Source organism: Oncorhynchus tshawytscha, linkage group LG13, assembly GCF_018296145.1.
Source record: "Oncorhynchus tshawytscha isolate Ot180627B linkage group LG13, Otsh_v2.0, whole genome shotgun sequence".
Lineage (NCBI taxonomy): Eukaryota > Metazoa > Chordata > Actinopteri > Salmoniformes > Salmonidae > Oncorhynchus > Oncorhynchus tshawytscha.
In genome coordinates, this window is record NC_056441.1 from 31,827,108 (window position 1) to 32,099,193 (window position 272,086).

Genomic DNA, 272,086 nt, shown 5'->3' on the forward strand with positions numbered 1-272,086 from the left:
CAACAACATCCTTTTCGAGAACTACAGCTCCAACAACTGTAGCTCCTACAACGCCAATCAAAACTGCAGGACCCACTGCTTTTGTAAGTCCTACGACAAACACAAATGTAGCTCCTACAGCAAGCACAACAGCAATTAGTACAACAAATGTTGCTCCTAAGATCACTACAAATGCAGCAGCACCAACTGTAGCTGCATCCACAACCACTACTGCAGCCCCTATGGCAACAACAACTCTAGCTCATACAACAACAACGTTAGCTACAATAGCAAGCACAACAGCAGCTGCAACGACAACCACTGCAGCTTCTATAACATCTAAAACAAGCGCAACAATACCACCTACGGCAACAACTACAGCTTCTACTACAACAAAAATGGTAGATCCTGCGACCACCACAAATGATGCAGCTACTACGACAACCACAGCTCCTACAACTCCAACTGTAGCTTCTTCCACAAGAACAAGTGCAGCCCCTACTACAACCACAACAGAAGCTTCTTCTACAACAACTGTAGAAACTACGACTACCACAACAACATCCCCGACGACAACTGCAGCTCCTACTACAACTACCGTAGCTCCTACAGCCACTACAACTGCAGCAGCTCCAACAAAAACTGTAGCTGCTTCCTCAACCACTACAGCAGCCCCTACTGCAACTAGAAATGAAGATCCTTCTACAATAACCACAACAACATCCCCTACGACAACTGCAGCTCCTACTACAACCACTGGAGCTCCTACGGCCACTACAACAGCAGCAGCTCTTACAACAACAACTGAAGCTGCTTCCACAAGCACTACTGCAGCCCTTACTGCAACCACATCTGAAGCATCTTCTACAACAACTATAGCACCTACGACAACATCCCCTTCGAAAACTGTAGCTCCAACAACGGCAATCACAACCGAAGGTCCTACGACCATTTTAACTCCTACGACAACCACAACTGTAGCACCTACAGCAGACACAACAACAACTGTAGCACCTACGACAACATCTTTTTCGACAACTGCAGCTCCAACAACTGTAGCTCCAACAACTATATCACCTACGACAACCACAACAATCTCCCCTTTGACAACTGTAGCTCCAACAACGCCAATCAAAACTGCAGGACCCACTGCTTTTGTAAGTCCTACGACAAACACAAATGTAGCTCCTACAGCAAGCACAACAGCAATTAGTACAACAAATGTTGCTCCTAAGATCACTACAAATGCAGCAGCACCAACTGTAGCTGCATCCACAACCACTACTGCAGCCCCTATGGCAACAACAACTCTAGCTCATACAACAACAACGTTAGCTACAATAGCAAGCACAACAGCAGCTGCAACGACAACCACTGCAGCTTCTATAACATCTACAACAAGCGCAACAATACCACCTACGGCAACAACTACAGCTTCTACTACGACAAAAATGGTAGATCCTGCGACCACCACAAATGATGCAGCTACTACGACAACCACAGCTCCTACAACTCCAACTGTAGCTTCTTCCACAAGAACAAGTGCAGCCCCTACTACAACCACAACAGAAGCTTCTTCTACAACAACTGTAGAAACTACGACTACCACAACAACATCCCCGACGACAACTGCAGCTCCTACTACAACTACCGTAGCTCCTACGGCCACTACAACTGCAGCAGCTCCAACAACAACTGTAGCTGCTTCCTCAACCACTACAGCAGCCCCTACTGCAACTAGAAATGAAGATCCTTCTACAATAACCACAACAACATCCCCTACGACAACTGCAGCTCCTACTACAACCACCGGAGCTCCTACGGCCACTACAACAGCAGCAGCTCTTACAACAACAACTGAAGCTGCTTCCACAAGCACTACTGCAGCCCTTACTGCAACCACATCTGAAGCATCTTCTACAACAACTATAGCACCTACGACAACATCCCCTTCGACAACTGTAGCTCCAACAACGGCAATCACAACCGAAGGTCCTACGACCATTTTAACTCCTACGACAACCACAACTGTAGCACCTACAGCAGCCACAACAACAACTGTAGCACCTACAACAACATCTTTTTCGACAACTGCAGCTCCAACAACTATAGCTCCAACAACTATATCACCTACGACAACCACAACAATCTCCCCTTTGACAACTGTAGCTCCAACAACGCCAATCAAAACTGCAGGACCCACTGCTTTTGTAAGTCCTACGACAAACACAAATGTAGCTCCTACAGCAAGCACAACAGCAATTAGTACAACAAATGTTGCTCCTAAGATCACTACAAATGCAGCAGCACCAACTGTAGCTGCATCCACAACCACTACTGCAGCCCCTATGGCAACAACAACTCTAGCTCATACAACAACAACGTTATCTACAATAGCAAGCACAACAGCAGCTGCAACGACAACCACTGCAGCTTCTATAACATCTACAACAAGTGCAACAATACCACCTACGGCAACAACTACAGCTTCTACTACGACAAAAATGGTAGATCCTGCGACCACCACAAATGATGCAGCTACTACGACAACCACAGCTCCTACAACTCCAACTGTAGCTTCTTCCACAAGAACAAGTGCAGCCCCTACTACAACCACAACAGAAGCTTCTTCTACAACAACTGTAGAAACTACGACTACCACAACAACATCCCCGACGACAACTGCAGCTCCTACTACAACCACCGGAGCTCCTACGGCCACTACAACAGCAGCAGCTCTTACAACAACAACTGAAGCTGCTTCCAACAGCACTACTGCAGCCCTTACTGCAACCACATCTGAAGCTTCTTCTACAACAACTATAGCACCTACGACAACATCCCCTTCGACAACTGTAGCTCCAACAACGCCAATCACAACCGAAGGTCCTACTACCATATTAACTCCTACGACAACCACAACTGGAGCACCTACAGCAGCCACAACAACAACTGTAGCACCTACGACAACATATTTTTCGACAACTGCAGCTCCAACAACTGTAGCTCCTACATCGCCAATCAAAACTGCAGGACCTACTACCATTGTAAGTCCTACGACAAACACAAATGTAGCTCCTACAGCAACCACAATAGAAGCTTCTGCTACAACAACTGTAGAAACTACGACTACCACAACAACATCCCCTACGAGAACTGCAGCTCTTACTACAACTACCGTGCTCCTACGGCCACTACAACTGCAGCAGCTCCAACAACAACTGTAGCTGCTACCTCAACCACTACAGCATCCCCTACTGCAACTAGAAATGAAGATCCTTCTAAATAACCACAACAACGGTAGCTGCTTCCACAACCACTGCTGCATTACCTACTGCAACCACGACTGCAGCTTCTTCCACAACCACTACTGCAGCCCTTACTGCAACCACAATTGAAGCTTCTTCTTCAACAACTACTGCAGCCCTTACTGGAACCACAACTGAAGCTTCTTCTAAAACAACTATAGCACCTACGACAACCACAACAATCTCCCCTTCGACAACTGTAGCTCCAACAACGGCAATCACAATCGAAGGTCCTACTACCATTTTAACTCCTAGGACAACCACAACTGTAGCACCTACAGCAGCCACAACAACAACTGTAGCACCTACGACAACATCTTTTCGACAACTGCAGCTCCAACAACTGTAGCTCCAACAACTATATCACCTACGACAACCACAACAATCTCCCCTTTGACAACTGTAGCTCCAACAACGCCAATCAAAACTGCAGGACCCACTGCTTTTGTAAGTCCTACGACAAATACAAATGTAGCTCCTACAGCAAGCACAACAGCAATTAGTACAACAAATGTTGCTCCTAAGATCACTACAAATGCAGCAGCACCAACTGTAGCTGCATCCACAACCACTACTGCAGCCCCTATGGCAACAACAACTCTAGCTCATACAACAACAACGTTATCTACAATAGAAGCACAACAGCAGCTGCAACGACAACCACTGCAGCTTCTATAACATCTACAACAAGCGCAACAATACCACCTACGGCAACAACTACAGCTTCTACTACGACAAAATGGTAGATCCTGCGACCACCACAAATGATGCAGCTACTACGACAACCACAGCTCCTACAACTCCAACTGTAGCTTCTTCCACAAGAACAAGTGCAGCCCCTACTACAACCACAACAGAAGCTTCTTCTACAACAACTGTAGAAACTACGACTACCACAACAACATCCCCTACGACAACTGCAGCTCCTACTACAACCACCGGATCTCCCACGGCCACTTCAACAGCAGCAGCGCTTACAACAACTGAAGCTGCTTCCACAAGCTCTACCGCAGCCCCTACTGCAACCACAACAGAAGCTTCTTCTACAACAACTGTAGAAACTACACTACCACAACAACATCACCTACGACAACTGCAGCTCCTACTACAACCACCGGAGCTCCCACGGCCACTTCAACATTAGCAGCTCTTACAACAACAACTGAAGCTGCTTCCACAAGGACTACTGCAGACCCTGCTGCAACCACAACTGAAGTTTCTTCTACAACAATTATAGCACATACAACAACATCCCCTTCGACAACTGCAGCTCCTACTACAACAACTGTAGCTGCTTCCACAACCACTACTGCATTACCTACTGCAATCACGACTGCAGCTTCTTCCACAACCACTACTGCTGCCCTTACTGCAACCACAACTGAAGCTTCTTCAAAAACAACTATAGCACCTACGACAACTACAACAATCTCCCCTTCGACAACTGTGGCTCCAACAACGCCAATCGCAACCGAAGGTCCTACTACCATTTTAAATCCTACGACAACCACAACTGGAGCACCTACAGCAGCCACAACACCAACATCTTTTTCGACAACTGCAGCTACAACAACTGTAGCTCCTACATCGCCAATCAAAACTGCAGGACCTACTACCATTGTAAGTCCTACGACAAACACAAATGTAGCTCCTACAGCAACCACAATTGAAGCTTCTGCAACAACAACTGTAGAAACTACGACTACCACAACAACATCCCAGACAAGAACTGCAGCTCCTACTACAAATGCAGCAGCTCCTACATCCACTACAACTGCAGCAGCTCCAACAACAACTGTAGCTGCTTCCTCACCACTACAGCAGCCCCTACTGCAACTAGAAATGAAGACCCTTCTACAATAACCACAACAACATCCCCTACGACAACTGCAGCTCTTACTACAACCACCGGAGCTCCTACGGCCACTTCAACAGCAGCAGAGCTTACAACAACAACTGAAGCTGCTTCCACAAGCACTACTGCAGCCCTTACTGCAACCACATCTGAAGCATCTTCTACAACAACTATAGCACCTACGACAACATCCCCTTCGACAACTGTAGCTCCAACAACGGCAATCACAACCGAAGGTCCTAACCATTTTAACTCCTACGACAACCACAACTGTAGCACCTACAGCAGCCACAACAACAACTGTAGCACCTACAACAACATCTTTTTCGACAACTGCAGCTCCAACAACTATAGCTCCAACAACTATATCACCTACGACAACCACAACAATCTCCCCTTTGACAACTGTAGCTCCAACAACGCCAATCAAAACTGCAGGACCCACTGCTTTTGTAAGTCCTACGACAAACACAAATGTAGCTCCTACAGCAAGCACAACAGCAATTAGTACAACAAATGTTGCTCCTAAGATCACTACAAATGCAGCAGCACCAACTGTAGCTGCATCCACAACCACTACTGCAGCCCCTATGGCAACAACAACTCTAGCTCATACAACAACAACAACGTTATCTACAATAGCAAGCACAACAGCAGCTGCAACGACAACCACTGCAGCTTCTATAACATCTACAACAAGTGCAACAATACCACCTACGGCAACAACTACAGCTTCTACTACGACAAAAATGATAGATCCTGCGACCACCACAAATGATGCAGCTACTACGACAACCACAGCTCCTACAACTCCAACTGTAGCTTCTTCCACAAGAACAAGTGCAGCCCCTACTACAACCACAACAGAAGCTTCTTCTACAACAACTGTAGAAACTACGACTACCACAACAACATCCCCTACGACAACTGCAGCTCCTACTACAACCACCGGAGCTCCTACGGCCACTACAACAGCAGCAGCTCTTACAACAACAACTGAAGCTGCTTCCAACAGCACTACTGCAGCCCTTACTGCAACCACATCTGAAGCTTCTTCTACAACAACTATAGCACCTACCACAACATCCCCTTCGACAACTGTAGCTCCAACAACGCCAATCACAACCGAAGGTCCTACTACCATTTTAACTCCTACGACAACCACAACTGGAGCACCTACAGCAGCCACAACAACAACTGTAGCACCTACGACAACATATTTTTCGACAACTGCAGCTCCAACAACTGTAGCTCCTACATCGCCAATCAAAACTGCAGGACCTACTACCATTGTAAGTCCTACGACAAACACAAATGTAGCTCATACAGCAACCACAACAGAAGCTTCTGCTACAACAACTGTAGAAACTACGACTACCACAACAACATCCCCTAGAACTGCAGCTCCTACTACAACTACCGTAGCTCCTACGGCCACTACAACTGCAGCAGCTCAGCAACAACTGAAGCTGCTACCTCAACCACTACAGCAGCCCCTACTGCAACTAGAAATGAAGATCCTTCTACAATAACCACAACAACATCCCCTACGATAACTGCAGCTCCTACTACAACCACCGGAGCTCCTACGGCCACTACGACAGCAGCAGCTCTTACAACAACAACTGAAGCTGCTTCCAACAGCACTACTGCAGCCCTTACTGCAACCACATCTGAAGCTTCTTCTACAACAACTATAGCACCTACGGCAACATCCCCTTCGACAACTGTAGCTCTTACAACGCCAATCAAAACTGCAGGACCTACTACCATTGTAAGTCCTACGACAAACACAAATGTAGCTCCTACAGCAACCACAATAGAAGCTTCTGCTACAACAACTGTAGAAACTACGACTACCACAACAACATCCCCTACGAGAACTGCAGCTCTTACTACAACTACCGTAGCTCCTACGGCCACTACAACTGCAGCAGCTCCAACAACAACTGTAGCTGCTACCTCAACCACTACAGCATCCCCTACTGCAACTAGAAATGAAGATCCTTCTACAATAACCACAACAACGGTAGCTGCTTCCACAACCACTACTGCATTACCTACTGCAACCACGACTGCAGCTTCTTCCACAACCACTACTGCAGCCCTTACTGCAACCACAATTGAAGCTTCTTCTTCAACAACTACTGCAGCCCTTACTGGAACCACAACTGAAGCTTCTTCTAAAACAACTATAGCACCTACGACAACCACAACAATCTCCCCTTCGACAACTGTAGCTCCAACAACGGCAATCACAATCGAAGGTCCTACTACCATTTTAACTCCTAGGACAACCACAACTGTAGCACCTACAGCAGCCACAACAACAACTGTAGCACCTACGACAACATCTTTTTCGACAACTGCAGCTCCAACAACTGTAGCTCCAACAACTATATCACCTACGACAACCACAACAATCTCCCCTTTGACAACTGTAGCTCCAACAACGCCAATCAAAACTGCAGGACCCACTGCTTTTGTAAGTCCTACGACAAATACAAATGTAGCTCCTACAGCAAGCACAACAGCAATTAGTACAACAAATGTTGCTCCTAAGATCACTACAAATGCAGCAGCACCAACTGTAGCTGCATCCACAACCACTACTGCAGCCCCTATGGCAACAACAACTCTAGCTCATACAACAACAACGTTATCTACAATAGTAAGCACAACAGCAGCTGCAACGACAACCACTGCAGCTTCTATAACATCTACAACAAGCGCAACAATACCACCTACGGCAACAACTACAGCTTCTACTACGACAAAAATGGTAGATCCTGCGACCACCACAAATGATGCAGCTACTACGACAACCACAGCTCCTACAACTCCAACTGTAGCTTCTTCCACAAGAACAAGTGCAGCCCCTACTACAACCACAACAGAAGCTTCTTCTACAACAACTGTAGAAACTACGACTACCACAACAACATCCCCTACGACAACTGCAGCTCCTACTACAACCACCGGATCTCCCACGGCCACTTCAACAGCAGCAGCGCTTACAACAACTGAAGCTGCTTCCACAAGCTCTACCGCAGCCCCTACTGCAACCACAACAGAAGCTTCTTCTACAACAACTGTAGAAACTACGACTACCACAACAACATCACCTACGACAACTGCAGCTCCTACTACAACCACCGGAGCTCCCACGGCCACTTCAACATTAGCAGCTCTTACAACAACAACTGAAGCTGCTTCCACAAGCACTACTGCAGACCCTGCTGCAACCACAACTGAAGTTTCTTCTACAACAATTATAGCACATACAACAACATCCCCTTCGACAACTGCAGCTCCTACTACAACAACTGTAGCTGCTTCCACAACCACTACTGCATTACCTACTGCAATCACGACTGCAGCTTCTTCCACAACCACTACTGCTGCCCTTACTGCAACCACAACTGAAGCTTCTTCAAAAACAACTATAGCACCTACGACAACTACAACAATCTCCCCTTCGACAACTGTAGCTCCAACAACGCCAATCGCAACCGAAGGTCCTACTACCATTTTAAATCCTACGACAACCACAACTGGAGCACCTACAGCAGCCACAACACCAACATCTTTTTCGACAACTGCAGCTACAACAACTGTAGCTCCTACATCGCCAATCAAAACTGCAGGACCTACTACCATTGTAAGTCCTACGACAAACACAAATGTAGCTCCTACAGCAACCACAATTGAAGCTTCTGCAACAACAACTGTAGAAACTACGACTACCACAACAACATCCCAGACAAGAACTGCAGCTCCTACTACAAATACCGTAGCTCCTACATCCACTACAACTGCAGCAGCTCCAACAACAACTGTAGCTGCTTCCTCAACCACTACAGCAGCCCCTACTGCAACTAGAAATGAAGACCCTTCTACAATAACCACAACAACATCCCCTACGACAACTGCAGCTCTTACTACAACCACCGGAGCTCCTACGGCCACTTCAACAGCAGCAGAGCTTACAACAACAACTGAAGCTGCTTCCACAAGCACTACTGCAGCCCTTACTGCAACCACATCTGAAGCATCTTCTACAACAACTATAGCACCTACGACAACATCCCCTTCGACAACTGTAGCTCCAACAACGGCAATCACAACCGAAGGTCCTACGACCATTTTAACTCCTACGACAACCACAACTGTAGCACCTACAGCAGCCACAACAACAACTGTAGCACCTACAACAACATCTTTTCGACAACTGCAGCTCCAACAACTATAGCTCCAACAACTATATCACCTACGACAACCACAACAATCTCCCCTTTGACAACTGTAGCTCCAACAACGCCAATCAAAACTGCAGGACCCACTGCTTTTGTAAGTCCTACGACAAACACAAATGTAGCTCCTACAGCAAGCACAACAGCAATTAGTACAACAAATGTTGCTCCTAAGATCACTACAAATGCAGCAGCACCAACTGTAGCTGCATCCACAACCACTACTGCAGCCCCTATGGCAACAACAACTCTAGCTCATACAACAACAACAACGTTATCTACAATAGCAAGCACAACAGCAGCTGCAACGACAACCACTGCAGCTTCTATAACATCTACAACAAGTGCAACAATACCACCTACGGCAACAACTACAGCTTCTACTACGACAAAAATGATAGATCCTGCGACCACCACAAATGATGCAGCTACTACGACAACCACAGCTCCTACAACTCCAACTGTAGCTTCTTCCACAAGAACAAGTGCAGCCCCTACTACAACCACAACAGAAGCTTCTTCTACAACAACTGTAGAAACTACGACTACCACAACAACATCCCCTACGACAACTGCAGCTCCTACTACAACCACCGGAGCTCCTACGGCCACTACAACAGCAGCAGCTCTTACAACAACAACTGAAGCTGCTTCCAACAGCACTACTGCAGCCCTTACTGCAACCACATCTGAAGCTTCTTCTACAACAACTATAGCACCTACCACAACATCCCCTTCGACAACTGTAGCTCCAACAACGCCAATCACAACCGAAGGTCCTACTACCATTTTAACTCCTACGACAACCACAACTGGAGCACCTACAGCAGCCACAACAACAACTGTAGCACCTACGACAACATATTTTTCGACAACTGCAGCTCCAACAACTGTAGCTCCTACATCGCCAATCAAAACTGCAGGACCTACTACCATTGTAAGTCCTACGACAAACACAAATGTAGCTCATACAGCAACCACAACAGAAGCTTCTGCTACAACAACTGTAGAAACTACGACTACCACAACAACATCCCCTACGAGAACTGCAGCTCCTACTACAACTACCGTAGCTCCTACGGCCACTACAACTGCAGCAGCTCCAACAACAACTGAAGCTGCTACCTCAACCACTACAGCAGCCCCTACTGCAACTAGAAATGAAGATCCTTCTACAATAACCACAACAACATCCCCTACGATAACTGCAGCTCCTACTACAACCACCGGAGCTCCTACGGCCACTACGACAGCAGCAGCTCTTACAACAACAACTGAAGCTGCTTCCAACAGCACTACTGCAGCCCTTACTGCAACCACATCTGAAGCTTCTTCTACAACAACTATAGCACCTACGGCAACATCCCCTTCGACAACTGTAGCTCTTACAACGCCAATCAAAACTGCAGGACCTACTACCATTGTAAGTCCTACGACAAACACAAATGTAGCTCCTACAGCAACCACAATAGAAGCTTCTGCTACAACAACTGTAGAAACTACGACTACCACAACAACATCCCCTACGAGAACTGCAGCTCTTACTACAACTACCGTAGCTCCTACGGCCACTACAACTGCAGCAGCTCCAACAACAACTGTAGCTGCTACCTCAACCACTACAGCATCCCCTACTGCAACTAGAAATGAAGATCCTTCTACAATAACCACAACAACGGTAGCTGCTTCCACAACCACTACTGCATTACCTACTGCAACCACGACTGCAGCTTCTTCCACAACCACTACTGCAGCCCTTACTGCAACCACAATTGAAGCTTCTTCTTCAACAACTACTGCAGCCCTTACTGGAACCACAACTGAAGCTTCTTCTAAAACAACTATAGCACCTACGACAACCACAACAATCTCCCCTTCGACAACTGTAGCTCCAACAACGGCAATCACAATCGAAGGTCCTACTACCATTTTAACTCCTAGGACAACCACAACTGTAGCACCTACAGCAGCCACAACAACAACTGTAGCACCTACGACAACATCTTTTTCGACAACTGCAGCTCCAACAACTGTAGCTCCAACAACTATATCACCTACGACAACCACAACAATCTCCCCTTTGACAACTGTAGCTCCAACAACGCCAATCAAAACTGCAGGACCCACTGCTTTTGTAAGTCCTACGACAAATACAAATGTAGCTCCTACAGCAAGCACAACAGCAATTAGTACAACAAATGTTGCTCCTAAGATCACTACAAATGCAGCAGCACCAACTGTAGCTGCATCCACAACCACTACTGCAGCCCCTATGGCAACAACAACTCTAGCTCATACAACAACAACGTTATCTACAATAGTAAGCACAACAGCAGCTGCAACGACAACCACTGCAGCTTCTATAACATCTACAACAAGCGCAACAATACCACCTACGGCAACAACTACAGCTTCTACTACGACAAAAATGGTAGATCCTGCGACCACCACAAATGATGCAGCTACTACGACAACCACAGCTCCTACAACTCCAACTGTAGCTTCTTCCACAAGAACAAGTGCAGCCCCTACTACAACCACAACAGAAGCTTCTTCTACAACAACTGTAGAAACTACGACTACCACAACAACATCCCCTACGACAACTGCAGCTCCTACTACAACCACCGGATCTCCCACGGCCACTTCAACAGCAGCAGCGCTTACAACAACTGAAGCTGCTTCCACAAGCTCTACCGCAGCCCCTACTGCAACCACAACAGAAGCTTCTTCTACAACAACTGTAGAAACTACGACTACCACAACAACATCACCTACGACAACTGCAGCTCCTACTACAACCACCGGAGCTCCCACGGCCACTTCAACATTAGCAGCTCTTACAACAACAACTGAAGCTGCTTCCACAAGCACTACTGCAGACCCTGCTGCAACCACAACTGAAGTTTCTTCTACAACAATTATAGCACATACAACAACATCCCCTTCGACAACTGCAGCTCCTACTACAACAACTGTAGCTGCTTCCACAACCACTACTGCATTACCTACTGCAATCACGACTGCAGCTTCTTCCACAACCACTACTGCTGCCCTTACTGCAACCACAACTGAAGCTTCTTCAAAAACAACTATAGCACCTACGACAACTACAACAATCTCCCCTTCGACAACTGTAGCTCCAACAACGCCAATCGCAACCGAAGGTCCTACTACCATTTTAAATCCTACGACAACCACAACTGGAGCACCTACAGCAGCCACAACACCAACATCTTTTTTTCGACAACTGCAGCTACAACAACTGTAGCTCCTACATCGCCAATCAAAACTGCAGGACCTACTACCATTGTAAGTCCTACGACAAACACAAATGTAGCTCCTACAGCAACCACAATTGAAGCTTCTGCAACAACAACTGTAGAAACTACGACTACCACAACAACATCCCAGACAAGAACTGCAGCTCCTACTACAAATACCGTAGCTCCTACATCCACTACAACTGCAGCAGCTCCAACAACAACTGTAGCTGCTTCCTCAACCACTACAGCAGCCCCTACTGCAACTAGAAATGAAGACCCTTCTACAATAACCACAACAACATCCCCTACGACAACTGCAGCTCTTACTACAACCACCGGAGCTCCTACGGCCACTTCAACAGCAGCAGAGCTTACAACAACAACTGAAGCTGCTTCCACAAGCACTACTGCAGACCCTACTGCAACCACAACAGAAGCTTCTTCTACAACAACTGTAGGAACTACGACCACCACAACAACATCCCCTACGACAACTGCAGCTCCTACTACAACCACCGGAGCTCCCACGGCCACTTCAACATTAGCAGCTCTTACAACAACAACTGAAGCTGCTTCCACAAGCACTGTAGCTGCTTCCACAACCACTACTGCATTACCTACTGCAACCACGACTGCAGCTTCTTCCACAACCACTACTGCTGCCCTTACTGCAACCACAACTGAAGCTTCTTCAAAAACAACTATAGCACCTACGACAACCACAACAATCTCTCCTTCGACAACTGTAGCTCCAACAACGCCAATCGCAACCGAAGGTCCTACTACCATTTTAACACCTACGACAACCACAACAGCAACTGTAGCCGCTACAACCACTACATTTGGAGCAGCTCCAACAACAACAACTGTAGCTGCTTCCTCAACCACTACAGCAGCCCCTTCTGTAACCAGAAATGAAGATCATTCTACAATAACCACAACAACATCCCCTATGACAACTGCAGCTCCTACTACAACCACAACAACTGCAGCAGTTCGTACAACAACAACTGAAGCAGCTTCCACAAGCACTACTGCATCCCCTACTGTAACCACAACTGATGCTTCTTCTACAACCACTATAGCACCTACAACATCTCCGTCGACAACTGCAGCTCCAACAATGCGAATCACATCTGCAGGTCCAACTGATATTTTAACTCCTACGACAACCACAACCGCAGCTCCTACTACAACAACTGTAGCTTCTTCCACAACCACTACTGCAGCCCTTACTGCAACCACAACGGAAGCTTCTTCTACAACAACTATAGCACCTACGTCAACCACAACAATCACCCCTTCGACAACTGTAGCTCCAACAATGCCAATCACAACTGAAGGTCCTACTACCATTTTAACTCCTACGACAACCACAACTGTAGCACCAACAGCAACTGTAGCCGCCACAACCACAACCACTGCACCAGTTCCTACAACAACAACTGAAGCAGCTTCCACAAGCACTACTGCATCTCCTACTGAAACCACAACTGATGCTTCTTCTACAACCACTATAGCACCTACAACATCTTCGTCCCCTACGAGAACTGCAGCTCCTACTACATCTACCTTAGCTCCTACGGTCACTACAACTGCAGCAGCTCCAACAACAACTGAAGCTGCTTCCTCAACCGCTACAGCAGCCCCCACTGCAACCAGAAATGAAGATTCCTCTACAATAACCACAACAACCTCCCCTACGACAACTGCAGCTCCTACTACAACAACTGTAGCTGCTTCCTCAAACACTACAGCAGCCCCTACTGTAACCAGAAATGAAGATCCTTCTACAATAACCATGACAACATCCCTTATGACAACTGCAGCTCCTGCTACAACAACTGTAGCTCCAACAACGCCAATCACAACTGCAGGTCCTTCTACCATTTTAACTCCTACAGCATCCACAACAGCAGCTACTACAGCAACTTTAGCCACTACAACCACTACCTCTGCAGCAGCTCCAACAACAACTGTCGCCGCTACAACCACTGCAACTGCAACAGCTCCGACAACAGAAACTGTAGCTGCTTCTTCAACCACTAAAGCAGCCCCTACTGCAACCAGAAATGAAGATCCTTCTACAATAACCACACCATCCCCTACAACAAATGCAGCTCCTACTCCAACCACACTAGCTCATACAGCCACTACAACTATAGCAGAACCTACAACAACAACTGAAGCTGCTTTCACAAGCACTACTGCAGCCTCAACTGCAACCACAACTGACACTTCTTCTACAACAACTATAGCACCTACAACAACCACAACAACCTCCCCTTCGACAACTGTTGCTCCTACACCAACTGTAGCTGCTTCCTCAACCACTAAAGTACCCCCTACTGCAACCAGAAATGAAGATCCTACTACAATAACCACAACAACATCCCCTACGACAACTGCATCTCCTACTACAACAACTGAAGCGCCTACAATGCCCATCACACCCACAGCCACAAATACCATTTTAACTCCTACGACAAACACAACTGCAGCTCCTACTACAACAACTGTAGCTGCTTCCACAACCACTACTGCATTCCCTACTGCAACCACAACTGAAGCTTATTCTACAACAACTATAGCACCTATTACAACCACAACAACATCCCCTACAACAACTGCAGCTCCTACGGCCACAATAACTGTAGCAGTTCCTACAACAACAACTGACGCTGCTTCCACAAGCAATACTGCAGCCCCTACTGCAACCACAACTGAAGCTTCTTCTACAACAACTATAGCACCTACGACAACATCCCCTTCGACTGCAGCTCCCACTACAACAACTGCAGCTCCTACAATGCCAATCACAACTAAAGCTACAACTACCATTTTAACTCCTACGACAAATACAACTGCAGCTCCTACTACAACAACTGTAGCTACTGCATTCCCTACTCCAACCACAACTGAAGCTGCTTCCACAACAACTACTGCAGACCCTACTGCAACCAGAAATGAAGATCCTTCTACAATAAACACAACATCCCCTACGACAACTGCAGCTCCTACTACAACAACTGTAGCTCCTACTGCCACTACAACTATAGCAGCACCTACAACAACAACTGCAGCTGCTTTCACAAGCACTACTGCCGCCCTACTGCAACCACAACTGAAGCTTCTTCTACAACAACTACAGCATCTACGACAACATCCCCTTTGACAACTGCAGCTCCTACTACAACAAATGCAACTCCTACAACGCAAGTCACAACTACCATTTTACCTCCTACGACAAACATAACTGCAGCTCCTACTACAACAACTATAGCTGATTCCACAACCACTACTGCATTCCCTACTCTAACCACAACTGATGCTTCTTCTACAACAACTATTGCACCTACTGTAGCCAGAAATGTAGATCCTTCTACAATAATCAAAACAACATCCCATATGACAACTGCAGCTCCTGCTACAGCCACTGTAGCTCCCACGACCACAACAACTGCAGCAGTTCCTACAACAACAATTGAAGCTGCTTCCACAAGCACAACTGCATTCCCTACTGCAACCACAACTGAAGCTTCTTCTACAACAACTGTAGCAACTAGGACAACCACAAAAACATCCCCTTCGACAACTGCAGCTCCTACTACAACCACCGGAGCTCCCACGGCCACTTCAACATTAGCAGCTCTTACAACAACAACTGAAGCTGCTTCCACAAGCACTACTGCAGACCCTGCTGCAACCACAACTGAAGTTTCTTCTACAACAATTATAGCACATACAACAACATCCCCTTCGACAACTGCAGCTCCTACTACAACAACTGTAGCTGCTTCCACAACCACTACTGCATTACCTACTGCAATCACGACTGCAGCTTCTTCCACAACCACTACTGCTGCCCTTACTGCAACCACAACTGAAGCTTCTTCAAAAACAACTATAGCACCTACGACAACTACAACAATCTCCCCTTCGACAACTGTAGCTCCAACAACGCCAATCGCAACCGAAGGTCCTACTACCATTTTAAATCCTACGACAACCACAACTGGAGCACCTACAGCAGCCACAACACCAACATCTTTTTTCGACAACTGCAGCTACAACAACTGTAGCTCCTACATCGCCAATCAAAACTGCAGGACCTACTACCATTGTAAGTCCTACGACAAACACAAATGTAGCTCCTACAGCAACCACAATTGAAGCTTCTGCAACAACAACTGTAGAAACTACGACTACCACAACAACATCCCAGACAAGAACTGCAGCTCCTACTACAAATACCGTAGCTCCTACATCCACTACAACTGCAGCAGCTCCAACAACAACTGTGGCTGCTTCCTCAACCACTACAGCAGCCCCTACTGCAACTAGAAATGAAGACCCTTCTACAATAACCACAACAACATCCCCTACGACAACTGCAGCTCTTACTACAACCACCGGAGCTCCTACGGCCACTTCAACAGCAGCAGAGCTTACAACAACAACTGAAGCTGCTTCCACAAGCACTACTGCAGACCCTACTGCAACCACAACAGAAGCTTCTTCTACAACAACTGTAGGAACTACGACCACCACAACAACATCCCCTACGACAACTGCAGCTCCTACTACAACCACCGGAGCTCCCACGGCCACTTCAACATTAGCAGCTCTTACAACAACAACTGAAGCTGCTTCCACAAGCACTGTAGCTGCTTCCACAACCACTACTGCATTACCTACTGCAACCACGACTGCAGCTTCTTCCACAACCACTACTGCTGCCCTTACTGCAACCACAACTGAAGCTTCTTCAAAAACAACTATAGCACCTACGACAACCACAACAATCTCTCCTTCGACAACTGTAGCTCCAACAACGCCAATCGCAACCGAAGGTCCTACTACCATTTTAACACCTACGACAACCACAACAGCAACTGTAGCCGCTACAACCACTACATTTGGAGCAGCTCCAACAACAACAACTGTAGCTGCTTCCTCAACCACTACAGCAGCCCCTTCTGTAACCAGAAATGAAGATCATTCTACAATAACCACAACAATATCCCCTATGACAACTGCAGCTCCTACTACAACCACAACAACTGCAGCAGTTCGTACAACAACAACTGAAGCAGCTTCCACAAGCACTACTGCATCCCCTACTGTAACCACAACTGATGCTTCTTCTACAACCACTATAGCACCTACAACATCTCCGTCGACAACTGCAGCTCCAACAATGCGAATCACATCTGCAGGTCCAACTGATATTTTAACTCCTACGACAACCACAACCGCAGCTCCTACTACAACAACTGTAGCTTCTTCCACAACCACTACTGCAGCCCTTACTGCAACCACAACGGAAGCTTCTTCTACAACAACTATAGCACCTACGTCAACCACAACAATCACCCCTTCGACAACTGTAGCTCCAACAATGCCAATCACAACTGAAGGTCCTACTACCATTTTAACTCCTACGACAACCACAACTGTAGCACCAACAGCAACTGTAGCCGCCACAACCACAACCACTGCACCAGTTCCTACAACAACAACTGAAGCAGCTTCCACAAGCACTACTGCATCTCCTACTGAAACCACAACTGATGCTTCTTCTACAACCACTATAGCACCTACAACATCTTCGTCCCCTACGAGAACTGCAGCTCCTACTACATCTACCTTAGCTCCTACGGTCACTACAACTGCAGCAGCTCCAACAACAACTGAAGCTGCTTCCTCAACCGCTACAGCAGCCCCCACTGCAACCAGAAATGAAGATCCTACTACAATAACCACAACAACATCCCCTACGACAACTGCATCTCCTACTACAACAACTGAAGCGCCTACAATGCCCATCACACCCGCAGCCACAAATACCATTTTAACTCCTACGACAAACACAACTGCAGCTCCTACTACAACAACTGTAGCTGCTTCCACAACCACTACTGCATTCCCTACTGCAACCACAACTGAAGCTTATTCTACAACAACTATAGCACCTATTACAACCACAACATCCCCTACAACAACTGCAGCTCCTACGGCCACAATAACTGTAGCAGTTCCTACAACAACAACTGACGCTGCTTCCACAAGCAATACTGCAGCCCCTACTGCAACCACAACTGAAGCTTCTTCTACAACAACTATAGCACCTACGACAACATCCCCTTCGACTGCAGCTCCCACTACAACAACTGCAGCTCCTACAATGCCAATCACAACTAAAGCTACAACTACCATTTTAACTCCTACGACAAATACAACTGCAGCTCCTACTACAACAACTGTAGCTACTGCATTCCCTACTCCAACCACAACTGAAGCTGCTTCCACAACAACTACTGCAGACCCTACTGCAACCAGAAATGAAGATCCTTCTACAATAAACACAACATCCCCTACGACAACTGCAGCTCCTACTACAACAACTGTAGCTCCTACTGCCACTACAACTATAGCAGCACCTACAACAACAACTGCAGCTGCTTTCACAAGCACTACTGCCGCCCCTACTGCAACCACAACTGAAGCTTCTTCTACAACAACTACAGCATCTACGACAACATCCCCTTTGACAACTGCAGCTCCTACTACAACAAATGCAACTCCTACAACGCAAGTCACAACTACCATTTTACCTCCTACGACAAACATAACTGCAGCTCCTACTACAACAACTATAGCTGATTCCACAACCACTACTGCATTCCCTACTCTAACCACAACTGATGCTTCTTCTACAACAACTATTGCACCTACTGTAGCCAGAAATGTAGATCCTTCTACAATAATCAAAACAACATCCCATATGACAACTGCAGCTCCTGCTACAGCCACTGTAGCTCCCACGACCACAACAACTGCAGCAGTTCCTACAACAACAATTGAAGCTGCTTCCACAAGCACAACTGCATTCCCTACTGCAACCACAACTGAAGCTTCTTCTACAACAACTGTAGCAACTACGACAACCACAAAAACATCCCCTTCGACAACTGCAGCTGCTACTATAACAATTGTAGCACCTGCAACATCATTCACAAATGCACTTCCTACTACCATTTTAACTCCTACGACAAACACAAGTTCTGCTCCTACAGCAACCACAACAGAAGCTTCTGCTACAAAAAATTTAGAAACTACGACTACCACAACAACATCCCCTACGACAACTGCAGCTCCTACTAAAACCACCGGAGCTCGTACGGCCACTTCAACAGCAGCAGCGCTTACAACAACTGAAGCTGCTTCCACAAGCTCTACTGCAGCCCCTACTGCAACCACAACAGAAGTTTCTTCTACAACAACTGTAGAAACTACGACTACCACAACAACATCCCCTACGACAACTGCAGCTCCTACTACAACCACCGGATCTCCCACGGCCACTTCAACAGCAGCAGCGCTTACAACAACTGAAGCTGCTTCCACAAGCTCTACCGCAGCCCCTACTGCAACCACAACAGAAGCTTCTTCTACAACAACTGTAGAAACTACGACTACCACAACAACATCACCTACGACAACTGCAGCTCCTACTACAACCACCGGAGCTCCCACGGCCACTTCAACATTAGCAGCTCTTACAACAACAACTGATGCTGCTTCCACAAGCACTACTGCAGACCCTGCTGCAACCACAACTGAAGTTTCTTCCACAACAATTATAGCACATACAACAACATCCCCTTCGACAACTGCAGCTCCTACTACAACAACTGTAGCTGCTTCCACAACCACTACTGCATTACTTACTGCAATCACGACTGCAGCTTCTTCCACAACCACTACTGCTGCCCTTACTGCAACCACAACTGAAGCTTCTTCAAAAACAACTATAGCACCTACGACAACCACAACAATCTCCCCTTCGACAACTGTAGCTCCAACAACGCCAATCGCAACCGAAGGTCCTACTACCATTTTAAATCCTACGACAACCACAACTGGAGCACCTACAGCAGCCACAACACCAACATCTTTTTTTTTTTTTTCTTTGACAACTGCAGCTACAACAACTGTAGCTCCTACATCGCCAATCAAAACTGCAGGACCTACTACCATTGTAAGTCCTACGACAAACACAAATGTAGCTCCTACAGCAACCACAATTGAAGCTTCTGCAACAACAACTGTAGAAACTACGACTACCACAACAACATCCCAGACAAGAACTGCAGCTCCTACTACAAATACCGTGGCTCCTACATCCACTACAACTGCAGCAGCTCCAACAACAACTGTAGCTGCTTCCTCAACCACTACAGCAGCCCCTACTGCAACTAGAAATGAAGACCCTTCTACAATAACCACAACAACATCCCCTACGACAACTGCAGCTCTTACTACAACCACCGGAGCTCCTACGGCCACTTCAACAGCAGCAGAGCTTACAACAACAACTGAAGCTGCTTCCACAAGCACTACTGCAGACCCTACTGGAACCACAACAGAAGCTTCTTCTACAACAACTGTAGGAACTACGACCACCACAACAACATCCCCTACGACAACTGCAGCTCCTACTACAACCACCGGAGCTCCCACGGCCACTTCAACATTAGCAGCTCTTACAACAACAACTGAAGCTGCTTCCACAAGCACTGTAGCTGCTTCCACAACCACTACTGCATTACCTACTGCAACCACGACTGCAGCTTCTTCCACAACCACTACTGCTGCCCTTACTGCAACCACAACTGAAGCTTCTTCAAAAACAACTATAGCACCTACGACAACCACAACAATCTCTCCTTCGACAACTGTAGCTCCAACAACGCCAATCGCAACCGAAGGTCCTACTACCATTTTAACACCTACGACAACCACAACAGCAACTGTAGCCGCTACAACCACTACATTTGGAGCAGCTCCAACAACAACAACTGTAGCTGCTTCCTCAACCACTACAGCAGCCCCTTCTGTAACCAGAAATGAAGATCATTCTACAATAACCACAACAACATCCCCTATGACAACTGCAGCTCCTACTACAACCACAACAACTGCAGCAGTTCGTACAACAACAACTGAAGCAGCTTCCACAAGCACTACTGCATCCCCTACTGTAACCACAACTGATGCTTCTTCTACAACCACTATAGCACCTACAACATCTCCGTCGACAACTGCAGCTCCAACAATGCGAATCACATCTGCAGGTCCAACTGATATTTTAACTCCTACGACAACCACAACCGCAGCTCCTACTACAACAACTGTAGCTTCTTCCACAACCACTACTGCAGCCCTTACTGCAACCACAACGGAAGCTTCTTCTACAACAACTATAGCACCTACGTCAACCACAACAATCACCCCTTCGACAACTGTAGCTCCAACAATGCCAATCACAACTGAAGGTCCTACTACCATTTTAACTCCTACGACAACCACAACTGTAGCACCAACAGCAACTGTAGCCGCCACAACCACAACCACTGCACCAGTTCCTACAACAACAACTGAAGCAGCTTCCACAAGCACTACTGCATCTCCTACTGAAACCACAACTGATGCTTCTTCTACAACCACTATAGCACCTACAACATCTTCGTCCCCTACGAGAACTGCAGCTCCTACTACATCTACATTAGCTCCTACGGTCACTACAACTGCAGCAGCTCCAACAACAACTGAAGCTGCTTCCTCAACCGCTACAGCAGCCCCCACTGCAACCAGAAATGAAGATTCCTCTACAATAACCACAACAACCTCCCCTACGACAACTGCAGCTCCTACTACAACAACTGTAGCTGCTTCCTCAACCACTACAGCAGCCCCTACTGTAACCAGAAATGAAGATCCTTCTACAATAACCATGACAACATCCCTTATGACAACTGCAGCTCCTGCTACAACAACTGTAGCTCCAACAACGCCAATCACAACTGCAGGTCCTTCTACCATTTTAACTCCTACAGCATCCACAACAGCAGCTACTACAGCAACTTTAGCCACTACAACCACTACCTCTGCAGCAGCTCCAACAACAACTGTCGCCGCTACAACCACTGCAACTGCAACAGCTCCGACAACAGAAACTGTAGCTGCTTCTTCAACCACTAAAGCAGCCCCTACTGCAACCAGAAATGAAGATCCTTCTACAATAACCACACCATCCCCTACAACAAATGCAGCTCCTACTCCAACCACACTAGCTCATACAGCCACTACAACTATAGCAGAACCTACAACAACAACTGAAGCTGCTTTCACAAGCACTACTGCAGCCTCAACTGCAACCACAACTGACACTTCTTCTACAACAACTATAGCACCTACAACAACCACAACAACCTCCCCTTCGACAACTGTTGCTCCTACACCAACTGTAGCTGCTTCCTCAACCACTAAAGTACCCCCTACTGCAACCAGAAATGAAGATCCTACTACAATAACCACAACAACATCCCCTACGACAACTGCATCTCCTACTACAACAACCGAAGCGCCTACAATGCCCATCACACCCGCAGCCACAAATACCATTTTAACTCCTACGACAAACACAACTGCAGCTCCTACCATTTTAACTCCTACAGCATCCACAACAGCAGCTACTACAGCAACTTTAACCACTACAACCACTACCTCTGCAGCAGCTCCAACAACAACTGTCGCCGCTACAACCACTGCAACTGCAACAGCTCCGACAACAGAAACTGTAGCTGCTTCTTCAACCACTAAAGCAGCCCCTACTGCAACCAGAAATGAAGATCCTTCTACAATAACCACACCATCCCCTACAACAAATGCAGCTCCTACTCCAACCACACTAGCTCATACAGCCACTACAACTATAGCAGAACCTACAACAACAACTGAAGCTGCTTTCACAAGCACTACTGCAGCCTCAACTGCAACCACAACTGACACTTCTTCTACAACAACTATAGCACCTACAACAACCACAACAACCTCCCCTTCGACAACTGTTGCTCCTACACCAACTGTAGCTGCTTCCTCAACCACTAAAGTACCCCCTACTGCAACCAGAAATGAAGATCCTACTACAATAACCACAACAACATCCCCTACGACAACTGCATCTCCTACTACAACAACTGAAGCGCCTACAATGCCCATCACACCCGCAGCCACAAATACCATTTTAACTCCTACGACAAACACAACTGCAGCTCCTACTACAACAACTGTAGCTGCTTCCACAACCACTACTGCATTCCCTACTGCAACCACAACTGAAGCTTATTCTACAACAACTATAGCACCTATTACAACCACAACAACATCCCCTACAACAACTGCAGCTCCTACGGCCACAATAACTGTAGCAGTTCCTACAACAACAACTGAAGCTGCTTCCACAAGCAATACTGCAGCCCCTACTGCAACCACAACTGAAGCTTCTTCTACAACAACTATAGCACCTACGACAACATCCCCTTCGACTGCAGCTCCCACTACAACAACTGCAGCTCCTACAATGCCAATCACAACTAAAGCTACAACTACCATTTTAACTCCTACGACAAATACAACTGCAGCTCCTACTACAACAACTGTAGCTACTGCATTCCCTACTCCAACCACAACTGAAGCTGCTTCCACAACAACTACTGCAGACCCTACTGCAACCAGAAATGAAGATCCTTCTACAATAAACACAACATCCCCTACGACAACTGCAGCTCCTACTACAACAACTGTAGCTCCTACTGCCACTACAACTATAGCAGCACCTACAACAACAACTGCAGCTGCTTTCACAAGCACTACTGCCGCCCCTACTGCAATCACAACTGAAGCTTCTTCTACAACAACTACAGCATCTACGACAACATCCCCTTTGACAACTGCAGCTCCTACTACAACAAATGCAACTCCTACAACGCAAGTCACAACTACCATTTTACCTCCTACGACAAACATAACTGCAGCTCCTACTACAACAACTATAGCTGATTCCACAACCACTACTGCATTCCCTACTCTAACCACAACTGATGCTTCTTCTACAACAACTATTGCACCTACTGTAGCCAGAAATGTAGATCCTTCTACAATAATCAAAACAACATCCCATATGACAACTGCAGCTCCTGCTACAGCCACTGTAGCTCCTACGACCACAACAACTGCAGCAGTTCCTACAACAACAATTGAAGCTGCTTCCACAAGCACAACTGCATTCCCTACTGCAACCACAACTGAAGCTTCTTCTACAACAACTGTAGCAACTACGACAACCACAAAAACATCCCCTTCGACAACTGCAGCTGCTACTATAACAATTGTAGCACCTGCAACATCATTCACAAATGCACTTCCCACTACCATTTTAACTCCTACGACAATCAAAACAGCAGCTCCTACTACAACAACTCTAGCTCCTACAACCTCTACAACCTCAGCACCGACTACGTCAATCACAACTGCAGGTCCTACCACCACTTTAACTGCTACGACAACCACAGCTGAAGCTCCTACAGAAATCACAACCGTAGCTCCTACTACAGCTGTAGCACCTACAACCACAACAGCAGCTACTACAATACCTGTAGCTCCGACAACCACTACAGCACTTACTACGTCAATCATAACTGCAGGTCCTACTACCATTTTAACTGCTACGACAACCACAACTGTAGCTCCTCCTACAACAACTGTAGTTCCTACAATCTCTACAACCTCATCACCTATTACGTCAATCACAACTGCAGGTCCTACCACCACTTTAACTGCTACGACAACCACAGCTGAAGCTCCTACAGAAATCACAACCGTAGCTCCGATGACCACTGAAACTGCAGCACCTACTAAGTCAATCTCAACTGCAGGTCCTATTTCCATTATAACTCATACGACAACTACAAATGAAGCTATTATAGAAACCACAAATGTTGCTCCTATGACCCCCACAATTGCAGCTTCTACTACAACTGTAGCTGCTTCCACAACTGCTGCACCTACTACGTCAATTACAACTCCAGTTCCTATTATCATTTTACCTCCTACGACAAGCACAACTGAAGCTCCTTCAGACGTCACTACTGTAGGTCCTTTGAACCCCACAATTGCCACTTCTACTTCAACAACTGTAGCTCCCACGATCACTACAACTGCAGCAGCTCCTACAACAACAACTGTAGCTGCTTCTACAACTACTACTGCATCCCCTACTGCAACCACAACTGAAGCTCCTTCTACAACAACTGTAGCTCCTTCAATGCCAATCACAACTGCAGCTCCTACAACAAAAAATCTTGCTCCTACAACCTCTACAACTTCGGCACCCACTACGTCATTCACAACTGCAGGTCTTACTACCATTTTACCTCCTTCGACAACCACAACTGTATTACCTACGACAACCACAACAACATCCACTACAACAACTGTAGCTCCTACAATGTCAATCTCAACTGCAAGTCCTACTACCAATTTGACTTCAACGACAACCACAACTGAAGCTCCTACAGACATCACTACTGTAGCTCCTATGCCCCCCACAATTGCAACTACAACTGTAGCATCACCTACAACAACAACTGCAGATGCTTCCACAACCACAACTGCAGGTCCTACTACCATCTTGACTCCTAAGACAATCACAACTGAAGCTCCTACAGAAAGCACAACTGTAGCTCTTATGACCCCCACAATTGCAGCTTCTACTTCAACAACTGTTGCTCCCACGACCACTACAACTGCAGCAGGTCCTATAACAACAACTGTAGCTGCTTCCATAAACACAACAGCAGCACCTACTAGGTCAATCACAACTACAGGTCCTACTACCTTTTTAACTCCGATGACAACCACAAGTGTAGCTCCTACTGCAACCACAACAGAAGCTACTACATCAACTGTGGCTCCTACAACCACAACAGCACCTAGAACGCCAATCAATTCTGCAGGTCCTACTACCATTTTACCTCCTATGACAACTACAACTGAAGCAAATACAGAAATTTCAACTGCAGCTCCTATGACCCCCGCAATTGCAGATTCAACTGCATCAACTGTTGCTCCTACGACCAAAACTGCAGCAGCTCCTATAACAACAACTGTAGCTGCTTCCATAAACACAAAAGTAGCACCTACTACGTCAATCACAACTGCAAGTCCTACTGACATTTTAACTCCTTCGACAAACACAACTGTAACACCTACGACAATCACAACAACATCCACTACAACAACTGTAGCTCCTACAATGTCAATCTTAACTGCGGGTCCTACTACCAATTTAACTCCAACGACATCCACAACTGAAGCTTCTAAAGACATCACAACTGTAGCTCTTATGCCCCCCACAATTGCAACTTCAACTACAACTGTAGCATCACCTACAACAACAACTGCAGATGCTTCCACAACCACAGGTGCAGCACCTACTGCATCAATCACAACTGCAAGTCCTACTGACATTTTAACTCCTTCGACAAACACAACTGTAACACCTACGACAATCACAACAACATCCACTACAACAACTGTAGCTCCTACAATGTCAATCTTAACTGCGGGTCCTACTACCAATTTAACTCCAACGACAACCACAACTGAAGCTTCTAAAGACATCACAACTGTAGCTCTTATGCCCCCCACAATTGCAACTTCAACTACAACTGTAGCATCACCTACAACAACAACTGCAGATGCTTCCACAACCACAGGTGCAGCACCTACTGCATCAATCACAACTGCAGGTCCATCTACCATTTTGACTCCTAAGACAATCACAACTGCAGCAACTACAGAAATCACAACTGTAGCTCTTATGACCCCCACAATTGCAGCTTCTACTTCAACAACTGTTGCTCCCACGACCACAACTGCAGCAGCTCCTATAACAACAACTGTAGGTGCTTCCACAAACAAAACACCAGCACCCACTACATCATTCACAACTGCAGGTCCTACTACCATTTTGACACTTACAACAAGCACAACTCCTTCAGACGTCACTACTATAGCTCCTTTGAACCCCACAATTGCAGCTTCTTCTTCAACAACTGTAGCTCCCACGATCACTACAACTTTAGCAGCTCCTACAACAAAAACTGTAGCTGTTTCCACAACTACTAATGCATCCCCTACTGCAACCACAACAGAAGCTCCTTCTACAACAACTGTAGCACCAATGACTTTAGGAACAACAGTCCCAACGACAACTGCAGCTAATTCCTCAACTTTAGCTCCTTCAATGCCAATCACAACTGCAGCTCCAACAACAACAACTCTTGCTCCTTTAACCTTTACAACTTCAGCACCCACTACGTCATTCACAACTGCAGGTCCTACTACCATGTTACCTCCTTCGACAACCACAACTGTATCACCTACGACAACCACAACAACATCCCCTACACCAACTGTAGCTCCTACAATGTCAATCTCAACTGCAGGTCCGACTACCAATTCAACTCCAATGACAATCACAACTGAAGCTCCTACAGAAATCACAACTGTAGCTCTTATGACCCCCACAATTGCAGCTTCTACTTCAACAACTGTAGCTCCCACGACCACTAAAACTGCATCAGCTCCTATAACAACAACTGTAGCTGCTTCCATAAACACAACAGTAGCACCTACTACGTCAATCACAACTGCAGGTCCTAAAGAAATCACAACTGTAGCTCTTATGACCCCCACAATTGCAGTTTCTACTTCAACAACTGTAGCTACCACGACCACTACAACTGCAGAAGCCCCTACAACAACAACTGTAGCTGCTTCCACAACTACTAATGCATCCCCTACTGCAACCACAACTGAAGCTCTCTCTACAAAAACTGTAGCACCAACGACATCAGCAACAACAGTCCCAACGACAACTGCAGCTAATACCTCAACTGTAGCTCCTTCAATGCCAATCACAACTGCAGCTCCTACAACCTCTAAAACCTCAGCACCCATTACTTTATTCACAACTGCAGGTCCTACTACCATTTTACCTCCTTCAACAACCACAACAACATCCACTACAACAACTGTAGCTCCTATAATGTCAATCTCAACTGCAGGTCCTACCACCAATTTAACTCCAACGACAACCACAACTGAAGCTCTTACAGACATTACAACTGTAGCTCTTATGCCCCACACAATTGCAACTTTAATTACAACTGTAGCATCACCTACAACAACAACTGCAGATGCTTACACAACCACAAGTGCAGCACCTACTACCTCAATCCCAACTGCAGGTCCTACTACCATTTTACCTCCTTCGACAACCACAACAACATCCACTGCAACAACTGTAGCTCCTACAATGTCAATCTCAACTGCAGGTCCTACTACCAATTTAACTCCAACGACAACCTCAACTGAAGCTCCACCAGACAACACAACTGTAGCTCTTATGCACCCCACAATTGCAACTTCAACTACAACTGTAGCATCACCTACAACAACAACAACAGATGCTTACACAACCACAAGTGCAGCACCTACTACATCAATCCCAACTGCAGGTCCTACTACCATTTTGACTCCTAAGACAATCACAACTGAAGCTCCTACAGAAATCACAACTGTAGCTCTCATGCCCCCCACAATTGCAACTTCAATTACAACTGTAGCATCATCTACAACAACAACTACAGATGCTTCCACAACCACAAGTGCAGCACCTACTACATCAATCCCAACTGCAGGGCCTACTACCATGTTGACTACTAAGACAATCACAACTGAAGCTCCTACAGAAATCACAACTGTAGCTCTTATGCCCCCCACAATTGCAACTTCTACTTCAACAACTGTTGCTCCCACGACCACAACTTCAGCAACTCCTATAACAACAACTGTAGATGCTTCCATAAACACAACAGCAGCACCTACTACGTCAATCACAACTGCAGGTCCTACTAACATTTTAACTCCAATGACAAGCACAACTGAGGCTCCTTCAGACGTCACTACTGTTGCTCCTTTGAACCCCACAATTGCAGCTTCTTCTTCAACAACTGTAGCTCCCACGATCACTACAACTGCAGAAGCTCCTACAACAACAACTGTAGCTGCTTCTACAATTACTACTGCATCCCCTACTGCAACCACAACAGAAGCTCCTTCTACAACAACTGTAGCACCAATGACTTTAGGAACAACAGTCCCAACGACAACTGCAGCTAATTCCTCAACTTTAGCTCCTTCAATGCCAATCCCAACTGCAGCTCCTACAACAACAACTCTTGCTCCTACGACCTCTACAGGTTCAGTACCAACTACTTTATTCACAACTGCAGGTCCTACTACCATTTTACCTCCTTCGACAACCACAACAACAACAATGTCAATCTCATCCACTACAGCAACAGACATCACACACTGTAGCTCCTTCCACAATGTCAATCAGATCAACTGCAGGTCCTACTACCATTTTAACTCCAACGACAATCACAACTGAAGCTCCTACAGACATCACAACTGTAGCTCCTATGCACCCCACAATTGCAGCTTCTACTTCAACTGTAGCATCACCTGCACAACAACAACTGTAGATGCTTCCATAAACACAACAGCAGCACCTACTACGTCAATCACAACTGCAGGTCCTACTACCATTTTTAACTCCAACGACAACACAACTCCTTTCCACAACAGCTTCCTTCATGCTGTATAACAACAACTGTAGCTACAACACAACTGCAGGTCAACTGTGGCTCCTACAGGTCCTACTACCAATAACTCCAACAACAACCTCAACTGAAGCTCCAACAGACACCTAGGCTCAATCATGCAGGTCCTACTACCATTTTGACTCCTAAGACAATCACAACTGCAACTTCAACTGTAGCTCTTATGACCCCCACAATTGCAGATTCATCACAACTACAACAACAACTGTAGATGCTTCCACAAACACAAAATCAGCACCTACTACGTCAATCACAACTGCAGGTCCTACTAACATTTTAACTCCAAGACAAACACAACTGTCAGAAATCACTACTGTTGCTCCTTATGCCCACAATTGCAACATCCACTTCAACAACTGTTGCTCCTACAATGTCAATCTTAACTACCTACAACAACTTTTGCTTCCATCCACAACTGAAGCTTCTAAAGACATCACAACTGTAGCTCTTACCACAATTGCAACTGCAGGTCCTCAACTATGTAGCATCACCTACAACAACAACTGCAGATGCTTCCACAACCACAGGTGCAGCACCTACTGCATCAATCAAACTGCAAGTCCTATGACAATTTTAACTCCTTCGACAAACACAACTGTAAACTGTAGCTCACCTACAACCATAACAACATCCACTACAACAACTGTAGCTCCTACAATGTCAATCTCAACTGCAGGTCCTACTACCAATTTAACTCCAACAACAACCTCAACTGAAGCTCCACAGACATCACAACTGTAGCTCTTATGCCCCCCACAATTGCAACTTCAACTACAACTGTAGCATCACCTACAACAACAACTGCAGATGCTTCCACAACCACAAGTGCAGCACCTACTACATCAATCCCAACTGCAGGTCCTACTACCATTTTGACTCTAAGACAATCACAACTGAAGCTCCTACAGAAATCACAACTGTAGCTCTTATGACCCCCACAATTGCAGCTTCTACTTCAACAACTGTTGCTCCCACGACCACAACTGCAGCAGCTCCTATAACAACAACTGTAGATGCTTCCACAAACAAACATCAGCACCTACTACATCAATCACAACTGCAGGTCCTACTAACATTTTGACTCCAACAACAAGCACAACTGAGGCTCCTTCAGACGTCACTACTGTTGCTCCTTTGAACCCCACAATTGCAGCTTCTTCTTCAACAACTGTAGCTCCCACGATCACTACAACTGCAGACTGTAGCTGTTTCTTCTACATACATGCATCCCCTACTGCAACCACAACAGAAGCTCCTTCTACAACAACTGTAGCACCAATGACTTTAGGAACAACAGTCCCAACGACAACTGCAGCTAATTCCTCAACTTTAGCTCCTTCAATGCCAATCACAACTGCAGCTCCTATACAACAACAACTCTTGCTCCTTTTAACCTTTACAACTTCAGCACCCACTACGTCATTCACAACTGCAGGTCCTACTACCATGTTACCTCCTTCGACAACCACACACTGACCTACGACAACCACAACAACATCCCCTACACCAACTGTAGCTCCTACAATGTCAATCTCAACTGCAGGTCCTACTCCATTTTGACTAAGACAATTCAACTCAATGACAATCACAACTGAAGCTCCTACAGAAATCACAACTGTAGCTCTTATGACCCCCATTTTGACTCCTACAATTGCAGCTTCTACTTCAACAACTGTAGCTCCCACGACCACTAAAACTGCATCAGCTCCTATAACAACAACTGTAGCTGCTTCCATAAACACAACAGTAGCACCTACTCGTCAATCACAACTGCAGGTCCTAAAGAAATCACAACTGTAGCTCTTATGACCCCCACAATTGCAGTTTCTACTTCAACAACTGTAGCTACCACGACCACTACAACTGCAGAAGCTCCTACAACAACAACTGTAGCTGCTTCCACAACTACTAATGCATCCCCTACTGCAACCACAACTGAAGCTCTCTACAAAACTGTAGCACCAACGACATCAGCAACAACAGTCCCAACGACAACTGCAGCTAATACCTCAACTGTAGCTCCTTCAATGCCAATCACAACTGCAGCTCCTACAACCTCTAAAACCTCAGCACCCATTACTTTATTCACAACTGCAGGTCCTACTACCATTTTACCTCCTTCAACAACCACAACAACATCCACTACAACAACTGTAGCTCCTATAATGTCAATCTCAACTGCAGGTCCTACCACCAATTTAACTCCAACGACAACCACAACTGAAGCTCTTACAGACATTACAACTGTAGCTCTTATGCCCCACACAATTGCAACTTTAATTACAACTGTAGCATCACCTACAACAACAACTGCAGATGCTTACACAACCACAAGTGCAGCACCTACTACCTCAATCCCAACTGCAGGTCCTACTACCATTTTACCTCCTTCACAACCACAACAACATCACTGCAACAACTGTAGCTCCTACAATGTCAATCTCAACTGCAGGTCCTACTACCAATTTAACTCCAACAACAACCTCAACTGAAGCTCCACCAGACAACACAACTGTAGCTCTTATGCACCCCACAATTGCAACTTCAACTACAACTGTAGCATCACCTACAACAACAACTGCAGGAGCTTCCACAACCACAAGTGCAGCACCTACTACATCAATCCCAACTGCAGGTCCTACTACCATTTTGACTACTAAGACAATCACAACTGAAGCTCCTACAGAAATCACAACTGTAGCTCTCATGCCCCCCACAATTGCAACTTCAATTACAACTGTAGCATCATCTACAACAACAACTACAGATGCTTCCACAACCACAAGTGCAGCACCTACTACATCAATCCCAACTGCAGGTCCTACTACCATGTTGACTACTAAGACAATCACAACTGAAGCTCCTACAGAAATCACAACTGTAGCTCTTATGCCCCCACAATTGCAACTTCTACTTCAACAACTGTTGCTCCCACGACCACAACTTCAGCAACTCCTATAACAACAACTGTAGATGCTTCCATAAACACAACAGCAGCACCTACTACGTCAATCACAACTGCAGGTCCTACTAACATTTTAACTCCAATGACAAGCACAACTGAGGCTCCTTCAGACGTCACTACTGTTGCTCCTTTGAACCCCACAATTGCAGCTTCTTCTTCAACAACTGTAGCTCCCACGATCACTACAACTGCAGAAGCTCCTACAACAACAACTGTAGCTGCTTCTACATTTACTACTGCATCCCCTACTGCAACCACAACAGAAGCTCCTTCTACAACAACTGTAGCACCAATGACTTTAGGAACAACAGTCCCAACGACAACTGCAGCTAATTCCTCAACTTTAGCTCCTTCAATGCCAATCCCAACTGCAGCTCCTACAACAACAACTCTTGCTCCTACGACCTCTACAGGTTCAGTACCAACTACTTTATTCACAACTGCAGGTCCTACTACCATTTTACCTCCTTCGACAACCACAACAACATCCACTACAGCAACTGTAGCTCCTACAATGTCAATCTCAACTGCAGGTCCTACTACCAATTTAACTCCAACGACAATCTCAACTGAAGCTCCAACAGACATCACAACTGTAGGTCCTATGCACCCCACAATTGCAACTTCAACTGTAGCATCACCTACAACAACAACTGTAGATGCTTCCATAAACACAACAGCAGCACATACTACGTCAATCACAACTGCAGGTCCTACTACCAATATAACTCCAACGACAACATCAACTGAAGCTCCAACAGACATCACAACTGTAGCTCCTATGCACCCCACAATTGCAACTTCAACTGTAGCATCACCTACAACAACAACTGTAGATGCTTCCACAACCACAGGTGCAGCACCTACTACGTCAATCCCAACTGCAGGTCCTACTACCATTTTACCTCCTTCGACAACCATAACAACATCCACAACAAAAACTGTAGCTCCTACAATGTCAATCTCAACTGCAGGTCCTACTACCAATTTAACTCCAACAACAACCTCAACTGAAGCTCCACCAGACAACACAACTGTAGCTCTTATGCACCCCACAATTGCAACTTCAACTACAACTGTAGCATCACCTACAACAACAACTGCAGGAGCTTCCACAACCACAAGTGCAGCACCTACTACATCAATCCCAACTGCAGGTCCTACTACCATTTTGACTACTAAGACAATCACAACTGAAGCTCCTACAGAAATCACAACTGTAGCTCTTATGCCCCCCACAATTGCAACTTCTACTTCAACAACTGTTGCTCCCACGACCACAACTTCAGCAGCTCCTATAACAACAACTGTAGATGCTTCCATAAACACAACAGCAGCACCTACTACGTCAATCACAACTGCAGGTCCTACTAACATTTTAACTCCAACGACAAGCACAACCGAGGCTCCTTCAGACGTCACTACTGTTGCTCCTTTGAACCCCACAATTGCAGCTTCTTCTTCAACAACTGTTGCTCCCACTACCACAACAGCTCCTATAACAACAACTGTAGATGCTTCCATAAACACAACAGCAGCACCTACTACGTCAATCACAACTGCAGGTCCTACTACCAATTTAACTCCAACAACAACCTCAACTGAAGCTCCAACAGACATCACAACTGTCGCTCCTATGCACCCCACAATTGCAACTTCAAATGTAGCATCACCTACAACAACAACTGCCGATGCTTCCACAACCACAAGTGCAGCACCTACTACCTCAATCCCAACTGCAGGTCCTACTACCATTTTGACTCCTAAGACAATCACAGCTGAAGCTCCTAAAGAAATCACAACTGTAGCTCTTATGACCCCCACAATTGCAGCTTCTACTTTACCAACTGTTGCTCCCACGACCACAACTGCAGCAGCTCCTATAACAACAACTGTAGATGCTTCCAGAAACACAACATCAGCACCTACTACGTCAATCACAACTGCAGGTCCTACTAACATTTTAACTCCAATGACAAGCACAACTGAGGCTCCTTCAGACGTCACTACTGTTGCTCCTTTGAACCCCACAATTGCAGCTTCTTCTTCAACAACTGTAGCTCCCACGATCACTACAACTGCAGAAGCTCCTACGACAACAACTGTAGCTGCTTCTACATTTACAACTGCATCCCCTACTGCAACCACAACAGAAGCTCCTTCTACAACAACTGTAGCACCAATGACTTTAGGAACAACAGTCCCAACGACAACTGCAGCTAATTCCTCAACTTTAGCTCCTTCAATGCCAATCCCAACTGCAGCTCCTATAACAACAACTCTTGCTCCTACAACCTCTACAACTTCATTCACAACTGCAGGTCCTACTACCATTTTACCTCCTTCGACAACCACTACAACATCCACTACAACAACTGTAGCTCCTACAATGTCAATCTCAGCTGCAGGTCCTACTACCAATTTAACTCCAACGACAACCTCAACTGAAGCTCCAACAGACATCACAACTGTAGCACCTATGCACCCCACAATTGCAACTTCAACTGTAGCATCACCTACAACAACAACTGCAGATGCTTCCACAACCAGAGGTGCAGCACCTGCTACCTCAATCCCAACTGCAGGTCCTACTACCATTTTGACTCCTAAGACAATCACAACTGAAGCTCCAACAGAAATCACAACTGTAGCTCTTATGCCCCCACAATTGCAACTTCAATTACAACTGTAGCATCACCTATAACAACAACTACAGATGCTTCCACAACCACAAGTGCAGCACCTACTACATCAATCCCAACTGCAGGTCCTACTACCATTTTGACTCCTAAGACAATCACAACTGAAGCTCCTACAGAAATCACAACTGTAGCTCTTATACCCCCCACAATTGCAACTTCTACTTCAACAACTGTTGCTTCCACGAACACAACTGCAGCGGCTCCTATAATAACAACTGTAGATGCTTCCATAAACAAAACAGCAGCACCTACTACGTCAATCTCAACTGCAGGTCCTACTACCAATTTAACTCCAACGACAACCTCAACTGAAGCTCCAACAGACATCACAACTATCGCTCCTATGCACCCCACAATTGCAACTTCAAATGTAGCATCACCTACAACAACAACTGCAGATGCTTCCACAACCATAAGTGCAGCACCTACTACCTCAATCCCAACTGCAGGTCCTACTACCATTTTGACTCCTAAGACAATCACAACTGAAGCTCCTACAGAAATCACAACTGTAGCTCTTATGACCCCCACAATTGCAGCTTCTACTTTACCAACTGTTGCTCCCACGACCACAACTGCAGCAGCTCCTATAACAACAACTGTAGATGCTTCCAGAAACACAACATCAGCACCTACTACGTCAATCACAACTGCAGGACCTACTAACATTTTAACTCCAATGACAAGCACAACTGAGGCTCCTTCAGACGTCACTACTGTTGCTCCTTTGAACCCCACAATTGCAGCTTCTTCTTCAACAACTGTAGCTCCCACGATCACTACAACTGCAGAAGCTCCTACGACAACAACTGTAGCTGCTTCTACATTTACTACTGCATCCCCTACTGCAACCACAACAGAAGCTCCTTCTACAACAACTGTAGCACCAATGACTTTAGGAACAACAGTCCCAACGACAACTGCAGCTAATTCCTCAACTTTAGCTCCTTCAATGCCAATCCCAACTGCAGCTCCTATAACAACAACTCTTGCTCCTACAACCTCTACAACTTCCGCACCCACTAGTTTATTCACAACTGCAGGTCCTACTACCATTTTACCTCCTTCGACAACCACTACAACATCCACTACAACAACTGTAGCTCCTACAATGTCAATCTCAGCTGCAGGTCCTACTACCAATTTAACTCCAACGACAACCTCAACTGAAGCTCCAACAGACATCACAACTGTAGCACCTATGCACCCCACAATTGCAACTTCAACTGTAGCATCACCTACAACAACAACTGCAGATGCTTCCACAACCAGAGGTGCAGCACCTACTACCTCAATCCCAACTGCAGGTCCTACTACCATTTTGACTCCTAAGACAATCACAACTGAAGCTCCAACAGAAATCACAACTGTACCTCTCATGCCCCCACAATTGCAACTTCAATTACAACTGTAGCATCACCTATAACAACAACTACAGATGCTTCCACAACCACAAGTGCAGCACCTACTACATCAATCCCAACTGCAGGTCCTACTACCATTTTGACTCCTAAGACAATCACAACTGAAGCTCCTACAGAAATCACAACTGTAGCTCTTATACCCCCCACAATTGCAACTTCTACTTCAACAACTGTTGCTTCCACGAACACAACTGCAGCGGCTCCTATAATAACAACTGTAGATGCTTCCATAAACAAAACAGCAGCACCTACTACGTCAATCTCAACTGCAGGTCCTACTACCAATTTAACTCCAACGACAACCTCAACTGAAGCTCCAACAGACATCACAACTGTCGCTCCTATGCACCCCACAATTGCAACTTCAAATGTAGCATCACCTACAACAACAACTGCAGATGCTTCCACAACCACAAGTGCAGCACCTACTACCTCAATCCCAACTGCAGGTCCTACTACCATTTTGACTCCTAAGACAATCACAACTGAAGCTCCTACAGAAATCACAACTGTAGCTCTTATGACCCCCACAATTGCAGCTTCTACTTTACCAACTGTTGCTCCCACGACCACAACTGCAGCAGCTCCTATAACAACAACTGTAGATGCTTCCAAAAACACAACATCAGCACCTACTACGTCAATCACAACTGCAGGTCCTACTAACATTTTAACTCCAATGATAAGCACAACTGAGGCTCCTTCAGACTCCACTACTGTTGCTCCTTTGAACCCCACAATTGCAGCTTCTTCTTCAACAACTGTAGCTCCCACGATCACTACAACTGCAGAAGCTCCTACGACAACAACTGTAGCTGCTTCTACATTTACTACTGCATCCCCTACTGCAACCACAACAGAAGCTCCTTCTACAACAACTGTAGCACCAATGACTTTAGGAACAACAGTCCCAACGACAACTGCAGCTAATTCCTCAACTTTAGCTCCTTCAATGCCAATCCCAACTGCAGCTCCTATAACAACAACTCTTGCTCCTACAACCTCTACAACTTCCGCACCCACTAGTTTATTCACAACTGCAGGTCCTACTACCATTTTACCTCCTTCAACAACCACTACAACATCCACTACAACAACTGTAGCTCCTACAATGTCAATCTCAGCTGCAGGTCCTACTACCAATTTAACTCCAACGACAACCTCAACTGAAGCTCCAACAGACATCACAACTGTAGCACCTATGCACCCCACAATTGCAACTTTAACTGTAGCATCACCTACAACAACAACTGCAGATGCTTCCACAACCAGAGGTGCAGCACCTACTACCTCAATCCCAACTGCAGGTCCTACTACCATTTTGACTCCTAAGACAATCACAACTGAAGCTCCTACAGAAATCACAACTGTAGCTCTTATGCCCCCCACAATTGCAACTTCAATTACAACTGTAGCATCGCCTACAACAACAACTACAGATGCTTCCACAACCACAAGTGCAGCACCTACTACATCAATCCCAACTGCAGGTCCTACTACCATTTTGACTCCTAAGACAATCACAACTGAAGCTCCTACAGAAATCACAACTGTAGCTCTTATACCCCCCACAATTGCAACTTCTACTTCAACAACTGTTGCTTCCACGAACACAACTGCAGCGGCTCCTATAATAACAACTGTAGATGCTTCCATAAACAAAACAGCAGCACCTACTACGTCAATCTCAACTGCAGGTCCTACTACCAATTTAACTCCAACGACAACCTCAACTGAAGCTCCAACAGACATCACAACTGTCGCTCCTATGCACCCCACAATTGCAACTTCAAATGTAGCATCACCTACAACAACAACTGCAGATGCTTCCACAACCACAAGTGCAGCACCTACTACCTCAATCCCAACTGCAGGTCCTACTACCATTTTGACTCCTAAGACAATCACAACTGAAGCTCCTACAGAAATCACAACTGTAGCTCTTATGCCCCCCACAACTTCTACTTCAACAACTGTTGCTCCCACGACCACAACTGCAGCAGCTCCTATAACAACAACTGTAGATGCTTCCAGAAACACAACATCAGCACCTACTACGTCAATCACAACTGCAGGTCCTACTAACATTTTGACTCCAATGACAAGCACAACTGAGGCTCCTTCAGACGTCACTACTGTTGCTCCTTTGAACCCCACAATTGCAGCTTCTTCTTCAACAACTGTAGCTCCCACGATCACTACAACTGCAGAAGCTCCTACGACAACAACTGTAGCTGCTTCTACATTTACTACTGCATCCCCTACTGCAACCACAACAGACGCTCCTTCTACAACAACTGTAGCATCAATGACTTTAGGAACAACAGTCCCAACGACAACTGCAGCTAATTCCTCAACTTTAGCTCCTTCAATGCCAATCCCAACTGCAGCTCCTATAACAACAACTCTTGCTCCTACAACCTCTACAACTTCAGCACCCACTAGTTTATTCACAACTGCAGGTCCTACTACCATTTTACCTCCTTCGACAACCACTACAACAACTGTAGCTCCTACAATGTCAATCTCAACTGCAGGTCCTACTACCAATTTAACTCCAACGACAACCACAACTGAAGCTCTTACAGACATCACAACTGTAGCTCCTATGCCACCCACAATTGCAACTTCAACTGTAGCATCACCTACAACAACAACTACAGATGCTTCCACAACCACAGGTGCAGCACCTACTACATCAATCACAACTGAAGCTCCTACAGAAATCACAACTGTAGCTCTTATGCCCCCCACAATTGCAACTTCAACTACAACTGTAGCATCACCTACAACAACAACTACAGATGCTTCCACAACCACAAGTGCAGCACCTACTACATCAATCACAACTGCAGGTCCTACTACCATTTTGACTCCTAAGACCATTACAACTGCAGCTCTTATGACCCCCACAATTGCAGCTTCTACTTCAACAACTGTTGCTCCCACGACCACAACTGCAGCAGCTCCTATAACAACAATTGTAGCTGCTTCCACAAACAAAACAGCAGCACCTACTACGTCAATCACAACTGCAGGTCCTACTAACATTTTACCTCCTTCGACAACCACAACTGTATCACCTATGACAACCTCAACAACTGTAGCTCCTACAATGTCAATCTCAACTGCAGGTCCTACTACCATTTTACCTCCTACGACAACCACAACTGTATCACCTATGACAACCTCAACAACTGTAGCTCCTACAACACCAATCACAACTGCAGGTCCTAAAACCATATTAACGACAACCGCCACTGCAACTTCTACTACAACTACAAATGCAGGTCCTTCAACCACCACAACTGCAGCGCCTATTACAACTAGAACAGCAGCTCCTACAAGTTCAACCACAATTGCACTTCCTACCTCGACAACCACAACGGCAACATTTACCTCAACTTCTACGGCTTCAGTGGCATCAACTAGGTAAGCAAAATCATTTAATATATATTTATTGTGAATCAAGGAAGCCTTGCAACAAAGAACAATGTATCTCTGCCATTAACCACAAATGCTTTCATAAACGCATACAAAATGTCCAAATGTATTATCATTTTCTCTCAGATTTGGCACAGTGGTGGTTTTTGTAAGACTAGAGTTCCAGCTCAACACTGCAGTCCCCAGTAAGGATGTCGTCCTTGGTGCCGTCGACAAGAAACTGTCTACACAATTCAGGACCTTCAAAATTCAAAGAAACACTCAAGCCACCCTCCAGAATGCAACTTATATCAGTGAGTTGAACAAATTCGGCTTATATCATGAAGTATAATTTTAAAAACTTTGAAAAACAGATTTCCTCCTAAAATTCAAGACAATTAAGTCTGCTTAGAATAATTGTTTATTAATAAGTAAACAATTAACTGCTACCACTTTCTAAATACTTCTTAAATGTGGCTTTTCCACACAGAATCAGCTTTGTTGAAACTCATAAATTCTAACAGGCCATTTTGTCTGCTGCTATAGTAAATTGTAAATGAGAATTTGTTCTTAATTGATTTGCCTAGTTAACTAAAGGTTAAATAAAATAAATATAGTGATGTTTTTTGTGCTCACAGAACTTTCAGATACTTCATTTGCTGTTGATCTTGGTTTCAAAATAACCAATGTATCTATGGAGGAGAGACTGCTTCAAAGTGCTAGAGCCACTTTCACCGATGATACCTACAGCCAGATACAGGATTCAATTAACAGCCTAGTAAGATACTTTTTCGTACTAGATTACTCAATCTAGGATATTGTACTGTAAAGTTGATCAACAGAATTCAACAGGAATGTTTAAGGGCCATATTGGCCATATTATTTGGCCATAATACATCTAAAAACTTGGACATGAAATCCATAACCATCCATGGTCCTGTCAGATCATCTTAATAATTCATAACTTAATTCTATGTCTCCTTTTAGCTGCATGATATTCTCAGTGAACCAAAAGGCAAACAATTTGACTTTCCCAAAGCCAAATTTAGGTGAGTACAACTTCAAGCCCTCCCAAAACAACCCAGTTTTCTTAACTGCACTCTTTAGAATGTCTGCTGATTTCATACAGCTGCTGTCTGTACGGCTAAACAGGATGGAGGGAGCATGTGTTGTATATGTTCCAGTTGTGGATCAGTACTACATATGATTTATATGATCTGATATAAGGATTATTTCCATGAATAGGTCTTGTTCACACATTCCACAGTTCAACTCTCACAGGAAACCATTTGTATCTTTACAGTGTTGTTGGCAATCAAATCAGGGCAAACGTGACGTATGTATACAAAGAGAAAGACGTCAACCTCCCTAGTGCCTTTCTAGGGGATGTTTTAAAAGTCTCAGGTACGCTGATTTTGTTGTCATTGGTCATGATTGCTATGCTTTTTTGATGCCAGTGAGTCATCAAACTGCATGTAACAACTTGTGTGTAACACTCAAATGTGAAAACAATTTCATATATCACAAGTTTATAATACCCTCTAAATATTGTTCACTTTGTATTCTAGGTCTCCTAACAACCACTGTTGCACCAACAACAACTACCAGCACCTCACCACCTACTACCCCTTTGCTGACCACTCCTTTCAGTATAAGTGACAGAGGTTTTCCTGGCTGGGCTCTGGCCATTATCATCCCCTGTGGCATCGCTATCATTCTGGTACCCCTGTGGATCCTGCTATGTGTACGTGTAGGCTTGTGTTCACTTGTGTACTGTGTATACTATTTACATATTTTACAGAGTATTTAATAAAAAATATGCTAAATCTCTGCAATGATTTGATTTTACATGTGAATGATACTTCTCCATCCTTGTTTTGCAGTGCATGCTATGTGGCGGCTGTGCAGCTTTAAGGAGACGCTGGCAACAACACAGAGCTTACAACGTACAGTACACCACAAGAAACGGCATCTTCTGAGGTGACAAGACTATCAAAATAACAGCTAATCATCTATATCTGCTCATCATCACAACAAATAATATATTTTTCATGTAATCCATACACCATTACTTTTGAGAAGATCAAACACGGACTTGCTTTTATTTTTATAACAAAATTGCATTGTTCTTGAAAGGGTTAATAGGTCATGTGTTTCCCCAATGTACTACTTTTTAATATTATACAGTATTTCTCATTTTAGTCAAAGCTACAGCTGAGCTGGTATATTATGCATTTATGTAATTTAATCATTTATATACACAAAAATATTATTTTTGATTTTTGTCATTTCCCCTGCTGATTTAAGCTATTAACTCACTATATTTGAAAGTCTGCAATACAGCACTTGTTTCTTTATCATACAATTTAACACATGTAATAAAAGCCTTTCAAATCAACATTAACTGGATAAATAATGTCTGCAGAAATCCTCTTAGAATTATTTAAACATGCTATAACGCAACAATTGTTAACACTTTGCTCTACGTGGGTAAGGTATTCATAACACCTTTAAGAGTTTTAATTTGAAATCGCCTCATGAATGATGTTGAATAAATGGATTACGGTTGTTATGAATAATCCGTAAAAATTCACAAAGGTCTCATGATTGGCTTCATAAAGGTGTTATGAAGGCCTTATCTGTATACGCTCCTATAGTAAATTGTTGACCAACAATTTAGCGGCAATTTAGATATCTTCAGAGTTTTTGAAGAATTACACCATAGAAGTAGAAAAAAAATAAGGTGGAAACGACACAAGTGAAAGCAGAGTTCAGGTTATCAAAAATGCTGAATTAGCAGTTGGTGATGATGGCCAGGTAAACAAAACCAATGCATGTATAACGGTCTCCTTGTCCATAGACAGCTTACAGGGAACCAAATACAATTCAGCAATTGCAAGTGATGTTGAAAGACTGTTTACAAACATACATGATAGTGAAATTGAGACCTTGTCTTGCCATTAAGAAGTACTTTATTTCATTAAAAAGGCCCAGTGCAGACATTCTCAATATCAAATCATTTCTGGGTAACAAATATCTATTTGAATGGCCCTCTAACTGGTAATTACTAGTGGGAAACTCGTCTATCTTCCTTGAACTCCAAGTGGGAGGTGGAAACTAATTGTGAAGTTGTAAATACCTGTTGGATGCATTCACCTGAACTCGTTGAGAAACACCCGATTGGATAAGGGCCAACAAGCTGTGTCAATCATAAAAGTACAGCTTTCAGGCTTGTAACCCTATAGCGTTCATAGCGTTCAACCATATTAGCTTTTGAAAATTTTTAATAGTTGCATTTAACTGCCGAAAATGCTGTTGTCAGGGTAATTTCCTTAGTAGGTGACATAGTAGGCCGGTAATCCAGAGGTTGGGCAAAAGTATAGAAGTCAGAAGTATTAGCGGATGTTTCCCACTCGTAATTACCAGTTGGAGGGCCTTTCAAATGTATTTTTCCCAATCGTATGTGGTAAACAGAGAATGATAGAGATTTCTTTATATGTCCCTTTATGCAACCTAAATTTATGAAATGTTTGCTCACAAGTATAATTCATCTAAGTGTGCAAAGCTGTGATCAATGCAAAGGGTGGCTACTTTTAACAAATCAAAATAGATTTTTGATTCTTCATTTTTTGGTTACTACATAATTCGATAGTTTTGATGTCTTCACTACTATTCTACAATGTAGAAAATAGTTTAAAAAAGAAAGAAAAACCCTTGAATGTGTAGGTGTGTCCAAACTTGGCTGGTACTGTGTAATTATTTATATATACATACACAATTCCGACTTCCAGTTACGAACGCAGCATTAGACAAAAATGATCCTATTTAGACTTGGCAGTCAATTTTGACACTAGTCTTTTGACTGTAAAAACAACAGGGATCTCTAAAGTTGCCCTTATCAGATATGAAGTTAAGACCAAATGCAGACCGCGTCAGATAACCAATAGTTGAATAAACCAAAACGGGCAGACAAATAGACAGGTCAAGGCAGGGGTAAATAGTCCAGAGAAGAGAGGGAAAGTTACAGGACGGCAGGCAGGCTAAGGCAGAGTGGTCAGGCAGGCGGGCTCAGAGACAGGACAGGCAAGGGCCAAAACCAAGAGGGCGAGAAAAAGAGACTGGGGAAAAGCAGGAGCTGAGAAAAAGCGCTGGTAGGCTTGAACAGACGAACTGGCACAGACAGAAAACACAGGTATAAATACACAGGGGATAATGGGCGACACTTGGAGGGGGGTGGAAACAATCAAAGACAGGTAAAACAGGTAAAACAGATCAGGGTGTGACAGTACCTGGGCACCTGGGCACATAACCGGTTGATCGGCAATGAGGGCTGGGTCCAGGATGTCTCTAGCGGGGACCCAGCACCTCTCCTCCAGGCCGTAACCCTCCCAGTCCACCTGGTACTGGAAACCCCTGCCCCATGGTCGAACACTCAGGGAGGTGTCTCACTGTGTATGCCGGATGACCATCAATGACACGGGGAAGAGGGCCTGGAAACAGAAGACAAAGGGCTGTGAGACACGGGCTTAATCCTAGATACATGGAAAGTGGGGTGAATACGGAGGGTACGTGGTAACAAAAGATGAACAGCAGTGTGTCTAATAACTCTAGAAGGGGAACTGGCCGATGAACCGGGGGGAAAGTTTACAGGACTCCACCCGCAGAGGCAGGGAAAAAATACATAGTTATCTGATTGTGATTAGCTCTGTCTTACCACCACTGGAGATATATCAGGCACACATTGTGCCTGGATATCTCAAAAGTGTAGATGGATCTGGACAGTGAAACCATTTAAATCGTCACTGTACCATCCTCTAAAATCATTGACAGGTAGCACAATTGACTGATGGCATCAATATGTCTTGATATAAAAAATAAAATAAAAATGAAAAAATATTTTGAAAGCTGATCTGTCAAATAATTTACAGACAAGGACAGGCCAGGAAATCTGGTCACAATTCAGACACGCACGTCTACAAGTAAATGTTATTGGTTGCATGTCTGATAATACAAACAAAATGTGGACAAGATGTATTCGCTGGGAGTCAGGATGCAGAAGGTGAGTTTAATAATAATAAAAGACAGATAAACAAGACAGGAGAAGCGCACTGAACGAGACAAAACCAATATTGCCTAATGACTGAGGGCAAAATAAAGAGAGAGTATTCAAGGTGATGATGAGGTCCAGGTGTGCATAATGATGGGGAGCAGGTGTGCATAATGATGGAGAGCAGGTGTGCATAATGATGGGGAGCAGGTGTGCATAATGATGGGGAGCAGGTGCGTGTAAGGATGGTGCCAAGACCGGTGGTTAGTAGACCGGTGACTTCGAGCACTGGAGCATTGGAGAGGGGGAGCTGGAGTAAGGAGTGACAGCTCATGACATGTGGTACTATTAACTTATGACATCAATATATGTCCTAAAATAAATAAATATTATTTTTGAAGTATCTGTCAAATAATTTGCATTAAGGGAGGGACTGGGAAATCTGTTCTCAATGCAGACACAGTGGATGGATGGGAGATCATTTTATTTGTCACATACACATATTTAGCAGATGTTATTGCGGGTGTAGCAAAATGCTTGGGTTCCTAACTCCAGTAATATCTAACAACTCACAACAATACACACAGATCTAAAAGTAAAAGAATGGAATATATAAATATTAGGACGAGCAATGTCGGAGTCCGGAGTATAAATATATATATATATGTGATGGGATGTATAGACATTATAGATATGTGGATAGAATACTTTGTATATCTGCAGAATGCATTGGATAGAATAGTGTATATACAGCAATAGTTGAATAGGATGGCATTGACTAGAATACAGTATGAAATTGGTAAAACATTATGTAAACATTATTAGTGCCCAGTGATTCCATGTCTATGTTAATGTACATAGGACAGCAGCCTCTAAGGTGCAGGGTTGAGTAACCGGGTGGTAGCCGGCTAGTGACAGTGACTAAGTTCAGGGCAGGGTACTGGGTGGAGGCAAGCTAGACATATTTTAACCAAGTGTATATATGACAAATGCTGATCAGATAGTGATTGGATGATGTGAATATGTGAATGTTTTGTTTATTTTATTTTTTTTGCATCAAAAGATAAACACTTGCACATTTCAATTCTGAATAAAACAGTATGGCTTTTCTATCCTACATTTTAAAATAAATATTAACAAATATGTTCCACAGAACAAGAGCAACTGAGCGTACAGAATACTAAACTCAGCAAAAAAAGAAATGTCCTCTCACTGTCAACTGCGTTTAACATGTGTAAATATTTGAATGAACTTAACAAGATTCAACAACTGAGACATACACTGAACAAGTTCTACAGACATGTGACTGAAATGGAATAATGTGTCCCTGAATAAAGGGGGATTCAAAATCAAAAGTAACAGTCAGTATCTGGGTTGGCCACAGTACGGACATTGCAATTTATTGCCTTGGCCACATTCTGCAGTCCTCATGCATCCTTGCAGCATGCCTAAGGCACGATCACGCAGATGAGCAGGGACCCTGGGCATCTTTCTTTTGGTGTTTTTCAGAGTCAGTAGAAAGGCCTCTAGTGTCCTAAGTTTTCATAACTGTAATTGCATACCATCTCTAAGCTGTTAGTGTCTTAACGACCGTTCCACAGGTGAATGATCATTAATTGTTTATGGTTCATTGAACAAGCATGGGAAACAGTGTTTCAACCCTTTACAATGAAGATTTGTGAAGTGGGCGTTCCAATTAATCCCAAAGGTTTTCACTGAGGATGGGGTCAGGGCTCTGTGCAGACCTGTCAAATTCTTCCACACCGATCTCGACAAACCATTTCGGCATGAACCTCACTTTGTGCACAGGGGGTATTGTCAGTATTGTTTCTGAAACAGAAAAAGCCTTCCCCAAACTGTTGCCACACTGAAGCACTGAATCGTCTAGAATGTCATTGTATGCTGTAGTGTTAAGATGTCCCTTCACTGGGGCCCAAACCATGAAAAACAGTCCCAGACCATTACTCCTTCTCCACCAAACTTTACTGTTGGCACTATGCATTGGGTCAGATAGCGTTCTCCTGGCATCCATCAAACCAAGATTTGTGGCATTGAGCTTTACACCACTCCAGCTGAGTCTTGGCATTGCGCATGGTGAACAGGCTTGTGTGGCTGCTCGGCCATGGAAACCCATTTCATGAAGCTCCCGACTAACAGTTCTTGTGCTGACGTTGCTTCCAGAGGCAGTTTGGAACTAGGAAGTGTTGTAACTGAGGACAGGCGTTTTTTACGCGTCACGCACTTCTGCACTCGGTGGTCCCATTCTGTGAGCTTGTGTGGCCTACCACTTTGTGGCCGAGTTGTTGTTGCCCCTAAGAGTTTCCACTTCACAATAACAACACTTACAGTTGACCGGCGCAGCTCTAGCAGGGCAGAAATTAGATTAACTGACTTGTTGGAAAGGTGGCATCCTATGACGATGCCATGTTGAAAGTCATTGAGCTCTTCAGCAAGACCATTCTACTGCCAATGTTTGCATGGCTGTGTGATCGATTTTATACACCTGTCAGAAACGGGTGTGGCTGAAATAGCTGAATCCACATACTTTTATATATACAGTGTATATACATTGCCTTCGGAAATTATTCAAACCCCTTGACTTTTTCGACATTTTGATACATTACAGCCTTATTCTAAAATGGATCAAATAAAAATCTCAACAATCTACACACAATATCTCATAATGATGAAGTGAAAACTAGTTGTAAATGTTTTTGCAAATCTCAAAAAGAAATGACAGAAATACCTTACTACATAAGTACTTAGACCCATTGCTATGAGACTCAGAATTGAGCTCAGGTGCATCCTGTTTCAATTGATCATCCTTGAGATGTTTCTACAACTTGATTGGAGTCCACCTGTGGTAAATTCAATTGATAACTTGAAAATAAAAGAGAGCCGCACACTCTAGGAGCTCAGATGCAAAAATGTAATTACCAACGTATCGACAGCCAAGCTGTCTTCATCAGGGTATTGGCTGTCGAAACGTTGGTAATTACATTTTTGCATCTGAGCTCCTAGAGTGTGCGGCTCTCTTTTATTTTCAAGTTTTCTACTCCGCTAGCCAGCACCTCATCTTAATAGGTGTGCGTTTCTTTTTCTTCTAAATTCAATTCATAAAACATGATTTGGAAAGGCACACACCTGTCTATATAAGGTCCCACAGTTGACAGTGCATGTCAGAGCAAAAGCCAAGCCATGACGTCAAGGGAATTGGCCATAGAGCTCAGAGACAGGGTTGTGTCAAGGCACAGATCTAGGGAAGGGTACCAAAACATTTCTATAGCATTGAAGGTCTCCAAGAACACAGTGGCTTCCACCACTCTTAAATGTAAGAGGTTTGGAACCAACAAGACTCTTCCTAGAGCTGGCTGGCCAAAACTGAGCAATTGGGGGAGAAGGGCCTTGGTCAGGGAGGTGACCAAGAACACAATGGTCACTCTAATAGAGCTCCAGAGTTCCTCTGTGGAGATTGAAGAACCTTCCAGAAAGACAATCTCTGCAGCACTCCACCAATTAGGCCTTTATGGTAGAGTGCCAGACGGAAGCCACTCCTCCGTAAAAGGCACATGACAGCCCACTTGGAGTTTGCCAAAAGGCACCTAAAGACTCTCAGACCATGAGAAACAAGATTCTCTGGTCTGATAAAACCAATATTCAACTCTTTGGCCTGATTGCCAAGCATCACGTCTGGAGGAAACAGCAGCATCATGCTGTGGGGATGTTTTTCAGCGGCAGGGACAGGGTGACTAATCAGGATCGAGGAAAAGATGAACGGAGCAAAGTATAGAGAGAACCTTGCTCCAGAGCGAAGGTTTACCTTCCAACAGGACAACAACCCTAAGCACACACCAAAGACAACGCAGGAGTGGCTTCGGGAATAGTCTCTGAATGTCCTTTGATTGGCCTACCCAGAGCCCGGACTAGAACCCGATCGAACATCTCTGGAGATACCTGAAAATAGCTGTGCAGGAATGCTCTACATTCAACCTGACAGAGCTTGAGAGGATCTGCAGAGAAGCATGGGAGAAACTCCCCAAATATAGGTGTGCCAAACTTTTAGCGTCATACCCAAGAAGACTCGAGGCTGTAATTGCTGCCAAATGTGTTTCAACAAAGTACTGAGGAAAGGGTCTGAATATTTATGTAAATGTGATGAAGATTTATTTATTTTTATTAGATAAAATGTCTAAAAAAAACAGTTTTTGCTTTGTCATTATGGGGTAGTGTGTGTAGATTGATGGGGGGGGACAATTTAATACATTTTAGAATAAGGCTGTAACCTAACAAAATGTGGAAATGTCAAGGGGTCTAAATACGTTGACTGGTACTATATATATATATATATATAGTACCAGTCAAAAGTTTGGACACACCTACTCATTCAAGGGTTTTTCTTTATTTTTACTATTTTTGTACATTGTAGAATAATAGTGAAGACATCAACACTATGACATAACACATATGGAATCATGTTGTAACCAAAAACGTGTTTGTAACGGCTGTCGTGGGAAGAAGGTGAGGACCAAAGCGCAGCGTGGTAAGTGTTCATCTTATTTAATGAAAAAAACTGAACACAGAATAACAAACAACAAAGAAACAATCGAAACAGTTCTGTCTGGTGCAGACACGCTAAGACTGAAAATAACCACCCACAAAACACAATGGAAAACAGGCTACCTAAATATGATTCTCAAACAGGGACAACGATTGACAGCTGCCTCTGATTGAGAACCATACCAGGCCAAACACAGAAATAGAAAATCATAGACAAACTAACATGGACAACCCACCCAACTCACGCCCTGACCATACCATACTCCCCCGCACCCTCACAACTCCTCCTCCATGCTTCACGGTGGGAACCACACATGCAGAGATCATCCGTTCACCTACTCTGCGTCTCACAAAGACACAGTGGTGGGAACAAAAAAATCTCAAATTTGGACTCATCAGACCAAAGGACAGATTTCCACCAGTCTAATGTCCATTGCTCATGTTTCTTGGCCCAAGCAAGTCTCTTATTCTTATTGGTGTCCTTTAGTAGTGGTTTCTTTGCAGCAATTTGACCATGAAGGCCTGATTCACGCAGCCTCCTCTGAACAGACTTTACCCCAGTCCTCAGCAGTCCAATCCCTGTACCTTTTGCAGAATATCAGTCTGTCCCTGTTTTTCATGGAGATAAGTGGCTTCTTTGCTGCCCTTCTTGACACCAGGCCATCCTCCAAAAGTCTTCGCCTCACTGTGCGTGCAAATGCACTCACACCTGCCTGCTGCCATTCCGGTGAAAGCTCTGTACTGGTGGTGCACCGATCCCGCAGCTGAAACAACTTTAGGAGACGTTTCTGGTGCTTGCTGGACTTTCTTGGGCAACCTGAAGCCTTCTTCACAACAATTCAACCGCTCTCCTTGAAGTTCTTGATGATCCGATAAATGGTTGGTTTGGTGCAATCTTACTGGCAGCAATATCCTTGCCTGTGAAGCACTTTTTGTGCACAGCAATGATGACGGCACATGTTTCCTTGCAGGTAACCATGGTTGACAGAGGAAGAACAATGATTCCAAACACCACCCTCCTTTTGAAGCTTCCAGTCTGTTATTCGAACTCAATCAGCATGACAGAGTCATCTCCAGCCTTGTCCTCCTTAACACTCACACCTGTGTTAACGAGAGAATCACTGACATGATGTCAGCTGGTCCTTTTGTGGCAGGGCTGAAATGTAGTTTAAATGTTTTTTGGGGATTCAGTTCCATTGCATGGCAAAGAGGGTCTTTGCAATTAATTGCAATTCATCTGATCAGTCTTCATAACATTCTGGAGTATATGCAAATTGCCATCATACAAACTGAGACAGCACACTTTGTGAAAATTAATATTTGTGTAATTCTCAACTTTTGGCCACGACTGTATTCAGATCCTTTACTCAGTACTTTGTTGAAGCACCTTCGGGAGAAATTACAGCCTCGTGTCTTCTTGGGTATGACGCTACAAGCTTGGCACATCTGTATTTGTGGAGTTTCTCCCATTATTCTCTGCAAATCCTCTCACGGCTTCACCGTATGGATGGTGCCAGGTTTCCTTCAGACATTATGTCTTGCATTCCAGCCAAGGAGTTTAATCTAGGCTTCATCAGACCAGAGAATCTTGTTTCTCATGGTCTGAGAGTCCTTTAGGTGCCTTTTTGCAAACTCCAAGTGGGCTGTCATGTGCCTTTTACTGAGGAGTGGCTTCCATCTGGCCCCTCTACCATAAAGACCTGATTGGTGGAGTGCTGCAGAGATGGTTGTCCTTCTGGAAGGTTCTCCCATCTCCACAGAAGAACTCTGGAGCTCTGTCAGTGATCATCGGGTTCTTGGTCAACTCCCTGACCAAGGCCCTTCTCCACCTGATTGCTCAGTTTGGCCAGGCAGTCAGCTCTAGGAAGAGTCTTGGTGGTTCCAAACTTATTCCATTTAAGGATGATGGAAGCCACTGTGTTCTTGGAGACTTTCAATGGGGCAAAAATGTTTTGGTACCCTTCCCCCAGATCTGTGCCTCGACACAATCCTGTCTCGGAGCTCTACGGACAATTCCTTCGACCGCATGGCTTGGTTTTTTCTCTGTCATGCACTGTCAACTGTGGTTCCTTATATAAACAGGTGTGTGCCTTTCCAAATCATGTCGATTCAATCGAATTTACCACAGGTGGACTCTAATCCAATCTTAAGGATGAACAATGGAAACAGGATTCACCTGAGCTCAATTTTGAGTCTCATAGCAAAGGGTCTGAATACTTATGTAAATAAGGTATATTTGTTTTATTTCTGGAAAAAATTCCCAGATGGCTGGGTCTTGTTCCGACCGAAAGAGAATGGGCTTGTTCGACATTGGAGCCGCCTTTTTATTAAACATTTTTATTTAACCTTTATTTCACTAGGCAAGTCAGTTAAGAACAAATTCTTATTTTACAATGACCGCCTATCCCGGCCAAACACTAACCCGGGTGACATTGGGCCAATTGTGCACTACCCATGGGACTCCCAATCATGGCCAGTTGTAATACAGCCCAGAATTGAACCAGGGTCTGTAGTGACACTCTAGCACTAAGATGCAGTGCCTTAGATCGCTGCGCCACACGGGAACCAACCGCCACAACTAACTATTCTACAAAGCACCTTGCAATCATAAATAATGATTAATTATTATTTGTAAATCAGTCAATCAGTCACAATTTTCCCAAGATAAATCATGGGTTTGATGCTATCGAACACGGCCAATCTCGCGTTGTGGAAATCTAGAAGACATAGGCCAGGGACATATTCATTATGCCGATTCTGTAGAAAAACGTTTCTTAAAAGAAAGCAAACGGAACGAAACGGGGAGGGACCTCCCTGAATTTGTCCAACAGAAATATTACTTTTAGTTTGCAACTGTTTCGACTACTAAGTGTAATATTCATGTGTAAACATACTGAATTGTAATTGGATGCATTCTACCGCCATATCATACTGTGCGATGATTGGTTAAGACCACCCAAATGGTTAGGTTATGGGCAGTTTGATCCTGGTTGGCGATACGTGAACATGCCAGTTATAGCTAGCTAAAAAAAGAGCTGCGTTACGAAATATCCTGTAGTACTGCATTTTATTATTTTGTACAAAGTGTGCCAAACAAGACACTAAGCAAATTGGATTTTGCGGAGCCGCTGGGTACCGGTTTATGGCCCGTGACGTGAACGGGCAAAAGCGGTGAGGGAGGAGTGCTCTTCTCAAATTGAACAGTAATTTGCGCAGGTCATGTTGTCTACAAGGTAGTTTGGTGCTTCGCCCAGGTCATGTTGTCTACAAGGCAGTTTGATGCTTCGCCCAGAAATATATATTTTCCCCAAAAAATCTGTTTTAATTTTCATTGTGAATGCAGATAAAGCGTTTTTATAACATAATCATACTCATTTACTCATCGTGGTTAATTACGTCATTTTTGTTTGGAGCCGTGGGCTTTGAACAGAGCACCCCGAGCTCACGCCCGGTAGGCAGCCCGGTTCCAAAGCGAATCCCAATCAACTTTCACCCGGTGCAAAGCACGCCTACATAGGCGCCCGGGACAGATTAATCGAATCCCCTCATTTAATACACCCCGGAGAGGAAGAAGCGCAGCACAATCTTTTTCTACAGTGAGTAAGCAAAAGTGCCCGATGGTGATGACTGTCATTTTCTGAAATGTCTTTGCAACACAGTTGTAGTCATATTTCACAATATATTTCGGAGCTCATTTAGCTTGCTCTACTGACTTGTTAAATAGTAAGCTAAACTTGCCAGTGTTTGCTAGCTAGCTGGCTAACCAATGTAGCTAGCTAAATTGGCTTGTTATTGTTTTGTAGCTAGCTTTATTGGTGCATTACTTTTTCTTACCCTGAAAGCATCGTGCTAACGTTACATACAGTAACGTTACTAATTTAGCTCCTGTAGATGACTGTTCGCTAAGTACAGTAGCTAGCTGAGGGTGACTTGCCTCTGTTTGCTGACCATCACATTCCCAGCAACAGGTTTAGAATCTGTTCCAAAAAGGTTTAAACTATGTTGCCATAAAAAAAAAACTATTGGCTACAAGTTGACTGTTACTTTGTTATTTGTAATGTTCAGGGTTTCGGAGATAATGTCATGCGGTCACAACTAACGTACTTCTGGTGTCACAGTCAGCAGTTTGGGAGGAGCTAATGGTCGATAACATGTTACAGTAGATTGTTGAGGCATGTGCATTGCCCCCTGTCAGTTCGTAGTCCAAAGTAACGTTAGTCTGTCTCTCCCAACAGCTCTTAGACTCCAGAAAACTCTTCAGCCAAAGATGGCTCATCTTCCAGCACTTTTTAAATATGTGGACGAACACCAGGAGCTGTACATTGAGGTAGCCTTTTCTCATTACTTGAATTATGATAATGCATTTAGTCATGTTTTACTATCTGCGAATTGACTGAGTTGATTCATGCATTTGGGGCTAGCCATATTAATGTTTTGACGAACATTACTTTGCATGTGAATCTCAAATTTATATTAAATTATTTAATTTCTTAAACTTCAGATTTAGAAGGACTTGATAAGAACAGAGTCAAATCTTAGCCTGCCATGACCAGGCTATTGCTTTCACTTCTCCAACCCCTTTAGATCACGAGTAGCAAGAACTGACATGGTAGCAAAAACAGCACATAAGATAGGACACCACACCACTGTAGGGTATTAGGTTTAGTGCCTCAGACTTCACTTCCTTGCCACAAGAACCAAGTAATGTGTTTGTGGGTTTTCCTATTCATAAACTTGAAGAACAAGTTTAGGGCTGGGAATTGCTAGGAATCTCACAATACAATATTATCACTATACTTAGGAATCGATATGATGTGTATTGCAACAAGATTATTTGATAAGTCATAGAAATAAAAGTGCTGAAAACAAATTGACTCCTTATTTAAAAAGACGACAGAGAACTATGAAACTTGATTATTGAACATGAACTGAGTGAGTATGAAATTGGCTTCAAAGCCTCAATTAAAGAGGCATTTTTTTTATTGGCATGACATACTTGTTGCCAAACAAACAATGTTGAACAATTCAAAATAAATACCCTACATTTAAAAAAAACACTCTTTCTCGCTCTACTCTGCCTCTAGCGTCTTGCCCAATGGGTGGCTGTGCAGAGTGTGTCTGCCTGGCCAGAGAAGCGCGGGGAGATCAAGAAGATGATGGAGATGGCAGCCAAGGACATTGAGAAGCTGGGGGGCACAGTGGAGATGGTGGACATTGGAAAACAGAAGGTAGGACTTTGCACTGTGTGCGATAATAAACTATTCATACCCGTGACTTATTCCACATGTTGTGTTGAAGTCTGAATTCAAAATTACTTAAATATATATAATTTCACCCATCGACATTCAATACACCATAATGACAAAGTGAAAGTGTTTTTAGAAATGTTAAAGAATGTATTGAAAATGAAATACAGAAATATCTCGCACCCATGAGTCAATACATACTATGGCACCGATTACAGCTTTGAGTCTTTCTGGGTAAGTCTCTTAAGAGCTTTGCACACCTGGATTGTACAGTATTTGCACATTTATTATTGTTTAAATTCTTCAAGCTCTGTCAAGTTGGTTGTTGATCATTGCTAGACAGTCTTGCCATATATTTTCAAGCCGATTTACTTCATAACTGTAACTAGGCCACTCAGAAACATTCAATGTCGTCTTGGTAAGCAACTCCAGTGTAAATATATATATTTTTAAATGTAACCTTTATTTAACTAGGCAAGTCAGTTAAGAACAAATTCTTATCTATAATGATGGCCTACACCGGCCAAACACGGACAACGCTGGGCCAATTGTGCGCCGCCCTATGGGACTCCCAATCACAGACAGTTGTAGATTCAAACCAGGGTGTTTGTAGTGATGCCTCAAGCACTGAGTTGCAGTGCCTTAGACCACTGCACCACTCGGGAACCCATATATTCGGCCTTATGTTTTAGGTTATTGTCCGGCTGAAAGGTTAATTTTGTCTTCCAGTGTCTGTCAGAAAACAGACAAACAGGTTTTCTTAGCTCTCTTCTGTTAGTTTTTATCACACAAATGCCCTAGTCCATGCCGATGACAAGCATACCCATAACATGATGTAGCCACCACCATGCTTGAAAATATGAAGAGGGGTGTTGTGTTGGATTTGCCCCAAACCTAAGGCTTTGTATTCAGGACAAAAAGTAACTGTCTTTGCAACATTTGTAGCATTTTCTCTTAAGTGCCTTATTGCAAACAGGATGCATGTTTCAGAATATTTTTATTCTGTACTTTCTTCCTTTTTTCACTCTGTCATTTAGGTTAGTTTTCTGGAGTAACTACAATGTTGTTGATCCATCCTCAGTTCTCTCATATCACAGCCATTAAACTCTGTTTTAAAATCACCATCGCCTCATGATAAAAATCCCTGAGCAGTTTCCTTCCTATCTGGCAACTGAGTTAGGAAGGACGCCTGTATCTTTGTAGTGACTAGGTGTATTGATACACCATCCAAAGTGTAATTGGTAATTTTGCCATGCTCAAAGGGATATTTAATGTCTGCTTTTAATTTTTTAACCATCTACCAATAGGTGCCCTTCTTTGAATTCTCCTTCTTGTTCTCAAGTCAGTAATGGGGATATTATATGTTGTGGAGGGGCTATGAATTGTGTGCCAGAGTCAACATTATTTTTGTAAAACATAGCCGCTACCAACAAATGTATTTTGAAACAATCTACAAAGACAGCTTTGAATGGATACATTAACTATGAGCAGGAAGATATACACTATATATACAAAAGTATGTGGACACCCCTTCAAGTTAGTAGATTGCCTCACCTGTTGCTGACAGGTGTACAAAATCGAGCACACAGCCATGCAATCTCCATAGACAAACCATTGGCAGTATAATCGTCTTACTGAAGAGCTCAGTGACTTTTAACGTGGCACTGTCATAGGATGCCACCTTTCTAACAAGTCAGTTTGTCAAATTTCTGCCCAGCTAGAGCTGCCCCGGTCAACTGTAAGTGCCGTTATTGTGAAGTAAAAACATCTAGGAGCAACAGCGGTTCAGCCGTGAAGTCATAGGCCACACAAGCTCACAGAATGGGACCGCCGAATGCTAAAGCAAGTAGCGTGTAAAAAAACGTCTGTTCTTGTTTGCAACACTCACTACCGAGTTCCAAACTGCCTCTGGAAGCAACCTCAGCACAATAACTATTTGTCGGGAGCTTCATGAAATGGATTTCCATGGCAGAGCAGCCGCACACAAGCCTGAGATCACCATGCGCAATGCCAAGCGTCGGCTGGAAATGTGTAAACCTTGCCTCCATTGGACTCCGTAGCAGTGGAAAAGTGTTCTCTGCAATGATGAATCATGGTTCACCATCTGGCAGTCCGACAGACAAATCTGGGTTTGGCGGATGCCACGAGAACGCTATCTGCCCAACTGCATAGTGCCAACCAATATTCCCTACATTTTTGCCACTGATCAAATTTCAGATCTGCTGTCTGCAAACATTCTGTACAACTTCCAGTGCATTTACTGTGAACACTGAGGCTGTACCTGCTTAAAGTTACAGCTATAACAGTGGCCAAGTAGCTATTTGATCATAATGTATGCCTACAATAGTGGCCTATGGCGAAAAATGTTTTCCATAACATTTTAACATAGAATAACTATTTCCATCGTTCAGCCTACAGTAGCAGCCAATGTGTGGTGTTCAATGTAGGACATTAACCTGTTTATGACTGAAAATGTTGTTTGATGCAAGAAACCACTACAAATAAAATGCTTTATTATTCCCATACCATTATTACAGGGAATCAGACACATTATGCTACTCTCTCCCTATTGGCTACTTAGCTTATTCAAGCCTGTCTCAAAATACAACACTGCCACTTTAAGACAGTTATTTACCTGACTCACTTTTCAAAGATAAATGTACATCTTTTGTGCTCTTGTGGGAAGTAATCACTCCCCTATTGCTGACTACAAATGATCTATAACTGGGCTAATAACTCACTAAATAGCAAAGGATATGAACAATGTGCACACGTGGCTACATGCATCTCTTGCTTTGATCTCAAAACAAGTGCATCTAATCACGACCACAGCTGTAAACACAGTCCAGTTCAAAGTAAATTACACAGATCCATATAGTGCCTTCGGAAAGTATTCAGACCACTTGACTTTTTCCTAATTTTGTTAGGTTACAGCCTTATTCTAAAATTGATTAAATCGTTTTTTCCCCCCTCATCAATCTTCACACAGTACCCCATAATGACAAAGCAAAACAAGTTTAGACATTTTAGCAAATTTATACAAATGTAAAATGTATCACATTTACATAAGTATTCAGACCCTTTACTCAGTACTTTGTTGAAGCACCTTTGGCAGCAATTACAGCCTTGAGTCTTGGGTTTGACACTACAAGCTTGGCACACTTTTATTTAGGGAGTTTCTGCCATTCTTCTCTGCAAATCCTCTCAAGGTTGGATGGGGAGCGTTGCTTTACAGCTACTTTCAAGTCTCCAGAGATGTCAGATCGGGCTCTGGCTGGGCCACTCAGACATTCAGAGACTTGTCCCGATGCGACTCCTGTGTTGTCTTGGCTATGTGCTTTGTTGTTGTTGTTGTTGTCCTGTTGAAAGGTGAACCTTCGCCCCAGTCGGAGGTCCTGAGTGCTCTGGAGCAGGTTTTCATCAAGGATCTCTGTACTCCATTCACCTTTGCCTCGATCCTGACTAGTCTTCCAGTCTCTGCCGCTGAAAAACACCTCCACAGGATGATGCTGCCACCACCATGCTTCACCGTAGGGATGGTGGCAGGTTTCCTCCAGACGTGACGCTTAGCATTCAGGCCAAAGAATTTAATCTTGGTTTTATCAGACCAGAGAATCTTGTTTCTCATGGTCTGAGAGTCCTTTAGGTGCCTTTTGGTAAACTCCAGCTGGTCTGTCATGTATCTTTTTTACTGAGTAATGTCTTCCGTCTGGCCACTCTACCATAAAGGCCTAATTGGTGGAGTGCTGCATAGATGGTTGTCCTTCTTGAAGGTTCTCCCATCTCCACATAGGAACTCTAGAGCTCTGTCAGAGTGACCATCAGGTTCTTGGTCACCTCTCTGACCAAGGCCCTTCTCCTCCTGATTGCTCAGTTTGACCGGGCAGCCAGCTCTAGTTCCAAACTTCTTCCATTTAGAAGGATGGAGGCCACTGTGTTCTTGGGAACCTTCAATGCTGCAGAAATGTTTTGCTACCCTTCCCCAGATCTGTGCCTCGACACAATCCTATCTCAGAGCTCTACGAACAATTCCTTCCACCTCATGGCTTGGTTTTTGCTCTGACATGCACTGTCAACTGTGGGACCTTATATAGACAGGTGTGTGCCTTTTCAAATCATGTCCAATCAATTGAGTTTGTCACAGGTGCACTTCAAATAAGTTGTAGAAACATGTCAAGAATGATGAATGGAAACTGGTTTCTCCAGAGCTCAATTCTGAGTCTTATGGCAAAGGGTCTGAATACTTATGTAAATGTATTTAGTTTTTTTATTTTATAAATTTGCAAAAATGTCTAAACCTTTTCGCTTTGTCATTATGGGGTATTGTGTGTAGATTGCTGAGGCTTTTTTTATTTAATCCATTTTAGAATAAGGCTGTAACCTAACAAAATGTGGAAAACTCAAGGGGTCTGAATACTTTCCGAAGGCACTGTATATGGCAATAGTCTATTTGCATAGGCCGACTGCATCTCTGATTGGCTATGTCACACCGGTCTGTGTAGACTACGGGCTCAGTCACGTGCAATAGAATCCTACTCCTATGTGCTCTGCCTACAACATAATCTCTTGAATAGTTTGCTTTGTTTCATTATGTTGCATTGAAAGTGGCTAATATTGGATTGACTAGGAAACATTGATAATGTTAATTAACAGGGAAAACTCTAGAAAGTTGAGTGAAGTTCAAGCTTGTGCTTCTCTTTGTGGGCAGATATTTCTTATGCGCTCTGCTTGGCATTCCTGGGGAGCGCAATTTAGAGGGAACATTGGTGCCAACTCAAAAGTTTGGTGGAGGAGAAATACTTTTCTGGGGCAATTTTTTATGGTTCGGGCTAGCCCCCTTGGTTCCAATCAATCAATTAATCAAATATATTTATAAAGTGCTTTTTACATCAGCCGATGTCACAGTGCTATACAGAAACTAAGCCTAAAACACCAAACGGCAAGAAATGCAGATGTAGAAGCACGGTGGCTAGGAAAACTCCCTATGAAGAAACCTGAGAGGAACCAGGCTCTGAGGGGTGGCCAGTCCTCTTCTGGCTGTGCCGGGTGGAGATTATAACAGTACATGGCCAATATGTTCAAATGTTCATAGATGACCAGCAGGGTCAAATAATAATAATCACAGTGGTCGTAGAGGGTGCAACAGGTCAGCACCTCAGCAGTAAATGTCAGTTGGCTTTTCATAGCTGAGCTTTCAGAATTGGAGACAGCAGGTGCGGTCGAGAGTGAAGGAAAATCTTAACGCTACAGCATACAATGACATTCTAGATGATTCTGTGCTTCCAACTTTGTGGCAACAGTTTTGGGAAGATCCTTTCCTGTTTCAGCATGACAATGCCCCCTTGCACAAAGTGGGGTCCATACCAAAATGGTTTGTTGAGATTGGTGTGGAAGAACTTGACTGGCCTGCACAGACTACTGACCTCAACCCCATCAAACACCTTTGGGATGAATTGGAATGCTGACAGCGACCCAGGCCTAGTCGCCCAACATCAATGCCCGACCTCACGAATGCCCTTGTGGCAATGTTCCAACATCTAGTGAAAAGCCTTCCCAGAAAAGTGAAGGCTGTTATAGCCACAAAGGGGGGACTAACTCCATATTAATGGCCATAATTTTGGAATGAGATGTTTGACGAGCAGGTGTCCACATACTTTTGGCCATGTAGCATATTTATCATGCATTAGTCCTGCACTTCAGGGCTACCTGGTCTTCCTTGTATTTTAAATGTGTGGTGATAAAGTTTTCAATCGGTACTTGTTGCCCAGCTACATTGTCTGCATAGATTGTGTCAACACCAGCCTATTCAGCAGTCAAACTGTACATAACATTTTGAGTTGAAATGCATCTGCTCCCTTTACTTTCATTGTATATAATATACCCTAGTCTTTCCTCACTTAGTCCTCTTCTTCCTTGTGGAGCATGAAAGGCTTCCAGGAAAGAACACTGCTGCCGATCCTCTGGCCGGCTCAGACCCCCTTGATCTCCTTCAACCCTGACTGGTTTGCTGTATCTGTTGCTTCAAAGTCTGTCTCCTCCTCTTCATCTTTCACCTGGTAATTTCTTTCATGTCAGTGCAATGGCGAGAAGAGGAAAATATGGATTTTTAGACCATTGAGTGAGACCTTTTCATTTTTGCCCCCTCAGCTTCCCTCCGGAGAGGAGATCCCCTTGCCACCCATCATCCTGGGTTCCTTGGGCTCCGACCCGGGTAAGAAGACTGTGTGCATCTACGGCCACCTGGATGTCCAGCCAGCTGCCATCGATGACGGCTGGGACACAGAGCCCTTCACTCTGGTGGAGAAAGATGGTGAGTAGCTATTCCAAAGCACAAAAAAACAGAACAATGCTGAAACATCAAAATCCATGCCAGTGTTGAGATTTGGACTTTGATGTTTCAGCGTTGTTCTCCTTTTGGGGAAGTATGATTTGCATTGGCTTGTGCAATTTAGGTTACTTCTTACTCTTTGTATCAACAGTGTAACTTACTACCTTCTAGGCAATGTTCACGCGTGCAGCTCCCCTGGGACTGCGGTGCAGTAGAAATGTCAGCCCTTGCAGGGAAGCATGAGATTGAACATCGCTTACTTTTTCTAGTTTTCGCCTTTACTTAACACTATCAACAATTCCCTCTACTGTGCGAATTGTGATCTAATCAACGCAACATTAGCCACTTTCAATGAAACATACCCAAACAATGAACTAGGTAAGATATTTTCTTGTAGGCAGAGAGCATTGGAGTAGGATTCTATTGCTTTGACAGGCACGACTCAGGCCCATACTCTACACAGACCAGTGTGCCATAACCAATCAGAGCTGCAGTATCCCTATATGCAAATAGACCTTTGCCATATATGGATTTGTGCCATTCACTTTGAACTGGACTGTTTTTATAGCATGAGTGGTCATGAGTAGATGCGCTTGTTTTGAGGTCAAAGCAAGAACTGCATGTAGCGTTATTAGCCCAGTTATAGCTCATTTCTAGTCAGCAATAGTGGAGTGGTTACTTCCTACAAGAGCACAAAATGTGTGCATTGCCAGCCATATTTGAAAACCAAGTCCGGTAAAGAGCTTTTTTTTCTGTAAGGGACAGTGTTGTACAGTGTTTTTTACATTTTTAAACATGCTTGATTAAGTTAAGTAGCCAATAGGCAGAGGGTAGCATAATTTGTCTGATTCTATGTAATAATGGTATGGGAATAATTCAGGAATTTTATTTTGTAAAGTGGTTTCTTGCTTCAAACAACACAACATTTTCAGTTACCTTGCCTGAGTGGATAAACAGGTTGTCAATCCCTACATGTTTTTGAAGTCTCATGGAATGTAGGCCTACCCCGAGGCGACAGGGTAGCCTAGTGGTTAGTGTTGGGCTAGTAATCGAAAGGTTGCAAGTTTGAAATCCCGAGCTGACGAGGAACAAATTCGTTGTTCTGCCCCTGAACAAGGCAGTTAACCCATTGTTCCTAGGCTGTCATTGGAAATAAGAATTAAATAAAGGTAAAATAAAAATAATAAACATTGAACACCACACATTTCCATGTTAAAATGTTATGTGCTGCATGTTCTCCAAATATTTTTTTTATGGTAGGCCAACATGATCAAATAACCACAGTAGCCTACTTGGCCACTGTTATAACTGTAACTTTAAGCAGGTACAGCCTCAGTGTTCACAGTAAATGCGCTGGAAGTTGCACAGAATTTTCACGACATTCAAGTTGCAAACTCTGCAGACTTGAAACTTACTCAGTCCCAAAAAAAATACAGGGAACATTGCTTATAGGTTTCACGATTTCTGTTGGTTCTTGTTTTGATTTCTGTTGGTTCTTATCCATTGTTTTTGTCTTTTATTCCTTTTTATCTAAAACCATTTCTACATGGCATCATGCTCCATGACTACTGAATAAAAAATCGAATCTGCTAGCAGACTGCAGATGTATGTGGCACTCCTTTAACCATTTCGCTGCTAGTCTACGAAAGCTACAGAACACTGTATTCAAGGTGTAAAGAGCTATAAAGGTGTGGCATGCCCATAAATGATTGTGGTATCTTGGTCATAAGCCCTTTAGACATAGCCAATAGTCCAGGGCATACAGTGCATTTGGAAAGTATTCAGACCCATTGACTTTTTCCACATTTTGTTACGTTACCAAGAACGTTACGTTATTCTAAAATGGAATTTAAAAAAATCCTCATCAATCAACACAAAATACCCAATAATGACAAAGCAAAAATTGTTTAAAAAATATATGAACCTTCGCCCCAGTCGGGGGTCCTGAGCACTCTGAAGCAGGTTTTCATCAAGGATCTCTCTGTACTCCATTCCTCTTTCCCTCGATCCTGACTAGTCTCCCATTCCCTGCTGCTGAAAAACATCCCTACAGTATGATGCTGCCACCAACATGCTTCACCGTAGGGATGGTGCTAGGTTTCCTCCAGACGTGAAGCTTGGCATTCAAGACAACGAGTTCAATCTTGGTTTTATCAGACCAGAGAATCTTGCTTCTCATGGTCAGAGTCCTTTAGGTGCCCTTTAGACAACTCTTCCAAGTGGACTATCATGTGCATTTTACTGAGGAGTGGCTTCTGTCTGGCCACTCTACATAAAGGCCTGATTGGTGGAGTGCTGCATAGATGGTTGTCCTTCTGGAAGGTTCTCCTATCTCCACAGAGGAACTCTAGAGCTCTCTGAGTGACCATTGGGTTCTTGGTCACATCCCTGACCAAGCCCCCCCCGATTTCTCAGTTTGGCCGGGCGGCCAGCTATAGGAAGAGTCTTGGTGGTTCCAAACTTCTTCCATTTTTAAGAATGATGGAGACCACTGTGTTCTCGTGGATCTTCAATTCTGAAGAAATGATTTGGTACCCTTACCTAGCTCTGTGCCTCAACACAATCCTATCTCGGAGCTCTACGGATAATTCCTTCGACCTCATGGCTTGGTTTTTGCTCTGATATGCAGTTTCAGCTGTCGGACCTATAGACAGGTGTGTCCCTTTCCAATCAATAGAATTTACCACAGGTGGACATGAATGAAGTTGTACAAACATCTCAAGGGTGATCAATAGAAACAGGCAGCACCTGAGCTCAATTCCAAGTCTTATAGCAAAGGTTCTTAGTACTTTTTATTTTTAATAAATTAGCAAAAATGTCTAAACTTCTTTTTGCTTTGTCATTGTGGGGTATTCTGTGTAGATTGAAGGAAAAATAATAATTTTATACATTTTAGAATAAGGCTGTAATGTAACAAAATGTGGACAAAGTCAATGGGTCTGAATACTTTCCGAATGCACTGTTTCTCGGTTAGTTGCAAGTTTTTCAATGTCTGCACTAATGGACCTAAACTCCAAACTACAGGTTACATGTGTGGTAGTCTAGGCTGTTTTCAGGGTCACTTGCATTAAAATGGGTTTATAATGATTGGATCAAATTAGTGTTTGATAAGGAACTTTTCTCAATGGTCAGCAATCACCTGTTTCTAAAATATATCCCTTACTAGAAACAGTCTCGTTACCATCAAGTCTTGCCCATCAATGTCCCCACCTGTTTTTTGGGATTTGTTTTTTCTTGATGTCGCTACGACTTGATTGGAGTCCACCTGTGGCCAATAAAATTGTTTGGAGATGATTTAGAAAGAAACACACCTGTTTGTAAAAGGTCCCACAGTTGACACTGCATGTCAGAGCAGAAACTATACCATGAAGTCCAACGAACTCTGTCAATCTCAGAGAGAGCGTTTTGATGAGGCATTTGAGGTGTAAAACCATTTCTAGAGTGGTGGACGTTTCCAAGAGCACAGTGGTCCCCTTCATTGGAAATGAAAACAAAAACAAAAAAATGGAACTACCCAGACGCTGCCTGGAACTGGCCATCCGACCAAACTGAGCAACTGGTCAAGAAGGACCTTGGTCAGGGAGGTGACAAAGAACCCGATGACCACTCTGACAGAACTACAGAGTGTCTTGGCTGAGATGGGAGAACTTGCCAGAAGGACAACAGTCTATCCAGCACTTCACTAATCTGAGCTTTATGGGAGAGTGGCCAGACAGAAGCCACTCCTGAGAAAAGGGCACATGACAGCATGCCTGTAGTTTTCAAAAAGGCACGTGAAGGACTGAGATCATAAAGCAGAAGTTTGTGGTCTGCCAAGACAAAAATGAAACTTTGGCCTGAATGTAAACCGTTATGTCTGGAAAAAAAGACACTGCTCATCACCCGTCTAACAACATCCCTACCGTGAAGCATGGTGGTGGCAGCATCATTCTGAGGATGCTTGTCACCGGCAAGGACTAGGGAGTGACTGGGAGAATGGTATAAATGGAGGGAACAGTGAATGGAGCAAAATACATGCAAAGCCTTGATGAGAACCTGCTTCAGAGTGCAAATGACCTTACATTGGGGGAGAAAGTTCCAACAGGAACGTGACCACAAGCATACAGCCAAAGCAATTCTGGAATGGCTATAGAACAAGAATGTGAAAGTCCTTGAGTGGCCCAGCCAAAGTCCAGACTTGAATCCCATTGAAAAGCTGAAGAAAGACTTGTAGAAAGAAGATTGCTGTTCACTGCCGCTCATTTAATTTAAGAGCTTGAAAAAATATGTAACGAAGGATGGGAGATAATCACCAAATCCAGATGTGCAAAGCTGATAGACATACCCAATACAACTCAAAGCTGTAATCACTGCCAAAGGTGCTTCTATAAATTATTGACTTGGGGTGTAAATACCTATGTAAAGGAGATTACATGTTCAATAAATGTGCAAACATTTCTATAAATGTGTTTTCATTGATGGGGTTTTATGGGTATGAAAAAAACAACAATTTAATCAATTTTGAATTCAGGCTGTAACAAAATTTGGAATAAGTCAAGGGGTATGAATTATTTTTGATGGCACTGTATATTTAGTCTAGTCTGGTTTTAGTCTAGTCTCTAGTCTGTTTTCAGTGTGTCATGCAGAGATGTGTCAGCAGCATTTTCCTTTCATGCTGACAGGTCGTTACTTGTTATCTTGTGACAGTCACCTGACTGTTGCTATATTCTCTTCACCACTCATAAATCAAACTGTCTCCCCCTTTGATTACTTAATTTCCTTCTTTTGACTCTTGATATGTTTCACAGGGAAGTTAGTAATGATTTATTTTTTTTCCTTTTTAAGTAGCATTTTTTTCAATGTCTTTTATTGGTCTATAATAGGCTTGGGTGTTATTCCATGTATACCGCGGCATTTGGAAAAAACCATACATTTTAATATTTGTAGCTACTTAATACCTGCAGTCAACTTGTGCAATATATTAGGAGATAAAACCGATAGTGTTCACTTCACCTCTTACATTATGACGCTTACCTTAGTTCCACAGAACACTTGAGCCAGTCATGTGTTTGTGCTATTTTCAGAAGGAGAAGGCAAGAGCTGGTGAGTCCATCGTGTTGTATATCGACCAGTGAGTCTCTGTTGTGCAGCGCACATGAAGTGATGACGTTACACTTGTATGCATTTCACTACTAAATGTTTGCCATATCTTATGGCTTTCTTCAGAAGTCAGAGCTCTGGATGAGTTATCTGTACAGTTGCAATTTTTGGCCTGTGCTTCCTACTATTCCCCCCCCCCCACCTTTCTTCTCCCCTCTGTTCCATGTACACGTGCTGCTGTTCCTTCAGAAAAGGATGCATCACAACTTTGTTAATTTTTACAATGTCTCTCGTTCACTTTTGCTTGTAAATGTCCACTCTCACCAATTCGGTATCTACTAGCCACGCTTGTGTAACTTATAGCTGGTTTTGCCGGTCTTTGCAATTAGTTATGTTTGTTTTTTGCTCGTTAACATTTAGACAAGTGTCTGTGATTTCGCTATTAGTTTGAAAAGCGGTCTTTATATGTACCACAGAAGAACCAAGAAATGAAGAGCGACACCAAGGCTGTCTTTTTGGCCTTCTATGTAGATCTGCAATGGTATTACGAAAGGGCAGGATACATCAGTCTTCAACGCACCATCTGACAAGTTGTTCTCTAGAGGAGCATGAAGAAAAGTAAAACGCATATCCTGTCTCACATCTCCAATACATTGCTTGGTGCTTTCAGTGTTGACAGTATTACAATACAACTCATGTACAGAAACACTGTAATGCAAACAAGCTACAACTGAAAATTGCATTCATCCCATTCAGACCTTAGAGCTAAAACTACATCTCCCATAATGTAACACTAGCATACGTCGGCAGCTCAGCTAACCATCGGCATCACAGAAAGACATGCTAGCTAGCAACAGCAATAGTTTTTATCACTCTGTAAAACTATATAAATAACAACGATAAAACTGTTACATGTTTCGATAGTTTCACACGCCCTTATAACAATACCTATAGCGTTAACCTTGGGATGCTTTATTTATTTAACATTATGGACTTCTACACAGGAGTAAGGAGAACGGGAGCTATCAGTAGTACCAGGGTGTTAGTAGGTGACGTAAGCACCCAGATTAATTAAAATACATTTAATGAAATAAAAACTGAAGATGTTAATATCATCCAACTACTGTAGCTGCCTCCTTAACATCATCAGGCAGTACTAGTAGCGCAACAAATGAAAATATAAACCAAAACTAAAGTTTCTGGCGATCATAGCGATCTGATTCCCCCTTCTGTCTGAACTTGGAACATTCCTGTTCGCGGGCTTGGGACACTGACCCTAAACCTGGATGTTCTGCGTTTGTGTACTATTCTAATAATTGGAAGTTTGATGGAATAACCATTTGAACTCTCCTACATTTGTGCTAATTTGGTAGCATTCTGTGAATAGAGGCCAATGGGCTTTTCTTGCGTTTTTAGTGCCCCTTGTATGTTAAACCGGTAATACGATAAATCCCAGGATGAGAGTAGGATGGTATGACAATGAGAAAAATATTTTTACCGCCCTAGTCTATAATGATATCTCATTTGAATGACTAAAGGCTGCAAGAGTTTTCCAGGATGATATAGTAGATCATTATAATTTCTAAATTTTCTTATGGTTTTAGTCATTCACGCTTTAGATTTATTTTTATTTTTACTAAGACACCTATGGCTTGCAGATTATGTAGTCCATCATCATCATCATGATCCTCATCATAAAAACATAATCAGCAACTTAATCCCCTGCAGGGAAGCTCTATGGCCGAGGCTCAACAGACGACAAAGGTCCAGTGTTGGCCTGGTTCAACTGTATCGAGGGCTACCAGAAGATCCAACAGGTAAGACACAGCACCACGACTTGATAAGTAGCACTCACTGAAGCTCGCCCAGGACAGAGAGAACCCCATGGTATTGTTTTTTCAAAACAGTTTTAGTACAGGTGCCCTTTTCTTGGTTAGGCAACTAATAACAGGCAAGGTTTAAAGGACTTGGTGTTGAGATGTCAGCTACAGGGTAAAAAGCCTCTTCGCTTTAAGACTTCATCTTGATTACAGTCAATCACATCAGTGTTGTCAGCAGCATGGCCGTCCAAAGGTCCTCAAGTAATCTTTATCTCCTATCATCAGCGTTTAATGATTGAGCTGACCTATGTCTTATACTAGCTCACTGACATCGTAATCATGGAGGTACAGCCAGAGGAGGATGGGCATCCCCTCTTTATTCCTCCTCTAGAAAGTTTTTTTTGGGGGTGTGGGCTGGGTTACTGGAAGCACTTTGTGACACTGATGCTTGAAAGCTGGAGCTATATAAATGTAATTTATTTGAATGATTGATCTCCGTTTGTCAAAGTTAAACACAGGACTGACGGTGCTTTAGAAGTTGAAGTAGTCTTTTGTCAGCCTGCCAGGTACATTAATTTAGTGTCTTGAATAGTATGTGGTGAATAGATCTACCTGTATGTATCAAATCAAACTTTGTCACATACACCGAATGCAACAAGTGTAGACCTTACCGTGAAATGCTTACTTACAAGCCCTTAACCAACAGTGCAGTTCAAGAAGAGTTGAGAAAATATTTACGAAATAAACAAAGGTAAAAATACATGTAGGTAGGAGTGACATGACAATGCGTAGATAATAAACAGCGAGTAGCAGCACTGTACAAACAAATGGGGGGGGTGGTGTGTCAATGTAATAGTCCAGTGGCCATTGAATTAATTGTTCAGCAGTATTATGGCTTGGGGGTAGAAGTTGTTAAGGAGCCTTTTGGTCCTAGACTTGATGCTCCAATACTGCTTGCTGTGCGGTAGCAGAGAGAATAGTCTATGACTTGGGTGAGTCTCTGACAATTTTATGGGGTTTCCTCTGACACCGCCTATTGTATAGGTCCTGATGGCAGGAAGCTTGGCCCCAGTGATGTACTGGGCCTTACGTACTACCCTCTGTTGCGCCTTACGGTTTGATGCCAAGCAGTTTCCATACCAGGCGATGATGCAACTGACCAGGATGCTCTCAATGGTGCAGCTGTAGAACTTTTTGAGGATCTGGGGACCCATGCCAAATCTTTTCAGCCTCCTGAGGGGTAATAGGCTTTGTCATGCCCTCTTCACGACTGGTGTGTTTGGAACATGATAGGTTGTGGTCCTTTAAACTCAACCCGCTCCACTACAGCCCCGTTGATGTTAATGGGGGGCTGTTCAGCCCACCTTTTCCTGAAGTCCATGATCAGCTCCTTTGTCTTGCTCACATTGAGAGGTTGTTGTCCTGGCACCACACTGCCAGTTCTCTGACCTCCCTATAGGCTGTCTCATCGTTGTTAGTGATCAGCATGTTGTGTCGTCAGCAAACTTAATGATGGCGTTGGTGTCGTGTTTGGCCACGCAGTCGTGGATGAACAGGGAGTACAGGAGGGGACTAAGTACACACCCCTGAGCGGCCCCAGTGTTGAGGATCAGCGTGGCAGACGTGTTGTTGCCTACCCCTACCACCTGGGGGGTGGCCCATTTAGTCCCACGGTCCTTAGCTTAGTGATGAGCTTTGTGAGCACTACGCTGATCTGTAGTCATTGAAATTCTCGCATACATGTTCCTTTTGTCCAGGTGGGAAAGGGCAGTGTGGAGTGTGATTTGAGATTGCGTCATCTGTGGATCTGTTTGGGCGGTATGCAAATTAGAGTGGGTCTAGGGTATCCGGGAGGATGCTTTTGATGTGAGCCATGACTAGCCTTTCAAAGCACTTCAGCAGCGACCAGTTGGTTGTAATCTGGTTATGTGACGTCTTCTCAACAACATTTACAGCCAGAAAATAGCGTCATTAAGATTTCATGTGCCATATTTTGCCTGCTGAGATTCTCATTCATACCTCTCTCATGGAAACAGGAGCTTCCCATCAACATCAAGTTCTGCTTCGAGGGCATGGAGGAATCCGGCTCAGAGGGCCTGGACGATCTGGTGTTCGCCCGCAAAGACACCTTCCTGAAGGACGTGGATTACGTCTGCATCTCAGACAACTATTGGCTGGGCAAAACCAAGCCCTGCATCACCTATGGACTGAGGGGGATCTGCTACTTCTTCATTGAGGTGAGGCCATAGAGTTAGCTAGAGGGCTCTCTTCCCACTAAAAAAAACTGATTGTCATTGTGGTGAAGCCATAGAGTTAGACCAGCGTTTCACAAACTCTATGCACGTTTTGTTTTTTGCCCTAACTACACAGCTGATTCAAATTATCGAAGCTTGATGATTAATTGATTATTTGAATCTGCAGAGTAGTGCTAGGGCAAAAACCAAACATGCTCCACTTGGGGTCCTGAGGACGGAGTTTTGGAAACCCAGAGTCAGACAAATCTAGAGGGTGCATTTACCACAAACTGTGCATGGATCATAGCCCTGCTTTAAACCTTCTTGTTTTGTCAGATGGCGTGCTGTGACAAGGACCTCCATTCTGGGGTGTTTGGGGGCTCTGTCCATGAAGCCATGACCGACCTCATCGCACTGATGGGTAAGTTGAATCAGGTGTGCTGATTTGCTGGAATAGTATTATCACAGAGATATATAAGGGTATAGGTATGAAATAATTGGATGGGTATATGCAACAGCATTGTAGCCCTTCAATAGAATCAAACAAAATCCTAGAATGAAATCTATACAAGTGCCTAGGGGGTTTTGTAGGGGCTTGGGGGGGTTGTTTCTGTACAGGGCATATGATATCTCTGCGTCATCGTGTTCATAATGCACCAAACAAAAGGACTGAAACTCGGCGCGACTCATTTTAGTTTTTCATTGTGAAATGTATTCTGTTGCGTGCAATCGTGAACCTGACCCTGGTGTCTCCTCCTTCAGGCTCCCTGGTGGACAAGAAGGGGAAGATCCTGGTCCCGGGGATGTACGAAGATGTGGCCAAGGTCACAGACGAGGAAAAGAAACTGTACCAGAAGATCGACTTTGACATGGTGGAGTATGCCAAGGACGTTGGAGCTGGGAAGCTCCTACACGACACCAAGGTATGGATGGTTATGTTCAAATACTTCAAAAATGAAGAGTCCTTCGTTCTTTCCTACCTCCCTTTAATCAATCACTGATCTTAATTGGTTGCATTGGTTAAAGTAATAGGGTGGTAACCTTGATCTCACTGCTTACGTATGCATTTCTGAAGTGTTCAAACAGGGCCAATGTCTAAAATTACCAACTAGTTTTAAAAGCAATATTGGTTGATTCTCAGTCAATTTAAGTGATTCATTCCCAATGTTCTCTGGTTCATATTGTCCTTTGCTCTCTCCTCTGACCCTCGTCTACAGGAGGATATCCTGATGCACCGCTGGAGGTACCCCTCCCTCTCCCTGCACGGCATAGAGGGGGCCTTCTCCGACGGAGGTGCTAAGACCGTCATTCCCCGCAAGGTCATCGGCAAGTTCTCCATCCGCCTGGTCCCGGACATGGACCCCAAAGTGGTGGAGAAACAGGTAGAAACCTCTAGAATTTAGGTAGAACTCAACTCAGGTTTTTGGATAATTTCCGGCCTTACTCTTTTAAGTGCAGATCTGGGATCCATTCCCCTACCTCAAATCCTAACACCTCAACATGTTAGGCTGACATATGAAGAGTGTTAAAGGTCGGCTCAGTAATAAGTTGAATTGAGTTCTTTAAATACAGGACTAGGATCAGGTATTTAGATAATTAAAGGTGTTATCGAATAAGCACATTGCATGTTCTAGACTTTTGGATGAAATAGTAGTGGACAAGCATCCCCCACCACTGATCCATTCCTGACATTTAAATTCACTCTCAAACATTAGGTCCGTCTATTAGTGGTTCCCAACCTTTTTTTAGGTTACTGTACCACCACCTGAATTTTGTTCCGTCCGGAGTACCCCTGAAGTACCCCATAATGTGCATTTTACCAGAAGGCCAATGGTCTCAGGAGTCTTCTCAAGTACCCTCTGTGCATAGGCTAAGTACCCCCAAGGTTCCTAGTACCCCTGGTTGGGAACCACTGCTCTATTAGCCTGTAATACAGTATATGCCATACACAGACAGCCCTGATAGCATTCTGACTGTCTGTCTTTTTCATTACTGTTCATATAATATTTTTCATCTCAATGAGACTTTAATATGAATGTGGAAACATATATTTAGAAATGTATGTATAATCCTATCAAGGTTATTGGCCACCTGGAGAAGAAGTTTGCTGAGCTGGAGAGCCCCAACAAGCTCAAGGTGTACATGGGCCATGGGGCCAAGGCCTGGGTGTCTGACTTCAACCATCCCCATTACATGGCTGGTAGAAAGGCCATGAAGACAGGTGTGTGGTAACGCAGGCAAACCCTCTCACTCAGACACACACACACACAGACATGCACACACAACACTGGTCTAACTTAAATATTTATAACATTTTTGAGCAATAATGTCTTCTTCTCTCCTTTTTTCCACATAGTGTTTGGTGTGGAGCCTGACCTGACACGGGAAGGTGGCAGCATCCCCGTCACGCTGACCTTCCAGGAAGCCACCGGCCGTAACGTCATGCTGCTGCCCATGGGCTCGTCTGACGACGGAGCACATTCACAGAATGAGAAACTCAACAGGTAGGCTGCCACGGTTGTCTTTTTATCTATACGCTGTCTGGATGCATGGGACTGCGATAATGGCGTGTCTCGGGACTTGAGATATGCAAAAAAACACATTTCTATTTCACGCATGCATTGAATACACACTTGCACGTGTGAAATATGACAAATATAAGCACCCACATTATTATTATTAGATTCTCGATGGAGTCTTAATGTACATCTTGTTGTTTAATTCAATGATGTTACACGTCTACAGTGCATTCGGAAAGTATTCACACCCCTTGACTTTTTCCACGTTTTATGTTAGTCTTATTCCAAAATTGATTTTTTAAAATCCGCAATCTACACACAATAAAATGATGATGAAGCGAAAACAGGTTAACATTTTAGCAAAACTGAAATCACAAGTATTCAGACCCTTCACTCAGTACTTTGTTGAATCACCTTTGGCAACGACCACAAACTCAAGTCTTCTTGGGTATTACGCTACAGACTTGGCACACCTGTATTTGGGGAGTTTCACCCATTCTTCTCTGCAGAGCCTCTCGAGCTCTGACAGGTTGGATGGGGAGCGTCGCTGCACAGCTACTTTCAGGTCTCTCCAGAGATGTTTGATCGGGTTCAAGTCCGGGCTTTTGCTGGGCCACAAGGACATTCAGAAACTTGTCCCGAAGCTAGTCATGCGTTGTCTTAGCTTGGTTTTTGCTCTGACATGCACTGTCACCTGTGGGACCTTTATATAGACAGATGTGTGCCTTTCCAAATCATGTCCAATCAATTGAATTTACCATGGGTGGACTCCAATGAAATTGTAGAAACATCTCAAATATGATCAATGGAAACAGGATGCAGCTGAGCTCAATTTCAAGTCTCATAGCAAAGGGTCTGAATACTTATGTAAATAAGGCATTTCTGTTTTTATTTTTAATACATTTGCATGAATTTCAAAACCTGTTTTCGCTTTGTCATTATTTTGTGTAGATTAATGGAAAAAATGTATTCAATCAATTTTAAAATAAGGCTGTAATTTAACAATGTCGAAAAAGGGAAGGGTCTGAATACTTTCCGAATGCACTGTATGTATATATGTCTATGGTTTACTTTCAGGACAAACTACATCCAGGGCATCAAGATGCTCGGTGCATACTTCCACGAGGTCTCCCAGTTGGAGTAAATGAACTAGCCAGACCTGAGTGAGATGTATCCCTCCGCCTCCTGAGCTTGTGGACCCAACTGTTTTAATTTTCTATCCAATGCAAGTTTCATAATGTTTTCCATGAACTGCTGCTGCGGTACAGCAAAGCAGATCCTTGAAGATGTTCCTTTAGTAATTTGTAATATCTCCCAACAAGGCGATTAGTAGAGGAAAATAATATAGAAGTATTGATTATTGTATTGTAGAAGTGCCATCTTGTATATCTTCATCTACTTTATCAGAGTGTTATAGATGAACTAAACCAAACTCGACAAGGAAACGTGGACAGTATATACCCCATTACACTTCCATGATGTCACAGCTTTGTTGTGGTGTATTTATGAAAGTGCTAACAGACAACAGCACACTGACACGCACTCATTTCCTCCATTTGGAGGGCTTGGAGATGATTTTATACCTGATCATTTTTTATCTTACGATGTTAGCTTGGTTGGGAAACCTCCAACTGTAATGTAAAAAAAGAAAAGAATCCAGCACACCCATTTCAACTAATTTATTCCTGTTAAATACTATGGGTAATCATTTATGAAGAAGTTCACTCAGGAAGCAGAACATTGCAGTATGTCTTGAAATGTATATTGCAGTCTTAAAACACGAGTAGACCAGAGAAATGAACACACAGGACATAGCCATAGACATCTGCATATATTCAGAAGTATTCTAAGTGATGAAAATATCTCCATACTTTTGCATTACATTAAATCGTACAGTATACAAAATGGCATCTTGATTGAGCCATTCAAGGTTCTCTTTCAAACTGGAGCATGACTTGACCTGTGTAATGCATCTATTTTCTCCCTTGTCACTGTGAAACAACAGGCAACTGTCACATGCCAATATATTCAATAAATCATAACATCAGTCTTGTCTTTTTTTTATCATGCTTCCAATATCCTGAAAACTTCCCATCTCGTGCCATCAATCCAAAGAAAACAGAATCCATACATTTCAAATGTGATTTTGGCTTCTTTAATTTCCACAGTCATACAAATGTAATGTGACTGACCCTTCCCACTGGGCGCACTGGTTGAATCAACGTTGTTTCAATTAAATTACGTGGAATTAGTGTGTATTAGTATGTGCCCAGTGAGTTGAGGCTCAATCCCAAACCGATCCCTCCTTCTCCCTGTGCTTTTCATTTGACAGTTCATGAAGGGGAGTCAACGGGCCTAAGGACAGTGTGGAGGGATGGTTAATGATAGAACCCAGGAGTGACTGAGTGGGGTTGATGTTCCTATCCAAGCTACAGGATGTGCCCTTGGTTGATTTCAAATGTTGATTTGTGTGTGTGTGTGTGTTTTGACATGTGGAATGATGTAACCAGTGGGGTTGTCCTGTTATAGACAGGTGGTCAGACTCATCCTGCTGGGCAGTCTTGTTTTGATTGACATTTGGTTGAGTTTTCAACTAATGTGCAATCAACAAAAAAAATCACCGTCATTGGATTTATGTTAAAAAATAAATGAAATTCCCGTACCTTGATTACTTTTTGCAAATCCAATCATTTCCACACATTGATTCAATGTCATCACATAGTTGTGGAAACAACATTGATTCAACCAGTTTTTGCACAGTGGGATCCACTAGTGGTTCTGGGGGGGTAGTGCTTTTGTGACAACAATTTTGTGCCACCCCCCTAAATGTGGAGTTTGAAATTATTTTTACATAACTAATTTTTGCTATCATTCTTTTTTTTACATCCATTATTAGACAGTGGCAGATGATGATTAATGAACATGGTGTTCCTGCAATGCAGTGAATAAAACGATATGACAACGTCTAATGTAGCTGGCCCCTCTAACAGTACAACTGGCCCAGCTTGGCCCCCCCAGTTGAAATGGTCTAGAACCACCACTAGTAGGATCTTCCACAGCCCAGAGGTGCAGAAATCGTACTGCCAGAGGAGTTGGGGAGATCAGAATGGGCATTCTGTTTCATGTTGGTATTGTCAAGTGCTAGCCCGTCTCCAGATCCAACCTGACACCAGGGTTGTGTTCATTGGGCACCAAATGGAAGAACATCAACTGAAATGCGAAGGTACAGCCTGCACTTTTTCAATAACAACCGTTTGTTTTAATTCTCCAAACATTTTGCAAGTGTATGCCCTAGTGAGCACGATCCATTTTACCACTGTAGACGCAGAAGCCGATTTCGCTTCCTTAAAATCCCCAGAATGAAGATAACTCAAGAAATCTGTCATTTTTACGTTTTGGTCAAGGATATTTTAGTTGCGAAATTTTACATCTAAGGTGTTTGGTGCAGTTAAACAAAACGTGTTGTCTTATGTAAATAGTCGGAGCTGCTGGGCAGGTCAACCTCACTGTCTATGCTTTTTTGATAGAGAGCAATCACTGCAGCTGTTCACCCCATGTTAGTGGGCAAATGTATATCGTCAAAAAACAACCCAACCTTCATTTACCCGGTTTGACGCACAGATGTTCCAAACTCCGTTTAAACGAGACAGACTTTATGACAAAAAGTATCCAATTTAACGTTGTAGTGAATTTTGCCACTAGAATAATTGTTTGACTCATATCGATGCCACATATGCTGCTTTCAAAGGGATGCGTTGCTAAAACAACCCCTTGGTCTGCTAAAAAAAGGTTTAATTTATACCGATGATAACCACCAGAGGGCGAAAATATATTGATCAATAATGGTTGCAATTGATGTTTTAACGAGAGATTACCTCGTGATAGTATGTATACTGGCCAATGCTGGTTGCAATTGACCCATGTAGGCTAATTAGGATATGCCTTTGGAAGATGTCAGGCAGCAAAAACAACCCATCTCCTCACCCTGTGGAATGATAACATTGTGGCATTGTGGGCACTAGAGGGCGACACAAAACCATGTATTTTTCTTGAGTTCACCAGTCAGTAGCTGAACTAAAACCTCCAGGAATATTTCGAGTAGGCTACTGGTACCAGAGTATTGAAGGCTTACGAGCACATGCCACTTTAATCAATACACTTGCTATACCAATTGGTGTTCAAAACAATTGACCTAGTTGGCCAGAGTCTAGGCAATCTAGTCTAGATTATCTAGATCAATGCTATTTAATTTGTCCTTTAAAGGGATTTGTAACATAAATCAATTCAGTCATGCAGGATGGCTAAAGGTGTCAAATTACTTCCCATAAATCAGCCAGCTGTTTGTGAAGGTTTCTCTTCTAGTCATAGTCCTGTGATGTGAGTTGCTTACATGTATTTGAACATTTAACTACTCTGTAGACAATATTTACAGTTAGCCTCCCCAACCCCATGAAAATGTTTACAATTCATGTACGAACTCCTCAAAACTGTTTATAAACCCCACATAGTAACATCCTCAACCCCTTTTCATAGCAATGGTTACTGGTTACCTTTTAACAAAGGCAGTGGATGTAATCAGTTTGATCAACAGCAGGTTCGTTACAAATGTAATTCTTACTTGATATGCTTCAAATATCCTTTGTTGGTGAGAATTGAGTTATTCAGACCATCTGTCAATATTTTTACAAGTAGAAGTGTTTTGTTATGAAGGTTAAAGAAAGGAAATGAACTACATTTAAGGCTTCCATTCTAATGGTCAGGGATTTAGGATTCCCTAAGTAATGTCTAGTCAAGATGTTCAAAGTGTAATTGATGTGTCCATTACGTGAAGAATTCCATGTAATTATAGTCAATAAGTGATGTAAATGGGTTAAAGCTCACTAAAAGCAAACCAAATCCCCAAAAGAGAGGCTAATAATTCAAAAATAATCAATGCAGATAGCTGAGTAGTTAATTTGTCTGTGTGTTCGCTTTCCATAATAATATATTCAGTTAGATCTAAAACAAAATCGGTCTGTGCCAATTAGAGATGATATTCAAGACACTTGGACAGGTTAAGTGTTCAACATGCACCATTATTCTTCCTCGGTGATATAGGAAAGCTTACCTCTTAAGCCTACTTTGAGAGGGATCATTGGCTAGCTGACAGTCTCTCGGCAAAATGAATATTTTTTTGTTAAGGAAAGCTATGACATTTTAGTGGAGAATTATTCACCTGCATTTTCGGCTCACTGGAGGATTAACTGTATAGTACATGTATCAAAATGTTGTTCAATTACTTACCACATGAAACCACATAATGCTTCATTTTAGGCTAACAAACATTTTTCAGTGTTATGGGTACTACTAATTATCACAAACAACCACAAATAACTACAAAAAGGTACCCCAAACAACCCCAAATGGGTACCACAAACAACTCCAAACGACCCCAATCAACCACCAACGACCCCATACAACCACAAATGGATACCCAAAATGGGTACCCCACAACCCCAAACAACCCCATACAATCCCAACCAAGTACAAATGGGTACCCCAAATGACTACAAATGGATACCATAAACAAATATCCACAAACAATTGCAAAAATATTCCCAAACAACACCAAACCTCCCCATACAACCCCAACCAACTACAAACTGGTACCCTAATCAACCACAAACAGGTTCCCAAACAACCCCAAACAATGATTAGCATCCAGCTGCAGATTATGCACGCTGAGGCCACCTCAAAACATTCGCTTGCGTCTCAGACTGTATTTTTTTGTCTCAGTTGGTACAGTATGTGCACATGCAGTGCTCTAACGCCCTAGACTAATCTGTCACTAGCTCTGGTCCAGGGCATAGGTAGTAGCTAGGCAGCTCTGGTCCATTCTAGCTCTGGTCCAGGGCGTAGCTAAATTAGTGCAGACCAGAACTGGCTAGCTAGTAGCTACGCCGTGGACCAGAGATAGTGACAGATTATAGCCCTGGTCCAGGGTGTTAGAGCACTACACACCACTGAGACACAAAAATACAATCTGAGATGCAAGCGCATGCACTTTAAGGTTTGCCGACTAGGTGGCCTCAGCGCACATAATCTGCAGCTGGATGCTTCTTGTTGTTTGGGGTACTTTTGCATACCTGTTTTATTTTGGGGGGGGGGTTACTTTTGAGTTATATTGTGTACCTGATTGTGGTTGTTTGGGTTTGCCCTGTTTGTGGTTGTTTGGGGTTGTTGTGGGTACCTGTTAAAATAACCTGTTTGGGGTTGTTGTGTGTTGTTGTGTGTACCTGTTAGGATAACCTTTTTGTGGTTGTTTGGGTTTACCCTGTTTGTGGTTTGGGGTTGTTGTAGATACCTGTTAGGAGAACCTGTTTGGGGTTGTTGTGGGTACCTGTTAGGAGGACCTGTTTGGGGTTGTTTGGGGTTGTTGTGGGTACCTTTAGGAGAACCTCTTTGTGGTTGTTTGGGGTTGTTGTGGGTACCTGTTAGGAGAACCTGTTTGGGGTGATTAGTAGGACCCCACCCAATGTACCTGTACTGTAAACTGTTGCTCAAGGGCATGGGGAGGTGTACCCTTCTCTGTAGGCTTAATTTGCAGACAATAACTACAAGTTGTTAAACAGAGAGTAGGTATATCTGTGTAACATTACATTTAATGGGTAATATCATTGAAGGCTAGAGTTGTTGAATTCCTAGTGGTCAGAACTTTCAACTTGTGTCTCAATTTGAGTTGGAGGCCCCATTTATTTGTATTTTCTTTTCGGGGTTTGTTTCAGATAATCTACTATTTTGGCTTTCAGCGTGTAACCACCAGACATCCACACCCTATCTTCAATTGTCTGCTTCTTAACACTTAGTATCAATCTATGTAGGCGAGATGCCATGCAGAGACTTATAGTTAATGGAGATGACATCAGAGGAGATTCGAGGCGATGAATAAGTCATTCTTGGTCTCATTTCAAACATGAAAGATTCATACCACCAATTTAGATGACAGTATTAATTTAACATGACACTGCATTAATGGTCGATTTCAGTTTCACAGAACTCATTTAAATGGATTGGAGTCCCTTAATTTGATGAGATGTGATGGCTGAGAGCTGTAATGTCTCTCTTTCTACTCTCTCTTTTCCTCTCTCCCTTTGGCGTGTTTAATGCAAGCAGGCATCCCAAAATGGGATGTCCGTGGGGGCTAGACCCGCTTTGTGTGAGAGAGAGAGAGAGAGAGAGAGAGAGAGAGAGAGAGTCTGAAAATGAAGATACTGCGGTATTCCACACTCAACTGTGAAACACACACCCATTTTTCTAGACCTTCCTGGCAACAGTTGCCATTCAAACACGGGTTAGACCACCAGGATCTGATTTGTCACATTCCATACTTGTAGTGAGTGAAGCGTACATGAATGTATTAGCAGTCCTCTGTGTGCCGGCAGCTCTACTCAGCATGTCTCCCAGCATTGACTAAGTAGTTGTTAAAACCTTTTTACTTTTCATGTAGCACCTCAAATCAATTGTTATTATGCAGGCCCAATCATGCTTTGCTATATAGCCCACTAATGCTTGCCTGGTCTGGCTTAGCTACCATTGTCAGTTCTGCCTATTCCTATTAAGTTTTGCTAGTCTAATGACGAGCTGAAGCCAGTCTGGCCAAGCTAGTACAGTCCCAGGAATTAAGTCCCCCATGTTACACTGTGCTGGTCAGTGGGGGTTATCCCAGTCTGGGGGTTATCCCAGTCAGGCTAAGTTAGTTGGCAGCAATGACACCCTCAGGCCTGTGGTTCATCTTCAAACATACTACCCCAACAGCAAGTAGCTAGGCTACTTAGCAACCATGACACTCTTAGTCCTGTGGTTCATCCTTAGCCATGCTAACCCAGTAGCAGGTAGCTGACAGTGGCCTGATAATGACTCTCTGCGCCCCTGGTGATAGATGGCATGCTCGGACGCGCTCCCTCTCATCCTGACAGGCCCCGGCTGGCTGATTTATTAATGACAATAATTAGGCGTAAACCTCTCTACAACCAAACCAGAGTGATTAGTGCCTTTAATGATGGAGGGGAGTGGTGTGGGGAACCTGATTAATGCTCACCGCCCTGACCTTTTGCATTCTGCCATGGTAGAGAGAGAGAGGAGGAGGAGGATGAGAGGAAGAGGAGGAGAGCACTGAAGACGTCTGCTTACAAGTAAGGTGTATTCCTTGTCAATGCCTTCAGTTGTAAACTGAGAGGTTATTGTACGTCCCTTCCAACCACATCACTCAATTCTGTGGGATTATTATCATACTTTCTTTTTCTTCATTAGTACTGTCCAATGTAGTTTGACACATTTAGATTTTTAACTGAACCTTCTTGTTTAATTAAAGGGGCAAACTGTGATTGCTACATACATTTTTGGACTTTTAAATTCATGATATAAATCCAGTGATTCTTGAAGAATATAACTTATACATGCCTCATGAGCTTAGTTCAACCATGTTACCCCATCAGAACCAAAAATAGAAGATTGTTTTATTTCTTTGATTTGCAAACAATATAATTGTAAACACACACGGTATAGCCTCAAAACATGGTTAAAACTTTCATTTGGATCTAGATGGTCATAGATGGTCAGTCCTTGCATCCATAGCTCTGTTTCTGAATTTGAGAGTGGCTACATTTCTCTAGCTTTGTTATCATTTGAGGTGCAGATTGCCCCTTTAAGTAGCTGACAGATCTCCCAACTCAAAGAATTATGAATCGAATTGAGGAGGAGTTGAACAAGAACTGAAGTTGAGATACAGTGCTTGGAGTGTCAATGGGTGAAGAGCCAAACATTTAACCGAGACACGGTTCAATTACGCAAGTCAATCACAATGTTCACAAGTTAGAAAAGACAAGCAATGCCACGAACTCCAGTAAAACAGAAGCTTGGTCGAACCAAATCACTTGTGCATTAACTGGGCACATGCACTCCTTTCTGATAATAAAAAAAAGAATCATCCAGTAGGCTGACTGACTGCAATGAATGAAAAAAATGTCAGAATCTTTATTTGGGTCAGGCTTGAGTTGGAGAAGCTGGCAGCTAATGACCTACAGGAAATGGAGATCAAAGTGAAGAGGACTATGGGCGGCCATCTTATGGTGCTGATGTGCTTCAGATCAGACTAGCATTGACTTTATCAGTGTACTCCATCTGTGGGATAAAGCTGTTCACTAATCACAACACTATCTATGGTTGTTGGATTTGACATTAGCCAGAAATGGAACTGGTGTGGTTTATGAAGAGTGACAGATTTGTCATAGTTTAGAAGCTGAAATACAGATAAAGTAATGTTGTGCTAGTGTAAAATTAGGTCAATGTAGACAAGTACTTGTCTTCTCATGACAAGCTTTGGCTCGAATGAAACTGATGTATTTCACACAAACATGAGGTTTTACCCCTGGTTATGACTTATTTAATATCCACTCAAATATGACTAAATCATGTTCTTTGACTGTCTCTCCACATCTGGGGTTATTGTTTTCTGTGTCTGAAAATCAGGAGTAGACTAACATGCAACCTTTCCCCATGTGGTGTGGCAACTCAAAAGGTCTTTGATATGGGTGTCACATGATGGCAGAGAGCATCATTTAAGTGGGTAGATTTAAAAAAAAATTTAATCAAATTTTATTTGCCACATGCGCCGAATACAACATTTCACCTTACAGTGAAATGCTTACTTACAAGCCCTTAACCAACAATGCCGTTTTAAGAAAAGTAAGTCTTAAGAAAGTATTTACTAAAATAAACTGAAGTAAAAAAAACGTATACAAAAAATTAAAGAAGAAAATAGAAAAATAACAAATAATTAAAGAGCAACAATAAAATAACAGTAGTGATGCTATATACAGGGGGTACCGGTACAGAGTCAATGTGTGGGGGCACAGGTTAGTCGATGTAATTGAGGTGATATGTACATATACAGTGGGGCAAAAAAGTATTTTGTCAGCCACCAATTGTGCAAGTTCTCCCACTTAAAAAGATGAGAGAGGCCTGTAATTTTCATCATAGGTACACTTCAACTATGCCAGACAAAATGAGAAAAAAAGTCGAGAAAATCACATTATAGGATTTTTAATGAATTTATTTGCAAATGATGGTGGAAAATAAGTATGACTAAGGTGGCTGGAGTTTTTGACCATTTTTAGAGCCTTCCTCTTACATTGCCTGGCATAGAGGTCCTGGATGACAGGAAACTTGGCCCCAGTGATGTACTGGGCCATACACACTACCCTCTGTATTGCCTGGCAGTCAGAGGCCGAGCAGTTGCCATACCAGGCAGTGATGCTACCAGTCAGGATGCTCTCGATGGTGCAGCTGAATAACTGTTTGAGGATCTGAGAACCCATGCCAAAACTTTTCAGTCTCCTGAGGGGGAATAGGCATTGTCGTGCCCTTTTCACAACTGTCTTGGTGTGTTTGGACCATGATAGTTCGCTGGTGATGTGGTCATCAAGGAACTTGAAGCTCTCAACCTGTTCCACTACAGCCCCGCCAATGAGAATGGGGTGCTTGGCCTTCTTTTTCCTGTAGTCCACGATCATCTTCTTTGTCTTGATCACATTGAGGGAGAGGTTGTTATCCTGGCACAAAACTGTCAGGTCTCTGACCTCCCTATAGGCTGTCTCATCGTTGTAGGTGATCAGGCCTACCACTGTGTCATCGTTGGCAAACATAATGATGGTGTTGGAATCTTGCTTGGCCATTCAGTCATGGGTGAACAGGGAGTACAGGAGGGGACTGAGCATACACCTTTGAGGGGCCCCCATGTTGAGGATCAGTGTGGCAGATGTGTTGTTACCTACTCTTACCATCTGGGGGAGGCCTGTCAGGAAGTCTAGGATCCAGTTGCAGAGGGAGGTGTTTAGTCCCAGGGTCCTTAGCTTAGTGATGAGCTTTAAATGCACTATGGTGTTTAACGCTGAGCTGTAGTCAATGAACAACATTCTCACGTAGGTGTTCATTTTGTCCAGGTGGGAAAGGGCAGGTTGGAGTGCAATAGAGATTGCGTCATCTGTGGTACTGTTGGGGTGGTATTCAAATTGGAGTGGGTCTAGGGTTTCTCGGATAATGGTGCGATTCAAGGTGCAATTCAATGTACGATTCAATCTTAAAACATTGATACTTCCTTAATATTAGATTTTCTGCACCAGCTGCACAAATATACACAGACCCTTGTCTTACCAGAGGAAGCTGTTCTGTCTTGCTGATGCATGGAAAATCCAGCCAGCTGTATGTTACCTGTGACATCGTTCAGCCACGACTCTGTGAAACATAAGATATTACAGTTTTTAATGTCCTGTTGGTAGGATAGTCTTGATCGGAGCCCATCCAGTTTATTATCCAATGATTGCATGTTGGCTAATAGGACTGATGGTGGAGGCGGAGTACACACCCGCCGTCGGATCCATGTCGGATTTTCTTCATGCCGTTGATTGGGATTTTGGGATTGGGATTTTGGCCTTGTCTGGTGCCTGAAGTAAATCCTTCGCATCCTACTCATTAAAGAAAAAATCTTTGTCCAGTACGAGGTGAGTAATTGCTGTCCCGACATCCAGAAGCTCGATTCGGTCATAAGAGACGGCGGCAGAAACATTCTGTTCGAAATAAGACACACACAATAGCACAATAAGTTAGGAGCCTGTAAAACGGCAGCTATCTCCCCCAGCGCTATTCTGTCAGCTTCTGATCCCAGGTTAATATCCCACTTCTATTACCAATGTAGAAAAGTAGTTAGTATCCCACTTCTGACACCAGTGTATCAGTGTTTAGTATCCCGCTTCTGACACCAACATAGCAAAATCTGTAGAATTCCAATTCTAACAATAATGTAAGAAATAGGTTAAATATATCCCACTTCTGACACCAGTGTAGCAAATATGGGAGTAGCTTGACTTAAACCAGCACACGTCAAAGCACAGCACACTTCTGTTATGTCAGGACACTGTAACAGTGTTAGCTGTGGTTGCTACAATACCAATATAATATAAAGTGCCAATTGTAGTGTGGTTTAAGTCGACTCACGCCTCCAGTGAATTCTGCGTCACTGAATTGAATGACTCCCCTTCTCCTGAAATCTCCTAGTTTGTTTGCTCTCTCCAAAACATGAGTCTGATCAAAGACCCATAAAGTTGCTCAAAACAACATGTCAAAACAAAACAGTTGCCGGGACGACCCACAGCAAACAGCCTGCAGGCAAATATTACCCCAATCCTTCATCTTTAATGGAGGAAACACAAGGCTGCAAGGTGATTTCTACTCTGCTCTTCCGACGGTGCACAGCCACTCACACTGGACAAAAGCCAAATAACCTGTCTGGGAATGCGAACACCTCGCCAACAGTCAATGAAATTGCAGGGCGCAAAATTCAATCTCATAAATCAAATTTCTCAAACATACATGTATTAAGCACCATTTTAAAGATACAATTCTCGTTAATCCAGCCACAGTGTCTGATTTCAAAAAGGCTTTACAGCGAAAGCTCCACAAACGATTATGTTAGGTCACAGAAAAACACAGCGATTTTTCCAGCCAAAGAGAGTTGTCACAAAAAGCAGAAATATAGAAGAAATGACTCACTAACCTTTGATGATCTTCATCAGATGACACTCATAGGACTTCATGTTACACAATACATGTATGTTTTGTTCGATAAAGTGAATATTTATATCCAAAAATCTAATTTTACATTGCCGTGTTATGTTCAGTAGTTTCAAAACATGCGGTGATTTTGCAGAGAGCCACATCAATTCACAAAAATACTCATAATAAACATTGATATTAGATAGAACTATTATACATGGAACTTTAGATAAACTTCTCCTTAATGCAACCGCTGTGTCAGATTTTTAAAAAACGTTACGGAAAAAGCATAATCTGAGTCTCAGATGACAAATCAAGCCAAACAGATATCCGCCATGTTGGAGTCAACATTAGTCAGAAATAGCATTATAAATATTTACTTACCTTTCTTCATCAGAATGCACTCCCAGGAATCCCAGTTCCACAATAAATGTTTGATTTGTTCGATAAAGTTCATCATTTATGTCCAAACACCTCCTTTTGTTCGCGTGTTTAGTAAACAAATCGAAAATCACGAGGTGCGGGCAATTCTAGCAGGCAATGTCGGACGAAAATTCAGAAAAGTTATATTACTGGTCGTAGAAACATATCAAACGGTGTATAGAATCAATCTTTAGGATGTTTTTATCATAAATGTTCAATAATGTCCCAACCGGAGAATTCCATTGTCTTGTAGAAAAGCAATGGAACGAGAGGTAACTTTCTCATGATCGCGCATCACGAGCCTGTGGGTCCCTGCCAGACCTCTGACTCGTTCCCTTCTCATTCAGCCCCCCTTCATAGTAGAAGCATCAAACAACGTTCTAAAGACTGTTGACATCTAGTGGAAGCCTTAGGAAGTGCAAGATGACCAATATCCCACTGTATCTTGAGTTGAAAAACTACAAGCCTCAGATTTCCCACTTCCTGTTTGGATTTTTTCTCGGGTTTTTGCCCGCCATATGAGTTCTGTTATAATCACAGACATCATTCAAACAGTTTTAAAAACTTCAGAGTGTTTTCTATCCAATACTAAAAATATGCATATATTAGCATCTGGGACTGAGTAGAAGGTAGTTTACTCTGGGCACGCTATTCATCCAAAAGTGAAAATGCTGCCCCCTAGCCCAAACAGGTTTTAATGAGAGCGTTCCTTTTCTCCTGCATCACGTGGGGAAGAGGACATGCACTCAACAGCCCAAATTATCCTCCCCACTCACTGTGTTTCTCTGCACTCCTTAAATTATTTATCAGGTCTTAAGATTCAGTGAAACATTGGTTTAATACGGACACACCACACGTAAACAGCCTCGTAGAGTCATTGAATTGCTAGTTTGTGTTGAGCTTCTTCTTCTACTCTCTCTTTCCAACATAGGAGATGTTGGGTGAAGTGGAAACCCTGACGACATCATACAACTCTTAAACTTTATTGTGAACTCTAAACCTGTCAATTTATAGTATTTTTTTCTCTCTCTTAATCTCAAATGTATTGTGATATCCCTACATCTTAAAAGCCCAAAGGATGTATGTCTCAACTCAAGCCTGCATTTGGTATCTCCCTTCGTTGCCCTGTTCAGATTAAACCATCCGTTCTGCATTGTCTGTAATGTGTGTGTGTGTGTGTGTGTCTGTGTGAGAAGCCTAGTCCTGACAGCAAAGGGCTACAGCTCACTAGCTTCTTCTCCCAGAGCAGTCGCCACTTAACTAGACCTATTTTGTTTGGCCGATCCTCTTCTACTTTACCATTTTATAATCCTCAAATGGAATCTAGTTAAAATGAAACATTTTTACTTTCGGCACTACCCGTCGCAGATGAGAGGGAATCTCCGTGTTAGACGATTATAATGTCACTCCCATGATCCTCGGCGCCCATTTTAATTGTAAATCATGGCCTCGTGATGCGTCAAAGGATGTCGGTAGTAGGCAATTAAATGGCAGAATATAATAGAACAAATTATTGCCTGTCAGACTTTGAACAACACAGTCGGTATTGGAATTACACTTAATCATCATGTGCATTAGAGGTATCATTGGAATCCTGCTTAAAGATGAACATGAAACTGACTGCATTATTAAAACCTCTTATTGTGATGGCCATTTATTTGGGGGTTACTGTTCAACAAGTAAAGTTTTCGTCAAACACAGAATAATTAAAAGCCTGCATCATCCTAAATCTATCAAGCAAATAAACCAAATTGTGAAAAATTGCTAATTTTCCTTTGCTTGGGAAATACTTAAAATTGCAAAATTTTCCAGAGTATTTTATAGGAGAGAAGGCGAATATTAAATAGTTTTAACCAACAAGGAGATGAGACCCTTTTTTGCATAATAAATGTATCCATATAAACGAGGGTACATTCTCACTAGTAAAACTACTAATCTGTTTTAAATCAGACTTGAACTTTTGGCTTTGGAAGGGATCGTTTCATTTCTGCTCATTGGGACCGAAACAGATGCCACTTGCTCATCGTTTAAAAACTGAGAGGAGATACGATTGATAATGAAAAAGTGTCCCGCATTCACAAAATATGGTGTTATTTTAGGATAGGATAGGGTGATATTGTATCATATGTCATTTTGTAACGGCTTTTGTGAGGAGTTGATAAGACACTTGAGCAAGTGTATGAATGTTTGAGAAACATATGATAAAAACAAAATACTATTTTGAATGCCTTGTCATACACTCATCTGTCAGAAGATCACATACATGATTATGATAAGCTTTGTGGCATGCACTGTCTAAGACAGGTCTGTTTTCAAAAGAGTCCACCTGGCTGCAATACAAAATAGGTCCTTTAATGTGTCTAATTCAGCTTCTTATTATTCAATTGGAGCAAATGCGATTGAGCTATTAGATTTGTTATTCTTAACTTAAGCAATAAGACACGAGGGGGTGTGGTATATGGCCAATATACCACGGCTAAGGGCTGTGCTTATGCACAACGCAATGTGGAGTGCCTGGACACAGCCCTTAGCCGTGGTATAGTGGCCATAAATCACACATCCCCGAGATGCCTTATTGCGATTATCAACTGGTCATCAACTTAATTAGAGCAGTAAAAATAAATGTTTTGTCATACCCGTGACATATGGCCTGATATACCTCGGCTGTCAGCCAATCAGCAATCAGGGCTCGAACCACCCAGTTTATCATTAAAATGAACACACTGTCACTTAAAATAGGTAGAGGAAAAGGTTAACTGTATCTTTATGCCCTGGAGCAGTACATTGAGCTCTTATTTCACTTGGACAAGTTGATGTAGTTGAGGTATTCATAGTAATTCTTGGTTGAATGGAAGTAAAGTGGACCTTGTATTAATTCATGCTCTCGTAACTGCTCCAACATATGAGTTTTCTTGCGTGCATCCATGATATTCAACTGCTTGGCACCCCAATAAGTCACGGCTCCTGGTGCTCTTATCTTCGTCCCCCCTATGATGCGAGTAAAATAGGTTACCTTACACGCTGATAAAACAGTTGCTGTTACAATGAAACATTGTCTGTTAAAGACCATCCCACTGTACGATTCTTCCAGGGCCAAATGTTGCAAGCTTGGAATGGAATGCAGATTTAGTTATGAGGGAATTAACTGTTTCTCTCCTACCCATATTCAGACGAGAGTATTCATAGCAAGTGTTTCCAAACTTTCGTCAAACTCTTGTTACCAAACTTTCATCTAACTCTGAACTGAACCGGGGACATTTTTCAAACCTACTCTATTTTCCTTCCTAAAAGCCTGCATGGACACCCTAGAAGACTTTCCTTCAGAATTGGAACACCTTTTGTTTCTCCTCTGCTGCCTCTACAGGTACTCAGCCGCCAATCACCATCTTCCAGACACTTCATTAGCCACAAAAGCACCTCTCACACGGGACACGTACTGTACTAGGCACAGGCTAACTACTGTTGTCTCGGAGAATCAGCTAAGCTCACTGATTGTAATTGCATGTTAGCTGTAGGGCGTGATTTGCATGTGATGACAAAGGGCAGTTCAGGATGATGATGATTTATTTAAAGGTTTTTAAAAAGCCATGCCATGATGGAAAGAGAACTCTAGCCAAACGTTAATAACCCCTGAAAGTGTGGTACACCGTCTGTAATTACAGTCTAAATCTGTTAATTGTAATCAGTAATGATAAAGTCAATAATATGTTTCTGTACTTGTTTGACTTTAGCTTGTATGGTTATTTAGTCCATAGTACGGCCATAATTATGTCTCAATTATGCAAACCCATGAAAACCATTTCGTTTTTTAAATGTGGACTGTTGTGCTTAATTGCTATGTTCCCTGGTATAAGGAATAGGTCAGTGGTTCCCAAACTTTTTTTTGTGTCGAGACCCCTTTTGTTATAGAACATTTACCAGGGGCCCTCTCATAATATCAGAACACAACTCCTACTGTATAGTGCAATACAAATAGCACTGCACAAGCCCCCGTCCTGGCATCAGAAGGAACATTTTGCCGTTTTAAAGCTAATGTCCTGCAATTCTATACATTTTGCCTTGGGGCAGAGAGAACATTTTGCAGTTTTAAAGCTAATGTCCTGCAATTCTATACATTTTGCCAAGGGGAAGGGATTTTTTGTTGTTGTACAGTTTTATAGCTTAAATTACAGTACAGTGGATTTATGTTCAAAACAACAACGTTTGGGGGAATACAAGAAGAGTTGAGTTGGGGGGAAAAAAGTAGAATTGATGGAGTACTGTGGATACCAATATCCTTTTGAGCCTCCCAGGCCCATGTGCATCTAAGGGAACATAAATGATGATTAATAATATTACATTGTATTGTATTGAACCCCCTTAACTTTTTTTCCACAGATCCCTGGTCAAAAATGTGATGCTAGAAATAAACAATTAAATGTAAAAAAAAAAAATCAATTGTGTTGCAAACCTTGCAGTACCTCCGCGGACGCCACTTTGGGAACCACTGGTATAGGTCATGAAGCTTTCTATGTTAAGCACATTGCCTCTTCACTTTATATCACATTGCTTCAAATCTCTCTCTGTAACACTACAGTATGTGTTCTGAATGTTGGGGCACTGTGACAATGCCGTGTTTTACGTGTGCCATTACAATATGCATAATGTATTTAAAGTAATGGGGTGTGCCACTCTTTGTGATGTCTGAATGACTTCGCTCTTAACACACCGGTGACTCCAGTGTGATTGTTCCCTCTCTGTCAAAACTAATGGTTCAACTGCCTGGTTACCTGGATGTCCCCTTCTAAGTTACTCTTAACTTCTACCTGGTACAGCCAGAAGAGGATGGGTCTTCCCTCTTCTGAGCCTGGTTCCTCTCAACGTTTCTTCTTCTAGAGTTATTTATGGGGGGACACAATCCCTTGGTCAGAAGACACATTTCCGTTGTTCGCTGTAACTCATAGAATAGAATGTAACTTTATTTTCCGTCTCTTAGTGTTCCTAGATAAACTTTTTGGTTTGGGATTGGGCCGCAGGGTTCATTTACAGTCTAAAGATCTTTGTGTTTTTTGTAGTATTTGAATCTGTATCCTTTAACTGAGTTACTGCATTTCAAAGAATGTGAAAGCAAGGCAAGAAGGAAGTTGATATTTTAATTGATTTATATTCCGGTAACTTTTGGATCATGGAGGCGACTAATACGCACACCAAATGACTCTTACTTTAAACGCAGTGAAAACAACATTTTGGTTTATTGGCCATGTTTTCAACAAATTCTTCAGTTTCCCAACTCTGGACTTTGAAGTTCAAGTTTCCTCTCTCCATCTGTAGCATCACCACTCCATGGCTCTTTTCCTCTCTTTAAGTATGTGTTGCTTACTATTAGTTCTGGAATATTCCAGAAATGTTCCATAAGCACAAAAAGCTTCTTTCTCTCAAATTTTGTCCTCAAATTTGAGCGAAATCCCTGTTTGTGAACATTTTTCCTTTGCCAAGATAATCCATCCACCTGACAGGTGTGACTTATCAAGACTCTGATTAAACAGCTTGATCATTACACAGGTTCACCTTGTGCTGGGAACAATAAAAGGCCACTGTAAAATGCGCAGTTTTGTCACAGAACACAATGCCACAGATGTCTCAAGTTTTGAGGGGCGCATTCAATTTGCATACTGAATGCAGGAATGTCCATCAGAGCTGTTACCAGAGAATTGGTTATTCATTTCTATACCATAAGACGCCTCTAACGTCATTTTAGAGAATTTGGCAGTGTGTCCAACCGGCCTATGCCCTCCCACGCCCACCCATGCCCACGCTCCTGCCCAGTTTAAGTCCATAGATTAGGCCCTAATAAATTCATTTCAATTTACTAATTTCCTTATATGAACTGTAACTCACTAAAATCTTTGAAATGGTTGCATATTGTGTTTATATTTTTCTTCAGTGTATATATACATTGAGTGTACAAATTTTAGGAACACCTTCCTAATTCTAAGTTGCACCCCTTTCGCCAGCCTCAATTCATCGGGGCATGGACCATGCAAGGTGTCACAGGGATGCTGGCCCATGTTGACTCCAATGCTTCTCACAGATGTGTCAAGTTGGCTGAATGTCCTTTGGGAGGTGGAACATTCTTGATACACATGGGAAACTGTGTGAAAAAACCCAGCTACGTTGCAGTTCTCGACACACTCAAACCAGTGCACCTGGCACCTACCACCATACGCCGTTCAAAGGCACTTAAATCTTTTGTCTTAGCCGTTCACCCTCTGAATGGCACAAATACACAGTCCATGTCTCAGTTCTCTCAAGGCTTGAAAATCATTCATGAACTCTCCTCCCCTTCATCTACACCAACTTGAAGTGGAATTTTAACAACTAATAGCAAGAAGGGATCCTAATGTTCACCTGGTCAGTGTACAGTACCAGTACAATCACCAGTAAAGCAGCCCACACCATCACACCTCCTCTTCCATGCTTCATGGTGGGAACCACAAATGCGGGGATCATCCAAACGCCTAGTTTGCGTCTCCCAAAGACACAGCGGTTGGAACCAAAAATCTCAAATTTTGACTCATCAGACCAAAGGACCGATTTCCACGGGTCTAAAGTCCATTGCTCGTGTTTCTTGGCCCAAGCAAGTCTCTTCTTCTTATGGGTGTCCTTTAGTAGTTGTTTCTTTGCAGCAAGTTGACCATGAAGGTCTGACTCACGCAGTCTCCTCTGAAAAGTTGATGTTATGATGTGTCTGTTACTTGAACTTATTTGGGCTGCAATCTGGAATGAGTAAATGTGTCCAATGAGTAAATGTGACTGGTACTGTTTGTCATTGAAAGACCGGGTGTTCCTAATGTTTTGTACAGTCAGTGTACTTTTGAGTTTTTACTCATGTCTGCATTAACTCGTTAATTTAGTGTTATCTGTGTAAAAATGTGTTAAACGCTTGTTACAAGTGCTAACAGTGTCAAAGTGTACCTAGCGGTACCTTTTTTCTCTAGCACTTCCTGGAGCGAGTAGTAGCTGTGCCCGAAAAAGAACAGGCCTCAGCCAGTAGAAGAGAAGAGGCAGTTGAACACTCACATACGCGCTAACGATAAATTGCTACAGCCGCATCGGTCATACAGTGTGAGGAATCCCCACCCCTCTGAATAATACAAGTAGTGGTTTGACTTGCTTGGAGACAGTTCCCAAAAAAACATCTGTTTCTTTTCAATGGGGGAGGGGGATTTGTCGAGAGACAAATAAACTGTCTGTCGCGCGCGTACATCCTTGCTCATATCAACTTTCCTTTGCTCGTGGGACAGGTTGAAATTATGGAGGGAAGAGTGGGAGGGGTGGGGAAAGACGAAGGCCCTTGTAGCTCAATCGCCATTGTGCGGAATCATTCAGAGCTTATGTTCGCCTAGCACCCGGGCACAATGACTCCTATCGTGCACCCTTATCTGCGCCTTCTTGAATTACTTTACTGTCTTGATCGACCTGAGATGCATCGTTTAAATGCAAGTTATGATTAAAAGCCTGTTACTGTCAACCCCTCAGAGAACAAATAACAAATACCCCCTGTTTTTGCGGTGAAAAAAGGAAAAGATGACAGCTTAAAAAATATAAGAAATTACACAGTGGGGCCAGGAAAGAGCGACGGAATTTATTGAGCTGAAATGTGTTGTGGGGAGATTTAGGAAGTGAACCCCGAGGGGGGTGGATGAAGTTAATGACTGATTAACAACAGCAATTATAAGATGAGGGGAAGGTATGTAATTAAAATTTCACCGCTCGCCTGTCAAGTGCGTATGTCAGCCCATTGTGCAGCCTTGTTAAAAAAAACAGGAAAAAGAAACCGCCACTTCCTTCCAGGGCCTGGCTGAGAGGAGTGATGGGAGTGATGGGAGTGATGGGAGTGATGGGAGTGATGGGAGTGATGGGAGTGTGGGTGAACGCTCGCGCGTAGACACGGAGATCTTGAAGGCTGTAACTCAACATTTTAAGAGATGCACCCTTCGTTAGAAGTTCACAGGCATGCTTTTTGTGTTGACAGTCTTTGGCACAGGATATTTGGCAGTCAGGGAATCATTTTACTTAATTAATAGGATGCATATTTTAAGGAGGAATACACTATTCAAGCTCAGCAAAGTGGAAAGAGCGAAGGATTTAGTGGGATGGAAAGGTGGAGGGACTTAATTTGTGCATTCAATTCTCCACTTGAGAGAGACTTCCACAGTGCCAGTAAGGGACATGAGATCTCAAGAGAGTCCGAGTTAAATAAAAACAAAAGACAACGGCGGGGAGAGAGGTTATAACGTGTCTTTCAGGTGACATACACCCAATCCAATACCATGTTGTCTTTTAACGCAGGCAACCATACATTTTAGGGAAGGGGGAGGGTTTCAACGTTTAGCAATCTTTATACCAGCACACAGCAAGTGGTGAGGGCCTCTTTAGAATTCACAGAGGCCATTTAAGAAGGCTCACCACACAGAGGCCAAGCAAGCAGCCAGCACGGAGAGATGCAGACATACAGGCGAAGGATCTGCCAACGGTGGCCTAGTATCTGCTGGCAGTTTTTAATAGACTTCCTGCTGCTTGACAGGATTTCCTGGTGGCTTTGCAGGGGAGGATCATGGGATACCATGGAGGAAAGTGGGTGGGTTTCTGTGAGTTTGTAGTGGAATAATGGAATAATCCATGAGGTTTACTGTTCAAATGTGTGAAGGTGACACATTCTGACATGAATGTAGTTTATAGGTGCAGTATTGAGTGTTAAGGAGAAGTTTTAAGGTAAGGTGGATGGACAAAGTTGTATTCTATTATATACTAAGTGATTAGCAGTATTACGCTTTATTGCAGAAAGATTGAGCATCAGAAAGGCGTAAATTGAAAGATGTCCCGAGGTGACGATGTCATTTTATGATTGGATTGTAGAGAGGAGCAGTATTAAAAAAGAGTTCAAATGGTGTTTTATTCCTGCAATTGTATCCTCTACATAATTACTTTTCATGAAAACAATAAAATGTGTATTTTTGGGGAGGGGGGTTAAATATGGTATAAAATAATTTATGGTTGTTGTCTTCTAATTCAAGTGTTAAAGTTGACACCCACTTAACTCTAAAAGTCTAAGCCTTTGAAAGGGTGGGCGGGGGGGGTTCTACTAACATATGACATTGTTTTAAGATGGTCATACCATGGATCATTTAGATATATGATTTGGAATTTTAGGACTCCTGTGGGAGTCAACCACACAAAAGTATAAAACCATTATTTGATATAATCCTGAATTTGGCCTTCACTACTACAGCCCATTAGAAGAAGAACAAATGATGGATTTAAATGTGTCTGTCCTGTATCTAGGAGAAATAAGAAAGTTAATATATAAGAAATATTTTAGTTTTTTGGGACACATATAAATAACCCCCTTTTTTCTTTGTTATCACAAAAATATCTCCAAATTCAGCTCCATTCGCCTCGAATCAAACCAAAAATGTGTCAAATTCAGCAATTGCATCCTTCTCTCTCTCTCATCCCCTGCTTTTTTATCAAGCCCTTCTTTTTTCTTTCACAAGTGTTGCATGAGCGATTGCACTGTCATATCATTTGCTGTCGGCGATAACCCCTTTTGGGTTGCATCTGCATTTGATGAGAAACAAATATATGCATGTTTTTGCTGTACACACCCAGAGCAGTGGGTCTATAGCCTGGGGACAGTGATGCGGTGGTTGACCTTCCGAGCGCTTAAGGTCGTTGTGTGGGGAGAGGGGGGGTCAGATAGGCTAGTTGACAACATGGCCAATCCTGTCATTGTTTGCCACTGCGACAGAAACTAAATATGTTTGTGAGGGCAAGTGTCACCGCTGTACTCAAAATAATATATATAATGTAATTAAGCAATAAGATCCGAGGAGGTGTTGCGTTGTGCATTAGAAGAGCCCTTAGCCGTGCTATATTTGTCATATATTGCAAACCCCCGAGGTGCCTTATTGCTATTATAAACTGGTTACCGTAATTAGAGCAGTAAAAATACATGTTTTGTCATACCCATGGTATACGGTCTGATATACTACGGCTGTCAGCCAATCAGCATTCAGGGCTCGAACCACTCAGTTTATAATAGAATATAATTCATATACAGTGGGGTCCGCAATTATTGGCACCCTTTATAAAGATAAAATAAATCATTCAAATACTGAGCTATATTGAATGCTACATTTTTAAAATGATTATTTTATACTAATAATAATACAATTGCTCAGACAAAGAGATTGTTTTTTCTCTCAAAAAGGAGTTGGTCAAAATTTGACAGCCCTGTTTTCAATACCATTCAATAGCTCGCCTTGCGGGGATATCGGCACTGAGTCTCTTTCAAAAATGTTTTATGAGTTACAGAATACATTGGGAGGGATCTTAGACCATTCCTCCATACGGAATCCTTCCAGATCCTTGATATCCTCCTTGATATCCTTTGACTGCCCTGTTTATTTCAAACCACAGGTTTTCAATGGGTTTCAAGCCCGGAGACTGAACTGTCCATTGCAAAATTCAGATTTTGTGGTCAATGAACCATTTCTTTGTGGATTTTGATGTGTGCTTGGGGTTATTGTTCTTGTTGGAAGATCCACTTGCGGCCAAGTTTCAGCCTCCTGGCAGAGGCAACCAGATTTCTGGCTTAATTGTCCTGGTACTGGGTGAAGTTAATGATGCAGTTGACCTTAACAAGAGCCCCAGGACCAGTGGAAACAAAATAGCCCCATAGCATAAAATATCTACCACCATATTTTACAGTAGGAATGGGGATATTTTCTGCTTTTGCATTTTCATTTTGATGCCAAACCCATCAAATCAAATCACATTTTATTTGTCACATGCACCGAATACCACAGGTATTACAGTGAAATGCTTACTTACAAGCCCTTAACCAACAAACACAAAAGTACAGAAATAAAAGTAATAAATAATTAAAGAGCAGCAGTAAAATAACAATAGCGAGGATATATACAAGGTTTTACCGGATATATACAGGGTGTACTGAGTCCAATATGCGGGAGCACTGGTTAGTCAAGGAAATTAAGATTATATGCACATGTAGGTAGAGTTATTAAAGTGACTATGCATAGATAATAACAGAGAGTAGCAGCATCAGTGTAAAAAGAGGGAGGGGGACAATGCAAAGAGTCTGGGTAGTCATTTGATTAGATGTTCAGGAGTCTTATGTTTAGAAGTCTCTTGGTACCGCTTGCCGTGCGGTAGCAGAGAGAACAGTCTATGACTAGGGTGGCTGGAGTCTTTGACCATTTTTAGTGCCTTCCTCTGACACTGCCTGGTATAGAGGTCCTGGATGGCCGGAAGCTTGGCCCCAGTGATGCACTGGGCGTAAGCTCTACCCTCTGTAGTGCCTTGCGGTCGGAGGCCGAGCAGTTGCCGTACCAGGAAGTGATGCAACCCATCAGGATGCTCTCGATGGTGCAGCTGTAGAACCTTTTGAGGATCTGAGGACCACTGGTATGCTTGGCCAAAGATATCTATTTTCATGTCATCCAACAAATGTAAATGCCTGGATTTTGCCTACCGGCCCTGGCACTTGGATTGGAACTGGTGTTTTGGTCAGATGACATGTATAATGATTATGATGGGACACAGAGTGCTGGTTTCAAGCGCAGGGCGCAGCAGGTGTTTATTTAGTAAAGGACCACAGGAGGAGGCAGGTGGCAGGGTCCAGGGACAGGCAGAAGGTCATACACAGGGAATCCAAAAAGGTAACAGTACAGGCTGGGAAAAATAACGTAGTCCGGGAGATCAGGCAAGAGGTTGATGACAGGAAATCTGATAGCAAAAGAACAGGCAGGGAATAGGCAAAAAAAAGTTGTTAGTGAGGATGGCCAAAAACTATGATACACAGGAGGACTAATACAGAAATGAACAGCGCTCTGAATATAATGTGTACAAAAACAAACAATACCTCACAATGATGGGGTGTAAAGAACTGAACTAAATAGTGTGAGTAAATGATGTACAGGTGTGTGAACAGGTGATCAGAATTCAGTTGATTGGGATCTGGAGTGTGAGCTGCATTCAGGGGATCTATGTGTTTGAGAGTGTGAGCTGGAAAGTGGGTTGGAATGTGAGCTGCGTTCAGGGGATCTATGTGTTTGAGAGTGTGAGTCGGAAGCAGACGTTACAACATGAAAATAGAGCTCTTTGGCCATGGACCTTACTCCTCCTCCGTTGATAATACTAGCCCTTTCGCCATCCCTCTTCGTCTTGATATACTTCAGTGGTGTTAGTGCCTTATGCATGCACACTATGCACACGCTGGACTCTACCCACACACACACACACACACACACACACACACACACACACACACACACACACACACACACACTTACACATTACACAGGCACACATTCGCCACACACACACACACACACACACACACACACACACACTCATCACATATGCGGCTGCTACTGTCTATTATCTATCCTGTTGCCTAGTCACTTTATACCTACCTACATGTACATATCTACCTCAATTTCCTTGTGCCCCTGCACAATCGACTCGGTACTGGTACCCTGTGTATATAGCCAAGCTATCATTGCGTATGGTGTATTAATTCCTTGTGTTGCTATTTTTGTTCTATTATTATTATTTCATTTTTGATTGTATTCTTGATTGTTGGGAAGGGCCTGTAGTAAGTAAGCATTTCACTGTTAGTTTACACCTGTTGTTTACAAAGCATGTGAAGTTGAGCTCTGATACAACATGCCTTGATCAGGGTGGACCACCTGTCTCCTGGAGTACTACTGGTTGTGCAGGCTTTTGTTGTAGCCCAAGACCACATACAACAGAACGACTGCCGTCCTCTTGAATCAGAGTGTGCAGAGAAAATGGGGAAGCTGAATGTGACAGAGGCAAAGGGTATGGGCGAAGGACAAACAAGCCCCTAGGGCCATAGATGCGAGGAGACTATGATAAAGCTCAGATACAACCCTAAAAAGATGACTTTGTGTTATGCTAGCCAGACCGGAGAAGGGACACCTCTCTAACCCTGATAAACTGCCTCCTTGGTGATCACCCACTGACTCTTGAACAGTTTAGGAGTACAACAGACGAAGATTACGCTTGGAGTGAAGGAAGATAAACTGTAGTGTTGTGTGTTGATTCCTTATCTATTTTAAAAGCCAAATGATAGGGATAGATGTTTAAGTTATGTTGCCCGATTGCGTGTGTTTTAGTTGTAAGCATGGCGAGGTCAAAATTGACTCACATGGATTAAAACCCTGTTGAAAATGTAGGCTAGGTCATAGTCCTTTCTTGGGATGTGTAGTTATGACGAAGAACATGGACCCCGACCCTTAAACCTCCTGCAGATACAAGTGTAGAGGACTGTATGAAAGCTACAATGAACTGACCAGACTCAGTCATCAAGCCTCGGTGCAAATTGGACCTTGTGCATTAAAAATAGCATATTGCTGTAATTGTGTAGTTCTCCAAAATCATTCTAATTGAATGAGGTAATTGTATGAGGTAATCTAAAATAAATAATATAGGGGGGGAATCATTACAAAAAAATAAAAGATATGTTGCTTTCTGTCTAATAGATATTCTTTAATGTAAGTTCTGGACTGACTAGTTTATGTTTCTAAGCAATTTGGTAACACAAGAAGCTCTCAAACTTCAAACTTGCAATGAAAAGCAGAAATACTAACTTGCTAGCACACAGTTTCACAGTTTTATTTGTGGCTTCTATACTAGCCAGCACATCTCAATTATGCCTTCTTCTTTCACACCTCCATTGGCCCTTGCTACTCTCATAAGTCTACAATATGTTCAGTAGCTGAGGTGCTAACACGCCATAACACTTCAGTGGAACGTGGAGATATACTGCCCCCCTCCCCCCCTCCCCCAAACCCAAGAGACTCCCACTCTTCCATGGGATAATTGGTCAAGCCTTGTCTTCCCTCCCCTTAATTGAGGCACAGTATTTGCACAAATTGTATGTTCTTTTGCCTCAAATAGTAAGGCAAAATAACATATTTAAGTGTCTTCTCCCTTTTTTTTCTCTTAGAAAAAAAGGAAAAGTTAAATAAATGATAAGGGGAAGGGAATGAGATCTCCTTTGAAAGACATGCAATTATTTCCCAATTAAGGAAAGTTGTGGTGGACTTGATGATGTTGGATTTTATTTGGACGAATGTGCTCAGTAGATGGCGCCAGTGACTTTTCATGCAGCATGGAGAATATAAACATACACTACATCTCATTACAAAATCATGGGCATCAATATGGAGTTGGTCCCCCCTTTGCTGTTATAACAGCCTCTATTCTTCTGTGAAGGCTTTCCACTAGATGTTGTAACATGCAGGGAATTTCTTCCATTCAGCCACAGGCATTAGTGAGGTCGGGCACTGATGTTGGTCTATTCGTCCTGGCTCGCAGTCGGCATTCCAATTCATCCCAAAGGTGTTCGATGGGGTTGGGGTCGGTCAAGTTTGATTCGGAAGAACTTGACTGTGCATGCCAGTCAAGTTCTTCCTCAACGATCTTGACAAACCATTTCTGTATGGACCTCGCTTTGTGCACGGTGGCATTGTCATGCTGAAACAGGAAAAGGCCTTCCCCAAACTGTTACCACAAAGTTGGAAGCAATTCTGTGTTGGAATCACAGAATTGTATGCTGTAGCGTTAAGATATCCCTTCACTGGAACTAAGGCGCCTAGCCCGAACCATGAAATATAGCCCCAGACCATTATTCCTCCTCCACCAAGCTTTACAGTTGGCACTATGCATTCGGGCAGGTAGCGTTCTCCTGGCATCTGCCAAATCCAGATTAGTCCGTCGGACTGGCAGATGGTAAAGCGTGATTTATCACTCCAGAGGACACTGCTCCCGAGTCCAATGGCGGCAAGCTATACACCCCTCCAGCTGACGCTTGGCATTGAGCGTGGTAATCTTAGGCTTGTGTGCGGCTGCTTGGCCATGGAAACCCATTTCATGATACTCCCGACGAACAGTTTTTGTGTTGACATTGCTTCTAGAGGCAGTTTGGAACTCTGTAGTGAGTATTGCAACCGAGGACAGACAAGGACAGACAATTTATATGCACTACTCGCTTCAGCACTCGGCAGCACCGTTCTGTGCGCTTGTGTGGCCTACCACTTTGTGGCTGACGTTTCCAATTCACAATAACAGCACTTACAGTTGACCGGGGCAGCTCTAGCAGGCCCGAAATTTGTTGAACTGACTTGTTGGAAGGTGGCATCCTATGATTGCCACATTGAAAGTCACTGAGCTCTTCAGTAAGGTCCATTCTACTACAATGTTTGTCTATCCAGATTGCATGGCTGTGTGCTCGATTTTATACACCTGCCAGTCCACTCATTTGAAGGGGTGTCCATATACCTTTGGCCAAGTAGTGTATGTACTGTACAACTTTCCAAAATATTTATGTCTGTCCCTTAGAGGGATTTCTGATTTGATAATACAGTTCTCATAGAACACACTGTATACTTGGAATAAATATACAACAGTAAACAGCATACATCAGGTATTATTAATGTTTATTGTACAATTTGTGTTTCTGTCCTCAAATGTTACTTTCACGGTAGTTGTATACAGTTATCGTATGTCACACATTTATAAACATATTTAAGAGTGGTAAAAGCAGAAAGAACCTTGAGTTATATCATTCGAAAATATAGTAAAGGTGTTAATTTCACTATGCTGAAAAAGGAAAAACATAATTCAGTGGATATTGTAAACGGCAAAGAAAACATGAATTAAGAGATGTGTAATTAGAATTTTGAGATAATTTCTGTCATTCCTGTTCCAATTCATGTAGTTTGAATGATTTTAATAGAATTGTATGCATAGAAAACAAAGTTTATTTGTTCTCTCTCAGTTCATCCATTTAAATCAATAAAAACTGAACTCCACCCTGATGAACACCATTGCACCAGAGTCCATCTCCTTCTTGCTTCTTGAACCAGGGAGAACCGGGAGAGGGGAAGCAATGGAGTCCCGAGTCCCTCCCGACACTACTTTGACTGGGCTGCTGCGGGGTCCCTGGAGGGGTGGTGGAGGTGGTCACGCACTTGCTTTCCCTTAGACACCTCCGCTGGTGTAGTACAGTGCTGATGTAGCCTACTGCCCACTAGCCGTCACAGAGTAGGAGAGAGGAGGACAGCCATGCCGAGAGGGCAATTACAATAAGGACAAAGACCACAGCATAATGAGTCCCCAATGCTAGTTTAATAAAGAGGAGTAGGGGGGTAATATTAGCAGGGCTGATAATGACGTGTGTGTACATGTTGTATGGTTTCCTAGACCCTACCTTACAGGCTTGAGAGGTCTGGACTGGAGTTAAAGTGCCGATGGCTGTGTACGTTCCCCCTTCAAATGAATCCACCATTCAGTCAATGAAATAAATAAATGAAACACACGACGATGGGGTTTTACGGAAATCCCTTTTACCGTATGCATTTCACAGGATGACGCCAACATAGAGAGATACTGCTTCTCACAATTTGATATGTAGACGGCAATGTATTCTAAAATACAGATAATGTGATTTATCTAATAGATTTGGCAGAAACCTTGCGGTGCTGATTTTTGTTATATATATATATATATGTAATGTTTATGCTTGTTTTATTTGCAGATTTTTGTTACCCACGGTCTTCAAAAATGGTTGGATACAGACATTGATAATGTGAGTATAAGGATATTCTTTATATAAGGATATTCTTAATTCACAATACTGAACATTATATACAAGCATAGCATCTGAACAGAAATATTCCTATTTGTGTATTAAACAAATGTTTAGTTAAATGTGCTTGGGAATTAGGGTCTGATTTCAAAAGGTGTATTCACACTATATTGGTAAAGATAAGTAACATTGATTTTACACTCCAATGTTCACATGCATCACTTGAAAGCAGCACAAACTCTTAAAAGGCCAACACAATATGTGTGGCGTGGATAGAGGTTTCTATGAATGTCTGTCTGTCTGTCTGTCTGTCTAGATCAGTTGAGAACGATTCCTGGCTGAATTTCCACAGTGTTCCAGTTATCTCCCAACGGATCCAGGAACTCCGGCCGCTCTCTCGTTCACTCTCGCTTTCTCTCTCGCTTTGTGGCTGAGATGAAGCCTTGGAGACACTGGCCAGATCAGATAATGTGCACACACACACACACACACACACACACACTACGAGAACCTATTCAAATCAGTGTGTAGTCGATGAATAGTATCAGATAGACATGTTAACACTGATAACCCTGCAGACAAACACAACAAGCTGGCCTAGCAGAATATCAGGGACTTATTTTAGCAACATGCAAATAAGATGAACAAATTATTTATTTAGTGATTATATTGTAAAGATAGAAAAACAGAAGCCTCAGTACTATTTATATTTTTTAAACCGTATTCGTGATATTAAAAACCAAATTGAATAACATTTTTTAAAATATATATATTTGCTGTAAAGTCATAAGAGGGTATTTATAGCACATTTGTCTGAAATTAATTATTAGTTGTTAACATTATTATTATTATTATCTTGAGTAAAAAAAAACAAGTTTTAATACTGGTCGTAGCAGCAACATTTCAAAGCTTTACACATTTGAAAATCCGACTCGCGTTTGCCTAATTTCTTTAATCACAGATATTAAAACCTCTGAAGGAATCACACTCATAAATTATTCCTTGCAATCGCATAAACCTACCTCAGCAAGGGCTCGTCCCAGTATGACAGAAAGCTTTCCCTCCTCTTACTCTCTTTTCCTCCTTCTCTCTCAGATCAATGTGGGATTAAGGGTGATTACATGCACACCCTTTGGGACACTTTATTCCAATGAATTAACCGAGTGAATGAGCAGCCGCACCGCGACAGAAGAGTATTTTGTACCAGGCCATATAAATTATGCATATTCCGTAGATATTAACCTCGCCTGATCATCTTTTTATCATTAGAATATTGAGAGGGGGGAGAAGGGATTATTAATTGCCCTCATTGTGTAGGTGTCTTCCCTAAACTGCTCTGGTACAGTATGTGGCCAATGAGAGCTATTAATTGGTGTTTTCTTTATTTGATGGTAGAACGATATTTCATGAAATACTGTATAAGCACTCAAATAAACGGCATACACATCCTAACAATTTGTACTATATATATGATAACTTTTGATTACTATGATCCGATGTATATGTATGTCGTAGAATTGACTTGCATTTCTTACCCAGTGAACGATTATTTCATGACGGTTTATTTTTCTTTCTTTTTTAAAAAAATGAACGTTTACACAACAAAAGAAATTGGTGAAATGGCCTCTAAGGCCGTGTCTACAGACGGAGGACACATTTCCCCGATGTTGTTGACCAAAAACACTGGTAGATGTCAGCCTCTCTTTATTATGATATTCAGAGATTTGCCTGTATTTTAGTCATTGGAGAGCACATACATCGTGTCAACTCAAATTAAGCAATGTGACAAACGGTGAAACTGTTAGGTTGGGGAAGAGGAGGGCGATAACATTGGATGTGAGTGTGGGAAGGTGGGGGACAGTTTTTGCATCACCTAATAGAATCTCCTCAACCCCTATGATTGACGTTGTCATGCAGGAGTGTCACAATGACTAAAGTGTTGGGCTACAGTTCTAAGTCCTCTTTATTTAAATAGAGCAGGAGTGAAAGGTATTGCAGAGAGAGTGGGGGAAAAAAGTAGTCCCCCTTTAGACTCAGGCATTGAAGAGAAAAACACACACACGCACACCTTCTTCACACTATTTTTTGTCTGGACACCCTGGCAAAATGATGATGCTTTGAGGATGTAATTAGGCATTTCGTTCAAAGAGTATGCCCGCAGATCCTTGAATTATTACCGTCGTTAAAATCGTACAAATATGGAAATATGATTGCCAGGAGCGCATAAATCAATGATCAGCATGCCCTGAAAATCCAATAAATATGAGCGGTTGGAATACTTACAAATGCTAATTGCATGCAAGGATTTGCATATGGCAGTATTTAAAAGCAATGTCCTTGCCGAAAGAGCCTTTATGGGTAGAGAAAGAAGGGATTGTGATTAGACAGACACCCACTCGTGATTTTATCAAACCGACACCGGTCCAGTCACAATTACTGTAAACAGTAGCCTACTCAAGGGGTTGCTGCACATGACGTACTTAGTAAGAAATACAGAAAGTATCTTAGGGTGTTACAAATAAGTCTATGTTCATTATCCAGTTTCCTCCGTCTGTCCTGTCTTTTTACAATGGGATAAATTGAAGTGACTTTGAATAATGCGCTATGACCTCATAGTGATTACAGCTTATGAAACCAACCTTAATTGAGTTTATTGATTTATATTAAAAGGCATATGCTTTTTGCTTTGAACAAAACAGCTTCTCCTTTTGAAATGTGTTATTAATGCATGCATATTACACTGAGTCTACAGAACATTAAAAATACCTGCTCTTTCCATGATATAGACTTACCAGGTAAATCCAGGTGAAAGCAATGATCCCTTATTGATGTCACTTGTTAAATCCACTTGAATCTGTGTTAAAGAAGGATTGTTAAACCTTGAGACAATTGAGAAATAGATTGTGTACTTGTAAGTGTAAGTGCCTTTGAACTGCAAAGGTGCCGGGTTTTTCATGCTAAACAGTTTCAAATGTCTATCTAGAATGGTCCACTACCCAAAGGACATCCAGCCAACTTGACACAACTGTGGGAAGCATCGGCATCAACATGGGTCAGCATCCCTGTGGAAAGCTTTCGACACCTTGTAAAGCCCATGCCCTGACGAATTGAGGCTGTTCTCAATATTAGGAAGGTGTTCCTAATGTTTGGTCTACTCACTGTGTGTGTATATATATATATGTATATATATATATATATATACAATTGGGGTCCGAAATGCTTGACACCCTTGATAAAGATTACCTATAATGACTGTATTAAAATAAATAATGCAAATACTGAGCTATATTATATGCTAAAACAAATTGGGAAATTATATTATTTCATTGGGAATACACTTTTTTTTTCCTCAAAAGATAGGGTCAGAATGATTGCCAACCCTGTTTTGAATACCTTTGAATCCCTCAGCTTGCGAGAATAATGGCACTGAACCTTTTTATTAAACATTTTATGAGATTGGAGAACACATTGGGAGGGATCTTAGACCAGTCCTCCATACAGGATCTTTCCAGATCCTTGATATCCTTCATTTGCGCTTATCGACTGCCCTGTTTAATTCAAACCACAGCTTTTCAATGGGTTTCAAGTCCGGAGACTGAGCTGGCCATTGCAAAATGTTGATTTTGTGGCCAATTAACCATATATTTGTGGATTTTGATGTGTGCTTGGGGTTATTGTTCTTGCTGGAAGATCCACTTGCGGCCAAGTTTCAGCCTCCTGGCAGAGGCAACCAGATTTTTTGCTTAAATGTCCTGGTACTTGGTAAAGTGCATGATGCAGTTGACCCTAATATGAGACCCAGGATCAGTGGAAACAAAATAGCCCCATAACATCAAAGATCCACCACCATATTTTACAGTAAGTAAGTATGGGGTTCTTTTGTGCTTATGCATCCTTATGTTGACACCAAACCCACCACTGGTGTGTGTGGTCAAAGAGCTCTATAAAATAAAAATGTTTTTATTTGTTCAACAAAAACTCTTTCTATAAAACAACATATTATCCTGTTCGTATTTTTTTAATTTTATACAGTTTTATTTGTTCATCTTTATCAATGGTGACAATAATTATGGATCTGACTGTTTATATGCAGTATGTATATTTTACCATTTTATTTGTGTGACCGTGTCAAAAATGGATAATGCAGCCATTTATTTTGTGTGACCGTGTCAAAAATGGATAATGCAGCCATTTATTTTGTGTGACCGTGTCAAAAATGGATAATGCAGCCATTTATTTAGTGTTGCCATGTCAGCACAAAAAAAGGATTATGGGTCAGATTTCTGCTAAAACATTTTTTTTTTTGAGGGGGGGGTTTGCTTGCCATACATTACCCAATGTTTTCTGTTTTTAGTCCTCATGGGCTTTATCGTTCCACAGTCTTGCTGTTTGAGAGTTAGAACGAGCCCGGCGTTGACGGGACTTATCCTGAGGCTCTGTTTGTTTACGCGCGATTATCTAGCATCACCAGCAGCACCTTGGGCCTCCGCTACAACAGACATCACCCCCCTTTTCCACAAGAAACAGGAGACACACACTAGCAAAACAGTGAAGAGATGAGGGAGGTGTAATGATGAAGAGAGTTGGTTGGGGCAGAGGGGTCAGGGTTGGAAAAGTGGGGGTCACAAAGAATCTCATACCCTACAACAGGGATCGTAGATAGATTCAGCCGCGGGCCAATTTCTTTTGTGAGCAGATGGTTAGGGGGCCAAATCATTTTAAGACCTCAAGAAGCCCAAATGGATATAATATTTGACTAAAACATCACAATTTCAAACCTTGCTTACATTTGTATGTCATCACATCTCTCTACTATGTATGGGTATACTTTGGAATGGATTCCAAAATGAAAATCGCTTGAAGCTGATTTGCTGGTGTTTTTATAGTCTTTTATGTCCAACAATACAAATAAATAACACACACATCCACACACATTCCCATTTAAAATCCCATTTTCCCTAACCTTAACCCTATCCTTAACCCCTAACCCTAATTTTAACCATAACCATAAACCTAACTCCTAAGCCTAATATAGCCTTTTTGCAAGTGAGGACCGGCAAAATGTCCTAATTTCTCTGAATTTTAGTTTGTTTTCTATTCTTGCGAGGAATTCTGGTACTCACAAGTATAGTCAAATGTGTACACACACAGGATAAAAGCAGAGCAACATTATGACATCCTGGTTGAGTAAAAATCCAAAGAGAGGAAATGATGAGTCCCATCTATAGGTTTTTTCCATTTACTGTGTGTGAATTTACCTCTGAAGTCCAATATACAGTTCATTTGGAAAGTATTCAGACCCCTTGACTTTTTTCACATTTTGTTACGTTACAGCCTTATTATAAAATTGATTAAATATGTATTTTTTTATCAATCTACTTAATACCTCATAATGACAAAGCAAATACAGGATTTTAGAAATTTTAACAAATTTCTTTGAAATAAAAAACTGAAATACCATATTTACATAAGTATTCAGACCATTTGCTATGATACTTGAAATTGAGCTCAGGTGCATCATGTTTTAATGGATCATGCTTGAGAGTGTTTCTACAACTTGATTGGAGTCCACCTGTGGTACATTTAATTGATTGGACATGATTTGGAAAGGCACACACCTGTCTATATAAGCTCCCACAGTTGATCATGCATGTCAGAGCAAAACCAAGCCATGAGATGGAAGGAATTGCCCGTAGAGCTCCAAGACATGATTGTGTCGAGGCACAGATCTGGGGAAGGGTACCAAAAATTGTCTGCAGCATTGAAGGTCCGCAAGAATAGGTTGCCGTCCATCATTCTTAAATGGAAGAAGTTTAGAACCACCAGACTCTTCCTAGAGCTGGCCACCCTGCCAAAGTTATCAGTCGTGGGAGAAGGGCCTTGGTCAGGGAGGTGACCAAGAACCCGATGATTACTCTGACAGACCTACAGTGTTCCTCTGTGGAGATGGGAGAACATTCCAGAAGGACAACCATCTCTGCAGCACTCCACCAATCAGGCATTTATGGTAGAGTGGCCAGATGGAAGCCACTCCTCAATAAAAAGCACATGACAGCCCACTTGGAGGTGCCGTAAAGACTCCTAAAGACTCTCAGACCATGAGAAACAAGATTCTCTGGTATGATGAAACCAAGATTGAACTCTTCGGCCGGAAAGCCAAGCATCTCGTTTGGAGGAAACCTGGCATCATTCCTACGGTGATGCGTGGTGGTGGCAGCGGCAGGGACTGGAAGACTAGTCAGAATCGAAGGCAAGATGAACGGATCAAAGTGCAGAGAGATCCTTGATGAAAACCTGCTCCAGAGTACTCAGGATCTCAGACTGGGGTGAAGGTTCACCTTCAAACAGGACAACGCCCCTAAGCACACAGCCAAGACAACGCAGGAGTGCCTTCGGGACAAGTTTCTGAATGTCCTTGATTGGCCCAGCCAGAGCCCAGACTTGAAACCAATCGAACATCTCTGGAGAGACCTGAAAGTAGCTGTGCAGTGAAGCTCCTCATCCAACATGACAGAGCTTCACAGGATCTGCAGAATGGGAGAAACTCTCCAAATACAGATGTGCCAAGCTTGTAGCGTCATACCCAAGAATACTCGAGGCTTTAATTGCTGGCAAAGGTGATTCAGCAAAGTACTGAGTAAAGTACTTAAATAAAGGTTAAATAATACAAAAAAAAATGTTATTTAAAAAGTAAAGGGTGTGAATTCTTACACTACCGGTCAAATGTTTTAGAACACCTACTCATTCAAGGGTTTTTCTTTATTTTTCATTATTTTCTACCTTGTATAATAATGGTGAAGACGTCAACACTATGAAATAACACAAATGGAATAATGTAGTAACCAAAAAAGTGTTTTATATTTGAGATTCTTCAAATAGGCACCCTTTGCTTTGATCACAACTTTACATGCTCTTGGCATTCAATAAACCAGCTTCATGAGGTAGTCACCTGGAATGCATTTCAATAAAAGTACATTTGTGGAATTAATGCGTTAATGCGCTTGAGCCAATCAGTTGTGTTGTGACAAGGTATACAGAAGATAGCCCTATTTGGTAAAATACCAAGTCCATATTATGGCAAAAACAGCTCAAATAAGCAAAGAGAAATGACAGTCCATCATTACTTTAAGACTTGAAGATCAGTCAATCCGGAAAATTTCAAGAACTTTGAAAGTTTCTTCAAGTGCAGTCACAATAACCATCAAGTGCTATGATGAAACTGGCTCTCACGAGGACCTCCACAGGACTGGAAGACCAGAGTTACCTCTGCTGCAGAGGATACGTTCATGAGAGTTACCAGCCTCAGAAATTGCAGCCCAAATAAATGCATCACATTTCAAGTAACAGACACATCTCAACATCAACTGTTCAGACTAGACTGTGTGAATCAGGCCTTCAAGGTCGAATTGCTGGAAAGAAACCACTACTAAAGGACATCAATAATAAGAAGAGACTTGCTTGGGCCAAGAAACATGAGCAATGGACATTAGACCAGTGGAAATTTGTGGTTCCAACCGCTGTGTCTTTTCAAGATGCGGTGTGGGTGAATGGATGATCTCCTATGTGTATTTCCCACCGTAAAGCATGGAGGAGGAAGTGTTATGGTGTGGGGGTGCTTTGCTGGTGACACTGTCTGTGACTTATTTAGTATTCAAGACACACTTCACCAGCATGCTTACCACAGCATTCTGCAACGATACGCCATCCCATCTGGTTTGGACTTAGTGTGACTATCATTTGCTTTTCAACAAGACAATGACCTATGGAGTGATGGAGTGCTGCATCAGATGACCTGGCCTCCACAATCCCCCGACCTCAACCAACAAGAGATGAGTCGGACAGCAGAGTGAAGGAAAAGCAGCAAACAAATGCTCAGCATGCGTGGGAACGCCTTCAAGACTGTTGGAAAAGTATACCAGGTGAAGCTGGTTGAGAGAATGCCGAGAGAGTGCATAGCTGTCATCAAGTCAATGGGTGGCTATTTGAAGAATCTCAATTATAAAATATATTTTGATTTGTATAACACCTTTTAGTTACTACATGATTTCATGTGTTATTTCATAGTTTTGATGTCTTCACTATTATTCTACAATGTAGAAAATAGTCTAAATAAAGAAAAACACTTAAATGAGCAGGTGTTCTAAAACTTGTGAATGCAATATTTCAGTGTTTTATTTTTAATACATGTGCAAAAATGTCTAAAAACCTGTCTTTGCTTTGTCATTATGGGGTATTGGATTGATGAGGAATTTTAAAAATATGTACATTTCAGAGTAAGGCTGTCACGTAACAAAATGTAGGAAAAGTCAAGGGATGTGAATGTGCTGTATGTGGTGTGGTAAAGTAAATTGGAAGTGGTGTGGGGTGTTACTTGATTGAAGACAAATGTATTTTTTAAATTTCACCTGGCAAGTCAGTTAAAAACAAATTCTTATTTACAATGACGGCCTAGGAACAGTGGGTTAACTGCCTTGTTCAGGGGCAGAGCCACAGATTTTTACCTTGTCAGCTCAGGATTCGATTTAGCAACCTTCCGGTTACTGGCTCTATGCGCTAACCACTAGGCTACTTACTATGGCTGAGATATGCGGTCGTGTCTAAAATGTAATGTGATTGAGCGTGTTAGGTAATACGGTTACAGAGTAGGCATTGAAACAAGCCGGGTCTGCTGTTAGGTGTAATATCGAGTGTGACGGCAAAAAATGTGTCTCAGTGTTGTCTTCATAAAATATTGTCAAGTCATGTTTTTTTCCATATTCCAATTACACTGTAAAAAAGCGAGAGGAGAATGGAATTAGAAGGGAACATCTCTGAGGGCCTCCTGCTCGGCAGTCAAAGAGCTAGGTGACAGATTCCCTCTGCTCTCTCCCTGGAGCTCGTCTCTATCCAGGTCAGTAGTCGCAGGCGCCACGGCACAAAAAAGCTAAGGACCTGCCAAATAAAGTGACTCCCTATGAGACCGATGCACCCCCTACTACACACCTGTCTCACTGTAACAACACCAATTGATTTTTCCTGATTCGGATCTGTCTGGTGTTTAACCTAACAATGTAGTCGAAGCGATAGAACATGGCCGAGCGGTCACACTTACTTAGTAGTGTCTTTGCCTGCATTTGGGTAGTAGGCTTTGCCTCAAAAGAGGATATTTCAAAACTGCATTGTTTTTAGATGCAAAGTAATATATAAAAAAGCTGAATGTGGCTCAATATTTTTCTTTTGAGGCAAATGCTTTCACTCAATCTAAGTATACAAAACATTAAGGACACCTGCTCGTTCCATAACATAGACTGACCAGGGAAATCCAGGTGAAATCTATATTCCCTTATTGATGTTAGTTGTTAATTCCACTTCAATCAGTGTAGATGAAGGGAAGGAAACAGGTTAAAAGAGGAATTTTAAGCCTTGAGACAATTGAGACATGGATTGTGTATGTGTGCCATTAAGAGTGTGAATGGGCAAGACAAAATATTTAAGGACATTTGAACAGGGTATGGCAGTAGGTGCTAACCGCACTGATTTGAGTGTACTGTAGAGGTTTGAGTATACTGTTGAGGCTGTTCTGAGTTGCCAGCGTAATACTGTCATTTTGTTTTACAGCAGAGATGCTGTAATATATTTTACAGTACTATTTTCTTACCTTAAATATATATTACAGCATCCCTGCTACTTGTTTATAAGTATATTTATTGTTAGCCAATGTTAAATGACTGCATGTTTTCTTTGCTAACCTAGCTAGCTCAAGTTGACACAACATTTGCTCGTAAATACAGTATCTTGTTGTGCAACCTAGAAAAACATCACCCAGATAATAATTGACAGGTATGTTTTCACCATTACTAGAGAGAAATGGCATGTTTTCAGTAGTTAAAAAGAAAGACAGAAAGACCCATATATTACTGGAACAATGTTTTTTTTTTGGGGGGGGTTGACGAACACATGTTATACATACCAGAAACCACATTGTGTGCTGTACCTGCGAGCCACAGCTATAGCCTATCACAGAAGATATTTACTAAAATAGCCTGAGCTTTGTGTCTCACCCGACAGCACGACGTTGGCGCCTGAAACTGATAATTTTAATCTACAGTAGGCATAATCTATTACTGTAAAGAAATACAGTATGTTAGTTATTTTTACAGGAGGCTTCCAATTACAGTTAATAACAGTATTTTTAAGCATTTTACCCATAATGCAGTGCAATCCTCAGCATTAATGCTGTAAAACATGTGTGTGATATTTTACTGTGCATTCTACAGTGTTTTACTGTTGCAATGACAGGAAAGTCTTATATGTATATATATATATATATACAGTGCCTTCAGAAAGTTTTTGTTGTGCTGCAGCCTGAATGCTGCAGCACAACAATTCAAATTGGATTAAATATTGTTTTCTCACCCATTTACACACAAAACTCAATAATGACAAAGTGAAAACATGTTTTTAGAATTTTTTGCAAATGAAATACAGAAATATCTCATTTACATAATTATTCTCTCCCCTGAGTCAATACTTTGTAGAACCACTTTTGGAGGCGATTACAGATTTGAGTCTTGGGTATGAGTCTTGGGTATGTTTGTATTAGCTTTGCACATCTGGATTTGGGGATTTTCTTCCATTCTTCCTTGCAGATTTTCCAAGCTCTGTTAAGTTAGATGGGGAGCGGCGGTGAACAGCAATCTTCAAGTCTTTACACAGATTTGTAATGGGATTCAAGTCTGGGCTTTGGCTGGGCCACTCAAGGACTTTCAAATTATTGTTCTGAAGGAATTCCAGTGTCACTTTGTCTGTATGCTTGGGGTCATTGTTCTTTTAGAACGTGAATCGTTGCACCCAGTCTAAGATCATTTGGACTTTAAAGCAGGTTCTCATCAAAGATTTGCCTGTATTTGGCTCCACTCATTGTTCCCTCTATCCTTACCAGTCTCCCAGTCCCTACCTCTGAAAATCATTCCCATAGCATGATGCTGCCACCACCATGCTTCGCGGTTGGGATGGTTTTCAACGGGTGATGAGCTGTGCCTGGATTTCTCCAGACATAGAGCTTTACATTCAGGCCAAAGAGTTCAAATGTCAGACCACAGAATATTTTGCCTTCTGCTCTGAGTCTTGCATGTGCCTTGGTGCAAACCCCAGGCGTGCTGTCATGTACCTTTTCCTCAGTTGTGGTTTCAGTCTGGCCAGTCATAACCATTAAGCCCAGATTGGTGAAGTACTGTGTAGACTGTTGTCCTCCCATCTCAGCCAAGGATCTCAGTAGTTGTGTCAGAGTGATCATTGGGTTCTTGGTCACCTCCCTGTCCAAGGTCCTTCTTGTGCGGTTGCAGGCAGTCTGGGTAGTTTCATATTTTTTTATTTGCTCTGCATTTCATTTTCAATACATTTGAAAAAATGTCTAAAACACGTTTTCACTTTGTCATTATGGGGTAGGTGGTTGAACATTTTTGAATTCAGGCTGTAAAACAACAAAATGTGGAATAAGCCAAGGGTTACGAATTCTTTCTGAAGACATATAATTACATATAATTATCCGCTTTTGGCTGATACAAAGTTTGTGTGTGTGAGTGAAGTTTTGTGAGTGGTGGGGGATGATTGTATCCCACCGAGGGTTGAATCTGGACAGGAGCACCATCATGGTGTCTGGCAATCACCCCAGGAGATGATGAAGATGATGGCTGCCATTTTGTGGAAACCATCAGAGGCAGTTTCACTCACTAGCCGCATCATTTACTTTGTGTTTTCCTTCACCTAGGAATTTCACACAAGAGAAGTCTGTATGAGTGGACTTTGTGGATTGTGAGTCAATCACTTTTATTTCTCATCCTGCATGTGATGTTTTATACTGTATGTATACACTCTGGGATACACTTCATGTGGGTATTTATTATTGTTATGATATTCTTATTTCACTAGATCCATGACGGGACTTGATATGGTCATATACAGTGCGTTCCGAAATGATTTAGACCCCTAGACTTATTCCACATTTTGTTAGGTTACGTTATTCTAAAATGGATTACATTGTTTTGTTTCCCTCATCAATATACACACAATACCGCATAATGACAAATAAATATTTGAAATTTTTTGGGGGGTGAAAATGTATCAAATGAAATATTACACTTACGTAAGTATTCTTTCCCTTTACTATGACGCTACAAGCTTGGCACACCTGTATTTGGGGACTTTCACCCATTCTTCTCTGCAGATCCTCTCAAGATCTGTCAGGTTGGATGGGGAGCGTCTCTGCACAGCCATTAATTTCAAACCTCTTCCATTTAAGAATGACTGAGCCCACTGTGTTCTTGGGGACCTTCAATGCTCAGAATTGTTTTGGTACCCTTCCCCAGATCTGTGCCGTGACACAATCCTGTCTCGGAGCTCTACAGACAATTCCTTCGACCTTCTGGCTTGGTTTTTGCTCTGACATGCACTGTTAACTGTGGGACCTTATATAGACAGGTTGTGCGCCTTTCCAAATCATGTCCATGTCCAATCTCAAGCATGATCAATGGAAACAGGATGCACCTGAGCTCAATTTCGACCTGAGCTCAATTTCGAGTCTCATTGCAAAGGGTCTGAATAGTTATTTAAATAACAGTATTTCTGTTAATAATTTGTAATACATTTGCAAATATTTCTAAAAACCTGTTTTCGCTTTGACATTATGGGGTATTGTGTGTAGATTGATGACGGAAACAAAAAATAATTTAGAATAAGGCTGTAAAGTTACAAAACGTGGAAAAAGTGAAAGGGTCTGAATACTTTCCAAATGCAGTATATATTGGTTATGTATCACAGTCTTATCTGTGTTGACTCATGACTCACTCATATTGCACCCATACTGTAGGTGCTTGGATTTATGTCATTTTTTTTCTGTCCAGATTATTTTACCACTTCACAAATTTAGGCTTTTATGCAGTTTAAAATGGATCATTTGAATTAATATGATTATTTTTGTTAAAAGTATAAACATCTCCCCATTGTCTCCTATATTTAATCTTAATTTAGAAATACAAGGAATATTAAATATATGAGCTGATCCATTTTGTATGTCTTCAAAATACTTAAAAGTATATCAAACATTTAATTCACTATAGTTATAGATTGGGTAACATACAAAAGCCAGTGGAATGAATGTACACTAAGTTGCAGTCTATTTAAAATACAATGGTTGTGTCCAAATACCCAGACTAGCGTACTACATACTTAAACTGCATACTATGTACTCATAGTTGCATACTATTTAGCACGTACCGTGTAGTAAAAAGTATGCAGCATGCCACTGCCGCAACGAAGTAGTGGTTCCTGACTGGCTGAGTAGGTGGGGCGGGGTGAGTGTGGGTGGGTTTTTCCAAATTCAACAGACATGCATCGCATTAACCAGCCTGATAATAACCAGCCTGATAAATTAATCTAATTGGAAATGAGCTATTATCTAAACTCTGAATAGAATAAGAATGAGTTATAGGCCTACTCAGGCTGGTTATAGGCAGACAATCACATTCGACTTATACCATAGCCCATCTATCCTATTCAAAAATGACTGAAGACAGATACTGATCATTTGGTACCATTTCAACATGCAGTATTTATTAGTGAAATCAAACTACTGTAACATATATACATTAAATCAATAGCCTAATACACACACCAAAACTTTTGAAATGTTTAAATCTAAAGGCTATTGCACAGAAAAACATGGACAGTCGGGTGTCTCGCAAATTCAGAACCGCTAGACAGCAACATGATAAACTAAAGCACTGATAACTGGGAATTAGATCAGAATTTCTGCTGAGGCTTGATCCATTAATTAAATAATGAAATAGGTAGCCTAGCCTACAAAACTACAACAATCCATGTGTTCAAATCAAAGGCCTGATTAACATGACATCAATACCGCAGCCACATCCCAACACATTAAGAAATCAAAAGATGTTTTTTAGTATTTCGTTTCAAAGCTCTGATGAAGGCCAAGAGAACAATTAAACACTTCATTGAGAAAACAGAAATCCATTTTGGGTTAAAAAAAAATACATTTAAAAAAATACTTCTGTTTTCAAAGATATAGTCTACGATGCAATATTCTGATCATTTTAAGGAGAACAAAAACTACTTAGCCTACATTTTTGAAAATTCACTTACTCTACTTTCACATTATTTCATTTCGGTAGCGCATCCCAGTATCTAATTGATCAAAGCCGAAAAGAGTAAGACATCCGGGCATTTAAAGTATACTTGATTTTTGAAATGTCGCATACTATTAAACCTTATTTTGTTTGCATACTCAAGCAGCCTACTATTTAGGATGCAAGTATGGGTATTCGAATACGGACCGTTTGTGCTCAGGATCTTGGACCCTTCTTGCTCTGTAACCTTAGATCTGACATGTAGTCAAACCAGTGAATGTATACCGTGACCTTTTTGGAGTCTTTTGGAATTGCTAATTGCCTCATGCTGTGCCCGTTGACAATAACGCGCAGAGATATATTGCACTTGGGCAAAATAGATTTTCTAAAGATTTCCTTGACTGAGTTGAAGGAAACTCCTAAAGGAAGTCAATGTTCCATTATTTTCCTTCACCTGCATTTTTTTGTGAGCACTTCATTAGTCAATGGCACATTTAAGACACAACGGTGCAATGTGAATATGATCTCTGTGATGCAAGAAAGAGGTTGCATCACATAAATCATATGAAACCATATTAAGGCGTTCATTTCCAAATTTAAAAAAAAACAACAACCTTAGACTACTGCATTCTGCAAATCAAGTTCTCCCTTTTAATACATTTTGTCACAGGGCATCATGAACGTGCTAGTGGTTGACAAATTGTACTAGACAAGAAACAATGTTATCTGAAAAATTATCTGGCAATAATAAAATGCCTAACTCCAACACATGCCCAATGTCTAACAGATTTAATAGCAGTTCTTTTGGGTATTTTGGGGGGAAAACCATTACACCATTATGAATGTTTTACAACGTTGTTTATTAGTGAAATCTATAAAAGACTATATATGGGGATTGTTCATTAGGTTGTTGGCGAGCTTGCAAAATGAGCTGTGTGAGGGAGAGAGGGAGGGAGGACATAATCAGCAGCTAAATGGGTATACTTTTAACATAATGTTGAAACATTTTCAGTTGAGAGAGCAACTACTTAAAAGCATAGCTAAAGCCTGGAAAAGGCACACATTTCTGTCAGGAACCGTTTGCTACACTGATCTCTCTCTCTCTCTCTCAAATATGAATTAAAGAAAAATTCAGTCGAACTAAGGGAAACTGCAAACTGCATCAAGGGCTGTGACTTCGCCAGCCTACTATCACTGATATTGTTATTATTAAATCCTATTTCTGACTCTTAAAATCTTGTTTGCGAACCATGGCTTCCCTTTTCCATATTGTCGACAAAATGACAGTTATTCAGCAAGCGAAGTTGGCTCGGTATTGATCCTGGGTGGTGAAATGAATAGTGACTGGATCACTCAAACTGATAGTGTACAATGGGATGATAGTACACAGTACAATGGGCTGATAGTACACAGTACAATGGGCTGATAGTATACAGTACAATGGGATGATAGTATACAGTACAATGGGCTGATAGTATACAGTACAATGGGCTGATAGTATACAGTACAATGGGCTGATAGTATACAGTACAATGGGCTGATAGTATACAGTACAATGGGCTGATAGTATACAGTACAATGGGCTGATAGTATACAGTACAATGGGCTGATAGTATACAGTACAATGGGCTGATAGTACACAGTACAATGGGCTGATAGTACACAGTACAATGGGCTGATAGTACACAGTACAATGGGCTGATAGTACACAGTACAATGGGCTGATAGTATACAGTACAATGGGCTGATAGTACACAGTACAATGGGCTGATAGTACACAGTACAATGGGCTGATAGTACACAGTACAATGGGCTGATAGTATACAGTACAATGGGGGTGTGGTGGCTGGTGGGAGTGCTTCAGAGAGAACAACCTGAGCATTCGTCTGCTGGATTTGTTTGACTCGGGTAATTGAAAGTGTTTTAAACTATTATAGCAACTGGAGAGCTTGTTTAAGTGTCGAGCTGCCAGTTAAGGGACAGGCCGAAGAGCCTCAGCCCGTCAGACCTGTCAGTCAATGGAAACGAGAAATGTCGGCCTAATGGTTTTTTTCTTACGTGCCGAGAGTGGTAGAGGGCAAAAAAAAAATCAATGTGTTGTCATGTGTGAGTGCAGGCCATCAAACAAGATCAGGTGGATTGGAACTGTATTTGTGTAGTGTTGCAGATCAGAAGCGATGGTGAGTGGGAGGAGGTTTGTGTGTGTGAGCGTGCGTATGTATGCTTGTAAGTATGCGTGTGTGTGTGTGTGTGTGATAGATCGATGCTCTCCAAACGCCTCAGCATCCCAGGGCTTTTGTTGATGTGAGTGTGACAGGGGTCACGTGTCCTCCAAAACAATGTTGCTTTTATCCCATGGCTCTTTCCCAGGTGACGGAACGTCTTTGATTTCTTCTGTTCCGTTTTTTTCCCTCTCCATCCTCTTCTCTTTAGCACAGCCAGCAGCGTGTTCGCTGTTGTTGAAAAGGCCAAGAGTTGAAAATAGGCATTTGTTGGCAAATGATTGAAACACGAACGCTCACAGCTTGTGTGCCTGTATGTCGTGATGTATATGCACTGAACTGTGCCTACATATTGGTAGGAGCTTCGCTTGATTCTGACTGAGTTCCTGTATTAGCATTATGCTATTTATATGACCAGACATTCCTAGTGTTACCCAGCGCACTGGGTTTGCAAATGTCAACTTTACTCAAACACTTCTCTTCCACGTTGTGAGTTTTTATGCGGTGCCTTACACGCTATCTATCTTACACTTTGTCGATCTACTTAGATGTTCGAGGGCTGTCCCTCTGCTTTGGGGGTGAGGCCTTACTTACTTCTCAGGTGTGAAATAGTTGTCCCTGGATTTAAAAAGGTTGGAAATCCCCTGCTCTTAACTCACAAAGGATCTTTTGAAGTGGTTGCCCTTGTCATACTATACTTGTTTTTTGTTTGTAGAAGAGGGTGTAGAGGCTTGGCTTTTAAGGTCAGTGTCAAGTTTTTTGGGGGAGGTTGAGTTATGCAAACATCATAAAAGGGCAGTTAATTTTCTCCATCTGATTTCACTGATTGGAAATAAGACAGGAGAATACAATAAGTAGGATGAGAGAATGCAATGGAAGTATCCAAGAAGCAAATAAGAGCAAATCTTCACATTAAAGGTGTTTTCGCTTAACTATGGGGCCCACACGTTTGATCAATTAGGGACAGATTCTAATTTCTGTGTTGTGTTTTCAGGCTGAACTGGTATGCAGTGAAAGTGCTTGGTTGGTTGATGGTTTCCCTTGTTGAAATTCCAGCTACACACACACACACACACAGACAAACACCTCTCAAACCCTTATTTATTTTATCGCCCAAATGAAGTTCACGTCAAACGGCCGCCGAGGCACGCACCGTCGTCTCGTCTCAATACCACCTTCATAATTTATGGCCAACACGTCCGCTTCTCCCTCCATCTTTCTCTCCTTCCCTCTCCACTTCCTTCTTTTTTTCTCCAAAAGATCCTCACAACCCCTTCAATGGACTAACTCAGAGCAGAAGCAGTTGTCTCTGTTGAGTCAAACCAGACCCGTTCATAAGAACGAACCAAATCATTTCACCATGTTGAGAGCGAAAAATACGTAATTACTTGTAATTAGGGCTTCAGATATGTTCTAAATTGGATGAGTTCTTTTTTTCCAGAGGGGTTCTTCTAGATAGCTCCAAATCATTGGTGGACGAGGAAAAATTGGAAACAATTTCCTGTTCCATTTGAAACAGATTGTTCTAGAAGCTTGACAGTTTTTTTCTCTCTCTTCTTCTCTCTCCCTCTTATTGCTTTGATATATTTGAAAGAGAAATACCAGAAGTACTATGATTATGCTGTAATGTTTTCTTTCAAGTTTGACTCCTCTCCCTTTGTTCTCAGTACTTGTATGCTATTATATCCCTCACTAAAGAGAAGGGGGGAAGAGGCCATGCGCTATTTTCAGTCAGGCTGTGGATTGCAGACGGCATGTTGTGTTTAGACGACAATTTCAAATCCGATAGAGAACTGAATTGCCCCGCTGTAACAAGCTTTGTGTGTGTGCGTGTGTTTGCGCGCGTGTGTGTGTGTGTTTGCGTGTGTGCATGTGTGTGCTGGTGTGCGTGTGGGGGTGGGATGGTGAGTGTGTCAAAAATATCATAGAAGATTATTCACTGCAGATGCAGGCTACTCTTGTCATCTCACATAGAGCAGCAATTTGCTAAACAAATCTATCCTTCCTTCAACTACCCCAGGATGATTCTGTAGAGACGTGTGTACGTGTGCATCTGTGGGTGTGAGAATGTGCACAAAATAAATGTTTACCCGGACTGATGTTCCACCAGTCCATCCAAACAGGAACTGATGCCTATTAGAACTGATCTGGTCAAATATTTACAGTGTCTTAGCGGCCCTGAACAGCACACTAGAGGTGTATGTACAGTGGTTGCATGGGGATTAAATGTATTAAAGTGTGGCTAGTAGTACACATGTCAAAAGATCAAGTTCAAAGGCAGACACACACACACACACACTTACTCAACCAGAAACTGTGGGAGATCTTTTATAGGGCCTCAATCAGTAGGCATAGGAAAATCCAAGACGGGTGATCCAAGACGGCAGAGAGGCCACCGGAGCCAGCGCATCAGGAGGATGGTAGTGTTCCTCCTGCGAACATTAGAGGGAGGCAAGAGTTACAAGTGAATCAGGTTTACATTTTTGTGCACTTAAAAGTCCAAAGCCTACTACCGAAGATTGATGATATACACCTCGTGGATCGCAAATCAGAGGTGGATGTCTTCTGTTTTACAGAGACATGGTTGAATTCATCTGTTTGTGACTCAGGAATTGAGATAGGCAATTACTCTGTCAGGATGGATCGAAAACGGAACAGTGGGGGGGATATGTGCCTTTGTAAGATCGGACATTGCTTATAAAGTCAGATCAGATTTATGCGTTGATCTGGAGATTGTCTGGCTGGATATCTGCCTTCCCAAAACCAAGCCGAATTTGGTGGGGGGGTGAGTTACAGGCCGCCCAATCAGAATGCATTCTATGAAAGTCTCGAAATTGTGTTGTCAAACTTGAATGATTCCCTGGTGAAGGAAATAATTTTGTTAGGGGATTTCAATACTGATGTCTGCAAAAATGACAGCCCAACCCACAATATATTGATGCACTTCTGTAGATCACCTGCCTTGACCCAAATGATAAAAGATCCCACCAGCCCGCTATGCGAAAAGTACGATTGACTTAATATTGGTGTCTGATGAATCCAAAATATCGCAGAGTGGAGTAATAGTATATGGAATCAGTGACCATTTTATTACATTTTACACAAGGAAGGTTTTCAAAGATATATTTAAGTGTTACAGAACTGTTAGAATCAGAGGACTCAAAAAACATTGAAATGTTGAAATCTTTAGGGAGAGAGTGGGTAAAATTGACTGGTCACCTGTGCTGGATAGTGTAGGGGTAGACAGTGCCTGGGAAGCCTTTAAATGTAGATTCCTTGATGTGGTGAATGTGATGGCTCCCATTAGATGGGTCAGAGTAAAACAGAGATCTAGCCCTTGGTTTAATCATGAGATTCTAGAATCTATCCAAGCAAGGCATAAGGCCTTTAAGAAATGAGCAGCCTGATTTTGTCCTATATAAACATCACATAAATTAAGCACAGAGAAGGATGTATGAGCTAACAGGGGTTACCTTGCTGAAAAAAAGGATTGAGAACAAAAATGACCCTAAAAAGCTTTGGAAATAATTTAAGGAAGTAGTCTGTAATAGTATTACCAAAAACAAACTAAACAGTATTGGTCTGAACATCAGGGGGGAGATGGTATATAAAAAATCAGAGGTTGCCAATGAATTCAACTCTTTTTTTACTTTTGTTGCCAGCAAGCTGGTTAGCAAGCTGCCCTCCAGTTCTGTTTTGTATGGAAACAACCAAGTCAATAACTATTAGTTAGGGGTTCAGCCAAACTCTTTCTTTTGTGAAGGTAGCAAGAGCCAAAATAGCCAGTATGCTAGCAGAGCTTAAATGCGCCGAAGCCACAGGCCTGGATAATATTCCTGCAAGGTTTCTTAAAGATTATGCTAAGCAAATTGCCCCTTGTATTACGCATATCATTAATCTCTCTTGAACAAGGCATCTTTCCCAAGGACATGAAACATGCTAAAGTTATACCTCTGTATAAAATGGGGATAAAGTCTGACCCTGGGAATTATAGGCCTGTATCCATCCTCAGTATAACATCAAAGATACTGGAGAGAGTTGTACATGAGCAAATATATTAATATGTCAACAAACTCAGTCTGATGTATGATTTTCAGCCGGGTTTGAGAACAACATACTCCACTGATTCATGTCTACATTACTTGACTGACTTCATCAGGAAAGAGACTGATGTGGGAAATACAGTTGAAGTCAGAAGTTTACATACACCTTAGCCAAATAAATTTAATCTCAGTTTTTCACAATTCCTGACATTTAATCCTAGTAAACAGTCCCTGTTTTAGGTCAGTTAGAATCACCACTTTATTTTAAGAATGTGAAATGTCAGAATAATAATAGAGAATTACTTATTTCAGCTTGTCACGCCCGGGCCATAGAGAGGTTTTTAAACTCTATTTTGGTTAGGTCAGGGTGTGACTAGGGTGGGCATTCTAGTTTCCTTATTTCTATGTTAATGTCAAATCAAATCAAATCAAAGTATATTTGTAACGTGCGCCGAATACAACAGGTGTAAACCTTACAGTGAAATGCTTACTTACAGGCTCTAACCAATGGTGCCCCCAAAAAAGTGTGTGTGTGTGTGTGTGTAGGTAATTAAAGAAATAAAACAACAATAGAAAGACATTTGAAAAAAGAGTAGCAAGGCTATATATATATATATATATATATATATATAGACACCTGTTAGTCAGGCTTATTGAGGTAGTATGTACATGTAGGTATCGTTAAATTGACTGTGCATTAATGATGAACAGAGTAGCAGCAGAAGCGTAAAAAGAGGTGTTGGCGGGTGGTGGGACACAATGCAGATAGCCCGGTTAGCCAATGTGCGGGAGCACTGGTTGGTCGGGATGGCAGGCAGCTTTGCCCCAGGGATGTACTGGGCCGTACGCACTACCCTCTGAAGTGCCTTGCGGTCGGAGGCCAAGCAATTGCCGTACCAGGCAGTGATGCGACCAGTAGTATGTAGTATGCTCTCGATGTTGCAGCCGTAGAACCTTTTGAGGACCTCAGGACCCATGCCAAAGCTTTTTCGTTTCCTGAGGGGGAATAGGCTTTGTCGTGCCCTCTTCACGACTGTCTTGGTGTGTTTGGACCAATCTAGTTTGTTGTTGTTGTTGTTGACACCAAGGAATTTGAAGCTCTCAACCTGCTCCACTACAGCCCCGTCAATGAGAATGGGGACGTGCTCGGTGCTCCTTTTCCTGTAGTCATCTCCTTAGTCTTGGTTACATTGAGGGATAGGTTGTTATTCTGGCACCACCCGGCCAGGTCTCTGACCTCCTCCCTATAGGTTGTCTTGCCGTTGACGGTGATCAGGCCTCCCACTGTTGTGTCGTCAGCAAACTTAATGATGGTGTTGGAGTCGTGCCTGGCAATGCAGTCGTGGGTGAACAGGGAGTACAGGAGGGGACTGAGCACGCACCCCTGGGGAGCTCCAGTGTTGAGGATCAGTGTTCAAACCAAGCTGCTTACCTATTGCAGATTCAGTCTTCCCAACCTGGTGCAGGTCTACAATTTTGTTTCTGGTGTCCTTTGACAGCTCTTTGGTCTTGGCCATAGTGGAGTTAGGAGTGTGACTGTTTGAGGTTGTGGACAGGTGTCTTTTATACTGATAGCAAGTTCAAACAGGTGCCATTAATACAGGTAACGAGTGGAGGACAGAGGAGCCTCTTAAAGACGAAGTTACAGGTCTGTGAGAGAAAGAAATCTTGCTTGTTTGTAGGTGACCAAATACTTATTTTCCACCATAATTTGCAAATAAATTCATTAAAAATCCTACAATGTGATTTTCTGGAATTTTTTTCTCACTTCATAGTTGAAGTGTACCTATGATGAAAATTACAGGCCTCTCTCATCTTTTTAAGTGGGAGAACTTGCACAATTGGTGTCTGACTAAATACTTTTTTGCCCCACTGTAGATACTTTTGTACCTGTTTCCTCCAGCATCTTCACAAGGTCCTTTGCTGCTGTTCTGGGATTGATTTGCACTTTTCGCACCAAAGTACGTTCATCTCTAGAAGACAGAACATGTCTCCTTCCTGAGCGGTATGTCAGTTGCGTGGTCCCATGATGTTTATACTTGTGTACTATTGTTTGTACAGATGAACGTGGTACCTTCAGGCGTTTGGAAATTGCTCCCAAGGATGAACCAGACTTGTGGAGGTCTACAATTTTTTCTCAGAGGTCTTGGCTGATTTATTTTGATTTTCCCATGATGATGTCAAGCAAAGAGGCACTGAGTTTGAAGGTAGGCGTTGAAATAAATCCACAGGTACACCTCCAATTGACTCAAATTATATCAATTAGCCTGTCTGTCTGTAAACAATTGTTGGAAAAATTACTTGTGTCATGCACAAACTAGATGTCCTAATCGACATGCCAAAACTGTAGTTTGTAAACAAGAAATGTATGGAGTGGTTGAAAAATGAGTATTAATGACTCCAACCTAAGTGTATGTAAACTTCTGGCTTCAACTGTATTTAAAAAATGGCAGAAAGGATTATCTTCACATACTGAGCAGCTCATGTTATAGGCAGAAGCATGCTACATGGCAGACCAATCAGAATTCATATCTTTGCATGTTTAGCCTATTCATTATCTCAGCTAATCATGGCTAGCGGGAAGGCTCCTGTCTTTTTCCGTGGCTAAACCAACTATGCTTTGTAAACTTCCGACTTCAACTGTATCTGTTGAATGGTACTGCTTGACCTACAGAAGGCCTTTGATACAGTTAACCACAGTCTCCTTGTCTCCAAACTGGAGGCACTGGGGTTAAGCAGTATCCCTCTAGCATGGGTATTTATCAGGTAGGGAGTAAGTAGTAGAGCTTAATGGTTCACTGTCTCAGGCAAAACCAATGAGTTGTGGCGTAATGCAGAGGAGTGTGTTTGGGCCACTACTGTTTTTACTGTATATTAACGATATGAAAGATGTTTGTTCTTGTCGTCTTTCCTTTATACGGATTACTTGACACTTCTAGTGTCTCACAAAAGTAAACTATGTTGTAGAGCATACTTAGTACAGAGCTTACTAACATTAGCAAATGGCTTGGAAATAATAATCTCTGCACTTAGGTAAAACTGAGGCAATTGAGTAGGTCCTCTGAAATCAGAGTGGAGTTAGGGGGTGAGGTGCTGACTACTTAAATCTATGTTAGCTACCTGGGATGCATCCTTGATGAAAGCTTGGGAGGTGTGAGCATGGCCGCTAAAGTGCTAGGGAAGGCTATTGCCAGGACTAAGTTGTTGTCTAGAAAGTCCAAGCTGCTTGACAAGGACTCCTTGAAAGTGCTAGCCACTGCCCTCATTCAATGCCATTTTGACTATGCTACTACGTTCTAAGCTTATGACGGGGAAGCTCCAAATAGCCCAGAATAAGCTGATCAGGGTAGTATTGAGGGTGAGTCCACATGCTCACATAGGCAGGAGCTGCTTTCAGGAACTCAACTGGCTGCCTGTTGAGGCTAGGGTATCCCAGATTAGGCTGGATTTGGTGTGCAGAAGTATTTATGATTCTGTGCACAGATATCTAACGGAGTACTTTCCCTAAGTTAGGGATGCACACAATCAAAGCACCAGATCAGTTGTTCCTAATGTGTGCTCATGCAGGTTAAGGAGTAATGCTGGCAAAGGTACTTTCTTGTATCCTGGAGCCTCAGAGTGGAATGAGTTGCTTCTGCCCATAAAAACAACATCCACTCTGGGCAGCTTTAAAAAATAAAGTAAAAAACGGTTTGTCTTCTGTGCCCACATGAATGTCCCCTACGATGTAACCGCAATGATGAGATAGATGTTCTTCTTCTTTGTTTTTGTTTATGGCTTTTTCAAGTTTTTTAGGTGTTCTTGTTTTTTTCAAATGGTCAAATTAATAAACTAAACAAAACAACAACAAAAAGATACCCAGACACAGAGCTGGGCAAGCCTTTTGGAGGTCCTATGCGAGATTTGGTTGGGCCTGCCTACGTGTTAAAATATCAGTGTGGGCGGCAGGTAGCCTAGTGGTTAGAGCGTTGGACCAGTAACTGAAAGGTTGCTAGATAGAATCCCCGAGCTGACAAGGTACAAATCTGTCGTTCTGCACCTGAACAAGGCACTTAACCCACTGTTCCTAGGCCTTCATTTTAAATAAGAATTTGTTCTTAACTGACTTGCCTGGTTAAATAAAAAAATTATTAATGTGCTGTGAGTGTTATATCTAAGTGTAGATTCTAGTGGGGTTAACACCACTGGTATTGAAATTGACCCCAATTGCAGTGAAAACATACACAAAAAAACGTGTAAAAGCATACATTATAGGGGTGGCAGGGTAGCCTAGTGGTTAGAGTGTTGGACTAGTAACCGGAAGGTTGCAAGTTCAAACCCCCGAGCTGACAAGGTACAAATCTGTCGTTCTGCCCCTGAACAGGCAGTTAACCCATTGTTCCTAGGCTGTCATTGAAAATAAGAATTTGTTCTTAAATGACTTGCCTGGTTAAATAAAATAAAAATTAAAAATTAAAAAAGAAAGTGTTAATTTATTTGCAGTACCCCATGCCAACACTAGAGGTGTTAGTTTGTGAACACTTTTTGTTTACAAAAAGTTTTTGGTTAACATTATCTTGGTGTGTCATATACACAGTACTGGTCAAACGTTTGGAGACGCCTACTAATTTTTTCTAAATGTTTTACTATTTTCTACATTGTAGAATAATACTGAAGACATCAAAACTATGGAATCATGTAGTAACCAAAAAAGTGTCAACAAATATATTTTATATTTGAGATTCAAGGTAGTCACCCTCTGCCTTGATGACAGCTTTGCACACTCTTGGCATTCTCTGAACCAACTTCATGAGGTAGTCACCTGGAATGCATTTCAATTAACAGGTGTGCCTTGTTAAAAGTTCATTTGTGGATTCTCTTTCCTTCTTATTGTGTTTGAGCCAATCAGTTGTGTTATGACAAGGTAGGGGTGGTATACAGAAGATAGCGCTATTTGGGAAAAGACCAAGTCCATATGATATCAAGAACAGCTCAAATAAGCAAAGAGAAACGACAGTCCATCATTACTTTAAGACATGAAGGTCAGACAATCTGGAACATTTCAAGAACATTGAAAGTTTCTTCAAGCGCTATGATGGAACTGGCTCTTATGAGGACCGCTACAGGAAAGGAAGGCCCAGAGTTACCTCTACTGCAGAGGATCAATTCGTTAGAGTCACCAGCCTCAGAAATTGATGCCCAAATAAATGCTTCAACGAGTTCAAGTAAAAGATCTCATCATCAACTGTTCAGAGGAGACTGCGTGAATCAGGCCTTTGTGGTCAAATTGCTGCAAAGAAACAACTACTAAAGGAAAACAAGAAGAAGAAGAGACTTGCTTGGGTCAAGAAACACAAGCAATGGACATTAGGCGAGTGGAAATCTGTCCTTTGGTCTGATGAGTCCAAATTTGAGATGTTTGGTTTCGTGTCTTTGTGAGATGCAGAGTAGGTGAACGAATGTTCCCCACATGTGTTGTTCCCACCGTGAAGCGTGGAGGAGTTGTGATGGTGTGATGGTGCTTTGCTGGTGACACTGTGTGATTTATTTCAAATTCAAGGCACACTTAATCAGCATGGCTACCACAGCATTCTGCAGCGATACGTCATCCCATCTGGTTTGCGCTTAGTGGGACTATCATTTGTTTTTCAACAGGACAATGACCCAACGCACCTCCAGGCTGTGTAAGGTCTATTTGACCAAGAAGGAGAATGATGGAGTGCTGCATCAGATGACCTGGCCTCCACAATCACCTAACCTAACTTCAACCCAATTGAGATGGTTGGGATGAGTTGGACCACATAGTGAATGAAAAACAGCCAACAAGTTTTCAGCATATGTGGGAACTCCTTCAAGGCTGTTGGAAAAGCGGTGAAGCTAGTTGAGAGAATGCCAAGAGTGTGCAAAGCTGTCATCAAGGCAAAGAGTGGATACTTTGAAGAATCTAAAATATATTTTGATTTGTTTAACACTTTTTTAGTTACTACATGATTCCATGTGTTATTTTGTAGTTTTTATGTCTTCACTATTATTTTACAATGTATTAAAACAGTAAAATAAAGAAAAACCCCTTGAATGAGTAGGTGTGTCCAAACGTTTGACTAGTACTGTAATTACTAAGAAAGTGTTAAATTTAACACAGTGTGTGTTAAAATTCTGATCTCAAATTTGCTGTGTAGAGGTTAGAGAGAAACATACGTTATTCTCCCTAAGGCTCATGAAATTTCAATACTTCACTGTTCACTTTACCTCCTCCCTGTGTCCTTGTAAGTGCACGTACGAAAAACAAGTGAACGATACACACAGGCTGACAGATGGAGGTAGAGGGAGAGAGAGAGATGTTCCTGTTTGTCCATATGAGACAGAGAAAGCAGGGGAGATTTGACATTGTGCTGGGGGTTGTTTCCTCTGCCATTTCCCCCTACTTGTCCCTCTACATCAAGTCCCGATGTGTCTGCTGGTTTTTTATTGAGCTCCAGCGGGGGAGGGGGGTCTGCTGGTGGTGCTGTGCCACACATTCTCCTCCTTTTACAAAATATAAATGATCAACAACATCAATTGTTTCCTGTTTTGGTTTAACCGCTTTTCGTTTCAAATTCTCAGTGCGACTTACAAGCTTTGTTCATTGAAATTAATACATTATTCTATGAAATTGGTACATTCTTCAATATCTTTTGTCTAAAGTCAAGCTTATGTTCTTGACAGATTCTTTAAGTCAGTTGTTTCTCGTTCCTGCCCCTCCTCGCCGCTCGCTCCAGACATGACTAAAGCTTCCTGAAAGTTGACATCTGCCACATGAGCTCGGCTCGCTCCGCCAAGGTGCGGGAAATATCCGGGGGGACAGCGTTTCTTCAAGTTACCATGAACCTCCCAGCTGTGAGCGGGCGGCGAGCAACGAGGCCCGGCTAAATCAGAATGATGGCTGGGCTCTGTTTGCCTTTCCCTGTTATTTATTCATCTGTTTATTTTTCCTGTCTGTCCACCCCCCCCTTTCCTCCATCCCTCCCTCCCTTCATCGTCCTTTACCCAGAAGTGCCAAAAGGAGAGGCAACGGCCTGTCACATCAGGTGTATCACGCCCCCTCTCCTTCCCCCATCCCCTCCAATCCGAATAGGGAATTAATCCCGGTTCCCTGCCTCTCGGTCAATGGGCTTTCAGAATATTGACCTTTGTCTGGTGTGGCGGCCATGATGGAAGGTGAATTGTGGGGCTGATGGCAGGGAGTGGGGGGGTTAAGGCAACTGACGGTAAAGTGGGGGTTGGGTTGGGGTTAAAGGGGTTATTGGGGGTGGGTTGGGTTTGGAGGGTCCTGTCCAATGAAGAGTCTGACTCATCTCATAGCTGACAATGTTTGGACAACATCATCCCCTCGCACCAGGACACACACGCACAAACCCCTCCCGCGTGGTGAAAAGTGACCACATCACGGTTGGGCCCCTGGATGGACGCCCCCTGGATTTACAAGTGTGCTAATTTGAGTGGAAGAAATGATTGGCTGCTTGTAACATCGCACTAAAGGGCGTCCCAGATAAACACATACATGAACGCACGCACACACATTGGCCTTGCGGATAGTAATGCACACCGGCGTGACGGATCCCACTGCGTCAGGCCACACGCCACGATTTACAGCACTTCGTGACAACCTCACACCCTTCCTGCTAGCGTAGACCCTTTAATACCTCCTTCCTTCTCCTTCTACTGTGTGTGTGTGTGTCTGTGTACATATGTTTGACCAGCATAACTGTGTGTGTGTGTGTGTGTGTGTGTGTGTGTGTGTGTGTGTGTGTGTGTGTGTGTGTGTGTGTGTGTGTATGTGAGAAAAGCTGTCTAGCAGACCCCCACACAGGTTCTCTCCTATAACAGCCCAGTCTTAAATCAACACTAGGCTTGTAATAACATTTCACCCTGTGTTATTCCTTTGGCAATTATGTGTTCTCAAGGATTCGTCTCTCGCCGAAGTCTTCCTTTGATATCTCGTCCGGGCTGGGCAGGTGATGGGGCTCTCTTTTTAGCAACGGTGTTTAGCTTCTCTTACATGCTATTATCATTCATTCAAAAGTTGGAAAAATGGACATACCAATCACAGATCGCACCTTAAAAATTATTTTCTGGCACTGGGGTTTGAGGGAGAACGTTGGGAAAATGAAAGTGACTCTTCCCCAGAAAACTATAGAAGTCAATGTTCCCTAAATTAGCATGTTTCAAATGTTGTGCGTGAGCAAGTGCCTGTGTGCAACTGTGTTCAACACACTTCTAACCCACTCCAAACTCACAGAAAATAAGCAATATTTTCATGGGATCCAAAGATGTAACTTTTGTCTGTAGGTGTGTGCGTGCGTGTGTGTGTGCGTGTGTGTGTGAATATGGAGGGCTCCCTCAAACCTGTCCTTTGAAGTGAGGCGATGATGGAGGAAGTTAATTATCTCCCATTATGCAGGCTGGGTGCGACCAACGCCAGTTGGAGGCCATGTTTTTCCCTTTAATTAAGCACAGAGCCAAGCGTCGCCTGTCAGCAAAACGCTAAAAGAGCATTTCTGAGGGAGAGAGAATCCGCGGGCGCCTATGAGAGGCCGCTGACGCTGGCCCACATGTTAATGGGAGAAGCGTTAGCATTTTAAGAGAAGCGTTAGTCGTGTTGGTGCCTGTTGCTTTCGAACTGGGCTCTGGGAGATGCACTTAATGCAGGGGAGCCTCCTTGGAGAAAAGGTATTTGATTCCTAAGAACTGATTGTAGGACAGCAAAGGAATGGTGGAAAAGGAGAGTGGAGGCAACTTAAATTGTATATGTCTGTAGGGGGAAGTAGTGAATAAACTGATTCTAGAACAGCTCAGGTGAATGTGTTAACGGTGAAATGTCATCATTGTAAGCTGTGTTAGTGCACCACTTGCTCCAATAGACTCTGGTACTTACTGACCCTGTATCAGTGGGTTGGTATCTCCCCCCTTGAACAAGCTTAGAATAACTTGCCCTCATTGGACTAAGGGATCCTATTCTATTAAAATGTTGTTTAACCAGAGTTTAAGTATACATACGAATACACACAGTACACATAATGCCATTTCGAGCTACGGTATCAGATCTCCAGTTAATTCAAAATATTACGGCGCATGTGGGTTTGAACAGAAAATGGCACCCTTGTGTTAGAGGGTAGACTATGGGTCGACTTTGACCACGGGAGAAGAGAAAGAGAGAAAAGGTGGAAAAGATTTGATCAAAGAGCTGTGAAAAGGCTTTGTGTTCAATCAGGATATTTTCTGTGAATTTCTCAGTCTTGACAACTAACTTGATTAGCTGAATGTTCAGAATGTATGGCATTGCTTCCGACTGCAATCAAGGCTTCAACATACTAGAGAACATACAATGACTGCACAATTATTTACAAGTTATTCATAGTCGAAGTTGTGAACATGTGAAAAAGACTGTTGCGTTTTGTCCTGAATAACAAGCAAATGAACACATTTTGGTGTGTTGGTCCAACCCCATGCCTTGTTTGCTGTTCATTTCCCATTAGTATAATTGACCATACACCTCCTTTGCATACAATGAAAAATAGTCAAGCATTTGCATACAATCACAAAATAGCATAATTGAAGGAAAAATGTACTTGTCAAGAGCTCCTGGCGCCGCTACCTAAAATGGGAACTCCCTTCCGTCGAATCTGTGTATATGTCTCTCTACCCTCGCACTGAGCTCAGTAGGGGTACAGACGATTGCTGGGAAGCCAACCATCGGGGTGAGCAATTAAATAGAAAATGACAGCATGAAATATGATTTATTACTGTTATACAAAAGGCACATTTAGGGAGTTGAGCAGATATCTGTCATTTTTCTTCCCCACAGCTGTTATTTGGCTCCCCTGTACTTTGTTCAATTAATGTATCGCTGTAATGCTCGACTGAGGAGAGGGCAGAAGTCTTTTTACAGTATTTAATTACCGTGACTTTTGACACTGTGATTTTGCACTTCATCACACTTTTTCCGGCATTTTGGTAAGAAATGTGGAGAAAAAAATTATTAAATGAAATTTAAAAAATGTTTATTAGGTTAATGTGTCTTCTAGCACATTATACATTATCTAGCACACATTTTTTAAGTTTTCTAATGTCTTTATAATGTGTATTTATAATATACTTTATTTCAGTCTCAACAGCATGCAAATAGGAATATGAATCATCCTTTACATTATGTATATGAATTAAATCATAAATGAATTTATATTGAACAAAAATATAACCCTATCATGAAAAATGTTGGTCCCATGTTTCATGAGCTGAAATAAAAGATCCCAGAAATTTTCCATATGCACAAAATGCTTAGTTATCTCAGATTTTGTGCACAAATTTGTTTACATCCCTGTTAGTGAGCATTTCTCCTTTGCCAAGATAATTCATCCACCTGACAGGTGGCGTATCAAAAAACTGATAAAACAGCATGACCATTACACAGGTGCACCTTGTGCTGGGCACAATAAAATGCCACTCTAGATTGTGCAGTTTTGCCACATAACACAATGCCAGTTTTGAGGGAGTGTGCAATTGGCATGCTAACTGCAGGAATGTCCATCGTTTTAGAGAATTTGGCAGTACGTCCGACCGGCCTCACAACCGCAGACCACATGTAATCATGCCAGCCCAGGACTTTCCACACCCGGCTTCTTCACCTGTGGGATTGTCTAAGACCAGCCACCCGGAAAGCTGATGAAGCTGTGTGTTTGCACAACTGAAGCCTTTCTGTACAAATGGTCAGAAACTGTCTCAGAGAAGCTTATCTGTGTGCTTGTCGTCCTCAACAAGGTCTTGACCTGACCGCAGATCAGCATCTTAACCGACTTCAGTGGGCAAATGCTCACCTTCGATGGCCACTGGCATGCTGGAGAACTGTGTTCCTTACGCATGAATCCCGGTTTCAACTGTACCGGTCAGATGGCAGACAACATGTATGGCGTCATGTGGAAGAGCGGTTTGTTGATGTCAACTTTGTGAACAGAGTACCACGTGGTGGCGTGGGGTTACGGTACGGGCATACATAAGCTATGGACAATGAACGCAATTGCATTTTATCTATAACAATTTGAATGCACAGAAATACCGTGACGAGTTCCTGAGGCCCATTGTCGTGCCGTTAATCCGCCGCCTTCACCTCATGTTTCAGCGTGATAATTCTTTGCCCCATGTCGCAAGGATCTGTACACAATCTGTACACAATTCCTGGAAGCTGAAAATGTCCCAGTTCTTCCATGGCCGGCATAAACAGCAGACAAGACACCCATTTAGCATGTTTGGGATGCTCTGGATTGACATGTACGACAGCGTGTTCCAGTTCCCACCAATATCCAGCAACTTCACACAGCCATTGAAGAGGAGTGGGACAACATTCCACAGGCCACAATCAACAACCTGATCAATTCTATGCAAAGGAGGTGTGTCTCGCTGCACACCAGATATTGACAGGTTTTCTAAGGTATCTGTGACCAACAGATGCATATCTGTTTTCCCTAATGAATTTATTTAAATTGACTGATTTCCTTATATGAACTGTAACTCAGTAAAATCTTTGAAATTGTTTCATGCTAAGTTGAAATTTTTGTTCAATGTAAATTAATCCCCCATACCACCCACAACCAAAGAGGGGTGCCATCCACATCTTTTGCTGGTCCATATCCTTACACATTCAACCAACAACCATACTCCTATTGACTGGTCGGGCCCATGACTGTGCAGATGACAACCCAAGTTGTTATTAATGTAGCCGCGGTATGGTCGCCCCCACCCCTCCGACAGTCTGGCTCCTGTGTGTAAAAAGATCCAGCCTCATCTCTTTACTCCCACAGCTAAAATCGATAGGGACATATTTCTGGAAGAAGTTTCCAGCCCTTGTAATGTGCTGTTATTAGAGGGTGCGATTGATGGCGGTTCAGGTTTGGCTCCAGGCATCACGGAGGGATCTTGAGGGTGGTGGTGATTGGGGAAGAGGCCTCCTGGGTGAACTGGACTCACTGGGTAGAAGGGACATAACAGGGAAGGTAGCAGAAACAGAAGAAAGCTAGTTGTCTTGTAACTAAGCTAAGGACAGACAGCCTGACTTTCATGCAAACACACACAGCAGAATAGTCATTGTGTGAGTGTTTCAAGTTTCAAAGTTTATTTGCCACGTCACAGGATGCAACGGGTGTAAAACAGTACAGTGAAATTATTACCTTGAGACCTCTTTCCCAACAATGCAGTGATAATAATAATAATAATAGAAATAATAATAGAAAATATAATAATTAAAAGAAAAAACACACGAGAAGTACAATGTGAGTTCAAGAAACACAAACACATACACACACAACTTGTTCATCTTTCCAGTAGGCTACAAATTGCCCTGAAGGAATCTGGGCGGTAATGTACGTTTGTGTAGCGTGGCTTTCAATATGAGATGGGTGCAACGCAGTACAAGTACAAACACTGAGTCAGTGGTGCCAGGGAGATGCAAAACACGTGTTTGTTTGTGCATATGTGTGGGAGTCTCCTTCTACATGTGCAGAAGTGATCCGTTGATTGCAAGGAAGGGCTACAGTCCTGCCTCCAGCTGCTTCTTATTGGAGACCTGTCATCTGCTGTGGAACTCTAGCCAGCCATTTTATTTTCCTTGTAATGCTGTACAAGCCGCCTCTCTTCCCCTCCCTGCTCTCCTCCTTCCCCCTACTCCTCCTCCCTTACCTCCATTGATTATCTATAACTGAGGCTAACCATTATTTTGGTTTTCAGGCTTGCTATTCTCCCATGACAGGCCAGGCCCCTGTCCCTACCATGGCTGTGTCTCTTCCTCTCAGATGATCCTGAAATCAGGAGAATGTTATGCTTTTAACCCCTCTACCCCTCCTTCAGTATAAACAATATGTTTTCTCTCTCTCTCTCTGTCTCTCTCTACCCCTCATGTGAGAAAGCCTCTTTCTGGCCACCCCTAGGCACACAGACGCGCACACACACACACACACACACACACACACACACACACACACACACACACACACACAACACACTTTATTGTTTAGCCTCAACAATACTCTGTGGGTTAGCACCATGGTGTAGCCCGAGGACAGCTAGTTTCCATCCTCCTCTGGGTACATTGACTTCAATACAAAAGGTAGGAGGCTCATGGTTCTCACCCCCTTCCATAGACTTACACAGTAATTATGAGAAATTCCGTAGGATGTCCTCCAACCTATGAGAGCTCTTGCAGCATGAACTGACATGTTGTCCACCCAATGAAAGGATCAGAGAATTAATCTAGTACTGAAAGCATAAGCTACAGCTTGATAGTACTGTTGCGCGTAAAATGTGGTGAGTAGTTGACTCGAAGATAAAGAAAGACAATAGTTGAACAGTTTTGAACAAATTAATTTATTCAAAAATGAAGGAGAGGGCCTCCCGAGTGGCGCAGCGGTCACTGTCACCTTGATTACAAAAAAAATCACTATACTGCATGACTGTAGCGGGTTTACTAACGTGTTAGTTTTTGTAGCTATGTTTACGATGACAACAATGTGGGCTGTGTATAGTGGTTAGCGGTTATAGTATGAAGGTTTGGCGTGGAAATATTTATTTGCTTGCTCACAGACAGCTGCTGTATTGTGCAATGAAGTCCACAAGCTAAGGGAAAAGGTGAGAGAAGAAGGGCACGTATATGCTAGAAGGAATTATACAATGAGCAAAGGGATCATGCTGTTTGTAGCTGTTACGAAAGTGAACAGTGTTTGCGGGTGATCAGGGGTGTGTATTCACTCCGTCGATTCTATTGAAAAACGTTTCTTAAATGGAAAGAAACAGGCATAAACATACCTGAATTTGTCCAATAGAAACTCTTGGTTGCAACTGTTTGGACTAATGATTACACCCTAAATCAGCTAGATGCAGGAAGAGTGTGCAAGGCAGTATTGAGCTCTTGCAGCATGAACTGACATGTTGTCCACCCAATGAAAGGATCAGAAAATTAATATAGTACTGAAAGCATAAGCTTCAGCTCGATGGTACTGTAGTGCATAAAATGTGGTGAGTAGTTGACTCAAAGAGAAAGAAAGACAATAGTTGAACAGTTTTGAAGGAGAGGGCCTCCCGAGTGGTGCAGTGGTCTAAGGCACTGTATCGCAGTGCTAGAGATGTCACTACAGATCCTGTTTCGATCCCAGGCTGTGTTGCAGCCAACCGCGACCGGGAGACCCATGAGGCGGCGCACAATTGGCTCAAAGTCATCCTTGTTAGGGGAGGGTTTGGCCGGCTGGGATGTCCTTGCCCCATCGGGTTCTAGCGACTCCTTGTGGCGGGCCCCGGTGCATGCACGCTGACTTCGGTGGCTAGCTGTACGGTGTTTCCTCGGACACATTGGTGCGGCTGGCTTCCGGGTTAAGTGAGCAGTGTGTCAAGAAGCAGTGAGGCTTGGCGGGGTCGTGTTTCGGAAGGACACGGCTCTCGACCTTCGCCGATCCCGAGTCCGTTCGGGAGTTGGGCGATGGGACAAGACTGTAACTACTAATTGGATATCATGAAATTGGGGAGAAAAAGAGGTAAAAAACATTTAAATAAATTAAATAAATAAGCTATATTTAATTGTATTTTTTTTCTCACTTTCGCTTACCTAGATAGTGAATGCAGCTAGCTAGTTTAGCCTACTCACATGTCTGTCATCTTGATTACAAAACAATGATCTTGACCTGTGCACCTACGTTGTAAACTTTCAATCATGGGCTAGGTTGTAGCAACCTTAAGGTTGGGTTTTGGAAAAATTAGGGTATCATGTAGTAGCCTTAACCAATCACTGTTACATTGAGCTGGGTGAATGGAATATGAATGACAGTCATCCAATATGCCGTAATAGAAATAAGGCCATGCTCATAAAAAAAATGATGTGTCCTCCCTGATCTTAAACAGCACCGACCTCCACTGATAGATACCCCCACCCACTCTCTTTTTCTCAGTATTTTAGATCTCGCTCCATCTCACACGTTTACTGTCTCCCTCACTATCTCTCACTCTTTCTAGCACCTGTTTTTCTCTCACGTTGCCTTTCTACTCCTTCACTCTTTCTTTCTCTCTCTTCTCTCTTTGACTCCTTCCTCTCTGTCCCTATTTGTTTATCTCACCCCCCCCCCATACTCTCTCGATAGCACCCGGCTGTTGGCTGGTGGCTGGGCTAGGGTTGACGGCTGGTTGTCTGGCGTCATGCGCAATCAGGTCGACGGCGGCATAGCGAGGCCGCTAGGAACCGAGCGAGGGCCGCCTAGTCGCGGGTCACCTTTCACAGCCAATTAGTGTTGGAGCAGCACCGTGCTCGCTTCTTGTCAGGCCCGCTTATTGTCGGAGATCAGTGGCGATCAGTCTCTCTCACCGGTCTCTCTCTCTCTCTTTCACTCTGCTCAGGCTCTCTCTCGCTTGTCTCTCTCCCTCTCATTGTTCTATCTTTTTTTTGGGGGGGGGGTGCTTTTCCTGGTGGCTGGTGGGTGTTTCACTTTGTGTTTGCTCTCCTTTTTGTGTCTTTTATTTAAACTTTTATTGTATTAAGCTCTGGTACAGAGCGACTTATAATCAGTGTGCATTTTTTTAAATAGCGGCTGTTTTGTTGAGGCAGTCAGAAGAAGTTAATTACAATGGTGGAAAAAACTGTGAGAAATAGTTAACATTGTGTGAGGCCATTTTTTGCTTCTCTCACTGCTTTTTACTACATTTTACATCTCCAACTCCGGCTTTTCACTCTTCGTTTTTATTCGACTCGTTCTCTCCGGTATGATCCTCCCCTTTTCAAGTCCTCCAACTCTCACTTCCTGTGTGTTGTTTATTGTTTCTTTCTGTTTTCTTTTCTTTCCCTCATTCACACACCCTCTGTCTGTCCTTCTCTGATGTGAAAGAATGGAGCCGTGTCCCAGTGGGTGTCAGTGTATGACCGACTGGCTGGTGTGTGTGTATGTGGTGTGTGTGGTGTGTGTGTTTCAGCTGAAGGTGACTCCGTGTTGGCAGAGTGAGACCCTTGGTGAGTGGCACTGTCTTCTCACGAACTGAACCCTGGTACTCAAATGCCCTTTTCTGTTACACACTGACACGCACACACACACACACACACACACACACACACACACACACACACACACACACACTGACACGCACAAACACGTTATATGCTATCTGAGGTGTGTGTGTGTTTGCGTGTGTGAATTTGTTTGTGGTCATGTGCATCTTGTTTTTGTGTGTTCGTGTGTGTGAATGTCTGGCAAAGCAATTGAATCATCCAAATTAAATACTCATGGATGGTTAGAAAATAGCAATGCACACAACTAAACTATCCCTAGCAGATGGCATTCATATGTGAAGAACCCATAGACTAAATGTCAAGGAAAGGTTTCACTTTTCATTAATTCTACTTTTTAATGTAAAGTGATTTTAAGTGAGCATGAAAGGGCACCTAACAAATAGTATATATTACCATTATCCACAGACAGTGTATTTTTAAATACCAGTAGGTGTAAAGAGGCTCATCTGACGCCTGGCGACACCGGCATTGATTAATAATGTCTGGCTAGAAGACTCCTGCATCCATAAGACCAGTTTTAGTATTTGTTTTAATTACCACTGCCTAGTAATGCTTCCTATCCATAACTGTCTGGTGTGTGTGTGTGGTTGTGTGTGTGTGTGTGTGTGTGTTTGTGGCAGGGGGGCAGAGTGTTGGAGTCAGTAAAGTGAGGGAAAGGGAGAGAGAGTGTTGGTTTGTGTGTGTCTGTATGTGAGTTATTGGTTGTCAGTGTATATTTGTGAGGAAGTGTGTTAACATGACTGGATACAAATATGTGTGTGTGGGCACGCGTTTTTACATAAGTGAGAGAGAGAGTGTGTGTGTGTGTGCTTGTGTGTTTGTCTACATGTTCGTGGTGTACGTGATTGAGGCCTTGGCACCTGGCTCAGCTCTCATGCCAATCTCCCTCCATGCACCGCTGTGTGGCAGGCAGCATCTTTCATTTCAATATTTCAATATTTATGTCTCAATTTTACAAGCCCCCAGAGGTTCAAAGTTATTGTAAGGGTAAACTTGGCTGTTTGGCTCTCTGACCATTACTTTCCCTGCTTCTCATGCCAAGCTAGATACTACTGTACTATTGGAGCTAGGGACACAAGCATTTCACTACACCTGCAATAACATCTGCTAAATATGTGTATGTGACCAATAACATTCTGATTTGATTTTTGATTTTGAAGCCTGGTTTGATTTTATATATATACTTTTTTGTATTATTATTTTTCTCAACCTCGGGTAGTATAAAGGTTGTTGAAAGACAGTTCTTCTTGAACATAGAATATCATACTTGGTTAGGAAGCTAACACATGTAGTTTTAGATATCTGAAACTTTAACAAGGAAGGGATGCTAATTCCACTATGTAGTCTAAATAAAATGAGCTTCCTGCTTTTTCTATTTTAATCATTGGACGGTGACTCACAGTATTTGTTTTATTAATGTATGCAAAGGGGTGTATTTTTTTGCATGCTTGCCATTTGACTTGTGGTGTGTGTGTGTGTTTTTGTGTGTGCGTGTGTGTGAGTGTGTGTGTGTAGGTATTTGTTGGTGTGTGTGCCATAGGCACACATTGATACAACACATACATCATCCCTTGTGTAGGTCTACACTTTTTAGCGTGTGTGTGTGTGCGCTCTCATAAGTTGTCTGTGTGTACATGTTTGTGTTTGTGTTCACACAAACCTTTCATATGCACCCATTGCTCCCGTTTGGAAGATGAACTTAACGGAGGAAGCCAGAGAAAAGGGCAGCCTCATTTGCATAGCGGGGCTTCATTAGAATATGCTAAGGACGGCGAGGAGTGCATTTCCAGCCGCGGTGATGAATCGCTGCCGCATCACAAAGTTGCCTCAAAGTACTCTGTCGTCACCCTCATTTGCATACCAAGCCATCTTCCTTTATTTATTTACATATTTATTTACTTTCTTTAATGGGCGAATAGTTATTTTATATTACAGATTTGTCTCTGAGGAGACTTTTGGCAAAGCACTCTGCAATTTGAATGGGTCCGTTTCCTTTCTTTATACAGCAGACAAACAGAGGGATTGTAGTTTCAAAAGGTTCCGGATGCGTCTGTCTGTATTCAGGATGTCGTGGAGGATCTTCAATGTGGAGAAGGGGTTGTTTATGAGAGGTTGGTTAAATAATGGTCACGAATTAGACCTTACATTTTGAAGGATGAGGTTTGATCATTACTGTACCCATCCTTCTCAGGGGGTGTCTCCGAAAAGTAGGTGCAACATAATATTTCCGACACGGACAGACAGACACTACCAATAGCCAGTCTTTCAAACATTCAAATCGAGAAATTGCGCGTGGCTCATCAACAAAATACAACACTGGTGTTTCAAAGGACATTTACAGAAGATGTTGACCTATATGGCTACACTGACGTCGAGCAACCAAAAGACAGATGTAACTTCAACCTCTATCAGTCTCCACTTCACATATTTTCATCCAAGTCCACTAAAAACAAAGCTGAATATACCACCACACCTATCACTGCTCAGAACAAGCAACACACAAAAAAAGAGCTTCTGATAAAAGTCTGGACTTTTATGTGAGCTATTATAATTTTTCTGAGTGACCACCGGTTAAATGCAAGCCAACATCTGACGACGTTTGGCTCTGTTTGTTTATGGAGGCCAATGGGTTGCCGTGCCGAGCCGGGACTCTGAGATCTCACTCGGGACCGGGCCAGTCAAATCTCGTCAGGCCCTGGATGACTAGATGAAACAGGCGTTGTTGGCCCATCCGCTCAGGTTTGCTTTCAAAAAAAGTCCACCGCATGGGGCCTCGGAGATGAGGCCGCCCATGGATCCATGCATTTTTTGGGGGGGGGAATATATATATTTTTATTTAGGATGTTTACTGTTTCTACCATATCTTGGAGAGCAATATTATTTTCACTCACACTAACATCCCTGGAGTGTTAGTATTAGAACTCTGGGATCCCGGGGTATCTGGCTTCTAAAACGATCAACTGTAGGTGGGGCTTTGATTTGCTTAATCTTAAGCAGTGGTTCCCAACTCTGGTCCTCGAGTACCCCCAACCGTACACATTTTTTTTTTGAAGCCCCAGACAAACACAATTTATTCAACTTGTCAAGGGGTTGATGATTAGTTGAAAACAACCGTTTATTTAGCTCTTCCGCTTTCCTTGTCTCGAGGGGGTCTACGTTGCCAATGAATGACCAAGTCCCTTTCACAACACATTGAAGCAAACTTTTTTTGGTTGATGCTACGCTAACTTGAAACTTTAGGCTATTCTTCACCATATGAGAGCCCTTTGGGTGAAGTTAAGTCAACATTTAGTACTGCAGTGCTTTAAATCTTAACTGCAGGCCTTTTCACAGAAAAAGCCAATCCCAGGAGCTAGCGATCTAGGGCTTTAATTTTTATCCCCAGGCTCTGATTTATTTGATTTCAGAGGAAGTTTTGCTAAGCGGGCTAATGAGTAGCACAGCGCTGTTGAATGATTTAGTAGGGAAGAAGAAGCCCATACAGTGAGAGAAAGTCAAAAGACAAATTCTTGTCTTATCCCTTAATTGGCGAAGGAAGAAAAGAGTCAGGCTCCGAACGATTTAATATCACAATAAAGACATATTTGTTGCTAATGAGACTTTAGAGTGTCACCGTTTGACGAAACCCCAAATCAATGTGTGTCGTTTTAGATAGGGCTCGTGTCGTGATATGTGCCATGTTCAGTATCACTCTCTTAATCGCAATTTACCAGTGCCTCTTCTTTAGTATCATTTAGTACCCCGAAGATGCAAAGGATGGTCTTTCTTAGATTTTTAGAACAAAAGATTTTCTTCCGGCATATTGGAATATTAAGTTCTATAGGACATTTTGGATATGCCTCTTGACAGGCAAACTCAAAGATAAAGATTAAAGTGGTTCCTTAAGGGCTTTCGAGGAACACTTGAAACAACAATAAAGTAGCCAATTACTCTTTGCAGTTTATTGAAGCTTTGGTTTCCTACTTCCTACAGAGAATACACTGTGTCTTAATGTATCTGCACTCTTACAAAGTAAGAAAGTGTGGAGATCCATCCTCGTTGACATTGCTATTCCCTCCCCGGATATTCCAAATACCACTTGTTTCAGTATGATCCAATTGGGTCCATGGTGCTTTTAAAAAATGTAAAGTGTCAATGTATCAACCAAATGATTGTGGCCCTTTATACAGCAACACTTATCACAAAGTGTTTTACTTCAACAGCAGCATAGTGGAGTGCTGAATACCCCTTTTTATCAGTGTAATCGAACTGGGCCAACTGTGCTTTTGAGAAATGTAAAGTGTCAATCAATTCATCAAATGTATTTACCTAGTAGCCCTTTTTAAAGCAACATTTGTCAGAGAGTGCTTTGCTTCAAGCGGTAGCATAGTGGCAAGGAATAACTGCTTGGAAGCACATTCTCATGTTGTTATTATGGACAGCGTAAGTGTGAACTCTGACCCTAACAAGCCTCCTTCAGTTCACCAGCTGTGATGAGGAGGTGTGGCTTGAACAGCCAGCACAGTGTTTATTCAGCATGCGTAATAGCCCAGGGAACAAATCACAATCAAGAACCGCTGTCGCCCCTAGAGACCAGACTGATGGCTCCACCTCGGGGAGTGCAGCTAAATATGGAAATCTTAAAATACTCACATGGGCATCTTACACGCACACACGCACGCACGCACACACACACACACACACACCACACAACGCCCAACGCACACGCACAAATAATGACAAGACAATAGGCTTTCAGCATGAATCATCTGCAAATACTACAGTTTACAGTAAGAATCACTAAAACAAACAAAACATATACCACATTTCTTTTACGATTTTTTTCAACTTCCTCTGTTCCCTGGTGAGTGTACATATGCAGCAGTACTGTGTGTAGAACTCTGTTTTTACCGACAGCCTACTTGAGTGTTCTGTTTGTTCAGGTCTGCTAAGCTGCGGCTGAAGTTGTCACTGTTAATACGAGTTTGTATTCAATCATCCTGTCAGCTTCTGAAAAGAGCCTGAGTGACAGATTTAAGAGGCTGCTGAACCAGGGGGTAAACAGGGGGAAAGCGGTTTCTCTTCTCCCTCCCCGCGTCAGATCTGAGACAGACGGGTGCTGAGGAAAGTTAGACGCGCCGTCTGGTCCGGTATCAGCGTTGACAGTGATCAACAAAGAAGTGTTGTCTTACCTTTTTAAAAAAATATATATTATTGTCTTCCCGCGGTCTCAGAGATCAACTGTCTAGGATTTCTTAGCGCTCATATCAAATCTTGAGCCTGTCTGGTTTTCATCGGAAAAGCTGTTGGAGTAAGTGATATTTCCCTAAGAGCTTGGCGCGCAGGAGTGCTCGTAGTGATATTGACATGTTGTCAAGTCGGCGCCTCTCCCAAAAGGCTTCTTGGGTTTTTGACGGGCTTGAGGAGCGATCATGATTCTCCCTCCGTCGGGTAATTCCAGCTTGTCTCCTGAAATGATGGGTTGCCCCTATTTTTAGTCCACACTCAAATCTTCCTCTGTCAAATTGGAAGTTGTCTAGAAACAGCTGTTCTGAAGGTCCGCTGAGACACCAAATTGCAAGTATGGACAACTCAGGATCGCTTGATTAGGCCCTGAGCCATATCACATAATCATAGTGACGTCATCGGTACATCACAGAGTAGAGGCAAGGCATGACCACTTTGGTTGAGTGAACCTCTCCTCAGTTTAAGATCTGATTATTGAGGGCTGGACAAACAGTAATTTGGGGACAGTTACAACAAAATTCAAATAACTCTGCGGCAATTATTTTCCAGGACAAACAAATTCAGGGGCAGCACTTTTGACTAGAAATGACAGTTACAGATTGTGGAAAGGCATGCTGCGAGGTGGAAGGGTCGAGATTGTCGCCCAGCTGTGAGAAGTATTTCTCAGCTGAGAAGCTGATGTTTCCCTCTCTCGACCCTCTCACCCACTCCTAGACCCTCACGGCTCCCCCACTCTTCTCACCCCATTCAGCCTACCCCCCTCGTCAGAGACGTACGAGGCAACGCTGTTTTAGATGAGGTGCTCATGGGTGCTGACCATAAAAAAAGCATCAAGGCAATGAGCCTTGGAGAGAGAGAGAGATGGTGAGGAAGAGAAGGGGGAGAGATGGAGGAGGTGTAGAGAGGAGGGTGGTGAATGGAAGAGGGGATATGGGGGTGAGAGCGATTGGGAGAGATGGAATGATAGAGGACAGGGGTTAGAGAAAGAAAGATAGGTTTTAGAGAGACAGAAAGATGGATAAGAGGGAGAGAAAGAGAGTGGGTTCTCTGAGAGAGTGGGGTGAGAGTGCTGGAGAGAGCGAGAAAGTCAGAGCACTGGAGATAGAGGGACATGGAGACAAAGAGAGTGAGCGCTCTGGGCTGCTGGGACAAATGGGAGTAGACCACTCCAGCTGTGGCCATAAAACAGCAGGTGGGCGCCATCATTAAACCTGGCAGATGAGGCAGGAGACCCTGAGAACTACCCCTTCAAATGCCCCTCTCCCAGCAGCACCTCGCTCAGTCACTCTAGCGTGCAAATGTCTGCCCTCTCAGTCCTGGTTCTGCATGGCTGCAGTGCTGACACCAGGGGAGAGGTGAATCATTGAACCCTGAACCCCGCCCTGAAGCAATTTGGAAGAAGAGTTGGTTCTGCACATCACACCTTGACTTATACAAGTTAACCTCATTGAAATAAAATCTCTTTCACAAAAGAGAACTGTATCATATCACCTACTTTTACTTCACTGGTGGCCATTTTCCAAGACCCATCCCCTTACCCCAGGGCAGCATGTCATGCAAGTCAATGTTCAGATATTAAATCATGTAATAATACATGTACTGGTTGTAGGGGGATTAAGAATTACTCTGCCCTTGTTTTAAAATCTTTAACAGTTGTTTGCATATGACCGAGGAATTCTTCCTATTGGTATTGGACTGTTTCTATGGCCATATCATTTATGGACTGGCACTATGTCTGTCAGAGCTAAAACGGTGTTGCACGTCAATAAGTCAGAGAAGTTTATGTGAGATTTGAAACGCTCATTTGTGTCTATGATATTACCAACCCCTCAGTCCCCCTCAGGCTGTCTGACTAAAAGTCTTATTAGTTCAATTCACTTATAAAATAAAGGATCGAGGTAATGACCGACTGTAATATCCCTTCATAATAATAATCTAGACACAGTCATTAAAGAGCCACCAAATGATGCTGTTCCGGCCTCCCTCAAGGCAGTGAAAAAAAATAATGGTGCCACTGACAGTTATCCGTGGCCAACAAATGAAGAAGGGTGGGGAGAACGGGCAGGCTTGTTGAAATGAATGCGTGACGCTACCTCTCTGGGACCAAGGGCTTTACGCCTTCCCCCACCTTTCATTGGGCACTGCCGCCACTCCACGCCACGTCTGTACGCATTGTGAGGCCAAGCAATGAGCATCTCACAAGCCGCCACTTTGATTTGCAAGGCTCCCAATCAAAGAATGCAAATTAAAATCCCAGGTTTTGCATGCGCCATGTCTCTTCTTTCCTCACGTGCGTATGCAAATGGGGTCGCTTTGCCTCTCGGCTACTTCGTAATTACCTTTAGGAAGGACAGCTGTAATACATAATTAACAGAAATATTTACAAGATGCCATAGCTTCCCTCTCTTTTGGCTTCCAGAGCAAAGAGAGGGTTTGGAGATTAGTGGAAAACTTTCTGAAAGTCACTCAATTAGCCATGTCAGCTAACCATTTGTAGATGGTAGTTAGTCTGGCTAGCTATCTAAACTTGTAGTAATCATGGACAAATACCTACCGGGCAACCATTTATTTTGTTAGTCATTCTTACTCAGATATCATATTAACGTGGCATAAGTCATTACAAAATGTGTAGAATTGCAGGAAAATAGCTTTAAAACTGCAGAAATATCTCTCAACCCCATGTCAAAATGGGTAGAACACTTGCTCCCACAATCCCCCTTCCCCCAAATCGCGTGTAAATATTGGACTATAAATTGTACCTTCCGCTACTATACTTATGCTAAAATGTTTATTTTATTCTACTGAGCCATTTACTTTATGTTCGTATTTTTGTGTTTTATTATTTATTATTGTTTTGTTGTTGCGTTGTCGAGAAGTAACCTTCAAGTAAGCATTTCATTGGACGGTGTATGTATACCATGTGTATCCCGACTAATAAACCTTGAAACTAGAATTGCAGGGAATTAGCTGTAAAACTGCAAAACAATTACCTCCGCCCCATGGCAAAAAGTGTAGAATTGCAGAAGATGACATTTAAAACCAAAAAATGTATTTTCACCGTTAATAGGGGGGCCACTACATTTTTTTTGCCATTAGGTGGTGGGCCCCCCAACAAAATATCACTTAGGGCCCCCAAAAAGCTAGAGTCAGCCCTGACTTCGACTGTGTACCAATATTGACCAATAGCTTCCTTTCTTCCTATGTTTTGTTTCTTTTACTAGCATTGTGTGATAAATTATTATTGCCACCATACTGCTTTCCCCCCAGTCTGTTTAGATCAGTGATCCCTTCAAGGAAACAAGGAGAGGAATGCGTCCTCATTCACACTACATTACATGGTTTGAGGCTGACACAAGTGGGATTGAGAGGCTTTCTTTATTTCCTCAATATACCCTTAGTGGAATGGAACTCTTCACAGATGGCTGTGTGAATAACTGTCTGTTGTCTTACTCCTCTGTGGAGTGGAGCACTCTATAGCCACATTCAAACACATTAAAAAAGCGTCCTTCCTTCCTTCCTTCCTTCCTTCCTTCCATGGAGTAACACCACTTCCTTCCTTCCTTCCTTCCTTCCTTCCTTCCTTCCTTCCTTCCTTCCTTCCATGGAGTAACACCACTTCCTTCCTTCCTTCCTTCCATGGAGTAACACCATTTCCTTCCTTCCTTCCATGGAGTAACACCATTTCCTTCCTTCCATGGCATAATACCATTTACAAAGTATACGAACAAGGCCTACATCTCACTCTAAACTAACCGGAAACCCTGAAGATCTTTCATTGTAAACATTGGACAGTTCCCTAAAGCCTAACACGGAATACCTGTACTCAAGGCCATCCATTTCTGCCGACAATCAGTGTGAAAAATGAAATGAAAATAGTACATATTTTAGGTGATCGACCGTTGGCTCTAAGCAACCTTTCATTATTAATGCAGGAGGATACAAGAGTTAAGCACTTTCTCTCCCTTTTACAATCCCTGTGAGCCAGAGATCTCTCCCATTTTGGTTGAGCGCGGTTTCTGATTGGTCTTTGACTGTGACTTTCACTTTATCCCTATGTTAAAACCACAGTGGTGTATAGCGTCGTTGTGTATAGCTGTGCGTGTCACCCCAGTGGTCTCCTTCTAAAAACTGAAGCTGATGCTGATGCTTTTAAATGCACCATCAAGGCAGGGGCTGTCCATGTTGGTTATGAGTTAACCAAATAAACTGTGACAATGCAATTAATAATGCATATTGTTTGCGAACGCCTCCGCTCAGTGATTTGACTGATGTATGCAAAGATGGTAATTTATTGAAAGTAAATTCATGTAATTGTGCCGGGGAACTTGATGAACCAAAAGAAGATGTCAGCATGGCTTCCATCACCATCAGACGAATGGAATCATTAAAGAAAAAAAACAAATCCACTTCAAAGAGCGGCTACAGAACAAACATTTATTTTACGGACGCGTTTCGTTTGGAAAAAGTTAGGAACGGCTGTTATGGTAAATATGTCAGATTTGTTGTAGGTTGTTTTGTTTCTGTTGGTGTTTTTTTTTTCTTGATTTGTTTATTTATTTTGTCCGTAGGGATGTAAACATTCACTCTGTGCTTTTATCAAAGTAGTCGATGGAAGTTTAATTTGAAGACTGGGTGGAAACGGGAGTCTGAAATGTGGCTGTCATTGTCGAGAAAGACTGGAGTTAGACTTGTTTCCAGATCCCAGTGCCCCCTAGTGCATCTTGGTAAAAATAGATGTCTTGTTCATAATGAAGATGTTTACATAATGACATTACTTGAGGTCTATTCATGTCACCGATAGGCTTGAATTCAGGGAAACACAAGTGACAAAATAATCACCATCATCAATCATATGCCAAGAACGTTATGAGGATGAAAATATTTTCTGAAAAATCGCATGGAACCTTTAGCAACGAGTATCTGTCTGAACTGTTGATGGCGGTCACAGCCACAGATACTCATTGCTAATGGTAGGGTATTGGCAAAGATGCAAGAGGAAACGAGACACCCCACTCACTGTTTTTTTCTGTTATCTTTTTCTGGTTCAATGAAAGTCAATGAACTAAAAGACGAGAACCAGCTGCTATTGCATTGGTGTCTATGGGAGACACACCTAGTTAAGTAGACCGGAACTGACCATTTTTTTCAATGGTAAACATCCTGAGTGAACTGTCTTCATTTATCTACCATCTTTGTTATTATGCCATCAACACCAAAAGAACAATCTTGCCAGCATTCCAATAGGCTTAGAAAGCTTGCTTCACTTGTCTTTGCATGACTACTTATCTAACAAGACCTGAAAAAAAAAACACACTGGGCACAGACGTCAATTCAACGTCTATTCCACATTAGTTCAACATAATTTCATTGAAATGATGTGGAAATAACATTGATTCAACCAATGTCTGCCCAGTGGGAATATGCCTCTCCAGTCCCTTCCCCAATCACTGTATTTAAAAGAAAGAACAGAAAGAGACGTTTTAGGCAAATGTCACACAAATGGGTCTGGATTCCTGGACACGATCTAAGCCTATACCTAGACAGCAACAAAAACACTTTCGATGTAGATATTCTTAATATTCTTTATTATTTCATTTTTCCACTACACTTATGTTGCATGCACTGTAATGGATAAGTTTTCTCACATCTCAATTGTGTTTCATTCTGAGTATTTAAATGTCTTTACCTACCACTCTCCCTTCTATTTCTCCGTCAATCTCTCCATCCCCCCCTCTCCCTTCTGGTCAATATCCTATTTAACAGAGGTTGTGTTGTGAACAAAGCTTACGTGATGAGTAACCTTGCCCGAGACCTTAACATTTCCCCTAGCTACCCAACCTAATGCCTAGGCTTAAGCTCAGCAGGCTAACACAGTCGTATGACGTGCAGACGACCCGAGCTCAAACCCAGCCGGTCACACTTCCAGTACTTGCAACGTGATGGATGCATTTTCTCACACCTCAGTCATCTTTAATTCAGTAAAGGTTTCTTAACTACCACTCTCTCTCTATTACCCTTGCCATCTGTCTATCTTTCCCATCTTGTCAAGAACGTTCATTGTTTGCATTTAGATGCAACACATTTCGCACTTCTTAATAGACTTTTAATTATTTGTCATCATCAGCGTCTAAACTGAACCAGTTGCCTTTCTAGCGGTTTCACACTCCTTTGATTGACAGCCGCGAGGGTCGAAAAGGAAAAGAGTGCTTTGATTGATGTGCCGACACGTGCACACCGCGGTCGGTATTCCCAGGCCGTTTGACCTAGAAGTCAGGAGAGAAGAAAAATACCCCCCACCACCACCACCTGCGCAGCTTGTCCATGTCAAGCAAGCTTTTAAGCACACCAACAAGAAACACTTAACATGGTTTGCCAGCCACCCCATTTCTCTCCTTCACCACTCCATCCCTCCCACCTTAACCCCCCCATGCCGCTGTCAGGAACCCTCACTTGCCTGTCAGTCTGCTACCATACCGCTAAGCTGCTGCCATCGAAATGAAGTTGTGAACAACTTCTTCTCCTTCCTGGCAGCTTGCAAACGAGTCTGCTAAACACAGACAAATCTGAAAACAAACCACTTCAACAAGGCCCAACTGTTTCCTCATATCTCGCCAACACATCAAGATGGCCTCCTTTCTTTTCTTTTTTTTGGAAGAGCCCGTCAGGCAGGAAATGACAATTGATGTTGAATATTAATAATGTGAGCCATATGTTCCGGACAAAACACACCCGTGCATTATTAAACGTGATTCGATGTGTCATCCGTTAATTAGCGCTTGTTAAAAAAATAATAAAAGAACAGAGATGTAGAACATGATTAAAGAATGGGAAGTTTGTTGTAAAAATTGGAGGGGGATAAGAGGACTGATTTGTCAGTTACAAGGAAACTAAAATACATACAGTAAGTGTTGTCAGATACAGTAGCTAGCTATACTCCTGGTTGTCAAAACCCCTTTCTTCAGACAGGTTTGTATATTTTAATTGTTTGCAAGATACACTTGTTAGTGTGTGTTTAGATGTATAGTGGAATGTGATGGGCCTTACAATTTCAATCAGGATTTTAAAAAATGCAGATAGAAATGATCCACAGATGATGCAATCCTATTGCACTCCACACTGCCCTTTCCCACCTGGACAAAAGGAACACTTATGTGAGAATGCTATTTATTGACTACAGCTCAGTGTTCAACACCATAGTACCCTCAAAGCTCATCACGAAGCTAAGGTTCCTGGGACTAAATCCCTCCCTCTGCAACTGGATTCTGGACTTCCTGACGGGCCGCCCCGTCAAGAAGTAGGTAGCAACACATCTGCCACGCTGATCCTCAACAATGTAGCTCCATAGGGGTGCGTGCTCAGTCCCCTCCTGTACTCCCTGTTCACCCACGACTGCATGGCCAGGCACGACTCAAACACCGTTATTAGGTTTGCAGACGACACAACAGTGCCTGATCACCGACAACGACGAGACAGCCTATAGGGAGGAGGTCAGAGACCTGGCCGGGTGGTGCCAGAATAACAATCTATCCCTCAATGTGACCAAGACTAAGGAGATGATTGTGGACAACAGGAAAAGGAGGACCAAGCATGCCCACATTCTCATCGACGGGGCTGTAGTGGAGCAGGTTGAGAGCTTCAAATTCCTTGGTGTCCACATCAACAACAAACTAGAATGGTCCAAACACACCAAGACAGTCATGAAGATGGCACGACAAAACCTATTCCACCTCAGGAAACTAAAAAGATTTGGCATGGGTCCTGAGATCCTCAAAAGGTTCTACAGCTGCAACATCGAGAGCATCCTGACTGGTTGCATCACTGCCTGGTACGGCAATTGCTCGGCCTCTGACCGCAAGGCACTACAGAGGGTAGTGCGTACGGCCCAGTACATCACTGGGGCAAAGCTGCCTGCCATCCAGGACCTCTACACCAGGCGGTATCAGAGGAAAGCCCTAAAAATTGTCAAAGACCCCTGCCACCCCAGTCATAGACTGTTCTCTCTACATCCGGAGTGCCAAGTCTATGACCAAAAGGCTTCTCAAAAGTTTTTACCCCCAAGCCATAAGACTCCTGAACAGGTAATCAAATGGCTACCCGGACTATTTGCATTGTGTGCCCCCCCCAACCTCTCTTTTTACGGTGCTGCTACTCTCTGTTTATCATATATGCATAGTCACTTTAACTATACATTCATGTACATACTACCTCAATTGGGCCGACCAACCAGTGCTCCCACACATTGGCTAACAGGGCTATCTGCATTGTGTCCCACCCTCCACCCGCCAACCCTTTTACACTACTGCTACTCTCTGTTCATCATATATACATAGTCACTTTAACCATATCTACATGTACATACTACCTCAATCAGCTTGACTAACCGGTGTCTGTATGTAGCCTCGTTGCTTTTATAGCCTCGCTACTGTATATAGCCTGTCTTTTTACTGTTGTTTTATTTCTTTAGCTACCTACTGTTTACCTTAACACCTATTTTGCACTATTGGTTAGAGCCTGTAAGTAAGCATTTCACTGTAAGGTACCTGTTGTATTCGGCGCACGTGACAAATAAACTTTGATTTGATTTGAAATGGATGTTTTGATTGCATTTCTGTGTGTAGAATAGTGCAACTGCATTTGTGATATATACATTGCCTCTGGAAAGTATTCATACCCCTTGACTTATTTCACATTTTGTTGTGATACAGCCTGAATTCAAAATAGAAACAATTGGTAGTAGTTACAACCCAAGAAAGCCACACTGCTTCTTGACACAATGCCCATCCAACCCGGAAGCCAGCCGCACCAATGTGTCAGAGGAAACATCGGCCCGGCCAAACCCTCCCTAACCCGGACGATGCTGGGCCAATTGTGCGCTGCCCCATGGGTCTCCCGGTTGCGGCCGGCTGCGACAGAGCCTGGATTCGAACCCAGAATCTCTGGTGGCACAGCTAGCGCTGCGATGCAGTGCCTTAGACCACTGCGCTACCTGGGAGGCCCCCATTACATATCTTCAAAGTGGCAGACAAAGTCATCCTGAGTGCATGAGGGGTGAATGTTGTCAACCTTCTTTTCAAAGTGGCAGACAAAGTTGTCCTGAGTGCATGAGGGGTGAATGTTGTCAACCTTCTTTTCAAAGTGGCAGACAAAGTTGTGCTTAGCGAATGAGGAGTGGATGTTGTCAACTTTCTTTTCAAAGTGGTTGACAAAGTCGTATGCAGAGAGGAGGGGGGGTTAAGGCGATAGGAGAAGGTGGAAAAGAGTTTCATAGGGTTAGAGGCAGAAGCTTGAAATTTGGAGTGATAGAAGGTGGCTTTAGCAACATATACATAGGAAGAGAAAGTAGAGAGGAGGGAGTGAAATAATGCTTTCTGGAAATGTAGTTTTCCTACATTTTCGCTCAGCTGCCCGCAGTCCTGTTCTGTAACCTGCAATGAGTCACTCAGCCACGGGGGAGCAGGAAGGGAGGGCAGCACCAGCCGGGAGGAAAGGGGACAGTGCTAGTCATAGGTTGGGTAAAGAGAGGAGAGTAGGGCCGAAGAGGTGGAATCAGGAGACAGGAGGGAGAAGGAATTAACATAAGGGAGAGATGATAGGATAGAAGAGGAGAGAGAGAGAGCAAATATTGCAATGGCACATGAACATCTGAGTAGGGGCTGAGTGGCTAGCTAGGGTAGGAGGAAAGGGTTGCTGTTAGATTAGAAGGAGAACAGCCTCTAGTAAAGATGAGGTCAAGTGTATTGCCTGCCTTTTTTGTAGGGGATTGGGAAAGGGTGAGGTCAAAAGAGGGGAAATAGAGAGTTAGAAAGAAATTAGGCAGACGTCGGGAGTTTGAAGTTGCCAAGTATGAAGAGCAGTGAGCCATCGTCAGGAAATGAGCTTATCAAGATTGAGGATCATTGAGGAACTCTCCAAGAGCACCTGGTGGGCGATAGATGACAGTGACAGCATGGAATTCAAATGAGGAGATGGACAGGTGAGAGAGGGAGAAAAGAGAACATCTCCATTTTAAGAGAAATTATTAGCCCTGTGCCACCACCGCGACTACTAGATGCTCTAGGACTATGAGAGAAAACGTAGTCAGATGGAGAGAGCAGCTGGAGTAGCAGTGTTCTCTGGGGTGATCCATGTCTCCATCAGGGCCAAAAAGTCAAGGAAGCAAAGGCTGATGAGACGCAAAGGCTGAGAGGAACTCTGCGTTCAATACTTTGAAGGTTCCTCTTTGGCAGCGATTACAGATACATATGTGTATTTCTGTGTAAGTCTCTAAGAGCTTTCCACACCTGGGTTGTGCAACATTTGCCCAGTATCCTTTTCAAAATTCTTCAGGCTCTGTCAAATTGGTTGTTGATAATTGCTAGACAACCATTTTCAGGTCTTACCATGGATTTTCAAGTAGAAAACTGTAACTAGGCCACTCAGGAACATTGACTGTCTTCTTGGAATGCAACGCAACTGTAGATTTCGCCTTGTGTTTTAGGTTATTCTCCTGCTGAAAGGTGAATTAATCTACAATTGTTCTATGGAAATCAGATTGAACCAGGTTTTTCTCTAGGATTTTGCCTGTGCTTAGCTCCATTCCATTTTCTTTATCCTGAAAAACTCCCCAGTTCTTAACAATTACAAGCATACCCATAACATGATGCAGCCACCACTTCAAAACATGGAGAGTGGTACTCAGTAATGTGCTGTATTGGATTGCCCCAAACATACCACTTTGTATTCAGGACAAAAAGTGAATTGCTTTGCCACATTTTTTGCAGTATTACATTAGTGCCTTGTCGCAAACAGGATGCGTGTTTTAGATTTTTTTTTCAGTCTGTACAGGCTTCCTTCTTTTCACTCAATTAGGTTAGTATTATGGAGTAACTACAATGTTGTTGATCCATCCACAATTTCTCATATCACAGCCATTCAACTCAGTAACTGTTTTAAGGTCACCATTGGCCTCATGGTAAAATCCCTGAGCTGTTTCCTTCCTGAGTTAGGAAGGATGCCTGTATATTTCAAGTGACTGGGTGTATTGATACACCATACAAAATGTAATTGTGACAGCTTTACAAGGATTAATGTTCATTGCCTTTACTTGGTAATTACAGCCACTTGGGGTGCGCATCCACTATGACAAGGAACATGTGAGGTTAGGCCAGTTCCACGGATTTAGTGGCGTGGGCAGGGCCAAATTCTGGTTGATCTGGCACTCAGAACAGAACAAGTCTTGATCCATGTTAGGCCACCAGTTATAAGATCTGGCTAAACTTTTCATCCTGATGGCTCCCGGGTGAGCCTCATGAACCTTGTCCATGACTTGTGAACAGCCAGAGGGCGGAACGACCACTCTGGACCCCCAGAGTATGTAGCCATCTTGCACACTCAGCTCAGGTTTGCGCTTTGCACACGGTCTCAGTCCATCATCATCTATGACAGGAGGCCAACACTGCATAAGGTATATTTTTACTTGGCGCAGGATAGGTTCTGTCCACTGTTTATTCTGTTTGGCATTCACAGGTGAGTTTGACAATCTTTCCATTAGGAAAATTGTCTTTGGAGGCATCCCAATTGTGGCGGGCATCTCTGGTAGCGGGAGACGGCTGAGCGCATCTGCGTTTGCGTAAGCTGAGAGTGTGAGAGCCCAGCGCTGTATCCTTGCTGAAGCCATGGGAGGAATACATCTTGATTCACTGATAAGGCTCATCAGGGGCTTGTGGTCAGTGCATATGGTGAAATTACAACCGTAGAGGTACTGATGAAAAAGTTTTACAGCAAAGACTATGGCTAGACCTTCCTTGTCTAACTGTGAATATCGCTTCGCAGCCCTTGTCAGTGTGTGTGATGCAAATTCGATGGGTTTTTCAGACCCATCTGATGAGCGAGTACGACCCCGACACCATAGGGTGAAGCATCACATGACAGGATGATGCCTTTGTCAAAGTGAACCAGCACTTGTGCTGATTGCAGTAGTGCTTTTACTTCCTACAGGATGATCCCTTTGTCAAAGTGAACCAGTACTTGTGCTGATTATAGTAGTGCTTTTGCTTCCTTGAAAGCTTTCACTTGTGCTGGTCCCCACTTCCAATTACAGTCTCTGTGGAGCAGCTGGTACAGTGGAGCCAAAACTGTTGAGTGCTCAGGGAGGATCTAATAGTAGTTTACCATGCCCAGGAATGACCTGAGCTCGGACGCATTTTGGGGGTTTATAGCATCTTTAATTTCTCTGACTTTGTCCTCCACAGGACACAGACCCTGTGCAGTGATTTTGTGCTTGGAATGTGCACTCGCTGCGCTTCAGGCGCAGCCCTGCATCCAAGAGTCTCTTTAACATCTGGTCCAGATTTCAGAGGTGCTCCTCCTCCAGCTCCCCTGTAACCAGGATGTCGTCCAGCTACGTTGCTACATAAGGGATCCCCTGCAACAGATTGTCCATTGCCCTAGACGCCACTCTGAAAACCCAGCAGTTGAATATGAACAAACCTTTGTGAGTATTGACTGTGACATACTCTTTTGAATCCTCGTCCAGGAGGAGCTGTTGGTGGGCATGGCTCATATCATGGAGGCCTTGCTAATGGTGAGTTTGTAGTCATCGCATACAGTGCATTCAGAAAGTATTCAGACCCCAAAACATTTCTCCAGTATTGAAGGTCCCCAAGAACACAGCGGCCTCCATCATTCTTCAATGGAAGAAGTTTGGAACCACCAAGACTCTTCTTAGAGCTGGCCTAGCAGAGCCTTGATCAAGGAGGTGACCAAGAACCCAATGGTCACTCTGACAGAGCTCCAGAGTTCCTCTGTAGAGATGGGAGAACCTTCCAGAAGAACAACCATCTCTGCAGCACTCCACCAATCAGGCCTTTATGGTAGAGTGGCCACACGGAAGCCACTCCTCAGTAAAAAGCAAATGACAGCCCTAAAGGACTCTCAACCCATGAGAAACAAGATTCTATGGTCTGATGAAACCAAAATTGAATTATTTGGCCTGAATGCCAAGCGTCACGTCTGGAGGAAATCTGGCACCATCACTATGGTGAGTCATGGTGGTGGCAGCATCATGCTGTGCGGATGTTTTTCAGAGGCAGGCACTACGAGACTAGTCAGGATCGCGGGAGAGAAGAATGGAGCAAAAAACAGAGGGATCCTTGATGAAAACCTGCTCCAGAGAGCTCAGGACCTCAGACTGGGGCGAAGGTTCACCTTCCAACAGATCAACAACCCTAAGCACACAGCCAAGACAACGCAAGAGTGGCTTCGGGACAAGTCTCTGAATGTCCTTAAGTGGCCATCCAGAGCCCGGACTTGAACCCGATCAAACATCTCTGGAGAGACCTGAAAATAGCTGTTTTTGGTTTGTCTTTATGGGGTATTGTGTGTAGATTGATGAGGGAAAAACATGATTTAATCCACTTTAGAATAGGGCTGTAATGTAACCATGTGGAAAGATTCAAGGGGTCTGAATACTTTCCAATGCACTCTATGTGCCTGTGTGTGTCTGTAGGGTCTCTGTCGTTGATGGACAATCTCAGGACCATTAAATAGTTACTTACAAAAAGACTGAGATAAGCTGGGCTTGGAATGAGCTCCACCCATCGTCAAGGTCCCCCTCATGGGACATACCTGGGCTGTGTTCGTTCGGCAACAAACATAGCTGCACATGTTCTTTTTCCAGTGCAAATAGTTTTCTGTTGCAAGACATAATGAACAGGACTGCTGTTACTTCTGCATCGCTACATGTTACATAAAATGAAGATTTACTGACTTCAAAACAGTCCATCTGAAGTTTATTCCAATCTCTATCACAGAATATATATTTTTTTTAAATGACATGTCCTTTGGAACATTAATTATATTTCAACAGAGAGGAACATGGTGTCAGCGTTCTCTGACAGGGGCCGTGAGAGGGAGTTTATCTCATCATTAATTAAGTATCATATTTCCCTACATGCTGCAAGTGCCTAATTAGAGAGGGGGGGGCATTGGGGAGGCCTTATTAACTGGAACAAATTCGGCGAGCTGTTTAAAGGGAAAATGGAAATAGAGAAGAGGAAGCGTGACGCTAGCTGCCTCTGTTTCAGTCGGCTCTCTCTCTCTCTCTCTCTGTCAAGGCCCCGGCTCTCGTGATTGATAACTGCACCAGTTGGGAGAGAGTCAAACTGGGCGAGATGAAGGAGTGACTGGGGAAAATAAGAGGGAGGGATGGATAAAGAGGGTGGGAGAGAAAAAAGATAGAGTATGGTCGGAGGTGGGGGGGGGTGATTGGAGACATACGCTAGCTCTCAGGCGAAAGAGAGATGGAGAGAAGAAAGAGCGAGGGAGGGAGAGGGAGGGAGAGGAAGGAGATAGATGGCAATGCCGTGTCAGAGAGGCTCTCTTTATCATAAATACCGCCCCTTTTGTCTTCGCCTGGTATTTTTAGAACACTGGACATGTTTATCAAGAGAAGGGAAAGCGAGAGAATGATATTGGGGGGTCGGAATGTGTATGTGTGTGTCACAGGAGGTTGGTGGTACCTTAGGTGGGGAGGACGGGCTCGTGGTCAATGTTCCCTATAATCGGCGCTTCACTCAACTTTCTACAGTTTTCCCCTTTAGTTAACACAACAACAAAAAAATGTAAGGAAGCATTGTAAGGAAACATTGTTTGTGGTAATGGCTGGAGTGGAATGGTATCAAATACATCAAGCACATGGGTTCCATGTGTTTGATGCCATTCCATTTACTCCGTTCCAGCCATCATTGTGAGCCGTCCTCCCCTCAGCAGCCTCCACTGGTGTGTATATACTTTGTGTGTGTTTGCGCGTTAGTGGGAGCGTATGTACATACGCTTGGCTGCAAAAGTTGGGGCCAAGCAGGAGATGGTGTCAGATTGGCGGGGTGACACTGTTTCACATTTCCATAATTCATAGAGACAGAACGGGTTTGGCTGGCCACGTTGAAACAACAGCTGTTTTGCTTGCGTGCAACAACAGGGTTGCCAAAATTCCTGGTGGCTGCGAGTGTGTGTCGAAGCTGACCTAGCACAAGTTTTGGCAAACGGAAAAAGGGGAACAATACAACGCGGGCCAGTGACAGACATGCCATCAGTAATGATGGGAACTCAAACAGCAAGTCCCCTTTCTGTCTGTACACATCTGGTTCATCGTTGTATTCGCAGGCCATGTCACCCTCCAGCCGGGAATTATGGGCCCTGTCAAGAAAAGTGGGGTGTTAACTCACCTTGCTGTTTAACCCTTCCCTTTTAATCGAGTCGGTCTAATATGACCCATACAGTAAGTACTGCAGGTAAAATAAATACATCAATATCACAAATGTGATTTTCACCTCCCACGTTTTTACCTCCCAAAATGTATTTTCCAGGAGCTGAAAAAGTCCTCTTTCATATGCTTTTTTTCCATGAGTTGTTGCTAGACCCAACTGTTCAAAATGTAGAGCCAAATGTTTAATTACTCTACCAAAGTCGGAAGTCAATCAAATTAGGACATTTAATGAAATTTGTAGCAATTTTTTGGTCAAACTTCAGATCACTGTCCCTTGGCCTCTGAACATCACAGGGAAATTTTACTAATATCCTTGTGATCATCATGGATAGATCTTTACTGTCAAGGTCAAAGGTCAATATCAAATAGACTTAAAATGTACTTCAGATCAGTGTTGCTCAGCCTCTGAGCATCATAGGCACATCATATATATCTATGTAATCAGCATGGTTGCAGCTTGTTTCTTGGACAAACCATTCAAAAGTTACATAGACCAAGGTCCAGGTCAAACTGTGGGGGTCAGATTGAGTGTCAAATTGACCCTGAACATCATAGACGTCACTATTCAGGTACCGGTTCTTATTTTATTTTTTATTTTTTTAATTAGGTGTTTTACAAGGTTGAGACCCATACTTATAAAAGTAGATGACAGGACATGGTGGAAAAAGTACATGAAATGGTATTTCAAACTCTGTTCCGGGTCAACAGAAAACATAAGGGAAGGGTTAACGCTACAGTCTGGAAGATGTCCCATCTGTTCAATGGTCATTTAAATGAACGCCCCCCAACTCTACTAATATAGTTAATATATATGTACCAATTTTACAGTGGTTTCATTTCCCAACGACATAGCTTGTTCTGTTCTAAACCAAAAGACGAGGCTGCTGTTGGGCCGAGACACCAGACTCCAGACTGTGGCTTTAATGGCACAATGTGGAAAATTGTGCTTCGTTGATTGACAGCGCAGGCCTTGTCATAATTGAACATAATTGGGGCAATTTTGAGAAGTTTTTCGAAAAGGGACCAAATAATAACACAAGACTTGACTAGGGCCTTGTTTTCTCAAATAATTGTGCTGAATGGCCTCCGCACACCATTAGTTCCATTTTCACATTCAAATAATAAGCCTTTTGAACTAATACACTCCTCAAACGCCAAACGTGTGGGTGGTGGGAGAGATGGTGTAGACTGGTTCCAGGAAAATAAATACCGGCTAAAAGAGTTCAGACGTGGCAATTAAAAGGTAGAAGAACAACAGCATGATATGGTGTGGGTTTCTTCATGTGAAGTAACATGAATTCTTTCTCTCCTTCCTCATATCAGTCGTATAGACGTGAAGCAGTTTGTGGAGAAGTGGAGAAGTGACAATTGCAGCAATTGGGATGACTATTGTACTTGCAGGTATGGATCCGTTTAAATTAGGGCAATGACTGGACAAAACATTAGGGACACTTTCCTAATTAATTTGCGCCCCCTGTTGCCCTCAGAACAGCTTCAATTCGTCGGGGCATGGCCTCCACAAGGTGCCCGAACGTGTTCCACAGGGATGCTGGCCCAATGCTTCCCACTGTTGTGTCATGTTGGCTGGTAGTCGATCTCTATTCCAAAATATCTCGTTCCCTCTCATTCCACAGATGCTCAACTGGGTTTAGATCTGGTGACTGGGCAGGCCACTGCAGTAAGATGAATTCAGTGTCATGTTCGTGGAACCATTCCTGGACAATCCTAGCCTTGTGACATGGGGCATTATCCTGCTTAAAAAATGCATGTGCAGATGGATACTCTTCTGCCATGAAGGGATGCACGTGAATGGCAATGATGTTCAGATATCATGTGGCATGCAAACGCTGCTCTACTTTTATCAAGGGTGCCCTTTTATCAATGTGTGCCCTGAACCACACCCCACACCATCACTCCATCACACCAGCAGCCTGTAATGTTGACAAGCGGCATGATGGATGCATGTACTCGTGTGGTTTTCTCCATACCCTAGTCCTCCCAACATTCCCATTCTTAGCCCACTCCAACCGCAGTTTTCTGAAAGAAGTGGACCTCTGATATCCTTTGGGTGGTGGAACTTTGACACACACGGGAAGCGGTTGAGCGTGAAAAACCCAGCAGTGTTGCAGTTCTTGACACACTCAAACCGGTGCGCCTGGCACCTACTACAATACCCCATTCAAAGGCCTTTTTGTCCTTTCCATTCGCCCTCTGAATGCCACACATTGTCTCAAGGCTTTAAAATCCTTCTTTAACCTGTCTCCCCTCCTTCATCTACACTGATTGATTGAAGTGGATATAACAGGGGACATCAGTAAAGGATCATAGCTTTCACTTGGTCCGTCTATGTCATGGAAAGAGCAGGTGTTCCTAATGTTTTGTGTGTATTTCCTTTCTACTCCAGATCTCTCTCTCTCTCTCTCTCTCTCTCTATCTATTGCCCAATGCCTCCACCATTCCATCACATACCCAGGAGTATCATTATCATTCGTGTTTCTATACTCTAAATATTTTAGAGGTAAGCATTTGTTGGAATGAAAGATTGCGCTAATATCACATCGTACACGAAATGATAATTACAAATTGTTAGTTTAAAGCTATTGCCGACCCATAAAACGTTGATTACGCGAACATTAGCCACATTACGTTTGAATGGGTCTGTGATTACTCCATGGATTTGATGTACTACAGAAAACATATCCTGAATCATGGAGAAAGTGAAGGAGAGAGTAAGCCTAACAGAGACAGCTACATCCCCAATGACACCTTTATTCCTATAGTGTTTCACCAGAGCCTTATGTGGCTGTCTTTTTGTCATTTCTGAATTTCAATTTGAATAAAACTATGTTCAATAGTGCATAGAAGACAACCTGTATAAGTATTCTTCCTGTGTCATGGGAAGTGAACTAAGATTAAAATACACCATAGTAGGGAGAACCCTCTGAATGTTGGGTGGCTCTTGGGTCCTACATTACTTAGGGGGAAATTCCTTCTCCCTATTCAAGCTGTCAGGCCCAATTTGGGACAACACTAAGCAAGTGCAGCCCACACACACACACACACACACACACTCTCTGCATGTAGCCCGCCCTGGCGCCCTCATTGCCGTGGTGACAGCTTGATGAGAGCATCAATCCTGGCCGGGAAACAGCAGTCTTTGACACTGCACACCTGGGCGGCTGGGGGTCACTTGTGGCTATTACACTGTAGCTACCGCAGAGTCGGTGACCCGGAGCATGTTGCCAGCCATCAGTTACACCGAGGATTGACCTGTGCAAAACAACACCAGGCTCTCTGTGTGTGTGTGTGTGTGTGTGTGTGTGTGTGTGTGTGTGTGTGTGTGTGTGTGTGTGTGTGTGTCTACAGACACGTGTGAAATGTGTACGATTTGACATTTGTTTTTCCGTGTTTGTGTGCATATGGTGTGGTGTAGTTTATTGACATTTACTCAGTCTCAATCTCTACTCAATCTCCACATTATTAAAATAATGTTATACTTCAAATCTGTATCAGTTCAAACCTTCACATTAACTTTATTTTCTCTCTCTCAACTCACATTTCTCAACTGCAGCACCATCATATTTGTGTTAGCGGCCTAATCCAAAACTACATTTATCATTGTGCTAACTGGTTCAATTTATAGGCTAACTATGTTAAAATGGAGTGTGCTAGTACCTCAGGTACTGATAAATTCAATAAACCTTCCAGGCTTTTTCATAAAACCAGTTTGACAGTCTTGCGCCATATGCTTCCCTCTCTCCTTTTTTCTCTCTTTCCCTTCCCTCTTTTATTGCCAAGTCTTTGGCTAATGCACCTAGTCGCCTCCCAGATTGCTGTTTATATTCTGATGGTATTTACGAGCCATAGCAGAGCTGCTAAAACTTGTGGATTAACATTTATTACCGTGACGAACGCTGCCAATCCATCTTTGCATGACTTAATTTGAGCGTTTTAGCAAGCCGTCAAGAATTAGTATATTTTTATTAAATAAACAAGAATGAGCTCTTTACCAGGCTTTGGAGATTAGCCACGGTACAGTAGCTGGAGTTCGCAGTAATTTGGACATGCTAGGTCTTTCATAAGGGCTGAACACAAATATTGTTTTGTTGTTAGCATAATGTGCATTTTGTTATCATTGCTTAACATTTGCTAGTTATTACTGAAGAACACTGGCATTATTTTGTGCATTTGTTTACTTGTAAATGCTTGAGTTTGGCTTCTTAAGACAAGAGTTTGAAGGTAAACCAACTATCTCCTCCCATAAGTAATGATGCTATTTGGCCGTTGACATAATGATAGAGATATTCTGCTCTATTCTTTCACGGCCCAATTCAGACTTAGGACAATTACGCCATTCCTATGTACGCCTTTCCTACACAGTTCTCAGTAGTTGGTTATCAGACTTACTTTATGCAGGTGCGTAAAGGGCTTTGAAGGCGTGGTTCCCTTGCGCACGCTGAATACATTTCATTCAACCGCTGCAAACTCTCCCACTTGCTGGCTAACAGATTTTCTCTGGGGGTTTTCATTCAATAGGGTTTTCAGTACATTTATCTAAAGCCATCCCTTTAAATTAGGTGTACCTTTAATTGGATTTTTTTTTGGACACTAGAATATGTGAAGAGAACAGTTCAGAATATTAGGAATCAATTAAAGAACGCCATGTACATACATTTTGAGAGCCTCTACACACTAAAAATGTTGGTCAATTAAAAAATACAGTGGTTTGATTTATTCTGAAAGTTGCCATATTCAAATGTGAAATCCATGAAATATTGGAAGGTGAGAAATGTTTACAATATGGGTTGAATAGTAGTCCTATAAATCTACCCTCATAATCCAGTTTCGTGAACAGTGCGCCTGGCTCCAGGTTTAAATTGTACAGTGCCTTCGGAAAGTAGTCAGACACCTTGACTTTTTCTGCATTTTGTTACATTACAGCCTTATTCTAAAATGGATACAATTTTATTAATTAAATCATTTTTTCTCCCTCATCAATCTACACACAATACACCATAATGACAAAGCAAAAACAGTTCTTTAGAAATGTCTGCTAATTTATAAAAAATGTAATAAATAAATATCAAATCAAATTTTATTTGTCACATGCGCCGAATACAACAGGTGTAGTAGACCTTACAGTGAAATGCTTCCTTACAAGCCCTTAACCAACCATTTTAAAGAAAATACACAAAAAAAAGTTAAGAGATAAGAATAACAAATAATTAAAGAGCAGCAGTGAATAACAGTTTTCAGTTTTCTGAAGATAGAGATGGAGAGGAGGATTATTTAAGATACTGTTTGAAGAGGTATGGTATCAGATGTTTTCGGAAGATGGGCAGCGACTCTGCTGTTCTAACTTCAGGGGGAAGCTGGTTCCACCATCCGGGTGCCAGGACAGAGAAGAGCTTGGACTAGACTGATTACAAAAGGGAACCAATGCTTTCCTCTTTTGTGAAAAGAATGTGCCTCATTTCACTGAATGAGCAGTGAGGTCCCAAGATACTGTAACAAGAGCATTGTTTGTTTAACTTCCCTCATTGGCAGCCACACCTTCTCAACATGGTCACAAAAGGAAAGGAAATGGCTGTCCAATAGCAATTGTGCCTTCACGTTTCCAAAATCACGCGTTCCAAAATCACCTGAAAAAGAAATCCAAGGACAACGGGCTTCACGAAAAAAGGTGTGGCTGGACATTTTAGAGAAACAATCCCACTAACAGCCAAGATTAATGGAACTCAGATGGCTTTTAATTAGTGCAGCTGCGCTCGTTAATTATCCCCATCCCCCCCCCCAACACAAATATTGTTGTATTTAGGGGAACTCTTGATTTATTTCATTTGGTTGGCCATCAGATTTAGATTAATGAGCCCTCGTCGTAATCCTTGTGGGAACATAAAAGCCTAAAGAGTGGAGGGAGGAAGGGAGGCTTGCCCTTAGGGCTGAGTTGTATTATTTTAACAAACAATCAAATTGAACAATTATAACAAGTTTAGAATAAAATAGGTTGAAATGGTCTCTCCTGCTTGAGGTTTAGTAGACGTATGCTTTAAGTTAGATCTGGTTTGATCACAGGTTGTCAGCGAATGAGTGAATCATTGGCAGAGATTTGGTGGCTAATAAGGCCACCAAAGCGGTGCTCACAAACTGGTAGGGCCTAAATAAAGCTGTCTCAACAGCAGAGCTTTCTTTCCAGCACCATGGAGTGAGTCCTTACCACTGGCTATCAGCGGAGCCTTGTCTGGCAGCGAAACAATTCATTCAAGCTTGTTTACTGTCTTTTTAAAAAACATAGCTGATACGGCTGACCATTCCTCCCTGGCATATTACATCATTTATGCAGCAGCATATAATACATTTTTGGACTCACCTTGTTGTGCACGGCGGTCCTTCGTTGGCAAATTTTGACATCAAAGAAAGATTTACAATTCCGAGTTGGATGACAGTTCAAAACAATCCTCAGTCTGAGCGCGTTTATTCCCGACTTCCCAGTTGCAATGTTTGCGGATAGCCACTGTCAACGTTTCCAAATTGTTGTGTACGGTTTTTGTCCAATGGCCGATGAGCACCTATACATTTGATCTATAATGTATCTTCATTATTTATCTTAATATGACAAGGATTAAAAAGGATTTGCCAATAGATTGTCTACTTGATTTATGATGATGACAGCTAGCTAAGATTTTGAAGGTAAGATGTTGACATGACAGTTCAATCAAAGCTACCGTTCAAAAGTTTGGGGTCACTTAGAAATGTCCTTGTTTTTGAATGAAAAGCATAATTTTATTGCTCAATAAAATCATATCAAATTGATCAGAAATACAGTGTAGACATGGTTAATGTTGTAAATGACTATTGTAGCTAGAAACGCTAGATTTTTAATGGAATATCTACATAGGCGTACAGAGGCCCGTTATTAGCAACCATCACTCCTGTGGCACGTTGTGGCACGTTGCATTCACTAATCTAAGTTTATCATTTTTAAAGGATAATTGATCATTGGAAAACCCTTTTGCAATTATGTTAGCGCAGCTGAAAACTGTTGTTCTGATTTAAAGAAGCAATAAAACTGTCCACCTTTAAACTAGTTGAGTATCTGGAGCATCAGCATTTGTGGGTTCGATTACAGGCTCAGAATGGCCAGAAACAAAGACCTTTCTTCTGAAACTCGTCAGTCTATTTTTGTTCTGAGAAATTAAGGCTAGTCCATGTGAGAAATTGCCAAGAAACTGAAGATCTGGTTTGGATTTATACCTGACCAATATGGCTGCCATTTTCACCCCATTCTGGAACTTTGAGGGTTTATGACATAGCCCCTTTAATATGTTCTCTATGGAAGAGGCTGTCACCACTACTGACTCTGTCCTCCTTTTGCCATGGTTTCTATTATGTTAATCGTCATTCACTTCTGCATCTTTACTGTGCTTGGTTCCTCAATACCACTTTTGTTGTTTTGCATACATATTTTTATTGTTTGCCTTATTCGTAGGCAGTCTGGCTTGAGTGAGATGTGCACATGTTAAAGTTGGCTGGCTATATATAATTCATTTAAAAGTAAAAAAAAAAAAATGGATGTACCAATTCCAGATTGCCCTTACCTTAACCTTTAAACCATCACTTAAAGCTGAACAGAGCTGAAGCAGGATTTTACCATAAGGAAATGAGAGTTCTGCTGCATTGCTCATAGTCTAGAAAAAGAAGAGAAGTGAAACTCCCATGGAGGTGGTGTTTGGAACATGGAAGTGAAACTTTGACCAATGTAAGGGAGAGGTTCTGTATTCCATGACCACAGTGCTCTGCTCGAGGAAGAAGCTATCACCACTACTGACCCCACTGGTTGTTGTGAGTTAAATGATCATGGTTGCATATAGTGTAGCTTCATTATCATCTTTAGCTTGTCAGTCTACTGTGCAGTGATGCTACTCTCTAGAGTACCTGTTAATTACAAGATGTCACGTTTAAAGCCAACATTAACAAGAGTGCCAGTCTTTAGAGTGTTTTTCACATCGTGTCCCGTTTGACTCTGTAATTGTAAACAAAAAGTGAACACTGTGAGCTCCAAAAGTATTGGACACATGTTTTATTTTTTTGGGGCTCTGTACTATAGCCCTTTGGATTTGAAACGATACAATGGCTCTGAGGTTAGGGTACACACTGTCAGCTTTAATTTGAGGGCATTTTCATCCATATCGGGTGAACCGTTTAGAAATCACAGCACCTGTTGGGACCAAATGTATTGGGACAGGTTCACTTAAAAAGCACCACGAAAAAGTATTTTCTCCCTTTCTGATTTTCTCCATTTTTGCATATTTTTGATTTTTGAGTGTTATCAGATCTTCAACCAAAACCTAATATTAGATAAAGGGAACCTGAGTTTACAAATAACACAACAAAAATATAAACTTATTTTATTTATTTAATGAACAAAGTTATGCAACACCCAATTCCCCTGTGTGAAAAAGTAATTGCCCCCTTACACTCAATAACTGGTTGTGCCACTTTTAGCTGCAATGACTGCAGCCCCAAATGCTTCCTGTAGTTTCTGATCAGTCTCTCACATCACTGTGGAGGAGTTTTGGCATTTGTGGGTTTTCAAGTATGAACACATCATCTCAATTGGGATTAGGTCTGGACTTTGACTAGGCCATTCTAAAACTTAAAATGTGTTGCTTTTTAACAATTGCCATGTACTGTAGGCTTGATTGTGTGTTTTGGATCATTGTCTTGCCGCGTGACCCAGCTGCACTTCAGGTACAGCTCAAAGACGGATGACCTGACATTCTCTTGTGGAATTCTCTAATACAGAGCTGAATTCATGGTTCCTTCTAATTAAGGCAAGTCAACCAGGTCCTGAGGCAGCAAAACATCCCCAAACCATCCCACTACCACCACCATGCTTGACCGTTGGTATGAGGTTCTTACTGTGGAACGCAGTGTTTGGTTTTCACCAGACATAATGGGACCCGTCTCGTCCAAAAGGTTGACTCAAGTTTTCCAAAAAGCAACAGGAAGCACCAGGATGATCATCAAGACTCTTGGACTAATGTTCTATGGACAGATGAGTCAAAAGTATAACTGTTATAATTTGTGCAAATGAATACAACTAATTAGAATATATAGAGCAGCTTGAAGTGATACAGTCTACTGTGTGCTCAACCAACCTCTGTCCTCTCTATAGAGCAGCTTGAAGTGATACAGTCTACTGTGTGCTCAACCCACCTCTGTTCTCTCTATAGAGCAGCTTGAAGTGATACAGTCTACTGTGTGCTCAACCCACCTCTGTTCTCTCTATAGAGCAGCTTGAAGTGATACAGTCTACTGTGTGCTCAACCCACCTCTGTTCTCTCTATAGAGCAGCTTGAAGTGATACAGTCTACTGTGTGCTCAACCCACCTCTGTCCTCTCTCCATCTGCCCCTGTTCTGTTCTGTCCCTTTCCCCGTGTCTTGTCTGTTGCTGTCTCCGGTTCTTGTTTGTTACTTTTTCCCCTTTCTCTATCCTCTTCTGTTATGGCTTGTTCTGTTCTTCTGGTGTCTCTCTCCATCACCTATTCTTAATTTGCGGCCTTTGTGTCTTGTCTTGTCTGGTGTGTCTATTTAGTTTTGCCATCTAAAATAGTCAGTGGGATGCTGGGGTAGCTTAACTTGTTTGGGTAGCTTAACTTGCTTCTTCCCTACCAGTTGCCCCTAGCTGCTGCTGTTCTAAGTACTCTGCTGTCCTGATGTTCTCATCTCTCCTCCTTCTTAGCACATCTGAAAAGGTAGATGTGCAAAAAGTCATTAGCTGGTGGTAAAGGGCGACTGCACTTCTTGATTTGGCCCTGTTTTCGATTTGGTTCATTAAGAAATGCGAGCGGCCATGACTGAATTCAAACACGAGTTTGTTTCGGGTTGTGGTTTGATGAGGGTGTCTCATTAACCGCTTTCAATATTTGTATATGAATTTGGTTTGAGGTTTTGAAGTTATTGCATTTTGGAGCGTTTGGAATGTTAACATATTGTCCCATGTACATCCTGAACTAGCCCCATAGGGATACCCAAAGTAGCCCGAATTTACCTCAGGCATTACGATAGGATCAAGTGCAGCTGCACTCCAAATTGATGAATACTTGTGTGCTGCCAACTATGGGCATTTGGGCAGGGTTGAAACAAACCCAACCTTCATTTACAGTGCCATCTACACCCTCCTTGGGTTTCTTCACATTTTATTGTGTTACAAAGTGGGATTCAAATGGATTTAATTGTCTTTTTTTCATGACCTACACAAAATACTCTAATGTCAAAGTGGAAGAAAAAACATGAACATTTTCTTGATGATTAATGACAAATCAAACACTAATATATTGTACCTTGATTAGATAAGTATTTACCCCACTGAGTCAATACATGTCATAAACACCTTTGGCAGCAATTTCTGCTGTGAGTCTTCTTGGGTAAACCTCATGAGAGCTTTGCACACCTGTATTATGCAATATTTGCCCATAATAAAATGAAAAAATAAGCTTTGTCAATGTGTTGGGGGGGATCATGGCTAGTCTTGCCATAGATTTTCAAGCAGATTTAAGTCAAAACTGGGTCCTGCTTTAAATTATGTGCATCTTAAAAAGATTTCATAAAGTCTTCACAATGCCTTCATAAGTGCTACATAAATGTGTTCCAGATTATCTATGTCATGCTTTATAAAGGGTTCAGAAATGTGGCATAACTGTCTGATTTATAATCACCCATGTCAAATGTGACATAACTCACTATGTCGAACACAATATAAACACGTGCTTTATGAAGGGTGACATATTGTGCTGAAGGATGGCATGCGCTCTAAAGTGATATGTTAGTCACATTACATCTAATCGCGTTCCCAGACACTTCTGCACAAATGAACGGAAGGTCTGGTGGACCAACACATCAAACTTGGCCTTTGTTAGCCAAGTGCATTCTGGGAGTGACGGGAGAATCTCCAGGCGTGTTACTCATTGGCTTAATCTACCAACCAATCATCTTCCATAACACTTTCCCTCGTGTATTTTGCACCTGTTGTATCTGTCCGACGTCTTGGCAAAGATTGAGTTTGTAACTCTTACTTTTCCCCAGAAGCATGACACATATCGACCACTGATTTTAAGTATTTCTTTCTTCTCGGTGGAATTGGTAGCTACAGTGCCTTCAGAAAGTATTCACACCCCATTTACGTTTTCTACATTTTGTTGTGTTACAGCCTGAATTAAAATTAAATGTAGCTTTTTTTTGTCACTGGCCTACACACACTACCCCATGATGTCAAAGTGGAAGTTTGTTTTCAGAAATTGTTTCAAATTAATAAAATATGAAAAGCTGAACTGTCTTCAGTCAATAAGAATTCAACCCCTTTGTTATGGCAAGCCTAAATAAGTCCACGAGTAAAAATGTGCTTAAAAAGGTTGATTGACTGGCCTTCAAATGAGTGGATTCAGCTATTGCAGCCACACCCGTTGCTGACAGGTGTATAAAGTCGAGTAAACAGACAAACGTTGGCAATAGAATGGCCCGTACTGAAGAGCTCAGTGACATTTAACTTGGCACCGTCATAGGATGCCACAATTCCAACAAGTCGGTTTGTCAAATTTCTGCCCTGCTTGAGCTGCCCCGGTCAACTGTAAGTGCTGTTATTGTGAAGTGGAAACATCTAGGAGCAACAACGACTCAGTCGCGAAGTGGTAGGCCACACAAGCTCACAGAACTGGACCGCCGAGTGCTGAACGCGTAAAAGTCGTCTGTCCTCGGGTGCAACATTCACGACTGAGTTCTAAACTTCCTCTGGAAGCAACATCAGCTCAATAACTGTTTGTCGGAAGGGGTTTCCATGGCATTGCAGCTGCACACAAGCCTAAGATCACCATGCGAAATGCCAAGCGTTGGCTAGAGGGGTGTAAAAGCTTTCTCTGGAGTGACGATTCACGCTTTACCATCTAGCAGTTCGGCAGACGAATCTGGGTTTAGCGGATGCCAGGAGAACGCTACCTACCCTAATACATAGTGTCCACTGTAAAGTTTGGTGGAGGAGGAATAACGTTCCGTGGCTGTTTTCATGGTTCGGGCTATGTCCCTTAGTTCCAGTGAAGGGAAATCTTAACGCTACAGCATACAATGACCTTTTAGAGGATTCTGTGCTTCCAACTTTGTGGCAACAATTTGGGGAAGACCCTTTCCTGTTTCAGCATCACAATGCCAACGGTGCACAAAGTGTGGTCCATACAGAAATGGTTTGTTGAGATCGGTGTGGAAGAACTTGACTGGCCTGCACAGAGCCCTGACCTCAACCCCATTGAACAGCTTTGGGATTAATTGGAACACCGACTGTGAGCCAGGCCTAATCACCCAACATCAGTGTCCAAACTCACTAATTCTCTGAATGGAAGCAAGTCCCCGCAGCAATATTTCTTCCCAGAAGAGTGGAGGCTGTTATAACATCAAAGAGGAGACCAACTCGACCATGATTTTGGAATGAGATGTCTGACAAGCAGGTGTCCACATACTTTTGGTAATGTATTGTGTATATAGCCAATTGATTCCTTCTTTTTTCTATGTAGTACTAGCCCCCTAGCGATTTTATGAAGCTGGCTTTAGCTAGACAGCTCGATGGGTTCCCAATCTACCAACCTCATAACTAACTACCAAGCCATTTCAGGCTGTCAGTCAAGTTAAGAGTAGCTGACTAACTATCTTAGCTGGCATGCCTGTGAATTCATGTGTATTAATTATGTGTATTAATATTTATGATGCCATGATATGTTCCTGTATTGAGGATGTGTTTTATGATCCCAAGTACTGTCATTTGAAGGAAGTATCCTAGGCATGTTAGTGCAGTCTATTGAGATGTGTGATTTATAACTGTCAGAATGACACCCTCATTAAAATGTTAATTGAGCAGGTAAAGAGGTATGCTTAGATAACCTATGCAGAAAAATAAACAGACTTTTTTACAGATAATTGGGCATTGATTAGGACACTACCTTGCAGAAGAAAAAAAAATTCAGGTGTTCGAAAAAAGCTCAATTCTCCTACAAAATAAGCTGTACATTATATAAGGGAGAAATGTATATTTTTGTTTTATAGAGTATGCATATTAGCTATAACTTTGCTATAATAACAGTCTGGTTTGGTTATTAATTATATGTCTAATGATGCTTTGATAAGAAATAATAGTTTCTTCTTGTCTCTTAATTTTCTTGTCTATTTTTATTTTACGTTTGTGTAGAAAACATAGTGTTTTTATTTTAACACCTTATATTAATTTATTTGTGATTGATAAGGGTAAAAAAAGACTCAATTTGTTAATCCTGTATGTAACAAATGTGGGTAGCTTGAGGGTTAATTATACAGTGCCTTCGGAAAGTATTCAGACCCCTTGACTTTTTTCAAATTTTGTTATGTTACAGCCTTATTCTAAAATGGGTATAATTACATATTTTTCTCATCGGTCTACACTCAATACCCCATAATGACAAAGCAAAAACATGTTTTTTGACATATTTGCAAATACATTTTGCAAAGTATTCAGACCCTTTACGCAGTACTTTGTCAAAGCACCTTTGGCAGCGATTACAGCCTTGAGACTTCTTGGGTATGATGCAACAAGCTTGGCATCCCTGCATTTGGGGAGTTTGTCCCATTCTTCTCTGCAAATCCTCTCAAGCTCTGTCAGGTTGGATGGGGAGTGTTTTCAGGTCTCTCCACAGCTATTTTCAGGTCTCTCCAGAGATGTTTGGGCTCTCTCTGGGCCACTCGAGGACATTCAGAAACGTGTCCCGAAGCCACTTCAGCGTTGTCTTGGCTGTGTGCTTAAGGTTGTTGTCCTGTTGGAATATGAACCTTCGACCGAGTTTGAGGTCCTGTGCACTCTGGAACAGGTTTTAATCAAGGATCTCTCTGTACTTTGCTCCATTCATCTTTTCCTCGATCCTGACTAGTCTCCCAGTCCCTGCCGGTGAAAAACATACCCACAGCATGATGCTGCCACCACCATGCTCCCCCGTAGCGATGGTGCCATGTTTCCTCCAGACTTGATGTTTGGTATTCAGAGAATCTTGATTCTCATGGTCTGAGAGTCCTTTAGGTGCCTTTTGGCAAACTCCAAGCAGTCTGTCATGTGCCTTTCACTGAAGAGCGGCTTCCGTCTGGCCACTCTACCATAAAGGCATGATTGGTTGAGTGCTGCAGAAATGGTTATCCTTCTGGAGGTTCTCCCATCTCCACAGATGAACTCTAGATCTTAGTCAGAGTGACCATCGGTTTCTTGGTCACCTCCCTGATCAAAGCCTTTCTCCCCCGGATTGCTCAGTTTTGCCGGGCGGCCAGATCTAGGAAGAGTCTTGGTGGTTCCAAACTTCTGCCATTTAAGAATGATGGAGCCCACTGTGTTCTTGGGAACCTTCAAGGCTGCAGAAATGCTATGGTACCCTTCCCCAGATCTGTAACTCGACACTATCCTGTCTCTGAGCTCTATGGACAATTCCCTCGACCTCATGGCTTGGTTTTTGCTCTGACATGCACTGTAAACTGTGGGACCTTTATATAGACAGGTTTGTTCCTTTCCAAATCATGTCCATTCAATTGAATTTACCACAGGTGGACTCCAATCAAGTTGTAGAAACATCTCAAGGATGATCAATGGAAACAGGATGCACCTGAGCTCAATTTTGAGTCAGAGAAAATGGTCTGAATAGTTACTTAAATAAGGTTTTCTGTTTTTCATATTTAATGTATTTGGGGGGTATTGTGTGTAGATTTATCAGGGGAAAAAACTATTTCATACATTTTATAATAAGGCTGTAATATAACAAAATGTGGAACAAGTCAAGGGGTCTGAATACTTTCCGAATGTGCTTAACAAATCACATAATATGTTGCATGGACTCACTCTGTGTGCAATAATATGGGTTGATATGATTTTTCAATGACTACACAATCTCTGTACCTCACACACAATTGTCTGTAAGGTCCCCGATACAAATATTGTATAACTCATACAAATGGAAAAAAGCTTAGAGATGAGTAATTCTCTTTTTCCTTCTCCCTTGTCATCAGCAGCCTATTAAGATCTGGTCCAGCTTGTAGCATTAGGGATTCCACCCTGGTATAATTGATGTAAATAACATGGAACCATCGAGTGGGGAACCTAGTCATCCTTGGCAAAGAAACATTTGTCACCATGCGTTTCCAATATTTTCCAATGACGGTATAGCCGAAATCTCTTATAAACATAAGCTATTGCATATGGCAATGCAGTTTTCATTGGGGCACAAGGACACTTTCTTTTTTTTTGTACAATATATTTATTGGCTTTTTAAAAATATTTTTTACAATTTAACAATCATCAAAATATGACACAGATAATGCCCCGTTATTCCTTCCACCTACACAAAACACCATGCTACATGGGGGCACCTTGTGCAAAACCCTTCCCTCCCCAACACAGGAACACTCCCCTCCCTCCCCTCTACCGGTATTAGCTTCACTGATTAACAACAACAAAAAGAAACAGAATGACCTTCACATTCCATGCTAGAAAATCAATTATTCAACCCAAAAACAAATAATAATAATATATTAATGACGACAGTAGTAATGAGGCAGCTAAGGTGACGTCTCTAGAAACTGCTGAACATCCCCCCAGACATCAGTAAATTCAAAGGGTTTATTATGTAGATTGTATGTTATTTTTTCAGATTGAATATAGGAAGATAGTTGTTTTAGCCACATCTGCTTGCTTGACGGAGTGTCACTCTTCCATATAATAGTTGTGCATTTATTGGCTGCAATGACTGCCAATTTAATGAATCTGGTTTTGATACAAATATTAACTGGTAGAACAGAATCAACCAAGAAGTATAAGGGACGGATCTAGTGGTGCCGTCTCCATCTCTGTACCTCACACACACAATTATCTCTAAGGTCCCTCAGTCAAGTTGTGAATTTCAAGCACAGATTCAACCCCAAAGACCAGGTTGCAAAGAAGGGCACTGATTGGTAGATAGGTAAAAACAAAAAGAAAAAAAAGCTGACACTGAATATCTCTTTGAGCATGGTGTATATAACTGTACCCAGTCAAACATGCAGGCATCCTTCCTAACTGAACTCCTCAGGGATATTACCATGAGCCCAATGGTGATTTTTAAACAGTTACAAAGATTAATGACTGTGATAGGAGAAATCTGAGGATGAGGCGGGCCAAAACAGGCCCCCATCAGCGGGGCTGTAGTGGAGCGGGTCGAGAGTTTCAAGTTCCTTGGTGTCCACATCACCAACGAACTATCATGGTCCAAACACATCAAGACAGTCGTGAAGAGGGCACGACAAAACCTTTTCCTCCTCAGGAGACAGAAAAGATTTGGCATGTGTCCCCAGATCCTCAAAAATGTATACAGCTGCACCATCGAGAGCGTCCTGACCGGTTGCATCACACCCCCACACATTTGTTTTGTACACTGCTGCTACTCGCTGTTTATTATCTATGCATAGTCACTTCACCTCTACCTATACGTACAAATAACCTCAACTAACTGTCACGCCCTGACCTTAGAGAGCCGTTTTATTTCTCTATTTGGTTAGGTCAGGGTGTGATGTGGGGTGGGCATTCTATTTTTTGCTTTCTAGGTTTCTTTATTTCTATGTTTTGGCCGGATATGGTTCTCAATCAGGTGTCTATCGTTGTCGCTGATTGGGAATCATACTTAGGTAGCCCTTTGTCCCTCCTTTCAGTGTGGGTAGTTAACTTTGTTTGTGGCACTTAGCCCTGTTAAGCCTCACGGTCGTTTTGTATTGTTTATTGTTTTTGTTGGCGACATTAAGGAATATGTACGCTCCCCACGCTGCACTTTGGTCCACTTCTTATGACGCCTGTGACACTAACCTGTACCCCCACACACTTACTCCCTGTATAGAGCCTCGTTATTGTTATGTTATTGTGTTACGTTTTTATAATTTTTGCTTTAGTTTATTTGGTAAATATTTCCTCAACTCTTCTTGAACTCCACTGTTGGTTAAGGGCTTGTCAGTCAGCATTTCACTTTAAAGTCTACACTTGTTGTATTTGGTGCATCTGACAAATAAAGTTTGATTTGATAATACTAACTGAAAAGACAGAGTGAAAAGAAGACACGTCTTTAAAATGGCTGTCTAGCAATGATCAACAGCCATATTGACAGATCTACAGGTCGTACGCCCAAATGGGTCCCAGAGACAATCCCTGACCGTATTCACACTTAATACCCCACTTACAGCCTATTTAAAAATGATACAGGGCCCATCTGGGTCCCATGCTGTAGCCTCATGGGTTTGCCTGTGTGTGACCCAAATGGTTAACCTGATTGGGTCCCAATCATTATTCCTGAAAAGATAACACCAGATTGCCCACTTACAGCCCATTCAAATATTATTCAGGGCTCATTTGGGACCCACTCTATAATCCACATGGGTTTGTCCATGTCTGGCCCAAAAGGTTAACCAAACGGTGTACCAGCTAAGATAACCGTCCATATAAAACTCAGGTGGGGCCCACCTGGACATGTTGGCTCGGGAGGGATTCCACTTCCTCTCAAATTAAACTTCATGGTTTAACCCCCCTTTTCCTCTCTTCCCCACTCTTCTACTCGTTTTCCTCTCACCACCTACTATCTCTCTGTTTCTTTCTTCTCCCATCTCTCTCTCTGTTTTGATGATGTTTATTTCTTAATATCTTTTGTCCTCCCTCTATCTCTTGGCCTCCACTCCCTTATTTCACTTTATTTGAAACATGCTTTTGCACATGAGGGGAGAAATGTTACGGGCTAGTGCAGAAATTAAAATGTCACTATTTACTGCACTCGAGCTGCGACTTGCAATTAGAAGGCTGGAGGGATATTTGCAGCTCCTCTGGCCTCTCACTTTCTTCCCCTCTCTCTCCTTCTCGACCTCAATCTCTTCGTTAATGCGATCGCTCTTTCTACAGCCCTCCGTACATGATCACTGTACATTGGCGTCAATGGCCGCCATGTCGGTCACCCCTTTTTCTGTACCTTTCACTACTGGAAATACACACATGCTCACACTCATGATCTCATTTAAACATGCCGTGGTCCCAAGACAGCATCTCTCCCTCTGTTTCTCTTTTTCTCTAACTCTCTTCAGAAGCCCTATCCTCCTGACAAACCAAACAATGTACAGTCGCTAGACGCTAACCAACCACTAGACTCAGGAACTTATTCAAGTGGAGGCCTACACTTGAAAATAGAGGATGGAGGAATGGGATGAAAAAAAAAACAGAATGTTTTAAATGCAATCACTGTGCCCTGAACAATGTAATTTATCAAAGGAGCATTTTGGACTATTTAATGAGTTTCGTATATTAATAAAAAAAAATGTAATCTCACGTCCCGGACTTAGATTTATGGCCAGCAGGTGAACACAGGTGATCATCGAATTATAAATCTTGTAATGAGAGCGGGAGAGAGAAATATAGAAAGAGAGAGGGAGCGAGAGAGAGAAGGAAGAACGTAGGCTGAGAGAAAGAGAGACTGTTTGTCCAGTGTTGACTGTTTCACCAAGCCAATTTACCAAACAACCTTAGGCTTAAATTCTGCCTGCTAATTTAAATCAAATCAAATGGAATTTTATTTCTCACATGCACCGAATACAATAGGTGTTGACCTTACCGTGAACTGCTTACTTACAAGCCCTTAACCAACAAGAAATAGAGTTAATAAAATATTTACTACGGCTATTTACAGGGGGTACCGGTACCGAGTCAAAGGGAGTACAGGTTAGTTGAGGTAATTTGTGCATGTAGGTAGGGGTAAAGTGCCTTAGCATAGATAATAAACAGCGATTAGCAGCAGTGTAAAAACAAAGGGGGGTCCAATGTAAATAGTCCGGTGGCCATTTAATTAGTTGTTCAGCATTCTTATGGCTACGAGGTAGAAGCTGTTAAGGAGCCTTTTGGTCCTAGACTTGGCGCTCTGGTACCGCTTGTCGTGCGGTGAATGAGGGCGTGCTCGGTCCTCCTTTTCCTGTAGTCCACAATCATCTCATTTGCCTTGCTAACGTTGAGGGAGAGGTTGTGGTCCTGGCACCACACTGCCAGGTCGCTGAGCGCCTCTCTATAAGCTGTCTCATTATTGTTTGTGATCAGGCCTACCACCGTTGTGTCGTCAGCAAACTTAATGATGGTGTTGGAGTCATGCTTGGCCACGCAGTCACGGGTGAACAGGGAGTACAAGAGGGGACTAAGCACGCACCCTTGAGGGGCCCCTGTGTTGAGGATCAGCATAGCAAATGTGTTGTTGCCTACCCTTCCCACCTGGCGGCGACCCGTCAGGAAGTCCAGGATCGAGTTGCAGAGGGAGGTGTTTAGTCCCCTCATTGAATGATATCACAATGAGATACAGCAGTGGTTTACAAAATGATAATGCAAGGAAAAGATTACAGAATACATTTCCGTTACTGTATATTGTGAAAAGGCGTGTGATGTTTGTGCAACAGTATCCTGTGAGAAAGACAGTGTCAGTAGAAGCATTGTTTGGAGTGTATTACTGCAAGCGTTATTAAAAGCTCACCTATAGGAGCAGCAAAGAGTGTACATTGTACGCTTCTTACAGTTGAACATTGTCCTTACACTCCTGAGAAATTCTAGAATGTTTTTGCATGTAATTGATTATTAACTTGAAACTCGTCAGATATAACAGTAAAATGCCCTATGAACAGTGGTGTAGTAGAGAGCAAACGCCCGTGAAGGCTGGCTACACACACGCTTTGCGTGATCATTTATCCACATTTTGTGGAAAAATGCATCGAATTTACAGGGAAGGTTACTTTACTTGACTAACCATGAACGATCAGCGAACAATCAGCATGCACTCACCTTTTTACCAGTACATCACTGCCCATGCTATGACCACTGAAAATATGTGTTGAATTATACTCATGGCAAAATCTCATCATGACATAAGTTTCTAATCATCATTACATCAGCTGTATAATGTGCCAGTGAGAAAAACTGTCTATGGCTCTCTAGATATGCATTCTACATTAAAAAAAATGTGCCCCGACTCTGCTATGACCATAAAAATGTATACAGATTGGACAATAACGAGGATCTCTGTGGCTGTGACCTCTGCAGCACACCCATTGTCTGCGTGGTTCGGATCTACTTAGCTAGGAACTAATGTCATTGGCTTTGTTGTCAGGAAGCAGTTATCCCAATTCCAGGTCGTTGACGATCTTTCACAAAGCAGTGCCTAATCGAGTTAGCATTGACTCCCCGCCCGTCTTAGCCCGTCTGTGCGTCTGTTGCTCGGCCGAATCTGTCAGCTTTAAAGCATTGTCAGTCCCCACTAATATCTGTCTGGCCTGGGTACTCGCCATCGGTAGATCTTCGTTCTGCTCCTTTAGTCTGGTCCAGAAATGGATGAGCTGGGCTGAATGCAGGGGTTGTCAAGGTGTCTACACCAGCGGCGTGTCTGATTACACAAAAAATGTGTCTGGACTCCATCTGCCACTTTATGCCCCTCCTCCTTCCCTTCCTTCCCCTCCGCCTTTCTCTCTAACCTTCCTTTCTTTCATATTCCTTTCTTTCTTAAGTTTCAAGTCTTATTGGCATGTGTGCGAGGACAGTGAAATGCCTTTCCTGCAAGCTCTTTCCTTACACTGCAGTGAACATCATTAACAGTATAATGTAAAGTAAAGTAGCACAAAAACACACTTCCTTCCAAATCACGGATCTGCAGGGACTCTAAGTTAAACAATAAGAAGGCCTTCTGTCATAAATGTATTTGATCTCACCAACGATTAGACAGGAGAAAGAACACTTTTTTAGAGTGTTAGGACAGAAATAATGATTGGAGACTAATGAAGCTAACTGAGTCAATCTGATCAGTGGTTCTACTACAAGGTCTGTTCGAGGTTATCATACAAATTGAGTGTACCATGACCGTTGAGTCTAACCTCGAGCTATACCACAGGCGTTATTATTTGACCCCTGAGAGTCGACCACAGGCACCGCAGTGTGACCACTATGATTGAAGGCTCTGAAACATACCTTTTGATATAAACCAGGGTCGTGTAATTAGGCACCAAATGGAAGAAAAACAGACTGAAACCAGGATGGACTACTCTCCTTCTTGTTTTCCATTTCAAATGGTTTTGCCTTGGTGTGCCCTACTGAACACCACCCAGCATCCGTCTTCAACATACTGTACCGTACTTAGCATGGCCCATTCACATAATGGTAGTGAAACTCAGAATAATGCTCTTCTGTTTGTATGTCAACTGCACAGTGCACAGGCAATTATTGGAGTTCAGCAATACCGCATGTTCGCCACATTGAAACACAAATGGAAAAAAAAGAACTCAATTAAATTCCATTTACCTGTACCGTTCCCTAAATCACTTGTTTCCCCCTACACACAATTAAGACTGCGGGCTACAACCGCTCATTTCCTTGATATGCACTTTCGTATGCGCAGTGGCGCCAACAACAACAACAACAACAAAAACAACAACCGCAAATATTCCGCACTAATTCCAGTTAATAAACGGTGCCTTTGAACAGGGACAATGTAATTGTCTTCTCTATCTCGGCTCTCTCCACCCACTCTTTTTTTCCCTCTCTCTCTCTCTCTCTCTCTTTTCTTGTTCCTAGACTTAATATGCAGATGTACGTCTCGGGGCTGTCGGAGAGGGAGAGATCAGACGCGTCCCGGCTTGGGATCAAAGCAAGCTATCTGATCTAATAAAATCATATTAAAAAACTCCCAACGCTCATTTCAATGTGCTAACATATTGATGGAGGAGGAGAGGAGCACTTCGTATTAAACTGCAGGAAGACTGAGGGAGTATGATGGGAATCAGGGAAATCAGGAAGTCAAGTCCCGAGGTCATTAAAACAGCATGGGCTTTTCCATACATTTCCACCAAAAACCGCGTGCTTAACTCCTGGAGAAATAAAAAAACACAACGTGTCTGGTATGGTGTTTACAATGAGAGAGCATCTGCTTAGGATGCAAACAACAGTTCCAAAAAAAGTAATACGTTCTTTTTTTTCGTCGTTGATGCTACGTGTCCGGGTGAATCATTACTCATATTTCCCCCCTTGCAGATGTACTGAGGTGAATGAACCTACAGCAGCCTAGATGATAATGGCTGGGTTCTTTTTTGCTTTTTTTTTGCTGTTCTCCAAATAGCATTTTAACGTTTTTTAATTGTACAGAAATGCACCACCATTTTATGTTTCTCTATGTCGGAGTCGGGATGCTCAGTAGATACTTAAGGAATTAAGCAGGTGGTATATTGAGGGAGGGAGGTAAAATGGATGTCAAAGACGGCTGAACGGTGCACTAGCTTCTCTGAAAGGGGAGTTGTGGGGAACAGTAGACCTATATGGAGATGTGATTGCATAGTATGTTTGCCATTGTTACCAAGTTTGGTTAATGAGTACTTTTCAAACTCACCCCATCACTTAACTCCTCAGCTGGTGGGCTGCGGTGTCCTCGGAGTTCACTTTTACCCTCTATTATTAGAGTCACTCTTTTGCTTTTCAAGTGAAACATGGCAGAGAGGTTTACCACCTACTGCGCTGTAGGTATGTGCTTGTGGCTTATCTATGAGCGTACCTTTGTTATTTTAGGACATTTTAGGTCTCTGGGACAGATTTAAGGCATGCAGGCTTTAGTTCAAGCCCAGACGAATCTGGTGTGCAAGTATCAATAGGCTGCAACAAATGCTGTCACACTGAGTAGGTTCCCCAGGACCAGGATTGAGAACGCCTGCTCTCTACCTTTCTCGCTATCGCTCAGCTTCCCTATCTTCATCTCTTGCCCTCCTTGTGATTGACAGGCCTTTGATAGCGTGTCTATCTCAGTGTACGGTACATGGCTTCTCTTTCTCTCTCTCCCGACTTTTTCTTTCCCACCTCTTTTTTTCTGTTTCATCCCCTCTTCTCTCTCATCATTTCCTCTTCCTCTCACCCTCTTCTCTCTCATCATTTCCTCTTCCTCTCACCCTCTTCTCTCTCATCATTTCCTCTTCCTCTCACCCTCTTCTCTCTCATCATTTCCTCTTCCTCTCACCCTCTTCTCTCTCATCATTTCCTCTTCCTCTCACCCTCTTCTCTCTCATCATTTCCTCTTCCTCTCACCCTCTTCTCTCTCATCATTTCCTCTTCCTCTCACCCTCTTCTCTCTCATCATTTCCTCTTCCTCTCACCCTCTTCTCTCTCATCATTTCCTCTTCCTCTCATCCTCTTCTCTCTCATCATTTCCTCTTCCTCTCACCCTCTTCTCTCTCATCATTTCCTCTTCCTCTCACCCTCTTCTCTCTCATCATTTCCTCTTCCTCTCACCCTCTTCTCTCTCATCATTTCCTCTTCCTCTCACCCTCTTCTCTCTCATCATTTCCTCTTCCTCTCACCCTCTTCTCTCTCATCATTTCCTCTTCCTCTCACCCTCTTCTCTCTCATCATTTCCTCTTCCTCTCACCCTCTTCCCTCCCCCTCCCCAACCTCCGTTCTCTTTCCCATCGCTTACTTCAGTCTGCCACCTTCTCCTCTGGTTGTCCCAGGGTCCCTATACATTGCTTCTCTTTTTCCTCCGCGCTCGTCCTCTCACCTTTTTCTCTATTCCTCCATCACAGGGATATTCTTTCTTCCGTAGGACATCTGGCATAGGCCTTCAACCAGTAAGCTAATTCCATTGGGCTTTTTTGCATAATTTTGCTTTTCACTCTGCAGTTTATTTCACTTAGGGGTTTAAGCTTGTTAAGGTGTTATTGACCACGGGAGCATTGATTTTTGTTGTAGCTTTCTCCTTTCGCTGCTGCCCGATTGATTCACTTGTTTAGACAGTGGACAGTCTTGTATACACATTCATCCTGTGCCGCACTGTGTTCTCTAACACATTGGTGTCAGGGTGACATAGTTTAACTGAAACTAAGGTTGAAAAAGTATTGCTGAGTATGCCTTGAAGTGGACTAATAGGAAAAAATGTCATGGTAATGGGATATAGTACTCCAAAGATATTTGTGAACAAAATATTTAGGTCCTATCATCTTTTTTTTGTCTTTGAAAGTATGTAGACATTGCCAAATTGAATAATGTACTTATGAACTTTCCAATGAACTTTGGAATGAGCAGAATAAAAATTTTTTAGAGGACACATCATCTGTTAGCCACAGTTTTGTTAGCCACATGTTTTGACTCTGTTATTGTCATTGTCCCTGTACTCTGAGCTCCAGAGCTGACAGGGGAGTGCTGGCGATGAGGAGCCCAGGTGAGTGACCTCAACCCTGGACTCGGAGAGCAGACTGCAGTGGGAAGTCTTGCGGTTTGAAAAAAAAAACATGGCTAGCTTTTCATTCATTTTCATTTCATCTCTGTCCTCTCTCTCCCTAGCTTTTCCTCTCTTTTCTCTCTCTCTCTCTCTCTCTCTGACATATCGCTGCCCCTGTTAAGTAGCGCTGGCCTCTCCCATCCCTTACAGGTGAAATCTATTCTCACATAGGCCTCAGGGGCCTGGGCTGGACTGTAACAGAATTTCAACCCCTTTGGGCCTGGCCACAAACCTGAGAATAAATGGCTGAGGTGCTAGTGCTGGACAGAAAAATCAATGCCTGTTTATACAGACATGACAATCTTGGCGCCCAAGCAATTCGCCGCTTGCTCTTCTTGGCGCCCCTCAATGTACCGCTCCCCCTCCTCTCCTCTACCACTCTCCTCTACAGAGGTTAAAATATGTGCCCTCTCAAGAGATTGGAGCAGTAAGTTGCAGACACTGTGTTACTATTTTGTTCTCATTCTCTGTGGCATGTATTACGAACATAGCCAGGTAGTGGGTGGGGGACCTGCGGTACTGTACATTGGCGACAGTGGACCACCTTGTCGTTCACCACTTTTTCTGTACCCTTCACTGCTGGAATCACAGTGAGACACACACACACATTCACATTCTCACATACACATATGGTAACGCAGAGATCCCTGTCTTTTAGTTGAGTTGGCTATAGCTGTGGGGCCTGCTATGAGTAGAATTCCTGCCTTTTGAGTGGGGAGTTTCACGGTATGGAAAATGTGTTCTTACATCAGTAATGAACAGTAAAGAATAACCAGAAATCATGACCATTTTCCAAAGCATACGCCACACCAGAGGCCCTCAGCTAGCAGACTCCTCAGTCCAAACTGTGACGTTGGCTTTAAGAAACAAACGGTTGACGCAGGCTGGTAACACTTGCAGCATTATTGCAATTACACCGGACAGATGGGCCGACACCCTTGAAATATTAGTCATGTGTGTTATCTATTTAAACATTATGAATGAGCTCATTGAAAGCACAGGGCAGGATGAATTTATCCTCTTGAATGAAAGTCAAATTATTTTCATATGCTTTGTACGGTGCTCAAATGATCATAAGGAATGATACAAACCAGACACTGGCAAACCAGATCCAGGGACCCCCCCTTGTGCATACAGGTTTTCAATCCAAACAGCAACTATGTTTGACTGAGTTTTTAATGTAACAGTGAGCTGAGTCTTGGTTGACCTTATTGGTCTCATATTTGTATCTCATGAAATGGTCTTCTAGAATTCACAACAACCGGGGAGGGGTGGGGGGGTGGACGCCTATTAAGTTTGTCCCTTAAGAGTGCCAGTTATCAAAAACAAAGTGTGTGTAAATCATACTTTAACCCCCCCACACACACACCTCATAGCCCCAATGGTTTCTCCCAGGCCAAGCTGTGTGATTAGCTGCTCTTATAGTTTCCAGTGAAGGGGATGACAGCCAGAGTTTCCGAAGCATTAGCACAGTACTTGAAGCACGATGCTCCTGCTCTCACAGCGGGTCACAAGAAACAGGACTATATTGCTGCTTTCTTTCTTTCTCATTTAGGAAAACGCTGTTGTATATGTTGTATACGTACGTTACTGTCATTTCCTTTCTTTTGACCCGTCTTCTCTTCCTTATTCTTTCGTTTCAATGCCTTATGTTTCTCCCTGCCGTTTGGAATCGTACCATGTAACAGGCGAATCCCACACACAGCACTTAGCAGTTGTTATCTACTGTCCTTTTTGATGTAGAACTATTCAGTATTTGGCCTCTTGTTCCCGCGCTATCGATTTCTCCCTGGATGGATTTGTTTAGATCACCGCTCTGTTTGTTGAGACCAGGGTATGCGGAGTGTGAACCATCGGGGGGGTCATTTGAAACTCGTTCTGATTTATGTCCCTGTCCCAAATCTAAACATGAATCACGGCCTGCCAAGGAAGTCAGTCTCACAGTGGGCTGTCCGAAACAGCGCCCGCGGTGGGAATAAGGCCACGGCAACAGGGGCACAATTGATTTCCTCATTGCTCCAATTTGTCGCCTAATCCAGTGATATGTTGATAAATGTTTGCCCTTTGTCAATTAATTTTGCTGAAAAATGAGCCCCAGAATGGCGGACGATGCATCAATACCAGCCAGCGGAGTTCAGTGACAAAATTAAGTGATACAATTAATTGCCCTCCATTCCTTCCTGTGAAAACATAACTAATGAGGGAGGCAATTATAATTGTATGTGGTCTCCTTCGAGAAAGGAAGGCGTTGTATCTTGAGATGAAAGACCATGACGGTGATTGTAAAAAGGAAAAAGGTGCTCCTAACTTGAAAAACATAGCCGTCCTGCAGAAAAATGACCCCAAACATAAAAGAGAAGGAGAAACAAGGCATTTGTTTTTGTTTGCGTCAGCTCGATGTAGCCATGGTGAGCAGGAGAGCACAACGGAGCACTCTTTAAAAATATATATATATTTTTTTTACAGAGGGCCATAATTCAAACCAAATGTCTGGCTTTTGTACTCGTAGAGCCCTTGCTGTGGAGGAGGATTATGGGGGCTCTCTCGTTCCCCTGATTAAAGTGTGTGAAGCACCGTGGGCCGCAGGGGTGGTGCCGTGTCTCTTCGGCCTCCCTGACAAGGGCGTTGACAGCACCTGGGCAGCCGCCAACCACAGGGAAAACGAAGCAGTAGCTCAATCGAGCTAGCGGATCAAAGGCACAGCACAGATGTAATTTATTGTCAGCATTTCCTCCCGAAAGAATAATTGTGGCGACTTGGAGCCCGTTAGATCGATGCGTATGGATTTTTTGTCGCCGGAATCCTGTAGCGGCATGCCGTAAATGAGGGATATGGGTTTGTGTAACTGCTTTCCAATGGAAATGGGAATGTTCAACGACTCCCTCTTGCAACATTATCATGCAAACCGGGAGGAGGGGGGTCTGGAGCATGGGATCCTAGGAGCTCTACCTCGTAACAGGCAGAGGGCAAAGGTTGTTTGTTTGCCTCATTTTTACAACAGTTGTTTGACTGAGCCGCCCTCCCATTTAATTTCTCTTGTCACCTTTAGGGTGTTGGGACAATTTGCATCTGTCCAATCAGAAAAAGGAGAATCTCTGACTGGGTCTTTGGTGATAGTACCTCAGAGAAATGTTCTTACAGCTCAGCGTCTGATGGTGGACCGTCTTCTAGGGATTGGACAGAGAGTCACCGCATTAGCATTTTTATGTGTAAAGTGGTAGCCCAAAAACCAGTCAGTCTCTCTCTAAATTAACAAAAAGTGAATGAACGTATCTAAATTATAATTTGCACAAATTTGCTTGAACAATGAAAGGACGATCAAATAAAATGATGGATTCAAGAACTATATTTATCCAACCCTTGTAAAAATAAAGACGGAATGTGCATTATACTCCATCGTAAATGGTTAATTATTCCATTTAACTCTTTACATTACTAGATGCAAATGACATATACAGTATCATTAAACTCAGAGCCTCATTTTAAGTGAAGAAAATGCCTATAAGATCCAAACGGCCCGGGGCACAATTAGCTGAATCTGAAAGTTGGCCCGGACAATGCCGTCATTTTGTTCAGTGGCAACGCTACATTAAGTGCAGTAACTTCAGCGGTTTTAATGAAGGTATTGCAATAAACTGGAGGGTATTAAAACATAAAATAGCACGGGGGGGGTCGAGTAGGTTTAAGAAATCCTGGTTCACACAAACAACCGGGAAAGAATGACTCTCATGAACGAAAACATATGCCCTTAATATGTTTATTGGTGCCTAACCAATTAGAGTGGGTAAATCATTTCAGACAGATATTGGGTGCCATATTCTCAGTACAATGAGTGGATAGAATATATTGAAAATGTCTGTTTTCTTAGTGTGTGAGTGTGGGAAAGAGAGAGCGAGATAATATGAGTGGGTGTAAAGAGAGAGAGATATAATATGAGTGAGTGTAAAGAGAGAGAGATATAATATGAGTGAGTGTAAAGAGAGAGAGAGATATAATATGAGTGGGGGTAAAGAGAGAGAGATATTATTTGAGTGGGGGTAAGGAGAGAGAGATATAATATGAGTGGGTGTAAAGAGAGAGAGAGAGATATATATTATGAGTGGGTGTAAAGAGAGAGACAGACATTATATGAGTAGGTGTAAAGAGAGAGATATAATATGAGTGGGGGTAAAGAGAGACAGATATAATATGAGTGGGTGTTAAGAGAGAGAGATTATATGAGTGGGTGTAAAGAGAGAGAGAGAGAGAGAGAGATTATGAGTGGGTGTAAAGAGAGAGAGAGAGATATTATGAGTGGGTGTAAAGAGAGAGAGATATAATATGAGTGTGTGAAGAGAGAGAGAGCCATAATATGAGTGGGTGTAAAGAGAGAGAGAGATATAATATGAGTGGGTGTAAAGAGAGAGAGATATTAATTAAATGAGTGGGGGTAAAGAGAGAGAGATATTATATGAGTGGGTGTAAAGAGAGAGAGATATAATTTGAGTGGGTGTAAAGAGAGAGAGATAGATTATGAGTGGGTGTACAGAGAGAGAGAGAGAGAGAGACATAATATGAGTGGGTGTAAAGAGAGAGAGATATAATATGAGTGTGTGAAGAGAGAGAGAGCCATAATATGAGTGGGTGTAAAGAGAGAGAGATATAATATGAGTGGGTGTAAAGAGAGAGAGATATTAATTAAATGAGTGGGGGTAAAGAGAGAGAGATATTATATGAGTGGGTGTAAAGAGAGAGAGATATTATTTGAGTGGGGGTAAGGAGAGAGAGATATAATATGAGTGGGTGTAAAGAGAGAGAGAGAGATATATATTATGAGTGGGTATAAAGAGAGAGACAGACATAATATGAGTAGGTGTAAAGAGAGAGATATAATATGAGTGGGGGTAAAGAGAGACAGATATAATATGAGTGGGTGTTAAGAGAGAGAGATTATATGAGTGGGTGTAAAGAGAGAGAGAGAGAGATTATGAGTGGGTGTAAAGAGAGAGAGAGATATTATGAGTGGGTGTAAAGAGAGAGATATAATATGAGTGTGTGAAGAGAGAGAGAGCCATAATATGAGTGGGTGTAAAGAGAGAGAGATATAATATGAGTGGGTGTAAAGAGAGAGATATTAATTAAATGAGTGGGGGTAAAGAGAGAGAGATATTATATGAGTGGGTGTAAAGAGAGAGATATAATTTGAGTGGGTGTAAAGAGAGAGAGATAGATTATGAGTGGGTGTACAGAGAGAGAGAGAGAGAGAGAGAGCATAATATGAGTGGGTGTAAAGAGAGAGAGATATAATATGAGTGTGTGAAGAGAGAGAGAGCCATAATATGAGTGGGTGTAAAGAGAGAGAGATATAATATGAGTGGGTGTAAAGAGAGAGAGATATTAATTAAATGAGTGGGGGTAAAGAGAGAGAGATATAATTTGAGTGGGTGTAAAGAGAGAGAGATATATTATGAGTGGGTGTACAGAGAGAGAGAGAGAGAGAGACATAATATGAGTGGGTGTAAAGAGAGAGAGATAATATGGGTGGGTGTAAAGCGAGAGAGATAATATGAGTGGGTGTAAAGAGAGAGAGATATATTATGAGTGGGTGTAAAGAGAGAGAGAGAGATATTATGAGTGGGTGTAAAGAGAGAGAGATATTATGAGTGTGTGTAGAGAGATATATAATATGAGTGGGGGTAAAGAGAGAGAGAGAGATATAATATGAGTGGGTGTAAAGAGAGAGAGATATATAATATGAGTGGGTGTAAAGAGAGCGATATATAATATGAATGGGTGTAAAGAGAGAGATATTATATGAGTGGGGGTAAAGAGAGAGAGATATTTAATGAGTGGGGGTAAAGAGAGAGAGATATATAATATGAGTGGGTGTAAAGAGAGCGATATATAATATGAATGGGTGTAAAGAGAGAGATATTATATGAGTGGGGGTAAAGAGAGAGAGATATTTAATGAGTGGGGGTAAAGAGAGAGAGATATTATGAGTGTGTGTAGAGAGACATATATAATATGAGTGGGGGTAAAGAGAGAGAGATATAATATGAGTGGGTGTAAAGAGAGAGATATATATAATATGAGTGGGTGTAAAGAGAGCGAGATATAATATGAATGGGTGTAAAGAGAGAGAGATATAATATGAGTGGGGGTAAAGAGAGAGAGAGATATTAAATGAGTGGGGGTAAAGAGAGAGAGATATTATATGAGTGGGTGTAAAGAGAGAGATATATAATTTGAGTGGGTGTAGAGAGAGAGTGAGAGATATTATGAGTAGGTGTACAGAGAGAGAGATATAATTTGAGTGGGTGTAAAGAGAGAGAGATAATATGAGTGGGTGTAGAGAGAGAGAGATATTATATGAGTGGGTGAAGAGAGAGAGAGAGAGAGACATAATATGAGTGGGTGTAAAGAGAGAGAAAGATAATATGAGTGTGTGTAGAGAGAGATATAATATGAGTGGGTGAAGAGAGAGAGAGAGACATAATATGAGTGGGTGTAAAGAGAGAGAGAGAGAATATGAGTGTGTGTAGAGAGAGAGATATAATATGAGTGGGTGTAGAGAGAGAGAGATATTATATGAGTAAAGAGAGAGAGGTATAATATGAGTGGGTGTCGAGAGAGAGAGGTATAATATGAGTAGGTGCAGAGAGAGAGAGTTATAATATGAGTGGGTGAGGAAAGAGAGAGACATAATATGAGTGTGTGTAGAGAGAGAGATATAATATGAGTGGGTGTGAAGAGAGAGATATATAATATGAGTGGGTGTAAAAAGAGAGATAATATGAGTGGGTGTAAAGAGAGAGAGGTATAATATCAGTGGGTGTAAAGAGAGAGAGAGACATAATATGAGTGAGTGTAAAGAGAGAGAGACATAATATGAGTGGGTGTAATGAGATATATATATATATATATATATATATATATATAATATGAGTGGGTGTAGAGAGAGAGAGAGATAATATGTGTGAGTGTGAAGAGAGAGATGCAATATGAGTGGGTGTAGAGAGAGAGAGATATATAATATGAGTGGGTATAAAGAGAGAGAGAGAGATAATTTGAGTGGGTGTAAAGAGAGAGAGAGAGAGATAATTTGAGTGGGTGTAAAGAGAGAGAGAGAGAGATATTGTATGAGTGGGTGTAAAGAGAGAGAGATATAATATGAGTGGGTGAAAAGAGATAGAGATATAATATGAGTGGGTGTAAAGAGAGAGAGATATAATATGAGTGGGTGTTTAGAGAGATATATAATATGAGTGGGTGTAGAGAGAGAGGTATAATATGAGTGGGTGTAAAGAGAGAGAGAGAGATAATATGAGTGGGTGTAAAGAGAGAGAGAGAGAGATAATATGAGTGGGTGTAGAGAGAGAGAGATAATATGAGTGGGTGTAGAGAGATATAATATGAGTGTGTGGAGAGAGAGAGACATAATATGAGTGGGTGTAAAGAGAGAGATATAATATGAGTGGGTGTAGAGAGAGAGAGATATATAATATGAGTGGGGGTAAAGAGAGAGATATATAATATAAGTGGGTGTAGAGAGAGAGAGATATAATATGAGTGTGTGTAAAGAGAGAGAGATATAATTTGAGTGGGTGTAGAGAGAGAGAGATTATATGAGTGGGTGTAAAGAGAGAGAGATATAATTTGAGTGGGTGTAGAGAGAGAGAGACATAATATGAGTGGGTTTAAAGAGAGAGATGTATAATATGAGTGGGTGTAGAGAGAGAGAGAGAGATAAAATGAGTGTGTGTAGAGAGAGAGATATAATGTGAGTGGGTGTAGAGAGAGAGAGATATTATATGAGTGGGTGCAGAGAGAGAGAGGTATAATATGAGTGGGTGTGGAAAGAGAGAGACATAATATGAGTGTGTGTAGAGTGAGAGATATAATATGAGTGGGTGTAGAGAGAGATATAATATGAGTGGGTGTAGAAAGAGAGATATAATATGAGTGGGTGTAAAGAGAGAGAGGTATAATATCAGTGGGTGTAAAGAGAGAGAGACATAATATGAGTGGGTGTAAAGAGAGAGAGACATAATATAAGTGGGTGTAATGAGATATATATAATATGAGTGGGTATAAAGAGAGAGAGAGAGAGATAATTTGAGTGGGTGTAGAGAGAGAGAGAGAGATAATATGAGTGGGTGTAGAGAGAGAGATAATATGAGTGGGTGTAGAGAGAGAGAGAGAGATATTGTATGAGTGGGTGTAAAGAGATAGAGATATTGTATGAGTGGGTGTTTAGAGAGATATATAATATGAATGGGTGTAGAGAGAGAGGTATAATATGAGTGGGTGTAAAGAGAGAGAGAGAGATAATATGAGTGGGTGTAGAGAGAGAGAGATAATATGAGTGGGTGTAGAGAGAGAGACATAATATGAGTGGGTGTAAAGAGAGAGATATAATATGAGTGGGTGTAGAGAGAGAGATATAATGAGTGGGTGTAGAGAGAGATATATAATATGAGTGGGTGTAGAGAGAGCTATATAATATGAGTGGATGTAAAGAGGGAGCGATATAATATGAGTGGGTGTAGAGAGAGAGATATAATATGAGTGGGTGTAGAGAGAGAGAGAGAGAGATAATGAGTGCTTGTAAAGAGAGAGACGGTCTCTGCGTATCAAGTCGACTTTCCCCGAGCAATAAGTGAAGGCTGCCATTAAGCATAGTTGTCTGTTTTAAATATAAATCAGTTCCCTTCTCGTTCAAGTTGTTATCTTAATTATTTAGTGAGAGCGGGTGGATGCATTATCGACTTGATCTAAATGTGATATGAGTGGAAATCAAGATGATGTGATAATTGGTATGATGACGGAGTACGGGGGAGTGCGGGACAATGGCGACAAATAGTAATTAAAACGTAAATAAATGATGGCGCTAAAACTGTTAGTGCAGCCGGATGACATGCCATGCATGCTTCAGCGAGGCAGCTGTGAGCGTGTGCGGCAGGCAATGACAATGATTCAAAGACGCCCGCTCGATTCTTACAACCAGCTATTGTGGGCCTAATTACAATACCATTCCTTCATATTGTACCGCAATGCTCAAATAAATAGAAAACTATAGCGTGGCACTACCATAAATAGATGCTTTACACTATTACATTGTGTGTATTATAATAGTAATCTATTAGACGCCGTGCTGCTTAGATTACACAGTCGTGTGGATTATGCAGTGTCACTTCACTGCGTACAGCATCACACAGAAAGTTCAACCTCATTGTATACCCTACTACTTATTGCCTTCTCTCTACTGTGTGCCCACGAGGGTACTGTACTGCATGTGTGCATGTCTGAGAGATTGATTTCTGCGTGTGTTCGTAAACACTCACTGTAGCTGCGATTCACAGTACGCGATTCACAGTACGCGATTCACAGTACGCGATTCACAGTACGCGATTCACAGTACGCGATTCACAGTACGCGATTCACAGTACGCGATTCACAGTACGCGATTCACAGTACGCGATTCACAGTACGCGATTCACAGTACGTGACAACAAGGCCCTCTCCGGTTTTCCGTGTCCATTTGATGACAGAGTCACTTTACCCGCCCGCTCTTACCTTTAAACTTCTTTCAGACTTCCCCAGTTTTGAGTCTGCGGCTCTTTAGGATCACTGTGGGGCTACTGTTATCATGGGTTCAGTAAAACATCTCCCTCCTGACAGTAGCTAATGTAGCCCTCAGCTCATCCCCAGACACCACTCCTCCTCCCCCTTCCTCCCCCTTTCCTCCCGTCATCCAGCAGCCAGATGCATGGGAATGGAGGAGTGGAGGGGGGAGAAAACACCCCCGGATCTGCATAAAAACTGCTCAAGTGCAGAAAGCGGGCCCCATCTGGAAGATGTCGAACTGAAAATGAAGTTGTACAAAACCATTCCATTGACAATAAAGCTAATTTTTATGGCTCTGACAAGTATGTAATTATGTTCAGTGGTGCTTTTCCGATTTTTATCACAGTCAATAAACCACAGTGCTAATTTCATTCCCATTTGACATATTTACACGGAAACATTTGATTCGGGGTAATTAGTCATCCTGAAAGCCTTGATAGATCGCTTTTAATGATCTGTGACCCTTGGCCCGTGGGCTCATCTGTTTGCCGCCTGTCAATCTCTCGGGAGATTTGCTTCCTGGGTGACCTCTTCAGACAGAATGTCATCGAGACCGTGCCCGCCAGTAGGCCTGAATAGTTTCCTAACCTCGCCTCCTTCCCATCCTGACCGCTGGTATGAAAGGATGTAGTGGTGGAAAGGGATAGCGTTGAAACCCATCCACTCATTTTGTCAGCAAAGTCTGTACTTTTTTTCCTGGTCAGGTCATGTGGTCAGGAATAACTCTGGGCTGTCGTGATCACAACGAAGAGGAGATGGAAGAGAAGAGGAAGAAGTCTCTATGTCTCTCAATTGTATTTGGGGTATTGACCTTAGGCACGGAATACCGATCACATCCCATATTTTCATTTAGTCCTCCTTAGATCCACGGACCGTCCTACTCACCCGTCTACGTTCTCCTCTCTACTTCCCTGATGTAAACCCAACAGACGCACACCTTCCCCATCAGAACACAACCTCTGTCTGGACAAATCAAGCATCTGTCCCCCAGGTTAGATACCTGTCCAACTAGCCGCCGATGCAGCGCAGAGAGACTACCGGCTCATTGATCGTCCTCCATTCCTTTGGGGAGGCGCCACAGGGGTTGATGGGAAAGACAAGGTTCACTTAGGGAGGTGGGAATTGGTGGCAGCGGTGGGATCCGACAGTCCTCCCATCCTCCTGGAGCTCAGCCTGGAGAGAGGGTCGCAGCAGGAGGGGGGGGGGGGTCGCTGTCATAAAAAGCCCATCAGAAAGCGCCAGTAATTACCCAGGAAATTGGCGGTGAAATTGAAAAACTTTGTGGCCACTGTAGCAGTTCTTTTCCCCTCCGAGAATCCCTCTCGCGTGACTGTATAGTGCTTTAGCCCCGGTGATAAAAGAATGGTTAGTCTTCGGTGCCTGAGTGAGTGCACAGCAAGGTGTACCGGCTTCAAGCTGACAGGGGACGTCTTTTACGGTCGCACTTGTTCCCAATCATATCTATCAGCACTTTTTGAAATGTTGTCGTCAGTCGATGTTTACACACACCTATTAGAGAAATGACATTTTATCGCACTATCCCAGAACAGAATCGCATGTATCTGAGATATAATGTGTAGTGGTGCTGGACTAGTTGGCACATTATACAAAGAGTTCTCCACGCTAAAGTTAGTGATATCAATGGTATAATTTTGTCGTTTTTCAGCATTCAATTTGGTATTGTTAGGGAATATGTCTGATGTACTTTAGCTTTTGGCCTAGTTATTTAGTAATCCTGCAGTGTTCAACGTTGAAGAAGGGCTGAACCTCATTTTGAGACATGGACGTATGATTGATTTATCTGTTGTGATCCCATGCATGGCCTACCAGTAAGTAACCGTGCATTTGGCACTTGCCAATCCCAGAGAGGTGAAGACACTTAAGTACATTAAATAATGCAGCATGTCAATAGTAATGAAGCAGCGACATGCTCAGGAACGACCAAAGGGCTTCGCATTGTTCTGCCGATTTAACGCCAATCTCCATAATCAACATGAAACCGCCACAGCGTGCAAGCAGACATAATACGGCCATTCGCGTGATGAGTGATTGATTGAATTTGATGTAACAAGGGGTTTCTGGTCGTCTAACATTCAGCATACAAATCCGATGGGAAATGTTATGCCGATGAGATGTATTCATGGAATCCGGAAGGCGTTTTAACGTCTTCATGTACATCACAGACATAAGCGGCCTGTGTTGTCTTAGGAAGATGACAAGTTGTAGCCATTGACAGGCCATTTCAGTGCATTAATGTTAAAATGATATCAAAATAGTGACACGTCTTTCGGGTTGCCAGTTAATATTTTTTAGTGTGCTGCACAATTGAGCTCTACTATTGTACAATTACAAGTGCACCACCAGATCGCTGAGTATGAGCCTTGCCAGTTCAGATTGATCAACAATAATTCTACGTTCTGGTATGCCGTTATTGAAGTAGTACTGCACTTAAATACTGTCATATATGCTCTTGGCCTCTGAGTGACCCAAGTTTCAACCACTCTACCTTTCCACAGCACCAAACACTGAGATGTCACCTTTCGATTGTGCTAATGACATGGACAATGCTGATTGCGTGTGCAATCTTTTGCACAACCAAGTGCCGTTAATTGGGCGGCAGGGTAGCCTAGTGGTTAGAGTGGCGGACTAGTAACCGAAAGGTTGCTAGTTCAAATCCCCGAGCTGACAAGGTACAAATCTGTCGTTCTGTCCCTGAACAGGCAGTTAACCCACTGTTCCTAGGCCGTCATTGAAAATAAGAATTTGTTCTTAACTGACTTGCCTAGTAAAATAAAGGTTAAATAAAATATTTTAAAAATTGCAATTGTGAGATCTACCCCCCCACACATCTCTGTTTTCATATTCCCTGATATATATATATATATATATGTGTGTGTGTGTGTGTGTGTGTGTGTGTGTGTGTGTATTAATTCACGCCAAATTACAATTCAGAACGTTGTTTATTATTAACTGCATTCAAGAATATTAGTGAATCATATGTTTACATTGACACTTTTGACTTGTGTGCTATGACAATCAGCACTAACTGGTTATGTTTTCAAAATAGACCTGCTAAAGCACAGGAGAAATCAGCAGTAGTAACATTGGGCACCAGTGGATGTAAGACTTGGTGGTCACTAGCGCTTTGGTTGTTGACGCTAAGTGATATTTACAGGTTGTGGCAAATGAGATAGCTTATTAGCAGCCCAATTAACATTTGAGTTGCCCAGGGCATTGTGTGGCAGAGCTCAGCTGGTAGTCTACTGTCAAGTTCCTGATGCATGCAGGGAAATCTAAGATGGGATCCAGACAGCCCCTGGTCACATGACCAGCGTACCCGTTAATCTGCTTGCATTCATTTTAATCTCATTTAAAAGTCCATCACAGCAATTAAATCAACCCAGGTGGAATAATATTGTTTTGATTTCACAAATAGGGTGTCATTTGTTAACCAGCCGACGTCCTTCAGAGACACGGTCATGCATTTGGCCAATATACCAGACTGACGGCAGAACCCGCAAAAATGAGAAATCTTTCATTCAGAGTGAAAAGGGATGCTGTATATTCATCAGAATACAATGATTTTGTGATCGCTATTATCATATTAACGTGAACAGACTTGGAGAACAATTCAGTTCTACGAACAGTCCTTTCAACAGACCTCTCATGCAACTCCACTTTTGCACATAGCCTACTAGGTCTAGCCTGGGTCTGTGTTTTATATTACGTTCTGTCTCTACGCCTCTGTTTTGTTTTCTATTTTGTTGTACATTTCGTTTAGCTGTTTTTTTTTTTACTGGAATACATTGCCATGAATTATAGATTACAAACAATCTAGGCCTAGGGCAGTTTCCTGCCTGTATACTGTGTGCGTGGTATATATTAGAAAATGGTGCATGCAGTATCTAGCTCATGAAAAACACTGTACCTGATGTTAGCATTTTGGAGAAGATGCTATTACCACCAGCACTACTACAGTTGTTTTAATTATTTCGGGGGAGGTGGGAACGGCTTCAGCATAAGAGTTTGTCATTTGCGGTGGTGAAAGATGGCACTACGACGGGAACTAGAAACGTTTGAAAGGGGAAACTTTGCGACGGATCTCCTGTTACGAATGCCCTGTGAGTTTGTTATGTTTTAAAATCGTAGATCCAGTGGCACCGCTTAACACTGACCTCACCGCAACGCAACAGCCCAGAGAATATGAATGCAAATACCTCCCCGGTGTCATGCTGTCATCCATTCGAAAGAGGTTTGAAATTCAAAAATGTCCCTGTAGTTAGCTTTTCATGCATGTCCCATTCCCAACTATGGGGCAGGAGTTGGTCCAATTGTAAAAAGGCTCAGTTTTGGCAGTTCTGTTATTTTTTTTTGTTATTGTTATTATTCATCAAGGCGTACGTTAATCTAATCTTTGTCTTTAGGCCCAGCGATGCCAACAGACACACACTGTTGGCCCAATTAATATTTTTAAGTGCATCACACACTTAGATAGTGATGCAGGCTGGCTCTTAAATACGGTTTTATACATGTTTTATGAGGACGACAATTATGGCATTTCCATATCTGAGACATTTGTGTGCCGACATTCTCCGAGGACTTTCGTTCTTCCTCAACTCTCCCTTAGGACTTTTTTTTGTAGTGTGTGTGTGTGCGTGTCTGTGTGTGTGCGAGGATAAGTGGGGGAGATAAGTTCCATAAGTTTAGGTTCCTTTCCCTTCCTCCCAACCCTCTGTTTTTAAAATGTCCCTTCTCTCCCTAATTAGATAGATTATCATAATAACATCCATGTCGGAGAGAGATTTAGCTTGCATCAGAACCGTTGTGCTGCCTGGCAGAATGAGAAAAAGTTACCCAGTTTCTTGTGACGGTATTTTTAAACAAATTTTATACCCCGAGTTTATTTCACCCTATGGCCTCCTGGAGATGTGTTGCGTTAAGTACTGTTTCTTCCAAAATAATGGTTCCCATGTCCCAGTCCTACCACTATGTACTGTACAAAGTTTAAGGAGACTTTGGGGGCCACCTGTTTATACGGTGTGTGTATGTGTGTGTATTTGTGTGTATGTGTTGTCATGCGTATGTGCGTCTAGTCTAGCCAAAGCTTTCATGGTTCTTATGTCAGCCAAGTGACTGCTATTGCGAGCTTCTCTCCTTCCTCTGGCTACTTTCCGTTCACTCTGCTATTGTATAACTGTTATCACGACTCTCCTAGCCTAGCGCCTTAGCAACAGGCCTTCCACCAGCATCCACCCATCAGGAAGGTGCTGACAGCTTACAAAAGCCCAGTGATAACTGTGGTGTTGTTCCAAAAGAAAAAATATTTTTGCCTTCATTTACATGCCCAATGGTGGCTATAGAAGCTTTATTGTCCCTGGCAAGGTGATAAGGGAGAGTAATTGTTATAGGCTAATGGCACCGGAGGGGAGGCTGCCATTTTACGATCCCGATTTTACGATGCTATTGTGTTTTTTCATGTTATTTGTAACTTATTTTGTACATAATGTTTCTGCCACCGTTTCTTATGACCTTAAAAAGCGTCTAGATATCAGGACAGCGATTACTAACCCCGTACTGGAGGAGTACTTTCCTCTTAAGGATCTGACCCTTTAAAAAAAAAAATAGCCTAAAATTACATACACATCTAGCTGCCTGTAGCTCAGGGCCTGAAGCAAGGATATGCATATTCTTGATACCATTTGAAAGCAAACACTTTGACGTTTGTGGAAATGTGAATTTACTGTAGGAGAATATAACACATTAGGTCTGGTAAAAGATAATACAAAGAAAAAAACATGTTTTTTTATCATCTTTGAAATGCAAGAGAAAGGCCACAATGTATTATTCCAGTTTAGGGGCAATTTAGATCGTGTTTACTAGATGGCAGCAGTGTATGTTCAACGTTTTAGACTGATCCAATGAACCATTGCATTTCTGTTCAAACTGTTGTGTCATGTCTGCCCAATGTGCCAAATTGGTTTATTGATACATTTTCAAGTTCATAACTGTGCACTCTCCTCAAACAATAGCATGATATCATCTCACTGGAATAGCTACTGTAAATTGGACAGTGCAGCTAGATTAACAAGAATGTAAGCTTTCTGCCCATATCAGATATGTCTATGTCCTGGGAAATTTTGTTGTTACTTACAACCTCATGCTAATCACATTAGCACACGTTAGCTCAACCGTATCGCGTGGGAGGGACCAATCCTGTAGTGGTTAATGAGTCAGAACTGAAAAAGCGTGTGCGAGCAAGGAGGCCTACAAATCTGACTCAGTTCCACCAACTCTGTCAGGAGGAATGGGCCAAAATTCACTTAACTTATTGTGGGAAGCTTGTGGAAGGCTAACCGAAACATTTGACCCAAGTTAAACAATTTAAAGGCAATGCTACCAAATGCTAATTGAGTGTATGTAAACTTCTGACCCACTGGGAATGTGATGAAAGAAATAAAAGCTGAAATAAATCATTGTCTCTACTATTATTCTGACATTTCACATTCTTAAAATAAAGTGGTGATCTTAACTGACCTAAGACAGGGCATTTTTACGAGGATTAAATGTTAGGAATGGTGAAAAACCGAGTTTAAATGTATTTGGCTAAGGTGTATGGTAACTTCTGACTTCAACAGTATGTGAGAATGCTATTCATTGACTACAGCTCAGCGTTCAACACCATAGTACCCTCAAAGTTCATCACTAAGCTAAGGACCCTGGGACAAAACACCTCCCTCTGCAACTGGATCCTGGACTTCCTGATGGGCCGCCCCCAGGTGATAAGGGTAGGTAACAACACATCTGCCACGCTGATCCTTAACACAGGAGCCCCTCAGGGGTGTGTGCTCAGTACCCTCCTGTACTACATGTTCACTCATGACTGCATGGCCAGGCATGACTCAAACACCATCATCAAGTTTGCCTATGACACAACAGTGTTAGGCCTGATCACCAACAACGATGAGTGGTGTGGTGCCAGTACAACAACCTCTCCCTCAAAGTGATCAAGACAAAGGAGATGAATGTGGACTACAGTAAAAGGAGGACTGAGCACGCCCCCATTCTCATTGACAGGGCTGTAGTGGAGCAGGTTGAGAGCTTCAAGTTCCTTGGTGTCCACATCATCAACAAACTATCATGTTCCACACACACTAAGACAGTTGTGAAGAGGGCACGACAAAGCCTATTCCACCTCAGGAGACTGAAAGCATTTGGCATGGGTCCTCAGATCCACAAAAGGTTCTACAGCTGCACCATCAAGTGCATCCTGACCGATTGCCTCACTGCCTGGTAAAGCAACTGCTTGGTCTTCAATCGCAAGGCGCTACAAAGGGTAGTCCGTACGACCCAGTACATCACTGGGGCCAAGCTTCCTGCCATCCAGGACCTCTATACCAGACGGTGACAGAGGAAGGCCCTAAAAATTGTCAATGTACCAGCCACCCTAGTCATAGACTGTTCTCTCTGCTACCACACAGCAAGTGGAACCGGAGCACCTAGTCTAGCTCCAAAAGGCATCTTAACAGCTGCTACCTCCAAGCCATAAGTGTCCTGAACAGCTAATCAAAGAGCTACACAGACTATTTGCTTTGTCCCCCCCCTCCTTTTACACTGCTAGTACTCTATGTTCATTATCTATGCATAGTCACCTTAACTCTTAACCTACATGTACATATTACCTCAATTACCTCGACTAACCTGTGCCCCCCGCACATTGACTCTGTAACGGTACCCCCTGTAATCATAACATCGTTATTATTATTTTACTGCTGCTGTTAAATGATTTGTTACTTTTTTTTCGACCTATTTTTTTTAACACTTATTTTAAGCGTTTCATTGTAAGATCTACACCTGTTGTATTCGGGGGATGTGACAAATTACATTTGATTTAATTTTGTCTATTTTTCTGTCCCAGGTCGACTGCCTCCACATGAGAGGGGAGATTCAGTCCATCGTCAGCCCCTTACTGTATGTGTGTGTGTCACAAGTGACACTGACTCTCTTGCTAGACTAGACTGCCATTCTGCCTTTATATTTATATTAGCACCATGTCTTTTTATTTTGCCATCATCCCCTATTTACAAGTGCCTTTCACTCAAGTGTGTTATCGACCATGATTGCATTCACCTAACGTCTGACAGTCTCACGTGTGAAATGGACTTGCAAGAACTATTTGTTGCTCGCACAGTGTAAATTGACTAAGAGACAGCTGTTAAAATCCCTATCACCCCCCGCCCCCAAACTATAGAAAAGGGGAATGAACACTTACCTATGGTGTGACCTGCTCCTGCTCCTAGACTACTGCCCCTTGCCACCGTTCGCCTACTCTGTGGGAAAAAGACAACTCTACAACGCTTTCACTCTACATTTCTTGCGTGTGACTGTGACTCCACCACTGATTTGCCCTGGCATAGGATAAGGGACAGCTGGCAGAGCCATCACCGAGCCAGACTACCGAGGGGAACTCGCGCAATAGCACTAGCTAAAGGAAAGTGCTTATTTCAAGTGTGTGAGTTTCCACATTGTGATCAGTATACCCCCTCATTGTGCTTCTTGTGTTTCCCCGCCAGTTGCTGTCTCGACTCCCTCACGCAACCAGCCGACCCTCATCCCGAACACGAAACAACGAGCCTCTGGACTGGACTCGCAAGGGCGCCCCCACTGGTTGTAGTAGGTGGAACAGAATTCCCCCATTTCTTTGGACTGAACTGCTTTAGTATGGTAACATTGACTGGGAGTTTTCTAACAGCCTTGATGTGTTTTGTTAAGAGTAACTTCTGCTGTTTAGCTAACAGGCTCATTTCTTGGTTAAATCTGGGATTGTAAATTCTGTTTACGCTGATTAGCTGCTGCAGTTTTTTTTTCTTTCTTGGGCTCCGTGACAAACGGGCACGACTACTTGTTTCGGGCCCTTACTTCCCGTCGTTTTTGTGCAATACCGCCCTAGTTTTCCCGCGGCCTTGTGTGAATACATTCTCTTGTCAGCTGACCTCAATGTAAGTTTTATATTTAGTATGGTAACATAGGAAACAACCAATCATTTTAAGCCATTGTTGTAAAAGCCAAACCTGTAATAAAGAACCTTTGATGGTACTTTGGCAGATCTCTGTGGTTCTGTTTGCTGTGAAATTATAAAACACTGCTCTTGACATGTGCTTGCGTGTGTAAGTGTACAATCCCTATGAGAGTACAGTGGGGCAAAAAAGTATTTAGTCAGCCACCAATTGTGCAAGTTCTCCCACTTAAAAAGATGAGAGGCCTGTAATTTTCATCATATGTACACTTCAACTATGACAGACAAAATGAGAAAAAAAATCCAGAAAATCACATTGTAGGATTTTTAATGAATTTATTTGCAAATTATGGTGGAAAATAAGTATTTGGTCACCTACAAACAAGCAAGATTTCTGGCTCTCACAGACCTGTAACTTCTTCTTTAAGAGGCTCCTCTGTCCTCCACTCGTTACCTGTATTAATGGCACCTGTTTGAACTTGTTATCAGTATAAAAGACACCTGTCCACAACCTCAAACAGTCACACTCCAAACTCCACTATGGCCAAGACCAAAGAGCTGTCAAAGGACACCAGAAACAAAATTGTAGACCTGTCCAGGCTGGGAAGATTGAATCTGCAATAGGTAAGCAGCTTGGTTTGAAGAAATCAACTGTGGGAAATGGAAGACATACAAGACCACTGATGATCTCCCTCGATCTGGGGCTCCACACAAGATCTCACCCCGTGGGGTCAAAATGATCACAAGAACGGTGAGCAAAAATCCCAGAACCACACGGAGGGACCTAGTGAATGACCTGCAGAGAGCTGGGACCAAAGTAACAAAGCCTACCATCAGTAACACACTACGACGCCAGGAACTCAAATCCTGCAGTGCCAGACGTGTCCAGGCCCGTCTGAAGTTTGCTAGAGAGCATTTGGATGATCCAGAAGAAGATTGGGAGAATGTCATATGGTCAGATGAAACCAAAATATAACTTTTTGGTAAAAACTCAACTTGTCGTGTTTGGAGGACAAAGAATGCTGAGTTGCATCCAAAGAACACCATACCTACTGTGAAGCATGGGGGTGGAAACATCATGCTTTGGGGCTGTTTTTCTGCAAAGGGACCAGGCCGACTGATCCATGTAAAGGAAAGAATGAATGGGGCCATGTTTTGTGAGATTTTGAGTGAAAACCTCCTTCCATCAGCAAGGGCATTGAAGATGAAACGTGGCTGGGTCTTTCAGCATGACAATGATCCCAAACACACCGCCCAGGCAACGAAGGAGTGGCTTCGTAAGAAGCATTTCAAGGTCCTGGAGTGGCCTAGCCAGTCTCCAGATCTCAACCCCATAGAAAATCTTTGGAGGGAGTTGAAAGTCCGTGTTGCCCAGCAACAGCCCCAAAACATCACTGCTCTAGAGGAGATCTGCATGGAGGAATGGGCCAAAATACCAGCAACAGTGTGTGAAAACCTTGTGAAGACTTACAGAAAACGTTTGACCTCTGTCATTGCCAACAAAGGGTATATAGCAAAGTATTGAGATAAACTTTTGTTATTGACCAAATACTTATTTTCCACCATAATTTGCAAATAAATTCATAAAAAATACTACAATGTGATTTTCTGGAGAGAAAAAAAATCTAATTTTGTCTGTCATAGTTGAAGTGTACCTATGATGAAAATTACAGGCCTCTCTCATCTTTTTAAGTGGGAGAACTTGCACAATTGGTGGCTGACTAAATACTTTTTTGCCCCACTGTACATGTTTTACTGTAATGTGGGTGTGTGAAATGTTTATTTTGTGAGTGTGAGACCTGTATGTTTAGTGTGTGCAAGTCAAGCCCAGCCATACCACAACCCCAGGTTTAAAGGGGGGGGAGTGTGTGTGCAGGGTCTGGATCAGTCCTCCTATTAATCAATTGCCCATGTTGGGCTGCCCAGCAGACATAATTACAACCCAGCGCAGGGCACTTATTAAAGGCCAGTTCCTGTCACAGACACAACAAAACTCCACCACTCCAACACCCCAGAGAGAGAGCCTTATCACTAGGTAGAAGGGCTCCCTGCTACCACCACTGGTGTGGAGAATAGAAATGGTAGAATGTCTATTTCTCCTCAAATAAGTTGTCTGTAAAGCTCTGGGACAAAGATAAAGAGTAGTAGTGTTTTTGGAGTTTGTTACTGTAGTTTAGGGCCAGACAAGTTGCTGTTGAATTTCTCTTTCCAGTGGCAGACAAAACCATGGTCAAATTACCAACTTTTTGAGGATTCCGTGCATGAATAGAGACAGCGGAATGTAGAAAATCCCAGAAAGCACATCACTTTATTTGCATTAAAACCCAGCTCATTTCCATCTTCCCTCAAGAGTAATGTTAGAAAAGTTTTCAGTTCAATAATAAAAATGTTTAAATGTCACCAAAGTTAGTTCTAATAAAGAAAAAGATTAACAAGACAGATACCGTATTAACCTGCATATGATTGTGCGCTGTCAGAATAGCGCTTCTTGGGCGTCCTAGAGCGAAACAAATTATTTCTGATGGCCATCCAGGCTCCTTTTCCTTTGAAAGTTCATAGCCGCCCGATTGATTGACAGGCAGACGCACGCTGGCATCGCTCCTTTCAAATGAAACCTCCAACTGGGATGAAAGGGCCCAGACTTCCCCGCGTACAGAGTCACAACTTCCAAATAACACGAAATTGAAATTATGATTAGGAGAAAAAAATAGATATGAATTATTCTGGATTTGCCAGTATTGCTGATGGCTTCAGGTTTCTAAAAATGATAAAATAGTGATGACAATTACCTTTTTGGGGTATTTTTCAATATGAGGAGGGTTGGATAGCACCTCTGTGACATGTCTAACATAAATGGAGTAAAGTTGTGATATTACTATATCTCGCTTGAGAAGGAATTGTGCATATACCAGACTGTAGGAAATTGGCTGCGGTCTAGGCCAATACTACAGTCTTCATATGGAGCATTTGGACAACTTAAATCTGGGCTTTTGTATATGGACAAAATGTGTCACAAGAATAGAATATTAATTTGGCGTCATAACATAGTGATCATCTGTGACACTGCTACAAGTGTGAGGTGCTAGGCACATACCCACATGTATTTGACTGGTTTAAAGTTGTAACACCCTTGCAAGGTTGAACCTTTTCTGTTTATCTTATCATTTCCGTACTGCTTTGCAGTGTACCTACTTGATTCGACTGCATTGTTTGCATTGGCAAAGATGGCCACCACAGCGATTTCTGGGGCTCATCCCCTAGAGATACTGCCATATTTTAGTTAATTAGCCATAGCCCTTTTACTACTTACCCAGAGACAGATTAACTCATGGATACCATGTTTATGTCTCTGTGTGCAGTTTGAAATAAGTTCAATGTAGTTTTGCGAGACATTTCTAACTGACGTTTGCGCAATGACTGGACGTATATGGGATCTCATAAAGTTCCACCTTTAAGTAGAACATATCCTCTTTTTATGAAAATGATTACTATTCATTTATATTGGGCACAACATAATCCAAAAACACAACCAAAGCAAACTGCAAATGCATCCAATAAGTTTGTCGAGTCACACGCTTGATGTAGTCAATGCGCGCTAGGAATATGGGACCGAATACAAAACGTTTGACTACTTTAATACATGCATACAGTACGTTAATTTGCCCAAATACTTCTGACACCTTCAAATTTGGGGACTACATACTAAATGGTAAAACAGAAATGTTTTTAAAACATACCCTCAAATAAAATGGGAAATTCTGTACTGTCGCTTCATATCAAATATTTTATCTCAAATAAAAAATGCTGGAGTATAGAGCCAAATTAAAAGTTTAAGCTTCACTGTCCACATAAATACGTAGGGGAGTGTATGTCTACCTCTGTGCCAAATGTGGTACTTTTATCACAAAGTGCACTATTGAGTCAACATTTCTGTTTAACTGCGCACCACTAGTATACAAAATAGAGTTTATTTTTAATTCTTCCATATTAACACAGGAATCATGGTCAATTGTGTTTTTTGGTGTCAAAATCTTCTCCTGTTGGCACTTTTAGAGTAGATTAGCATCTTGAAGGGGATTGTACATGTTTTTTCAATTGGAATTGACTTTTTGATCTTGAACTGAACTCTGATTGGGTTTTGGTTATCATTATTTTGTCGGACATTGAGAATTGTTAACTTTATTTAATTGTTCATTTTGATTGAAACTCTCATTGTTGACAATAAATACGCTTATTTTGCTCACTATTTAATATTACTTCATGTGATGTCCGCCTTTGTTGCTCTTATATTGACACAGTATTTCCTTGAACTTTTAAGGGGTGTAACTTCGTTTGAGATCTAAGCTGCTAATAGATTTTGAGATATTCAGCCTCTTTATCTCAGGTGTCTCGGTCTGTCTGGACCTACCATGAAGTCTTAAATCCAAAGGCTCACATGCCTCCCGACAGATAAAGCTGTGACATGGTTGCGTTGATGTTGGAGAAGTGATTTTAAATACACTGTTACATTTATTGCATGTGCAGTTTTATGAGACGACACACATTAAACCTCGCCGTAGTAAATCATGTATGAGTAGTAAACAGTCACGTTCATTCGGTCAGTGTCGATGTAATATGATAAGTATGAATCACACTTGAGTTGTCTACTAGCCAGCTAACCATTTTTTTTTCTCATTTTCATATGTTATCAAACCACACTTGGAACACTGGAAACATAGCCTATATACTGCAAATGCGTGTATATCGCATTATACCCAGGTACTACTCATACTGAAACCTAGAAAGTGTTACCATTTATCTAAATGGTCAATATAATACCCACATGGTATAGCATTGATGCGTCTGAGGTCCAGACCTTCATCGATCTTTCAATTTCTTCGAGAATATGTCTTCTGAGTCTTCCTCCAACAGAATATGAAGTAGGCTATGACACTTGACAAATACACTACCCCCACAGCTGTGTGAGTGACAGCCACGTTTAGGACCTCCAGCTCCTCAACCAGTCAGGTTATTGATCTGGGCCAGGGGCGAGTGCAGGCCGTCACAGGGATGATTAGCCATAAACTAGCCTACACCACTTCCCCTACACTATAGCAGGGGTCGTATCTGGGGACCTACTCAGGAGAGCCAGTTCTTTGCCGGATTCACAGTCTCAGAGAAGGAGTGCCGATCTAGGATCTACCTGTCCATACAATCTTACGATTTATTATTTGAAACACATAACTGATCCTGTGTCTCTGAGACTCTTTGTCAATACGGGTCTTGAACTTAGAGTAGATCAACTTAAACACTCAGGAAACTTCAGTGGGGTTCTGTGTCATTTCATTCAGTATCTTAAACACATTGACACTGAATGCTTTTTATTGCCTGTACCAACAAACTCTCTCCATTCTGCTCACCTCACAAATAAGGTACAACATTGGATCCGACTTCCAAGATTTCCACCCTAGAATCATGTTAACCAGAGAAAAGGCACTCTTCTTTTTACCTGTACTGTATTTCTATAAGTAGCATTATGAGTATAGCATTTACTAGCCAATTTTTGCTTTGAGACATACTATGGTGATGAGTGATTAATTATTGTTTGGGAAGGGCCTACAATGAGCTGTATTGCCACCAGAAGGCAACTTCCTGTAATAACCCTCACCCGAAATTACCAAAGATTGATGGCAGAGTATGGTGGCTGAGGAGGTCCACAGTTTTAAAATATGTTAATGATTTGGTCAAGCTCAACTCTTGGCCGCAACACATTTCATTTTATACCCAGTTAGTAGTTAGGTAGTTACAGTCTAGTCCCATCGCTGCAACTCCCGTACGGACTCGGGAGAGCCGAAGGTCGAGAGCCATGTGTCCTTCGAAACACGGCCCTGCAAAGCCGCACTGCCTCTTGACACACTTCTCGTTTAACTCGGAAGCCAGCCGCACCACTGTGTCAGAGAAAAAACGGTACAACTGGAGACCATGTCAGCGTGCATGCACCCGGCCCCCCACAGGAGTCGCTAGAGCACGATGGGAAAAGGACATCCCGGTCGGCCAAACCCTCCCCTAATCCGGACAATGCTGGGCCTATTGTGCGCCGCCGCATGGGTATCCTGGTCACGACACAGCTCGGGATCAAACCCGGGTCTGTAGTGACGCCTCAAGCACTGCGATGCAGTGCCTTAAACCTCTGTGCCACTCAGGAGGGCCTCAGGCTGCAACATTTGTAAACACATACTCTGGAAAGAGCTTTTCTAAAGCAAATAGTTTTTTCTTCATGTGTGTGAGGTACAGTATATACTTTGTTTCAAAGTACATAGTATTCAGACAGACCCCTTCACTTTTTCCACATTTTGTTACATTACAGAGTTATTTTAAAATCGATTAGACAGAATACTGTTTTAACTGTTTTCAGATAAAAATGTAACACATTGTATTATATTGTACTTCCGGCGCCGACAGAGATGGCCGCCTCGCTTCGCGTTCCTAGGAAACTATGCAGTTTTTTGTTTTTTTACGTGTTATTTCTTACACTAGTACCCCAGGTCATCTTAGGTTTCTTTACATACAGCCGAGAAGAACTACTGAATATAAGATCAGCGTCAACTCACCATCAGTACGACCAAGAATATGTTTTTCGCGATGCGGATCCTGTGTTCTGCCTTACAACCAGTGCCACGGAGCGGATTACATGCAGCGACCCAAAAAAACGACTCAGAAAAAGAGGGAAACGAAGCGGTCTTCTGGTCAGACTCCGGAGACGGGCACATCGTGCACCACTCCCTAGCATTCTTCTTGCCAATGTCCAGTCTCTTGACAACAAGGTTGATGAAATCCGAGCAAGGGTAGCATTCCAGAGGGACATCAGAGACTGTAACGTTCTTTGCTTCACGGAAACATGGCTAACTGGAGAGACGCAATCCGAAGCGGTGCAGCCAGCGGGTTTCTCCACGCATCGCGCCGACAGAAACAAACATCTTTCTGGTAAGAAGACGGGCGGGGCGTATGTCTTATGGCCAACGTGACATGGTGTGATGAAAGAAACATACAGGAACTCAAATCCTTCTGTTCACCTGATTTAGAATTCCTCACAATCAAATGTAGACCGCATTATCTACCAAGAGAATTCTCTTCGATTATAATCACAGCCGTATATATCCCCCCAAGCAGACACATCGATGGCTCTGAACGAACTTTATTTAACTCTCTGCAAACTGGAAACGATTTATCCGGAGGCTGCATTCATTGTAGCTGGGGATTTTAACAAGGCTAATCTGAAAACAAGACTCCCTAAATTTTATCAGCATATCGATTGCGCAACCAGGGGTGGAAAGACCCTGGATCATTGTTACTCTAACTTCCGCGACGCATATAAGGCCCTGCCCCGCCCCCTTTCGGAAAAGCTGACCACGACTCCATTTTGTTGATCCCTGCCTACAGACAGAAACTAAAACAAGAAGCTCCCACGCTGAGGTCTGTCCAACGCTGGTCCGACCAAGCTGACTCCACACTCCAAGACTGCTTCCATCACGTGGACTGGGAGATGTTTCGTATTGCGTCAGACAACAACATTGACGAATACGCTGATACGGTGTGCGAGTTCATTAGAACGTGCGTTGAAGATGTCGTTCCCATAGCAACGATTAAAACATTCCCTAACCAGAAACCGTGGATTGATGGCAGCATTCGTGTGAAACTGAAGGCACGAACCACTGCTTTTAATCAGGGCAAGGTGTCTGGTAACATGACTGAATACAAACAGTGCAGCTATTCCCTCCGCAAGGCTATCAAACAAGCTAAGCGCCAGTACAGAGACAAAGTAGAATCTCAATTCAACGGCTCAGACACAAGAGGTATGTGGCAGGGTCTACAGTCAATCACGGACTACAGGAAGAAACCCATCCCAGTCACGGACCAGGATGTCTTGCTCCCAGGCAGACTAAATAACTTTTTGCCCGCTTTGAGGACAATACAGTGCCACTGACACGGCCTGCAACGGAAACATGCGGTCTCTCCTTCACTGCAGCCGAAGTGAGTAAGACATTTAAACGTGTTAACCCTCACAAGGCTGCAGGCCCAGACGGCATCCCCAGCCGCGCCCTCAGAGCATGCGCAGACCAGCTGGCCGGTGTGTTTACGGACATATTCAATCAATCCCTATACCAGTCTGCTGTTCCCACATGCTTCAAGAGGGCCACCATTGTTCCTGTTCCCAAGAAAGCTAAGGTAACTGAGCTAAACGACTACCGCCCGTAGCACTCACATCCGTCATCATGAAGTGCTTTGAGAGACTAGTCAAGGACCATATCACCTCCACCCTACCTGACACCCTTGACCCACTCCAATTTGCTTACCGCCCAAATAGGTCCACAGACGATGCAATCTCAACCACACTGCACACTGCCCTAACCCATCTGGACAAGAGGAATACCTATGTGAGAATGCTGTTCATCGACTACAGCTCGGCATTCAACACCATAGTACCCTCCAAGCTCGTCATCAAGCTCGAGACCCTGGGTCTCGACCCCGCCCTGTGCAACTGGGTACTGGAATTCCTGACGGGCCGCCCCCAGGTGGTGAGGGTAGGCAACAACATCTCCTCCCCCGCTGATCCTCAACACTGGGGCCCCACAAGGGTGCGTTCTGAGCCCTCTCCTGTACTCCCTGTTCACCCACGACTGCGTGGCCACGCATGCCTCCAACTCAATCATCAAGTTTGCGGACGACACAACAGTGGTAGGCTTGATTACCAACAACGACGAGACGGCCTACAGGGAGGAGGTGAGGGCCCTCGGAGTGTGGTGTCAGGAAAATAACCTCACACTCCTCACACAAACAAAACTAAGGAGATGATTGTGGACTTCAGGAAACAGCAGAGGGAACACCCCCCCATCCACATCGATGGAACAGTAGTGGAGAGGGTAGCAAGTTTTAAGTTCCTCGGCATACACATCACAGACAAACTGAATTGGTCCACTCACACAGACAGCATCGTGAGGAAGGCGCAGCAGCGCCTCTTCAACCTCAGGAGGCTGAAGAAATTCGGCTTGTCACCAAAAGCACTCACAAACTTCTACAGATGCACAATCGAGAGCATCCTGGCGGGCTGTATCACCGCCTGGTATGGCAACTGCACCGCCCTCAACCGTAAGGCTCTCCAGAGGGTAGTGAGGTCTGCACAACGCATCACCGGGGGCAAACTACCTGCCCTCCAGGACACCTACACCACCCGATGCTACAGGAAGGCCATAAAGATCATCAAGGACATCAACCACCCGAGCCACTGCCTGTTCACCCCGCTGCCATCCAGAAGGCGAGGTCAGTACAGGTGCATCAAAGCTGGGACCGAGAGACTGAAAAACAGCTTCTATCTCAAGGCCATCAGACTGTTAAACAGCCACCACTAACATTGAGTGGCTACTGCCAACACACTGTCAATGACACTGACTCTACTCCAGCCACTTTAATCATGGGAATTGATGGGAAATGATGTAAATATATCACTAGCCACTTTAAACAATGCTACCTTATATAATGTTACTTACCCTACATTGTTCATCTCATATGCATACGTTGATACTGTACTCTATATCATCGACTGCATCCTTATGTAATACATGTATCACTAGCCACTTTAACTATGCCACTTGGTTTACATTCTTATCTCATATGTATATACTGTACTCGATATCATCTACTGTATCTTGCCTATGCTGCTCTGTACCATCACTCATTCATATATCCTTATGTACATATTCTTTATCCCCTTACACTGTGTATGACAGTAGTTTTTTTTGGAATTGTTAGTTAGATTACTTGCTCGTTATTACTGCATTGTCGGAACTAGAAGCACAAGCATTTCGCTACACTCGCATTAACATCTGCTAACCATGTGTATGTGACAAATAAAATTTGATTTGATTTGATTTGATACTATACATAATACGTTCCTCATACAGACAAATTAACATTCAACCGCAATTGTGTTTAGTAGTGTTTCCAAAGATTGACACACACATTCCAAAACCTGTTTCCAATAAAATGTCACTGTCCTTTTCTACATTGTCAGTGTCATATTGCCTCAAGGGCAAGGTTACTCTAACTCTGCTACAGCACCAGTCATATTGAACCACAATTAGTCAGAGACAACAACCAACAATGGGTAAAAAGAAAACACTAACACATACGGTGCATTCGGAAAGTATTCAGACCCCATAACTTTCTCCACTATTTATTACGTTACAGCCTTATTCTAAAATGTATTCAATTGTTTTGTTCCCCCCTCGTCAATCTACACACAATACCCCATAATTACAAAACTAAAACAGGTGTTTAGAAATGTTTTCAAATGTGTATATATGAAAAAACTGAAATACCTTATTTATTAAGTATTCAGACCCTTTGCTCAGGTTCATCCTGTTTCCATTGATCGTCCTTGAGATGTTTCTCCTACTTGACTGGAGTCCACCTGTGGTAAATTCAATTGATTAGACATGATGATTGGAAAGGCACACACCTGTCTATATAAGGTCCCACAGTTGACAGTGCATGTCAGAGCAAAAACCAAGCCATGAGATCGAAGGAATTGTCCGTAGAGCTCCGAGATAGGATTGTGTCGAGGCACAGACCTAAGGAAGGGTACCAAAAAATGTCTGCAGCACTGAATGTCCCCAAGTATGGAAGAAGTTTTGAACCACCAAGACTTTTCCTTGAGCTGGCCACCCGATCAATCGAGGGAGAAGGGCCTTGGTCAGGGAGGTGACCAAGAACCCGATGGTCACCCTGGCAGAACTCTAGAGTTCCTCTGTGTAGATGGGAGAACCTTCCAGATGGACAACCACTCTGCAGCACCCCACCATTCAGGCTTTATGGTAAAGTGGCCAGACGGAAGCCACTCCTCAGTAAAAGCCACATGACAGCCCGCTTGGAGTTTACCAAAAGGCACCTAAAACTCTCAGACCATGAGAAACAAGATTCTCTGGACTGATGAAACCAATATTGAACTCTTTGGCCTGAATACCAAGCGTCAAGTCTGGAGGAAACCTGGCACCATCCCCACGGTGAAGCATGGTGTTGGCAGCATCAGGCTGTGGGGATATTTTTCAGCGAAAGGGACAGGGAGACTAGTCAAGATCGAGGAAAAGATGAACAGAGCAAAGTACAGGAAGAACCTCGATGAAAACCTGCTCCAGATCGCTCAGGAGCTCATACTGGGACAAAGGTTCACCTTCCAACAGGACAATGACCCTAAGCACGCAGCCAAGACAAAGCAGGAGTGGCTTCAGGACAATATCACATATGGAATCACGTAGTAACCAAAAAAGTGTTAAACAACAGATAACAACAGAAAACATAAATGCAAAAAAAAAGAAAACATAAATTGCAGTGTATTTCTTACTTTTACCTTTGACTGTCATTCTATCCCCTGCCCAGCAACTCCACTCCCACGTATCTCCAGTTCCACATCCAAACCCTCAGTTTCCGTAGGCCTATCACACCTATCTCTGTGGGCCACCCTCTTTGGATTTCTAAGCGCCATATATCTTTCAACTATGCTGTCATGTTTAACAAACTATTTGAATCTATCTATTCGAATTGAATCCACATATTGCGAGTTGAAGTTAAATATTTTTTACTAAGAGTATAAGTATATTAGTAATTGACTGACCAGGTCTCTCCAGATCTTCCAACAATCTGCACAAAGGCAAAAAAAGGCAATTTTTTAAGCAGTGGATGAGCTTTTCTTAGTAATCTACTTGAGAACCATTTTGGGTTCAAGTGAAACTTTTGTATAAGTGAAGCTTTTAGAGAGAGGTTCAGTGCTTTTATATTTAATCATCTCAACCCACCCAATTCATACTCATTATATAGATTGGCGTGCTTTATCTTGTCTGGTTGAGCGTCCCAGATGAAGTGAAATATTTTTTGCTCATATCGTTTGATAAATGAATCATCAGGAGGAGGCAGCACCATAAGTGAGTAAACTGAGATATGACTAAGGAGTTAATCAGTGTCATTTTCCATAAACAGACAGGTATTTACATCTCCATGGTTACAGGATCTTGTCTATTTTTTACTAGGTTTCTATTCTAAATTCATTGTGGAGAGCTCATTTATGTTTTGTGATATGAATACCGAGTATGTCTACTTCACCATCATCCCATTTTATAGGTAAACTGCAGGGTAACGTAAACATTTAGTTTTTTGGAAGATCCAATATGGAATATGGTACACCAATCATACTTAGGTTTTAGTCCAGAGAGTCCAGAAAATGTATCTAGATCTTTAATGAGACATTGCAGGGATCTAGCTTGTGGACTTAATATAAAACTTGAGTCATCGGCATACATGGACACCTTTGTTTTTAAGACTTGGATTTCTGATCATCTAATGTTGTTATTTGATCTGATTTTAAAAGCTAGCATTTCGATGGCCATGACACACTTGTTTAACTCCTCTTGACAGTCAAAACTCTCCGAGAAGTAGTCGCTATTTACCATTTTACACCTGGGGTTGGTATATGTTAAAATCCTGGCATTTATATATAAAATCCAGTCTTACTTTATCAAAGGTCTTTTCAAAATCCGCTATGAATACCAGACCGAGCTCCTTAGATGTTGTTCTATTATTTCTAGTATGTTATCTCCAATGTACCGTCCATGTAAAAAAAAAACCTGTCTGATTGGGATGAACAATATCTGTCAAGTGCTATGCATTTCGCTAGTATTTTCATCACAACGTTTAGATGGACTGGATCTTTATATTGTCATGTTGTTTTAATAATAGTGAAATCTTCCTGCTGAGTACCTGAAAGACTACCATTTCTGTATGATTAGTTAAAACTCTTTAAAAATATTATTACGAGAATCATGGATGACTCCGACTTTAGTAACGAGTTTCTGAAAATTGTTTTTGGTAGCGTTTCTGTGTTGGAGATACCATTTTTTTCTCCATATTCCATTAATTTTTGTAATATATTACATTAGATTGTTCTTGAATAAGTTCCTCCAGTGACAGGCTCTTTTAGTCTAAGATCCTAAAAAATAACCTACGTTTGACTTTTACATCCAATACAATGTCCATTTAACCCAACACATACAGGAACTTCCAATGAATATTAAAATCAAACAATTCACCGACCAGGAACTGTAAAGGTTAATGTAGCTTTGTACTGAAACAGCCTCCATTTCCGGCTTGTGGGGAGAAACACAACAAAACGGCCCATCTACCAGAAGTTTGGCCGACGACAGCTGTTTTTTCTTTAAAAAATGTGTAAAAATGTACGTTTCTGCCCCTTCTCAGTAACTTAATCGCCCTTGATAAATCACTCGGATCTGTAGCCTGCTTCATTAACGTCAGCATTAGCTGCGTGAGGTACTTCTTTGTGGGTGGCATTAAAAGATCTTTGGAGAGAGGCATGGGGCAGTTGAAATAAAATGATGGGGTAGTATAGCTGACTGGCACAGAACTGCGTAAGAAAAGAGGCTGAAGGAGGGTTCATTTTTTACAACATAATGCTCATTGCTGTCCCTTTATGAGTCGTTGTTACAATCGGGGTTAGGGTCAATCTAAATAAGTCAGGAAACTAACTGACACTCTATTCCTGAATTGGATATTTCCCAAAACTTTCCGCGAGGGTTTTTCAATTGCTGAACTTAGCTTGAGTTCATTTCAGGAGGTGACTGGAAGTAAAACAGAAAATGATCCTAGGCCTGCTCTGTGTAAGTGACAGTAACTGTGTGTTTCTTACAGCTGCCGCACAGGCTGCCAACACTTCAGTGGCTTTAGAGAAGATGGATGCCATAGATATCGCTAATGCCAACACACTGACAGAGAAGTAGCAGAGGTCTGAGAATAGGCTAAACCGAGGACCTAAGAAAGTGCCTTCAATATGGACACGTTAAAAGGGTTGTGACAAATACTCATTTGGCAAGTCAATGCTATGAGTGTGGCTTTCTGTATCGGGACGTACATCTTGGAGTGAAAAAAAGCCTGTGAGAAACGTGTCATTCTACTATACAAACTCCACCCCACAGGAAGAGCCTGTTTCTGTGTTGATTTGAAGAAAGGTTCACGCTAACGATTCTTCGGTCATATACTAGGCGAGTGAGTTGAAGGATGTAATGTTCATGTCATTGGCGTTAGAGATGTACTGTATAGGATGGCAGTAACTCAATTTAAAACATGAAATGACAAAAAACTCTTATGCCCCACCACACTCCCCGTTGCTGAGCAACAATGCTGGTGGCCTTACCCCCCACAGTTCACCAGTCCCCAACAGTTTTGGACAAGTCTGGTATAATTTCCTCCAAAATCCTCCCATTGTGAAGTTGGCTCTGCAGTTTCTTCAATGTCATTAATCTCTCAAACATGTTTGAAAGAAACTAAAGATAATGGGGCCACGTCAACTTTTACCGCTTCTTTGTTCTGAACTGTTTGTGCATGCATGTGGGTGTGTCTTGATGTCCTTGGTGGCTTAACATTCGGGTCGGGATGCATCAGGGCCTCGTCGTATTGGAAAATGGAGTCATGCTGTAACCTCAGGCTGTCCAGGCCAATGTAGTACTGTTTGACACTCAAATGGGTTCAAATGAGCTGTAATGAAACGTGATCACACCCCCCCAAAACAATTGTTGGCTGTTGTTTCATTGTCAATGTGCAAATATGAGTATGCTGCAGAGAAATTAAAGTGAAAAAGATCTGCACCATTTAAAGTCTTTGATCCCCACACAAAATGAGAAACTTTATTGAAGCGTATTTCAAAAGCTAAGCGGCTGTTTGTTTTTTCAGATAAGACAATACAAATCAATTAGCGTCAACAGTCTTTCTCAAGTCACATGCTCTTCTTTCTATTAGAAAACATTTTGAATGCTGATATCATTTGATCTGTAAAGAAAACTTTAGTAAAAGTGCCCACTGCATACAACAATCCACAGTGAAAAAGGGGTGGGATGAAAACATATTATATGCTAGTGTTAGCAATGTTAGAGGTGGTCCTATAGGGGTCTGGATAACATCCATCTTAAAGTGCTCTTTATGTTTCCATTTCTTTCTCCATAACACACACAAAGGATTAAATGTCAGACCCCCTGCTCGTCAGCCATGTAAACAAGCGGATATCTCGTAGTCAAACACAGTTAAATAGCCTGTGAAAAGTTACCGGGAAGCCATCAAATAGGTTTTCAATTGTTTTTTGGGGGGGTTACAAAATACAGGACATATATCACTGTGCCTGGGATTTCTGTCTGTCTGTCTGTCTGTCTGTCTGTCTGTCTGTCTGTCTGTCTGTCTGTCTGTCTGTCTGTCTGTCTGTCTGTCTCTCTCTCTCTCTCTCTCTCTCTCTCGTCGGAGTGCATGCTGGGAGTGCATGCTGGGAGTGAGTCGTCAAGTAGGAGTGATTGTGAGTGCAAATGGAATTTCTTTTCACTCTATTGGGTTTTGGTATGTATATATATATGTATTGATTAGTTTAGTTGTTTTAAGGGTATCTTGTTTAAACTATCACTAAGCACGTATAGGGGTGGTGGGATCTTTGAGGTTGGTTTTTCGCGAGGGCACAACCAGCGGGTGGGGCTGGTTGCTATGGCCACTCTTGGAAATGAAGAGTTTGAAAAACTTAGTCGGAGGCATGGAGTAAAGATTCCTGCTGCGGCCGGGTGTTCAGTGGAAGAATGTAGCTTGGCTGTGGGTGCTATCATTGGGTATGATAGCATCAAATCAGCCTCAAGGATGAATAGCGCTGTAGTGATATTTTTAGATTCAATTGAAAAGGTGAATAAGATAGTTGAGAGAGGTGTTGTGTTGCGGGAGACACAGACTCCGGTATTTCCGCTTATGAATCAGGCGAAGAAAGTTATGCTTTCTAACGTGCCACCATTTGTTAGAGATGAAGTGTTAGAGCGAAAGGTATCTCGCCATGGTCAAATTGTATCTACAATAAAGAAGGTGCTTTTTGGATGCAAATCTCTGTTGTTGAAACATGTCGTGTCTCATAGGAGACAAGTGCATATGATTTTAAAAAAGGAAGGAGATGAACTGAATTTAGCGTTTAGCTTTAAGATTGATGGATTTGATTATGTCTTCTATGCATCTACTGAATCAATGAAATGTTTTGGATGTGGAAGAGAGGGGCATTTGGTGCGTAGTTGTCCCGAGAATGAGCGAGCTGAGCCTGGTAGTAGCTTTAGTGCGGGTGCAATTAACGCAACACCGCGAAGGGATGAAAATACTACGGGTGCAGGGGAAGAGAGAAGGTGGGCAGATGTGGTTGGAAAAGTAGGAGAGGAGGGCAGTGTGAATACGGGGGCAATTGTGGTAGATCAGAACAAAGAGGGAGGGGAAACAGTAGGTGAGATTGTGACTGCCGTCGCTGAGGTGGTGCTGGAAAATGAAATTGGAAGTCAAGAGGAGATTGAAATAACGGAAAAGGAAGCGGATGTTTTCAAAATACCGAGGAGTAAAAGGAAGAATTTAAGGGGTGGTGAAGGGTCTAATTCTAAGAGAAAGGTAGAGAGTGATAAATCAGTTGAAGATGAACAAGTTGTAGAGATGGTGGAGTATTCTTCTGGGGAGGATAGCGAGAGTGAGTCATCTGACGCGTCACAACAATATAGTGAGATAAATGGGGTGGAAGGGAGGTATGGGATCGAGAGGATACGTCAATTTCTGAAGTTGACAAAAGGGAAGAAATATATGCAGGATTACAATGTAACTGATTTTTTCCCTGAACGTGAATTGTTTATTGAATCAGCAAAGTTTCTGATGTCAAAAATTACAGGGGGAAGTTTGAAAAGCCCTGAAATTGCTAGACTCAAGAAAGTGGTCACGAGAGTGATAAGTGATGTAAATTCTAAAGAAAATGAAAGAGTTCAGTTGCAGTTTTAACTCTGTAAAGAGATGTGGTGGCTGTATCTTCCTCTGTATGTTTTTTTTATCCATGAGCAGTTTTAAGATCTCTTCTTTAAACGTAAATGGGGCAAGAGATGTTAAAAAAAGATCCATGGTGTATGAGTTAATTAGGGGAAAGGGAAGTGACATAATTTTTCTACAAGAAACGCATAGTAATTTGGAAAATGAAGTTATGTGGCAACAGGAGTGGGGGGGACAGTGGTGTGTAGTCATAAAAACTCAAAAAGTGGGGGTGTGGTTATCTTGTTCTCAAAAGGGTTTTTGCCGTTGTCATATGAGGTTGAAGAGGTAGTTAAGGGAGGTTATTAAAAGTTAGAGCAAGGTATGAAAACATCACTATGTGTCTGATAAATGTATATGCCCCAGTGGTGACAGTTGAGAGGGTATGTTTTTTAGAGACATTATCAAATACCATTGAGAAATGTAACAAAGAAGATTATTTGTTTATTGCTGGGGATTTTAACTGCACAGTTAGCGATTTAGATAGAAATCATCAAGAACCTCATATAGCCTCAAGGACGTTTTTAAAACGCCTTATTGTAACAAATGAACTGTGTGATATTTGGCGGAGTCAACATGGAGGAACAAGGCAGTACATCTGGGCGCATGTGAGAGAGAACATCATCTCTATGGCCAGGTTAGATAGGTTTTATGTTTTTGAGCATCAATCTCAGGTCTGTAAATCAAGTGTGATAACTCCAGTGGGATGTTCTGATCATTGTTTAATAACAGAGGTGGTGTTCATTAACGATGTAAAACCCAAAAGCGCATACTGGCATTTTAATATATACTTTATTTTATTGAGTGATGCTCACTTCAGGAACTGTTTCAGTTTTTTTTGGGAGAGGTGGAGGTCTCAAAAGGCCAGTTTTGTATCCCTTCAACAATGGTGGGATATAGGGAAAATCCAGATTCAACAATTTTGTAATCAATACACGAGGAATGTCACCAAGGATATCACCAGATCAATGAAAGCCCTAGAGATTGAAATAGTGGAACTCATGACGTTGGTTGAGACCACAGGAGATCGAGGCCATACTAAGGCCCTCAAGAGGAGAAAAGCTGCATAGGCAGACCTGCTGGGTATCAGAGCACAGGGGGCACTGGTGAGAAGTAAGTTTCAGGGAGTATCTGAAATGGATGCCTCATCCAAATTTTTCTTTGGCTTAGAGAAAAAGAATGGACAAAGAAAAATTATTCATTGTCTCAAATCAGCTGTTGGACAAGAGCTCACTAGCCCTAGTGAAATTAGAAAGAGGGCAGTAGAGTTCTATGCTGAGCTCTACAAGTGTGAGTACAAAGAGGACAAAACAGTGACACAGCAGTTCTTTGATGGGCTCCCAAAGGTGGCTGCAGAAGCTCAGGTTGAGCTTGAGCAACCATTGTCTTTGCAGGATTTATACACTGCATTAAAAGGCATGGAAAATGGAAGGGCACCAAGCATTGATGGGCTTCCCGTTGACTTTTTTAAGTCTTTTTGGGCTATGTTGGGAGAGGATTGGTTAGAAGTAGCTAATGATAGTTTAACCGGAGGGTTACTACCAATAAGCTGCAGAAGGGCTGTCCTCACCCTACTGCCCAACAAGGGTGACCCGAGCGAGGTGAAGAACTGGAGGCCGGTGGCTTTATTGTGCACTGATTATAAGATATTGTCAAAGGCTTTGTCCAACAGGCTGAGGGAGGTGATGGGGCAAATCATACATATGGATCAGTCCTACTGTGTTCCTGGCAGGCAGATAGGGGATAACATTTCTCTGATTCGTGATTTTTTGGGCGTCTCTAGGGCTATTGGGTTGGATGCTGGTCTAATTTCAATTGATCAGGAAAAGGCATTTGACCAAGTTGAACATCAATATTTATGGCACACGTTTGAGGCGTTTGGGTTCAGCTCTGGTTTTATTGCCATGATAAAGGTGATATATGGTGACATTGAAAGTGTATTGAAAGTTAACGGTGGTTTGAGTGCTCCTTTTATTTTTAAAGTGTGTAGAGGTATTAGGCAGGGATGTTCTATGTCAGGGATGTTATATGCCATTGCTATAGAGCCACTACTAAATAGCATTAGAAGTCGCATTGCAGGGGTGTGCCTTTCAGAGGATATTCCTCCTATTCGTCTCTCAGCCTATGCTGATGATGTAGTTGTGCTAGTGAAAAATCAAGCGGAGGTGGATAGCTTGAGTCTAATGGTTGATCGTTTTAGGGGAATATCCTCTGCAAAGGTAAATTGGGAAAAGAGTTGTGCTTTACAGATTGGAGAATGGTCTGGAGGGATCATGGCTTTGCCAGGGGGGCTAAAATGGTGTAAGGGAGGTTTTAAGTATCTTGGAGTGTACCTAGGAGATGAGGGGACTATGGAAAAGAATTGGAGTGGGGTGGTTGAAATGGTGGAAGGGAGGATGAGGAGATGGCGGTGGTTATTATCTCGTATGTCATATAGGGGGCGCACTATTATAGTTAACAATGTGATTGCCTCTGCACTGTGGCATCGGTTGTCAGTTTTAGAACCACCATCTGGCCTTCTGGCTAAGATACAGGCAATTATTGTGGATTTCTTTTGGGATAAATATCACTGGGTTCCACAAAGTGTTTTGTATTTGTCAAAAGAGGAGGGGGGGACAAGGTCTTGTACATCTTGCTAGTAGGGCTGCTGCTTTCCGGTTTCAGTTTATTCAAAGGTTGCTTTATGGACCGGAAAATGTGGTGTGGAGAGGGGTGGCAGGTCTTATATTACAGCGGGTTGGAGGATTAGGTTTAAAGAAGGCTTTTTTTCTGGTTGATAGTTGCCAGATTTCTAGGGAGGGAGTACCTCTGTTTTACAGAGGCCTTCTCAGAGTGTGGAGCATAATGAAGGTGTCCAGACGAACTTCAGCGGAGTCAGTGCATTGGCTGTTGGAGGAACCTCTGGTGTATGGGGCAAGACTGGATTGTACAACTGCAGCTGTTCCACATTTCTCCAAGATTCTGGTGAAGGTGAAAATCATCACCTTAAGACAGTTAATGGCCATGGCTGGGCCCGCCTTAATGGATGGAAGACGGGTGGCAGAACATTTGGGGATGAGGTCGGAAAGGATTGTCGGACAAATGCTGGGGAGCTGTAGGAAGGCTCTGTCAGCGGAAGCATGGGGTATGCTTAGTAGCCACAAGAAGAAGGTGCAAGATGAAGATGTTTCATTTCCAAAACTAGGGATTACACCAAATATCCCAGAGTCAGAAAGAAAGGCGTTATTGCTGGATTTGAGAGGGTTGGAGGAGGTGGGTTTGGATGAGGTGAATGGGAAGGACTTGTATAGGGGGTGTGTCAAGGTGTTGAATAAAGATAAATTGAAAAATAGAAAAGACACTTTATGTAAAATTGGGCATTGATGACAAGGTAAAGCCAGCATGGAGAGCACTGTACAAGCCACCGTTACAAAAGGGTACTGGTGATATGCAATGGAGGGTTTTACATGGCATCATTGCAGTTAATGCTTTTGTATCTGTTATTAACTCAGATGTTAGAGATGGATGTCCTTTTTGTAATATAAGAGAAACCATTTTTCACTGTTTTATGGAGTGTGAGAGGATAAAACCTCTATTGGAAATGCTGGAATCTTTGTTTAAAGCTGTAGGGGAGTTTTTCAATAACACTGTGTTTATTTTGGGGTTTCAATATAGTAAACAACAGAAAAGAAAATGTCAAATGTTAAATTTTATTTTGGGACAAGCTAAGATGTCAATTTTTCTGAGTAGGAAACATAAGATAGAAACGGGATATGGGCAGGATGTAAGATGTGTTTTTAAAGGATTAGTGAAAGCAAGAATAAAAGTCGATTTTGAGTTCTTTTCAGCTGTAAAAGATCTCCTATTATTTGAGGAGAAGTGGGCCTACGAAGGAGCGCTTTGTTTTGTAGAGGAGGGGAAATAATTTTTTGCTGATGAAATAAGTTGAATGTATATGTTATGTATTTATTTTTGTTTAGGAATTACATTTGTTGTTTCATTTCTGAAAAGGCAGTGTGTCATTATTTATGTTAACACTTGAGTAAAAAATAAAGGTTTTATAAAAACTCAAACTCTCTCTCTCTCTCTCTCTGTCTCTGTCTGTCTCTCTCTCTCTCTCTCTCTCTCTCTCTCTCTCTCTCTCTCTCTCTCTCTCTCTCTCTCTCTCTCATATATATATATATATATATATAGCTGGTTGCTATATATTGGTGGTGAATGCCCTGAGAATCTACTGTGCTTTAGACTAAATGAAAAGCTCTACAGTATATAAATGCAATGTCCACCACATTACATTGTTACAGAAACTTCTACGGTTAATGTTGCCTTGAAGAGCAAAGACGAACAGGTCTCCGCTCTCATGGTTCAGCACATGGTTCAGCTCTGCGTCTCCATCAACAAAGTGATCCTGCAGGCCAACACTCCTTGTATAAAACGTGTTGATGGAGAAATGGTCAGAGTGGTTGAATAATATCTGTCAAACATTGAACCACTATAAGAAACAGATGTGGGTGCAGTGAACTGAATTTACCCCTCTTGTTCCCTAGGTTTGAGAGTACATTCAGTGTGTGCAATGTTTCAGAAATGTTTTCAACATCCATGAGAAGTTGAGTCTGACCAATTCCAGTATTCAATAGGTAACATTTTGACAGCCATTAATTCAACAGACTTTTAATGTCTATTTTTTGTGTGTGGAAAATGATGGCTCTTGGAAATGTATGGCTAACAGTAGTACCAACTGGGGGTGGTGGGGGCAATGGGAGCACTGTTATGTGTGTGTTTAACAATCCCAGTGCGAACAGATATGCATGGCGTAAGTGGATGAGGAACCCTATGTTAGAACCCTCCGGGAAACAAGATACTGTAGCTCTCAAATCAGTCATCACCCTGTTTAACATAATGCCTCTATAGCCACTGACAGGGTCCTGCCAGCTGTCAGTGAAGGAACTCAGCTGTTTCACTCTGCACACCAGTTCCCTCCCAGACTCCACTCTTCCTCTCGACACATCTCCCGTGCCCCCCTGAGGATTGGGGAGCTGTAGCAGTGCATAATAAAGATAGGGGCCGCCTCCTAGGGAGGCCAAATGAAGTCAAAGGTGTCATCAGTTCCCGAATAGGATTTCAAACGGAGAGGCAGGCGTCACTTCTTAGACCACGTAGGCCCGACCCTAATTCATTCACACCACGCAGACTATGCCGAATCCTTCTGAGAAAAAAAAAGGATTGTGCTGTTCTGCTCGGCGTGGCATCTAATCCCCCTGCGTGTCGGTGAATATGCAATGGGGCGCGGCGTGCAGGCCTAACGGTAACGGGGAAGTGAAAGGAGCCGCAAGCGAGCTGTGGGAATTGAAGTTGAAGAAAGCAGGAGGTCTATGCCCAGTGGTGGTAGCAGTTGTTGGACTCAGAATTTGATGTTAAAGCTAACATGACACTCGGCGAGACCCAAATGCAGACACAGGAGGCAGATGGTTGGAGTTTAAGATGTTTAATAAATCCAAAGGGAATAGGCAAGAGAATGGTTGTGGACAGGCAAAAGGTCATAACCAGATCAAAGTCCAGGAGGTACAGAGTGGCAGGCAGAATGGTCAGGCAGGCGGGTACAGAGTCTAGAAAAGGCAAGGGTCAAAACCAGGAGGACTAGAAAAAGGATAAAAGGCAAAGCAAGAAAACGGGAAAACCCACTGGTAGGCTTGGACATACAAGACAAACTGGCACAGAAAGAGAAAACACAGGGATAAATACACTGGGGGAAAGAAGCGACACCTGGAGGGGGTGGAGACAATAACGAGACAGGTGAAACAGATCAGGGCGTGACAAAAGCAGTCTGTAAGAATTCCAGTCCTTTCCAGTCAACTAATAAAATATAACCCTTGACCGCATGAATATAGCAGTGACTGACATAGCCAACTGTAGATATTTCTCTATCTATGACTTTGAAACGCTATGACGTTGAAACGCCCTGAGATTTTTTGTGATAATAACAGGCCAACAAATCATTTTCCTTTCTATTGTGACTAAATTACACACAACTGAAGCTGTTAATTGATATGCCTCAAGTTTATAATAGGCCCAGGCTACTCCATGTAATCATTTAATGTTGCTGCTAAAAAGCAATCTATGTCTCCATCTTTTCTGTGTAAATCCCCATAGTTCTGCTGCCCTCCAGAATATAAAGCTCAGCTGCTCAGAATTACCACTACATTTCAAGGATTCACAGACAGGTATCCCCCCCCTCCTGTCCTGACATTAGAGGGGTGAGAGGAGATGCTTCTTCTTTGCAGCAGAGCAGCAGTAGCGGAGAATATACAGTGATGTATCATTTACCACAAGCATGGCATCACCGTGGCAACAAGCCAATGGGTCACCTGTACCCAGCTGTTTCCCAGCATGCCTTGAGAAAAGTGAGGATGTTAAAAACAGTGGGGTGGGAAGTAGGAATGGAGGAGTGAACCCGATCATCAAATGTAATTTAATTATGATGGGAAAATGTATTATTCTCTTTCTTTTATATCCTCTTTGTTCTCTGTCACTGTCTTTCACTTTATCCAAACCGTATCACCGTTTCAGCATCATTACCTTAGTTCTGAAATGATAAGGTTGAGGGCAATTTGGGATTGTGAACTAACTCAAATGTTCTCATTCCTTTAATCAGTGATTGGAAAGGTGACCAACCTCTCTCTCCTCCCACCTCTCTTTCTTTCCCTACTTCTCTCTCTCCCTCCATCCCCTACTTGCTCTGCTATGAGTCAACTGGTGAGCTTGACGATCGTATTGATTGAAAGCTCTTAAGTCGGATCAGTTCATTTTTGTCTGTGTTTGATTGGTTTGTCGGCCTTATCTGGGGACACAATTTTGTACCATTTCTTTCACTGAAAAGACCTGTCACATGTTGAGTGACAAACCTCAGATTCTGTCTGGGAAAGTAATGGCACCTGCCTCCCGCCCTCCATATGTGTTCTCCTAGGAAACGGTTTGAACCAAACAGCCATTACCAAATAATTGTATAGTGGATTCTTTGGTAGCCAAGTGGCAATTGTGAATTGGTCCCAAATTTCAGATGACAGAAATCTATGTATTTTCAATGAGTGCTCTCTCACTCCCTGACTGCAATGTTGTTTTGCTTGTATACACGGCCGGAATATCTATTTCATAAACATCAGTATGGATTTTCTTTTTACACAAGGCTATTAATATTCTATATTTACATGTATTCATTTAATGCAGTTACACAGTTAAAACTGAGATGGGCGTTACATATGGGGAGAACAGTGGGGAGAACAAGTATTTGATACACTGCCGATTTTGCAGGTTTTCCTACTTAAAAATCATACAATGTGATTTTCTGTATTTTTGTTTTAGATTCCGTCTCTCACAGTTGAAGTGTACCTATGATAAAAATCACAGACCTCTACATGCTTTGTAAGTAGGAAAACCTGCAAAATCGGCAGTGTCAAATACTTGTTCTCCCCACTGTATATACACCACCGGTCAACATTTTTAGAACACCTACTCATTCAAGGGTTTATTTTTATTTTTTACTATTGTCTACATTGTAGAATAATAATGAAGACATCACAATTACGAAATATCACATATGGAATCATGTAGTAACCAAAAAAGTGTTAAGCAAATCAAAATATATTTTATATTTGAGATTCTTCAAATAGCCACCTTTTGCCTTGATGACAGCTTTGCACACTCTTGGCATTCTCTCAACCAGCTTCACCTGGAATGCTTTTCCAACAGTCTTGAAGGAGTTCCCACATATGCTGAGCACTTGTTGGCTCATTTCCCTTCACTCTGCGGTCCGACTCATCCCAAACCATCTCAATTTGGTTGAGGTCGTGGGATTGTGGAGGCCAGGTCATCTGATGCAGTACTACATCGCTCTCCTTCTTGATAAAATAGCCCTTACACAGCTTGGAGGTGTGTTGGGTCATATGTGGTTCTCAACGTGAAGCATGGATGAGGAGGTGTGCTGGTGTGTGTGTGTGTGTGTGGGGGGGGATTGCTGGTGACACTGTCTGTGATTTATTTAGAATTCAAGGCACACTTAACCAACATGACTACCACAGCATTCTGCAGTGATACGCCATCCCATTTGGTCTGGTTTGTTTTTCAACAGGACAATGACCCAAAACACACCTCCAGGCTGTGTAAGGGCTATTTGACCAATAAGGAGAGTGATGGAGTGCTGCATGAGATGATATGGCCTGAAGGAAAAGCAGCCAACAAGTGCTCAGCATATTTGGGAACTCCTTAAAGACTGTTGGAAAAGCCTTCCTCATGAAGCTGGTTGCTCCTGTAAGTCGCTCTTCTAAAATGTAAAAAAAAACTCAAGTTCTGTGCCAGATGTGTGTGGTTTGCACTTTTGAGACTATTGCGTTTGTTTTGTTGTGCCAGAGAAGCTAAATCAAGCAGTTACAGTAAACCCAAGCCTGCTGTATAGTGAAATAGAATGATGATTAACACAATCGATGTAATGGACCAGAATTAGCGCATTTATGTAGACACCTTGAGAAAGATGGGCTACTTAATGCTACTGAATTCCACTGTGCTTCTGAAAGCCTAGTTGTTGCTTCTCACCACTAAAGTTGTCACTCATCTCCTTTTGAGCCTAGCTAAATGTTAATGTCCACGTTACATACAAATATTCAATGTTTCGACAGATATTCACATAGAGCTCCTGTGAAGATCACTCAACATCCAGAGGAACTTGCTCGGACACATTAGCAATTTATTGACTCTGTGTATCAGTTACCATAAAAGCTGTCCATTTTAGGTCAAGAAAATGTCCTTCGAGGGAAGAAAAGGAATGGTGGAGCCTTTGAGTGAAGAGAGAACACGTGTACTATTTGTGTGTTTGATTGAGTCTTTGTGAAGAAATGCCCATATGTCATAATCTATGTTTGTGCGAGAGAGAGATATTGTGTAGCTATAAAGTTGTGTGTGTGCCATGCATGTGTGTTTTCCTAGCAGCCGGAGAGGACGGCCCGCCCGCTGACCTGCAGACTCGGGAGGGCTTTATCTCTGCAGTGTACCACACATTCTTGATAGCCACGCTGCTATTGACAGCCGGTGCAAGGAGGAAAGGGACATTTTTGGTTTGATACGACATATTGTGCTTTGTAGCAGCACTCATAAATAACTCTGAAGCGTTTTTTTGTATGCATGGCAAGGCCTCTGATACAGCCTCCCATAAAAGAAACTTCTATTATGGAATGTATTTGTCAAGTGGGCCCATGATGGATGGAGTAGCGTTTAGCCCTTGGCAGGTGGATGGGCTTTCGGCGGCAATGCCTTGTGGGGAGGATTTGCTAGCTCGGGGGGGAGTGGGGATTGGTGAGGACGGAGAGGGCTGGGCCGGGCTGGTGCAATTATTCAGCATGAAATGGGAAAAATTTCAGCACCTGCATTCTCATGTACCGCGTGCTTTATGGCGACGGGTCTCCTTTTCCCTTTCATGGGAACAGACAGTTAGCCGGAGGTTGAAAGTTAGCTCCCAGTAAATTGGTTTGTTTCCAGAGATTATTGAGATAGAGATTGAGGCAATTGCATATAGGTAGTCTGTTATTGTTGGACCCTGTTATAATGTTTATTATGAAGCTGCATTTCTTAAGTTGGCATAAAGCCAGCTGTGACTAAAAGCCATCAACACTTTGTTCATGTTTCTGTGTATGTGCCTGCCTGCCTGCCTGCCCGCCTGCCTGCCTGCCCGCCTGCCTGCCTGCCCGCCTGCCTGCCTGCCCGCCCGCCCGCCTGCCCGCCCTACCTACCTACCACATTGTGGGTCTTTGACAAAGAGTTGATATGAGTCAACTTGAAAGTGCCGTGGTCGTGTTTATTAGGCACCAAAATGAAGAAAAAAGGATTGGAACAGGGAGAGATTGCCTGGATTTCTCCAATAGAAAACACACATTTTCATTTTCTATTGCAAACCATTTTAAGCCATGTTTCTTTGCATGCCCAAATGAACACGACCCAAGTTGGCAGGGAGGACTCACTGACTTAACACTGCTATAGCTCCCGAAGGCCCTATACCTAAATATGCACAGTGATCTGTCTACATTTGCACAGGCTGAAATCCCTAATCCCCTCTCAGGGTATCTATTGCAGTCGGGGTTCGGAGGTGAAATGCACAATTTGGTCAATAGGCTTACAATACTATCAGGGACTATTGATGTTGGTGGACCTTAGCCACAGCGCTACGCTAATTGTTTCCTTTACTAGCCTGTAGCAAGGACAACGTTACATTTGTCACGCCCTGATCTGTTTCACCTGTCCTCGTTATTGTCTCCACCCCCCTCCAGGTGTCGCTTCTTGCCCCCAGTGTTTTCAAGTCTACCAGCGTGTTTTTCCCCTTTGATCCTGCTTTTGATTTCTCTTTGCTAGACCTCCAGGTTTTGACCCTTGCCTCTTTTCTGGACTGTGCCCGCCTGCCTGCCCCCGACCCTGAGCCTGCCCTCCGACCTGTACCCCTGCCTTACTCTGCATTACTGACCTCTGCCTGCCTTGACCTGTCTTCTGCTTGTCCCCGTTGGAACATTAAATATTGTTACTTCGACAGTCTGCATCTGGGTCTTACTTTGATTCCTGATAACATTAGCTGCTTGTGTTTTTCTTCTTGGCACACACAATGCTCAGGGAGTCAATTGTGTCTGATTTGTGGGTTTAGGTGAGAGTGGGTTCTGCAGGCCTGTGTGTGTGTGTGTGTGTGTGGTGTGAGAAAGACAGTAAAATACACATATACACAATCTATGCCCCTTTGATTTTAACCCTGCACACACACACACATTCCCTGAAGCTGAACCTAATTAATAATTCTAATCCTAACCATTAACCCCTACCCTAACCATAATTCTAACCCTAAGCCTTTTTTTAAAGTGAGGACGGGCAAAATGTCCTCACTTCTCTGAATGTTAGTTGGTTTATTATTCTTGTGAGGACACACACACACACAAATAGTATTTTATTACATTTAGATTCAGTACTGTTTCATTGTGTCTTTCATGGCCATATGTTTTCAGTTATGGTTGTAAAACCTGTTGCAGAAGTGATAGTAACTATCCCAATACGCTACACATGCATAAAGCACATGTCCCCACCAGTCATCCATCATTCATTAGGTGCACCAAACAGCCAGTCCCTGCATCATTTCCACTGATCATTATAACATGCGGATGGGTCAGTCCAATTATCCCTGTAGCAGCCAAGAAAAAAGGATGATCTAAAGATCAGTGAATCAGTGCAGGTGTCCCCTCTGGCTCTGAACCCATGATGCCCATAAACTCTCAGCTGCCCAGAGAGCCTGTGATGGAGGACCCTTACACCCTCTAATCCATTTCACATTTGTTCCAATCAATTATTGAAGCCGGGCAGCCAATTACAAACGAGAGAATTTGAGTTGCCTGGGAGGATTTGAGTTCAGTTCAACACCTGCGTTAGACAATTCTCGGCCGTGAATAATTGGCGCAATTAATTTAGCTTTGCGGCGATCAAGAGGTGTTTTCATTCTCTTCTGCCACGAAATGATTGCAGACCAAACTTTTTATTTAAAGTATTAAGATCATTGGGGTGTGGGGGTTTGACCTATATGATTTCATGTGTTTCTCTTCTTTAATCTGCAATTATTTCTCCTTTTGTCCATCTAATTGGGACAGTGGAGTGTCGTTAGACTGGTTCCACACAAACGAGGAAGGCAGGGAAGGAGTTAATGACTAAATCCATTTGCGTTTGATGTATTCATGCCACTGCAGTGGAAGGGGGGAATTATAGTGGGATTTTTTTTGTATTTCTGCCTTTATTCCACTGATCAATTCCACAATCCCGTTCATTTGATGGCCAGATTGACGGCTGAGTAATTTCTTTCTCCCTTGACGGACGGGCCATAATGGGACGACATTCTGCCTGGATGTTCAGACTCGGGATCATTTCCAATTTACCACTCATCAACGGTAACCATGGCAAGGATGGGAGTAAGAGGGAAGGAGAGGAGAGAGAAACACTAGATTTATCTTCAATTACGCATGCTTCACATGTAGCTGAAAGAGACATGTTTTTGTACTGTGACAGGCTGTGCAGATTCGGAGACCGCTTCAAACCTCCTTTTCTCTTCAGTGCCTTTCTATCAAAATAAATATATAGAGAAAGTGTGAGGGGGGAGTTGGAACCATTTTCAAAATGTCGTACAAGATTGAAGCCTTTTGAACAATATATGACCAAGTGAAGAGGTGTGAAGAAGTCACAGCTTTATTTAACAATGAGCTGTGACTTTAAAGAGCTAAGATTAGCTGAGTGCTCACAATACACAATGTATAATTGCAGGTTAATCTTTTATCTCCCTCTCTCGCCATCACAGGACATATTAGACAGGGTAGCTTTAGTATTGTCTTCTTGACCCTTTTTAATCGGCTGTGTGTTTAAGACCTGGGGCCTGTTCAGAACGCTGCAACATTACCGAACATTCAGATAGAGATGCGTTGTGTAGAACAGATACGATTGTCTGTAATGTAGAATAGGGATCCGTGTAAGCTCTATTTATACAACTTCTATCTGCATCAATCTGAACGTTTCACCTCTCCAAAAACAACCCCTAGAAAACCATGAGTGGATCTACTAGCCAATCAAGAAGAATCAAAAATACAACAGGCACTATGGCTCCTGGGAACAGGCGTGGTGCACCCCCTTGATTTAGCAGGTGTGTTGTCTTCTTCCCTTTACGACCAGACAAGCACAGGTGCAGAGGGTCAGGACCCCCGTGCCTCCAGGGACACCCTTAGAGCCTTGTGTGGCTATGATGGAGTACATAGAGGAGATAGAGCAGACGGCATGATGAGAACAGCCCTGCGGCGCTCAATCACTCTCCTTCCCAGTCTGTGTATAGATATTCCATCTTACCATCTCCCACCAGACTGCCATGTGTGGGGAGGAGGAGGGTGTACTGGTGCAAAATGGACACCATCCCTCAGCTTTTTGGTTGCTACACCTTTAAAGGTGAGTGGATTGACTTGTGTGTTGAAGAGTCCTTTGGTATCATCAGTATTATAAGCAAATGAGCTTTGAATGAATTAAAAGGCAATAATTAAAGCTTTGCATGACTTTCACTTACACATACAAAATGAATCCTGAAGATTCACTTTCCCTTTGGGTTTGTCGTTTCCTTGCTTAGAATGAATGTGCTTTCCACTAAATAGACACGGAGGTTTCACTGTTGATGGACCAATTGAACTGTCAAAGAGAAATGACCACCTATTGGAGTCCATAAGTCGGTGGACAACAAATGTCCTTGGGCATGTCAAGACCTTTATGGTGTCCTCGTCACTGAACTCACCTTCCAGGAGAAAATCCACCCCATATCTGTCCATCTGTTTGTCTGTTATTCCACCCCAACTCTGCCTTCCGATATCCCACAATCCTTCAATGTAAATGCAAGGCAGGACAAAGTTTTATTAAACAAGCCCCTGATTTGCCATCGTGTCACTCAGGTTCATAGGTAGAAAAAAACGTAATACGCCCACCGTCTGTTAGGCTAAGCATGGCAGACGCCACCATTATGTCTCCATTTTGACGGAAGTTTGACTCGCTATCGGATCTGAACAGCGCTCATTTGAAATTGGCCGCCCACGTGTTTAACTGTCAGAGTGCGGAGAAATGCAATCCGATTGTGTGTTTTCGTATGCAAGCGCGCGGTTATGACTCAAAGCACCCCCTTCCTCACAATCGACCCCAACCCACTTGTTTTATTCATTTCCCTCAATCCAACCTGCTGGTATTCGATCATTTTGATTAAAAGACCGATTTCTCCTGGAACTGCAGCGGGAGTTGGGAGTGGAGTGGCCAATGACAGTTGAGGATTCGTATATTTTCATAAACTTTTAACAATGTCAATGGGAACATGTCTTCAATCTTAGCTTTCGCCACAGAAAGACACTCCATCTTTCTTTAGCTTTTGACAGAACATTTGAATATGAGCATAGGATTATTAATGTGCCAGGTCCTATGGCAGACTTCCTGGGGAGATTCACAAGGATTTTTATTGCAGAAAAGTAGGTGTTGTTTTTTTTAAATGGTAGAATTTAAAAAAAAAAGACGAGCAATAATAAGGAAGAATATTAATTTCTCCATGGTTCCTGTGAATGGCTTCGGAGACATATATTTAAATTGGCTTCCGATTCCTTCCTATGACTGAGCCAGGGGTATTCATTTTAACCGGAGATGTTATGTTGTCCAACTGGTTATACAAGAACATAGGGGAAACTGTAGTTCATTTACATTTTCCGGAAGGAGTGTAATTGATTGTTTATATTTATTGTGTTTCCAGACGTAACAACTCAACATTGTTATGTCTAGGTTCTGCTTCAGTGCAGGTTCGTTTCCGACAAGCAAACCAACAAAGGGAGTATAAAAACGTATGCCATGGTAGGTGTAGGTTCAGGAGTAGTAACTCACATTAAGAAATAGGTACAGCTGCAGCCTGAAGAACACCACTCCCACAAGTAAAATTGACTGAGTGAGTACTCGACCAGGGTGCTTCCCTTCTTCCTAAAAGTTCACATTCAGCAACTTTTTTGTACCTTTTTTCCCCTTTCTTCTCTTGTCTCTTTGTTTCCTCTTGGGCAGTCACATCCTCTGTCCCCCCCCCCCTCTTCCTCCTCCTCTTCCTTCTCCTCCTTTTCCTGCTCCTCCTTCCCTTGTATCAGTGCTTTCTTGTCATAAGAATGAATTGAATTTGTCCCCTTTAGTGCAAACAACAATAGACAGAGTGGGGACCTGCAGGAAAACAAATCGCCACTCCCGTCCCTGCTAGGGATAGTAAAGTTTGTGTGTGTGTGTGTGCGTGTGTGTGTGTGTGTGTGTGTGAGGATGAGGTGGCAGATGAGGAACAGGCCCAGGCCAGAGAGACACCCGCGGTCGTTTATTACCATGCCATCTTTATAGCTCCTGCTGAACCGGCGAGCGTCTCAGACAAATGATGTTAATAATAATAGCTGGCCCTGTGGCGAAAGAAAGTGGAAGGGCTAGAAACCTAACTGCTGCAGCACAACTCAAGCCTGCACCTGATACATGTAACTTCCCTCCATGAACAGAAGGGGGGAACGTTTGGGGGTTTGTCTTTGCGGATCGGACACCATACGTTATAAAGTTGGCCTGCCTGTCTGAATATGAAATAGGATATGAAATTGTTATATTTTTTTGTTGTTAATATACTTCCTATGAAATGTAACATTGTCATTTAATCAGCATTTGCACGTGAACACGTGCATGCAATGAGTGTACATTTTCCTCCTGTTAAGATGCTCAAGGATGAGTATCTTGAACGTATCCATGTGTTCAGTGTCTGTCGGTAAAACAAACAAGTCAATGTCAAACCATGCAACACATGCATTGTGTATTGCGTCATGTGGTTAATATGAGCAGGTCACAATGTAAATAGCTACCTTCAAAGCAACATTTATTTTCAAGCTTTTGATTTGAGAAATGAACTTTTCTGCGCTGAACATTGATGGTGATTGCTATGTGTCACATCTTTGATTCCTTTGGAGAGAAAAACCCCACACAATTGAAACGAACAAGAAAAGCTACAATATGGATCGTCCATGTCATTTCCTCTACAAGGGGCGGCACAGAGTCGGATAGAGGTTAGCTAGGGTCATGGAATGGACACTTCGAGTGTTGTCATTAAATCAATTTGTTTGCGGTAATGCCCTCTCTCCTCTTTCTCTCCCAGTCAGATCTCTGCTCTGCCAGTTGTAACATGGTAGGGAGGAGGGGAATGGATCATCTGCCCAACTGGTTACGGTCAGTGTTAAAAGCTTTTTCCAACACTATCGCGGAGTGGCTGTTGTAATAACACTGTCAGAAAAAAATGACATAACACCTGTCATTTGTGGCATCCACAATGTGTATCAATGTTGCTGAAGGGGAGAGTGTTGAAACATGACTGCGCGCGTTACCACTTCCAATGTAGTTTGGCAGATTTTTTACATCCAGTCGGCTCGGTGATTCAAATGACCAACGACCTTTCGGTTCATGGCCCAACGCTCTTAAACGCTAGGCTACCTGCCGCCAGTTCGTTTTGACAGATAACATTCTGTCAAACCGCTCGAACATACATATTGATATGATAGATTTATAATAATACAATGGTACGTATTCTCAGTGGCCTATTGGACTAATGTGAATTACATACATAGGGAGCTTTTCTAAACCGTTCTTACTAAATCTATCCATTTCTGAGACAAGAGTTATTTTTTACCGTCAACCCATTCCTGCAATAGATACATAAGTGCTTTCCTCTTTTTTGACCTCAGTGGTTGTTTTTGTGTATTATGGCTGTGCCATGTCTAGAGTTGCTGACCCCAATAGGGTCATGGACAGCTCTGGCACCTTGCAGCATCTCCCTCCCTACACATGTATTTCTTCCTCCCTCCTTCTCTCTCGTCCCCTCCCTCTATTAATCCCTCCGTTGATTTAAGATGATATTTCATCACTCGAAGGAAGTTTGTTGAGAGAGAAAGAGAGGGGCGTGAGGTGGATGTTGCCCCTAAGTACTGACTCAATGACAGTTTTGTTTTTTTTACTCCTAATGCTATAAGGTTTGTGTTGACGTTGGGAAGGCTGGTCCTAGAATGGGTGAGTTGGTTGGTGGGTGCTTGTGTGTGTGTGTGTGAGTGTGAGTGTTAGTGTGTGTGTGTGGATATCTATATCTCAGACTTTGCTTTGCGATAGTTTTCATTTAGGTTCACAAAGTTATCAACAGCTGTTACTGTAAGGTCAATAAAACATGTGTAAACCAAAAACACAAGAAACCCTTTCCCATAAATACACAGCACTTTGACTCCGATACTAAGTAATTAAACACACTATTATGCCTAAGACATATCATGTCAAACAATGTACACTGTTATTTTTTTATTTCATGGTAAAGGGTAAGGTATATGTGTATGTATGTAGAAGGTTGAAGTCCTGTTGGTTGTGAAACCTGTGGTCAGAATGGCAATATTTTATTGATAAAGATTACTACTAGGGAGGCTGGTCGACTGATAAGAAAATGGGGTCGCGGGAGAATTGTGGATATTTTTTTTATATCAAAATCATTGTAATGTGGTTAGCCTTAAAAATCTAAATGAAAATGATTGAAGTCTAAAAGATCAAATTCAACCAGAGAGTGCCCATAGATATGGGAAAAGGCCACACTTGACCCGTTGCTCTTGAATCATTCCCACAGTGAATGGCTAGGCCTGCTACGCTATGAAACCAAACGCTATTGCAGAGACTGATATTACCGGCCGCAATTGATATGGTGAAAACATTATGTGGGGTGGCAGAGGCACATAAACTCACATCAATACCTTTGTCAGATAACACTGTTAAACTAAGAATGCATGCTATTGCTAGCAATCAAGAGGAAACTCTGACTGAACGACTCAAAAACTCCCCAGCTGATGCTCTCCATCTCGGCTGTGAAGGCCGAGATGCCCATGCATTGACTTTTGCTCGCTATATGGATGCTTTTCGCGAGGACATATTGTTCTGTCTCACGATTCCTGTGCATGAAATGGCACAGGAGATGTACAGTGTGCTGCGTGGCTATGTTGACGGAAAAACAGATTCCATTGGATCGAATGGTGGGCTTTTGCGTAGATGGGGCACCATCTAAAACGGGAACGGTGGGCAAGCCTTCTGCATTCTAGTTATGAATGTGTCTCCCTCTGCCGTATGGACGCAATGTGTGATATGCTGAGAGCAACTGGCGATATGGACGATATGAGATCAGAGCAGGACAATGTTGTGTTTCACACCGCGGCTTGGTGCTTATCGAGGGGGAGTGTAGGAAAGATTTTTCAGATTGAGAGAGGAATTGTTTTCTCAGTGGACGTAAAAACAAAAAAACAGACTTGGTTGACTTTCTGTATAATGTTATAGAAAGCTTGTGTCTTCCTGCCTATGTAACAGACATATTTGGAACTGAACGACCTGAACGCAAGCATGAAGGGGAAATCCAAAAACATTCTGCAGATGAGTGACTGAATCAGTGTATTCAGAGGACAGAATTCTTATTGGAGAGAGAGAGAGTCTTTGAAAAGCGAAACCATACCCCCTTGCCCATGTTTCTAACAGAAAACAGCATCAGTAAGTGTCCCACACGAGTGAGGACTGCTCACCTTCAATGCTTGGAAGAGCACTTTGGGACCTACTTCCCAATCTGTTTGATCCTGGCTCAGTTGACATGCCGGTAAGTGAAATCGAACAGCTGATCAAACTGTCATGTGACCGAATGCATTCACGGGTCACTACGGAGGAGTTTTGGTTCCTGACTCAAAGGGAATATCCCACTGTCTCCCTCTGAGCATTAATGCCGCGTTCAAAACAACTGAGTACTCGGAACTGGGAACTGGGAACTCGAACTCCGACTTCCGGCTTTAGTACTCTCAAGACAACTGAGTTCTGACCGGGAAAAATCGTTTTGAGCGGTCATCCAACTTGGAATTCAAACTCGGGAACTCTGGCCTCTTTCTGTAGCTCTGAATTTCCAACCTGAAGATCACTGGCGTCATGATTAGACCTATTTTTCAGAGTTCCCAGTTGTCATGAAAGCGCCATAAAACTCATGGTCCCCTTCGCCAGCTCCTATCTGTGTGAAGCTGGATTCAGGTCTCTAGTCTGCATCAAAACCAAATATCAATCCAGGTTTGATGTGGCAGCAGAGATGAGGTGCGCACTGTCGACCACGCCCTCTGACCTTTGAGAGGTTCTGACGCGACATGCACTCCCATCCCATGAGATAAGATCTATTATGTCAGACTAATTTGCAATTGACTGTCATAGCCCTATATGAAAAGTAGGTGATAGTGAGTTGAGAAGACAATCAGAAATATTGTTACAATGTTTTTCAACTGACTGCCATAGCACCAAATAAAAAAGTAAACATTGGCTGTTTATTATTTTTTTAAATTCTCTCACATGGTTCGGGTTGCAAGAATTTGGGGTCGTGGGCCAAAAAAGTTTGGTAACCCCTGGCCTACTGTAAACGGTGTTAGCCTTCAGCTCATTTTAGACTGAATTGCTACCTAGGAGAACAGGGGACAGGAACAAGATCTAGTTATAGCCTATAACTAGGTTCCAGATTTTTCTTGGCAGGTCAAAATGCCATATTATGGCTAATAACCCGGAGGGTGGGCTTAAATATATGAATATTCCCTACAATTGGCCCCATGTGAGTACAATTCCATCACAATTCCAAGTATTTTATTCCCTCTGCTCTTATCAAGTGCCTCTAATGGATCTGAAACGACCGGACAGGTAAAAGCAATCGACCATAGATGTTTTGATTACTCACAACTTTCTCTGTGCGGGAGAGGGGGTATAAAATGGCAGATCTTCGATAGTCGGGCAATAAGTTCTGCAGGCAGATACTGTATGTCCAACCACTCAAGATAATCAAGACTTCTGTCAAACTGAAAGGGAGTTTTTCCCTATGCCAAATCCGTTTCTAAATGGGTAACATACATTCCATTCCAGTGTTGGCCTACAATAAGAGAGAAATAATGGCTAAACGGATTAATAAAAGGAATAAGAGGAATAGGCTTATTCAAGGCTCTATGACGGCAATGCTGTTTGAATGGAGAGTAAGACAATAGGAACAGAATGGTCGCTCTCTAAAGACAATCCTTCCGTGATCCAGTCATTTGTGTGTTTTGACAATCATTTTTATCGCCCACAATGGCATTTTGTGAGGAGTCAAGTTAATTTGACTATAATAAGCTAATATGACGACATATACAGTGGCTCTTGGTCCAGTTCATTGGAGCTTGGTTATGGCCATTCAGACTGTGTATGGTGTTTTGTATTCCTTTCTTAGTCCTTTTATTTGAGGACTCGGTGCAATTAGAGAATCGGAAAAGGGAATGAGACCAAATGGTTCCGTGTTAATCTGTTTAACTGTGCATGTTCATTATGACAAGGGTGTATTTTCCTGAGACAATCGCAGGCTTAATACATCTAGAGCTGGTGCGCAATGAAGGGTTCGTTATGCTTTCTCGAGGCTGTGGATGGGCGGTTTGTTGCTTTCTCTCTGGCTCAAGACCTATTCTGGTTGTCATGTATGGCAATAGAAGGAGCTTCTGTATATTACTCTACAGTATACCACATCACACAGTTCATAAGGTATGATTAAAACAATTTTTTTTTTTTACATTAGATCTTACATGGACCTCTGGTTAAAAGCGATATATTTTGAGCATGAAAGTATTTGTTTTGTCTATGAGAATACTGTGTTATTTCTTGTTCTTTTTATTTTTTTAAGAAGGTAAATGACTTTGGAAGCGATCAAGTCTTGTGATCTTCTGTTTCCTGGAGCATTAGAAGTGAATTTACCACCCCCTTCAGTTGATTCTCATACAGTTGCCAACCAGATTGACCTGTGGTCATGATTGAATGTGTCACACTTCCATTTTGAGGCTAATCTTAAAGCTATGTGTGTTTAATTCAAATTCAAAGCCTTAGATTTTTGTTATGGTAATTATGATAAGTCTGACTATCTACTTCATCGTGTCACGGTCTCTTTTGAGATTGAAATGTGAGAAATGGGCAGTGAAATGCATTTAAAATGGAGGGAAACTGTAGCAAAAATACCATAAACTCTCCTATCAGGCAAGAAATCACAAAAATGAGATATCTCCAAGGAAGGAGAAATTCTTCTTCCTTATGATACCAGAGGCTTGGTTTACAGGGCCAATATTAGGACAACTCTATCCTAATATTGAAACTGTTTTGGCAGCTGCTTCTCCAACTCCTACTTGGTTTACCTTTAAAACACATTCTCCAGTGGGCAGCCTTTAGGAAGTTTCCCGAATTGTCTTTGGCAAAGCCTGCTCCCAGGCACGCATCAATCTATCCCTCTAAAGGTTAGGAACCTTGGCCAACTTCGATAGAGCTAAATATTTACGCCGTCCAGCCCACCCTGTCTCCATGCAGGATGAAAAGGGGTATTCAGTAGATGCTCTCCTGGTTCTCTGGCACCTCACCTACAAGATGGAGAACCAAAGAGCAAAACCTCCCACTGTTACACAAATGGCTATATTTAGTCACATCCAAGCCATGGATAACAATATCTGTGTATATATTGGACAAATACCGTCTTAGTAATGATGAGGTAGTGTAAACGTATCCATGATGGGTGGCATAAGAATGAGAATAGGTTGAAGAGTTGTGTCATTTCAGCCTTGTAACCGGTTTGCTTATGACAGGGATATAGACCTGGTAATCTCATGTTGTCAGATGCACGGCCTCATGTTCAAGAGATGTGAGTCTTGTGCTAATAGTATTTTTGAAAAACTATACCACCCTCAGGAGGGAGTGGTCTAACCTGTGAGCTACACCAAAAATGTTGGAACCCCCAGTACAGTCAATGTGTAATTATGTAGTTAGGATTATTCCGTTACTTGTTTAGTATTTTGTCCAATAGAACTGTATCATAGCATACAGGCGACTACATTTGTATGGCTTATGTTCAGCCCACATCTACAAGGTCACCATTTACAACTTGACCTCAGTGAGCATATCAGTGTGACAGGGTTGGTATAACCCACAAAGTCAAATCAAATCAGAGTCTATCGGTCACGTACACAGTTTAGCAGATGCTAAAACGGGCGCCACAAAATGCTAATGTCACCGGGTCCTAAAAACGCAGTAAAACGTTGAAAAAAAGTACCCAAACAGAGAAAATCAATGTCGGAACGAATTCAATTAACAACCCAAATAGCGCTGTAATAGTAATCCAAATACAATCTATGCAAACGTATGTACACCGGATGAATTTACACAAAATGTGTTGAGGATGATATGTACAGCCGTAGATATAATAGAGTGAGCTATGTCAGGAATCCATGAGTGGATGAAACATTTTGAAGTTCCTGACACACTCAAACACACACCTACTCCGTTCTCAAAGGCACTTGAGTATTTGGTCTGGGCCCATCCAGCCTCTGAATGGCACACATACACAATCCGTGTCTCAATTGTCCTAAAGGCTTAACAATCCTTAAAAAAAACCTGTCTTCTCCCCTTCAGCTACACTGATTGAGTGAATTTCACAGGTGACATCAATAAGGGATCATAGATTTCCCCTTGCGTTCACCTGCTCAGTCTATGTCATAGAAAGAGCAGGTGTTCCTAATGTTTTGTACATTCAGTGCATACAGTGCCCTCAGAATGTATTCATGACCCTTTTTCCACATTTTGTTGTGTTACAAAGTGTGGTTAAAATGGATTTAAAAAAATGTTTTGGTCAACAAGCTACAACAAAATACTTGGTCATGTCAAAGTGGAAGTAGAAATGTAAACAAAAATGAACAAATAAAAAATAAATCACATATGTCTTGATTTAAATACGTTTTCGGTATTCAGACATTGGAAAACCTCGCTGGTCTTTGTGTTTGAATCTGTGCTTGAAATTCACTACTCGGCTGAGGGACCTTATAGATAACTGAATGTGTAGGGTACAGAGATGAGGTAGTTGTTTAAAAATCATGTTGCACACAGAGTGAGTCCATGCAACTTATGTGACTTGCCGAGCAAACGTTTACCCCTGAACTTATTTAGGCTTGCCATAACAAAGGGGTTAAACACTTTCTGACTCAAGATATTTCAGCTTTTCATTTTTTATTAATTTGTAAACAGTTCTATTTGACATTATGGGGTATTATGTGTAGATCAGTGGCAGAAAATCTCAACGTAATCATTTTGTATTCAGGCTGTCACTCAACACAAAGTCACAGGGTGTGAATATTTCTGAAGGCACGGTAAATAAGTGTGTGGTGTGTATAAACAGTGTAGCTACAGATGTAATGTACAGTAGTAGAAACATTAGGAGGAGCTGTGTGAAGAATACAGTATTTCAATACACCGTGTGAAATGGAAAGTATCCAGTGGTTTAAGGTCTCTTTAACATGGGACAGAAGCGTGTGTGTGTGTGTGTGTGTGTGTGTGTGTGTGTGTGTGTGTGTTTTGTGAGTATGAGGTGTGTATCTAATTGCTTGTAATAGTGTGTGTGTTTTGTGAGTGTGCATCTCCTGGTAGATGGCTAGTGGTGGCTGTTCAACAGTCTGATGGCCCGCTAATAGAAGCTGTTTTTTTAGTCTATTGGCTCTGATGCACCTGTACGGACTCTGTCTGTCGGACGGTAGCCAAATGAACAGTCCGTGGCTTGGGTGACTGAGGTGCTCAATGATCTTCTTGGCCTTCCTTTGACACAGAGTGTTGTACATGTCCAGAAGGTGTAGACAGTGTGCCACCGGTGATGAGTCAGGCTGCCCGCGCCACCCTCTGGAGAGCCATGCGGTTGAGGGCGGTGCAGTTGCCATACCAAGAGGTGATGCATCCAGAATGCTCTCAGTGGCGACAGGATGTTCTCAATGGTGTATCTGTAGAAGTTTATGAGGGTTTTAGGGCCCATGCCAAATTTCTTCAGCCTCCTGAGGTTGTAGGGGCGCTGTTGCAGACAATCAGACATGTTCTGGGCCATATGACACTTTGCGGCGCCAGATCTGGGCCATAGTCGCCTGCTGTCTAGGTCTGGACCGTAAAAGTTCAAGAAGCTGAATGCTCAAGATGCTCCCGCAGCTCTAGCTGGACCTTTGCCGCGCTCCTCCGCTCATACGTAGCAAAGTCAAATATCTGCTTCATCGTCTGAGTCAAGGGCGTTTGCTTGAACCACAGAGTGGCAGGCGCCGTAAATAACATTTAAGGAGCAAATGTGTCAACAATAAATGCCAATAGCCACCAAGCCATAAAGCATTGATGAGGAAGAAGGCCTTAAAATGATGCATCAATATAACAAGCTTCTAAGAGCCCATTGATTCTGGATTTGAGCACTGGATAGCAACACTGAGCACTTATGGCAACTTGCTGACAATGGAGTGAACATTGCTCCAAAGGCTATTAACAGCTAGTTAATGCTTTCAATGCCTTTTCACATAAACCAAGGTCGTATATGCATAGTCTGATCTATTTTGTTTTTTCAATTGTGTCACAGCGTCAGAATCGGCTTGACTATGAACATATCACGTGAGATGGAGAGGAAAAATATGTAACTTTGTGGCTAATTACACCACATAATTCAATTTTGATTCAGAATTAACGTCTCTTTTCCCACCTAAATATCCATAATTAATCAACAAATCAGCGAGAAAGAATAGGCTAATTGGCTTCAAAACTCAAACCTGACCACTTAATCCAGGGATGACACAGCTAATTGTGGGAGTAATCGAAGTTCCTCCCTTTGGGAGTTGATGGAAGGATTCGTAAATGGGGGGAGGGGGGTCCGTCGTGTTGTCGTGACGACTCCATTCGTTACACGGGGAGTATCTCCACGGTGACAACCAGAGGGTTGGTTCATAATCGTCAAATACGTTACAGTATCATTATGAATGAACAGGCCGGACGATTCTGTACGGTGTGCCGAAGTGTCAGTCATTGTAACAATTGTTATTACATTGTTATTACATGAGGTAACAAAGTAACAGTTGTTCAATAACATTAACAAAGTAACACAGTTATTCAGTGATAGAAGTTAGCTGGAGGAAAACACATATTAGTCTTAACTGAACTACCAACAGTTTATATCTGCCCCTATGGAAGCAACCTTTTTTTTTACAATTGCTCTAGAAAGATTATTATATCCCACACTCATTTATTCTCTTCATTACCAGCCACTTTGTCCTTGAGGTGGCATTCCAGAATTTTTTTCACAACCTTATTTTTCTGTCAATTCCTATTTTAATTGGACATTTTTGTCACCAAACAAGATTTATTACCAGTGTACAGGTGAGAGTGAACATGGCTGAAATTATAATCTTTTTTTTCTGTGACACGGGCATATCCGGGGAGGGGTGCGACCTTGTAGGCAGCTCTCTAGGGGTGGACCAGTGCTGTGTGTATGTGTGTATCAGAGAGAGAATGTGTGGGAAAGGGGATACCTAGTCAGTTGCAAAACTGAATGCATTCAACTGAAATGTGTCTTCCGCATTTAACCCAACCCCTTCACCACTGGCCTGGATACAGAGCCTAGTCACGTTATCTACTTAGCAGTGTCACCTTCAAACCCAGAAGTACTGACTCCTTTTTGCTTCCCCTGCTCAAAGTGCTATTATGATAACTTACTAACGTGCTAACGTGACATGGTAGTGCAGTTTGCTAACACCATTGTTCTAGCTGTGCCATGCTGTTAGTAGAAGTTGCCCATATGCACAGATCTGGGACCAGCTTACCCTTCCCAAATGCTAAACTTAAGGACATTGCGCTGACCTTAGAACAGTGTATATCGGCAACCTTCGTCCTACTTCCTGTCACTCTGGAAACAATAATTAATAGACATGGGCTGTAGGAAGAGCTAGAAGAGTAAGAGTTTTGCTTCCTTTTGGTTGTGTTGTACGATCTGCTTATTTTTCATTATTAGGAAGCAAGATTAGCTTATAACTCACTTATGAGCCTGCAAACACTTGGTATGTTTGGTGTTTGGAAATTGTAGCTACAGATGTCGGATCTTAATTTGATCATCTTTTGCAGGAGAACTTTCCTGCAATTCAGGATATTTAAAACGTGTTGTGTATTTGAGGTTTAGAAATGCTTCTTAATTTTTTAATTTCCACTTTGGAATTTCAGACTTGATTTTCCCTTGTGAAAATGTAGCAATCCATTATAATCCACGTAATAATTTGCATTTCCTGTTGCTGCAGGAATTTTTCCTGCTGTACTCTAGCAAAATTGCTCAAATTAAGACCCTACATGTCACGCCCTGACCTTAGTTATCTTTGTTTTTTAAAATTATTTTTGGTTAGGTCAGGGTGTGACGAGGGTCCTCCTTTGTCTAGGGTTTTTTGTATATCTATGGGGTTTTGGTATTGTCTAGGTTTATGTAGGTCTATGGTGGCCTGAATTTGGTTCCCAATCAGAGGCAGCTGTTTATCGTTGTCTCTGATTGGGGATCCTATTTAGGTTGCCATTTTCCATTTTGGTTTTGTGGGTTATTATTCTGTTTAGTTGCCTGTTTCGCACTAGTCATATTGCTTCACGGCTCGTTTTGTTAATTTTGTATAGTTTTGTTCAGTGTTGCATTCGTTTAATAAAATAGAATGTACGCTTATCACGCTGCGCCTTGGTCTCCTCCTTATGGCGACCCTGACACTACATCCGTAATGGATATTCTATTGTTTCGTTACATAGAGTCGTGCTCTGATATTATGCATTGTATGAAATAAATGTTGAGAATGAAAACACTGACCGAGGTCTGAAAGGGCTAGTATGATTTTAACCCTTTTCTTTAGCTGCCTGATTTACAGTCGTATGTACTGCAGCAATAAAATCAATTCATATTTAATGTTCAGAAACATGAGTATCAGCTTTCTGTTTGAAAAACTCAGTGTCACTCTTAGGGCCAGTAAGAGGTCAGAGAGGAGACAGGCTCTAGCCTGTTTGTACTGGCAGTATGCAATAAATGTCTCAATGCACAGGGAAATTATAGCTTTACTGTGCCCACCACCATCACCTTTCAAATGAAATATTTAACACAAAACGTAATGTTTTACAGCCCTAATGCAACCGACCTAAGAGAGCCAACAAGCTCTCTTTATTTATGTCTTTCATTAAACTCAGTTCATTTAATGGTTTTGGGGTGTTATTTTGCTTGTTGAGGACCTGTTCCATAGGTATGTTAGCAGGTGCATTTTATATCAGAGTTGTGTATGTTGTTCACATGGGTAACTGCCCTCTCATTGGCTAGAATGTTCCCAATTGATTTTGCCTCCTCCCGCCTGCCTTTTCCTCCTTTGCGAAACTGACTACCATTGTTAGGACAGAGACGAGACCATCTCGTCATTATCTAGAGTATCTCTGCTTAGGATTAGTTGTGGGTTTTTTTAGGACCCCAGCTGCTTAGGTTGCCTGGCAGGTGCCTGTCCAGATGTGTCCCCGCCGCCCCCTTTCTCCTCTAGTGATGTCACTCTGAATACAGCTGCTAGGGGTCCCAAGCCTCCCCAACCACCCCTACCCTCGCCTTGACCATCGTACTCTGGGTGTAATGAATACTATCTAGGAACCCGTCGAGAAGGGTTAAGGGGCTTATTTTCGGTAATTGATTGTAAGTGCTGTGCGACAGCTCCCCTGATGCTAGTGTACAAGTCATGACGCGGGCACTTATAGCGCACTCACCGGCAACTTGATTGATCAAGCCCAATCGATAACTTGGCCAGTGTGTAACAGGGGGCCTCTTAGCACGGGTTGACGTTCAGCGCTAATTGTGCATGACACGGTTGTGGGGGGTTGTTTGCGGTGTGATTATTCCACATGCCACACTAGTACTTGGCAAAACACTAGTACTTGGTAGCATAATGCGGCTCACTGTAGCTCAGTTGAGAGAAGCTCTAGCAGTCGGTCACGATGCTTACTGTTTTTCATTCATTCAAACTAATATCTCCTGTTTGAGGCCTGTGGTTTGCTTATTGATGTGAAGTGCAGTAGTCCTTCTACTGTGTGTGTGTGTGTGTGTGTGTGTATGGGGCATCAATTTACCTCCACCACCATTGCGCATCATCCACTTGGAAGATGCACATCAACAGTCACAACTCCTCCACTCTCCCAGCTCCCCTTACAGATGTAGGATCTTAATTTGATTACTGCAGGATGATTTTCCTACTGTAGCAAACTGGCTCAACTTAAGATCCTACATCTGTAGCTGTATCCTCCCCCTCCCTCCCTCCCTCCCTCCCTCCCTCCCTCCCTCCCTCCCTCCCTCCCTCCCTCCCTCCCTCCCTCCCTCCCTCCCTCCCTCCCTCCCTCCCTCCCTCCCTCCCTCCCTCCCTCCCTCCCTCCCTCTGCCTGCCTGCTGTCCACCTCTGTGACCGGCCTCCGTCGCCCTATCAATGCCACCCGCCACCACCATCTTAATGAGCATCAGATTACAAACAGAAATCAACAGTCGTCACGATGATTGGCAGGTTTTGGCGGCGGGCAGCTGAGTCCGGACATGTCGCTTTGATATTTCCTCTCTGTCTCCTTCTCACTGATAATGTTAACCCTCTAATGAAGGAACCATTATTTTCTTGCTTTTTTCCCCGCGACTGACATACCTGTGACCGTATGACGGCTACTGTCTCTTTCTTTTTTTCTATTTTCTTTCTCTCTCTTTCTTTCTTTCTTTCTTTCTTTCTCACTTTATTCTCTATCAATCTCCCACCGCCGCTCTTTTTTTCTCTCCTTAATCTCTCTTTTTCTCTCCTTAATCTCTCTTTTTCTCTCCTTAATCTCTCTTTTTCTCTCCTTAATCTCTTTCTTTTTTTTCTCTCCATCTCTTTCCATCCCTCCATCATTTGCATATTAGATGTATTTGCACTCTAATTCACCCCAAGCCTGTGCTATTTGAATTCATACGGGGCTAAAAACCCGATGACTCGCTGTACAGCCACTCCCGCTGAAATGTCATCTTGCACGGAACAGCAGTATAATTTAATAGCAATTAACAGTAAACAATGGTGTGGGGTTGGTTAATAAATCAATGGGCGTGGAGAGGAGGGGTGGCGAGTGTGTGTGCTCCTTCTGTTCTCTCATCTCGTGAAAGGTAGATTAGCCGGGTTTAGCCGGGTTTCAAAGACCTCGACGCAACTGAACAAATGGCAGTGGCTACGACCCTCTGCGTTGATGTTCTCCTTTTTGCTGAGCGTGACACAGATTGTGTACTGAAATAGGGATTCAGGCGGTACTACAACAATCAATTCATGCAAGTCTTCACATTTATTCTCTCTCCTGTGTGTGGGAACACATGGGGATGTGTGTAACTTCCTCCTCAGCCTGAAGTGTCCCCACTTGCGCCACCAACTAGCTAGCGTTTCGATTGGCGGCTTACCGCTAAGACGCTTCAGGAGGGGCGGTCACATGTGCTAGCAAGGCAGAGGATCATGCGCGTTAGCCGAATTAGGAGGAAGTGGTGCTCGCTGAGCAAGCAGCAGCGTGGCGTCCTTCACATATGTACATGTGCAATCCGCTAGCTGTGTTGCACTTTGTGCATGTCTGCTGTCTTTTGTCAGATGCCGCTGAATATACAAAAGTTGTGATGCTCATAAATACATAGTATTTTGTTTATCTTAGTACCTGAACCAGCAACCCTGTGCAAAAACGGTCCATTTCACTATGTGAACAAAACAATGCTGTTCTGACAAGAATGACTCCGCTGTTCGAGTTGTGTAGCGTGAGCCAACTTCCCTTTTTCTCGGGAACATTTCCTGAAATGCACTGCTGAAGTGAAGTGCTAGTCGTCACAGCAAACAGAGGAAGCTAGGAAACGAAGTAGACGCCTTTGATGGGATGAGCCAAAGAGCCTTTCATGTCCACAGCGCCGAACCCATCTGTTGTCTACTCCTTCAAGGGCACCCTGCCGCGCATATCCCGCCCAAATGAGAAATGGCATAGAAACACCTTCTTTTTTTGGGGGGGGGGGGAAACAATCAACGTTTACTATTTGCTGATTACCATTTGTTTTTCCTGTATACCACGTACCAAATGGTCTGTTATCTGCACTGTGCTGCAGGGGTTAACTGTAGGGCTAAATACTGTAGGAGGACGCAAGTACGCAGTCGTTTGTACGCTTTTTATTTACCAACAAGAAGTCCCTTCCTGGGTTTGTGGTTAATGAAGCTTGCGTTTTTGCATTACAAGCCGATGTTAGGTAAATGGCAAGGTTGAAATGATGTCAATATGATGTTGGCTTAACCAGGTTTGCCCCCCGGGTGAATTATGAAACAAGGAAGTTATTGTCATGTTAAAAATCATCGAAGTTCAATTGCCATTTCGTACCTCCTTCGCCAACTTTTCACACGTTGTTTGTTCTTGTCAGGTAATGGATTTGGATGCGTAAACCGGTAAGGCATGCCACATTAAGTTAATGTGGGGGAACTGCACGGCAGTAGAGCCTCTTTGATAGGCCATGATGCCCAGCATGTCTGAGGCCTAGAGGCAGAACCTCAGGCTAACATGTCACATCCTCTCACTCAAGTGCAGTAGACTCAAACCAGCAATGGAGGGTTTGCAGAACCTCTCGGGTGTAAAATGCATCCGGAAGGATAAGGAGCTGTTATTGGTACGATAGATGCATGTGGATGTTATGTAGGAAATGTTATGTTTTAACGCTAGTTGGATACAGTTTAAACAACAAGATACCTGATAAAGTACATAGGTATCTTGATGTATTTCCTAGGGAAGGCCGATTTTGATATTAACACGTGTACATATCCTATTCACAGACCAATCAGCTAAAAACGATGGTATAGCTTTCACAGATAAATGTGAATCATTTGACACACAATTTGTGAAATGTTTTCACTCAAAATGTGGGCCATGTGTAACATTTGCACACCTATAGCACCACCACACTATGAACAAACAGACAATTATATTTTCTTCAAGAGAAAACATTTTAGTCCTGGTTATGATTAGCCTGCTACAGAAGCCTTATGCTATCAGAGTTGCTACTGTCCAGCCCTAATCTTTCTATGAGCGATTTGCTGTTTTTAATGAAAAACCTCACAGCCCTATCCACAATCAGCTCCCCCATCTCAGCTTATATTTCATCCGGCTATTGTGATGTCATAATACATAATTCCCCCTTCATGACAAACAGTGGCGGGTGGGGGGCAAAAATCTTAAAATAAATGCTTTCGGGCTTGTGTCAAGTCGTAGTCACTTGCATTGGAACAATCATGTTAAGCTGGTTTTCGCAGGCTCTCAGGCTCCCATCGAATGAGTGCTGTCGTCCCTCGTTTCGAACAGGTTTTGTTGCCCCTGTGGCAGGCTTTCGAGCGATGAACAAGGGACGTCAAAGTGAAGATGGTTTTTACATGCATGGCACGAGAGGTGTCACCCTTACAGCGCGTTGTCCCTTACCCTAGCCCCAACACACACACACACACACACACACACACACACACACACACACACACACACACTGTACGACCAACCCAGGATGTAAATCAATGTACACACACACACAGATACAACTCTCTGTGCAAGTTTGTCACTGTACGACCAACCCAGGATGTAAATCAAAGTACACACACACACACAGAGGGCGAAGGCTGAAAAGGCCTGTGCATGACACAGTTATGGTGGGAAGAGTGACAACCCAGACGGAATAAACACAAGGAGAATACACACACACGCACACACACACACACAGCTACACAAACACAGAAAGACTACACACACACCCCTACCAGAAACATGCCCCCTTTGCTTGCCGCCCCCACCCCTCGCCACTCTCCCCTCCGCCTGAAAATCTTTAGCTGCTACATGATGCATGAAAATATGCTGTCTTTTCTCAGAAGTGTTTGCGCCCTCTGACCCCATCGTCTCGGAGGCAATGTGACCTCGCTGCCGTCATCCATTTTAGTCGGGAGAGCAAATTCGATGAATTTGTATTACTGTCTGTCTGGTGTGTGTTTCTTTTTTTTTGTCTTTCTTTTGGTGTCTCTTCACTGTGGTGTCGAATGTCTTGACACTTCCAAAATGAAATTGTTTAGGTACTCCGAGAAGTTTCTTTCCCGCCTCACGCAGTGTTATACCACTGCTCCCTTCTCTTTGTCATTGACGGTCTCTCGTACGGTGGTTGAAATACAAACGGATATTCAAGCTTTCATTCTGTGGAGGTGAGTAGCGTACCACTCCATTCCTAAGGGTACTGTGGAAAACGTGTTTTAAAAAAAACTGGTCTAACTTCAGTACTTCGTCGAGAGCCTTTTAGACACCCTCATAGTACGACAGCAACATTGACGCAAGGCTCTGAAAGCATCAATTAGCACCGCTGGTGGTCGGCGTACATTATTACTTCCTCCATTTTCTTTTTACATCTCATGGGAGAAGCTGTTACAATTATTAATATTTTTTGACACGAAAAGGAAAGTGCTAATTCACCTGTGATAACGAGTGCTATTCTTACCTCCATGTTGATGAGCGTATAAAGAGGTGTTTATTTATTTATTTATTCATTCATTTTCCCCCATCGTCAGATTTGACTTTGGTAATTGTGGGATCTCAAGTTGAGGAGGAGTCTAAAGAAAAAGATTACAGTCCTGTTTGGCAGTAATAGCGTTTGTCCAACAAAAAAAAGAAGTTTTCCTTTACTTGCATGTTTTTTTATTAGTTGTTTTGGAGTTAGTTCAGCTTGGGCCCAGATATTTGGTGTAAGACTCAAACCATTATTTTCATACTATACCAAGTCTTTGATTCTACAGATGAAGTGTCTAAGTAACGTACTGTATCTGGGGCGGCAGGGTAGCCTAGTGGTTAGAGTGTTGGACCAGTAACCGGAAGGTTGCAAGTTCAAACCCCCGAGCTGACAAGGTACAAATCTGTCGTTCTGCCCCTGAACAGGCAGTTAACCCACTGTTCCTAGGCCGTCATTGAAAATAAGAATTTTGTTCTTAACTGACTTGCCTAGTTAAATAAAGGTAAAATAAAATAAAAATCTTCCCTGTTGTAGAAAAACGAATTGAAAGAGAAGAGCAACACGGACCATACAGTGAACAAAAGATAACACCCATTGACAAGAAACTGGAAGTTAAGAGACTGAAACGTGAGCCGTTGTCAAACAGAGCTCAAGCTAAACTAAAACGAGTCCTCTTTGTAACCAAAGTGGGAGCTCTTGGAGGGAAAAACGTCAACGTGTTAGCGAAGCTGGGTAGAATGTCTTCACATCCTCAATGCTGGATCCTGGCGCGTTCCTCCGCTGATGTTGCAGAGGTAAAGTACAGAAGTAAAACACATTAGTGTTTGTTAAATCAACATCACAGCATCACTGCGCCTCACCTTTTGGGAAATGAGGTGAAGGTATGAGACGCTTGTCACGGCTGTCTTAGAGAAGGAGGACATGTTTATCTTCTTGATTCTTTACACATAGATGTACATGCTACAGCTTACGGGCACAATTTAGTGGAACACAACTTTTTCCACGTTGTCTTTGCATTGGATTAAGTTGTAGGGCAACTGTTTTTGCCTAGCATTTCAGCGGCCAAAGTGGAGCTACTAGCATTGCTTATATCTATCCACTTCTTTCATATTTACAGGAAGTGTTGACGGGGTAGAGCCATGTGACATGAAACCAGGGTTACACAAGTAACTTAACATTTCTCTCCCCTATAAGTGCCAGTGAAATCACAGGGGACAGCCCCAACACACCTATCCCAGGACCCAACAGGCGTTTCCTTCACCCCTCTACACTAATGGGATTAAAACACGTTTCACCATCTCATCCAGGTCCATCTCCAAAAGGCGGACATAAAGAATGGGAAACCATCTGAAATCACATCTCGCGCCGGCTCGTCTCTTGACTAGTGAGCCCCTGCACATTTCAACATGAATTCATTAGGGGCAGGGATTGGGCGAGATCGGTGGCAGCGGCGGGAGAATCGTGGCGCTCATGATTGAAGCCGTTGTGTTTTATAGGAGCCATTTTTCAAGGCCGCCTCTGACAGCACTTGAGGTAATTAAATTGGCGAATTCAAAAAAGAAAAGAGGGATGGAGTGAGAGAGTAAAGGAGGGAGAGAGATATGTGGTGAGGAGTGGACTTTAGAGTTGCCCTGGCCTTGCCAAGGGAAGCCAGGCTTCCCCAAAAAATTTACATATAAAATCATAATTTTCCTTCAATTCGCTAGAGGCTGAATGTATTTCACTGGAGAAAGTTTCAGAGCGAGCGAAACAGCGCCCCCTCTGTCTCTGTATGTGTAGGCCCTCTATCTGATGCTGTCTGGTCCAAAAGAGGATGCCATTGTTGCCGTCTGTAGCATTGAATGCAAGAGAAGCCAGCGAGCATTTGGCCTCCCTTGATAAAAAAAAAGTATAAAATAATAGCCAATCAGCATTGAGCTAAATTGAGTGAGCTAAACTGTGAATGGTCCTGGCGCACCCAAAACATTTTTTCAAGGGAAGCCAGTTTGGACTTGGTATCACTCCTGTCAAATTGCATTGAGAGCAGAAACAACTTGAATTGTTGCATCTCGTTGTGTTGTTGTCCTCCAGTGGCTAGCTAGCTAAAATTGTCCCTTTCCTAAATAAGCCCTGGATGGACATTGGGATTTGGACTTGTGGTTTTACTTAATTCTCCATACAGGACAATGATTATAACGGCGATTCTGACCCAACCATTAATTCATACATTGTGCCCCTGGCCTGAGAGGATGGAAGTTCAATATGCACAGTAGCTAGATGTAGAAAGTTAATGTTAACTATCTAACGTTACCCCCTGAAAGGAAGTTAGGCTAGCGAGCAAGCCTTTTAGGCAGGTAGCCAAAGACAACAAGAAATAAACATGAAGAGAGGAGGATGGCATTGGCGTTCCTCAACAAGTAGGGTGAGTCAACATGTTTTTTCTACTTGCACGAACGCGCACACACACACACACACACACAGAAATCAGAAACATGCGCAGCCACATATTTAGCCTACGTTGATTGGGACTAAATGGTTTTTGGTATATTTTAGTTGTCACTAAATTAGACTCAACATAAGTGATTTGTTGAAATGTTGAAGTTGAAAATGATGTTGGAATAGTGGAGGCAGCTCCTGTTTTCTTTGTGCCTTGCCGTCACTCTCTGTGGTTCGAAATCAAGAGTTGTTTAGTGGTCTGAAAATGTCGGCAGCATTACCTTGCTTGACCCTGCTGTAGGTCATGTAACTGTTGGTTACATGCAACATGCTTTGTGGACTTCACCGGACAGATGTTGCTCTCCGGTTTTGTATTCTGCCACTGTGTCTTCTTATTGTCTTAGGCCTATATAATACAGAGTCAAGGCATATGAACGAACAGGTTATAGAGCAGACAATTCAATTATCACAACACATAGGTTGTATTATGTTAAAAAAAATCTGGCTTCCCCGGTGATTTTACCCACCCACCGTTACTGGTTGCCTGGTGTTTTTTTGGGCCGGAGATAGTGTGTGCGTGTTGGTGGCTCTTCGCCATTTAAAGGTCACTTCCGATTGAGCCAACATATGTGTTTACAGTGAATGTGGTCTCCGTGATCGCAGAGCACATTTCCTTTAAAAGTTGCATAGACAACAAAGTGCATAAAAGTTGCATGGACAACGAAGCACGTTGAATCCCAGCCTCATTTAGCGTGTGTGTGTCAGTGTGGTGTTTGTGTGTGTATGCACGTGTTCATTGTGACACTGTAGAATGGGGTTTTTCTCTGGCAGTTCTGATATGGGCTTTGAGAGTGGATGGAATAGGGGGCACAAACATAGCCACTATGACCTTGGCGTTCACCCGTCTGCAGCCAAATAGCCACTTGAACTCACATAGAACTTATTCTCATACAACACTACTCTACCACCTCCATCTACATTGTTCATCCCACCATATCTCACTCAATCATTTGGCCCATCTCCTTTGTTCACTCCGAGATGTAAATTATTTATCTGTATTATACACACGCACGCACGCACGCACATACTTACTCTACCTCTCCCTCTTCCAATTAGAACGCAGAGCATCTTCCTCAGTCTCCAAATGACTGCTCATTGCCAAGCCTGTCAAGAAATTAAGCCATCACATGGTGAGAACTGCTCCTCTCTCTCTCTCTCTCTCTCTCTTTCTTTCTCTCTCTTTCTTTCTTTCTTTCTCTCTCTCTTTCTTTCTCTCTTTCTTTCTCTCTCTCTTTCTTTCTTTCTCTCTCTCTTTCTTTCTCTCTCTGTCACTTGTCTAGCAATAATCTAATCACTTAGGAGTTTCAAATACATCACACACAAGCATGCACACACCTACACATTTTGCGTATCCATTAGGTGTGCCAGTGTGTTTTGATACTACGAATGAATGAATATATGTTTTACCCCTAGATATCTACTCTTCCTCTTGCAGCTTCTCTCTCTTCCACTCGTCTATGAATGCCCTTCATTTAACAATGCTTTTTGATGCCAGAGTGCTGTCAAAAAGTCAAAAGTCTCAATCTCTCTCTCTCACTCTTTTTCTTGCTCGCCCTCCTTCATTTAACAATGCTTTTTGTTGCCAAAGAGTGCTTTCAAGAAGTCAAAAGCCTCAATCTCTCTCTCCCTTTCACTCTTTTTCTCACTCGCCCTCTTTCTCTCTCTCTTACCCATTGCCCCCTCTTCTTTCTCTCTCTACCATCCTCCCAACTCTCGCCCTCGCACCCTCTTTCCCTTTCCCCCTCTCCTCTCTCTCTTTCTCACCCATTCCATTCCTCCCTCATCTCCCTCCCTTCAGTTGACTGACTCTAATCCACTCCAGTAAGCGGAGCCAGCACGCGGATCAATGGCGGCCCCCTCATCGTCTATCCTCTCTGGGGAGGCCTTTGTGAAGCTAGGGGCTGAGCTACAGGCGACTCCTGTGTTACAGCACTCTTTATCCCCCCCGTCGTTATCCGTGACTATCTCGCTCTGTGTCTGTTTGGGGCCGCACTATAAAGGGAGCGATTGAGAGAGGGAGACAGAGAGAGAGGAAGAAGGAAGGGACGGCATGTGGGTGTGAGGGGAGGAGAGGATGAGAGAGATGGAAACGAGATATCCTCAATAAATAGAGGAGAAGAAGGTGTGAATAAAGGGGGGTAGAAACAAAGAGGGAGAGTGTTTGTATGAAGGAACGATGAGAGAGTTAGAGAGGTGACAGAAAAACATAGAGGACTAATTTGAGCAAGAGGGAGTCACACACAGCAAATGGGAAGAACGAGGTGAAGAACCAGAGAGCGGAGAAAGGACAGCAAGAAGTAAAGAGTTTTAGTCGGCCAAAGAGAGGAAGAGCGAGACGGCGAGAGAGGCTCTTGAGGGCTAAATGAAGCCTGATTCCCCAGACATTTGGACCTCCCTCGGGAGTGTACAGTGGTTGCCTGGCACTGATGATTGGAGATAAGCTCCTGAGGGAACAACACAACAGAATAAGCTGGGAACACACAAGCGTCTCGCTCCCGTTTGATTGACGCTTATTCCGTCAACATATCCAGCATACCATCGCTCCAACGCAATCCCTTTCAGAGACACAGTTGTTGTTGTGTTGAGTCCCGGGTGTCTAGGGATCTAGGGAAGTCAGGCTCTTGTTTCGGTATTGATACAAGTATTTGGAGGCGATAAAAGCGCTAACAGCAGAAATATACTGTACAGTTATGCGTGTGTACTTGAACTTTTGAATATGCATGTGCCCTGGAATGATGGATTGAATGAGTGTGTGTCATGATCTGTTTGCTACGTGTGTGTGTGGTTGAGTCACTGGCCTGATCTTTCCTATCCAGTTTTGCGCCCCCTCGGGCTTGTGCAGTGGGGGAGATCTCCGTGGGCTATACTCGGACTTAGTGGTCTGTTGCTGTCCCTTTGGTGGTGTGGGGGCTGTGCTTTGGGTGGGGGTGGGGTAATATCCTACCTGGTTGGCCCTTTTAACTTTAGACGGGGTCACAGTGTCACAGAGGTGCTTTGCTAGTGACACTGTCAGTGTTCTATTTAGAATTCAAGGCACAACCAGCATGGCTACCACAGCATTCTGCAGCGATACGCCATCCCATCTGGTTTGCGCTCAGTGGGACTATCATTTATTTTTCAACAGAACAATGACCCTAAACACACCTCCAGGCTGCGTAAGGGCTATTTGACCAGGAATGAGAGTGATGGAGTGACCTGGCCTCCATAATCACCCAACCTCAACTCAATTAAGATTGTTTGGGATGAGTTGGATCACAGAGTGAAGGAAAAGCAGCCAACAAGTGCTCAGCGTATGTAAGAACTCCTTCAAGACTGTTGGAAAATGATTCCTCATGGAGCTGGTTGAGAGAATGCCTAGAGTGTGCAAAGCTGTCAACAAGGCAAAGGGTGGCTACTTTGGGGGATCTAAAATCTACAATAAATTGGTTACTACATGATTTCATGTGTGTTATTTAATCGTTTTGATGTCGACACTTTTATTCTACAATGTAGAAAAACCATTGAATGAGTTGGTGTGTCAAAACTTTGGACTGGTACTGTATATATATATATATATATTTTAAAATCTAAATCATATAGCTAAATGGTCCTTGGTATGACCATCTTAAAACAATTCCATATGTTATGTGTGATCTGTGTTGTGTGTCTTGTGTTTGTGTGGTTGCACGCGTGTGTGTTCCCCTCTGTCCTATCCACCAGTGAACACCCCCTGCATTACCAAGGCCGTTAGCATCTTTGGAGCCTGCTGTAATATGGGGGTGTTAGTGACACATGTGAGTGCCCCCCTCCACTTAGGCAGCGTGGATGATGGACAGGAGTGACATGCCAGGTGACAGTAATGCGTCACACTGTGGCATTAAGAAGTACCACGGCGTCTCTGACTACGGGGAACGTCCTCATGGAACAGTTTCAGGACGCTTCTGTCACTTTGAAAAGAAGGGAGCTCTGTTAACTAGGTCATTTAGGTCATAGTTTACTGACTAATACTAATACTTAACAATCAAACGTCTGATAAGCCGGCCTTATTGATGACAATACGTTTAGAAAATGCTGAAAAAACCTTATTGAATGCACTTGGAAAGTGGAGACGTCATAGAGCGTCAAAATGGAATCATTGCCGGGGACACCTTGCCGTTTTGGAGACACACTTGCGAATAAAGAGATTTGCGGTGGCTAGTTAACGGTAAATAAGTTCATTGTTTCGCCTCACAGTTAGTCAAGACGCTAAGCTAGACAGCTAATTGATTAGAGTTTGTTAGCAATCCCTTCTACACTATTTTGCTAGGTACAGTAGCGCTGCCGTGTCTCCTAAAATGACAGTGTCTCAAGTTGTGTTGACATTTCACCATTGTGACATGCCTCCATGCATATCCACTTTCTATGTGTATTGGCACATGTTATTACATGTCTATTGCATATGTTAATGTTCTTTATTAATTGTTCTTGGACAGCCTACACTATTAGTTTACAGTATTTACAGTGGGCCTCATTTATCAACATATAAGCAAAATAATATTAATGCTTTGGGGAACCTGGCCCTCCATGGATCCCCTTGGAGCCCATGCCAAATTGGCACTTCAACTCGACAGCCTTCCAATGCCCCGATGCGGTACTACAGTATGTAGGAGCAGGTGACATCTCTTCACTGAATAATGAAGCAGGTGATTAAAATGACTGATGTCCACCTATCCATTCTCTCAGATCTCCCTTTAATGCCACCCCCTTGGCGACCACGTAGCGACCATGTCCAAACTTAGACTATCAAATAACCTCATTTGTGAAGGATCCAGCTTGCTCTACAACTGCCTTCATGTTATTCACGTTGCACCCAGGCATCGTTCTCTAGTAAGTGAATGATCATGTGTGGACAGAGAGCAGTTGAATAATAGGAGGGAAGAAACCCTAACTGCCATCTGATTGTCCCATTTCTCCTAGCACTCCTTCCCTCCACACCTCACTCCAGCACAGAGCAGAAGTGATACGAACCTTGCCTGAAATACTATTTGTTTCCTTGGAAAATCCTTGAGCTACACATGAATGATCATGCCTGGCGCAATGTAACCAATGGAGTGGTCCCTAACGTGCAAATGCACTTCCGACGGGCTCAAACAAACACCTAAATCATTTGAAAGATAACGGATACTACTTGAATCCAGGAGTGCGCAGGAGTGATAAGAGTGATATTTCGGCTCGCGGGTCTTTTATATTGTCCATATCAGGATATGGGGAACAATGTGTCCGTTGTGGCAGGCGCCCATAGTTCATAATGTGCTGATGCTGACCATGTGTCACTTTGATCCATGGATGGCAGAGCAAAATGAATCCTTAAGCAACCTATATTCACACACATGCATGGACACACGCAAACACACACACCTTCTGCCTACCCCCATAAGAATGTTACAGGAAGAAGTAGCAATGGGGCCAGCATCTATCCACTGGACGGGGAGATGGACACATATAGCAATGAGGGAGGAGAGGGATGGAGGTGGAGGTGGAGAGGGGAAGAAAGATAGAGGACTGGAATAAGACAAAGGAGGGAGGGAGACCAGGCACACTCAAGTTAAAAAGAGATGGCGAGAAAGAACCGGGAGAGGGAGTTCGGGACAAACGAATGAGGGGTTGGGAGACATGAGAGAATGAAAGAGTGGCGGTGACGCACATTTCAAAAAGAGCTCACTGTGAGGCGCCACTATGGGGAACTGCAGTGGATATATTAACACTGGCAACTGATGGCGGGAGACAATGTTATCAAAGAAAGGAAGAGAGAGGTGGTGAGACGAGTATACTGAGAACAATGTAAAAGGGTGATATCAAGGGAGGACAGAAGAGAGAATGAGAAGAGAGACCACCATCCGCTAACTATTGTCATATTCAGATTAGGGAGCAGGCATCATTATGTTATTCTAGGATTGACAGGTGTTCTCACGGGCTTTAATTCTCCATTGGCCGAAACCTAACTTGAGATCTGCGCACCTAACTGACTTCCACATAAAACAAGCATTGCCAATGGGAGAATTGGGTGAAAACTCCAGTTGCGTGCACCGATCTCAAGTTCAGACTTCAATTTTGCACTGTGTCACAGGTTGTCTTCCGTGCCATTGTACGTGAGAGCGAGACACTCCTGATGTCAAAATAAGACAAAGCCAACTTGTTGTTGTTCAGCAGAGTGGACGTTTTGCTGTTGCTCGGTGCAAGAGTTGCATCAGACACGAGTCCCTCTGGTTGGTCGTTAGACCAGAGCTTCTCTTTGCGTCGCGCCAGAGCTTGATGGTCAATACAGACCTTGGACTTGACAGTGGAGTGGGGGGTTGCATGATTGCATCAAGGAGTAAAATGGGAATTAATTGCATGTATGTGTATGCGTTTGTCAGTATGTGCATATATGAGCCGGTTTAAGTGTTTTCATGTACAGTGTCTTAGTGTGTTTGTGCGTGTAAGTAGCGACCAGCCAGACGTGACTCTTGGCAGCTTTTGAGATGGAAGTCTTTGAATAATTTTGTTCTATATACTGTAGCTGCATCCATCCCAATACATTCACATTTATCTGTTAACACATACAGCAGTTGAAGCTAAAATCATTGAAAATGGGCATTGGGCAACAGTGACATGTTTCCATTTCCACATTGCTAAGGCCATAGTTATACAATACCTGCGACCAGCACACACACACACACACACGCCCATTGTCTGACTTACGCACACATACTCATCCAGGCAGGTTTCACTTTGAACTATAAGGTTGATCAAAGTAACACAGTCTGTCCTGACAAGGCAGACTTGACAGAGACACTGAGGAGTTCTTGAGTAGAAGATATGACACACATGCACGCACACCTGATCATTGGCAATATCTACGACAACACAATTTACATATTTATAAAATCCACACTTGACACATACATAGTGCCCCAGGCATATGTGTTCGTTTGGAATGAATTAATCTGTACAATAGTGAAATATTTATAGTGTGACAATAGATTTGTGTCGGGTACAACTCAAAACATGACGGTGAGGGGACTTGTAAAGTATATTGTATTTATTGATATAGAATTGTCAAGAATTCAAATCAATGGATCTGTGGCAGTGTTTGTGCAGTACAATCATGTCATTTGGTTATGAACTAGTAGTTGAAATACTGGATGCAAATTTTTGAATGTGTAATATGAATATTTGTAATATCAATATTTGAATGTGTAATCTTGAGAGCGAGAGAAAGCGAGAGAGAGATAGAGAGCCCTTTGATGGGTGTGCAACCTGTTGAGAGCCCTTTGAATAATCTTGAGAGAGAGAGAGAGAGACCCTCTCTGTTGAGAGTATTGTAAGTGGTCTAAAGTCCTTAATTTCTTCAGACTATACCCAGGTATTCACAACACTTAGTGTGTGTGTGTGTGCTTTGGATTGTCAACATGCAGGTGTGTGTCTGCACATGTTTGTTCACTGGTATAGCCAAAGGGTTTTTTGTGTTTGGACGGAGTGGGTATAGGTTTCAGGACTCTCTCTCCCTTCCCCTATCCCTCTCTTTCTCCCTATTTTCTCTCTCTCCCCCCTCTCTCTCTCCCTCCCTCCTCTTTCTATCTCTAGCTCTTGTTCAGGACTCTCTCTCCCCCAATATCCCTCTCTTTCTCCCTCCTTTCCCTCCCAATTTTTCTCTCTCCCCCTCTCTCCCCCCTCTCTCCCCCCCACCCGCTCTCCCTCCCTCCTCTCTCTATATCTAGCTCTTGGTCAGCGTCTCTCTCCCCCTCTCCCCCCGCCCTCTCTCCCTCCCTCCTCTCTCTATATCTAGCTCTTGGTCAGCGTCTCTCTCCCCCTCTCCCCCGCCCTCTCTCCCTCCCTCCTCTCTCTATATCTAGCTCTTGGTCAGCGTCTCTCTCCCCTCTCCCCCCCCCCTCTCTCCCTCCCTCCTCTCTCTATATCTAGCTCTTGGTCAGCGTCTCTCTCCCCCTCCCCCCACCCTCTCTCCCTCCCTCCTCTCTCTATATCTAGCTCTTGGTCAGCGTCTCTCTCCCCCTCCCCCCCGCCCTCCCTCCCTCTCTCTATATCTAGCTCTTGGTCAGCGTCTCTCTCCCCCTCCCCCCCTCCCCCCCCTCCTCTCTCTCTATCTAGCTCTTGGTCAGCCTCTCTCCCCCCCGCCCTCCTCCCTCTCTATATCTAGCTCTTGGTCAGCGTCTCTCTCCCCCTCTCCCCCCGCCCTCTCTCCCTCCCTCCTCTCTCTATATCTAGCTCTTGGTCAGCGTCTCTCTCCCCCTCTCCCCCGCCCTCTCTCCCTCCCTCCTCCCTCTATATCTAGCTCTTGGTCAGCGTCTCTCTCCCCCTCTCCCCCCACCCTCTCTCCCTCCCTCCTCTCTCTATATCTAGCTCTTGGTCAGCGTCTCTCTCCCCCTCCCCCCGCCCTCCTCTCTCTATATCTAGCTCTTGGTCAGCGTCTCTCTCCCCCTCTCCCCCGCCCTCTCTCCCTCCCTCCCTCTCTCTATATCTAGCTCTTGGTCAGCGTCTCTCTCCCCCTCTCCCCCGCCCTCTCTCCCTCCCTCCTCTATCTATATCTAGCTCTTGGTCAGCGTCTCTCTCCCCCTCCCCCCCCCCTCTCTCCCCCTCTCTATATGTAGCTCTTGGTCAGCGTCTCTCTCCCCCTCTCCCTCCCCCTCTCTCCCTCCCTCCTCTCTCTATATCTAGCTCTTGGTCAGCGTCTCTCTCCCCCTCTCCCCCGCCCTCTCTCCCTCCCTCCCTCTCTCTATATCTAGCTCTTGGTCAGCGTCTCTCTCCCCCTCTCCCCCGCCCTCTCTCCCTCCCTCCCTCTCTCTATATCTAGCTCTTGGTCAGCGTCTCTCTCCCCCTCTCCCCCGCCCTCTCTCCCTCCCTCCCTCTCTCTATATCTAGCTCTTGGTCAGCGTCTCTCTCCCCCTCTCCCCCGCCCTCCCTCCTCCCTCCCTCCTCTCTCTATATCTAGCTCTTGGTCAGCGTCTCCCCCCCTCCCCCCGCCCTCCCCCTCCTCTCTCTATATCTAGCTCTTGGTCAGCGTCTCCCCCCTCCCCCCCGCCCTCTCTCCCTCCCTCCCTCTCTCTATATCTAGCTCTTGGTCAGCGTCTCCCCCCTCTCCCCCGCCCTCTCCCCTCCCTCTCTCTATATCTAGCTCTTGGTCAGCGTCTCTCCCTCCCCCGCACTCCCTCCCTCCCTCTCTCTATATCTAGCTCTTGGTCAGCGTCTCCCCCTCCCCCCCGCCCTCCTCTCCCCTCCCTCCCTCCTCTCTCTATATCTAGCTCTTGGTCAGCGTCTCCTCCCCTCTCCCCCCCCCTCTCTCCCTCCCTCTCTCTCTTATCTAGCTCTTGGTCAGCGTCTCCCTCCCTCCCTCCTCTCTCTATATCTAGCTCTTGGTCAGCGTCTCCCTCCCTCCCTCCCTCTCTCTATATCTAGCTCTTGGTCAGCGTCTCCCTCCCTCCCTCCCTCTCCCTAGCTCTTGGTCAGCTCTCCCTCCCTCCCTCTCTCTATATCTAGCTCTTGGTCAGCGTCTCCCTCCCTCCCTCCTCTCTCTATATCTAGCTCTTGGTCAGCGTCTCCCTCCCTCCCTCCTCTCTCTATATCTAGCTCTTGGTCAGCGTCTCCCTCCCTCCCTCCCTCTCTCTATATCTAGCTCTTGTTCAGAGTCTCTCCCCCTCCCCCCATCTTTCCTCACAATTTATTACACAAGCAACACAGAAAGGGGGAAACCTCCCAGTATGGAACCATTTGTCATCTCTACATTATCAGGGAAACACACCGCCTTCCATATTGTGCTACAAGGGCTCCGGCAAATTACTCTTTTTATGGGGTATGATAAAGGAAATGCTCCCTTATGTTCCCATTTTTTAACCGCCTGATGCTGGCTAGACACGCCATGATTCACTCGCGGAAACCAGTTTTTCCGTAGGCTGCAGTGCGTTACTTGGTTTGTGGGGGTGTACGGGTGTGTATGTGTGCTATGAAGAGCAAAGACACAAACAGAGATGGATACAGGTTGGATGTGTAATATTTCCATTTTATACCATCTTTACCACCATCTCGGGAGAGGTTGAAATGTTGCGTATGGAAATAGTGTCAACGGATCACTCAACGACAAGGAAAAGAAGCAGATGGATGTCGTTCACCTGATGGAGCCAGACAGTTGTGTCTACTGGAATATCTTAGTGTGACTATGAGCCTTGTCTGGGTTCAGTTAGTCTTTAAATGATTCCTTGCGTCCTCGCTCCTCGTCCTTCTCAAAGAGAAAGAGCCCTAAATCTGGCAGAACGTCCTCTAGCCTCCAGTGATACGCTGCAGTCACAAATGCTTGTGGAAGTCGTTCAAATGAAACGAAACACAACCCGAAAACATGAATGTGTGCAAAACATCAGGAACACCTGCTCTTTCCGTGACATAGACTGACCAGGTGAATCCAGGTGAAAGCTATGATCTCTTATTGATGTCAAATCCACTTCAGTCAGTGTAGATGAAGGGGAGGAGACAGGTTAAAGAAGGATTTTTTTAGGCCTTTGACAATAGAAACATGGATTGTGTGTGTGTGCCATTCAGAGGATGAATTAAAAAATATTTAAGTACCTTTTGAATGGGGTATGGTTGTAGGTGCCAGTCATTAAAACTCATTTTTCAACCACTCCACAAATTTCTGGTTAACAAACTATAGTTTTGGCAAGTTGGTTAGGACATCTACTTTGTGCATGACACAAGTACATTTTCCAACAATTGTTAACAGACAGATTGTGTCACAATTCCAGTGGGTCAGAAGTTTACATCCACTAAGTTGACTGTGCCTTAAAACAGCTTGGAAAATTACAGAAATGTATTTCATGGCTTTAGAAGCTTCTGATTGGCTAATTGACATCATTTGAGTCAATTGGAGGTGTACCTGTGGATGTATTTCAAGGCCTATCTTCAAACTCAGTGCCTCTTTGCTTGACATCATGGGACAATCAAAAGAAATCAGTCAAGACCACAGAAAAAAATTGTAGACCTCAACAAGTCTGGTTCATCATTTGGAGCAATTTCCAAACGTCTGAGGGTACCTCGTTCATCTGTAAAAACAATAGTACACAAGTATAAACACCATGGGACCGCGCAGCCATCATACCGTGGGAAGCTTGTGGAAGGCTACCTGAAACGTTTGACCCAAGTTAAACAATTTAATGGCAATGCTACCAAATGCTAATTGAGTGTGTGTAAGCATCTGACCCACTGGGAATGTGATGAAAGAAATAAAAGCTGAAATAAATAATTCTCTCTACTATTATTCTGACATTTCAAATTCTTAAAATAAAGTGGTGATCCTAACTGACATAAGACAGGGATTTTTTACTAGGATTAAATGTCAGGAATTGTGAAAGCCAAGTACATTTAAACTCAGTTAAGGTGGATGTAAACTTCCAACTTCAACTGTGTATTTTTTCCCAGCTTTATTTAACCAGCTAGGCTAGAACAAGTTCTCATTTGCAACTGCGACCTGGCCAAGATAAAGCAAAGTAGTTCGACACATACAACAACACAGAGTTACACATGGAATCCACAAACATACAATCAATAATACAGTAGAAAAAAATATATATACAGCATGTGTATATGAGGTAGGATAAGAGAGGTAAGGCAATAAATAGGCCATGGTGACACGTGCTACGGGTGAGTGCTGCTATGGTGACCAGTGAGCTGAGATAACGCTGGGCTTTACCTAGCAGAGACTTGTAGATGACCTGGAGCCAGTGGGTTTCTCGACGAGTATGAAGCGAGGGTCAGCCAACAAGGGCGTACAGGTCGCTGTGGTGGGTAATATATGGGGCTTTGGTGGCAAAAAGTATGGCACTGTGATAGACTGCATCCAATTTGTTGAGTAGAGTGTTGGAGGCTATTTTGTAAATGACATCGCCAAAGTCGAGGATTGGTAGGATGATCAGTTTTACGAGGGTATGTTTGGCAGCATGAGTGTAGGATGCTTTGTTGCGAGATAGGAAGCCGATTCTAGATTTAATTTTGGATTGGAGATGATTAATGTGAGTATGGTAGGAGAGTTTACAGTCTAACCAGACACCTAGGTATTTGTAGTTGTCCACATATTCTAGGTCTGAACCGTCTAGAGTAGTGATGCTGGACGGGCGGGCAGGTGCGGGCAGCGATTGGTTGAAGAGCATGCATTTAGTTTTACTTGCATTTAAGAGCAGTTGGAGGCCACGGAAGGAGAGTTGTATGGCATTGAAGCTCATCTGGAGGTTAGTTAAAACAGTGTCCAAAGAAGGGCCAGAAGTATACAGAATGGTGTCGTCTGCGTAGAGGTGGATCAAAGAATCACCAGCAGCAAGAGTGACATCATAATGTATACAGAGAAGAGAGTTGGCCCGAGAATTGAACCCTGTGGCACCCCCATAGAGACTGCCAGAGGTCCGGACAACAGGCCCTTCGATTTGACATACTGAACTCTATCAGAGAAGTAGTTGGTGAACCAGGTAAGGCAATAATTTGAGAAACCAAGGCTGTTGAGTCTGCCAATAAGAATGTTGTGATTGACAGAGTCGAAAGTCTTATTCAGTTCGATGAATACGGCTGCACAGTAATGTCTCTTATCGATGGCGGTTATGTTATCATTTAGGACCTTGAGCTTGGCTGAGGTGCACCCATGACCGACTCTGAAACCAGATTGCATAACGGAGAAGGTACGGTGCCATTCGAAATTGTCGGTAATGGTCGGTAATCTGTTTGCCTTAGAAAGGCAGGGTAGAATAGATATAGGTCTGTAGCAGTTTGGGTCTAGATTGTCTCCCCCTTTGAGGAGGGGGATGACCGCGGCAGCGGAATCTCAGACGATACGAAAGAGAGGTTGAACAGGCTAGTAATAGGGGTTGTAACAATTTCGGCAGATAATTTTAGAAAGAGAGGGTCAAGATTGTCTGCCTGGGTTATTTGTAGGGGTCCAGATTTTTCAGCTTTTAGAACATCAGCTATCTGGATTTGGGTGAAGGAGACGTGGGGGAGGTTTGGGCGAGTTGCTGTGGGGAGCGCATGGCTTTGACTGGGGTAGGGGTAGCCAGGTGGAAAGCATGGCCAGCCGTAGAAAAATGCTTTTTGAAATTCTCAATTATAGTGGATTTATCGGTGGTAACAGTGTTTCCTAGCCTCAGTGCAGCTGGGAGGTGCTCTTATTCTCCATGTCCCAGAACTTTTTTGAGTTTGTGCTACAGGATGCAAATTTCTGCTTGAAAAAGCTAGCCTTAGTTTTCTTAACTGCCTGTGTATATTTGTTCCTAACTTCCCTGAAAAGTTGCATATCACGGGGGCTGTTCGATGCTAATGCAGAACGCCAGAGGGTGTTTTTGTGCTGGTCAAGGGCAGTCAGGTCTGGAGAGAACCAAGGGCTATATCTGTTCTTGGTTCTACATTTTTTGAATTGGGCATGCTTATTTAAGATGGTGAGGAAGCCACTTTTAAAGAATAACAGGCATCCTCTACTGACGTGATGAGGTCAATATCCTTCCAGGATACCCGGGCCAGGTTGATTAGAAGGGCCTGCTTGCTGAAGTGTTTTAGGGAGCGTTTGACAGTGATGAGGGGTGGTCGTTTGACCGCAGACCCATTACGGATGCAGGCAATGAGGCAGTGATCGCTGAGATCTTGGTTGAAAACAGCAGAGGTGTATTTGGAGGGCAAGTTGATTAGAATTATATCTATGAGGGTGCCCGTGTTTACGGATTTGGGATTGTACCTGGTGAGGGCATCAAGCTTAGAATGTAGGATGGCCAGGGTGTTAAGCATGTCACAGTTTAGGACACCGAGCAGCACGAGCTCTGAAGATAGATGGGGTGCAATCAATTCACATATGGTGTCCAGGGCACAGCTGGGGGCAGAGGGTGGTCTGTAGCAAGCGGCTACAGTGAGAGACTTGTTCCTGGAAAGATGTATTTTTAAAAGTAGAAGTTCTAATTGTTTGGGTACAGACCTGGGTAGTAAGACAGAACTCTGCAGGCTAGATTGCAACACCGCTCACATTGGCAGTTCTATCTTGTCAGAAAATGTAATAGTTAGGGATGGAAATTTCAGGGTTTTTGGTGGACTTCCTAAGCCAGGATTCAGACACTGCTAGGACATCCGGGTTGGCAGAGTGTGCTAAAGCAGTGAATTAAACAAACTTAGGGAGGACGCTAATAATGTTAACATGCATGAAACCATTGCTTTTACAGTTACAGAAGTCAAAAATTAGAGCACCTGGGGAATAGGAGTGGAGCTAGGCACTGCAGGGCCTGGATTAACCTCTACATCACCAGAGGGACAGAGGAGGAGTGGGATGAGGGCACGGCTAAAGACTATCAGAACTGGTTGTTTAGTGCGTTCAGAGCAGAGAGTAAAAGGAGCAGGTTTCTGGGTCTGAGAGAATAGACTCAAGGCATAATGTACAGACAAAGGTATGGTAGGATGTGAGTACATTGGAGGTAAACCTAGGCATTGAGTAATGATGAGAGAGATATTGTCTCCAGAGACGTTTAAACCAGGTGATCCCACCGCATATGTGGGAGGTGGAACTAAATAGTAGGTTAAGGCAAATTGTGCAGGGCTAGAGGCTCTACAGTGAAATAAGACAATAATCACTAACCAGGACAGTAATAGACAAGGCATATTGATATTGGGGAGAGGCATGCGTAGCCGGGTGATCAATAGGGGTCCAGTGAGTGGTTGGTCTGGCTGGAAACACGGCGATTCAAACAGCTAGCAGGCACGGGATAGCAAGCTAGCAGACCGGGGCTAGGAAGCTAGCAGAAGGGCCTTAGAGGGACGTCTCAATGGAGGAAAGTCTGTTTCGGCCTCCACGTGTGGTGGCGTCGATTGACCAGTCGTGATGGATTAGTAGGGTTCTGAGTAGCAGAGGGGTCCAAGTCCAATTGGCAAAATAGGTATAGTGGCCCAATAAATTGGCCAATGGATCTATACAGCTAACAGTCCAATATGCTCTAGACAGCTAGCAGCTAGCGGAACGCTAGAGGATGGGCATTCAGGGATGGTCGCGATGTAGAGGCCAGTTGAGTACCCCCTCGAGCAGATTACGTCGTAGTCCAGTCGTGAAGGATCGGTGGGTTTCCTTGCCCCGTACCGGCAGTAGAAGGTGTCTGGGTATATTAGCCCAGGAGTGGCTGATGGGCCTCTTTAGCTAGCCGGGAGAAAGGACCTAGCATGGGCTAGCTCCAGGCTAATATGTGTACCTGACCTGCAGAAGTGATTAAATAACTGAACACTTGGCATAGTTTTCATCAAAATGTGTTTTCTAATGTTCTCCTTTCTCTAAAATGTGGACATGATAATGTGATGGTTGTTCCAAACTGTTTCTTTGGTTAACTCTTCTTTCAAGCTCCTTTGGAAAGCATTAACTCTGTGAAGGTCAGAAAGACAGAGAAGGATGAAGACAAACCTGGAATAGGGAGTCATGAGAGACATAGCGAGAAGGAGAGAGGAAGAGCGAGAGAGAGAGAGAGAGTAAGCAATGGTAAATAAATCAGTTGAGGTAAAAATGCATGGCCTTGTTCTGCGGGCAAAGATGTGTATACCCGTTGTCTGTCTCTATCCCCCTCCTCCACCTCCTCTCCTCTCCTTCAATCCTTCTCTCCCCAAGCCTTTGGCGTTGTCTGACAGCCCGTGCAGTGCCAAACTGACAGGTCCTCAAGCCTGGCCAAGAAAGCAGGCATTAATTAAGTCATTGCCGGACTATAATTTCCTTGAGAAGTAAAAAATTCTCACACTTGAAAAGGTTACCGAGACCTTTTCTGTGTCAAAATTACCATGCGTCATGAATATTAATGTGCCTAATGAAGACAACCTTTGCTTCATCAAGAATGTTCTGGAGCAGGTGCCAAGCTGATAAATTCAACTCGGTGAAGTTTTTTTTTCTTCTTCTCTTTTTTTCTCTGTTTCTTTTTTTTTTTTGTCTCGTCTCGTCAACCCCGCTGAAAATAGACACACGGCGAGGTTTACTTATTTAAATCAACATCTATCTGGATTAGTTTATTTCCTTTCTTTCAACCATCACCCATCCCCCCATCCTCCCCTTTTCCACCTAGCTACCAAGTCCTTCCTTTTCTTTCATTCACTCTTTTTCAATTTTAGTCCTGTTTGACGGTCTTGAAAAGTTGCCGACTGGCATGAAAAATTCGGTTTATTTTATGTTGAGGAAATGTTTTCCTTCTATCACCCCAGATGTGGGTAGCTGCTATTATGAGGTTTTGTGTGAAGCAGCAGAGAGCCTAGGAAATGTCAGAAGGTGAAAATGAGTTTTAATGAGTCCAACCTAAGTGTATGTAAACTTCTGACTTCAACAATACATACACTTAGGTTGGAGTCATTAAAACTTGTTTTTCAACCACTCCACAAATTTCTTATTAACAAAATATAGTTTTGCAAGTCGGTTAGGACATCTACTTTGTGCACGACACAAGTAATTTTTCCAAAAATTGTTTACAGACAGATTATTTCAATTATAATCCATTGTATCACAGTTCCAGTGGGTCAGAAGTTTACACACACTAAGATGACTGTGCCTTTAAACGTCTTGGAAAATTCCAGAAAATTATGAGTCAATTGGAGGTGTACCTGTGGATGTATTTCAAGGCCTTACCTTCAATGTATTTCAAGGCCTCACCGTCACTCGTTGCTTGACATCATGGGAAAATCAAATGAAATCGCCCAAGACCTCATAAAAAACAATTGTAGACCTCAACAAGTCTGGTTCATCCTTGGGAGCAATTACCAAATGCCTGAAGGTACCACGTTCATCTGTACAAACAACAGTACGCAAGTATAAACACCATGGGACCACGCAGCCTTCATACCACTCAGGAAGGAGACGCGTTCTGTCTCCTAGAGATAAACTTACTTTGTGTGCGAAAAGTGCAAATCAATCATAGAACAGCAAAGGACCTTGTGAAGATGCTGGAGGAAATAGGTACAAAAGTATCTATATCCCCAGTAAAACGAGTCCTATATCGACATTACCTGAAAGGCCGCTCAGCAAGGAAGAAGCCACTGCTCCAAAACCGCCATAGAAAAGCCAGACTACGGTTTGCAACTGCACATGGGGACAAAGATTGTACTTTTTGGAGAAATGTCCTCCTGTCTGATGAAACAAAAATAGAACTGTTTGGCCATAACGACTATCGTTATCTTTGGAGGAAAAAAGGGGGAGGCTTGCAAGCTGAAGAACACCATCCCAACCGTGAAGCACGGGGATGGCAGCATCATGTTGTGGGGCTGCTTGCTGCAGGAGGGACTGGTATACTTCACAAAATAGATGGCATCATGAGGCAGTAGAATTATGTGGATATATTGAAGCAACATCTCAAGACATCAGTCAGGAAGTTAAAGCTTATTCGAAAATGGGTTTTCCAAATGGACAATGACCCCAAGCATACTTCCAAAGTTGTGGCAAAATGGCTTAAGGACAACAAAGTCAAGGTATTGGAGTGGCCAACACAAAGCCCTGACCTCAATGCCATAGAAAATGTGTGGGCAGAACTGAAAAAGCGTGTGCGAGCGAGAGGCCTACAATCCCGACTCAATTACACCAGCTCTGTCAGGAGGAATGGGCCAACATTCACCCAACG

At 42.9% G+C, this 272,086-nt stretch overlaps 5 protein-coding genes and 1 long non-coding RNA gene across 7 annotated transcripts; all 6 read left to right on the forward strand.

The window, feature by feature from the left end:
- Window positions 1-1,033: 1,033 nt before the first annotated feature.
- On the forward strand, window positions 1,034-5,920 carry LOC121838948 (mucin-5AC-like). Its single transcript, XM_042294916.1, has 5 exons — window positions 1,034-2,362; window positions 2,806-3,202; window positions 3,694-3,734; window positions 4,696-4,907; window positions 5,673-5,920. Exons 1-5 carry the CDS (start codon window positions 1,275-1,277, stop codon window positions 5,918-5,920), a joined length of 1,986 nt encoding a protein of 661 aa, XP_042150850.1. The 5' UTR covers window positions 1,034-1,274.
- LOC112241788 (mucin-5AC-like) lies at window positions 5,917-9,818 on the forward strand. Its single transcript, XM_042294917.1, has 4 exons — window positions 5,917-5,960; window positions 6,214-6,434; window positions 6,876-8,363; window positions 9,571-9,818. The coding sequence occupies exons 1-4, from the start codon at window positions 5,917-5,919 to the stop codon at window positions 9,816-9,818; spliced, it is 2,001 nt and encodes a 666-aa protein (XP_042150851.1).
- Window positions 9,815-37,098, forward strand: LOC121838949 (mucin-2-like). The gene is made up of 9 exons (XM_042294918.1): window positions 9,815-9,858; window positions 10,112-10,336; window positions 10,745-10,995; window positions 11,608-11,826; window positions 16,921-17,642; window positions 20,980-21,113; window positions 22,489-22,685; window positions 26,614-27,380; window positions 36,955-37,098. The coding sequence occupies exons 1-9, from the start codon at window positions 9,815-9,817 to the stop codon at window positions 37,096-37,098; spliced, it is 2,703 nt and encodes a 900-aa protein (XP_042150852.1).
- Window positions 37,099-37,317: 219 nt separating this feature from the next.
- On the forward strand, window positions 37,318-43,353 carry LOC112264695 (mucin-5AC-like). The gene is made up of 7 exons (XM_024441468.2): window positions 37,318-40,784; window positions 40,923-41,089; window positions 41,414-41,553; window positions 41,763-41,824; window positions 42,079-42,179; window positions 42,344-42,519; window positions 42,659-43,353. Exons 1-7 carry the CDS (start codon window positions 37,696-37,698, stop codon window positions 42,752-42,754), a joined length of 3,831 nt encoding a protein of 1,276 aa, XP_024297236.2. The 5' UTR covers window positions 37,318-37,695; the 3' UTR covers window positions 42,755-43,353.
- A 10,467-nt stretch (window positions 43,354-53,820) lies between these two features.
- On the forward strand, window positions 53,821-75,653 carry cndp2 (carnosine dipeptidase 2). 2 transcript variants are annotated; one of them, XM_024441471.2, is made up of 12 exons: window positions 53,821-53,975; window positions 54,615-54,706; window positions 55,464-55,607; window positions 61,773-61,935; window positions 68,761-68,849; window positions 70,889-71,089; window positions 71,423-71,507; window positions 71,849-72,009; window positions 72,304-72,468; window positions 73,166-73,307; window positions 73,443-73,590; window positions 74,683-75,653. In XM_024441471.2, the coding sequence occupies exons 2-12, from the start codon at window positions 54,647-54,649 to the stop codon at window positions 74,747-74,749; spliced, it is 1,425 nt and encodes a 474-aa protein (XP_024297239.1). In that variant the 5' UTR covers window positions 53,821-53,975; window positions 54,615-54,646; the 3' UTR covers window positions 74,750-75,653. The 2 variants fall into 2 exon arrangements, with proteins under 2 accessions (XP_024297239.1, XP_024297238.1); XM_024441470.2 differs by lacking the exon at window positions 53,821-53,975 and having other exon boundaries at window positions 54,550-54,706.
- A 729-nt stretch (window positions 75,654-76,382) lies between these two features.
- Window positions 76,383-203,229, forward strand: LOC121838996. The gene is made up of 3 exons (XR_006078523.1): window positions 76,383-76,828; window positions 81,714-81,776; window positions 202,719-203,229. It is a non-coding gene; the product is annotated as an uncharacterized LOC121838996 (long non-coding RNA).
- The last annotated feature ends 68,857 nt before the right edge of the window (window positions 203,230-272,086 follow it).

Coding starts and splice junctions, on each gene's coding strand:
- LOC121838949 (XM_042294918.1), top strand. CDS start 9,815: ATGATGCAGCTACTACGACAACCACAGCTCCTACAACTCCAACT. Junction 10,337..10,744: donor AGGACCTACTACCATTGTAA/GTCCTACGACAA, acceptor CAACAACTATAG/CACCTACGGCAACATCCCCT. Junction 22,686..26,613: donor CAGCTCCGACAACAGAAACT/GTAGCTGCTTCT, acceptor CCGCAATTGCAG/ATTCAACTGCATCAACTGTT.
- cndp2 (XM_024441470.2), top strand. CDS start 54,554: ATGTGCATTGCCCCCTGTCAGTTCGTAGTCCAAAGTAACGTTAGTCTG. Junction 72,010..72,303: donor AGCTCCTACACGACACCAAG/GTATGGATGGTT, acceptor CCTCGTCTACAG/GAGGATATCCTGATGCACCG. Junction 73,591..74,682: donor CAGAATGAGAAACTCAACAG/GTAGGCTGCCAC, acceptor GTTTACTTTCAG/GACAAACTACATCCAGGGCA.
- LOC121838948 (XM_042294916.1), top strand. CDS start 1,275: ATGGCAACAACAACTCTAGCTCATACAACAACAACGTTAGCTACAATA. Junction 3,203..3,693: donor CAGCAGCTCCAACAACAACT/GTAGCTGCTACC, acceptor TGACAACTGTAG/CTCCAACAACGCCAATCAAA. Junction 4,908..5,672: donor CTGCAGGACCTACTACCATT/GTAAGTCCTACG, acceptor GTTGCTCCTAAG/ATCACTACAAATGCAGCAGC.
- LOC112241788 (XM_042294917.1), top strand. CDS start 5,917: ATGATGCAGCTACTACGACAACCACAGCTCCTACAACTCCAACT. Junction 6,435..6,875: donor CTGCAGGACCTACTACCATT/GTAAGTCCTACG, acceptor CGACAACTGTAG/CTCTTACAACGCCAATCAAA. Junction 8,364..9,570: donor AACTGAAGCTGCTTCCACAA/GCACTACTGCAG, acceptor GTTGCTCCTAAG/ATCACTACAAATGCAGCAGC.
- LOC112264695 (XM_024441468.2), top strand. CDS start 37,696: ATGCACCCCACAATTGCAACTTCAAATGTAGCATCACCTACAACAACA. Junction 40,785..40,922: donor GCTTCAGTGGCATCAACTAG/GTAAGCAAAATC, acceptor ATTTTCTCTCAG/ATTTGGCACAGTGGTGGTTT. Junction 42,180..42,343: donor GGATGTTTTAAAAGTCTCAG/GTACGCTGATTT, acceptor TTTGTATTCTAG/GTCTCCTAACAACCACTGTT.